Source organism: Cupressus sempervirens, chromosome 4 (genome assembly GCF_028749045.1).
Source record: "Cupressus sempervirens isolate cs-2001-9-10 chromosome 4, ASM2874904v1, whole genome shotgun sequence".
NCBI classification, from domain to species: Eukaryota; Viridiplantae; Streptophyta; class Pinopsida; order Cupressales; family Cupressaceae; genus Cupressus; species Cupressus sempervirens.
In genome coordinates this window covers 858,331,477-858,619,834 of record NC_143121.1, presented here as the reverse complement: position 1 = coordinate 858,619,834, position 288,358 = coordinate 858,331,477, and the positions used below count along the sequence as shown (strand labels likewise).

The 288,358-nt window shown below is 35.5% G+C and overlaps 5 protein-coding genes across 6 annotated transcripts; 1 reads left to right on the top strand and 4 right to left on the bottom strand.

Annotated features, from left to right (window-relative positions):
* The first annotated feature begins 102,691 nt into the window (after window positions 1-102,691).
* LOC149564122 (uncharacterized) lies at window positions 102,692-276,274 on the top strand. Its single transcript, XM_089827202.1, has 12 exons — window positions 102,692-102,965; window positions 139,369-139,399; window positions 139,542-139,555; window positions 139,746-139,796; window positions 141,776-141,845; window positions 180,651-180,717; window positions 180,925-180,992; window positions 181,636-181,759; window positions 221,613-221,652; window positions 238,590-238,657; window positions 244,774-244,898; window positions 275,974-276,274. The coding sequence occupies exons 1-11, from the start codon at window positions 102,780-102,782 to the stop codon at window positions 244,811-244,813; spliced, it is 759 nt and encodes a 252-aa protein (XP_089683328.1). The 5' UTR covers window positions 102,692-102,779; the 3' UTR covers window positions 244,814-244,898; window positions 275,974-276,274.
* Window positions 131,848-133,936, bottom strand: LOC149564126 (uncharacterized). Of its 2 annotated transcripts, none has more exons than XM_089824109.1 (3): window positions 132,996-133,936; window positions 132,683-132,870; window positions 131,848-132,576 (listed from the first exon to the last, which is right to left on the bottom strand). In XM_089824109.1, the coding sequence occupies exons 1-3, from the start codon at window positions 133,163-133,165 to the stop codon at window positions 131,960-131,962; spliced, it is 975 nt and encodes a 324-aa protein (XP_089680235.1). In that variant the 5' UTR covers window positions 133,166-133,936; the 3' UTR covers window positions 131,848-131,959. The 2 variants fall into 2 exon arrangements, with proteins under 2 accessions (XP_089680235.1, XP_089680236.1); XM_089824110.1 differs by having other exon boundaries at window positions 133,025-133,936.
* Window positions 173,294-174,463, bottom strand: LOC149564125 (uncharacterized). The gene is made up of 2 exons (XM_089827201.1): window positions 174,124-174,463; window positions 173,294-174,017 (listed from the first exon to the last, which is right to left on the bottom strand). The coding sequence occupies exons 1-2, from the start codon at window positions 174,242-174,244 to the stop codon at window positions 173,716-173,718; spliced, it is 423 nt and encodes a 140-aa protein (XP_089683327.1). The 5' UTR covers window positions 174,245-174,463; the 3' UTR covers window positions 173,294-173,715.
* Window positions 174,640-175,430, bottom strand: LOC149564124 (uncharacterized). Its single transcript, XM_089827200.1, has 2 exons — window positions 175,292-175,430; window positions 174,640-175,176 (listed from the first exon to the last, which is right to left on the bottom strand). Exons 1-2 carry the CDS (start codon window positions 175,374-175,376, stop codon window positions 174,761-174,763), a joined length of 501 nt encoding a protein of 166 aa, XP_089683326.1. The 5' UTR covers window positions 175,377-175,430; the 3' UTR covers window positions 174,640-174,760.
* LOC149564123 (uncharacterized) lies at window positions 175,382-177,216 on the bottom strand. Its single transcript, XM_089824212.1, has 3 exons — window positions 175,756-177,216; window positions 175,435-175,590; window positions 175,382-175,388 (listed from the first exon to the last, which is right to left on the bottom strand). The coding sequence occupies exons 1-3, from the start codon at window positions 176,115-176,117 to the stop codon at window positions 175,382-175,384; spliced, it is 525 nt and encodes a 174-aa protein (XP_089680338.1). The 5' UTR covers window positions 176,118-177,216.
* Window positions 276,275-288,358: the final 12,084 nt, after the last annotated feature.

The following is a 288,358-nucleotide window of genomic DNA, read 5'->3' as shown; positions in this document are numbered from 1 at the left end:
ATATGTGATTCTTATTTTTCAATTTCTCTTGTGTCTCAACTATAGGATGTAGTTTGATTCATTCAATAACAGATGCATATTTTGGCATGTAAGAGAATTTTTACTCAATAGATATAGGACCTTCATCCTTCTATTCAATTCCAGTCATAACATCGTCATCTTTCTTTAAGTTTCTAGCTAGGCGTTCATTTGGGGAATCTTCAATGGTCATAGTTCTTGAGATTATATCTTTAACCATTTGATGAATAGAATTTTTCATCTCTTTTGGGGATATATTGATACATTCTTCATCTTTATTATTGAGCTCAATATTTTTCTTGATCTCAGTGTTATCAACTTGAATTAACTCTTTCAAATCTTTGATATTGTACACTTGTTTCCAAATCATTTCTGAGCCCTCATCAACAAATTACATATTTTCCTGTCAAAGCATAAGAAGTTCATCATTTTTTAACAAATCTATCTTTTATAATTCTCCAATGCTTCACTTATATCTTCAAAACCAAAATTTGGCATAGGAGTAGCTAGTGTCCTTCATCTCATCTTCTTCTCAATCTTTAATGTGTATTGCCATCAACTATCAATTCTTTGATATGATTCATTAGGAATTCAATTTCCACTTTCTATGGGTTTGTCTTTGATTCTAGTCATCATGACTATCACAATATTTTCAACCTTTTTCCTATCCTCATCACTCATAGAATCATACTTGAAGTATTTTAATGTAGAAAAACATTTGGTTTTTTAAAATACATTTGATTATTTCCTCAATGGTCTCTAATCTCTAATTCACTGAAACTCAAAGTGATTTCCTTCATCTAACTATATTTTCCCATTGTCTTCTCCTTCTTCATTATCATCTTTGAGAATTAATCTTCTTTTCCTTCATACAAGATTCTTAATAAAATTTCTTGTTGGTTCGGGCACCTCCTTTCTCTTTTGATAAGTCTTATCTTGTGGTTGAGAGGGCTTGGTTATTCTCACTCTACCCTTTTTCAATGGTGGAGTAATTGTTTATGCTCCATGAGTCCTTAACCTTATATTCTTTGTCCTTATTGGTGTTGCTAAAGGTCTTTTCTTTTCTTTCTTTTCTTGTGGTTTTGAAATAATGATAGCTTTACCTTTACCCTCTTCTTCAATAACATGCTCACCCTTACCTTTAGTTATCAATAAGGGTTGATTATCTTCATTTACACCAAGTTTACTTTTGAAGTTGGCAATAATTTTCTTAGTTTTCTTAAATATTTTGGGAGCAACAATATCCATCTTAATATTTTCTTCTTCTTCTTCTTCTTCTTCATATATCCTGAATGGTTGGGCATTCTTATACTATAGTTCATTCAATAGAGATTCTATAGCCTTGTTGGCATGATCTATATTGATCTCATAATCCATAGACGCGAGGCATGCAACCCAAGGATTCACTGTTTTCACCATTGTATTGTTAGTATCAACTAGAAAGTAAACATTATCATGATATTTCTCAAATAAATATATGGGAATCTTATATCTTTGATGCATCCTTTCCTCAAAGTTTTCAAAATACTCGTTCATTACACTATCAATTTTTTCTTGTAGAGTTTGAATAAACTCATTGATTGGGTCTATGACATGAGTGTTTGTTCTCCAATTTACTTGACTAGTAGAGGAAAAATAATTTTTCATATAAAGAAAATATCATACCAGTAATGAGACAAATTTGCAAGTATTAAACCTTACAACTATAATTATTTTCATGTTTTCTACAAGTTGCCTCAACTATAGCTTGACAATGTCATATTAATGACCCTTCTTCACAATTTTGTATCCTAGGTCAACTTCCATGCAAGGCATGCTATTGGGTTTTCTTTATTGAAAGATCTTATAAGCTACAACATAAACTCCAAATTGCAATTCCAGGTAATCATTTAGTACATCCTTCATTCCTCTATTATCCCACTAAGCTTTTGTATTTTTCTTGATTTCATCCTGAGAGGTTGTATGGAAGGTTTTCACCTTATTAGTTATGGGATATCCTATAAACATATGAATCACATCTCATGAAATCTTAATAGGTTCATCCAACCACATTTTCATATCATGAACTAGCTTAAGACAATGTGAATTTAGTCAGCTTTGAACTCCTTTAGGAATGAAGGACATGTGTGAGACCATTAGTCTCCAAGTATTTGAAATTATCTTTCAATTTCCTATCCACACATTGTTGTTCATACACTTCTCAAAGCTCAAAATCACAAATTTCTCCAATTTTATAGTGATCAAATGAACAAATTTCATTTACCAACAAAATCCTAGGTGGAATGGAAGACAATGCACCACCTTGTCCATTTGTGTAGCAAATTCTACATATAATTTGTAATTTGGTTCCTCCCATGCTTCATTACAAATTAATTTCACTAAGTTGTCCTTGTGTATCATACAATATGCAGATATGGACTTCCTTTCATTGCATTCTAAGAATTAATGTAAGATATATCAATAGTAGAACAATTCCTTACCTTCTTCTTAAGCTTAGTTAGAAGTAGAGGTTTCACCTAATCCATTGGATGAGGTGTCACCATCAGTTGCATTTGTTGCTTCATTCTCTTTTGACTTCTTCCTCCATATCTTATTCATATGTTCACATATTTCTTGCACATTGACTTTTCCTTTATCTTATGGATCTTCCTCTTTTAGTGTTGACACTTGGCATCTACAGTTCTTGCTTAAGTGACTCACCTCGTGGAAATGATAACATTGCCATTACAGGATTCTTCTAGTTGCCAAATCTTCCTCCAAAGTGAAATATCATGCAATTAGCATCAATATGACCATACTTTCCACATGCACTACAAGAATACCATATATTGTAATCCTAATTGATTGTATTGCCTTTCTTTCCTTGTGTCCATGTAGACTTCATCTTTGATCTGCATTCTTCTAACTTGTGTCCAAACTTGTTACAAGTATAGCAATAACCATTATGAGAATACTTATTAGGGAACTAAAAAATCTTATATCTACACTCATATGCATGGTTACCATACTTATTGCAATGATAACAACAACCATCAAACTTGGGAGTAACATTATTCTTACCAATTTTGCTCCTATAGACATTTGTTGTGTGTCCAAGCTTTTCACAATGATAGAATTTAGGTTTTTTTGGCTTGGGATTGGTTTACACATTCTATTTTTCAACTTTCTTTGATGAATATCCTTGCTTAGTAGTAGAATGATTTTATCCTCTAAGTTGTTCATCTAGTATCTTGATACTTTCCTCTGATCTTTTCATTTTCTCAACTGTTTCTTTCTCATATTTTGGTTCACACTTCAACTTTTCATTTTTAGTTCTTAATTCAACAATCTCTTCCATCCCCCTTCCAATTTCATGATTTTCATCGAGTACTTGATTTACCATATCATAATGATTCTATTTCAAACTTGTGATCTCTTCCTCCTTAGCATCTAGTCTTGTAGTAATCTATATTTTAAATTCTTCCATCATTTTCTTGTCATCCTTATCTTTTCTCTTTTGTTCCATCACTTCATACATATTGGTAGACTAGAATTCTTGTTCTCTTTTCAATGACTTAACACGCTTGATAAGGTTGTGTTTTTTCTCTTTTCAATGAGCTATGCCAGCATCAGATTCATCAGACATGTTTCCATCAAATAATTTTTCAATAACTTATTTATATATTATTTCATTTGTTTGTTGGGTGTTTTCCTTCCTCCTTTTCAGTTACTACTTTAGTGTGTCCTTCATCTTGTTGATTTAATTCATTTTCATCCTTAACTTTGATATCTAATTCTCAACAGTCCTATCAAGCCTATACCTTTACAAACTAAACAAAATTCATAAACTTCAAGATAGACTAAGATGAGCTCTCAATTGAGAATATGAGCCATTAATGGGCTCTCTCAATGAGAAGCTCTCTTTTTGAGTGGCTTTGTCTAAATAGATAAGATGTATGCTCAAGCTTTATGCTTCAAAAAGGGCTTCAAATGGAGTTGGAATTTGGGTGTGAGTGTATGGTTTTGATGTAAAATGGCTTCTCAAAATGGCATTATGACTTTACTTCATGGATTGTGTTATTTTGCAAAGGGGAAGGATCCAATTTATAGGCAAGAGGCTTGAGGGATTGAGGGCTAAGATGCAAGGATGGGAAAAATCTCATGGAGGGCTCAAATTGCATGAGAGGAGAGCACATGGATTGTGCTTCCTTACAGCCAATCAGAGAGTGACACATGTCATAGGGTGAGAGGATGGAGGAAAGGGGAAGGATGAGTCAAAAAAGGAGGCTCAAGGGATAAAATTTTCATAAAGACCCTCATAATGGCTTGTAAGAGCAATGAAAGGGCTTTGGAAGAGTCATTTATGGCCTAGTGGGCTTCATAAAATTTTATGGTTGGGATATTTTGAGGGAGATGAGAGGAATTTCGACTTGGGCTTGATTAGGAAGGTTTTAAGCTTGCTTAGGATTGTGCAAATGATTAGAGGAGGGATTAGGATGGTTTAGGATTAGCTTAGGGATAGGCAAGTGGATGGCATTTAATGAGGGTGGGTGAAAAAGGAGATATTTGTTAACTTTGGCTTGGGTTAGTAAGTCTTAACCCATGTTTAGAGAATGTGACAAGGTTAGAAGGGGATTAGGATTAGGTTTAAAGACATCTTCTAGAAGAGTCTAGACTTTGGATGAGGATAAAGACTTTCTAGAATAATCTAGAACTTCCTAGGACAAGCATGAAGACTTTCTAGAAGAGTCTAAAACTTCTTAGGATGAGGATAAATTAGATTTTTAGGAAATAAATGAAGTTTTATTTATTTCAAGGGTTTGGGTTGAGGAGATATTTATTAAAACTTTTTTAATAAACATGAGGATTAATATTTAATCTTAATTAAATATTTTGAGTTGGGATTAGGGGTAGGAAATGATGGGATTAGCCTTTAATCAAAATTAAAGAAGGATTAGAAGATTTTGGAAGAGGTTAGTGGTCTTAAGGAAATTGGCCAAGTTTTGGGAAAAAAATAAATTTTTTATTTATTTTGGGTTATTTGGTCAATTTATTAATTAAATAATTAATAAATAAGGAAATAATGTTTAAATAAGATTTAAACATTTTTGGGAGGGATTCCTTAATAAATATTTTTAATTAAGATAAAGGGATTTAATGGCATGAAAATAAATTAATTAATTAAATAATTAATTAATTAATAAATGATGATGTCATCAGGAATTTATCAAAAAATAAAAATACTTTATTTTCTAAAGGTTTTTAGGTGTCTACATTTTGCCCCTCTTTGATGTAATGCCGCAAGTGGCATGGCATCAAAGATAAGAAAATAAGATGCCCAAGGCTAGAGCAGAAGAGGAGAGAATGGACTGCAAGATGCCGCCTCAAGAAGGTGACAAGGAGACAAGGTGAGGCTCAACAACTTTTTGAAAAGTACAAGAATCCTAGATGAGCAAGGAAACTCAGATTGGCTTAAGAGAAGAGGTTTAGTTAGCTCAAACTCTCACTACAGGAGAATGACAAAGGGAGAATCAGAGGCACAAGAGGAAGCAAGCTTAAGATCTTAGGGATTGCAGAGGATGAAGGAGCGGAGCGCTATAAAAGGAATCCAGGATGGGGAGATGGATGAGGGGATTAAAAAGCTGATGCAACAGGATTTCAAAGAGTCAGATTGGCAGAAGATGGGTTTCGGAGATCCCTAGGACTAGGATTGTGGATCTCGAAAGATGAGGCTTGGTGGATCCCTAAGACTAGGATTGTGGATCCCTAAAGCTAAAGGTGAGGAGTGATTCAAAGAGATACTGATGCATAAGCTAGGGTAGGAGAGATGGATGCTGGATATGGATGGGGGATAATGGAGATGAAGGAAAACCATTGAAGCTTTTTGAGCGGGGGGATACTTCAAAGAGAAGTACCACCATGTAGTTGAGCACTAATTTGCTATAGGACTGTTGGTTAATTGCCAAGGTTACCAAGAACATCAAGGCCTTTTCACCAACTGTCCAAAGGACTGATGGACTGACTCAAAACAAACACGCAAGGATTGCCCTAGCATCACACATGAATCTCGAAAGAATCAGAGTGGAACCGACACTGGGTAACCCACAAGCAGCAAAGAAAAAAAAACAAAAGACTTGATCAAGACCTTACGCCCAGATTGCCCCATTCGTAGTATACCATGATATGGAAGATCGTGGCAACTTTGAGGAGGAAACAAAAAGATTGTTTGGAAAAGATACTTCAAGACCCAAAAGGGAAGATTCCAAATCAAAAGAAAGTGAAAAATCCAAAAGAGAAACATTTGCCAATGAGATGGGTAGGATGAGGTACTAACGGACCAAGATCAGACATGTGGAAAGCTATATCCTACAAGGATCTATCAGAGGGCACCTAAGCTAGTGGATCTGGATGAGTGATGCGTCTCGCAAGCTAAACTAAGAAGGATAACACTTTGGTGATAGGAGATCTAGCTAAAGGATGCATTGGGATAGCTAACCAAGGGTTGTGCAATGTGTGCAAGATGTTGAGCAAGGATGATCTGACACAAAAGTTAGATACAATGGTACTAAGCTAAAGAGGATGTACAAGCTGACAGACTAAGATATTTACAAGCTGAAGTTGACCAAGATAGTTACAAGCAGGCAAAAGCTCAAGATGATAGGATAGCGGGATGGTTCAATGTTGTGCAAGATGCAAAAGCTAAGGGTGGGGTGATAGCGAAAGATATGGATTTGGCAGGATGCATCCAATGATGATGAGAGATTTTGTGACCAAGGATAGCTAGAGGAGCAGGATGAGATGGCTGGATAGGATGGTAGATAGCTAGGATTATGATGGATATAAAGAGATGACATTGTGTTTGCATGAGGATAGCCTAGAGCTAGATACCAATGACAAGGGAGGATGGACAAGACAAGATCTCCAAGGAATATAGTGCCCCCAATCAGAAGATAACATGCGGAAGGAGGTCTTATGATGGATGTGATAGGATTGAAGCTAGGATGGAAAAAGTTGAAGGGGCTAGGGAGATGGATGATAGCTGGGATGGTTGGCTGAAGCTACAGGAGATAAGTGGATGGTGTGAGATGGAAGATGGAGGGTGGAGGATAGGTGGATAGATTGGAAGATGGAGTTGGATGTCAAGAGATGACCAAAAGCATGAGGGTGATAGGCTAAGTTGGGGATGGCGGGATTACGCATGATGCTTGTTTGCCAAGTTTTCATCATTGTACTTGTCCAAGGCGCTTGAATTGCCAAGTTTTCACCAGTGGACACTTTATTTTTATTTATTATTTTTTTTTGACTTTTTGACTTTGGACTTAGCTGGAATGATTTTGGCTTTCTTCAGCTATTTTGGCTTTTTTGGGATTTTTCACTGGCTATTGGAATGTTCAATTTGTTGCTAGCTATTGGTACACCAGATGTGTGATTTATGCAACAGATTGGATTAGATGGGATTGATGGTAGGAGATGGAGGGATGAAAAGGTTGGAAAGGAGCATGAGATGGGGATGCTTGCAAGAGCAACATTGGCACATGTTGGGATGGGTGTGAAAAGAGCATATGGGGGATAGATGGTAGATGCGGGCATGATGGAGGATTTGTGGAAGCGTGCTTGGAGATATAGGCACCCAAGATGGAGTTAGGAGATGGGGGACATGAGTCACTGGATGGAGGATTAGCAATGGTGGATGCCATTATGCATTGGGTTTCAACTTTTTTCTTTGGGATCCACATGGTTTTGGTTTTTCTTTTCATAGGCGTTTGCATTATTTTGCATTCTTTGATTGGATTTTTCCTTTTTGGAGTATGTCTTTTAGAATAGACATATGATTGCCTAGGATGTGGATTTTTAGCTTTATGCATTTTGAAGTTGGCATTTACATTGTTGTGGTAAGCTTTGGGAAGATGGTTAGGAGAAGCTTGGTGAGATGGAGAGGATATGGGAGAGCGTGTAGGGGGATGATGATGGATGATGTGCCTCGATATGTGCCTTTTCTGATCTTGCATAGGAATGGAGGGAATATGATTTGAATGATGGCTGATAGGAGGATGGAGGATGGTAGATTTTGGGACATAGGGACCCAAAATGGATTTAGCGGATGAAGGGGGGATATGGTAGGTTGTTTTAGGTTGCAAAGATGGTGGAGGGGGGATGACATAAGATTTCTTGAAGGAGTGATGGGAGGCTAGCATGGGGGGTTTGGAGATAGGTTTGGTTTGGGGGTGTGGTGTACCAACACCTTTAGATGGTGAGCCTTTGGATACATATCCAAGACCATGAAATCCTAGATTTTTTTGTGCAATAGTAGGCTTTCTAATTCCTTGCTCTTGTGGTCCTAAACCTTGACCTTGATAATGCCATCGATTGAGCATTTGAACTAGTTGAGGATACTAAATGGTGGAAGTGCTTTATCAGATGTACTGCAATAGGGAGATACTATTCTTAATTCTTCTGCTGAGAGGAGGCCACTATGGATGAATGTAACTGAACCAAGAGGGTATATTATAGATAGTGAAATAGCTTTGATAGGTCATAAGATGGAAGCATGGAGTGGAGGAGATGGTAGGATAGGATCTTGATTTAGCTGATGGGATGAAAAGATATCCTGCAGTAGAGGAGGTATGGCTTGAGGTTTTGGAGATGGAGGGGAGAGTGACTGCACTATGGATGGAAGACATGGTACGATGATATCTTTGTTTATGCTTTGGGGGATGTAAACATGCTTTTGGGTAGGATCTTGATAGGATTGGTTTGGAGTGGATGGTGCGATAGGAGGTGAAGGGATGGACTCTTCAAAGGCAGCGGATGGATAGATGGGAGATTTAGTAGTGTAGATGGGTGAGTAGAAGATGGATGCATAAGGGTCATTATGGGAGATTTGGGAAATGCTTGGAGGTGATGTGGATAGGATTTGGAGGGTTTTGACAGATGGTGGGATTTTGATGCTTGTGGGAAGTGGAAGGATTTTAAGCAATTTTATGGATGGTATGGGGATGATAGCTATGGGAGATGGAGGTGATATTATAGATGGGGAAGCTTCATTACTGACTACTTCACATGGTTGGATTAGATGGCATGGCTTATCAACTGCTGGAGCCAACTTTTCTTGTAATTCCTCTAGGAGATTCCTTGGAGACTCGTATGTCGGAGGTGGAGGTAGATTGACAGGAATAGCTAGTGTGATGGGGGTGGAAGATTGGAAGCTTGGTTGATTGGGTGATGGAGGAGAAGTTGGGATATCAGATGGCATGACTAGATAGTTTGGAAGAATGCATGGATTTTGTGGGATGCTTGGGGGAATGTTTCTAAGGCTTTCAATATACCCGTCATAGTCAACAAGATTTTCATCATCATTGGAATAGGAGGTGGCGGGAGCAAGGACAATACGACCGAACACATCATGATAGGTTTGTGATTTCATGTTTTGATGATGAGTCGGATGGGGATGGGGTCTTGCATGTGGATGAACTAGGAAGCTCATGGTTGGATTTGGATTAAGCGCAGATTTTGGATTGGTTGATGAAGGATTTCCTAGGGAGAGTCAAAGCTGTATGACAGACCTAAGGAGGATTGGCTAGAGATTTTTGGCTTTCTTGTGGATGGAAGACTTCAATGGCATGCTGTCAAAAAGTGAATTTTTCTTTTCTATGCACTAGATTGGTGGAGATTGTGTCAACTTAAGGATAGACTAATGATCCTATGGGCATGACATGAGATTGACCACTTGTGGATCCCAACCTTTAGCTCAAGGTGATGAGGGATAACAAGTGACAAAGCTAGATTACCCTAGACAAAGCTCTATCAAAGGGATAACCTTGGTGAGGCTAGTGGATTGGTTGGATTGATTGGATAGCAAATTCTAGCAGAATGACAACAACTCTCTAAAGGCTTGGGTGTGATTTTGGATTGGGTTGCTAGCTGGCTGGGGGGGATGATTTGGAGAGACTTTGGATTTGGGATTTTTCTAAAGCAAGGAACTAGATAGGTTCAGTTGCAGCGAGGGAGCTTGGATGATTTTCTGATGAGGTAGCAACTACGCTAAGTATGCCTTGAGCTGGGAGATTTCTGCTTTTTTGGGATTTTGACCAAAGTTGGAAAACATTCATTCAAAAGCTATGAACAAACAAGCAGACAAAATTTTGGAGCAAGCACGTCAAACACACCAACATCCTAGGAAGCTTTCTACAATGATAAAAAAATTTATAGCTAGGGAGTCCTTGATATACGCAAGGTACATGAGGCCCAAATTCGTAGATGAAACCAAAAAGATGTCACATAGCCGAGAGGAGTGGTAACCCACTTCTCCTATTTCACTTCTCAAGGGTATAAAGTTCCTTGAGGCTTAGCCCGAGTGACAAAATCTTGATTCCAAGAGAGGTGTCTTTGAATTCACCTCCTGATTTTTATACTCCGCCGAAACGCTAGAGTTGAGGTCATCCCAAGGGGTGATGAAATCCCCAAGCAGGCCTCCTAAAAAGTGTAAAACAAGACCACATACATGATCTTGGGCTTTAAAAGACGCGTTTATTCCAATTGATGATTTAGATTTTGTAAGCTATGATTGAAGACACTTGTGATTATGGCATACAATGTTCATTCCAATTTGACAGCATCGTCAGCATAATGAAAGTCGAGAGATCGTCAACATAAGAAATGTGAGCATCATTGAAACTGCGTCCAAACCATGCAATGTTCATTGATTGTTAGGCATTCATGATTGAGTGTGAGTTTTTTTTAAGCCCAAAACAAAGATGTGTGAAACTCGATTGCCAAGCGCACGCCCGAAGGCCCTCCATGTCAAGATTTGTCCAATTTTTATGCCCAAATGAAGTGTGAGCGAGATTAATGTGCATTCAAAGAATTTTCTAGCTTAGAAAAACCACTAAAGACCCAAGTGAGTGGAGTTTGATCTTTGTGGAGAACTTAACACCCTCTTAGGTAGACCCATCCCCATAGATGGCACTGAGATTGCAACCAATGGTTAAATTGATGGGTGATTAAAGAGGGCGAGTCCAACTACAAACTTACTCAAAGCATCTTTATTAGTTTTTATAACTTAGAAGATTTCAAAAATGTGGATTATTTTTATGCCCCAAAAGATGATTATTTGATCAATGGCATTCAAGATTGGATCTTTTGTTTTAATTATGCATTCATAAAAAAAAAAAAAACTTGATTTTAATCCATGGCACTCAAGAGTGATTTTAGTAACATGCATTCAAAGACAAGTGATTAAACATTCAAGTTTTTTTCCTTTGAGCATTCAAGATTGAGATTTTGTGTGTTGTTTTAAGAACTTTGAAGTGCTTTGTTTTAACCTTAGATCATTCAAGATTGTTTTGGACTCAAAATTGAAAATGACTTCTTTGGAATTTGGTTTTCATTCAAGATTTTGTGTTCTAGTTTGCATATTTTAAGCCCAAAAATGATATTCCTAGATTGTTTTGATGCATGAAAAACCTAAGAAACATTCAAGATTTTGCAACAAGACATTTGTTTGGAACAAATAACAAAGCTTTTAGGACAATTTTTGGCAACCATTTAGGACTCTTAGTTTTCATGAGATTTTTAAAAGAACTTTAAAATATTTGCAAATGAGGTTCATTTTATCCTTGATTGATGCTTTGAGTTTGATTTGGATTTTAGTGTGCACTTAGTGTTGATTTTGAACCTTTTGAAATGGAAACTTGAAGTTCTTTTTAAATTCCCAAAAATGAAGTGTTCCTAACTTTGCATGAATGCATCTAAAACCTTGATGTTGCAAGGATGCAAATGATTGGATTGGTTTAGTTTCACTTGTTAAAATATTTTTTTTTTTTTGCAAATTTTTTATTTTTTAATGGATTTAAGTATGATTTAGGGGTTCATTTTAAGCACTAAAAAGAAGTGTGTATGATTTTGCTTCCTTAAAAAAAAAATGGCCAAGATCTCCCACAAGAAGAAGAAGAAGAAGTAGATGGAATAAGAAGAATATAGACAAGAAGAGGGAGAAGAATTCCAAGTTCTTTGTCCACCTATAAGCTTGAAAAATCTGCAAACACTATGAGATAGATTATGAGTTCCTTTGTCTTTTTCATGCTCATGTGGACCTACAAAACCAATTTATACAATCCTACCAATCACAAAAACAAGAAAAATTAGCCAAAATTAGCAAATGACATACAAAACTTGACTAAAAAAGCTAATAAAGATGACCCATGCGGGGTCCCACAGGGCGTGCCAAAATGTATATGAGCAATGTTAGTATGCTAATAGAAACCAAATTTAAATAAAGCTTCTACAAACTAAACAAAATTCATAAACTTCAAGATAGACTAAGATGAGCTCTCAATTGAGAATATGAGTCATTAATGGGCTCTCTCAATGAGAAGCTCTCTTGTTGAGTGGCTTTGTCTAAATGGATAGGATGTATGCTCAAGCTTTATGCTTCAAAAAGGGCTTCAAATGGAGTTGGAATTTGGGCGTGAGTGTATAGTTTTGATGTAAAATGGCTTCTCAAAATGGCATTATGACTTTACTTCATGGATTGTGTTATTTTGCAAAGGGGAAGGATCCAATTTATAGGCAAGAGGCTTGAGGGATTGAGGGCTAAGATGCAAGGATGGAAAAAAGCTCATGGAGGGCTCAAATTGCATGAGAGGAGAGCACATGGATTGTGCTTCCTTACAGCCAATCAGAGAGTGACACATGTCACAAGGTGAGAGGATGGAGGAAAGGGGAAGGATGAGTCAACAAAGGAGGCTCAAGGGATAAAATCTTCATAAAGACCCTCATAATGGCTTGTAAGAGCAATGAAAGGGCTTTGGAAGAGTCATTTATGGCCTAGTGGGCTTCATAAAGTTTTATGGTTGGGATATTTTGAGGGAGATGAGAGGAATTTCGACTTGGGCTTGATTAGGAAGGTTTTAAGCTTTCTTAGGATTGTGCAAATGATTAGAGGATGGATTAGGATGGTTTAGGATTAGCTTAGGGATAGGCAAGTGGATGGCATTTAATGAGGGTGGGTGAAGAAGGAGATATTTGTTAACTTTGGCTTGGGTTAGTAAATCTTAACCCATGTTTAGAGAATGTGACAAGACTAGGAGGGGATTAGGATTAGGTTTAAAGACATCTTCTAGAAGAGTCTAGACTTTGGATGAGGATAAAGACTTTCTAGAATAGTCTAGAACTTCCTAGGACGAGGATGAAGACTTTCTAGAAGAGTCTAGAACTTCTTAGGATGAGGATAAATTAGATTTCTAGGAAATAAATAAAGTTTTATTTATTTCAAGGGTTTGGGTTGAGGAGATATTTATTAAAACTTTTTTAATAAACATGAGGATTAATATTTAATTTTAATTAAATATTTTGAGTTGGGATTAGGGGTAGGAAATGATGGGATTAGCCTTTAATCAAAATTAAAGAAGGATTAGAAGATTTTGGAAGAGGTTAGTGGTCTTAAGGAAATTGGCCAAGTTTTGGGCAAAAAATAAATTTTTTATTTATTTTGGGTTATTTGGTCAATTTATTAATTAAATAATTAATAAATAAGGAAATAATGTTTAAATAAGATTTAAACATTTTTGGGAGGGATTCCTTAATTAAATATTTTTAATTAAGATAAAGGGATTTAATGGCATAAAAATAAATTAATTAATTAATAAATGATGATGTCATCAAGAATTTATCAGAAAATAAAAATACTTTATTTTCTAAAGGTTTTTAGGTGTCTACAGACCCCACAATGATGTGGCATGTGCATGTTGCATTGATCCATGAGGAACATTTTTTGGGTGGAATTATTTGGAGCTATATTTTCCCTCCATGTGGCATTTGCATTCTCTTGTATTTGCATTTGCATGATTTCCATGGGGAACATGTTAAGTGCACTACATTATGGAGAGAACATAATGTGCATTACTTTGTGCTTAGGTCTTTTTTGGTCACATGAAAAACTTTGCATGCAATTCTCAATTTTTTGGATGTGCACCTTTTTGGAGGTGATTTTGTAAACTTTTTATTTGTCACATAGATCTAATGGGCACTGGTAGTTTTTTCTCTGGCACCACCTATCTTTTTTTGGTAGATTGGAAAAAAAAATTAGCAAGTATTTTCGATGAACTAATCATTTTTCAAGCATTTCTTTTGCTTTGACGGATGTTTGACCTTCAAATTTGGGCTCATCACTTGCTAATGTCAACACCACATCAGGGTTGCATCACCACTTCCTATCACCTCCTCTGCCTCCCTTTGGACCTACCTTCACATTTTTTCTCATATCTCAAGCATATAGACTTCATTTTCCAAAAATGAGATATTGCTAGAAAGCTAGCTCTGAGCCCATCATAGTGGTATAGTTAGTTTTCAGTTGTGATCTTGTTTTGATGGATTTTTCTACTGCCAAAATCTAGAGTTTGTTATTGCACTCTGAGAGACATATCTTGAGCATTTGATCTCCAATTTGGGAACTCTTTATATCATTGGAAAGGTCTTTTCGACCTCTTTTCAATGATACTAGTTTTTTCATATTCTACTTCAGGCATATTCTATTCAATCTTTTACAGCTTTTCATTCTAGTGGATATCTTGGTTGTTTTAGGTTTGGGATCAATTTCGTTGCTTCAAATGATTCTTCATGACTTATACTATCTATTGTATTAGTATTATGTCTCTTCTAGTCTATTTAGACATCATTTGTATGCATTCTTGCAAACGCACTAAGATAAAGTGTCATACTTCATCTCTATTTTCATTTTAGTTGTTTGCCTTCTTTTGCCTTCTAATTCGAATAGTGTCATCTGAGGACACTCATGCAAATTATTGTATTCTTGGGATTCACCATATCTTATGTCTTATTATACATGCTCTACTCTGATAAAGTGCCATGGGGGGTTGATGTTTTGCCTTTTTTTTCCATCTTCCTTTGTCTAGTGAGTGTCCCTTCCATGACATTAGCCTCATGTCATGTCTAAGATTGACCACCTTAGTGCACACATTTATGTACTCTTTTGTGCATGTTGATCATGGTTCCTTGACTTGTAGTTTTGTTGGCCCACTTTTTTAGTTGTTTGTCACCTCACCGTTATTTGCATTAAGGGGGATTCTTCTGTTGTTTCTCATGCTTCCTTGGTTTGATTGATCAACTCTTCAAGCTTTGATATTTAATGTCATTTGTATCTTTGAGTTCAGTTGTTTACCTTTGTGTGTCTCCTAATTCGATGTAGATTATAGTCTTCTCTACATTGTTAGGTTCTATTTCAATGGAGTTCTTCATATTAGCAGTTACTTTTGATAGAGCTTGCAGCTTCTACATGCTCCAATGGTGTTCTTCATGATCATATTTTGTTCCTATCTTTTAGAGCATTCCCTATTTTGGAGGCTTCTTCAGTCCTTCACTAGTTTTCTTTCAGCATGTTTTCCATCTCTTTTTGGAGTAAGGTTTTTCTCATGTGGTTTTCTCTATTTCTTCTCTTTTCAGAGATTGGTTTGCTTGGATACCTCATGAAGCCTTTTTTTTTGGGACCTAAATCTACTTTTAGTAATAGTTTCTAGGTTTTTAGCTACTCTTTAAGTTTATCTTAAGGGGGGGTGTTAGAGTAATTAGATATTTACTAATTAACTCTAGCTGCTTAAGCTAAATTTTAGGCATATAATAATTAATTCTTTTATTAATTATTATTATGCAACCTAGGTTAGACCCTTTTAGGGTTTCGATCCCCTTTATAAGGACAATCTCTCATTGTAAACATAAATTGAGAATTGAGATTAATTCATTGTTGATAATAGAAACCTATTTTTTGCTCATCAAGAATGTCTTATCTATGGATATGGCAATTCTTACCTCGATATTTTTGCTTCTCTCTTTCTGTGACAGGTGTTTGCATGCAAGTGATTCTTGGGATTTGTGGGGTTGATCTTCATCAACTTCAAAAATACACTCTTAAGCATAAAACATAACACATAAAACAATCATTTGGCCACATAGAAACCCTTGTTCAGAGGGAAAACTGTGGTGGGAATGGTACCCACAAATTCATCACTATTGCAATAAGAGGGTGCCTTGTTAGGGCTACAATATTTTTCCACATCTAGTGACTTACTCTATTAGGAGTGTACAACTAAATATTTATAATACTCTTCTAAGTGTGTATTCAGTTAAGAGATTTACATAAAAGACCATTAGGTCTACCTTCTTCAAGGATTTAGAACTACTATAATGATTAGAAAGTAGCAGCAAATGATCTTTGAAATAGAAACTTACTTTGTTTGATTAGATCCCTCTTCTCCTTACTAATATATCACCTTCTATGATTGATATGCAATTCCTCTCAAATCTACTCAAATCTCTAATCTAACCTCTAATAAAAAAATTACTTTATTCTATCATCTAATCTCCTTTCTCACTTCAATACTTCTCTTAACAACAACAATGACCCTATGGAAACGATAACATTGTCATTCCAGGATTCTTCCCATTTCTAGATCTTCCTCCAAAGTGAAATATCATGCAATTAGCAACAATATGACCACACTTTCTATGTGTACTACACGAATACAATATATTGTAATCCCAATTGATTGTATTACCTTTCTTTCTTGGTGTCTAGGTAGACTTCATCTTTGATCTACATTCTTATGACTTGTGTCTAAAATTGTTGCAAGTATAGCAATAACCAATATAAGCATACTTATTAGGAAACAGAAAAAGCCTAGATCTACACTATTATGCTTGGTATCCATACTTATCGCAATGATAAAAAGTAGCCATCAAACTTGGGAGTAACATTAGTCTTACTAGTTTTTCTCTTGTAGAAATTTTTTGTGTGTTCAGGGATTCCATAATGATAAAATTTAGGTTTTTTGGCTTGAGATTAGTTTGCACATTCCATTGTTCAACTTTCTTTGATGACTCTCCTTGCTCAATAGTAGAATTCTTGGTATAGTCTACTCCATATGTATCTCTCGATCACCTTTTTCCTCTAAGTTGTTCTTCCAGTATCTTGATACTTTCCTCTGATCTTTTCATTTTCTCAACTATTTCTTTCTTAGATTTTAGTTCACTCTTCAGCTTTTCATTTTCAATTCTTAATTCAACAATCTCTTCCATCTTCCTTCCAATTTCATGATTTGCACTAAGTGCTTGGTTTACCATATCATAATGGTTCTATGCCAACCTTGTGATTTCTTCATCCTTAGCATCTATTCTTGTAGTTATCTTTGTTTTAACTTCTTCCATTATTTTCTTGTCATTCTTAGCTTTTCTCTTTTGTTTCATTACTTCATTCATCTTTGTAGACTACAATTCTTGTTCTCTTTTAAATGACTTGACATGCTCGATAAGTTTGTATTTTTTCTCCAACAAATCAACTATGGCAGCATCATATTCATTAGACATGTTTCCATAAAATAATTCTTCAATAACTTCTTCCTAGTATGTAGTTTCATTTATTGTTGGGTGATTTCCTTCCTCTGTTTCAATGACTACTTCTGTGTGTCCTTTATCTTGTTGATTTCATTCATGGTCATCCTTAACTCTGGTATCTAATTATCAATAGTCCTATCAAGCCTATATCTTTCCATGACTCATATTTATACTCTTAGGTGATAAAACCTTCAATAAGAGAACTAGGCTCTGATACCAATTGTTGGAATTTTAGGAAGGGTAGGATGTTGAGAGGGGGTGAATCAGTATCCTCAAAAACTTTTAACCTTAAAAAAAAATTAGTATTAACCTAGATTCCTTTGTCACTTGATATTCATTTAACATTTACCACATTACTTATAATTAAAATTAATTTAACTACTTCAACATGTATTAACCATAAACTCTTAAGCATAAAACATAACACATAACACAATCATTTGGTCACACAAAAACCCTTGGTCAGAGGAAAAACTATGGTAGAAATGGTACCCACAAATTCATCACTACTACAATAAGAGGGTGCCTTGTTAGGCCTATAATGTATTTTCACTTTTGGTGACTTACTCTATTAGAAGTATATAACCAGATCTGCACGGATCTACCTTTATCAAGTATTTTACAATACTCTTCTAATTGTGTACTTGGTTAAGAGATTTACATAAAATACTATTAGGTCTACCTTCTTCAAGGATTTAGAACTACTAAAATGATTAAAAAGTAGCAAAAAATAATCTTTTAAATTTAAAAAAAAAAAAAATTATTAGAATCCTCTTCTCCTCACCAATATATCACCTTTTTTGATTGATCTGCAATTCCTCTCAAATCTACTCAGATCTTTGATCTCTGACCTCTTATATACTCTAAAATTTACTTTGTCATATGATCTCATGTCTCATTTCAATGCTTCTCTTAACAAAAACAACCACATTGAAAGTGTTCTTTGTAGGGAATTATATAGTTTCCTTTTTCATTTTCACGAACTGACCTAATTAGGGTTTAGGAACTTTCTAAGATCCATCATTGATAAAAACCAATGATCCAAAATAATCCATCATTTCATTCCTTCCCTTTCCTCTTTTCCATTAGTATTTCCTACCTTGTAATCATAAAATAATCAATTCACATTCTTCAAAAAATATTTACCCTAAACTGTTAAACCATTTTCCCACTCGATATGATCATGTCTCATCATATTCTGTGCCAATTAAAATGTTAACATTGCTTCAATATCATTTGGTAAATATTTTGTTCTTTCTAATGTCATTTGATGTAATCTTTTCTCAATTATAACAATGTAGCTTGGTAATCTCTTTGTTTGGTGATCTCTATCTAGCTCAGTGGCATCTTCTGCTTAGTGTATGTAGGAGCACATAGTAATTATTGAACTTGGGTATTATTGTCAAACTCATTCATCTTCTCCTTCATTTCTCAAGTATTATATAGACTCGGCTATTATGCTCACTTTCACTTAGCTTTTTGACACTAAATGGAAACATGATTAAATATTGGAGTAATAGATATTCCTAAAGGCGAGATTATTAGTGTATTTGGAGAGATGATGTAGTGGTTATGTGTTGCATCCATGACCTAGTTTTTCATTGATGTCAACATATTATCTTTCTGGATAGAATAGTCAGAGTTGCAAAGAGAATTTCATTCAATGCAGTCAGATGATGCATAGTTATATTCAATGGGGTTTGTAGAGTATAGTTGGATATGTCTTTGTGATATGTCTAACTAGGTAGAAAGATATATGAGGATTTGAGTTTTTTACAATAGTTTTTTGGAAGACTAGCTGGAGGCTAGTGTACATGAAATAATATGTTAATGATTGAGTTGTGTCCTTTTGGTGAGGTTAAAGCTTATTTGGTAGGCTTGGATTTCGGTTAGAGACATGTTTGTGGTTATGCTTTTGAGGTAGCAAATTTGGTTGATCATTTTATGAAGTTTGTTGAAGTGTAACGTGTCGTATATTCTTTATCAGGCCGACTATGTTATATAATTGATGTAAAATGTATTGTAGCACATATAACTTAATTGAAATATCTTATGATGGTCTTATATTATTCATTGTACATTGGGGAATCCCCAAAGTCAAATCAATTAGTTATTTTAGGAATTGGTATAAAGGAAATGCATTTTCTTTAGTTGTAAGTGTGATTTGTGTGATAGTGAGTCATATGTGATGTATGCAAGCTTTGATGTGAACTTGATTAGATTGGAGTAGAGGATAATATTGATGATGTATTAAGAACTTCAAAGGAACTGTAATGAAAAGATAAGTTTTTGTTTTAGTTAGTTCATTCTTGGATATGTTATCCTATATTATTTAGTGAAAACAATTCTAAAGCAATTTAGATAGTGGGTTTAGTTGGCTTCTTATCAACTCTTAATAGGGTTGAAGCAACTCCTAATAGGGTTGGAATCTTCTAGTAGGGATCCAAAGTCTTATAACATGGGTTTTTTGTATTGATTTATTTGATTTACTCCTAATATGGTCTTATTCTTTCACAAGGAACTTTCTATATTAGTGCATCATCTTATGGGCATCATTCACATTAGAGTTTTCCCTCTAATCAAGGGCTCCCCTAATTAACATATTTTGTGCCATTATGCATGGTTATCATCTTTTGGTTATTGTATCTATTTCTTATGTGCTTAATTTTTGATAAATATTATTTAAAGTGCATAAATGACTCATCCCCCTGCCCCCCTCATCGTCAATTATATTGGTGGACAATACTTTCTAACAAAGGAACTTTAGAGAAAGTAAGGGACTTAACAAATTATCAAGTTCTATTGCCTTAACAAGTGAAATCATTGGTTCAAAACCATATAGTGTCATATAAGCTCTCAAGCATCAAGTATGGATCAATATTCTGATAGAAGAGTGTCAATCCATTTTGAAAAATAATGTATGGGATATAATACCTAGACCAAAAGAGAAATCTATCGTCTTCTCCAAATGATTCTTCAAAAAAAAATGATATAGATGGAAATATAGAGAAATGCAAAGCATTTTTTTGTGTTACTAGAGGATTCTCATAAAAGGAAGGTATATATTATGAAGATATGTTTGTACTTATTTCTCAATACACCTTTTTCTAAGCAATAATAGTTATTGAAGCAGCTAAAGGTTGGAAGATCCATCAAATGGATGTAAAAATTGTATTCTTGAATGAAACCATTGAAGAATAAGTCTATTTAGAGAAACTTGAAGGTTTTTAGATACATATGCAAATTCACATATATGCAAATTGAGAAAAACCTATATAGACTTAAACAAGCCCCCTATGCCCAGTATTAAAATGATTGATAGTTATCATATGGGACTAGGGTTTTCCAAGAATGATGAAGATCCAAACCTCTATTTTAAAGTAATCAAAGGTGATATGTTAATACTAATTTTATATTTTAATGACCTCCTAATTATAGGAGAAGATCGCCTAATTACTCAATTAATGAAAGGTGCTCCCCTTAATACCACAAAACATAATAAAAACATAGAAACAACAACAACTTGAGAGAACAAAGTATGGGCTACTTATTATCTCCACAAGTGTGGATTTGTAGAATTCAAAATTTTAAGATAAAAACCCACATATGCACCTTTCGTACAATAATCTATAAGACAAAGTTGCAACTATCACCCAAAACTACCCTAGACAACCTACGAGCCTTCCTTAAGTATGCATGTTCAACTGCTCTAGACACTAAGAGCTAACTCTTAAGGCCAACCAACCTCATATTGTATTTTTTTATTATATTCTTTTACAAAGCATCATCTCAAGACAATTTTAAAATTATATTTTTGGATGGCCCACTTCTAGAGACCATAACTAACAAATCGTTGACTCGATTGGCTATTATAACCCCTTTTTCAAAAATGACAACTCATGTTCTAAATTGACTAATGAATGTTAGTTTGACCTCATTTCAGAGCTATTTAATCCTTCATCACTAAGTCTAAAGTTTGGATAGCCAAAATTTATATAAAAAATCTATAATTACTATACTAATACATATAATATGGCAATGAAACTCATCTAGTAGGCTGATATATATCTAAGATGAACTTCTAAATATGAAATTAGAATAGTCTAAGCTCATAAGACCAACTTACTAAAAATAGAAATTTTTCACAAACAACAACTCTATAAAAAAAAACCCTTATTAAAAATGCAAAACTGGAAGAATAAATATTTTTGGGTGATGCAAGTTTGCCCTTACACCTAGGATGCACCCGCACCAAACACCCGAGGTAATTTAAGAAGTGATCATGTCATGTCTTAGGTAGTTAGAGGAAAACCAAGACAATCAACCTCCTCTCTATCCAACAATAATAAATCCTCCACTTGACCAGATACTCTTCATATGTTAATTTATCGTGCTTAATCTTCCAACACAATTGTCCAATATCTTCTTAGTCTCCTTTATAGTTGAAGTTGTTGTTGCAATGCTCCACTTCACTTTTGTGATCTCATCTTCAATACCTCCTTCACAATATGTTAAATCTAAAATGTTGAATATTGGTGAAATAATCAATTCAATAGGTGACTCTACTTCATAGGCATTTCTAGAATCATGCATTTTTAGTATCTTGCATGGTCAAAAATTCTTCATTTTCAACTTGTTATATGTTTCCACTAGAAACCATGACTTCATCCCCAACCTAAAATTCACTACACCTCATTTTCTCATTTGTGTTAGCCTTGTCCTTTGTATTCATCCTTGTAATGTTTTTCCTCATCTCCTCGAGGTTATTCTTAAAATATTTTATAAAATTCTCTGCGTCAACACTACTTATCTTTCCATTATTCAACTTCCTTAAGTCATAAGCATTTCTAAAACTTCTCCTGTATGCAATCTAGAATTTTGATTTACTAGTATTCCCATAGATAGAATTATTGTATGCAATTTTTGCCTATGGTAAAATTAGATCCCATACTTTTGGCTGATCTCCAACCAATCATCTCAGTAAGTTTTTTGAACTCTAATTCACAACTTCTATTTGTCCATTAGTTTGTGGATGATGTGATGATCTAAACTTCAAAATTTTATTCAACTTATTCCATTGCCATAAATAACAAACAAACTTGGTATCTCGATATGAAACTATACTATTTGGAAAACCATGTAGACACACCAATTCTCTAAAAAATAACTTTGCCACATGAACAACATCACTAGTCTTCTTCAAGGGAATGAAATGTGTCATCTTTCAAAACCATTTACCACTACAAATATTGAATTGTGTCCTCACTAAGTCCTTGGTAAACCAAGAATGAAATCCATGCTAACATCCTCCCATGAATTCTTTGGTACATGTAATGGTTGATACAACCTCATATTTTTCTTTACTCTTTCACCATCTAACATACTCTACAACTCTATACAAACATCTTAACATCTTTCTACAACTATGGCCAATAATAATTCTCAAAAACCAAAACAATGGTTTTATCTATACCAAAATGCCCAGCCAATCCTCCACTATGCTTCTCCTTAAAGAGATTATCTCTCATAGAACTTCTTGGAATGTACAGCTAACTTCCTTTGAATAACATACCATCTTGGATTATGAAATCCAACCACTTTATCCTATCAAGTGTAACAGATATATACAAGCTTTCTAAGCTTTGCCAAAATATAGATCCTCTAGATATAAACTCTTGAGTTCCTTGAACCCAACCACTGCAATTTGCATCTTTGTTAGCAAAAGTTATCTCCTCCTAAGAGCATTTATAACTCATTTAGAATTTTTACTCCTATGTTTGAAAATAAATTTATTACTCTACAAAAACTTAACTTGTTTTAGATTCTTTTGGTTTAATTTTTTATTTGAACTAGACTTAACTCCTCCTGAATGGTTGGCCTTAACCCATTAAGGTAATGAGCAACTTTCTCCTTGTCAACTTCTGCATGTTTTGTACTAATGAGAACTCAATAAAACTCTTTTGTATACATTGAACAAATCTTTCCACTTGCTTCAACCCTTGCATTTTCTTTAGAAGACCAAGCTCATAATCAATAGGAATGAATTATCACTTTAATTTAGCTATCATATGATCCCACCTGGTTACTTTATCATTTTCTCTTCTATTTTGTTCCAGCTGAATCTCCTCTCACCAAATCTTCACATGACCCTTCAATTTGGCTTTCACAAATTTTACGCTATCTAGATCTTCAGTATCTTTATACTCAAAGTATTTTTCTAATTAGTTGATCCAAATGATCAATTCCTCTAGGCTAATATTTCTAAAAAATGTAGGAACACCAAATTTATGTCTTTTTCCAATCTTGGAAATGACCCTAAAAACCCTTTCTTCTTTTGGGTTCAAAATTGCCTCTTCTTCATCATTTTCTTCTTCTTATCCTTCATCCTCACTTTCATCTCTTACGACAAGATTTATTTCTCTATGAGATTTTTCTTCCTATGCTTGAATTTGTCTTTGGAGAGCTCTTAAACTCTTAGGTAAAACACCTTTAACTCTTCCACTATTCTCTCATCATGGAGGCAATTTTATGCTTTCACTCAAACCCTAGTGTAAACTGCCTCACAATCACCAATATGTCTACACACTCAACACAAACCATAGTCCTAGTGCAAACTACCTCACAATCATAAATTTGTCTACATAGTGAGAAACTCTTAGTCTAATACTAATTGATGAAGGGTTCTCCCCTTAATACCAAAAACACACAAAAAAAATATAGAAACAACAATAATTTAAGAGAACAAAATATGGGCTTCTTATTATCTACACAAGTGTGGAATTATAGAATTCAAAATTACAATATGCAAACCCACATGGGTTCCCTCCTTACAACAATTTGTAAGACATAGCTACAACTATCACTAGAACTTCCATAGAAAACCTACATGCATTCCTTATATAGGCATTTTCCACCACCTAGGAAGGTTCTAGACACTCAGCCCTAACTCTTGAGGCTTACCAACCTCATATTATATTATTTTATTACACTTTATTACATAGAATCCACTCAAGAAAATTTTTAAAATTGCATTTGTAGATGGCCCACTTTTAGAGACCATAACTAACAATTCATTGACCTAATTTCCTATTATAACCCCTTTTTGGAAATTATAGCTACTATTTTGTTGCATTGAAGTTTCACCTCATTCTAGAGCCATTTAGGCCTTCATCATTGAGCCTGGAGTTTGGATAGCCAAAATTCACACCAAAAATTTGCAATAGTTGCACTAATACATATGATATGGAAATGAAACTCATCTAACAGACTGATATCTATCTAAGATAAACCTCCGCATATGAAATTAGAACAATCTAAGCTCATACGACCAACTTACTAAAATTATCAAGCTTCCATAAATAACAAATCTATACTGAAATTGCCCTCATTGAAAACACAAAATTGGAAATAGAAATATATTTGCATGATACAAGATTTTCCTTACACCCAGGTCGATCCTACACCATCAATGTAAGAAGAACCTAACCTCATAATTTGGTATGAAGGACTTGGGTGTTTTAAATTACTTTCTTGGGTTAGAAGTTTGGCAAAAATTATATTGTGTCATTTTAAACCAAGGAAAATATACTATTAATATTTTGAAGAGGTTTGGGATGTTAGACTATAGATCCATGCTTACACCTATGGAAACCTACTTACATAAATTGAAAGAAGCAACAATAGAGTCAAGATTTGGAGATCCTACTCTCTATAGGTAGATAATTGGATCATTGATGCACTTGGTTAACACTGGACCATATATTTGTTATGTAGTGAATTCTCTAAGCTAGTTTATGTTTGAACCAAAAGAAATGTACATTATTTCTATGAAGCATGTGTTGGTGTATTAAAGTTACTATTAGATATGGTCTTAAAAAAAATGTTGATCAATTTCTACATGGAAACTCTGATTTAGATCAGGTTAGAAGTGTAACTAATAAAAAATGTACATCAATATGTTGCTTCAATTTAGGATTGGCTATGATCTCTTTGATCAAAATCAAATAGTCTTTAGTGGCACAAAGCTCATTAGGAGAAAAATGTATTATAGCCTCTATTGGAGAAAGTGAAGCAATATGGCTCTGAAAATTGATTGTGGGATTATCTAGTGAGCCCCTCAATCCTACTATTATCCATTGCAATAATCAAAGTTGTAAAGAGCTTTAAATAAATCCAGTGATCCATGATAGATCAACACATATAGAGACTCCTTAATACTATGTGAGAGACATGGTAGAAATGAATACAATCCATTTGGAGCATATTAGAACAAGTGATGAAATAACATGCATTCTCACCATGTCTGTCCCTAGAGTGAAAGCTGAACACTTCAAGAAGAAACTATTTTGTCATGTGCATGACTCCATGACCATATGGGCCCATTTTGTACATTATTCAAAGGTGATGATATTCCAAATAATGAACAATTTTATTTGACATTGTAAGGTGACAATTTTACTATGGCTAGTTTCACTATCATGATGGACATCATGTGACTATGTAATGATAGTTAGTATCTCTTGGACATTGTGATAGATATCATGAGACTTGATACCATTTGAAGATTATTATGATCCTTATGAGATAATCATGGTGGATAAGTGTTTCCATGGATATGCCATGATTTTTTATGGTAGCCATCATGAGGCTTAATGTCAATGCACATAACATAACTTGGATATTTATGAAGAATGTCGTGTCACTTGATATTCCTTAGCATATTATATCCTTTAATATCATGAGTGAGGTGATATTTTGTCCTTAAATAGATATTTTGGAAATTTTGTTGAATTAAGATCATTGATTTTATCATTTGTGGAAATATTATATAAGGGTAAGGCACTTATGTTAAATATATAGTTTGATATATCATAATAAATAAGATTGTCCGACTCGGGAAAATAGTGAATAGTCAAATTGTATTTATCAATGAAGTAAATTTGGGAAGTGTTAGTATAAAGAGTCTATCTAATATATCCAAGTCCACTTAAGTTAGTATTACAGTTGGCACATGTCTTAGAAGGAAACCTAATTAACATATTGTTATCACAGAAATAGAGCATATGGGTCAACATGGTCATTTTGGCTAAAGAATTGATTTGATTTGTCAAATAAAGGACTTAGGATTATAGGGATGAAATATTTTATGTTGAACCTCACCTAGAATATATTAATATTATATTTTGGTAATGTGTGGGTAAGATGCAAGGCTGGCTGAACATAGGCGTTAAGGAAAGTTGTATAAAGGCATAAATTTTGGTTAAGAGAGAATGCCAATGCTTATGCTATTTGATGATTGATATGTTTTTATGCATGAGAAGATGCATGGGAAAACAAAGGACTCAATAAATATTTGGATACCAATGTAGTCACATTTTGATATTTCTCTATACTACTTGTAAAATTGTATATTATTGTAAGAGTAGTGAGCTCACCATTTGTAATACAACTCTTAATAGGCTTGAGACCTCTAACAAAGTCAAGTACTCTAACAAGGACATATACACTATATGTATAAAATAGAGTCTTAAAAGGGTCAAAACCTTCTAGAAGGTATTTTTGACTAGTGGATCATCTTGTGGGTACCATTGTCGTTGAGGTTTTTCCTTGGCCAAGGTTTCCCTAGTTAACAAAATATGGTTTTATGGGTTTCTTTGTGGGATGCCTATTATTACTATTCAATTTAATTAATTAAGCATATTTAATATTAACTTATGATATCCATATTTGGGTAAAAAGTGTTAGAATCCTAATTCACCTCCCCCCCTCTCTTAGTATTCCCTATTTCTAACAATTGGTATTAGAGTACAATAACTCAGAAGAAGTCTAACATCCTAAGCAATATCACTATAGGTACAAAACACTTAAGTAGGACTTATGAGGAAACCCTATAAGAATTAGAAAAGGACAATAAAGATAGAGAAAGGGTGAAATTCAAGCTAGTAGAACAAATCAAGGAATTAGATTTAGTTGTCAATCTCAAGAAGGAAAATGAAATACTGAAGGATGCTTGAAATCACGTCACTAAAGATGAGTATGATATTAAATGAAAAAAAAAGATTAAGCAGATCTAAAGACAAAACTTAAAAATCTAAAATTGTATCTTATAAAGGTAACATATGAACTTGAGGATACTAAGTTGAAGTATAATGATCTTGAGAAGTATAATAGCATTGTGAAAGGGGGGCTTGTTTAAACCAAGCAACATTTTAAGAAGTTGTATACAAGTATAGACAAACTTGATGAGAAACCAATGACACAAAAACCTATAGGTTATATGACTAGGGTTGGGTACATTGAGGGAGAATCGTCTAAGGGATAAGAAACTATTGGGTGGATATTTTGCAACCAATAGTTTTAGGTAAAAATCTAGTTGCAAAATAGGATGATCAGCCATAGCGTGTGAGACAAAGTCTCTCCTACCTTAAAGGGAAGGCTCCCTCTTCTCAATATTCTTTGGATCAACTCAAGGTAAGCAAGAAGTCAAGAGATTTTGTAAATAGGGTGTTACCAATATCCTTTCTTCTTAACTTTCAAGAAAGAATCCACTTACTCATGGAGTGAATAATGGGAAAGGTGAATCTCTAACTACACTTCTATCAAGAGCTAGAAATAGTGATACCAATAAACCTTCACTAACTCAAAGGCTAGCTAAAAATGTACCAATTTGGCTCTAAGTTTGGTCATATTCTTATATGGAAAAGCTTTACGATTAGGGAAAAAATACTCTTAAAAGTAAGAATAACTTAAATATTTTTTGAATTAAGAAGAAAACATAAGCTACAAACAAAGCTTCTAGCTATATATTTCCACAATTGCTCCTAGTCAAAGCTCTAGCTCGAATTATTTCTTCACTCTTTTCTAGTCAATTCACAAGATATAATTACCAATAAAATGGTAATATGAATCAAAGAATATTTGAATGAATTATAGACAAAGCTTAAAACTCACAGAAATAACAATCTCACTTAATCAAAGTTAAGTCTCAAATGCTCCTTTGTATTCACTTTCTCTCAAAATGGTGCTTACACAAATAAAGTTTTGCTAGCACAATTTCTCTAGAGCTCTCTTGCATAAAGATAATGATGATTCAACAATGAGGGATCACTCCTTTGTATAGTCATAGGAGTAGAAAGAGGTGGAGGAAAAAGTGGGAGCAACTCAACCAACTTTGACCTAGTCTAACTATGGAAGAAAATAAAGGGTTACATGCAACTTGCATTACATCCTTTTACATACATGTAACTCGCATTATATGTAATCATTCTTTTTCATGTAATGCATTCTTTACAACTACTAACATGAAATAAAAACAAAACAACAATCTTAGAGATTGGTTCTTAGTGCCTTGAATTTGACAATGATGTCTTGCACTGTAGGATGATCAGCAATTTCCATAGTCTTTGATATGGCTTATACTCTCAGTGCATTTCATATACTGATCATAAAACTTTCAAATTTTCTGTTGTAGTATCTAACATGTGTTTTGTCAAGGATTTATACAAGACAAACTTGTTCATCATGTGCAAACCAAAATCCTCAAAATCTACATCAACATTAATCATGATTGTATATTCTGAATTTACTCTCTCTACTGCAATAAGATTACCAGATTCATCAGTAACATGGCATCCCATCTATTCCAAATCACAAATAACACTTGTTTCAACTACTTAACAATCTCCAAAGGCCATATGCAATTTTGTAATCAGCTTCCTCAATGTCTCCTCTTTGTAACCAATGAGTCCTTGAAATCTGAAGAACATTTCACATGATGGAAGAATGTCACATAAAACCAAAACATCCAGATCAAATTTCATGTTGGAATTACAATAGGAAAGGTAAACTTATGAGAGTGTGGGGAGGGGGGGTGAATCAATAGTTTAAACTTGAACCCATAAAACTTTTACCACACATCCATCTCGTGCAGTCAATGAGTAAATTGAAATAACATGTAAAGCATATACATCTAAATCATGTAAACATTCACACACATAACACCAAATATGATTACGTAGAAACCCTCCAAGTGAGAAGGTAAAACTAGGGTGGGGATGACACCCACAAATCTTCACTACTGTAGTAATAAAGTGTATCCAATGAAGTTTACAATGTTTTGACCATAAAATATGATCTACCCTATGAAAGGTCTACCCTGTTAAAGGCTTACAAAGACTGTTAGGTGTCACCTTGTTAAAGGATTTCAACACCCTGTTAGAAGTGTGCCTTGCGCCTTGTTAAAGGAATTCAACTTATAACTATATAAGCGCCTTGTTAAAGGATTTCATACAGTCTGTTAGGACTACTCTATTAAAAGATTTGACTGAAATCACTTGTTAAAATGTCTCAGCATAGATCCTGCAATTTGCACTTGCTTTCCTGATAATAGATCACCTATAAACAATGTCTTCTTGACCCTTCTTGATTAGATGTCTCAATGTTGTATCCTTTTCTCTATCCTTTGTTATGTTCTAACTGATTCTACAATTCACTCTCACTTCAAAGTCACCATGAATGCTCTACATGCAAACTATTTTCTTTTCTCCTTCAATTCTCTATAGACTCAGTAAAGAGTTTAGGGCTTCATCCTCCTTAAGAAGACTTTGGTGGCTTAGGGTTAGGTATGAATCCACGACTGAGATTCATCCATTTTTCACTTAATCCTTCCCATTTTTTGATTGGCTACATGTAATTGCATAGGGAATCCAAATAGAGATTCATCCTTATCTCCAAAATATCAAAATACAATCTTAAGTTAGCTCAAAAATGGTTTACATAGTTGTTTGTACCATTAAAAACAAATATGTCAAAACTATCTTACTTGGCATCTGAAGTCTCTAATTCTCAACATGTGCAGTTCTTTATACTGTGACTTGACACTTGCATTACTCAACATCCACTATTTACTCAGCTCTTGAATCACTCAGCATGGTCTATCTACTCGGTACTTGAGTGACTCGGCACTCATTGCAACTTAGCATGGTCTAATATTTACATGTTGTGCTCGGCATGTATTACTAGTTTGGCATGAACTAAGTAAAATGGCTTAAGTGTGTTGACACTCACTTGCCGAAACCAATCTCAGATCAACAATCTCCCCCTTTGACATGAGTGTCAAAAATACTTGAATGTACATTATCATCTTAATCTTTTGAGCATAACATATCCATGACTCAACTTATATACAAAACTTCAAAATTTCAAAATTTTGCAATAACCTATATACCTCAAAATTTGATAACTCCCTCTGAATTAATATGTCTATTCTATATCCAAAATTTTGTGCTCCTTTCTAAGTAAATGTGTCTCTGCTGATACACTTTAACTTCAATGCTCTATTTTCTTTCATGCTCTGCCTTACCTAATATATATCTCTGCTAGTATGCTCTTTCTATTTTTTGATTCTCTCTTATTCTCCTCCTTTGCTTATATTCACCCATATTATGTTTCTTCCTTCATTTTATTGTCCCCCTTACTTTTATTCTCCTCTATTTTATTCTCCCCCAAAAGTATTTCTCCCCTTTTTGACACATATTTCAAATGGGTTATGCATTTATTGTGTGTTTGTCTAGAAAATACTTATGGACATCCATTATGATCTTGAGGGTTACATCCCAATTATCACATACAACATCCAATGACTTAATTTGGATTGCAAGCTTAGTAGCAAGGTAGACTAGACCATCTAGAGTAGAAAGATTGGGGTCTTTCTTCTGTAGAGTTTCAGCATAGCCTAGCTCCTTATACAATATCTCCATGTGTAGGTTGAGGGTTGCTTGTATGCTTATCAGTTTAGCTCTTATGTTAGCCTCATCTACTATCAATATAGCTAACTAACTTTGTGATTAAAGCAATGTCCTCAAATGCTTCTCACTCTAAGCTAGATTTGTAGGTAATCTTGCACCTGATGCAAATATTTGGCTTTCTAGACTCAAAATGTGACTTCTGGTTTCTTGGGTGAAGAGTGTAGGATTGCATAGTTTTTGTGTATAATGATAATATATTCTCAAGTACCTTCTTCACATCCTCGACTTTAGTTGCCAATGCAACTTGTGTAAGTGCTATGTCACTAGATATTTTTTCATTTACCTTATTCTGGAATTTATTTTATGACCATTCTAAAAGTTTGGCATTTATATCAAGGTCTTCATTACTGACCTTCTCCACTATGTCTCAGTTGTTCTATTAGTGGCTTGGTCTCTTTAGGACATGGTAGACTGAGTGCACCTAGAAAGATGTCCTTAATATCTTGAAGTGCTTGCTTCTACCTGTGTTCTCTCATAAGCATTTCTTGATGTTTTTTCCTTTCAATAGTGTTGTAGTATCATTATCATTCTTCAAAATAATGATTTCTTCATCAAGAGTGCTATCTCCATAGTGAATTACCTTGTCAACTTTTGATGAGCTTGGGCTTGGCACTGAGATCTACAATGGAGTAGCATCTATGCTTGACTTCTGAAGAGTTTGTGTAGGAGTGCTAGATGTTGGTAAAGCTACCAGTGCTTGGATGGCAACTTGTTTCTTCACCTTTGGTGTTAGCTCACTCTCTTCAAGCTTGCCCTAGTCGATCACTATGACTTGACTAGCACCTTTTCCCTATCTTATAGGTGTAGATAAGTCTATATGACTTGTTTCCTTCTATTTTGAAGTGGTGTCTTTCTCTTCTATTTTTTTCTTTTCAATTGTATCAACCTTGGTAGATGTATCTATTATCATTTGGACCAAAGGTTGTACATGAGTAACTAAAAGGATGAAAGAAGGTGGTTCTTGTGGATTTACCTTTTCCCTTGTAATATCAGTAACTTCCTTTTGTAGTTCACCTACACTAACCAAAATAGGATTGTCGCTTAGTTTAGCCTGCAATATAGATTAATTAGTATTTTTTTCAAATCTTCTATAATAAGAGGATTGATGTTCTAATTTGATATATCAGAGACATCCTTGATAGTTATAGTTTTAATAGTCTTGGTTGTGTTATGGGGAGGATTGACACTCGACAATTGTGTGTCATGCACACTCTATTCTTCATGCTACTAAGACTCAGTTGTTGCCTTGTCATCTTCTTTCACTTTTGTCTCTCCTCTACCTATGTTATCTTTGTCGTCATCTTCCTTATAATTATCTTTAACCTTTGAAGGATCAATTTTCTCCTTCTTGATAGCAGTCAACCCATAAATGAGTTTCCATATTTGTGTTGACTTCTTAACAACATCCTCAATATTATTTTGGAGAATGCTAAAGGCTCTCTATTTAGGTGTGAACCTAACTACATATTTCTTTATAGCCTTAGCAAATTTTCCCTTAGTCAACTCTAGCATTACTTGCGCAAGTGTTGTCTCCCTGATTTGTCTTTCCAAATTCAGACAATAATGCCATTTCTACTCAACTATGTGATATAGACTTTTAGGTATAGAGTTGGAAAATTCTAGTATTATTGTCTTAAACTTTGACATCATGATATATAATGCCTCTTCCACTTGGTTTTTCTCTACTTTACCCAATTTGTCAAATCAACAAGACTAAAACTTGATAAATCTGCATTGTTCTTTACACGCTCACATAAATTCTCAAGATTTGAGAGAGGATTGTGACTCACCACCTTGAAATGGTTGTTTTCATCTAATTCTATCTTCTCTTCATCAGAATTTGGTTGTGCCACATACTTCCTCTTCTATCTTTTTTGTTCTTGTCCTCCTTGCTCTATTTTCTTTGTCTTTTCTTTAGCCTTTTGTGTTGTAGCACGTGTGTTGGCCCTAGTTGTAGGTGCAGTAGGATTTGGTTGACTTGGTTTGACAAGTTTCTTTGTCCTTTCATTAGCTACGCCTTTTCCTTTCTTTTATTTTGCTCTGCAGGAGTAGGTGCTTCCTTGGCTCCTTCTCCCTCAGCACCTTCAGTCTCCTCTTGTTCTTTATCTTCTCTCATTCCCTATGTAAGTGCTAGAGGTTCTTAAGCTTGAATATCTTCTTCCTCTTCATCCTCTTCTTCTTCTTCCTCTTCCTCTTCCTCCTTGACATCCTCTCCAAATTTTTCTTTCAACTTCTTTACTAGCTTGTCCTTCTTCTTAATAGCTAATGTTATTTTCAATTCCATGGTAATATTGAACTTTACCATCTCATAAGTTCCAAAAACTTTTGCAATTTTGTCTACTTCTTCTGCAAGTAAAGTTGTTATTATTGTTGAGGCTTCATCTACATTTACCTCATATCCTAAGGGTCTCAACCATCTTGCCCTAGGTGTGGCATCTTGTACAAATGTGTATTCAGCATCAACAAGAAAACATACATCATTATAATGTTTCTCAACTATTAAACTAGTATTCTTAGCCTCTCCTTCATAAACTTTTTGAAATCTTCAAAGTAACTAGTCATTAAGGATTCAAAATTTTCTCCTAGTTGCTCAATGTACTCACCAATCTGTATTGCAACTGATCTATTAGTTTTCCATCCCACAATACCAAATGAGGGGAATTTTTTTTGTACATAAAAGAATATACAAATCAATATACAACCAAACTTTCATTATGCACTCTTGGTTTTCCTAATTGCTTCAAGGTTTTCATCAGTTGTTGTAGCTATAGCTCTACTAGATCATATGTATGATCCTTATTAGCAATATTATAACCAACATCCACAACTATGTAGGGTACACTATTCAATCTACTAGATTGATAGAACTAATGTGCTATTACACTTACAAAACAGTTGATAAGAGGATCTATGATTGTATCTATAGTCATACCTCTTTTATTCCAAATTGCTCCAATATTATTTTTAATCATCTCTTTAGAGTCACTTCTTAGTGTCTTAGGCTGATCTAGGGTTGGGTAGCCAGTAACCCTATGAATTATTCTCTTGGTAATTTTGATAGGTCCACTCTCTAGCCATAAGGAACCATCATGAATTTGGCTTCACACTATTCATATCCACTATGTCTTAAATACATTTGGAAAATTTATGGCTCATGTTAACCCCTTTTTTCTCAATAATTTTGAATTCTTCTTTCGAAACACCATTTTCACAAAACCTATTATATGCACCTTTGATTTCCATGTCACCAATACTTCCTATCTTGAAATTGTAACACTTCCTCACATCTTGTCCCATTATCACGTTTGGCAAGATTATTGATAATATGCCAGAAGGGTCTTGTTTATAAGTGATGTCAGTAATGGCTTTAAACACCAACTACTTAACTTCATTACTAACTAGCTAAACATTTAAAACTTCCTTTCCTTCAACATTTTTTGAACTCGATGCCATTGTGTCAAACTAAGGTTTATGAAAATTAAAACTATGTAGCTTGACTTTTGATAAATACCTTAGAAATGTGATAACTTGGCGTGAGATCATTGCTAAAATCTCTTACAACTACTTTGAATAGATTTTCAAATCGCCTTATGCTCTGCTCACTCTTGTTCAAATTTGAAATGATGAAGAATGAGCCAAAATTGATCATATTCCCTTTGAAAACCTTGCATTTGATGTTGAGTTCTTACACAGTTGTAAGCTCAACATTAACCAATTTCAAGTTTAGTTGTCATCCTTTTTCATTTCCATCACTCAATAGCTACTATGAGTTTGACATCAACTACCTAGTCTTATAGCTTGGCATCTTCCAGCATTCCACTTGACACATATAGGGAACTTTTCATGCTCAGCAACAGCATGAAAAACTTAAAAATTTGTCTTGAATTTCTAACAACATCTTGCATCTTTATTCATGCTAATGTAGTCTTTTCAGTACTATCTACTTTTGGAACTAATGTATGATATAGGCTTTAAATATTAGTCCCACATACCTCTTGTTTTCCTAGTTTGATGAGGTGTGATCACCTAACCCATTGGGTGAAGTGATCCCTTCTCCATCTGATGTGTTGCAAACAACCTTCTTTTTCCATGTCTTATTCATCTCATCCCTGATGTGTTCAACATTTGCCTTGCCTTTACCTTTCTCAAATTCAAAACTTGGTGCGTTTGACCTAGTTGGACAATACCTACTAACGTGACCAATCTTCAAACAACTAAACATGTAGTTTGACTTAACCACCTTTGGTAGTTACCTCTTAAGTGTTTCCTAATACAAATCTAAGGAACATGTCCATATTCTTCATAGTAATGATATCTATATCTTGTATTGTAATCCCAATTATAAGAGTTATCATTGTTCCTTACCTTTGTTTACCTATTTGATGACCACATGGATTTGGATCTGCATTCAAAAGCTCTATATCCATACTTCTAACAATTGTAGCAATATCCTTCAAATCTTTGTGTATGCATGGTCTTAGTTCTGCATTCATGTGCCTGATGACCTTGCTTGTTACACTTATGAGAATGAATTGTGTTCTTAGGCTTGACATTCTGATTTGTAGTCTTGCTCCTACACACATTAGCAGTATGTCCTTTCTTACCACAATTATAACAAGTAGGTTTGGAGTTCTTACCTTTGTTTTTCCTTTCTTCTGCATCTTTGGATGATTTTCCTTCTTCAGTGCTTGTGTAACCCAATCCTGATGTATCATTCTTGGATTTAGGGAATCTCAATAATTTCTCAAAGTATTTGATGGCTTAATTTGGTTTGTTAAAACTTTCAAAAACTTATTTTTCTCTATTTAGGTCACTTTGCAATTGTTCATTCTACAACTTCAATATAGTTATCTCAATGTCCTTGACATTCAATTCATAGTTGGTATTCATCATTTGACTTAGAGTATCCAATTGTATATTTGAAATATTGGTCAACTCTATTGACTTCTCTTCTATTCTATTGGCCAAAATTCTTCTATCTTCTTCAATAATGGCTTTGTCTTCCATAGCTTTCTTCTTTTGTTCAGTTACCTCACATAGTAGTATAGCTTGTGATTCTTGCTCTAACTTGAGATTTTTTATTTCCTCAGCTTGAACTCTATTCTTTTCCATTAGATTTGCAATTGTTACATCAAATTCATTAGAGTCTCTATTTGCAAATAGCTTAGTAGTGTCTATCTCTTTGTATTGTGTATAATTCTCTCCAATAGCAATTTTTTTCCTTCTCTTTAAGGATTTCTTTAGTTCCTCTCTTGCTTCATTTAGTTGATATAGTATGAGATGTATTTCAATCACTTAGTTCTCAATAGTCTTTCCCAACTTATAGACTTCCATTTCAAGATCTTTCCTCAAAGTTGTAAAGCTTCTCTTTTAGATAACTTGGCTCTAATGTCAATTGTTGGAATTATAGTAGGAAAGGTAAACTACTAGGGGGGTGAATTAGTAGTTTAAATTTGAACTCATAAAACTTTCATCACACATTCATCTAATGCATTCAATGAGTAAACTAAAATAACATGTAAAGCATATAAATCTAAATCATGTAAACAATTGCACACATAACACTAGATATGATTACCCATAAACCCTCCAAGTGAGAAAGTAAAACTAGGGTGGGGATAACAACCACAAATCTTCACTACTACAATAATAAAGTGTATCAAATGAAAGTTATAATGTTTTGATAATAAAATATGATCTACCCTATGAAAGGTTTGCCCTATTAAAGGCTTACAAAGATTTTTAGGTCTCACCTTGTTAGAGGATTTCAACACCCTATTAGAAGTGTGCCTTGTTAGGGGACTTCAACTTACAACTAAGTAAGAACCCTATTAAAGGATTTCATACAGTTTGTTAGGACTACTCTATTAAAAGATTTGACTGAAATCACCTATTAAAATGTCTCAACATAGATCTCGTGGTTGGCACTTGCTTTCCTGATAACAAATCACCTCTAAACAATGCCTTCTTGATCCTTCTTGATCAGATGTCTCAATGTTGTATCTTTTTCTCTATCCTCTATTTTGTTCTAACTCATTATGCAATTCACTCTCACTTATAAGTCACCATGAATGGTTTGCATGCAAACTATCTTCTTTGCTCCTTCAATTCTCTATAGACTACTTAAAGAGTTTAGGGCTTCATCCCCCTTAAGAAGACTTTAGTGGCTTAGGGTTAGGTATGAATCTACGATTGAGATTCATCTATTAATCCTTCCCATTTTTTGATTGGCTGCATGTAATTGCATAGGAAATCCAAATAGAGATTTTTCCTTATCTCCAAAATATCAAAATATAATCTTAAGTTGGCTCAAAAATGGTTTACATAGTTGTTTGTGCCATTACAAACAAATATGTCATATCTGTCTTACTCAACATCTGAAGTCTTTGATGCTCGGCATGTATTGTTCTTTATATTGTGACTCGATACCTGCATTACTCAGCTCCTGAATCACTCAGCATGGACTATCTACTCACCACTTGAGTGACTCAACACTCATTACAACTCGACATGGTCTAATATTTACATGTTGTGCTCAACATGTATTACTAGTTTGGCATGAACTAAGTAAATGGCTTAAGTGTGTTGACACTCACTTGTCAAAACCAATCTGAGATCAACATTTCACCATTTCATCCCAATCATCAAGAATTTCTTTCAAGTTATTTTCTTCTTGAGCTAAAGAAGAAATTAAGTTTCATTCCATTTCATTCATCTCTTTGACATGCTTAAGAACTACAAATGTTTCTGTGATGGCTCAAACTCCTTTGGAAATGATTTCCTGTATCCAAGACTTAGTGGCTTTAATCAGCCTTCTCTCCTTAGATGTTTGATACATAACAACAACACTCTAAGAAGATTGCTTCTAGATGACCTCATTCAGATGAGAGACCTCTTGTTTCAGTTGATTCTTCTTTTCCCAAAGCTCAAGATTAATCTTTGATACATTAGCCAATGCATCTTGCAAACAACTCAAATGTGATTTCTTTCCAATTTAAACTTTAGTAAACTTTTAATCAAAATGAGTAAGGCTCAAGAACTTCAACAAACTTGGTTTATTAGAATCAACCAAAATTCTAGAAATAATCTTGTCTTTCAAAGATTTGGATTTATTCTTCTTAACAGGAAGATTATTAGTAGGAATAATCACTTTCCTTCTCTTTGTTGTTATTTTTCTCAACCATGTAGGTAGGCTGAAATTTTCATCTATAGAAGTAGGTATAGTGGAAAATATTGACATTGATCTAGATTGTATTTCTATAGTGACTGAGCAAGATTTAGTCTGTACAACTGAAGGTATAGAAACATGTTGAGAAGACTCTATCATTAAAAGCTCAAATCATGTCAAAGATGTATCAAGTTGGGAAACTTGACCATTGGTAAGAGTTGAAAAATCTTCAAAAACATTTGCTAAATGATCATATTGTTCATGTACAAGGACACAAGGAGCAGTAGAGGAAATAGGAAGAGCCATGATATTCACCTTTGAAACTAGAATGGAAGGAATGAAAATAGTGGAGAATGAATCCACATCATCATCAACCTCATACAAAAAAGGCTCTTCATGTATAGAAGATGTATAGGCTTGTGCAAGCTTTAGAGGAGATATGATCATGATTTTCCCTTCTTCATATGAATTTCCTTTATCAGATTCTATTTCCAATTCTTCTTATGATTCGTCCAATGATTCTTGAATTAGTTATTAACTTGAGATGATTTAGTTCCTTTTCCACCCTTGAATTTGAATTTGAGGTAATTCTTAACATCATAAGATGAGGCACCATCTTTCCCTATGATTTGTAGTTGTGATTTCCTACCAGGAGGACCAAAACTTCCACAATCCAAGCCCATCTTAGGATTTACTCTTTTAAGGCCTTCACTTTTCAGCCATTTCTCAGTGTTGACTGAGATGGATTAAAATATATCCATGATAGACATACCTTCCTTTTGTTTCCATTGAATAGGAAAAGAGCACTTCTTATCAAAGTCAACTTGATGAAACTCTAGATCAAGGATGTTGCCATCATCTTCAACTTGGAAATCTAAAAGAATTTTCAACATATTAAGATCACTTATCTACTGCAAGGTTAATCTGTAGTAGTCCATCTTCATGATGTCAAGTTATGTTCTCATATCTATCTAGATGTCTTCAATGCAATGAACATGAGTGTAGACTCTTTTCATCTGAAAATACATCTCTCAGTAGTCAAAATCAAATTTGGCCTTGAAGTTCTTCAAGGTAATCAACTGTAACTCTGCTTCCATGTTCTTTACTTTAGGCATAGAAATGATTGAATAATTTCCAATAGCCAAAGTCTTAGCTGAGGTAATTCCAAAACCAGGCCTATGCAAAGCATGTTGATTACTCTGCACATCCATGAGTTGTCTAGCTAGCTCCATTAGGATGATTCAATATATAGCATACCTAGGTAAGGTATACAGCTCACCTTTAAAATATCCAACTCTCAAGTATGTGAAAGTGGAAAATTGAATAAAAATACAGTTGTATTGATTCACTTTCTCCCACGCTACATCAGATACTCTTTTGATAGACAGCTGCTTATTGAACAAACACTAGAAATGCCCAAAGAATGCATCTTGGACTCTTCTATAATAGAATTTACTATTTTTCAAAGTGATTTGATCATAGTAATCCCAAATAAGAACCTAAAATGATCTCCCTTGGTAGAAAGACTAGAGAAAGATCCCATGGCAGCAAAAAAATAAACAAGATAAGAATTCATGTAGAAAGGTACTAATGTGCCCACATTGCATATAAGCTGATAGAGTGCAGTACTAATGAGTTATCCCCAAAAGATGTGTTCTTTATTCTCCATAATTTGAAACATGAACTTATACATCCATGGCTCAAAATCAATAGAATCTTTAAGGCCACAAATCCAGCTAAAAAGGATGATAAGATCTTTATATTCTTGTTTGAAATTTGACTAATGAATAGTCTTTGGCCATTTGGAGAAATTACTTCTTTTATTGTCTAACTAGTAAAGATTGACATATTTTTTATAATTACCCTTTTGCTCATTCCAACATTCCAATGATGATTTTTCAGTCAAATCAACACATTCTGTATTATGTAGAACCTTGAAAATTTGCTCAATGACTTCAAGATCAAGATTAATGATAACCTTGCCATCATGATCTTTGATAGTCTTCATCTTCAGAGTGAAACACCATGCACATCAAAAAATGAAGTTAGGTTCTATAGCCACCATAGGAAATGTGGACACTAGGTGAATGTTGCTTCTCTTAGTATGCTTCATTTTATGAATAGTTGGAGCTTCAACTCTTTCTAGAAAATTAGCCATATCCATATGACCAATATTTGTATCGAACACGTTATCCAAAATAGATATGACTAAAGAAGAGCTGCATGAGCCAATTCTTTATCATATTGATATTTCATTTTGCCTTTGGATTTGGATGGTGAGGACATGTCTTGTGCTTTCACTGCAACACAAAAATCCCAAAACACAAATACATCATCAAAAGGAATCTCCATACAAATAGATTCTGGATCAGCTATGAAGATTCAAAAATGGATTGGAGACTTCACAAATCTAACAAAGTGACTTTAAAAAGAAATCATAATGGAGTGGAATGTGGAATGAAATGAACAAAAAGTGGAATGAAATGGTATGAAAGTGAGAATATGAAAGATGGAGTGAAATGGAATGAAATGAGAATGCGCGAATGTCAAGCGCATGAGAATGCGTACAAATCAAAATTGCTGATTTCAAAAGTGACTTAGTGTTTTCAAGACTTTATTGTATGAAAAATGATTACATGTAAGTGCAACATCTAACGGTAGAGGGTAGGTGAGATGAGATGCGAATATGGGTGTAGTATGCACTTCACATGTAAGTGTGAATGAAGGATGAGATGGAAAACATGGAAAGATGTGGAAAAAATGTATTTGCTTATGGAGGCACAAATGCATATGGAGGAATGAAAATGGAAAATAGAAGTGAGATAATGAGTTTTATAGTCACTTTTGGTAAAAGGGGAGAGTTAAAGTACATGAGAGATGAAAATGACATCTTTTTGACTTTCCAAAATATGACTTTTAATCAAAATCAAACCTTTTGGGCGTAATTACACATAATGCTTTTTGTGTAATTGTGTCATGTGAGTGGATGTAGAATGTGAGATGGATGAAAATAGAAGCGAAAAATGGGATTACATGCATGTGTCGATGGTGAATAAAATAAAAAATATGTAATCACATTTGTCAGATGGAATGTGAAGTGTTGTGACATGGAAATGGAATGTGGAATGTGATGATGCTTTCACATGGAATGAAGCAAAAACAAGTTCTTGGGAAAGAACTTACAATTTCTCTAATTGAAAAACATCGAAAAGCAAGCACAAAATGCAAAACACAAAAGAAACACATACCTTTGGAAAGTAATTCAAACATGCCAAGATGCAATGCACTTCAACACTCAAATTCAAAATTGGGACTTGGGAAAGAACAAAAAATATGAAAATGAACAAAAGCTTCATTTTTAAAGGAAAAATGCAGCAAAGATTTTAACAAATGGCAACCATCAAGTAATTTCATGCATAAAATCAGCAAGATAAGCATGAATTTAAATAAAGAAAGAAAGAGTCCACTTACATGTGCCATAAATGAAGGGAAAGGATGCTCCAAGGTTTGAAAAATTCTTCAAAAACACTTGAATCTTTCAAACTTTTGCAAATTTGAATAGGAGAAGGTAGCAAACAAGGTGTTTTAGGTAGAAGATACCAAAACATGCCCTAGAAACACTCCAAGATCCAACATTTTTGGATTCTCATGCTTGTGGGACGATTTTGATAAAACCATTTTTCTCCATGATGATAGATCAAAACATTTTGATCATTGAACACCAAAAAATGAACCACAATGCGATGTAACATCCAAAATATGCCAAAATGATTTTCTTGGGAGCTGAAACATGAATTAAAAATAGATTTATTTGTTGATTTCTCCAAAAACATGCCCTATCATGAAGCTTTCAAAAAAAATTTGAGCTTAATAAATCCATTTTGAAAACAAGAGAAATCATTGCCAACCAAAAATACCTCCAATGGAAGAAATCTCATGCAAATCCATTGAGAAAATCTCAAGTTATTATCAAAACCGTGCTTTTGGAGAGCAAGAGCATGTTCTTCAAAATCAGACTTTTGGAGGGTCAATGCATATATTAAAACATGTATTTTGATCAAACCAGACCTTTTGGAGTCATTTACACAAAAATGCATCTCTCCAAAATCACACTTTTTGGGTGCAATTACATATTTTAAAATGTGCTCATAGACAAAAATAGACCTTTTGGGGGAGGAAGCATATTTTAAAATGCAACTCACCTTTTAGATGTCTAAGCAGGAAAACTTCACTTCTGATGCAATAACATCAAAAAGGTCCACTTGACGAACTTTTGATGTAATGGCATAAAAAAGATCCACCAAAATAAACTTTATATGCAGTGACATGTAAAATGTCCACTTTTGATGGATTTTACATGTTATTGTATATAAAATGTCAACTTATGAAGACTTTAAGACATTTAATTCACTTAAAATTATAAAAATGTTACAAAATGAGTTATAAACAATATTCATTTATCATATTTTAAAATATAACATATGAAAATCATTTTAAATTTAACATTTAAATAAACATTTGATTTTTAAAACCAAAAATTAAACTAAAACTATATAGTTATATAGTTACTTTAACTAAAAAATTAAAAAGTAACTCAACTTAAAATTATAACATAAAGTGCACTATAGTCACTTTAAGTTAAAAAATTTAGGTAAAAGTAACTTAAAAACGTAACAAAAAGTGAATATAGGTTATATTTTTTAAAAAGTGAAAGTCAAATTGAAAATATAACATCATATTTTTAATTCGTATTGTTGCACCCAAAAGGTCCACTTTGAAGCACTAAAATGGAGATGACTCTTGAATTACAATTCCATTTGACCTGTAGGTTAGACCAAATCAAAGTGAAACACAAAAGGCATGACATGAGAATAAACCAAAGGACTAAAAACCAACAAACGCAAGCTCAAAAGAAAAGAATGGATGATGAGGGTCTCAAAAATAAAGCAAAGACTTAACAAAAAGCAAAAAGAAAAACTTGATAAAGGCCTTCAGTAAAACAATTTGATACATGAATTGAAATTGATCGGTTGATTAACATTAAATAATTGAATATCAAATTCAAGCTTAGAGAAACGTGAAACTAGCTTGAAAAAGTTTCATGTTTTTACTAACATTTTGTGGTGACAAAATGCAAGACAATAGAAGCTACAATTGAACATGGACCTGAGAAAGAACCTAATCGACCATTAGATCAAATTAACCAGACTACAAATAAAATTGAGAAACCTAGAGATCATAGGATACCATTCAAATGAAGATGCTTGCATGCAACAACTATAACATGCAAAAGGATTATAGAGCTAACATAAATACTAAACCCTTGACTAGTTATTGTTACAATTTCCTTCTTTATGGACACAAATCATATGAATGCAAGAAGCCTAATCAAAGATCAAGTATAAGAAAAAATGAAAGGACTATCTGTTGGATACAATTGATTAATTGTGTGTTGTCTTTGATGTTACATAAATGTCATAATCATTATCAATCAGTATATGTTGAGCTCACTTAGGCAGTGAAGACAATTTTCAGTGTCTACTGAGCATTTCTATGTTTTCCTAGTTCAGAAGGTAGTGTCTACAGAGTCCACTTGGGTATCGAAGGAAAAGTTTCAAAAAGCAAGTGTTAACTGAGCTCACTTGGGTAACGAAGGAAAGCTAGATGGAACCAGTGCCAACTAAGCTCACTCAGTTGCCAAAGGATTTTTGTAAGTTTGCAATGTTAACCAAGTTTCTATTGGTTAATGAAGGAAATTGTTTCAGAGTTAGTTTCTACCAAGCAGGGTCGGCTAACAAAGGATTTTATTATTTTGTTGTATTAAGCTTAATTGATTTATCTAATAATTCTAGCTAACTAAGGTGATGAATATTGATTATTGTAAGTTGTATTTGAGCTGACTTGACAAAGTGAAAGATATAAGTATAAAGTCAAGTTGTGATTTCAAAGTGTGCAAGTAGAAAGTGGAAGTGGATGTGTGAATAATGGTGATGTGATTGAAGATCTATTGATGAGCAGAGGAAGTGAATTTGAAGGATAAGAAAAATATCCTTGTAATGCAACAAAGTCATATTCGATCAGGAAGGATCAAGTACAAGCCAAAATAGAGATCTAAAATCAGCAAATTGGTTGCAGTCAAATTAGGTCATCTCATTGTTACTCTCTAACCATTGTAGCAATTATCTAAATCTCTTAACAGAGTTGGCTTAATAGCTATTTGCAAATCCTCTAACAAGGTGACAATTCCATTGAATTATTCTCAAGACTTCTAACAAGGCCACTCCTAACAGGGTGAATAAATCCTTCAATGGGGTCACACCTAATAGTGTGTTTTGTAACTTTTAATAGGGTTGGTTCCTAATAGGGCTCACTTCAGAAGAGTGAAAATTAGTAACTAGTTGCTATTGGTGGTTTTTTTCCAAATTGGGTTTCCACATTAAATCCTAATGTCAAATGTATTGATGCTATTTTTTTTATGTGTTTGCAACTAAGTTAAAGTAATGGTAATCTTAGATAACATCTAAAAGTTTATATGGTAATCATTTAACTGAGCTAATCCAATTATTACCGATTTATAGCATTCTATGTGTTTACCAAGTTTCACTAGTATTCAGTTATCTGTTTGCATTTTGTACTAACATCTAAGGGATTTTGGATTTATTTTTTGTAGTAACTAATTTACCCCACTCCTCTCAATTACTCCTCTTATATTTCCAACAATTGGTATTAGAGCTTTTGGTGCTTGTAGAGAAGGTTTCAAGGACCTAACCTAAAGATCATAATGTCTTACAAAAGAGAGATTCCCAAGATGAATAGAGATAATTTTGCAGCATGGCAAGGACTTATGAAATTACATCTAGCTACCATCAGTGATTCAGGTTGCAAGTATCTTGATGCTAAATATAAGACTCCCACTGGAATATTATTAGTTGAAGACATTGCTCAAATGAAGAATCATAATATCACGATGATTGATATTGCATCTACTCTCAATTATGTTGAATTTGATGAGGTAAAAGATTACAAAACTACTTTTGAAATGTCGAACAAAATGAAAGATATCTATGGAGGAGATGACAATGTAAGAAGAGCCAAAGCAGAAAGCCTTAGAGGAAAATTTGATCAAATGAGAATGAGAGAAGATGAAAACATTGAAAAAATATGTGGAAAGGATCAAGGCCAGTGTAAGTGCAATAAAAGCATTTGGAAGAGATTTCAAGGAGGAAATTATTGTAAGTAAAGTACTCAAAAATCTTCTTCCTATCTATGTAATTAGATTATTTATTATTCAAGAAATGAGATGTGATCAAACTAATAATATAGGTTTGGATGCTCTAGTTGGAAGATCAACAACTTTTGGATTGGACAATTATAATAACTATGTTCCTACTTCAAAGAATATTGAATCTAAATTTAAAGCTAAACTCTCACTCAAAGAAAAGGGCAAAAAGTCAAAATCCAATCAATTGGGAAGTGAAGAAGATCGATCATTAGAAGAAAGTTCAGACAGTGGTCTTGAAGTTGTTGAAGCCTTGCTTGGAAGGAAGTATTACAAAGGAAGAGGAAAGTGCAAAGGAAAGTTCCTCTAATCTATTTTTCTTGTGAAGAAATTGGTCACATCATTGCTAGGTGTCCAAACAAAGAAAGCAAGGATGAGAAGAAAAGCAATACGCATAAAGGCAAAAAGGACTCCAAGAACTAAAAGAGCTTCAAGAACAAAGGTAAGAAATCTTGTTTCATAGCTAAAGATTCTTATAATAGTGAAGATGAAATGGTATATATTGTTGTAAAAGATGAATTTGATAATGAAGGAGATAAGATGACACTTATCTCTCTTGTTAGCAAAAATAATATATGGATTATTGATAGTGGTTGCTCACATCACATGACTAGTTTTTACAAAACAAAATTTGAGTATATGGAATATTATGATGGAGGTAGTGTAAGATTTGGGAACAATGAACCTTGTAACATAAAATGAAAAAGATGTATCTTGTTGACTAAAGAACTTGTATGTGAAAATACCTAGCACAGTTGAATAACATTGGATTCAAGGTAGAATTCATGAATGGATAGGCCAAGCTACGAGATGGGAAAGGAAATCTAGTTGGTTCTAGTAAGAAAATAAAAGGTAATCTATTTTATCTTGATCTCAGTGATAATTCATGTTTTATTGTTCAAGTAGAGGAAAGTTGGTTATGGCAAAAAAACCTATGTCATGTGAACTTTCATAATCTAGTTAAGATAAACAAACATAAAAGAGTAAGAGGTATTCCTAGTTTGAAGAAGCCTGATGTGGGTCTATGAAAGAATTACCAAATTGGTAAGATGGGAAAGACAAGCTTCAAAAGCGAAGACTATCAGTTAGAAGAAGTCATGGAAATTATTCATATAGATTTATGTGGACCTATTGGAATAGAAAGTTATAGTGGAGAAAAAAAATTCATTCTCTTTGTGGATGACTACTCTAAAATGATGGTACTAATGTACCTAAAAGAAAAATTAGAAGCCTTTTAAAAATGCAAATGGTATCTGGCAAGAGTAGAAAAAGAAATTGGAAAGAAGTTGAAATTTCTAAGATCAGATAGAGGTGGTGAATTCATCTCCCATGAATTCAAAAATCTCTACATTGAAAGAGGAATTAAAAGATAAGTATCAGTCCCTAGTACACCTCAGTAGAATGGTATAGTAGAAAGAAGAAATAGATCTATCATGGATTGTGCAAGAACCCTAATGAATGAAAAGAACATTGCTCTCAAATACTAGAAGGAAGCTATTAGCACTGCAATTCATACCTTGAATAGAGTTTAGTTGAAGAAAGATTCAAACAAGACACCTTATCAACTATGGTATGGCTACAAACCTAACGTAAGTTACTTGAAAGTATTTGGCAGCAAATGTTGCATACTAAAAGAATACAAAAAAGGAAAATTTGATGTAAAAGGTGATAAAGACATATTTCTAGGATACTCTTGTAGAAGTAAAGCACACATATGTTTGAATTTATATACTCAAAAAATCATAGAAAGTGCACATGTTGGAATTGATGAATTTGCAAAAAGAGTGAAGAAGAAAGCAACAAGAACCTGAAGAGTACAAAAGATTTGTTTTTTATGAACTTGATACTCTACCAAATCTACCTAAAAGAAAAGAAGCTTCAACTCCCGAGTCCTTAGAAACTCCAATAGCTACCAAGTTGTAGATAGTGTAACTCGAGCTGCAAGGACTTGAGTCACAATTAGAGGCTACCAAGCTAGTTCAAATCGAGCCTGATGGACCCAAGTCATAGATAGAAGGAACTAAGCTTGAAACTAAAATTAAAGAAGAAGATGGTGGAACTCATTCAAAGACCAAGGAGCCTGTGTTAGCATGATATGTCAGAAGACATCATGCACCTAATCAAATCATTGGAGACAAATCATATGGAACAGTGACAAGAAGCAAATTAAAAGGTACATGTTTACTTGCTGAATTTGAACCTAGAAGTGTTAAAGATGCTCTAGAAAATGAAAGTTAGATTGAGGTAATGAATGAAGAGATAGAACAGATAGAAAAGACTAAAATTTGGACTCTTGTTCCTAGACCCAAGGATAAAAATGTGATTGGTACAAAATGGGTATTTAGAAATAAGTTGAATGAAGGTGGAAAAGTATCAAGGAACAAAGCAAGATTGGTATGCAAAGGTTACTCTCAAGAAGAAGGTATTGACTATGGTGAGACTTTTGCTCCTGTAGCAAGACTTGAAGGTGTTATAACTTTACTAGCATATGTAGCACATAGAGGATTTAAAGTATATCAAATGAATGTTAAATATGCATTCTTGATGAAGAAATTTACATTGAGCAACCAAAAGGTTTTGTAGATCCTAGCAAAGGAGACATGGTTTGCAAACTGCACAAAGCTTTATATGGTCTCAAGCAAGCTCCCAGAGCTTGGTATGAAAGACTCCATAATTACTTGGTATAGATCGATTTTCAAAGGACCAATGATAACAGTAGTCTATATATCAAGGAAGAACCAGATAAGAAGATTTTGTTAGTAGAAATATTTGTTGATGACACTCTATTTATAAGAGATGATGATCTATGCAAAGCATTCTCAGAAGAAATGAGCAAAGAATTGTTAGATTGTGGTGACTGACCAGGAAAGTATTGTACATACTTCAAAAAAAATTGGGCCCTATTTTATCAAGTTTTTGGGCCGACATGTAATTATTAATTATAACCCTAAAGTGGTAAAAATACTTGTATAAAAAGAGCTTAGGGTTAGGTATTTTTATAATTGTGATGTAAAATTGGTTCTTGCAGTGGTATTGAGTTGTAAGGGATTACAAATTGTAGTCAGGTTGTAATCACTAGATCATAATAATATCAGACTTGCTATTTAGTGGACATAGCCTAGGGATTAGGTGAACCATGTTAAATTTTGGTGTCTTGTGTTCTTTTCTATGTGATCTATTATTTTATGTTATTGGTTATATTTGTATGTAATTGTTATTTATGTTCGTGGTTTAATCCTAATAAGAATTTGAGATGTCCATGTTTGGTGAAATAAAAAAAATTGTTGGATTGCAAATACAACATAGCAAGAATGGTATCTACATCAATTAATACAAGTATATCAAAGAGATACTAAAGAAATTTAGAATGGAAGATTCAAGACCAGTTGGAACATCTATATCTACTGGACATAAGCTTTCCAAAAATGATGATTTCAAATAAGTAGATAAGACCACTTATAGATCAATGATTGGAGAATTACAATATGTAGTTCACACAAGGCCTGATATTGTTTTAGCAGTTGGAATAGTGGCAAGATTCTTAGCAAATCCCAAAGAAAATCACATGATGGCAATCAAGAGAATCATGAGGTATCTAAAAGGTACTAAAGACTATGGTTTATGGTACAAACTTAGAGGCAATTTGGACTTGAAAGTATTTACTAATGTTGATTGGGCAGGAAGTTTTGATGACAAAAAAAGCACTAATGGTGGAGAATTCTTTCTTGGTAAAAGATTAGTATCTTGGACAAGCAAGAAGAAAAATTGTACTTCTCAATCCATAGCAAAGGCAAAATATGTAATAGTAGCAGTCAAATGCTCTAACATTGTTTGGTTCAAACAACTATTGGAAGGAATGAAGGTAGAAATCAAAGATCGAGTTTTCATATATTGCAATAGCACCAGTGCAATCAACATATCAAAGAACCCAGTAATGCATTCCAAAACAAAGCATATTGGTATAAAATATTACTTCTTAATAGAGTTGGTCCAAGATAAAGAGGTTAAATTGGAATATGTGAATACAAAGGAACAAATTGCAAACATATTTACCAAGCCATTACCTAAGGATGCATTTCTGTATCTAAGAGGTAAGCTAGGGGTCATTCCCCTATCTAAAATTCACTAAATGAAGTTTAGTGAATGCATCAACCAGAACCTATTGAAGATCAATCAATTGATGTAGAATTGGCAAGGGTATATTGCAAATGAATTAGTACTTAAGGTACATTGGTATTTATAGAGTTATTTTCTTTGGCATGTGTTGTCAAAGAGGGAGAAGTTTACTATCATATCTTTGAGAAATTTTTGGAACTAGAAATGGAGAAGTCTTCTAATGATGAAGTATGTTGAAAGAGGGAGGATGTTCTAAATGAACTTGGTAATAGTTATTGCAAACAAAATTCAGTAAAAGGAAGAGCTCATACTGATAGAGGGAGTTTTCGAATCTAAATTTTCATTGTGCTATGACATGTTGTGTTACCATCAATTCCAAAGAGGGAGATTGTTGGATACAATTGATTAATTGTGTGTTGTCTTTGATGTTACACAAATTTCATAATCATTATCAGTCAGTATATGTCAAGCTCACTCAGGTAGTGAAGATAGTTCTCAGTGTCTACCAAGTGTTTCTATATTTGCCTAGTTCAGAAGGTAGTGTCTACTGAGTCCACTTAGGTGTCGAAGGAAAAGTTGTAGAAAGTGAGTGTTAACCGAGCTCACTCAAGTAATGAAGGAAAGTTAGATGGAACTAGTGCTAAATGAGCTTACTTAGTTACCAAAGGATTTTCATAAGTTTGTAGTGTTAACCAAGCTTCTGTCAACCAAGCTTATGTTGGTTAATGAGAGAAATCATTTAGAGTTAGTTTCTACCAAGTAGGGTTGGCTAATGAAGGATTTTCTTATTTTGTTTTATTAGGCTTAATTGATTTATCTATTGATTCCAGCCAACGAAGGTGATGAATATTGATTATTGTAATTTGTATTTGAGTCAACTTGACAAAGTGGAAGATATAAGTATAAAGTCAAGTTGTAATTTTAAAGTGTGCAAGTAGCAAGTGGAAGTGGATCTGTGAATTATGGTAATGTGATTGAAGATCTATTGATGAGAAGAGGAAACAAATATGAAGGATAAGCAGAATATCCTTGTGGTGTAGCAAAGTCATATTTGATCAAGAAGGATCAAGTACAAGCTAGAATAGAGATCTAAAATCAACAAATTGGTTGCAGTCAAATTAGGTCATCTCATTGTTACTCTCTAACCATTGTAGTAGTGATCTAAATCTCTTAATAGAGTTGGCTTAATAGCTATTTGAAAATCCTCTAATAAGGTGACAAGGCCATTGAATTATTCTCAAAACCTCTAACAAGGCCACTCCTAACAAGGTGATTAAATCCTTTAATAGGGTCACACCTAACAGTGTGTTTTGTAACCTTTAATAGGGTCAGCTCCTAACAGAGCTCACTTTAGAAGAGTGAAAACCAATAACTAGTTGCTATTGGTGGCTTTTTCCAAATTGGGTTTCCACGTTAAATCCTAGTGTTAAATGTGTTCGTGCTTTTTTTTATGTGTTTGCAACTAAGTTAAAGTAATGGTAATCATAGATAACATCTAAAGGTTTATATGTTAATCATTTACTAAGCTCGTCCAGTTATTACCAAGTTACAACATTTTGTGTGTTTACTAAGCTTAGTAGTATTCAGTTATCTATTTTCATTTTGTACTAACATCTAAGGAATTTGGGATTTACTTTTGTAGTAACTTATTCACCCCTCCCTTCTCAGTTACTCCTCTTATATTTCCAACCCTAACATGAGAACTAGAAGCTCTTTGGGAATGAATAACATTATCAATAATGGAGTCATGCGTTACAAGTGCAATAGCTTTGGACACATTGATAGAGATTGCAGATTGTAGATCAACTAATTTGGACCTAGGTATGGAAATTCAATCACTACATGTCATAATTGTAATAACATAGGACATACAACTAGATTTTACATATTCAATGGATTCATGAACAATATGAGAACACCCAATGTCAAAAGAAATAAATTTAATGGAAGAAGCATAGTTAACACAAATACAATACATATTAAGAGTATTGATAAGGCATCTGTGAGAGAAGGATTTATGACGAACATGAAAGTGTGGAAGGAAAATACACAAGACATCACAATGAACAAGGTGGAAGTAGTACCCAACATTGGAACTTATACTTCATCATGAATGTGCATTTATAGCCTAAAAGGGGAAATCTTAACCAGATGATCATTAGACCCCTAAAAGATCAAAGTACATTATGTGAATCTAGATATAGAATTGTGACACTTTATGGATTCTAAATCTTAGTTCATAGACTCTAACTCAAAGATATAGAAGATCACTAACATTTTTTGTATAATCTATAAGTTTTATCAACTTTTTGGTACTTTCATTGAAAACAATTAATGCTAAAGCTAATTAGAATTATTTAAGGAAATTTTTGGATGCATTCTTCACCATTTGAGTGAAGAGATTGAGCAAAGAGCCTAGAGAGTGATTGGAAGAAGATTTTGAAGTGTTTGAAAATGAATTCATTGATGCAAAACACAAAATTGAATTAATGTATTTACCATTTGTGAAGTAATTTTAAATCTTAATTTTGAAGGAACAGATAGTATGACTACTCCAAAAGTTTTCTACATTAAAGATAGGCCATGTTATTAGCTAAAGAAATATCCTTTTATTTCTATGAGAGATGACTCGATGGGAGAGTTTTCACTAACCCTTGAGGGAGTCTCACATGGAAGACATAAGGACTTAAACACACTATAAATTGGAAATAATTAGAGATAGTGATATTAGAGAAGATCTGGATGAGATCTACCATGATGAAAAATCATTTAAATCAGGGTTTGGTCACTTAGGAAACCTAAACATCTTGTATTATATTGACTATAAAGAGTTTGAAGAATTTGAATGGATTATAATTGTGCTAAGTAGGATACATAATGATATGTTCTAGATTGGTGAAGATCGTGTCATGATAAATATAGAGTTAATGTTGGAATTACAAGTAGGAAAGGTAAAATTTTGAGGAGGGGGGGTGGGCAAGGCTGAATTAGAAGTTAAAACATGAACCCATAAAACTTTTCACCACTCATCCATCTCATGCATTCAATAGATAAATTAAAATAACATGTAAAGCACATACATCTAAATCATGTAAACATATAAACAATCACACATTTGACACCTGATATGATTACCCAAAAACCCTCCAAAGAGAAGGTAAAATTGGGGTGGGGATGACACCCACAATTCTTCACTACTAAAGCAATAAAGTGTAGCCAATTAAGGCTACAATGGATTGACCATGAGACATGATCTACCCTATGAAAGGCATGTCCTGTTAAAGGCTTACAAGGACTATTAAGTCCCATCTTGTTAGAGGATTTCAACACCCTATTAAAAGTGTTTCTGGCTAAAGGACTTCAGAACATCCACTTGGAATGTCACCCTGCTAAAGGATTTACAACAGTCTGTTAGAACTACTTCACCTAGGAGATTTAACTAAAATCACCTATTAGGATGTTTTAGCATAGATCTTGTGATTGACTTTGGTTGCCTGATTAAAGATCAAATACATACAATTTCCTTGATCTTCTATAATCTAATGTAACAAATGTTGTATTCTTCTATTCGTGTTCTCCTCCAACTAATTCCGCAATTGACTCTCTATATCTTCTAAGTCTCCATGAATGCTCTATTTTTTGCATGCAAACTTCTCTCTACTTATCCTTTAATTCCTTACATGCTCATATGAAGTTTAGGGTTTCATCCTCCTTAAGAAGACTAGAAGATTTAGGTTTAGGTATGAATCTATGGCTAAGATTCATCCTTTTTGCCTCTTAATCCTTCCCTTTTTCTAATTGGATCCATGTAATTTCATAGGGAATCTGCATACAAATTCGTTCTTACCTTCAAAAGTCTGTATTTTATCCTTTGGTTGGCTGAAAAATGGTTTACATAGTTGTTTGTGCAATCACAAACAAGTATGTCCAATCTATATTACTCGACACCTGAAGTTACTGATGCTTGGCACATACTATAATTTTGATTCTGACTTGGCACCTGAACTACTCGGCATCTACTATTTACTTGGCATTTGAATCAGTTGGCATGGTCTATTTACTTGGCACATAAGTGACTCGACACTCATTGCAACTCAACATAGTCTTGTATTTACATATCATACTCAACATGCATTACTAGTTCGATATGAACTTAGTAAATGACTTAAGTGTGTTGACACTCAATTGCCAAAACCAATCTGAAATCAACAATCTCCCCCTTTGACATGAGTGTCAAAAATACTTAACTATACATAATCATTCTAACCTTCTCAAGTATAATATATTCACAACTCAGCTTATATACAAAATTTTTAAAAAATTCAAAATTTTGTAATAGACTATATACCTAAAAATTTATAACTCCCCTGAGTTAATATGCCTGATCTGTATCAAAAATCTATTCTCCATTGTGAGTAGATTTGTCTTTGTTGACTAATACTCTCTGTCTTCAATGTGCTAATACTCTTTATCTGATATGTGCTTTACTCTGTATCTGTCTTTGTATTTGTATTCTTCAAAATGTATATCACTAGGGTCAAAAACTAATTTAGCTCCAAAAATTAATTTAGCTCCCCCTTTCATTATTCTAGCTCCAAAAACTAATTTAGCTCCCCTTTTCATTATTCTCTTCTTCTTTATTATGTTCCTTTCCTTTTTTTCTCCCCCTTTAGTTTATCTTCGCTTTTTGTTTATCTCCCCTTTTTCATTCACTTGTATCTCCCCCTTTCTCTTTTCTTTTATCTCCCCTTTTGCTTATTTATCTCTCCCTTTTTGAGACTTATGTCAAAGGGTCTATACACTTATGGTGTATCTATCCAAAAAGCATTTGTGGACCTCCATGATTATTTTCAAAGAAACATCCCAATTGTCACATGCAAGATCTAATGCCTTTATTTGGATTGCTAGCTCTGCTACAAGGTGAACTAGTCCATTTGATTTAGAAAGATTAGGATATTTCTTCAACAAAGTTTTGACATATGCTAGTTCTTTATGAAGTATCTCCATATGGGGGGTAAGGGAGGTTTGGATATTAATCAACTTGCCTCTTATATTAGCCTCTTCTATTGTTAAAACAACTAGTTGACTTAGTGAGTGAAGTAATGAGTGAAAATGTTTCTTACTATGAGCTGGGTTCTAAGGTAATTGCATACATGAGACTTTTAAATTTCTCTCCAGACTTAGAATTTTATGGCTTGTTTCTTGAGTGAAGAGTGTGGGATCACACAGTTTGGTTTACAATGAGAATATGTTCTCAAGTACCTTCTTCACTTTATCAATTTTTGTAGCCAATTCAACTTGCATCAGTGCTATGTCACTAGATATCTTTTTATTCACTTTTCCTTGAAATTTCCTTTCAAACCATTCCAAAATTTTGGCATTAGTGTCCTAGTCTTCATTGTTCACCTGTTCCACAATTAATGATAACTATACCAATAGTGGCTTTGATTCTTCAGGTGTTTGCAAGCTGAATGCATCTAAGAAGATGTCTTTGATTTCTTGCAATGCTTGTCTCTATCTATACTCCTTTCTCAGTACTTCCTAATTTTTCTTCTTTTCCAAGGCTTGTTGATCTATGCCTATCTGTTCTAATGTTATGGTTGCATAATCATACTTAGGTATCACTATTTCTTCATCTAGAGTTTCATCTCCATAGTGAATTATCTTAGCAACCTTGGGGGAACTTGAGCCTGGTGTTGAGATCTACAATGGTACAAATTTAGTGCTCGGCTCTTGAAGGACTTTTGTAGGAGTGCCAGATGTTGGTAATGTCACCAATGCTTGAGCAACCTCTTGTTCCTTCTCCTTTGGCATGTCCTTACTTTCTTTTGGTCTACTTCCATCAATTATAATGATTTGAGTTGCACCTAGCGGTTGTGTTGTAGGTATAGATGTGTCTTTCTGTCCAGTTTGCTCTATAGTGGTTTCCTTTTCTTCTTCTCTTGCAACCTGTTGCTATTTAACCAAATCAACTTTATCAGTTGTGTCAACCTTTGTGGATGTGTCTACTAATGTTTGTATTAAAGGTTGAGCACTAGTAGCTGAAGGGATGGTAGAAGGTGGTTGTTGTGTATTCACCTCATCCCTTGTAATGTTAGCTACTGCCTTTTAAAGTTCATCAACACTAACCAATACTAGATTTTCACACAATCTAGCTTGTAGAGTGGATTGGTCAAGAATCTTCTTGAGATATTTTTTAGTTAAGGGATTGATGTTTTGAGTTGAATTATCATAAACATCCTTAACAATTATAGTTTCTACAGACATGCTTGTGTCATGTGGAGGGTTCATGCTAGGCATTTGTGTGTCTTGCACACTCTATTCTTCCTGTTGCTCATTAGTTGTAGCCATGTTATCTTTTTCCTTTTGTGTCTCCTCCATAGTAGTATTCTTTTCTTTATCTTCTTCCTCCTTATGATTGTTATCATCATCATTATTTCTTCCCTCAATAGGATCTTCCTCTCCTTCTTTAACAGTTGTCAACCCATAGATTAATTTCTACATTTCGGTGGATTTCGTGACAACATCTTCAATATTGTTTTAAAGGATGTTAAATGCCCTATATTTTGGTGCAAATTGTCCACCATATTGATTATTTTCTTTGACAATTTGTCCTTTTGTCAATTTTGGCATCACCTGGGCTAGTGTGGATTCTCTAATTTGTTTTTCCAATTTTAAACAATAATGCCACATGTTTTCAACAATAGTATACAAGTCCTTAGGCATTGTATTATCTAATTCAAATGGAGTGTTCTTGAATTTAGACATCATTGCATATATTGATTCCTCAATCAAATTTTGTTCTTCTCTACCAAGTTTCCCAAAATCAATATTTTTCAAATCTGTCAAATCTGCATTATTTCTAACATTTTCACAGAGATTCTCAAGATTAGATTTTGGTGGATGACTTACCACTCTAAAATAGCTTGTATCTTCAGATTATGTTCTTTCATCATCAGTCTCTAGTTGTGCAATGTATTTTCTCCTTTGCTTCTTTTGCTTCAGCCCTTCTTGTTTTGTAGCCTTGGCCTTTTCTTTGGCTTGCTCTTTGGCCTTTTGTGTAGTCACCCTTGTGTTTGCCCTAGTTGTTGGTGTTGTAAGCTTTTCTTGGCTTGGCTTAGCAATCTTTTTAATCTTTTTCTTTGCCACAGCTGTGCTTTAGCCTTTCTCTTCTTTGGTTCTGCTTGTTCTGGTGCTTCCTCAACATCTTCTTCTTCAATGCCCTCACCCATGCCTTGGGTCAAAGAAAGAGGTTCTTGGGCTTGTTCTTTCTCTTCCTCTTCTTCCTCTTCATCATCTTCTTCTTCCTCTTCACCTACACCTTCTCCAAATTTGGCTTTAATTTTCTCACCAATTTTTCCTTCTTCTTTATTGTGGAGGTTGGCTTTAACTCCATTTCAACTTTGGATTTCATAACATCATAATTACCGAATATATTGGCACTTTTATCAATCTCCTTTGCTAGGAGTGCAGTGATGGTGGCTGAGGCTTCATCCACATTGATTTCATATCCTAAGGGTCTTAGCCATCTTACCCTAGGTACTTCTTCCTATATGTATGTGTAATCAATATCTACAAGAAAACATAAGTCATTGTAGTATTGTTCAACTAAGGAGACAAGTATCCTCAACTTTTTCTTCATAGAATTCTTGAAGTCTTCAAAATAGCTTGTCATAACTATTTCAAAGTTCTCACCCATCTACTCAATATATTCATTGATATGTATAGCCACTAATCTGTTTGTCTTCCAACCTATTTTACCAAAAGATGAAAATTCATTCTTTACATAGAAAAATATGCAAACAAGTATTGATCCAAATTTACATTGTGCACTTTTTTTCTTTCCAATGACACCTAGGTTCTCATTTATCTATTGCAATTGAAGTTCTGCAAGATCATAAGTATGATCTTTCTTGACAATTTTATAGCCAACATCAACTGCAATACATGGTACACTGTTTAACCTGCTTGACTAATAAAATTTGTGAGAAATAACCCTAACAGCAAGCTCAAGTATAGGATCAATGATGGTATCAATTTTCATTCCTCTCTTATCCCATTTAGCTCATGTGTTCTTCTCAATTACTTCTTTTGAGTCACTTTGTAGGGTCTTTGGCTGATCTAGGATTGGAAAACCACTCACCCTATGAACAATTCTTTTTGAAATCTTGATTGGTCCTCCTTTCAACCATATACATCCATCATGTATCTTGCTTAATACTATTTTGATCCATTCCATTTTGAACACTGTGGGAAAATCTAGGGCACAAGTCAAATCCTTTCTCTCTACAATCTTAAATTCTTCCTTTAAAACATCATTTTCACACAACTTATCATAAGCTTTCCTTATTTCCATATCACCTATACCTCCTACTTTATAGTTGTAACATTTCCTTACATCTTGGATCATTATAACCTTAGGTGGAATCATGGATAACACTCCTGATGGGTCATTTTTATAGGCAATATCTGGGATGGCTTTAAAATTTGGTTGTTTGACCTCATTGCTGACTAATTAGACATCAAAAACTTCTTTCTCCTTCACATTCTTTGAATTGGAAGCCATTTTGAAAAACTAGGGTTTAACAAATTTTAAACTACATAACTCGACTTATAAAGAATACCTCAAAAATTTAATGAACTAGTGCTTGATCATTGCTAGGATCTTTGCAAACACTTCAAACTAGATTGTGAATTTCCTCTTCACTCTACTTGCTCTCACTTGAACTCATAATGATGAAAAATAGTTAAAAATCAACCTTATACCCTTCAGAACTTCGCATTTAATGCTTGGTACTTGTATAGCTATAAAATTGGCATAAACACAATTTTCTTTCCACTCAGCATCTATAGAGACTTCCCTCACTTAGTAGTTACTACAAGCTCGGCTGTAACTGCTTGTGACTAGTAGCTCGACACTCACTAGTATTTCACTTGGCATACACAGAAGACTTTTCATGTTCGGCAACAACATGAAAACTTGAAGTTTTAAGCTTGAATTTTCCACAACTTCTTGCATCTTAATTCATGCTAATGTAATCTTTTCAGTGCTAATTTATTTTGGAACTAATGTATAATGTAACACTTTTAAGTATCAGTCCCACATACCTCTTGTTTGCTTAGTTTGATGAAGTGTGACCACTTGACCTATTGGGTGACGTGATCCCTTCTCCATTTGATGTACTAATAGCATCCTTCTTCTTCCATGTCTTGTTCATCTCATTCTTGATGTGTTCAAATTCTACCTTACCTTTACCTTTATCAAATTCACAATTTGGTGCCTTAGACCTAGTTGGACAATGCTTACTTATGTGACCAATCTTCTGATAGCTTAAACATGTTGTTTGACTCAACCATCTTTTGTAGTTACCACTGAAGTGAGTCCTAATGTAGTTTTCAAGTACATGTCCATATTCCTAACAATAGTGATAGTTATATCTTGTATTGTAATTCCAGTTATAGGAGTTTCTAGAGCTTCTTACCTTTGTTGTCTTGCTTGATGACCATGTGGACTTGGATCTGCATTCAAAGGCTCTATGTCCATACTTTTGACAATTGTAGCAGTACCCTTCAAATTTTGGTGCATGCATGGTTCTAGTTCTGTATTCATGTGCCTGATCACCTTGTTTGTTGCACTTGTGACAATGAGTCATGTTCTTAGGCTTAGAATTTTGATTTGTATTCTTTCTCCTATACACATTATTTGTATGTCCTTTCTTACCACAACTATGACAAGTAGGTTTGGAGTTCTTAGCTCTATTGTTCCTTTCTTCAACAGCTTTAAATGATTCTCCTTCTTCAGTGTTTGTGTATCCCAATCCTGATGTATCTCTACTGGATCTAGGAGATTTTAGTAGTTTCTCAAAGTACTTGATGACTTCATTTGGCTTGTTGAAACTTTCAGCAAATTCCTTTTCTCTTTTCAAGTCATTTTGTAGTTGTTCATTCTGCAATTTTAATGTATTTATCTCAATGTCCTTAACATTCAACTCATGATTAGAATTCATCATTTGGCTTAAGGTATCTAATTGCATGTTTGATATCTTGGATAGTTCTATTGACTTTTCTTCCAATCTATTTTGCCAAAATTCTTTTGTCTTCTTCAATCATGGCCTTGTCTTCTATAGCTTTCTTCTTTTGTTTAGTCACTTCACACATCAGTATAGCTTGTGATTCTTCCTCCAATTTGAGATTTCTGATTTCTTCAGCTTGTGCTCTATTCTTTTCCATTAGATCTACAATTTCTACATCAAATTCACTAGACTTACCATCTGCAAATAGCTTTTTGGTGTCAATCTCTTTGTATTGTGTGTCATTTTTTGCTATAGCAATCTCTTTCTTTCTCTTTAAGGAACTCTTCAAGGCATCTCTAGCTTCATTCAATTGATGTAGTATGAGATGTATCTCTATATCCTGGTTCTCAATGGTCTTTCTCAACTTGTAGACTTCCATTTCAAAATCTTTCCTCTAAGCTACAAAGCTTCTCCTTCTGAGAACTTAACTCTAATACCAATTGTTGGAATTACAAGTATGAAAGGTAAACTTTTGAGAGGGAGAGTGAATTAGAAGTTAAAACATGAACCCATGAAACTTTTCACCACTCATCCATCTCATTCATTCAATAGATAAATTGAAATAACATGCAAAGCACATACATCTAAATCATGTAAACATATAAGTAATCACACATTTGATACTTGATATGATTACCTAGAAACCCTCCAAAGAGAAGGTAAAACTGGGGTAGGGATGACACCCATAATTCTTCACCACTGCAACAATAAAGTGTAGCCAATTAAGGTTACAATGGATTGACCATGAAACATGATCTACCCTATGAAGGCCTACCTTGTTTAAGGCTTACAAGGACTATTAAGTCCCACCTTGTTAGAGGATTTCAACACCCTATTAGAATTGTGCCTGGCTAAAGGACTTTAAAACATCCACTTGGAATGTCACCTTGCTAAAAGATTTACAACAGTTTATTAGGACTACTTCACCTAGGATAGTTAACTAAAATTACCTGTTAGGATGTTTCAGCATAGATCTTGTGATTAGCTCTGGTTGCCTAATTAAAGATCAAATCTGTACAGTGTCCTTCTTGATCCTCTTTGATCTAATGTAACAAATGTCGTATCCTTCTATTATTTTTCTCCTCCAATTGATTATGCAATTCACTCTCTATATCTTCTAAGTCTCCATGAATGCTCTATTTTTTGCATGCAAACTTCTCTATACTTCTCCTTCGATTCCTTACACGCTCATATGACATTTAGGGTTTCATCCTCCTTAAGAGGACTAGAAGACTTAGGGTTAGGTATGAATCTATGGTTGAGATTCATCCTTTTTGCCAATTAATCATTCCCTTTTTTTGATTGGTTACATGTAATTTCATAGGGAATTTTCATACAGATTCATTTGTATCTTCAAAAGATCGTATTTTATCCTTTGGTCGGCTAAAAAATGGTCTATATAGTTGTTTATGCAATCACAAACAAGTATGTCCAATCTGTGTTACTCGACACTTGAAGTTACTGATGCTCGACACATACTATAATTCTAATTTTGACTCAGCACCTGAACTACTTGACATCTATGATTTACTCGACACTTGAATCACTCAACATGGTCTATCTGCTCGACACTTGAGTGACTCTACACTCATTGCAACTTGGCACAATCTTGTATTTACATATCATACTCGGCATGCATTACTATTTCAACATGAACATAGTAAATGACTTAAGTGTGTTGACACTCAATTATCAAAACCAATATGAGATAAATGGTTAATTCATCTATTTACTTAACTACACAAGGGTTGCACTATACTAGTTGCTACAAAACTTGTGAAGAATGAAGATAAGAAGAATATAGGGACTAAAAGGGATTGGAGAGAAATGACTTTATGTATTCCAAAATATAATATGGACTATATCTCAAGGTACAACTCTCTTACAATAGGTGTAATTCATACAACATATAAGATGGTGATAGAGAAAGAGCACTTTGATGTATGCAAGATCCTTAAACAAGAGTTACTTGAGAATTGGGACAATCAAGCATGACAAATACCAACTATTTAGATTTGGATCACTAGTCATGCATTTATCCTTTTATTATGCATAAACTTTCTAACATGTTGTCTACTAGTTGTGTAAATGATAGATGCACCATGGAGGTTATTATTGATTATTATAACATGTAGATAAGAGCTAACATTTATATAGATATCTATGGAATTCTTAAAGGTTTTTAGATACAAATGAAATAGAGGATTAGGGTACCTAGAGCAATAGTTGAAAGTATGTAGAGACTATCTATTTTATGTTGGAAACTAACTATACATGCATGGAGACAGTGGAACTAAGAAAAATCTTTATACCCCCTTGGGATATGAATTCATAGAAGGTATTTTGGATGGTTATGCAAAGATTATGTTGGACTCACCAAGAGACACCTTGTGGGAAACATGGGTTACGTATCAAGAAAAATCCAATGCAATTAGAGAGAAGTTATACTCTAGAAGTAGGAAGAGAAAAGTGAAAAATGTGGTTGAAAGAATAGCTATGGAAGGTGAAATGAGTAAAGAAGAATGAATTTTTTTTAAGAGAATGACAAGTGAGCTTCTTGCTAAAGATAAGCAATGGATAGGTAAAGGATCCTACTATAAAGGCTATTGCCACACAAGCTACTACAAGGGACACCAAGAATGATGATGAGATAGAGATTACAAGAGTGCAAATCATTCCTAATGTTTGCACACCAAGATTATCTACAAAATCTTCTCCTCCGATACAGAAAGAGGATCAATCGAAAAGTGAGCCAAACAGAATCACAAGGACTACACAAGTAGAAATCTTAGAAGAGAAAGTTGAAGAAGAACCTAAGAAAGATAGTTGGAAAAATGCTAAAGCTTATGGACCTAGTTTCAAGAAAGAAAAGATTTTTGTGAAGAAGAAAAGCACCAAAGAAAGGAAGCAAAGAAAGATTTGAAACAAAAAATAGAAAACCAAGTTGTAGAGGAATTTCATAAATAAGAGATGGGCATATAATCATAAATGAGAAAATGGAAACCAAATCTAAGTAAAGTCACTATTATATTAAACACAATGGAAGCCTAGATCAAGTTCAAAAGTTCTACTGGAGGTATGATGAGAATCAACAAACAATTCTTGCATACTCCATTATAATTCATTTATTGAAATTCAAGATAAAAGTTATGGCAGGTTTATATGATGAAGTACAAGTAAAGAAAAATTAGGTATTTAAAGACCCCATTGCAATGAAATCTAAGGCCAAGAAGAAATCAGTTGGGATATCCATTAATGAGCCTAAGATTCTAGCAAGTGATAAGGAATTAGAACAATTTATAAGTATAGTGAAACAACATGATTTTTACATCAAAGGTGTACCCATAACACTTGATGAAACACCTAGAGAGGAAGAACAAAATAAAGTACATGAAAATGTGAATGACATTGGTGTTTTAGGATAGATTGGAAATATTATGTTAGAAGTAGTTCACATAGTAGAATATATTAATGGCAGTGATAAAATTGTGCATAAAGGAGATCAAGTAGAACCTAAGCAAGTTGAGGAACATGAGGAAGCTAAACAAGGAGATCAAGATATGCAAACATATTAAAGTCAAAAAGATATGAATGTAGATCATACTATATTTCCATCTATAGAAAATGAAGAGGAATCTTCATTTTCCAGAGGACATGACTCTAATAAGAGAATTGATCAATACATAATCAGTGATAAGAGGAAAGAAGAGGCAACACAAAAAGATATTTAGAACCCCATAGTTGAGAAGAGAATAATTGAGAAGGATAAGGATATTAATACATCTTCTACACCTATAATTTTGATTCAAACATTGTTGACAAGTAGAAATATTGAAGAGGACTTAAAGAAATTTTCCACCAAGGATTTAGATGAGAACAACTTTATGCAAATTTCAACATTTACATTTTCCAAGGAAAGAGAACAATTAGAGAATAAATCAATGAGGCAACATAAAATATTAGAAATGACACTAGATAAATTAGAAAAGACATTTCTTGCACCCTTACAATTGCAAGGATCAAACAGGATAGAGAATTTAGAAAAAAAAGTTATAGAATAATTTGATTATCACTTCACCACTTTAATTGAATCAACTCAATTAAAAGCACAACAAGAGTTTGAGGTAGATCAATTTTAAAAGGTGTTATGATCCTAGTGGGCATCCTTCACTAGCACCTCGAGGTTTTGGTGCAATGGTTCATACCATGTGGTATTAGAGCCTCCACCCAAGTTCAAGTCTTAGAGCAAGTGACAATGTCAGCATTACAGTGTTCATCTAGGGCTCATACAACCAAGGGAGGGCCCACCATATGGGCACACATCCAACCTAGAGTCTAGACTATGGAGCATGGAGGGATGTTATGATCTTGGTGGGCAACCTTCACTAGCACCTCAGGGTTTTGGTGTAATGGTTCGTACTAGAAGGTATGCACTAACTTAAAAAATGATTTTCTAGTTATTAATGAGTACATAAAGGATACAAGGCATTACAATATGCATGAGAAGAAAATGCATATAACATGCACTAGATCACATCACTATGTTAAAGATGTAACCCAATGTAAAGGTAGAGCAAGTAGATGGTGAATCAAAGCAACATGATCTAAATATAATTGAAGTGGATAAAAGAGTGAACAAAACATTTTATAATCCTAATACATTTGAGCATGAAAGAAACATAGTACTAACAATATTTAGTCTATCCAGAGATAATATGACTCCAAAGATAGATATGGTGCAAAAAAAGTTGAACACCTAACTTGAGACAAAGAAGTCATATGAGACTTTTGTTGTTCCTATGGACATAAATAGGGCTGAAATTGTTGTATATGGAATATGTGTAGTAATACATGTAGCTAAGTCAATTAAGAAGTCTTGGGATGTGCAATGCAAGACTTTGTGAAGAAATTTCTTACATTGTATGAGGGTTTTTACCTAGAAAGTGAAATTTGGAAACAAAATTTTTGCTAGAGTAAAAAAGTATTTTCTTATTAATTAAATCATATTGATTTAATTATTAAGTCTCTTGTTATCTCTAGTTAACTTAAGCTAAACTTTAGTTATATAATAATTAATTCTTTTATTGATTATTAACATGCAACCTAGGTTAGATTCCTATTAGCGGTTTGGTATCCTTTTATAAGGATTGATCTATTTCTAATATTGATCCACTTTTAATAATAACAATTTCTCTTTTTGTTCATCAAGAATTTCTCATATCTAGATTTGGGAATTCTAGCCTCCATAGCTTTTGCTTCTCTCTTTCAGTGACGTGTTTATATGAAGGTGATTCTTGGGAGTTGTGAGGTTGATCTTTTATCAACTTCAACATGGTATCAGAGCTCTAGATCTATGTTTATGAAAGGTTTGGCTTGACTTTTAGATCTGTGCTTTTTATTTCAAAGGGTTTCATTTTTTAGAGGATTTTTGTAGTGGATCTAGGTGGTCACTACTTTTCAGTGTACTTTGAGAACAAACAGACATCACCATTGAGCTTAGAGCACCCAAAAACCCCTATTTTCACATAAAACTTGTCCAATTTGGACACAGTTGGAATCTAAGGCAAAAAAAATTGCTCTAAGATTGGGCACACTTCTTGAGGCACTGATTTTATGATTTTTATGTACAAAAATCAATATTTTTGCACAAAAATTGAGATGTTGGCACTCAATCAAGGTTTTTGGTGTGGAAATCAAAAAATTCAGCACATAATTCAAGATTTTTTGGCACGAACCTTAACATTTTTGCACATAAAATGAGGCACTTTGGCATGGAAATTGAGGTAATTTATATACTAGAAGACATGCTTCCTGATGCATTTTGGCATGAATCTCAGTGCGGTAATTTTTATTTTGCCCTTACAACTTTTTTTTTACCTACATGTGTTTTTTTGGTCATAACTAACTCATCCAAATTTTGTTTTTTATAAATGAAATATTGTCAGAAAGTGAATTCCAAGTCTGTTGTGATGGTGTAGTTTATTTAGACTTTTGATTTTGTTTGGTTACTAGTTTATGTAGTCAAAGTTAGTGGTTCTATTTTACACTATGGGAGACATATCTTAAGACATTCCATTTTCAAAATTCTGCTACAGGCACATCCCATTCAATTTTTTATTTTTTGGCATTATGGTGGATATCTTGGTTGTTTCAGGTCTAGGGATCAATTTTTTGTTTTGGATAATTTCTCATGTGTTGTACTATCTCTTGTATTAGCCTTATGTCTCTTTTGATCTTTGTTGACATCCTTTTGTATTATTTTTGCAAACACACTGAGATAAAGTGTCACTTTATTGTATTTTGGGATCTTGCATATCTTTGTGTTTTTTTGTACTTGCACTACATTATAAAGTGCCTTGGGGGTTTCATGTTATCCATATTTTCCATCTTCCTTTGTCAAGTGAGTGTTCCTTTCATGATATTAGCCTCATGATTTTTCAAAGACACGTGCCATTGTAGGTGTCAATACTTCTTTTTGACTCTCAATGTTTCTTGTTCTTCTTTCTATAGGAGATATTGCATTCAATTTTAGTGTTCATGTCTTACCTCTTATTAGTATAGGGAGGTTATGTTGGCTCTATTTCTTTCTTAGTTTGATGGAGTGAGTTATATATTCAGTAATTGATCATATGTATTAGGCGATTGTACTGGTTGGATACCTGTGCATTTTGGTGAGATGGATCATTTATCATATATACATTCTTTCATTCTTATTTTTGGAAGCCATGAAGATACCTTCCATCTTTGATTAATCAGCTCTTCAGACTTAGTGTACTCTACCTGTTCATGTTCTATACAGTAGAGGTTCTTTAGATCAACAATTTGGCAATATTTGCAGCTTCATGCTTCAATGGTGTTCTTCATGATGATCTTTTGTTCCTATCTTCTAGGACATTCCCTAGTTTGGAGGCTTCTTTGCTCCTTTACTATTTCTTTCAACATTATTTCCATCTCTTTTTAGAGTAGGGTTTTTCCCATGTGGTTCTCTATTTCTCCTTTTTTCAGAGATTTGTTGTGCTTGGGTATCTCATCAGGCCTTCTTGTCAGGACCCAAATTTACTTTCAGTATTAGCTTCTAGGTTTTTAGCTACTCCTTAAGTTTATCTTGTGGGGAGGGAGGGGGGGGATGTTAGAGTAATAAACCATTTTCTTATTAATTAAATCAAATTTATTTAATTATTAAGTCACTTATTATCTCTAGTTTACTTAAGCTAAACTTTGGGCATATAATAATTAATTATTTTATTAATTATTATCATGCAACCTAGGTTAAATTCCTATTAGGGTTTTGATACCCTTTTATAAGGATTGATCTCTTTGTAATATTTATTCACTTTTGATAATAGCAATTTCTTGTTTGATCAGCAAGAATGTCTCATATCTAGATCTCAGAACTTTAGCCTGCATAACTTTTGCTTCTCTCTTTCAGTGACAAGTGTTTGCATCCAAGTGATTCTTGGGAGCTATAGGGTTCATTTTTCATCAAGTTAAACAATTTTGAAATGTATATAAGTATATATGACTCACCTTTGTCATTGATATCAAAGAGGGAGGGAAGGTAGTGGAAAATATGTAGGGCATATACGTTAAGAAGATAAGTACTTGTATACAAAGGGGGAGTACAGATACAAGTATGATCGAAGGGCAAGTATAAATTATATAAATAGGCTTGGATAGTATATATGATAGCACAATTATATGTGAAGATGATACACATTTTGTACAACCACAATTTTGCTAAGTTTTGAAATTCTGAAAGTCATTTTGAATACTTAGCAAATTTTCCATAAATTTTGCCATCAATACGAAAAGGGGAGATTGTTTTCGAGTGGGTTGAAGTAAGATCATGGATGTTGTCATTTATGACAACATTATATAAGGGTAAGACTGCTTATGGTAAATATATAGTTTGATATATCATAATGCAGATTTTTTTAATGTGTTACTCAAATAAATTTTGAACAATTAGATTGTATTTTCGAGTGAGCTTCACACGATGCACATACAAAGATATAACTTTGGGAAGTGTTAGTATAAAGCATCTAGATGATATATCTAAGGGTGATTAAGTTATTTCCACACTTGGCACCTATTTTGGAAGTAAAACCAATTGACATTTTGTTATTGCAGAAACATAACACATGGGTTAGCATGACCATTGTTGCTAAGGAATTGATTTGACTTGTCAAATCAAGGAGTTAGGAATGTAGGGATGAAATCATAGATGTTAAACCTTACCTAGAAGATATTAATATTATGTTTTGGTAAAGTGTTGGTAAGATGAAAGGCCAACTAAATAGAGGAGTTAAGGAAAAAGGTATAAAGGCAAATATTTTGGTTAAGCGTGAATGCGAATGCTTATGCTATGTTATGATTGATATGTGTGAGTTTTATTTATTTTGGTTAGAGTCTATTTTTATGTTAATAATAGAGAAAATATTAATATACATGAGCATATGCAAGGGACAATAAAGGACTCATCAGAAATTTAGGATATCAACATTATCACATTGTGGTATTTCTCTATACTTGTAAAGTTGTATATTATTGTAAGAGAAATAAGCTCACCTTTTTAAATAAAAATCCTAATAGGGTTGAGACCTTTACAAGGTAAAGTCCTCTAACAAGGGAAAATACACTATATGTATGTAATAGACTCCTAACAGGGTCAAAATCTTTCACAAGATATTTTTTATTAGTGGATCATCTTGTGGGTACCATCCCCACTAGGGATTTTCCTTGGTCAATATTTACCTAGTGAAACAAAATATGGTGTTATGAGTTTCTTTTTGGGATGCATATTCTTACTATTCATTTTAATTGTTTATGCTTGTTTATGGCTATTAATTATTTGTTTGAATCTATCTATAATCTCCTCTTTGTCCTAAAATATTTATCTCTTTCTCTCCTTAGACTCATTATTAATAATGGACTTAGCATTAATACATATAAGTAGTTTTAGAATTTGAGTATGCAAAAATGACAGAAATAAGAAAAAAAGGTTGATTTTTTTAGAAAGTGAACAATTTTAGACATTGTAAGTATCCTAAGTTGGCATTGAATCCTCAAACAAAGAAACCAGAGACATATAACACTCAAAACTAAAACTAGTTTTGAAATACTATCTTTCACACAAGAAGAAAGATGAATCACAAAACTAGTAGCAAAACCAAATGGTTTCCAAACCCTAGTACGACTCCACAGAATTCAGAACTCAACCATCGCCATTAACTAGAAGAACACCAAAGATCATAATGGAGGTGATTGGTAATGGGTAACTTATCGAAAAAGCAAGAGACAAAATTCAACCTAGCTTACTCCGAATCCAAGCACTATTGAAGAAGAAGCATCAATGAGTTTGAAAAACCAAAAAAAAATCTTCAACCAGACTAAGTATACCAAAGTAGGAGAAAACCAGGTAAAATCTACTCATGTAGGAAATGTCCATCAACCATTTTTGATCCCTAAAATTAACTCTTTACTTACAAAGGTTTTGGTTGTAAATAGCATACCTCTAGGCATCCTGAAACCTAACCCCCCCCCACCCCCCCAACCAAAGACCTAGCTAAAAGACTGAATAAATTACCATCTAGTTCTACAAAACCCCCAACATACATTCCACCACACAAGAAAAAGTTGCTTAATTTATGCAAGCAAGAAGATACTTGGAACTTCCACCCAAAAGATAAAAACCCTTATGATAGTAGAGATACTATCATCATTAGCAATGAAATTAATGAGAATAAATGGCAGGAATGCTCTGATCTAGGAGCATACATGATCTAGAATAGATTGAAAAAATTCAAAGCAAAACCAATAAGGAATTTAGTAAGGATATGTGGCACCTAGATAAGTATCATCATCCCATATGATAAGCATTATTTGTATATTCAAAGTCAAAATTATAGAATTAGGAATGAATTGGTAGGAACGTCTAACTATTTTTATAAAGGTTACCCAGTTAAATTCATAACATGGGTACCAAATTTTAAAGACAACAACAATTAGAAACCATTAGTAGCAAAATGGATAGAATATGAAAACTTCCCCCCAGGATTAAATGATATTGACATTATAAAAAGGATAGGGCAATCCCTAGGAAAACTTTTAGGAATTGAAGGAGATTTCAAAACATCAAGTAAAATCAAATTCTTAGTCAGTTTGGAGCTAGATCAAATTGGAATTAAATCTTAAAAATTCATAACCAATAGATCAATCTATAAATTAACCTCCACACATTATGAAGGAGAAATTAACCAAATAATTGGAGCAAACTTCATAATGGACAATATCAAGAACAACCTAAAAGAATCACTAACGAACATCAAAAATAGGAGGAAAAGGTAGATGATAGAAATAAGGAAGGAAGTCACATCAACAAAGAAAACCCATAAATTCAAACTAAGGGAACTAAAGAAGCAGAAGCAAAAGTTGAAAGGACAAACACAAAGAAAATAGAGGATCCAGAAAGTGAATTGAAGAAAATTATAGAAAACCAACTTACATTATCAAAATTCAAAAAATATAAAGAGTGTGTAAAAGAAAAGGAAAGTATAGAATAATTGGAACACAATATGAAAAAACTAAACAAGATGACTCATGAGATCTTACTCCTACAACATGACCTTGAAGATCAAATTATACTAGCAAACAGTAATCACATATAGCACAAAGGAAAGACAGTCAAGGAACAAGAAACAAAAAAGATTACAGAAGAAGTAAGAGAAATAGTAATAAAAGAGATAGAAGAATAAATTAACAAGGAACAGAGTATACCAGTAAGCAACCAGGTTATAGAAGCAGACAAGAGTAATAGTTGGAAATCATAAAGTCACAAGACAAAAGGGAAAAGTCAAACAGATCTAGAAATAGAAAATAGAGATAATGAAACACAACTCATAACCATACCAACAACAAATTCAGATCAATGGAGTAATGTTACCATCAGAGAAAAATCAAAGAAAAAAAGCTACAATTTATGGCAGACACCTACAAATGGAAAGGACTTATTTGATCTTAGCAAGGAAGAAGATATCTCGACAAAAAAAGAACCCTCGATGGAACCTCTTGTACCATTGAAGATAGAAATAATAATGAAAGAATCATAATTGAAAGACAAACAAACATATATCCAAAGAGAAGATCAAGGCAATTAGAAAAGGAGCAACCAAACATGGAAAGAATTCAAAATTATGGAGGAGAGAATCTATATACAAAAAGAAGATGAAAACTTAGGCAACAATGTAGAAGGTATAGACCCAGAGGAAGAAGAAACCTCAATTGAAAATTAGATGATAAGAGAGTTATTAATAGAGGAAGAGAAAAAAGTTGATGAATCAAAGGTACTAGTTAATATCAGAGAGTAGATAAATTTGGAAAATTTGGGAATATCCATTAACTAGGAAGGTTGTAAATCACCAAACTAGGGAAACAAAAACCAAAAAGAGGAAGGAAATCATTAAAAGAACTAAGGGGGGCAGCAGGACAAGTAAACAAGCAAACAAAGATAAATGAAATCATACAAGTAGGGAAGGGGAAGATCCTTCCCAAGGACCAATGAGAATCACAACCTAGAATGCTAGGGGCCTAAATGCCCCTAGCAAAAAATGCTTGCTAAAGCATAATCTAACATTATTTGAATTAGAAGTCATTAATTCAAGAAACAAAACTAAACATAGAAGAAGCGAATAAGTTAGGACAAAATTTAGGTCTATGGAATATAGAACTAAAAGAGTCAAATGGGGCTTCAAGGGGATTCAGAATAATCTAGAATCCTTGAAAGTTAGATTTAAACACAATTTCTATGAGTACTAGTTAGATGGGATGTAGAATCTTAAGTCTGAGAAATAACCTCTAGATCATATTGATAAATGTCTATGGCCCTACCCAAACAATAGACAAAGTGGTTGTATGGAATGAGATCAACTCCTTTATAGAAAGTCCTTAGAATGAATACTTTATCATTGGAGGAGATCTCAATGCAACTATAAAAAGAGGAAAAAAATATGGGGGTCTTTAAGCAACCTCATGAGCAACAATGGACTTTAGAGAATGGGTAGAAAAAAAACTCATTAATAAATACTCTAACCAAAAACGGAATCTTCAGTTGGAATAATAGGAGGAAAGACTTTAGCTACATAGTAGATAGATTGGATAGATTCTTTAGATCTAAGTAATATAGACATGGAAATCCAAGTAGAGATTATGTCACTAGTAGGTTCAAATCACTTTCCAATAAAATTAGACATTATTGAACCTACCAAACCTATGAGAAACTCGTTTAAATGTGAAAAAATGTGGTTCCTAGATAAAAATTTCATGGAAAACATTAAAAACTAGTGGCAAGAAGGACAAGTTCAAGGGTCAAAAATGTTATGCTTTCTGTCTAATTAAAAAATGGTCAAGGAAAAAATCTTAAAATGGAATAGATCACAATTTAGCAACATATTTAAAGAAAAATTTGATATAGAAGAAAAAATGAATAATTTGAATCAAGAAGTCATTAAACATGGAATGAACAATGAGAAATATACACAAGAAAAAGAACTGCTATCTAAACAAGAAGACATTTTAGCAAAAGAGGAAGTGTTCTGGGAACAAAAATCTAGGGAGAAATGGTTGGCAGAAGGAGACCGAAACACAAAATATTTCCATACTAGCACCATACAAAATAGAGTAATAAATAAAATCATGAATATTAAAAATAAAGAGGGCAACATGGAAGATAATTTGACCAAAATCTCAGAGGTTTTTGTCCATTATTTTAAAGATATCCTTAATAACTTTGAACCCTCAATTCGAGTACCTTAAGAGGAGATGTTGAAAGCAATTCCTAAAATAATCACAAAAGAAGATAATAAATCTCTCAATAAACCTTTCTCACTTAATAAAATTAAAACAACTCTTTTTACTATTAATTCAAATCAATCACTAGGACTGGATGGATTCTAAGCATTTTGTTTTAAAAAATGATGGGAAATTATAGGGGAATATCTATAGAAACCAATCAAAGCCACTAAAAATGATCCGGGGATATTATCATCAAAATTTAAGTATCTCCAAAACTCCAATAATCAGCATCAACTTAAAGTTCTCGAAATTCTAAATCCAATGCAATTTGAATGGACAAAAATGGAGTCCATATGCAAAAGTTACAGTCAGTCAAAGGTTGGTCAAATCAAGAACGGAGGTCATCAAAAAGGTGAAAAAATAATCATCTCCAAAGTGGGCAACAATGGATTTCAAAATAAAGAGCTCGTCAAGAGCTTTTCGACGGTGTTTGTTTCATCAAAAACGGAGCCCGTACGTGGAAGTTATGCCATTTTGAAGTTCAAGGTAAGAGATGAATATAGTTGATGTCATCATGATGTCAGCAAAGTGGGGAAACATGGAAAAAAGAGTTCATGGTTGGATTTGAACTCATGACCATTTACTTTCAAAATTTATACCTCAACCGTTGCACCAAGCAAAGCTCATAAAACTCATGGGCGGCAACTATAATTTAAACATTGGCTAACTACCAATTTTAAACAAGGCAAGCCACCGGCGGGGTTGGAACCCCTGACCGATAGTTGCCCCAAAATGGGCTTGACCGTTGCACTATTTTAGCGCTTCAAAGTCATAATGCGCAAGTTTTTATTTAACCTTTGACCATAAACCCGCCAACCTTAGCAAATTAAGGTTATTTGTTATTTTCTTACCCCAAAATTGACATAAGCCAAATTTGTTAAAAATGGCTAATAGGTTATTTCAAGAGGGGAATTAATTGAAGGGGTTATTTTTGTAAAATTTTTTATAGCCCTATTTTGGCTAATTTCATGTATAAAAAGGGGGTTTAGGAGACTCTTATGGGCATTCAAGAAAAAGGAGAGAACGTCCAAGTGTTGAGAGTAAGGGAGATTTTTGAAGTGCTCATTCCTGTACTTTGAAATAGCGTGATGTTTTTGTACTTCAAAGAAGTGACTTTGTAAACATTTGTACCTAATTTTTGGAGATAATCGAATCGGTCCCCCTATTGGAGCAGGACCCGGAGACATAGTCCATGTGGACGAACTCCGAGATCAAATTGTTTGCGTCTTCTTTCTCTCAATTTCTCTGTTATCAACTTAATATTGTTGTTCTCTTATTTCATTTCCATTAATTTGATTCATTAAAAGTTTTAAATTAATTCTATGTAATCAATTAGCATTCCTCTGTAATAGTCCTAGATCCTAATCATATCAAATTTGGTATCAGAGCTTCTATTGGACTAGTATTGCAAATTTGAACGCTAACAAGATCCAGGATTGAGAAAGGTGAAGGAAAGCTCGAGGAATACAATCCTGAGATTGGAAAACGAAGGACTAAACCATCATCACAAATGGCAGACAAAGGTGGACAAGCTTTTCAAGATAAGAGTATTCAAAAGACTCTTCAAAATTTGCAGACAATGGTAGAAGTTTTTCTACAAGAAAGAGAAGAGAAGATGCGAAGACGTGCAACTCGAAAGGACAAAGGGAAAAAGAAAGGCGATGATCATGATCCGCCAAAGACACCTCCATCTTCTCCTTCTTCTCCCTCGTCTCCTTCTCCCCCCTCTTCTCCTTCTTCTACCCATTCTGAGTCTTCTAATATTTTTAAGGGTGGACATAAGCCTCGAATCAAGTTGGATGTAAAGTTTGACTTGCCAAAATATTGTGGGGAGTTAAATGCCGAAAAACTAGGTGACTGGATTCAGCAAGTAGAAGTCTACTGTAGAGTTCAAAACCTTGCAGATGATGTTGACAGAATTCAGTTAGCCACTCTTCGATTAGGTGGTGTAGCCTTAACTTGGTGGGAGAGTAGGTCTCGGGGTGAAACTTCATAGCATGGTAAGTTTAATTTGTCTTGGTCAAAATTTGTTATTGCTTTAAAGAAGCAATTCTACCCCCTAGGCCATATGCAACAGTTAATGATGAACTGGCAACATTTTAGGCAAGGGAAAGGTCAGTCTGTCCAGGATTACACCCATGAATTTCGCAAAAAGGCTATTTCATTAAATGTCCCATTGTATACCCAGGACACCTTACTCAAGTATATAGGTGGTCTTCATTCTTACCTAAGGCATTCTATTCTCGTCCTGAATCCTTGTAATTTGGATGAAGTATGTGTCCAGGAAACACATTTAGAATCAAGGGGTAAGGGTACTTTCATTGATAAGTTTGATAAAAAGCCATCTAAGTCTGAGGAAAAGTCCAAAGGAAAAGGAAAGGGTAAAAAGACAGCAATAGTAAAGAAAGAGGGTGAGAAACCCACATGCTCACATTGCAAGAAAGAAGGGCATGATGATTCTAAGTGCTGGAAGCTGCATCCTGAAAAGAGGCCGAAGCGATTTGGTGGAAACAAAGGCAAACAAAAGACTGTTGCTATAACTCAACAAGATCTTGGATCTGACTCTGGAGATGAGACAAAAATTGTTGCTACTGGGATCCAAGGTAAAGGAAAAGGTATATCTCTCTCATCAGCTATAAATTCTTCTAGCATAAGTGCAAGTACAAGTAAAGAATCTTCTCCTAAGGATGATAAGCTAAGGAATGAATTATTTCACATTTGAGTTGTTATTGAGCATACTAAGGTTGATACACTATTTTACATGGGTTCTCAAGTTAATTTGATATCTGAAGAAGTTGTTAAAAAGCTTAATTTGACTACAACGCCTCATCCAAAACCATACCCTCTTGGATGGGTTTGCGATGATGCACAGTTACAAGTAACTAAACAATGCAAGTTAAGATTTGCTATCACTACAAACTTTGTGGATGAGGTAGAAGCTGATGTAGTCCCTTTATATATTCGTGGTCTTGTACTTGGGAGTCCCTATTTGTATGATCGACAGGCTATCTTCTATAGGGGGGAAAATAAGTATCATCTGTTTAAAGATAAAATTGAATACATTGTACGGGCACATAAGGTTAAGACTAATCTGGCACTAGTTAATGCTGGTCAGATGAAAAGGTTAGTCAACTCTAGTAAGAATTTTGTATTGATGATTGTAAAAGCCAAATAAGATGAAACATCTGAGGCATTTAAGGGATGTGATCCAAAACATAAATCTGAAATGGTCAAAGTTGTTTCCACCTACGATGACTTATTTCAGGAACCGAAAGGATTGCCTCCTAAGAGAGATACAACATGAGATTCAGTTGCAGCAAGATGCACCACTTCCTAATATCAGCATGTACCACTTATCAGTGTTGTAGAATGAAGAAATCAAGAAGCAAGTTCAAGAGTTAGTCGAGAAAGGAGTTATCCATCCTAGTACTTCTCCATGTGGTTCTCCTATTATGTTGGTTCCAAAGAAAGATGGGACTTGGAGAACGTGTATTGACTACAGGGCTTTGAACAAGATAACAGTAAAGAACAGGTACCCTCTTCCTAGAATTGATGATTTACTTGATCAGTTGAAACATGCAATTTATTTCACTAAGCTAGACTTACATAGTGGATATCATCAAATAAGAATTGCAGAAAGTGATATATGGAAAACTGCTTTTAAGACAAAACAGGTACTTTATGAGTGGTTGGTTATGCCATTTGGGCTTTGTAATGCACCAGCTATGTTTATGAGAGTCATGAATGATGTCTTCCATCCCTTTATTGATGATTTTGTCATAGTCTATTTAGATGATATTCTTGTATTCAGTAAGTCTTGGGATGATCATGTAATTCATGTAAAGAAATTACTTGATGTACTGAGAAAAGAAAAACTTTATGTAAAGATGTCAAAATGCGAATTTGCAAAGACATCCTTAGTGTACTTAGGCTATGTCATAGGGAATGGTCAATTGAAAGTAGACCCTGCGAAGGTCGAATGTATTGTAAAATGGCCTAAGCCAAGTACAGTTACAAAAGTCAGGAGTTTCTTAGGTGCAGTTCAGTACTGGAGGAAGTTCATTGCAAACTTCTCTTTCATTGCATCACCGTTGCATGCATTAACCAGTACCAAGGCAACTTTTCAGTGGGGAGGTCCACAACAGAAGGCATTCAATACTTTGAAGGAAAAGTTGAGTACTGCACCAGTGTTAGCTCTACCTGATTTACGTCAACCATTTGAGATTGAGACAGATGCGAGCGGGTTTGCCATGGGAGTTGTACTCATGCAAGGAGGTAAACCAGTATGCTACCACTCTGAAACTTTTTTAGGAGCAGTAAGTAACTATCTTACGTATGATAAAGAACTTTATGCTTTAGTTCAGAGTGTTAAAAAATGAAAACATTACTTAATGGGAAAAGAAACTGTAATCCACACCGATCACCAGCCACTACAATATTTGCACTCACAATCTAAGTTGCAACAAAGTAGGCACTTTAGATGGATGGGTTTTCTACAACAGTTTCATTTGGTAATTAAGTATAAGAAGGGTTCCCATAACAAAGTAGCAGATATGTTGTCTAGACCTCCTGTTCAGAATGCTTTGATAATACTTCAAAATAGTTCTATGGTTCATGAAAGTTTCTAGGAACAATATGCTAATGATGAGAAATTTAAGGATATCTATGCAGCTTTAATCCAGGGTAAACATGTAGAAGAGAAAGATTACTATGTGCAGGATAATTTGTTGTACCACTTAGGAAAACTATGCATTCCTAAAGATGAACATGCACATGTAATCCGAGAAGCACACACCTCTTTGATTGCAGGACATTTTGGGGTAAGTAAGACACTGGCTCAATTACAAAAGTATTGTTATTGGCCTCGTATGCAAGAAACTATCACCAAGTATATAAAAGGATGTGTAATGTGTGCAACCAGCAAACCAAGTAATAGGAAATTGGGTTTGTACACACCATTACCCGTACCATCCAGTCCATGGGAAAGTGTTTCTATGGACTTTGTGGGAGGTTTACCTATGTCTAGGAAGGGTCATAATTATTTGTATGTAGTAGTTGATCGGTTCGGCAAAATGTGTATTTTAATGCCTTGTAAAAAGCAAGTTACTGCTAAACTAACTGCTCATTTGTACTTTCAAAATGTATGGGTTCATTTTGGGTTACCCACTTCTATTGTATCAGATCGAGATTCTCGATTCTTAGGGGAATTTTGGTCATCTTTGTGGGGACTCATGGACACCAAGCTGAAGAAGAGTACAGCCTTCCATCCACAAACCGACGGACAAACAGAGGTAGTGAACAGGTCAGTTGTGCATCTGCTTAGAGGTTACTGCAACAAGCATCCTAAGTTGTGGGATGAAAGTCTTCACTATGTGCAACATGCTTACGATCATGTAGCACACTCTTCTACAAAGAGATCTCCTTTTGAGACTTGCTTCGGTTACTTGCCTAAGACACCAATAGATTTTGCTTTTGGGAAGGATGATGTTATAGATGGACGCCATGATGTAGAAAAGGCTTTAAAGTTCATCCAGAAGGTCCAAGCAATCCATCAGGCAATAGAAGCACAATTAGAGCAGAGCCAAGCAAAATACAAGGCTCGCCATGATAAGCATCCAATTGATCACCAATTCCAAGTTGGTGACAGATTTTGGTTACATATCAGTAAGGAAAGAATGCAAGGTGAAGGAAGGAAGCTCAAGCCTATCAGGTATGGTCCTTTTGAAATCTTAGAGAAGATTGGTACCAATGCTTTCTGCCTTAATCTTCTTCCATACATGCAAATTTACTCAGTTGTCAATGTTGAGAATCTGAAGTTATATGAACCTCCAATGATGTTGGATGAAGACATCAGTGTTCAGGTTCCATCAGTTGATGATCTTTCACCAGAGTATATGTCAGAATTGCCAAAAGATGTTATCCTAGACAGGAATGTCAAAACTTCACGAAGAGGACTAGTTGAATACCTCTGAGTGGGATTGAAGTGAATGCATCCAAGCAAGGCAAAATGGATGGAGATTGGTAAAGTGAGGGAACTATACCCTCACCTTCTTTCTAAGTAATCCAAACTTTTGGTGGTCCGAAAGCTTCTTAGTGGGGAGGCTTGATCCGGGGATATTATCATCAAAATTTAAGTATCTCCAAAACTCCAATAATCAGCATCAACTTAAAGTTCTCAAAATTCTAAATCCAATGTAATTTGAATGGACAAAAATGGAGTCCATATGCAAAAGTTACAGTCAGTCAAAGGTTGGTCAAATCAAGAACGGAGGTCATCAAAAAGGTGAAAAAATAATCATCTCCAAAGTGGGCAACAATGGATTTCAAAATAAAGAGCTCGTCGAGAGCTTTTCGACGGTGTTTGTTTCATCAAAAACGGAGCCCGTACATGGAAGTTATGCCATTTTGAAGTTCAAGGTAAGAGATGAATATAGTTGATGTCATCATGACGTCAGCAAAGTGGGGAAACATGGAAAAAAGAGTTCATGGTCGGATTTGAACTCATGACCATTTACTTTCAAAATTCGTACCTCAACCATTGCACAAATTCGTACCTCAACCATTGCACCAAGCAAAGCTCTTAAAACTTATGGGCGGCAACTATAATTTAAACATTGGCTAACTGCCAATTTTAAACAAGGCAAGCCATCGGCGGCGTTGGAACCCCCAATCGGCGGTTGCCCCAAAATGGGCTTGACCGTTGCACTATTTTAGCACTTAAAGATCATGATGCGCAAGTTTTTATTTAACCTTTTACCATAAACCCGCCAACCTTAGCAAATTAAGGTTATTTGTTATTTTCTTACCCCAAAATTGACATGAGCCAAATCTGTTAAAAATGGCTAACAGGTTATTTCGAGAGGGGAATTAATTGAAGGGGTTATTTTTGTAAATTTTGTTATAGCCCTATTTTGGCTAATTTTATGTATAAAAAGGGGGTTTAGGAGACTCTTATGGGCATTCAAGAAAAAGGAGAGAACGTCCAAGTGTTGAGAGTAAGGGAGATTTTTGAAGTGCTCATTCTTGTACTTTGAAACAACGTGATGCTATTGTACTTCAAAGGAGTGACTTTGTAAACATTTGTACCTGATTTTTGGAGATAATCAGATCGGTCACCCTATTGGAGCAGGACCCGAAGACGTAGTCCATGTGGACGAACTCTGAGATCAAATTGTTTGCGTCTTCTTTCTCTCAATTTCTCTGTTATCAGCTTAATTTTGTTGTTCTCTTATTTCATTTACATTAATTTGATTCATTAAAAGTTTTAAATTAATTCTATGTAATCAATTAGCATTCCTCTGTAATAGTCCTAGATCCTAATCAGATCAAAAAATGGAGGATTGCTATATTAACCGAAATTAATCACACATTCCTAACCTTAATTCCCAAAAAAGTAAGGCTAAGGAACTGGGAGACTTTAGACTAATGGCTCTCTATAATTCAATTTACAAAATCTTATCAAAAGCTTTAGCAAACTGCTTAAAAGGTTTTCTTCCTAAACTTATATTGGAAGAGAAAAAATGGTTTGTCCTCGAGAGATCCATTCTAGATGGTATATCAATTATCCAAGAAACTATTCATTTAGCAACAAAGAATAAGGAGGCATGCATGTTGATGAAACTAGATATTCAAAAAGCATACAACAAGATGGATTGGAGATTCCCATGAAAAACCCTTGAAGCATTTGGATTCTCGCATTAATGGATCAACGTCATATATCAATGTATCTCAACCCCAAAAATATCTTTGTTTATCAATGGAACACTAGAAGGTTTCTTTAGTATCTCTAGCGAGATTCGACAAGGAGACCCTATTTTACCTTTCCTCTTCATCATCATGGTAGAAACCTTTAGGAGAACCATTAGAATAGCTCAAAATGATGAAAATATTAAAGGAATGAAGGTCATAGAGAATATCACAAATACCGCTCATCAATAGTTTGCAAATGACACAATCCTTGCAGGTATAAGCTCTAAAAAAGTAGAAAACTTTTAAAAAATCATTAATAACTACACCAAAGCCCTAGGACAAAAACTTAATGTAAAAAAATTTGAAATCTTCTTCCTCAACACTCCACTAGAGAGGGAAGACTATATCTGCGATTAGTTAGGGTATAGGAAAGGAACCTTTTCATGCAAGTATTTAATAATATATCTAGAAAAGGGAGCTAAGAAGAATAAAGGCTAGGAGAAAATTCTAGAAAGAATAGATAATCACACAGAAGCATGGAAAGGAAAATGGTTAATCAAAGATGATAGAACAACTAAAATCAAAGTTGTTCTCTCAGATTTACCCACTTATCAATTATCATGTCTTCAACTACCAAAGAATATTAATAAAAAAAATAGAAGCAAAATTGAGAGAATTCTTCTAGAAAGCTACAAAGGATAAAAAAAAGGCAACTCTACTTCATTGGGACAAGATCTGCAGGCCAAAAGAATTAGGGGGATTAGGAGTAAAAAACCTAGACTGGCAAAATAAAGCTGGTGGATGTATTAAGAAAGAGACAACAAATGGGCTAGAATAATATATAGTAAATATCTAAATGTAGTAGACAACTCATCTCTCCTAAGAACTAGGAACCACACCCCACAACACACCCCCCCCCCCCCCCCAAAAAAAAAAAAAGGATTAGTAGCCTAGAACTTTATGCTAAAATGTCACCCATGGATCTCTAATTATGTAACTTGAGATATAGGAAAAGGTGATAAAGCTCTATTCTAGGAAGGCTCATGGAACAAACACCCCCCCTAGACAAATCAAATCTCTCTATCAATTCTAAAAATCTACTAACTTTTGTATGGGGAGCCAAGGTGGCTGATTATATCCAAAATAATCCTTCTAATGAAGAATCTCCATGGAGATGGAAATCCCTAGACAATTTGGGCCTTCTATTAGAAGAACAAGAGAAATTAGAGACTATTCTAAGAGATCACCCAATCAACTACCATGATAGGGAAGATAAGTTCATTTGGGCGGCCTCCAAAGATGGAACTTATAAGTTAAAGGATACAACCTTATAACCAATTCACAAAGATGAGAAGCTATAAACATGCCCTTAAGTCTCTGATGAGACCCAACAAGATTACCTAAAGCAGGTATTTTCCTATGCGCAGCCTCACAAAAGTGAATCCTAACTGTAGATAGATTCAAAAAAATGGGTTTTGAAGGCCCATATAGATGAACTCTATGTAAGGAAAATTTTGAATAAGTAGAGCATCTCTTCTACCAATGTAAATATGCCAAGGAGTATTGGGAGTGGCTTAAAATGAAACTTAATTGGACTACCCCACTTCTAGGGCCCTGGCAAGACCTACTAATAGGGTGGTCCAAAGAATCTAATTACAAAGTGTATGGAAAATTATGGAATATCACCCCTACCATTCTAGTATGGGAGATCTGGAAAGAAAGAAATAGATAGATTTTTGACAATGCTGAACTTAATGCTTTATCCCTCCTCAACAAAATTGAAGTAAGTGTCATAGAAGTTATGAACTATAACCTTAGAAAAATTACAAAAGAAGAAGGATCATTCTTGGGATGGGATGTAGAAATAAAAAAGAATTGGCAACATTTAATCAATCCCCCCTCACTTATTAAAAAAGAACAGTACAACCAGAAGTGAATGCAGGTGGGAACCTCCACCCAAAGGATGAAAGAAACTCAATTTTAATGGAGCCTCAAGAGGAAACAAGGGGAAACCAAGAATTGAATGTATAATTAGGGAAAATTCTATAAATTGGATCATGAAGAGAGCTAAACCCCTAGGCATAGCTACCAATAATATCACAAAACTAGAAGCCTTACATGAAGGATTAAAACTTAGTATTAAATTAAAAATCAATAGGATCATAATAGAAGGAGATTCTCAAATTATATTAAACACACTCGGGAAAAGGAAAACATCTAATTGGATCTTGAATTCTAAACTTGATAATATCCTCAACCTAATTGACATGTTTGAAGAAGTAAGATTTAACCACATTTAAAAAGAAGGCAATTCAGAAGCAGATCAATTGCCTAATAAAGGAACAGCTGGAGAGAATGTTCTTCTATTAACCAATGAAATAGAAAATATAGTAACACCTTAATCATATCATCCCTTTGTTAAAACCTTCCCCTTTATTGTATTCAAACTTAACAATTTCATCATTTCATGAATTTTTAACTACAATTTCTACTCATCACTAAGAGTACCTATTGTTGAAAGGCAAAACATTGAAATCATAAAACTTATGTATAGATTTGCTCATGACCCACAATGATATTCAAATGACAACATCTCTCACACCTCTCTAGATCTTTCTAGAGCCTAACATTAGTATATAATTCTTGATTATGCATCATCTATACTACTTCTGTTGTGGGTAGTTTAGACTTTGTCTAGTTTAGGTGTGAGAATGGACACAACATAAGCTTGTGTCATGCTTTAGAGGTTTGTACTATGGAATTTAGAGGTAATGTAAAGCTTGAGAGATGGAATTGTCTTCTTAACTTGGTAGATGATATTTCCAAGGTAGCCATTAGCTAGGTGCCAGGTGAAGGAGTATTTAATTACAATTACTCCTAGAGAATTAATAACGATATTGTAGATGTATTTATCGGGTGTTTAGCTAGGGCCAAATTTGGTAAATGGTAGATTATCAAGCTCTGCTACAATTTGTTTGACCATTTATGGTTGGAAGGTTTAGAATAGGTGGTTTTCAACATAGACGACAAGCTTAAGGTTTCTCTACCATAATTTTATATGTCACATCCACTTGGGAGCTTTGAATTAGCAATTGTTCCTAGAGGCCCACCTCTGGTCATACGAGAAAACATCCATTTCTATCAAGAATGGCCAAAAATGGAGGCTAATATCCACTTCCTTCTTCGGTGGAGAGGCATTATGGAGGACCCCAACAAGGACTAGCCCATATATTATCTCTAAATATTCAATGCATACACTCATCCAGGAATCAGATTTGTAGACCTCGAAGCCTTGGAGTTTTTCCTTCCAAACTTAGATAGATCTAGTAGGGAAGGGAACACTTTTGAGTTCCCTCTAGGCTCCAAGGCCAAAGATTTGAAAGAATTTTTTGAAATTATAATGGTGTATTGGAAGAGGGAAGGAGAAACCTAGTTCTTGAGTGCTCTTGTAGTGACATTTTTTTGGGGATAACTAGGCTGCCTCTCTTAAATAAGTTCTTAGCCCATTAAAGATATATGGTTTTAGGGAAGGTGCATTTTTGTTCCTTGTATAAATTTAGGGGCTCCATGGTTACTAGGTTTTAGTCTCTGACAACATTCCCAGCGGCTAGGGCACTAGTGTTGGTTATGATTTTGGAAGCCAAGGGCTCAGTCTTTATGATATGGTGGCATTGTAATACAGATTTAGTAGAGCTGAAGACTTTTAGGTTTTGTAGGTAGTTTGGTTTCCCCCTGTTGTATCTGGGTTCTTTCTTGCTTCCTTTTGGCCTCCCCTTTTGGTTATGTGTGATGGGTCTAGCAATATTCTATAGATGAAAGCATTTTGGAAGCAAGGTTTCATCCTCTATAGATGTGAATTCTGATATTGATTGTTATTAGAATTGTATTTTAGTCTTTATAGTTATCAATTGTGTATTCCTCGAATGATCATATGTAAAGCTCCATATATCAATATAGTATTCACTTTGGGTGCATTCAGGTCTTGTTTCTCTTTGGATTGATTCCTATGTTTGTTTATTTCAAATTGGAATGATAGATACTTATTTAGTATATTTCTAACCCTTGAATATGCATTGAGCATTTTTTGTATGAATCCCTCAAACTTCGATCTGTAAGATTTGGGCTCTCTAGGAATTTGAAATCAATGAAACACATCCTATTTTAAGTAAAAGAACAATTAGACATAATTAAAAGTAAGCTAATCCATATTTAAAATTTTAACAGATTTATCATCTATTCACTCATGTACTTTAATAATAGAGGCAATAGTAGAGTTTTCCCCCTCAATTTGGGTTCAAACTTGATTAGTAGTTTATTTCGATTAATCTTAGGATCTAGTAAAATCTAGTTTTAAGGATAAATCTACCTCATCAAACTTCTTAAAGAGGAAATTCTAAAAACTTACTAAGTGTTTATTACTAATCAAAGAGGTTGTTAGGCATATGTATCAAGAATATAGGTTAAGTAGGTTTAATTAATCAAAATATAGATCAGAACCATTTATCATAAAGTTGAATGATTTAAACATAAGGACTTTTTGACAAGAAATTAGGGAGATCAAGTCTGATGATATTTTTTCTAACATAACTATCATAATTTTTGAGTCCCATTATCATCAGCAGGTTAGCAAGTTGTAATCACATTATTCAAATTTAAAGAGGTATTGTCACATGTCTTCTATGTTTAGTCCCTAGCTATTGAAAAGCAAAAGACATATGTAATTAAGATCAACATATCTAGAAATACTCAAAGGGGAATCTCATCAATAATATTGTATATAAAACAAAAGAAAATAGAAATGTTGAGACTATCATGTAATAATAAAGGACTAAGGTCCCAGACAAGACTGGAGATTTTCTTCTCCATTCTTTCCTACTAGTGCCTGTTTGAACGAAGATGCTATGTTGTCTTTTTATTAAATTAATATAATTATCAAAGCTTTGACCATTTACTAATAAAAAATAATAATGGACTTAACATCCAAATGCTCAAAAGTGTCAATTATTTCACTTGTTGTGGTCATTCCCCCTAAAAATTCTATACTCTCCCTGCCAATCTAGTATATTTTGAATCATTCTCTAATAACCTTTTGTAACTTTGCATACAATTAATAATTTGTCAATGTCCTGTTCCACTAATTCATGGAAGACACATTTAGTTGGTATTTGGAAGCCCAATCTTTTCCATCTTTCTCTAGTTAGGATTCTACCTTTGCTTTCTAGTCATCTAAAGAATCTAACCTTTAGTATGCATTATATTCCACAAAATAGATTTATTGGACAATTCTCATTTTCTTGAGATCTTTCTAAGAATTGGTAGCCTGATTTTATTAAGGACCTTCTATTAGTTTCCTAAGACTAAACCATTTTGTCTTTCTTACTATTCATCTCAACTTTCATTGAGCCAACGATTTCCATGATTTGACTTTTTTGTTGTGTTGGTATATCTATGTTTTCTATATTCTTCCATCTCCATGTATCCCATAAAACATGTCTAAGCATATATAGACATTCTTGCAGCCTAATTATCTAAACACCAATTATTAATTCAATTAGATCACCTCATTCTCCTATTGCCTTATATTTGTTCCATGAGTCCTCCTAAAAATTTGTCCTTCTGACCATCACCTATCTTTTGCCAATTCATATTGTATGTTGTGAATCTTTATCAAAATTTGAAACCTACCACCATGACCTTAAAACAAAGACTTGAACAATATTAAGATAACTTTATTTGGAAATATCAAAATACCATGAGAAGCTAGACATAAGATATCCATGATGTTTAGGTTATGCTATAAGGATCACTTAAGAAAACAAGCCAATTGGATCGATTACAATCTAAAATGATGGGAAAATTATCCATATGAATAGTGAACAGATAAAATGAAAGGAAATATTTTTGGGAGATGCAAGATTGCCAATGACCAAATGATGCTCTAGCATCAAACACCCCAAGTGAATTAAGATGTTCCATAAAAGGATCTTTATAAACATTTGACAAGATTCAGAATGTAGGTTCCATGCTCATTCTTCACCCACTTGTCTTCTCCCTCAGAAGAAAAAACTCTACTCTTATTTTGCCTACGATCACTCTTGCAAGTGTTCAACAAACTTATAGTAGAACAATCTCAATTGGGTATTCCACCACTGCCATTACCATTACAACCTCTACTATGATCAAACTTATTGATCCTTTTATTTTTTCCTCTTCTATTACCAAAATTGTCACCGAAGATTTTCTTCATCCTTTTGTTGTTTGACTCTGCCTCTAAAATTATTCAACATATCAGCTTTCAAACCATTATAGGGATTCTATCAATCATATGATACCATAATTACTTCTTTTGTAGCCTATTATAACATTTGGTTATCACTAGTCTTCAAATTCACCATCAAATCCTTCAACAATTGCTCAACCTTAGAAATCTTATCAACCGCATGTTGTAGATTCATCACCTTCTAATCTAAAATAATCTGACCACCTAAGGTGTAAGTCCTCATATATAGGCTCTTTGATTTCACTGCTTCATCCCTCAAACAAAGTAAAGTAAATCTTATGCCATTTTTTAATGATAGAAACAACATTCCTTCAAAAATCATGAATAACACCAAGATCATATTGTTAAGGTCTACCCAAAAAAACATGGCAAGCAATCATATTAACCACGTTACAAAGTATCTCATCTTAGCAAGGTCCAAAGTTGAAATTAACCCAACATTATTCTTTCACTTTTACCATGTGATCATCTAGAAACCAACTTATCTCATAAGGACAAGGATTCTTGAGTCTTCTTAGTCCAAACTTTTGTACCATTTCCTCATAAACAAGCTTACCTATACTTCCACCATCCATTATCACTTTACAACATTTACCACTAGACTCACAAATAGTTTGAAAGAACTTCCTTCTTTGCATAGGCTCCAATTCCTTCTTACTTAACATAACTCTTTTCAACATAGAAGATTCACCCTTCTTAGGTGTATCTTCCCTTTCAACAAGTTAATCCTTTTCTTCTTGTTCCTCATGTACCACTAGGTTTTTCTTTCTTTTATTAGAATCAATCAAATATTAAAGAGCTCTATGACCAACATTCCCACATTTTAAACATGTAGCTTTTAATTTTCTATTGCTTATGTTCCTTCCATGAATCTTTGGATTAGGTTCATCTTCAATCACTAATTTGTCTTTATCTTCATCAACAATTAGTTATCCCTAACCCTAAGGCTAACTTGCATTCTCTTCAACCCATCTTATGCCTTTAGGGCATAGTGATAAGCATTTTCAATTGTGACAATCCTCAACGTACTTAACTCATATTGAATGTTAAGACTCAAACCATTAACATATCTAGTTGCCTTCTCCTTGAATGACTCTTAGTACTTGGATCTAACTGTCATCTTGTAGAACTCCTCAATGTACTCCTAAACTATCAAATCTTTCTACCTTAGATTTTGTAACCTCTGAAATAATTCAAGTTCATAATTCTCTAGTATTAATTTAGTCTTGAGTCTAAAAACCATATCTCTCCATCTAGTTATCTTTGGTTTGCCATTATCTTCCATATATTGTTGCAATTCTTTCCACTATAAGGCAAGAAGTCCCTTCAACTTAGTCTAGCCTAACTCTCCATGGATCCTTAACAACTTCAAACTCAATATAATCCTCTAGTTAATTAATCTTATCTATCAATTCCTATAGATGTAAAGAATTAGAAAAGAAAGTAACATGAATTATATGACTCTTATCCATTTGTGTCATAGCTCTCAACAATATTTCCTCCTCAACAATCTCAAATTCAATTGTCTCAATATCTTTAGTTGCTTCCTCAAATTCATCTTCTATCTCAAGGTTCTCTTAGCCCTAGCTATAGTATTCCAAATCTTAGTCCTTATCTTTTTTCTAAAATCCTAAATCATTTTCTCTAGTCTTTTAGGATTCATTCTTCTAGGTGGAATGCTTACCAAGATGCCAATCTTCAATTCATCTAGTTCAACAATATAATCACAAGTGGTAATTTCCCTAAACACTTTGATAATCTACCAATACAAACAATATATCTAAAGCAATTAGATCTTTTTGGTAACTAGAAAACTTATCAAGTTTTCCAATCAACCAATGATTATGCAACCACCATAATTGTATGTGAGATCTGATGTTTTGCCACCCCACAACTAGGTTCACAAGCATAATCTCAATCTTCCAATAACTAATCCTTCTTTTTTCATCTTGCACTAGCCTCCAGTTGAAATAGACACAACAACAAGAGATGCAAGTCAAAATATGAGATTTGAAGTGCTTGTAGTCACCAATAAATAGCAAAACTAGCTTTGATACCATGTGATGCAACCAAAATAGAGGATCTCCAAAGGAGATGTCTAACCTTGTAGCTAGAGTAAGCAACAAAAGAAATGCACAAATAAACTAACATGCAATGCAGACAATTCAAATAAACATCACTAGATTATCATCAAGTTGGTTTACAAATGGAGATTTTACATCACCATTGTCAATATACAAGTACAAATGAGTCATATTCATTCACTGTACTGATTGACAAGTTCATAGTTGATCATCCCTCAAAACTAAGAAACTAAAAATAGCCCAAAGTTTGCTAGCTAACTCCTAACCATGTATCATACATGTCACTTCTTCCATTTCTTGGCATTGCCTAAAACTATAACTACTACCCTACTTATATACAAGATCATTGGGCACAAGTCGACTTATCCTTTTCATTAATTTCCAAGTTAAAGGAAATATATTATAAACATATAGGTCAAGACCCACATTGTAAGAATGACCCCAAATGAATACATCATTGCATGCAAACAAACAAAAGGGTTGATGAAATATACTACAACATACAACAGTGCACCAATTCTCATCACATGCCATAAATATCTACTGCAAGGCGAAAATCTCCATTATGACTATTAGAACAGGAAAGCTAGTATATGACTTGATCAACTTTAAGATAACTTTATGTAGAAACATAAGAACACCATGCAAAGCTAGAAACAAGATTGCAATGATGCCTAGGCCATGTCATAAGGATTGCATAATAAAATGAGCCAACTAGATCGATCATAAGAAAACAACATAATTTTTTTCCAAATGAACATTGAACAAATAAACTAAAAGAAAATATTTTTGGGTGATGCAAGATTGCCAACTTCCCAATGATACTTCAACATCACCTTAAATGCCCTGCAATGAAAAAAACCATTATAGGATGCTCCCTATTTTTGTTGAATACTTTCAACCTAATAGTTACTACTTTTACTATTGTAATATATACAAAATAGTACAAAAACATAAATTTGATATTACAATTCCTCTGTAGATTCTCTAATTTTGTAATACCAACAATATGTTCTTCAACCTATCCATCATACAATTTGAAGTGGGTTCCTCTAAAAACATGTGAGAATACATATAAAATGGTGATTTAAATAGCTAAAAGCTATATATACATATTTTAAAGATATTTGCATAGTCTCTTATTCTCCCCCTTGTCTCTACAAACTAGATACATCAATGCCTTCATTATCTTACTATTCATTGGCGCAATTCAACCATAATAATATTCTATTAAAGTTTAAGAAAATTGTAATATAAATATATTTTACCTTTATTTATTTATTGTTTCATCAAGATACCTATTGCAATCAATATGCTTTAACTAGTTATTAGTTACATTTTGTTGTGCCAATTACAAAGAAGTATATTTAATATACATCTTCTTTTAATAAAGTCAATATAAATAATATTTAGTTTTTAAAGTTTAAAATTGATTTTTTTGACCATTCATTGGATAATACATTTGGGGTCTTACACACGTTTTTTGTCATATCACATTTTTCTTGTTATTAGTACTTGCCCATAGACATAGTACTATTGTCATAAATTTTAGGTTCTACTCATTAACTAGTGATTAAAAATAATCATTTTAGCCAATTATTCATTTTTCAAATTTCTTTTATTATATTAAATTTTACATGCATGTTATTTAAGTTTTTAAATTTTAAAAAACACTTCTTCCATTATGATTGGTTTGTAAATTTGAGGTGTTATTGATAGATTTTTAAGAAAAGTTATGTCACATTGTATTAATTTATTTTTTAATAATCTAATTATAACTTTTATATTATAATTATATTAATTTTATCTTAATCTTTATTACTATAGATAATAGTTAATGCCAAACATTATATTATTATTTTTTATTTTTTATTTTTTTTATTTTAATATCTATATATGTAATTATGTCAAATATATAATTAAGGTTAACAAGACCAATAAACTATTTTACATAAGAATTAAAATTAAATTAAATTTTTTTATTTCTAATTGAACTTTAATATAACTATAAACTACATATAACTAAATTTTAATTTCCATATGATCCTATCTTAATTGAATTTTACAATTAATTATAAAAAAATATATTAAACAATTTAAAAAATAATATTTACTTTGTTTAAACATAGTTCTAATTTAGATATACTATTATTTCAATTGAATTTATAATTAATTATAAAAATATATTAAATAAAATTTAGAATTTACTTACTTTAAATTTTAAAAAATTATATACAATTTCATTGACCTATTTATTTTTACAATGTATTTTGCTTCATTTAAAAGCACAAAAAATATTCAATTTTTCTTTTCAAAATAATTTTTATAATTTAATGGTCATATTACTTTTATATTTTTATTTAATAATATCTATATATAATAATTATACAAGTTAAATATACAATTATTGTTTTTTTTTTTGATCGGTAAACGACCAAGGCCATGATAAATTTTATTGATTAAAATGATAAGTTACAATAGCTTCTCTCTGTTCAAACAGGCACTAGTAGGAAAGAACGGAGAAGAAAACCTCCAGTCTTGCCTGGGACAAATGTCCTATATTATTACATTTTAAAAGGGGCATACCCCAGTAAGCTGATACCTGGATTAAATTACATTCAATAAAAGGGGCATACCCCTTATTATTACATCTTCACCAAATATTTCATAACTTCTAACAAATAGTGTTTGGACGGGAATAAAAAAATTAGCCTTCTAAATGATGAATTTTCCCTACTTCAGAACCAACCAACCAACTAATCACTTCCAGAGGTTAGTTAACATATAAAACTTAGAGCAAGGATCATTCAACCGTGTATTCAAAATGATTGATTCCATTCTTGATATTTTTAAATGAAATATTATTAATCAAATCCATATAAATAAATCTAAAATAAACTAATATACCTAACAAGAACAACTAATAGGCTAATAAACTTTTATTAAACCCTACATTCCTTGAAATATGAGGAAGGAACATTAAAAAAGATAACCCTGCAAATAGTGCCTAGCTTGCTGAAAACAAAAACAACATGAATAACACCGAATTAGAAAAAATAGAAAAATAACCCTTGAGATCTGCTCAACCAATACCATACTGCAAAGGAGATACGTGAATCCCATAGGCTACTCTAAAAAATATTATCTTCTCAAAGGTTGCTTTGCCATTCCTACTAAACTATAACCATATACTAACTGAACAAAGTAAAAATCTACCAAAATCTGAATCATTTATCATCTAAAACCCAATTAATAGAAATCAATATTGATCCCAATACAGCTTAATCACATTTAATGAGAATGCATAAACCAAAATCTATCTAGTGGGGAACATATAGTTGAAAAAACAAATTTAAACGAGACATCTGATAAGAAGAAATCGAGCCCAACCAAATACCATATCTTCAAACAAAACAGGGTAAAGAAATACAAACAATATATCAGAGTGTGGATAGTCCGAGCAACCATAATCATATATAATTATATTAAATAGTTCATTGAAGCTGATATAGAGTGTATAGATATATGTATTTATAAAAGCTTAATAACACTATGTCCATCAGTTTTCCTGAATTTTGATTTATAATCAAAATTTTACATTGCATCCCCCAAAATCCTAGATATAACAGTGAACATTATACATTAGATTATCGATGAGCACCATACCCTATTTACAGAGGCTAATAAAAAACAACAAAATCTTTGTAGCAATTCCCATTCCTCTGAATACATGAAAGAAAGTAGCAAAAAGGAAAACTGCTAATAGACCAACCATGTAGGACCACCATTATTTCTTCTAGAAAATCATTATCACCTCTGCAACATCATAGGGGTTTTCTGCCTTGAAGAACAGGGGGAACACGAATGAAGATTTCTCCCTGCTAGTTTTTTCTCTATTCGGGGTGCTGAAGTTTACTTTGTTGATGTCTTCGAAGGTAACTCTAGGATGAACATACACCTTATGAACATTAGGGTAATTAGTTAGCCATCCTTGCCCTGTTGTCGATACAATTTTCCTCCAACCCATAAGAAAGTGAAAGCAAGGTTCCATTTTTGGCTAGGCCATGTTGAAGGCAAACTTATCTCGAATAACCAAGGCTGGTCGCCTAGGAATATTTGCAATACTCATGCTCCCTGGTGCATATTTCATGTACATTTTTGGAAGCGGTAGGCACAAGTTTTTGTCTAGCCCCATGATGGCCTCCTCTATGCCCTTGCACCAGGTTGATTGGAAAATATTCAAGCACAATCTGATCATTACCCACTTCTTAAAACCAATTTGGGCCATACAACCTATAAAAATCCCTATGAAATCACTATTAGTGCACCATGAGTGGTCCTATTTAAAGACTCCTTCTCCAATTGTACGACTGATGGAAATTCTTGTCATGCCATCAACCTTTCTTAGAATATTTTTCCATCGCTTAGGCTTTACCTCCCCAATAAAGGCCATAGTCCTTACTTCAGAGGTATGAAAAACACTTACATTCGTGTCCATGGTTTCAAAATTGAACCCTTCCAGACAACGACCACACGGATACAAGAGACAAGAAGCTGGGTAGAAGCCTCTCGAAGATACTCAAAGCCTAATTAATGGGATGCTTGCCAACATCACCAAATAATGAGATGATAGGCTGTAAAAAGCATGAGTTAATGAGCACTTTAGCTAATGAGTACTCCGACTAGGGTCATGAACGCAAGTCTAAAATTAATTAAAGTGGAGTAAGAAAACCTAGAACCAATCTTAATCTAAAACCCTTCCGAAATCCACCACTTCGATTATCACCAATTGATGAAAGCACGAGAACTTAGCTAAGCCAAAATACCAAGGGACATATGAAAACAAGATTGGAGCAAGAAAATTAGTATGACCCCCCAACGAATATTATAGAGATATATAAAGAAATAAAAGATGAAAAAGATAAGAGACTCAAAAGAGAAATAAAGAAAAAAGAGAGGAAAAAGTCTAAGAACAAATGCTGGATAAATAACTACCATCAACCCCATGATTAGCTAAAGAATCTGCCTTTGAATTGCCTTCTCTAAATATATGACAGATCCTTAACTCTTTGAATTTGTCAAGTAAGAGGGTGACTTCTTGTAGTCTTGAATTAAGAATCGAATTAGGCATAGACCACTTTCTGATGGTGTTAAGAACAATTTGTAAATCTCCTTTTATAATAAGTTTAGAAATGCCCATCTGTAGAGAAATGTTTAAACCTTCCTCCAGAGCTAAGAATTTTTCCATATTATTGAAGGTAGGATTGATGGGTTTTTCCAACTTGGCTATCCATAATCTTGAATCATTGTTGACAATACATCTAATGCCTACCTTCCCTGGATTGCCTCTGGTAGCACCGTCGAAATTCAGCTTAGCCCACCCTTTCGGAGGTGGTAACCATTTACAATTTCTTCTAGCCTCCTTATTTGCTTTAGGGTATATCAACAGGGGGTTAATCAATTTAGGCCAACACTTCTTGATAAAACCATACCAGTATGAAAAGGATCCTTCTACCATCCTTGATTTCTTGAGGAAGGAGTTGACATTTTCAACAATGTTGGCTTCAATCTTAGGGATCAGTTTTACCCTGTCCATATCTTTATTGCTAAAAATTCTTCTGTTCCTCTCTTTCCAAATTTCCCACATTAGGACTAACGAATTGATGCTCCAGATTTTGCTATAAATTGCTTTACAAATGTTAGTAGGCCATCTAGTAAGGAATTCCTTAAATTTATTTGGGAACAGAGCAAACCATCCTAGGTTATGAACGAGCCATTCCCAACATTTCTGCGTAAAGGAACACTTATAGAGCAAATGTTCCACATCCTCATTATCACTTTTACGAAGGAAACATCTAAAAGGGCCTATAATACCAATTCTATTGAGTCTATCTGACATAAGAATTTTATTTTGGGAAGCTAACCATAAGAAAAAACTGGCTTTAGGTAAACAAGAAGAGTCCTAACATAGACTAAGGGGGATCTCCACTTCCTCCCACCTTTTGGATTTGATAATTGCATTATAACTATTTTTAACGCTATATTTGCCATCCTTAGATACCGCCCAAATCAACTTGTCTTCCCTCTCTGATTGTTTGATCTTCCTAGAGGAAATAATTTTATTATATGCCATAATCTCCTCCTGGTTTAGGTTTATTCCATCCAAAGATTTCCAGCTCCAGGTAGAATTGTTATCGGAGAACGACTTCATCTTATAATCTTTGACTCTTCTGCCCCATAAATTGCAAAGTTTTTGTTTGAGACTAGTGGGAATGAGACCATTATTAATTAGAGGTAGTCCATCCTAGGAATCATCCCAAAAGAGAGCCTCTTCCCCGTTTCCAACATCCCAAGTTAAAAATTTACTTACTAAATGACGACACTTAGTCAAGAAGTTCCAACACTCTGAACCCTTCGGTAGAGTCTTCATCCTAAAAATTGAACTACAATCATTTGTGTCGAGATATTTGTTATACACAATTTTAGCCCATTTCTAATTTCTCTCAGAATATAGGCACTAGACCAGTTTGGCCCCTAGCGCTTCATTTTGCCATGACAAATTTTTAAAGCCTAAACCACCCTGTTCCTTTGGTCTGCAAATTTTATCCCATTTAACAAGAGCCAATTTTTAGGTTTCCTCACAATCATTCCATAGAAAGTCTCTCAGCTTGGCTTCAAATTTGTGAAGAAGAAATTTAGGGAGAGGCAAACATGAAAGCGGGTAAGTCACGATTGTTGATAATACTGATTTGATCTTTATACTCTTGCCAGCTTTTGTGAGTCATCTGTCTTTCCAGTTACCTATTTTGGCCTCCATTTTGTTCATAGTGTTGTGCCATACCTTGCTCGATTTCGAATGCTTTTCCATATCTATACCTAGATATTTACATGGGAAGGAGCCTTTCTTATATCCCATAATTTGACAAATTTGATTTTCCAAATTTTCTTCTGTATTAAGGAATAAAATTTATGATTTATCTTCGTTAACTTTTTTTCTAGATGCTTTCATATAATTATTAATGATGGATTTATAATAAAAAGCCTCCTTTAGCGAACTTTCTCCTGGCAAGATTGTGTCATCCACATATTGTTAGTGTATTATATTAGGAATGTTTTGAGTAATAGTTACTTCTTTGACATCGTTATTCATGTGAACTTTGTTAATAGCTCTACCGAAAGCTTCAACCATTATAATGAAAACAAAAGGGGACAATGGATGCCCTTGTCTTAAACCCCTAGAGATTTCAAAGAAACCTTCGAGCGAGCCATTGACAAGAACCGAGATCCTAGTTGTGGAAATATACTTAAAGATTAGATTGATCCATTAATGGGAGAAACCGAATGCTTCTAATATTTTTGCAAAGAAACCGCCAATCCACCATATCATATGCTTTATAAATATCCAACTTTATGAACATACAGGCTTCATTATTTTTAAGCGTTGAATGAATGGCTTCTTGAATAATTACAATGCCATCTAAAATAGATCTACCGGGCACAAAACCTATCTGCGAACCTCAAAGATGATCTTAGGCAGAACAAGTTTTAGCCTGTTGGCTAAAATTTTAGAGTAGATTTTATAGATTGTATTACATAGAACAATCGGCCTAAAGTCATTATGACTCTTAGGCTCAGATTTTTTGGGAATTAAAGTGATAAAAGAGTGAATGATTTCAGACATAAGGGAGCCCCCCTTTCTAGATGCCTCTATAGCCTCCTAGAGATCTCTCCCAAGAATATCCCAGCATTTTTGATAGAAGAAGACCTGGAATCTGTCTGGACCATGGGACTTTTCTGGGTTCATATTGAAGACTACACTTCTCACTTCTTCAAGGGAAATAGGTTGATTTAAAACTTTGTTATCTTTTGGAGAGACCAATTTAGGGATAACTTTTAGCATTTTATCTTGCTCGAGTTTATTAGACCCTTCCAGTTTGTTCAAAAGTTGTTGGAAGTGATTGTCTAAAGTATTAGCAATTTTGGATGGAATATTCGTTACAGAACCATCCTGAGTTCTAGTCATGTTTATCATGTGCCTAGCTCTATTATAAAGAGCTGAATTATGAAAATATTTGGTGTTCATATCACCTTCTTCAATCCACCTTTCCCTGGATTTTTGTTTCCAAAATACTTCTTCCTTGGACATAATATCTTCTTGTTTAGCCAACAATTCCTTTTCGAGCTCATAATTGTCATTGGTCATTCCATGTTTGATAATTTCTACATTTAGTTCTCTTAGCCTATCTTCGATGTCTAATTTTTCTTTAAAAATGTTTTTGAAGTGTTCTTTGTTCCATCTAAGGATTAACCCTTTTAACATCTTCATTTTAGAGACGAAAACGTACATTTTAGAACCCTCAAATTCACCTTGAGACCACCATAATTTAATATTTTCTAAAAATCTGTGATCCAAAAACCACATTTTTTTGCATTTAAACACACTTCTGATGGGCTCACGTGGTTCAGTTAATTCCAACCTAACCGGGAAATGATCTAAACCAGAAAAAGGTAGAATCATGGATTGGATATTACAATTATCAATTTCTAAATTTCCTTTAATGAAAAATCTATCCAGTTTCTCCGTAATATATGCAAAATCTTTTTGCCTATTGTTCCATGTATAGATCTCCTTACAACATGGAATATCGATCAAGTTTTGCTCAGAATACCATTCATTAAAATCTTTCATGGGTTGAGAGAAGTGAGAAATACCTCTAGTTTTTTCATTTAGATTTAAGATCGTGTTGAAATCACCTCCTAATATAATGAGAATATTTTCAAAATTTGCCATATAGTTGCTAATATCATTCCAAACTAATTTTTTTTTCGAGGTGGTTACTGGTCCATAAACATTTAATTGAATCAGTTTAATATTATATTTGATGCTATTAACAAAAACACAGATCCAATTGTTATTAGTAGATAAAATGTTAAGAGAGATTTTCCTATGATTCCATATTACTCCTAATCCCCCAGATGCGCCTGCTGACTCATGCATACTACAACTCCAATTACCCAGTTTTAAACCTAAATTTACACCTTTAGCCTTATTTAACTTAGTTTCTTGTATTAAAATTATATCTGATTCAAATTTATTAAGATTTTGTTTTAATATTGTTTTCTTGTTAGGAGCATTTAAGCCCCTAACATTCCATGTTGTGACCTTCATGGCATCGTGGTAAGGCTCTTTCCCTTCCCTTTATTAAAGAGATAATTGATTTTTGTTGTTCTCGAGCCTTTTTGTCTGCTTCTCTAAGCTCCTTTAATGATTTCCTAGGTACCTCTCTTTGCAGATGTTTTTCCACAATTTGGTAATCTATTCCCTTCCATATGCACGGATATTCCCAATTGATCTAGATTTTCTTGAGCACACTTAATTGTTCCATTCTTGGGACTATGCTCCTTATTTAATTCCTTCCATTTGTGCTCATCTTCTATCTCTCATAATAGCTGATTTGGAAATGCTGAGTCTTTATCTGCCTGATCTTCTAGAGTATGTGTTGTTTCTGGATGATAGGTTGGATTAGCTTCCATATTAAATGTTCTCTATCCTAGCTTTAATACTTTCTTTAATAGTTCTTCTTTTTGAACCAAGATGTCATCATCTTTATTCTCCAAATCAAAGATTTTGCAAAGCTCTTATGATAATTTTTCTATGTAATCATTATCCTCCTTTTTAAGATGTCCTATTTTGAATTCTTTCTGCATATCCTCTTTTTGATTTAGAAAGTTATGGAATTCTTGAATGGGAATATCTTTAGGATCCAATTTTGTAGAATCTTTCAAACTTTCTGAATATACTTTCTCTGGAGATGGGGTTTGCCAAAATTTGGATAACCTCTTAATAGGTTCCTTAATATTGCTACCATTCACTGATGAGGTTTTTAATCCTTTACAATCCTCAATAATATCTTTGGATTTATTCCTGTACTTGGCTACAACTTTGAAAAGTAGTGCCTGCTCCTTATCCTCTAAATGGCTTGGTGAAGCAGCTTGTTCCTCAGTGTTAATTTTTGGCTATGCCTCTACTTTCTTGATTGCCTTCCTTTCTGCCTTTCTTTTCTTAGACTTTCTGTCTTTTTTCTTGTGCTTCCTATCATCCACTATAATACTCTACAATCTCTATCTATTTGTGGGTTTAGGAGATTCTTTTAGTGTATTGTATTCTTCTTTTTGTTCTTGATGCTCTCTGTAATTCGCAACCTTGTCTGCATCTAACACCTCATTTAAATCCTCCTGAGAAATGACCTTATCACTTTTGACCGATTGAACTGCTCTATCAAAGGTTCCTGCTTTACTCATTCTTCTGCCATACTTGCCCTCTAGATCTATGGTCTTCTGACCTAATGCATAATCTGAATCTGATTTTCCAAAATTGTGCTTTTCCTGCTTTGATGCCAATTTCTTTTTATAAACCTCTGATAAATACAGATCAAGATCAGTAGTTCTGGGAAGGAATTTGTAAGAAGAACTCCTATCATCATCCATCTTGATAATCTCTAAAATTCTGTGCTCATACTTCTAGAATTTTAACTCATATGTAGATATGTTTGTGATTAATTTCAAGTTTTTAGGGTTTGCATTGTTTATATTTTGTTTAATTAGTAATTTTATATTGTTACAGCTTTCAAAAGTAGCCTCAAGACCTATTAATTCCCCAATTACATTACCGATGCATCTAATAATGCTAATATGATTGAGCTCTGGGGGAAATGAATGGAAGATAAACCAAGAAGATATACTTAGATCTAAACTTTTCTCCCTACAATTAGGAATCCATGCAAAAAAATTGATCATAGAACCATTGAACAAACATTCAGAGATGTTTAAAAATTCTTGTTTTAATTCAGCATCCTGAAAAAGCAAAAAAATTAATCTATCAAAATAAATAGAGATACTTGGCAACCACAAAGATCTTCCAACCAATTGACCAGTTGATAAAGTTCTGCTTTTGGGCTGTTCCAAAACGCAAAGAGGAAAAAATCCTGACAATCATGCCAATATTCCACACTCTCTTTGTTGCTGATGATGAGAACATTATCTCCGTTGCCTTCGCAAAGAGGTTGGGAAAGTCTAGGGTGAAACTAATTTGTCTGGAGATATAGAGGCTCCCTTTTGTGCGGCAGAATATAACTGGCCGATGAATGCAAACAAGCAGAATCCTGCCGGGGCAATGGTGGAGCATCACTCGGAAGGAAGTCAAAACCCTTCTGCCTTAAATAAAAGGGGTTCAAGTTTTGATATGCATGAACACAAAGATTTGTCTGTCTAAGCTCTCAATTGTATAGATACTTGGTGTTATTTTCGTCTAGGAGTCCAGCGTTTGGCGTGATGGAAGTGGTTTAGGGCATTGGGAAACCAAATTTTCAAGCTTCTTCGCATGTTGATCTTCCAGTGGCGTAAAGGAATTTGGAGATACTATCTTGGAATGCCCTGCGAACCTAGGCTTGAGGCCTCAGATCTGCAAATTAGAACCATTCCTGTTTTGCCACGGCTAAAACCCTAGTTTTCTTTTTGAATTTTGTTTTGCCAAGCATTTGCCCAAAAATAGATTATTCAAATACACTTTTCTGAACTTTTTTTCCCTGCCTGCCATTTTGAGTTTACAAAAGTATTAATAACAATTTAAGATAATATACAATTATTGTTACAACTTATATTATCTATATAATTATGATGTTGAATTAGAATTATTAATGAAATATATGTAGACAAATTTAATCAAATAAAAATTAATATTATCAAATTAATTCAAATAAATTATTAAAAATTATTACTTTAAGTAGTAGCCACTACATTACACTAGTTAGTTCCTGCCAATGCAGGAATACTTATGCATTCATGTCAATGCAAATATAACATTAACACTAACTAATCAAATCAAATAATTTAAAATATTATATGAGATTTCAAATGTTTATATATTTTTCTAATTTTTCATTATTTTATAAATCACATTTTTCATCCATTCTATTGGTCAATACTATTTTTGGTGGGGGAGAAAATTAATTTTTTTCAACAAAAAATACAAATATTTTCTAACAACTTCATCTTGCATTAATGAATGTATTAATTACAACTTTATCTTTTCCACATTTGTGACAAATTGATAAGATTTTATTTTTTCAATCATTTTATCTTCCACCTCACACAACATGTCTAATCAATATTAATTATCACAATGTTTTTAATTTCTTATTTTAAATGACATAACTTGTTTCTAAAACTTCATCATATATATATATATATATATATATATATATATATATATATATAATTTCAATATGTTATATCTTTGTATTCGAATTTCTAATTTTTTTTTTAAATTTTGTTTTTATTAATAAAAGTAGTTAAATTATTACTATTAGTTTACTTTTATAAAAATAAATCAAACAATATTATTTTATAATTATATTTTATAATAGTGTTTGTAATATGTATAATTGATAAGTGTTACAATTTATAAATTATATCATTTATTATTATTAATATTTTTTATTTAAACAATTTATCATTTAGTTTAAATACATTTAAAACCTAAATATATATTTTAATATTAAATTAATAATTATATTTTATATCAAAAAAAATACTAAAGAAATAATCACAAAAAAGAAATAATTCAATTCTAAAAGATATATAAATTATTATTATGTTTTTATAAACTATGTATTAAAATTAAATAGTTATATTTTATTTCTTATTTATTACATCATATTTATTCATCAACATCAAATTTATATTTATTACATCTATTTATTATTTTACAAATGTACATATTAAATTATATAGATATTATTTCATAATTAAGAATTACTTAATTTTATGAAAATTTTGAAAATACAAAACATTAATAGTAAACCTTCTCTAATTGTGTAAAATTAAACAATTAGTTTTACTTATAAAATATTTTTATATTTCAATACATTTCATTTTTTCTTATAGAAATGTGAATTTTAATATAAAAATTAAATTCTTAGTTTCATTAATTAAAATATAATATATTTTAATTTTTTATTATAATCATGATTTTATTTTGACTATTTGTTTTATTAAGAAAAATATTTATATTTAATTCTCTCTTTCACACACACAACTTATGTTGTTATCATTCTATCTTACTATTTTATCTCTCTTTCTCTTCCTCCTCTATATTATCTATCCTTTTTTTTCCTCTGCATATATGTTTATGTTGTTATTGTTGTATATTGCTATTTATCTCTATCTATATCTCTATTCTAGTTTTTGTCTAGTGCTAATGATTAAAAATAGTGTGAGTTTCATTTGATAATCAAGATGAGAATAATACATAGTTGGGAGAGTTATTCCAACTACTTATGGTTCTCTAGCAGCATGTATGGTATGCTTAAACATATAATGTGATACTCCAAATGCTTCATCACTTCTTCAAGTTCTATAATTCAAATATTGGTATGGATATCTTTTCTCATTGCACATAACTTAAGTTGTCATTGTAGAAGGTGCAAATTTGTCTAAAGCATATGTATTGATCGTAGTATGATATTAAGTACTTAGTGTTATATTAGGGACTTTGGCCTCTTATTTTTGGGCTTAAATGCCCAAAGATATAATAATATAGCACGAGAACTTAACAACAAAATATGAGCCATCCTATTAAATCACAAGCGCATTTCTAGGACAAGAATTTAACAACAAAATATGAGCAATCCTATCAAATCACAAGTGCATTTATAAACAAAAATTAATGCATTCACAATATTAATTTAGATTCTCACTCATGTACACTTCTACAATCATTCTGTGTTAGGCATGAACTATGACACATTGCGTCTCTTATTTAATAACTAATTTTCAATTTCTTATTTTTAATATAAATATATTTTATCATTACATCATCATTATTATTATTATTATTATTATTATTATTATTATTACCAAGTTAAAATGGTACATTACGATGTTTTTTTGAAGAGATGAAAATCACGGTTCGCTGAATTCATGAATTGTCTCTTCAGGGATATTCACGGTCATTGTAACTTTTCATACGTGGAGAAATGATGGAGAGGACCTGCAGGCGACTGACAGAACAAATATGGAATGCTGCCAATACTTATGTTTCAGTGTTAAGTAAACGGAGTGTCTGCAGATTAGTTAAGCCCAGAGAATCGAACTTTCAGTATATTCTGGGCGTCCCCTGGCTGGCTCTTCAATGCAGAGGAATTAAAATCACAGGCACCGATGTATGTTATCATAAGCATTCTATTTCTTTAAAAAAATATATTTAAACATATGTTATTATGACTTTTTATTTTGCTTTGTGTGAATTTCCTAAAAGTTTTATAAGGTAGTTGTATAAGCTTAAATCGTATTCCGAATATTGCCGGTTCTTGAATGCACAAAAGAATCTCTCAGGTTACAGGCAGTTAATGGATTGGAGTTTCATGCCTACTAAATGTTACATGCCGTCCTTATTGAGCGGCAAATTTCGGTCACATGTCTATTGGAGTTATAGGCTTTCCAATTAGATTCGTGAGAACCATTAATGTTCAACATGACCTACTTACCGATATCCATTTTCTGTTACCATTACATCCTAATCCCTTGGGGATTGCTGGCCAGTTTCGATTAAAACATCGGTAAGATTAACCCATTGTTAGATTCGTAAAAATTAATTATACCCATATATATACCCACATTTGTTCTATGTTAGCATCACATCATAGTCTAATTGCTATTTCAGGCCAGTTGCGTTTAAAAAACAGGTAATTTTGAATACATTTGTTGATCCAATAACACTGGGTTAATAAACCTAGCGAGCATCAGATACATTTTATGTTATCAACAATAAATTTGTCTCCTGCGCTGTATACTACTTCAAAAAACATGGAAGTTACAGTAGCATATGCTTAAGATCATCCATAAGGATATGAGACATTAAAGCCGGCACATACACAATGCAGTTACACATAAACCACCAATTTTAGCTCGAGAAAACCCTAAATTGGGGAGAGAAAACCCTAAATTGGGGAGAAATTACAGGAAGAATATGCTTCCAAGCACCTAGTTAATGTCTGAATATTTATTATAGAGATTACATTGTTATAAGTGCTTTTTGGAGCTTTACAATGCTTGAACAGATATTTTCAATCCCACTCTGTGTTTGGAAGTATGAGAAAAGGTTTGCAGTTCTTGATAAGTCTTACACCAACAAGTATCTGGTCATTCCTAAGGAGAGTCAATCCCGTTAACATTGAGTTTTGAACACTTGCATTTTTCTATTGTTAATTGGTGCCAAACAAGAGAAAAAATACTTAAAGAGCTCTTGAAAAGTAATCTGCCCACTGTCAATGAGAGGACATGTTCGCCAGTTTGCGCAGTACATGTTTTCTAGTTGCTGACATGTTCACCAGTGTGAACTGCAAGTTCACCTATATTTAAAGCATCTCCTCTCCTTAATTGGTGCCAAACAATAGAAAAAACTGCTCAAAAAGTTCTCTGAATTTTGTCCATTGCCCCAGAGCAGGAAATGTTTGCCAGTTTAGAGTCTTACTTTCCAGTTGTTGACATATTCACCATGGTGAACTGTGAGTTCTCCCGTCTGTTGCAAGATGTAAACTTGCAAAAGTGGGTTTTAGACTGAAATCTCAAACTAGGAGGTATATGAACTGCAAGTTGCATTTGTATTTGTTTCTTCTTTTTTAGTCATCTTCGTCCTCCAAACTTTTGTACTTTTTTCCCTTATGATTATTTTGCCTCAAAGGTTGTAAGGATTCAATCTTTTGTTTGTCTTTGTTAGATATCTTTTTGTTGGAAGGATTATTGGGAAACAAGATACTGAGAGTGGGGGGTGAAAGGGGGTGAATCAGGACCTTTAACTTCTACTTACAAAACCAAATTACTAAATTCACACCTAATTTATCTCATATCATAGATCTAACATTAAAATTGTAATACTAAATAGTAAATGGATACATCACATCCATGAAATATTCAACACATAACACAAATGATTTGGTAACCCAGAAACACTTTAATGTGAAGGTAATTTAGGGTGGGGATGAAACCCACAAATCTTCATTGTTGCAACAATAAAGTTAACCTGTTAGGGTTACAATGTTTGATCATAATATATGATCTACCTTGTGAGGGGTCTGCCTAGTTAAAAGCTTCAAGACTGTTAAGTCCTACCTTGTTAAAGGATTTCACACTTACAATTAAGTAAGGACTCTTTTAGGAGATTTACATAGACCTGTTAGGATCACTCAGTTAAGAGATTTGCCTTGATTCAAAGCTGATTCACTACCCGATCCTCGGTTTTCTCTACAAGCTGATTTTGGATCTCCTCTGTACAATGTTTATTCTGATCTCTCAATCTGATATCTCCTTTCAGTCCTTCACTGCTTCGATTGCTCTGTCTGAACTGATTCTAGACTTAGCCTTTCTTGTTCTGTTCTTTCCTTGCTTGCTTCTTCACTTGCGCATTCTTGTCTTCTCATCACACTCATATGCTTTCACTTTCTCTCCTTGATTCTGTGGTTAGAATCCTCCTTAAATAGACTTTCTATGAAAGCTTTGTCGTTTATTTTGATTTTCTAATTGGTTGATTTGCATTCCTTGGGAGCATTACCTTCTGTAATGACGTGCAATCTCCATCTCAACTGTCTCTACAAACATTAAGTATCATATTGAAGTCGGCCAAAATGATTTACATAGTTATTTGTGCAATTACAAACTCATATGACAAAACTGAACCGCTCGGCATCTGAATGTGCTGACAGCCGGTCATTGCTAACATTCATATTGGCACTCGGCTTCTATATATATGTGCTTCTTTGTTTGCTTGGCAAAGTTGTCTTTTCAATTTACTTGGTCTCTACTATAATAACTCAGCTTACATATGCGCTCGCTCTTGATTGGGGTGCTCGGCAATCATTGACTTGCTCGACATGTGATGCAAAATAAACAAGTCCTTATATATGCTCGACTTTCACTAGATGACTCAATTGCAGTGATGATTGTTTTAGAATATATAGTCCACCAATATAAATAGGGGGGTGAATCAGTTATCCAACTAATATCACAATTATCAATCTTGTTAAACTTTCATATGAGCAATATAATCAGAAGCCACAACAAGATACTCATACACAATAACACTAGATATGTTAACTAGGGAACCCTTGATCAGAGGGAAAATCCCAGTGGGGATGGTACCCACAAGATGATGTACTAATATAAATATTCCTTGTTAGAGGATGAACCTTGTTAAGAGTCTATAACGACATTTAGTACATATCAATCCCTGTTAGGAGACTTTGAATCCCTGTTAGGAGATTCCAACCCTATTAGGAGTTGTGGAAGATAGATGGACCCACTATCCAAACAACTTCAGGGCAAGACCAGTGAACCCACTATCCAAATGATCTCTGTATTATTCCTTGCAGAATAATAGAAATGAATAGTACTGCTCCTTCCACTTTCTTTGTCCTCCTCTTTCTCTGTCCTGTCAACTGGACTTCTGCTCCTGATCTTGTAACCATATCACAAATATCGCATCCAATAATACCTTGGATCGCTTACTCGCATTCACCAAACACTCTGCTCCTTTTCACACTTTGCACTCAATACAATGATCACTTCTACATTACAAACAAGGAAAAACATCTTCCCTTTATACAATATCTTCAAAATAATTCCTCGAGTTGGCCTTGAGGCTTTCCCAATTAATTATAATAAGATAATTAATTAATTCACAATTACAAGAACATTGTTGGCTCACAGTATATATAAAACTTTACACGTGCGACTTCAGGACTTGCGCACTTTTTTGACATCACCATCAGACTGTCCTTTGTCACTGGCTGACCGCGCATCACTAGATTATATCACCGTCAAAGGATTCAATGCAAACATCAGAAACGACTTCTTAGGTACTTTGTCTCTATACATAAATTAGGTACAACTTTCGTACATCTTCGACTTATGTGCTGCACATTGAATCTTCACATCAGGATGCTGCACTGAATATGTCCATGAACCCGCATGACCAGAGAATCAAAACATTGTCCATACAACTAAGATCTATGTCTGCTACGTTGTTAGTCTTCACAGACTTACTGCTATGTTGATATCAATGACAAACATAGTCATGAATGCAATATGTCAATACTCTCCAATGCTTAGGATACTCCTCCAAAGGAATATAGCAACATTCATGCTAACAATCTCCCCCTTTGGCATTGATGGTAACATAGATGAAAAACATCTAAGTTTCAAGAATACCAAATAGTACTCTATTGCTGCTGCTGCTGTTGTTCTCATTTCAAATTGTCTTCATCAATCAAATTTGAAATCCTTTGGAACACTGCTTTGTTCTTCTTCTTTAGGATTGGCAATAGTTGTTTACACTAAACTACTCACCATACATCAGAATTCCTTATGTTGTGTATCACCCCCATAGAGATATTCCTCCTTTCTTACATGAATCTTTTTAAATCTCCCTAATAAAGTAGAGATTTCTCATGCACTCTTCTCCCCATACATACTTAGGAGGTGCTTTTCATGCATATTCTCCCCCATTGACATCAATGACAAAGGCATCATTATGTCAATTTATTGCTCCAAGTCTTCAACCAGCTCAAGTGTCCAAAGACACTATTCAAAACCAAATACCAAGAGTCCTCAATGGCTTAGCTCGTAACAGATACTCCCCATATAGGAAGCATCAGTGTTCAGTCCAGTCTAACAATAGTGCTTTGTACCACTGGACTGATGCAATCTTTGCATTATCTACTCAGAATTAGTCAGGGGCATAACCCCAAGCATACCTCTCAAGGACTCAAATATATCTTTAGGTAAGGGATTTGTAAAGATATCTGCAATTTGATCTTTAGTACTCACATATTCCAATCTAATTTCTTTTTTTGCTGCTTTCTCTCTCAAGACATGATACTTAATAGATATATGCTTAGTTTTAGAATGCAATACAAGATTCTTAGACATACTTGCTGTACTTGTGTTATCATAGTATATGATAACAAGTGCTGCAAACTCAATCCTGATATGCTTCAACATTTGTTTCATCCACATCAATTGATTTCAATTGTTTGCTTGTATAACATACTTTGCCTCAACTGTACTTTGTGAAATACAATCTTGCTTCTTGCTTACCCAAGAAACCAAATCTTCCTCCAAGAAAAAATACTCCACTACTGGTGCTCTTTTTGTCATCCATACTGCCTGCCCAATCCACATCACTATATGCACATAGAGTGAAAACACTCAATCTATCATACCAAATTCCATAGTCAGATGTTCCTTTCAAATATTTGAATATCCTCTTTACTGCTACATAATGATACTCCTTAGGATCAGTTTGAAATCTAGCTACAATCCCAACTGTATTTGCTATATCTGGTCTAGTGCAAGTCAGATATTGCAAACTTCCAATCATGGATGTGTATTTCTTCTGCTCAACTATAGGTGTCTCATCCTTGCTAGATAACTTGTGACCAGTTATCATAGGTGTACTAATAGGCTTAAAACTTTCCAATCTAAACCTTTTCATCAAATCTTTCAAGTACTTAGCTTGTGAAATGAAAATACCATCATTGTTTTGCACAATCTGCAATTCTAAGAAAAGCTTCATTTTTCCTATCATGCTCATCTTAAACTCATTCTTCATCTCTTTAGCAAACTTATCACTTGCTTCATCATTACCTCCAAATATGATGTCATCAACAAATATTACTATTATCAGCAAACCATTCTCAATTTCTTTCAAATACAAGTTGTTATTTGCCGTACCTTTAGCAAATCCAAGTTTTGCTAAATAGCTGTCCAACCTTGCATACCAGGTTCTAGGTGCTTGCTTCAAACCATATAGAGCTTTCTTCAGTCTACATACCATATGTTTGTCTTCTATCAGTGGAAATCCTTTAGGATGTTCAATATATACCTCTTCTTCAAGTTCTCCATTCAGGAAAGATGATTTAACATCCATTTGATATACTTTGAACTTCTTATTCGCTGCATAAGCCAAGAACATTCTTACTGCTTCCATTCTAGCTACAGGAGCATATGTCTCCTCATAGTCTATGCCTTCTTGTTTTGAGTAACTTTTGCATACAAGTCTGACCTTGTTTCTCTTCCTTCAAAGATCTTCTTAGACGAAGATCTCACGAAGACTCAGGTTGCAGAGCTCAAACATGCTCGCAGTATTGTTGCAAAAGCGAGATTGGCTAGTAAATGGGCAGTTATCAAAAATCTGAAAACAGTTATTAGAGATTCCCCCCCAAGTGGTTGGGAAGAAAGGTAGGCCCCCAAGGCCAAATGACGGTCCCACCAGCAGTCGAACAAGAGGGAGGCCCCCACTTGCTCCTTTCTTGTCAACTGTTGGAATGGTAATGGATCTTTATGGTCTTTACTTGGTCTTCTTCATGATGTTGTGGGTTCTGCCGATATTCTTGTCATATCGGAGACTCATGAGAGTCCTATGCCTCCTCTGCCAAGTGTCACCGATTTTCAGTGGTTATCCATTTGTAGAGAGGAGGTTCTTGTTTCGGGTGGTGTACGGGGCTGAGGGGGTGTGGCCTGTTTGATTAAGGAAGATATTTTCAGTAGCACTTCTATTGTTCACTTAGACACGTTTGCTAGATTTATGTGGGTCTGCATTGACCGTAAGTTCTCTATTTGGCCGCTTGCTACTTTCCATCGGCTGCTTCTCACTATGCTATTCATGGTACCGATGACAGAGATCCTTTTATTGATCTTTGCGAGACTATCTCACAGTTTGTTGCTTTAGGGGACATTATTATTCTTGGGGATTTCAATGCGAGAACCAAAGTATTGCAGACTCCACTTTATGATCGTCGTTCGGATTCCATGTGCTTCACCGAGATTGATCCTACCTCCTTAGGGCTTCACAGATTTTTTGAGGATGCCCTTGGGCCGTTATTCGTGTATGGTAGACATTTGCTACGGCTTTGTGAGTCTTTTGGTTTTGTGATCCTGAACGACCTCTCTTGCTTTCCTAGTTTTGAGCTCTTTACTTCTTGGCTCCATTGTGGTGGTGCTAGTGTCGTGGATTATGTTCTTGCCTATCCCTCCTTCATCCCTTGCATTCACAGTTTCACCATCTTGCACCTTCCTCTGGCAGATCATTCTCTCCTCAGTATTCATTGTAGCCTCTCCCTTCTTTCTGTGCTCTCTCTCATGTCGCCTCATCATTCTTCTGTCACTGCTCGCTTGCCCATTCGCTTCCATTTTATTGATGGTGACTGTGAGCTCTTCTCCGCTCATCTTTCCAGACTCCTTAGTCGTTCGGGCTTCTCAGACTCATGCGAGGCCGCCTCCATGTTTGACCTGCTCGCGTTAGCTATCCTTAAGTCTGCCACCCTTTCCATCCCTCACTGCCCTCCCTTGCTCCTTCACAGAAAACGTCGTAATACTTGCCCCATAAACCAGTGGTTTGATTCGAACTGCAAATCCTTCCATCGTGTTATGTGCTTTGCTTTTGAAGCTCACTCCACTGACTTTGCCAGTATTCGCTCATCTTATCTCTGCTTGCTTCGGAGCAAGAAGCGTAACTTTACTGCCTCTAAATGTAAGTCTCTTTGCTCCACGCTGATTCACAATCCCCAGCTCTTTTGGCGCACTCTTTTCCCCCATCATTCCCCTCCGCCTTCCACCCTTGACTTTCGCTCCCTTACCTTGCACACCATGGCTCTTTATGACATTCCTAGGCAGCCTTCCATTCACCCCTCCTCGCCTCCTTTCGTCCACCTTTTCACCCCTTACCACATTTATGAGGCAATCATATCCATGAAGTGTAGTAGACCTGCTGATGAGGAAGGTTTTCAGGCTGAATTTTTCAAGTTCGGTGCCTAAGTTTTGGGTCCCTATCTCTCTATTCTTTTTAATAGAGTGATTCACATTGGATTTCCGGTTTCCTGGTCTAGGCACTTGATCTATCCCATTCACTAGACCGGGCCTGTCTCTGATTCGGGGAACTATAGAACCATCATGATTGGGCACACTTTTGCCAAACTGTATGCAACAACTCTTAATACTATGCTATCTGCGGAGCTCGACAGGATTGGTTGTAGGGCTAGAGGGCAGGCTGGTTTTCAGGCGGACTATCAGACTATGGATCACATCTTCATGCTACGGGCTATTATTGAGGAGGCTAGACATAGATCAGAGAAGGTCTATTGTTGCTTTGTTGATTTTCGCAAAGCTTTTGATTCTGTTCCTAGGGTGGCTCTGTTTGAGAGACTTAGGGAGATTGGTATTTCTGAGATACTATGTATCGCTATTATGAGATTGTATGAGACCGTGGTCGGTAGATTCCAGACTCTTGAGGGCTTCTCGGAGTCAATCCATAACACTATTGGGGTTAAGCAGGAGGGATGTCCTCTCTCTCGTACTTTATTTGGGTTATATATTGATGAGCTGGAGGATGTCCTCTTGAAGTCTTTGCTCCTAGGAGATGGTTGTTATCTCCATCAGGTTTTGATCTCTATCCTTCTTTTTGCGGATGATGTTGTTCTCCTTGCTTCCTCTCTTGACAGCTTACAGAGACTTCTTGATGGCTTGGCTTTATTGTGTGATCAGAGACAGCTTGTGGTTAACTTGGGTAAGACTTGGGTCATGGTCTTTAATTGTTTAAAGACCTCTCATCTTCACTTCATATTCCGGGATCAGGAGATTGAGATTACTTCATCCTATATGTATCTGGAGGTTATGTTTTCCGATCCACGGTTTAGTATGAGACTTGCTATTCAACCCAGAGTTAATAAGGGTATGGGTTCTCTTGCTTTGCTTGAGAAACAGTGCTTTAGACATCACTTCCAAGATACCTCGTCTAAGCTATCTCTCTTAGATGCTCTTGTTCGACTAACTGTTCTTTATGGTTCTGTGGTTTGGGGCCCTTCTCTTCTTAGCTCTGATTGGGTTTCGATTGGGCGGGTTCAGAATTTGTTCTTGAGGCGCATTATTAGATGTCACAGGTTCACTCCTCACAGTATCATTCTTGTTGAGTTTGGTGCTCATCCTTTTAGAGTTGCAGCCATTGTTGACTTGGTTTGGTTCCTTCATCACCTTTGTGGGTTTGCAGATATGGCTGGGGACTGGGATCGCTACTCCTATTTGGCTTATTGCTCTTCTGTTTCCATTGCGGCTGCTGAATTTGGTACTCGTGCGCGGTGTTGGTATGCGTAGGTTTCTTCTTTGTTGAGTTCGATTGGGATTGACATTGATCGTCTCCCCCCTTTTAGTTTTCTTTGGATGCTCCTGCTCATCTTCTCCCTTCTTGACAGGAGTTAAATGAGCATGTTCATCTTGATAGTTATATACGTTACATTACGACTACTTGGGTTAACCCTCCTGGTGGGTTATGCCCATGAATGTTTTTTTATGCGGCACACTTTTTGGAGATTTCCGATGGGATTATCACCCGGCCTAGCTATCTCTCATAGCGCTGGTCTCATGCTCTGCGGATCTCTTTAGGTTCTTTTAGAGTTGGTTCTCACAGTCTTCGGGCTTAGATTGATCATCATATTGATAGTGAGGAGCGGATCTGTATGCTCTGTACTTTAGGAGAGGTGGAGAATGAGGCTCACTTTCTTTTTCGATGCCCTATTTATTATGAGATCAGAGGGAGATTCTTTTGTTTGTTTAGGGAGTGCTTCTCTCTCTATGACTTCTTTAGCTATTATGATCAGAGATGCCTTGCATTGTATCTTCGTCACCATGCTCTGTAATAGCACGATCCCGACACAGCTTCCACACTGACACTCATCTACTCAGCTCATTACTGCCTTTTTTACACTATTATCCCCTTTGCATGGTGTGAAAAGGCCCTCTAGTTCTATTTGGCCTAATGAGCTTTCCAGATGCGTTAGATCCCGTTCTGCTTATTTGCACCAGCGACACTCCTCTGTGACTGGACGAAGACAGTGTAGTACCTCTACGCATCGGCATGTGTATCATTCTGTGACGGATTTCTTTTCGCCCAAGAAAGCCTCCTAGTGCTTTCCCGGTCTTTGCTCTGTGTTGTTTTTTCTTTGATTGTTTTTGCTTTTCTTCGGACACCTTTGTGTGCTCCTGCTGGTGTCAGCCCTATTAGTTGTAATCTTTCAGTCCCATAGACCTCTTTTTGGTCTTTTGTTGGACATTGATATCATTATCTTATCTTATCTTATCTCACAACTTCGCCTTGCTCATTCATCTTGTTTCTGAATACCCATTTGGTTCCTATCACATTTTTGTCTTTAGGTCTAGGAAATAATTCCCATGTTTCATTCTTCACAATTTGATCTAAGTCTTCATTGCTTGAATCCTATGATCATCTTTACATGATTCATCCGCACTTTTCGGTTCAACTTGAGAAATCAAACATATCTCCTCATTAACTCTGTTTCTTGTCATCACACCTTTGTCTTTTCTTCCAATTATCTACTCTAGAGGGTTATTCTTTGTTAGATTCCTATTAGGGGTAGGAGTTGACATCTCAACTCTTATCTCATCTCTAGGTTCAGATCTTTGCTCTTCAATCTGATTCCCATTCTACAAATCATTGTTAGTCTTAGTGATAACTTCCACATTTTCATGGTTAGCCTTTGGATCAACTATAGTTACCAAAAATATCTTTTCTACTACTTCCTCTTCCTTAACCAATTCAGGCTCATGATCTTTATCATCACAATCATTCAAGAATCTTTCCATACTTGCTTTAAATCTTCATCTTCATCAGAAAGTGAACTCTTTCTAGATTTTCTTACTCTCTTAGGAAATCTAGATGAAAAATGACCGAACTCTTTACATGTCCAACAAACAAAAATTTCCATACCTTCTAGCTCTCTTTTCATGAGCAGATCAATACATTCTTTGATCTTCGTCTTCTTCGGATCTAGATCTGTCTTTACTTTGTGCTTTTATTCTTTTGTATGCAACAAAAGGATTCTGGATCTAGAAACTCAATGATTAGTTCTTTATGCATTTCTGATGTCTCATCAAGAATTTCCATCGTTTGGGTGTCAAAATTTCCTCCATCAAACTTAGGACTATCCTTTCTGAAATGACTCACCATTGATCTCCCAAAGCTGTTAAGCTTTCTCTTCAAGGACCTGATGTTCTGATACCAATTGTTAGAATATATAGTCCACCGATATAACTAAGAGGGTGGGGGGGGGGGGTGAATCAGCTATCCAACTAATATCACAACTATCAATCTTATTAAACTTCAACCATATGAGCAATATATTAGAAACCACAACAAGATACTCATACACAATAACACCAGATATGTTAACTAGGGAAATCCTTGAGTAGAGGGAAAACCATGATGGGGACGGTACTCACAAGATGTACTAATATAAATATTTCTTGTTAGAGAATGGACCCTATTAAGAGTTTCTAACAACATTCAATACATATTAGTCCCTATTAGGAGACCTTGAATCCTTGTTAGGAGATTCCAACCCTGTTAGGAGTTGTGGAAGATAGATGGACCCACTATCCAAACAGCTTTAGGGCCATACCCACTATCCAAATAATCTCTGTATTATTCCTTGCAGAATAATAAAAATGAAATAGTACTGTTCCTTCCTCTTCTCTGTCCTGTCAACCGGACTTCTGCTCCTTCTGATCTTGTAACCAGATCAGAAATCTGGCATGCAATAATCCCTTGGATTGTTTACTCGCATTCACCAAATACTTTGCTCCTTTTTCACTTTGCACTCAATACAATGATCACTTCCACATCACAAACAAGGAAAAACATCTTTCCTTTATACCATATCTTTAGAATAATTCCTTGAGTCGGCCTTGAGGCTTTCCCAATTAATTATAATAAGATAATTAATTAATTCACAATTACAATAACACTGTCGGCTCATAGTATATACAAAATTTCACATGTGCGACTTCAGGACTTGCGCACTTGCTGATGTCACCATCAGACTGTCCTCTGTCACTGGTTGACCGCGCATCACTAGATTATATCACTGTCAAAAGATATAATACAAACATTAGCAACGGCTTCTCAGGTACTTTGTCTCTGTACTGCTCTCTATAAATTAGGTACAACTTTCGTATGTCTTCGGCTTATGTGCTGTGTATTGAATCTTCACATCAGGATGCTGCACTGAACATGTCCATGAATGCACATCACGAGACAATCAAAACCTTGTCCGTACAACTAAGATCTTTGTTAGCTACTTTGTTAGTCGTCACAGACTTACTGCTATGTTGACATCAATGACAAACACACTCATGAATGCAACATGTCAATACTCTCCAATGCTTAGGATACTCTCCCAAAGGAATATCATCAACATTTATGCTAACAGACTGTTCATCCTTGCCTAGTAAATGACTGAGTGTTTGGACACTTATAGACAACATAGGCTTAGAGATCAACACTTTTTCCATACAAAGATAGGTCCTTCTTGTCTGTTCTTTATGCACCTTGTCTCATGTGATTCCATGAATCCATTTTTTTCATTTTGCGCTAAGTGCCCACAATAATTTCTATTTGTCCATCCATTTTGTGTTGTGGGTTCTCTTGATCTATGACGAAAATAATTGCAAAAGTGGCAATATCCATTGAAGTTATGTCCAAGTTCAAATGTATGCAATTGTCTTGAAGAAAATGTTTTTTCGATTCTACCCTTCTTATCTTTGAAGATGTGCTTGGCTTTTGTTGAACTTGATCCTTCCTTCTATCTTTATTTATGATAGGGGTTATCACTGCTTCAATATATCTTTTTCATTCATCCTCTTTCTTGCTGTAGGCCTCTTCATCTTTTGTATATGTAGTGGATCCTTCTTTGAGTTTTTCATCATCGGGGACTTTTTTAGCATTTGATGTGTCATCTTCTTTTACCATAAATTTTCCATCATTCACAAGGTTGTCCCGATTCGTCATATCATCACTTTCCATTGCCATGTGTTTCCCATGTGCCATCTCATCACATATGTTAGCTTCCATGTGTTAAGGTTGTAGTTTCTATCGGATTGATTTTAGCACGAGACACCTTGTTGATGGTAAATCATCTTTAAGATAATTATCTTATATATATATAATATAATATATATTATATATATTATACATTATACATTATTATATAATAATATAATAATATAATAACATATTACATATATGCTTAAAGATGAGTTATACATATGATTAATTATATTATTAATATATTAACTAATGATGATTAACTATAAAGACATGTCTCTTCATGAGACATGCCTCCTCGTCTCATATTTACGAGTCTTCAAATTTGCATTTGGAAGACATCAATCAAATTGACAATGTTAGTACATTTGTAGAAAACGATCCATGTTATTTAACATGGTATCATAGCACTAGGCTGCAAAATGTAGAAAATAGAATGAGGGAAGGAGATGGAAATAATCAAACATTGTCAATAATGGGGAACAAAGATCATTACAATAATATCCTTCTAGATTGATATAGAGTAGAATATAAAAGATAATTGACACATATAGGAGTGCACAATCAGATTATCTGACACAGTTTGACAAATGCAGAGGATATAATCAATGATAACAAAATTACGTAGTAAGAAAGTGGTTCGAGAATGTGATGATAAATATGCCTATGCTTGGCTATAGTTATCAATTAAAAAAAATAAAAAATCAATATGCATTAGTAATTGTCAACTACAAAGTGAAAGAAAATTAATAATAATCTGGTCCGCAAAAATGTAAATTACTTACATTGCTAGCATTAATGGATAAAATAGAGAAGACATTCAGATCATAAGACACAACTTTGCATCTCTGTGGCTGTTGCGAAGAAGAGCAGAAATTAAATAAAGAAGAGTGATAAGTGTCGGATATTGTGGGCTCCGATAGATACAAGAATGTACCAAGATAACATATAATATTGCCACCACATACCGGTTGTAAAGGAAATTGGGTGTCAGCACGAATAGACCACAAAGAAATAACAAAATTATTTAAACAAATCAAGCTACGGGCGATTCCGTGAATTTGACCTACTTATATATATAAATCAATTAACTGCCACCATGGCAAGTATAGGAGATCAAGAAGAAAATAAAATATTGTTGGTAAACAGATTTGTCACTAAAGAAATTGCCCAACGGAGTGTATGTGGCAAATTGTTTACAACAGTCTGATAGGCCCTTGATATCCGGCCTTCCTCTGCGTTTAGAGGGGCAGCTCCCTCGTAAGATGAAATTTTAGATTTTTCAAAAAGGATAAGAAGAACTTAGAAAATAGGACGGGAAAACCATTGATAGCGAATGCACCACACGCCTTCAACGTTTTCATAAAAATGACGTAAACTGTTAATGAGAGCTATCAAGGACTACGCTTGAGAACTTTCACCAACACAATGCTAATTCAAACATCCACAAATACTCACATAATACCATGAAAGTAATCATAGATGAATCAACACTTCAACAATCCAGGTCCCTTGGAGAGAGAACGCTAAATGTACTTCCTTTTATTTCTTGCACCAAGAAAGAAAGAAATAACTGATTACACAAAAAACAACAATTGTACACACTTTCCAAAAATTGCTTTATGATCAGAGCATCAGTGTTCTCTGTATCCAAGTCCCAAAAAAAAAAGTCCCTTATTACAAAGATTTTCAGGAATTTATAGCCAATCTAGAATAACCAACTTCTCGAGTTTGTAACTACCCAAAAAGTTAGAGTTTGGGCTACTTGAAGATGATTTGTAACCAACTCTAACCCCTGAAGCTTAAGTACGGTTAGAAAAATGAAAACTAGAATTAATTCTAAAGTTGACCTTCTTACAAAATACATCAACAAAATTCTAAGACAACTTTGGACAGAAATACTTCTAACTTTTAATTCTTTGAATTTGCTCCTTGATCTGTAGGCGCTACTAACAACTGAGTCAAGTTTGCCTTGTATGCTCTGAATGATTTGATGACTTGAGCCAAAGTTTTGTTCTTAATGACGATTAAACTCTGCATCTTCAGCTTACACAGCTCATGTCTCTTTCTAATTTCATCCAATTCTGTAACACAACCTGACAAGTTTTGAGTACAGGAGTTCAATGCTACTGAGAGACTGCTCAATCTCATCATAACACTAGCATTTGAACTTTGTTTACTGCCAAGTTCGGTGCTGATTTTTGTCTCTATGCATTCCAAAATGGAAGATATGTCTGGATTTTGAGTGTGCTCACTAATAGGAATACCTTCTACGATCATCGGTATATCCCCTAAGGCTTTCTTTTTCAGTAACTTGCATGAGTTTAAGAATTGTTCTCCTTCACTCAATTGTTCATTCATACTATCATTCTTCCACCGGATATTTTCCAGCCATATATCAATTTGCTCTTCTTCTCCAGTGCTGATTAACTTTAGTGACTTGACTATATTGCTGTCCATGCCTTTAATTTCTACTAAATTGGCATCAATTTCTTTCTAGAATGTTCGTTGTTCCTTGAGAGTTGTCAGTTCTTTTTGAATGCTTTGTTGTATATGATCCGCTTTGGTAAATATACCTTGAACATCTCGAAATAAGCTTGATGCCTGTTCTTTCATGCTTTGTACCCATGCTTTCACCATCTTACCATAAGTTTGACATTCTCCTACATTTCGAATGGTTTCTTCATCAAACATCTTCTCCGGATCTTCTATAATTTCTATGGATGAAGTAGGGCCTGGAAAGGAGTCACCAACCATCGATTTGATGCATGAAGAAAGAGCTTGGACTTGACACTTGAGTTGATTCTTAACTTGCTTATCTCTCCTTGATTGCTCTATTAGGACAGCAGGTGACACTTGAAAATTGCATTCTTTCCCTTCACGGGTAGTCCGGCCTAGATCTACTTTAGTGATGCTAAAGTCAGATTCATTTGCCTCATTTATGTCCTTTTCTGTGACTGGTTGTGCAATTTCAACAGATAAATTACCTGTAGTGGGGCTCATTGCTAGTCTGGAATCCATTTTAGTCTTCTTTATCTTTGTACTTCTGTGCATCAAGTCATCTACAACATCTAGATTGGGCGCTTCCAATTGAATCATTCTTTTCTTCTTTCTCTCCAAACTCTGTTGTAACCAAGATCTTGAGATACTAGCAAATGGACCAATTACTGAAGGAAGCTGCAAGACTGTAGATGATAAGTTCAAGTTATGCACATTCTCTACAACTGGCTCCTCTTGGATTGCTTCTGTGCTTTCGGGAGACAATGAACGTGTAGGAGATGCTATGGATTGAATCATCTCATCTACAAATGATGGTAAAGTATTCATCTCAGGAGCTTCATCAATCATTTGTTGAATTGGCTTTAAGGTCTTCTCCTTGGGTTTTGATCTCTTCTTCCTGGTAACCACATTGAGTTCACATGCTGATGCTAGATCAACTCGTTTATCTGGATCTTCACCATCATCTCCCCCTTGTGTGCTATGCAAAGAGCTTGAGGATGTAGGAATAGAAGACGGAATGGTTGAAACTGATGTTCCTTCTTGAGAGGTATTATTATTATTTACACTACTTCTTCCTGTTGACTTAGTAGTATTGGCTTCTTGGACTTTATTCTTTAACCAAGTCTCAGTTCGTTGAATCACAAAGAAAGTCCTTTCCTTGAGGTCTTTTAGTTCTGGCAGCGACCAATTGATATATGGCAATTCTAGTAATTGTATCCGCTCATAGAAGTAAGGATCAATCAAGTCTGACCCGTCTTCTGTTAGGCCTGTCACATCCCATCCCATTTTGTAATCAATGATTTGTTGTATTGTAAATCTCATCCAGTCCCTTTTTCTAACTTCAAAATCATTCTCACAATTAGCCCAATAATCTTCCAATGTGGGGAAATGAAGATAGCCAGGTCCAAGTGCCAAGTTATTTTTAACATACCCGCTACTATCAAATGGAAAGCGACTGTAGAAAGAGTGTAGAGTTATGTTCACCATGGATCTCTCAATATTTTGAGCATCCGAAGAAGACGAACAACTGTAATGTCCAATGCCAATTGAGAAAGGGATTGATCTTTTGTTCCTGCACTTTTTGTTTACTTGACCAATTTGCCTGCAGACTTCTGAAAGTACCAACTTATCATCTACGAAGCGAGGCAACATGAGAGGACAATCTCGGAAACCTCCAATGCGGATGTAAGTGAATCGAGGATATTGTATGAAGAAGCTACCATAAATACTAATGAGACTGGCTGCTTCAGGAGAAATTCGAAGCCCTATGTCTCCTTGTAGTTCCCTGGCAGTGAGCATAGAAAAAGCATCATTCACCCTGCGGAAGTGTGCATTGCTTTGTTTTAATTGCAACTGGGGGTAATAGTTATAGATTTGAGTGGTTAAGCTATATTCCCCATAAGGATTTAGACCGGGCCATGACTTCATACTTGCAATTGCGTACATTAGATATGAGGACATGTAAAATCCTTGATTTGCATTGAATCCTGTCAACTGGTAATGGAGGGCATCGCTGATCATTTCTCCCCAATCTATAAACTGTTTCCCAGTGGTGATGGTATTAATATACAAAAACATCCAATCTTGAAAATCTTCAGCCGTCTGATTTCCCACCACTCTATTGAGAAGAACTATCATATCAGAAATGTCTTCATTAAAGATATTCCTGCGTAACATTCTGGGCAACTGCGATTGTCCTCGTTTGGGTTGATCGAGCCAACTTTTAGCAATAATATTGAGACATGTTTTCTTATTCTGATGAAAATAAGCCTGGGCACCTTCTTTAGAAATTTCTGTGAACTCCTCTCTTACTGGCAGTCTGAAAGTGATGGATATAGATATGGGGTCCAACCTTGCTACGATATCACCTCCTGCAGTCTTGATGTCCCTCGAATTCTGATCATATGCCTTGATACATTCTAAAACCAATTCCACATATTGAACTGCGAGCGGATGTCCTCCTGCATGGGCCAGACCACTTTCCAGCGTTCGACGTGCCAGGGGTGATTTATCTTCTTTGCTCATCATCTTCCAGAAGTCTGCAATTTCTAAATGCCCCATCTTTGTGTCAGATATTTCGGGGAGCGTGCTTTTCAGTATTACAAGAGGTTCCTTACCTTGAAATTGATACCTCATATTGTCACCTGTCAAGGGCTGTCCTGGCAAATTGTGCGGAGTCAATAGCCACTTTTCTTTATATCAAATTGATGTAATATCTTCTTCAACTAAAACTTCACCAAAAACCTTTATTTCACTTTGATGATCCGACTTTTAGATGCAGCAGAGGCATTTTGTCAAACAATATGAGCACGCTTGGACTTGGTATTTTGTCAAACAGTTTTCATGCGCATATATTTCCATTGGACTTTTGCCAGCTATAGACTATTTCAGATTTTCCTGCTTAAAAGAATCGATTCTCCAATCTTCCCTCTTCTATGTTTCGATTGGCAATGAGTATGTGCACATTGATGTTCGTCCCAGCCGTAATGTCATAGATGCTGTTGTTGTTCTGCCCAGCGCTTGATTAATACTGTGTGAGTTTCCATACTTTGTGTTTGATCTCGATGAACATTTGGTCAAACATTAACTGCGCATGCTCTATTTTGTAGTTGATACGGAGAATGGATGCCCGATTGAATTCTTTTTAAGCAATTAATCGTTCCTTGGTTCCTATCCAACCACGGGTCTGGATTTCGCATGCATGGTTGAGGATGAGTGAAACCGCGGGTCCGTGTTACTCCGTGTCATCGTGGGAGGGAGAACAAGCTGAAATTAACCATGCAAATGTTCTTTATTTACTCTGCATCACTATATGGTATCACCTTCAACGTTTGCGTGCTGGTCTTTGCCTGCCAACCCGCAGGTCTGGACTTGCAAGCGTGGATGAGGATATAAAATGGATCAAACTATCCCCAGGCCTGGTCTATGTCTACGAGGCTGCAGATCGATAAAGAGGACCTTTAATGAAACAACACACCCGTCTTGCATTATTTTCTATGTTCTCACCATGCTTTTTTTTTGCGTCTGTCATTACTTTGAACGACTTGCATACCTTCCATTAGCCATCACGGGTGGAGAAATGTCAATTAATTCACATGCATTATTACTGTTGCTGCCATAATTATCATTATGAAACCACAGACATTTCTAAGATTAATCTCCCCATGTTTGATCATTCCCATGAAGTCGTCAGAAGTGGTGTCAAGACAAACATTCTTCGTACTCTCCTTTATCTGTGACTGTGCCTTCACTCAAATCTCATCTTACTTTGGCATCGAACATGTTTTCTTTGCGGACTCCAGCAACATGAAGTTAGAGAATTTTAGAGTTAAAGTGAAGCTAATCATATGGCCAAAGGACCCCTATAATCTTGAAATAAATTGATACCTTCATATCGGGACGTGGGTGATTGGCTTTAACACATTCAGAGAGTATTAATTTAGGCATTTAATCAAACAGTTTGATACTTCTCTCCATCACCTATGCGCATGTTTCTTTGTTCTGTTGGCAGATAAATAAGTAGTGCATAGATTTTCAAGTGACCAGGGAACCATCGGCAGCAGGCTAAAGGCTAGAACATTTAGTCAAATGGATTTCATGCGGCTTGTCTGGCTGTGGGTGGCTGGGCATCCGCAACATTTCTTACTATTTCAAATCTCATCCTTCACACCTTCTTTTGTGTCTATTCCTCAACCACTACTTTCTATAACCACTAACTACTCTTGCATATAGAAACGTCTTTGTCTCTAATCAACAACTTTAATAATGGAATGAATGCCAGGCCATAGGTCATAAAGATAACAGTGCACATGCCTTGTCTATGGTCCCAAGGAATGCCGTGAGTGCTATTTTTTTTTTTAATCAAAGAACTTCAAGTATTGTTTCACACACGTACATGATGAATTCTCTCCAACATTAGGAAGCTGCCTCTAACCTTCTTCCTCTGTAGCTTGCAAGATATTTGACCGATCACCCAAGTGAAAACTTCTATGTTTTTGAGTTTTCATGGAATAACTAACACTGGGGAAGTTCGGGTTAGGATTAGGTTAAAAAGTTGGAGTACGGGGAGAGAGAGTATGTTAGTACGTGGAGAGAGAAAAAGTGAAACTCAAACCCACAACCTTAACCCGTACTTCCCTCTAAATTTTTAGTACGTGGAGAGAGAAAAATTGGAGGAGAGAGTGGAAACTCAAACTTAAAACCTTAACCCGTACTTCTCTCTAAAGTTTTAGTACGTGGAGAGAAAAGTATGGGAAAAGAGGAAGTTCGAATTTTCTTGAGTATTTTCTCTTTTCAATTGATTAATATAATTAAACTCTCCGTAAAAATGTTGGGAAAACAAATATGAAATGGGGAGAAAACAATAAAAGAAATAGTAAGTTTGAAACAAAGAAATTGTCGCATATACAACGTATGATTGGTGGGGCCCGCCATTCGTGAATGGAGAAATATCAATATAGAAATCAATACAAGTGAAAAGGATATAACGAAATCGTATTTAGAGGAAATACGGTCATGATTGTTGATCGTGATGATGCATGAAAGAGACATACATGATTAAGGTTTGAATACTGTTAAAGACAAGTATGAACATAAGCAGATAAAAATATGCAACCCGTTAATGGATGAGTCGATACTTGGAACATGGGTGGGGTGGTGTATTACATGGCACATTCTAATTCAAATTACCAAGAACACCTACGTGGATATTGCTTTGGTCATGTAAGGAAGTGATTGATCTTCTAGAGGTAAGTTGTAATATTTCCTTATTCATTCTAAAACTTTGGAATATGATATTCTAAATAGTTAAGACAATATAGGTTGATAAATATTTTCTAAATAATGGGAAGTAATGTAATGTTGCCCCAATATTCCAAGTTAACAAAGTTGATGATACATATGGTTTACTGGATGAGATGTTATACAAAAGTCTTAAGTCGAATGCTTTTAGAGTTTTGGAATAGAATGGAGGGCATAGGTTTTTCTTTATTCTTTTGTGACAACTTATACTTCGTTCTATGGCGGTAATATGAGGGATATCAACAATCATGTTAGTACAAATATTTGCTGAGATCACAGATGGATTACAGGCTCACTCCTAAGGCAAATTGGAAGAAATGTTCTAATTCTTTAAAATGGAATAAGTGAGAATTTTACATTGTGGGGGGATAACAATAACCAATGTTCCATTCCCACTTGATTTGCTGCATATGGGCCTTCATTTAAGCAACTAATATCAAGGAAGTTGATCTATAGAAAAGTAATTATTATTCTCAAGTATCACATTTATCTACTCATTATAGTCTCTCTTATTTGTAATTCTATACATACCATATGAGTTATTTTCCTTGATCTTTTCCTTTGTATTTGAGGCTGTTCTTATAGGAAAAGAAAGTTGGTACTTTACACATGCTACCAGATATTGTGCAGATTCAATCAGTCTCATGGAATCTGCAATATCTAGACATGGCAGACTTAGCTAGAAATATTCTATCGACCGACCTACTATTTGCTGAGGCTTGATTATCCAGTGGCGACACCGCATTTCCATTGTTTGGGCCTATGTTCCATGTCCTCTTTTGGTTAGACTGATTGTTATATCCTTGATCTTGGGACTGACTTTTACCTTGATGGTTGTTATTTTGATAACCACCACCTTGATTGTTTCTTTGATAGTCTTTGTCTTGATAGTTTCTTTGGTATCCACCTTTTTGATGATTTCTCTGATACCCTCCTTGATAACTTCCACCTTGACTCTGATAATTATTTCCTTGATTGTCTCTATGGGAACTTTGGAGTTGATTGTTTTCATTTCTCAAATAAGTAACTTCTGTAGATAGCTTCTTGACTTGCTTGATCAATTCCTTCATTTCATCCTTTTCTTCTTGCGTTCTTGTGGATGAACTTGCACTTTGCAAATAAACTGGCATTGATGGTGGTGGTGCCTGAGACAATGGAGGTCCTGGATGTACCACCAACCGATTTGTAGGTGTCTGGTATGTAAGCTGTAGAATTGGATTGTTCAGATACCTAGCACTTGGAGGTTCCATTCCTTGTTGACCTAATTGCTTCCCTATTTCAATTGCTTTAGTGTAAGCTTCATTCAATGTTGTGGGAGCAGGATTCACCATCCTTGTAAACATAGCTGTTTGACTATCTAAGGCATTGTAATATGCCGCCAAAGCACCTACCTCCGTCATTGTGTACGGGGCTTACAATCTCATGTAGGCCTTGTGGAAATGGTTGTTGAAGGAACTTATTGAGTATTTATCTTGTCTCCTAATATCCACAAACATCCTATGCAACTCCAATGGTGTGGTGGGCATGCCAAATTTTGCAATAAAAGCTTCTCTGAGCTGAACCCATCCTGTTATGGATGACGCCGACAAATTGACAAACCAGTAGTAAGGTTCTTCCCCCAGTGAGTAAGGGAAAAGCCTGCATGCTACATCCTCACGTTGAACCTTTCTGTTACACGATGCATCTTCAAATACTTTGATATGCTCCACTACTGTACGATTAGGGTCATTAACAAAGAACTTGAAGTAGAATACCAGTGGATTCTTCGGTAAGTCATGATATTGTTGGAATGAAATAGGTGAGGCATTGTTTTGAATCCATGGTGGTTGAGCCATTGTTGCTTGATTGACTTGAGCTTGAATTGGCTGACTTGAGGGGCTAGCCAAATTTGAAGTTTCAGCTACCCAACGATTCCTTTATTTCTTGTGAAATTCCAACACAAGTAAATCCTCTTCCTGGTGTGGTGTAGATCTTAGTATCCTTTGCCTTCTATCAAATTGCAATTTCTCAAACCTTTCGAGGGAAAAAGACCCAATCCTTCTATCTAGCTTGACTATAATTCTAACTAGATTGATTTTCTAATTTGAGTTTTCTTCAACTGTAGCCTGAGCTTGTCTTTGTGCTTTCCTTTCTCTTTCGAGCTTCCTTTCAAGTTCTTTTTGATGTTCCAACCTTTTCTGAATTCTTCTTTCAATAGCTCGTGCTTTCCTTTCTTCTCGATTCAATACGTCAACAGTGTCGAGATACTCTCTAGTGCTTTCACTTTATTCCCAAGTAATTGAGCACAAACTGGCTACAATATGGTCTTGGAGTGTTCCCCAAGTTGCTCTAGTTTGATTTGATCTAGGAAGCACCATCGTTCTTCATAGTTAAATGCGAACAAGTCCTCAAAAAAAACTTTCAGGCCCTCCTAGCGCTAGATAATGTTGATTTTGCGAGGAGGCAATAATGCTTCTAATTTCAAAGTTGCTCCAAGAATGAATTCCAGTTCACCCTCCTTCTGCAATTCAAAACTTCAATTCAACCTTTCGGTGAACCCCAATTCAGCCCTCCTCCTAGCGCCAGATAATGTTGATGTCAGTTTTGTACCACTACATAACATATAACGATTGAACACCTGATATGGAATATCAAATCTTCAATTCCTCTCTTGAAAAGTTAATACTCATGCGGATATAAGCAAAACTCCAATGTTCCTTACACCTGTGGATACTAACTCAGTATATTGATGTGATTTGCTGGTAATCACGTAGGCGGCCTTATGCTATTTGTTTGAGGACAACTTGGATTTTTGGGTGTGATGGTGATGGTGATGGGTTTGTGAAATATATGAATGCCAAATAATATTGATGGAGATGGTGATGATGATGGAGGATGAGTGTTCTAATGAGTTTATGACTTCCTAACCTTCTTCGAAACTCCAAATACTATACTACTTGCTATTCTACTCCTACTCCTATGAATGGAAAGATTAGCAAATGGATGGGGATCGAATCTAACGAAAGCTAACAGGCGGCTCCACCTTCATAGATGCAATGATTCAAAGGAAAAGAACTAGTTTACCACACAAGGCTTCCCAACAAGCCGCTAGGATGCCAGTGGCCTAGTTATAAATCCCTATCAAACATCCACTAATACTACCATGTAACTATCCATCTACTTTCTTCTCTACTTAACAACTTGAAATGAAATCTATTTTAACAACTTCAAAGAAAATCTTATTCTAACTATTTGGAAGTAGAAACCATGCAACAACACCAAAAGTTCTTAATCACCATGCAAGTCACAACAATGAGAAAGAAAAGCAATTTTGGCATTATCTTAGCAACAATTTTTTTCAACCCTTTACAAATGAGAGCAAATGGCCTTATATAGAGGCCAAAATTTACAATTGACGGTACAGATAAAGCGGCAAAACCAACAATCCAGATTGGATCCTAGAAACCCTAATTAGGGTTGGCCAATGAGAAGACGCCACCTCATCAATGGACCAATGAAAAAAAAAGGAAAAGTGGCAACCAATGAGAAGGCACCAAAATGGTAGCCAATCAGAATTAGACACTTGTCCTATCCAAGAAGAAAGAGAAATTGCCACCTGAGCTTTCATGGGAGGACAAGGTGTATGTTTCATCTTGAGCTCAGCTGAATTCATCATGCTGCTTGCTGCTTGCAGTGTCTTCTCATGGTCCTTCTCATACTCTTTTGCATATCCGATAAAGGTATTGAGGGAGGCAAGGGTGCCCAAATGTTTCCTTTTGATGGTGGCCTTGCCCAACTCATCCAACTTGGATCCCAACTTTGTCTCATTGATGCTCTCCTCTTTGATATCTTTAAAATCAAGTGGCGCCCCAACGTCACTCATCATGGTTGAAATGGAAGTGTTAACGCCTGTGCGGTGCTGAGCAATCGCATTCTGTATTTCCTCTAGTGTTCTCAATCTGGTAGTCAAGGCAACAAACCAAGACTCCACCGTACTCAATCCTCCTTCATCAATCAGCTTGGCCCTTTCCAAATATTTCTCTGGTAGCCCAATGAATGCCTGTAGCTTGTTAATAGCTAAATCCTTGACTGGAAGGAAATCCTTCCATTCACCTTCAAATGTTTTGAATTTATTTCTAATGGCCACTAATGACCTGAATGTCGAGACAAAGGAAGGCAAGGAGTTTCGCTTGTCTTGGATTGTATCATGGATCCAATCCTTGACTTCATGCAGCTGAGCCGATATCTCTTCTATGTTACTCCCGCTATCTTGAGGAAGGGATGCTTGGTGCAACTGTTGGATAGGTTGGCAATCTCTTCAATATTTGTTCTCAGCCTCCAACTTTATGATCCTTTCATTTGCCTTCCTCAACCTTTCTCTGATTGAAACTATGCCCTCATGGATCTCCTCACATTCCATGTCTTCCGTGTTTCTTCCCAAGTTATGCTCTACTATTTCATATTCCTGAGCTGCAATCTCATCCTGTGCCTTGTTAATCGTTGGTATAGCAATCTGAACCTTTCGATGACCATCACTATCGCTCCTAATCACCTTTGCCACTGTTTTTGCCATTTGTTTCTGGTTCTTACTATCACCCCTTTCCATTAATCCTTGGATGTTTTCAACTGTTCGGGCAGTTACTACCTCACCTCTTGGCTTAAGCATTTGCCTTAACCATAGTGGTGTTATGCATCTCCCCAAATCTGGATTTGGTTCGATTAGCAAAGCATCGCCAATGGCCTTGGGCGCCTGACTTATTTCCTCGATATTAATCAGCCCATCTTTTTCTTCATTAGTAACTGCCATATCATCTCCATGCTGATTCTTTGAGAGAGGAGAGTACTTAGTGCTATTACTGTTACCACTTGATTCTGAATCAGAGCTCACCTCTACTGCAATCCCTTGTTCACTTGTGTTATCTTCTTGACAATTATACTTTCCCTTGATGGTGTTGCATTCTATCTCTTTGCTAGAGGTTTCAGATAGTCTTTACTTTTGTCACCCTCCAAATCTCTCTTCTTGCTTCTAACCGTTTCTTGCTGCCGTCTACTACAAATCAACTGCCCTTGTAACCACCTCCAAGGAAGGATCTTGATGATCATTCCAATCCACTGGATTCAACTCTATTCCCTCCACTGTACTATAATCTTCTCTCAACACATTTTCATCATCCTCCAGTTGATCAAGAATATCAAGGCCTCTCCATCTGATTGCTCTCATCATGTTCACTAACAATCGTGAGAAAGCTAGCCTCCTCACGTGAAAGTCATCTTGTGCATTGGCCCAAAAATCTTCTATAATAGGAACATGTTTGAATGTATTTTCGTGAGATGCCTTGATAAGACCATTAGGATTGAATCCTTGCCTTGCTCTATACCATCCTAGATGATACCATTCCAATTCTTTCTCCACAGCTGTAAAGGCGATAGGATTGGGGCAACTATCATTGCCAACTCCAAATGAGAAGGTAATCCCTGTCTCACCCTTAAGTTTCATTATTCTATCATAATGCTCAAGTTCTGTGGCCAATTCCATCAAAACTACCTTGTCGTGTGGGTACCTTGGAAGTCTCTTGGGACATACTATGCTTTCTGCTACTCTAATATAAGTGAATTGCGGAAATTGGATGAACTAACTCCCATACTTCTTGACTTTTGCTTTTGCTTCCATGGAGAGTCTCTTAGCAGGTGTCCCTTGCAATATCCTTACCGTTTTCATGGCAAAGGCGTCACAAAATATCTTGTAGTCTTTGTTGTGCAAGTGAAGTTGTGGATAGCATTCATGCACCAAACATTGCCTCGACCTATTACCAATTACTTCTACGGCCTTAAGTCTTGGATTTTCATACAACCTCGCAATCAAATAGAATAGATAGGACGCCATATAGAATTGCTTTTGATTTTGCATGGTCCTAAGTTGCAATTCTAGATTCTCACTTATGATCCTAGCCCAATCAAATCTTCTTTTTCCTTTTTCAATTTCATCAGTAGAGAAGTACATCCAGTTTTTGAATTGCATACCTTGCGATAGGCCCATGATTTGACCGAGAAGCACAATGAGATCACCATACTTTGATTTGAAATCTGATACAGTGAGCCTTGATGATCTGGTAACTCCTTTCTTGCCTTCGTGTAGCCAATCTTGCTTTAGATGAATGAAATAAGCCTCCTGGTTATCTTGGAATAACTTAGCCGCCTCATCCATCATTACCATTGTCACGCTTTTGTACTGGGGGATATTGAATGCTTCTTCGATCACTTGTCTGCCAATGTTGGCTAACACTCTCTTCCCTTCATAAAAAATGATGGATTTACTAACCAAATCAAACCTGGATGCACATTCCATGACCAATTCTAGACAAGGCAAGGTAGGAGGGAAGGCCGTCGCGTGTACAATTTCACTTTTGTAAATCTTCTTTGCCATGGTGGATTGTCCTTTAGTCTATCCTTTAGCTGTATCATGTTCACTGTACTGATATTGGTATCAGTTATTCACCTCACTTTTGAGAAGAAGGTGGTCTTAGGCATCACGTCTTCCTTGTCTTTCTTGGTGTTCGTTCCCTTTGGGTTCTTGCTTGCACTAACATCTACCATCCTAAACACTTATTTCTGCCCCTTCGTTCTAAGTGATATGGACTACTCTTATTGATCTCCAACCTTTTTTCTATCGATAAATTCTAATTTATTTCTCTCTCGCCAAGTCCTATCACTACACTTATCAATCTCCAATCTTCAACCTAGGGGTGGGACTACCACTTGTTTCTACCTCTTCGCTACCTTAGGATGAATTACACTTATATCTCCCAACTTCAACCTAGGGTGGTCTAGCTTATTTCTGCCTCACCAAATGTCGTATCATGGAATCTACACTTATCTCTCCAAACTTCAACCTATAGATGGGATGATGAAGTGGTGGATGATGAATGCAAGAAGAACATAAGGGAAATGAAACCAAGCAAGAACAAGGAGTAAAATCCGCTTTTAAACCAACTTTCAGCTCTAGAATGAATTGAATTTTACCTTTACCAATAGCCAGGTTTTCTTTGAAGTTCAGATCAGACTTTAGAAAATTCAAGTCTCCTTGCAAAATCAGAATTTTAATCTCTTTGAAAAAATGCCCACACTTTGGCATGAATCAGATCTTCAATAATGCATCCTCCACCAAATAAAAAGTTGCCTAGATCTGGTGTAAAAATCACAGCCCCTTAGCAAAAATCAGAACTTTAAAAATCGCCGAGGCAAGAGGAAAGGATTCGGATCTGCCCTAACAAAATTGCCAAGCAAGCAAAATGCCTTCTTTAGAAAAAAATCACCAAACAGTTCCAAGCTGCTCCTCAAAAAAATCGCTAAACACTTGAGAAGGCTCCTCCAAAAAATCGCCAAGCAACAAATCTGCTCCAAGTTAGGAAAATCACCAAGTAGAGAAGAAAGCTTGTGGTGGAATGAGAAATGAAAGAGGGGGGAAGCCCTCTTATATCCCACTCCCATACTTCCTCCAAGCTGGCCGACTAGCCCTGGAGAAGACAAAAAATTAAATTAGGCCACCATTAATAGTCCTAGATTAAATGCCAAGCTAAAATTAATTTTGCCAATAGTGAAATTTGCACTTTTAATTACCGGTTAGGACCAAAAAATTGCAAAATAAATTTAAGAAAGACTTGGAGATGCTAAACATTTTCATTTAATAATGTTTTGGTAATTAAAATATCATTTAAAACTGGATTTAGCAAGCTAAAATCAATTTTCAACTTTAATTTACCAATCTTTTTAAATATTTTTAAAATTTTCAAGGCAATTTTAACCAATTTAATGCAAAATTTTGCAATTAAGTCTGTTTTCGATTTTGCAATGCAATTTCAACTTTTTACAAAAAATAAACCATTTTTCTAGCATTCAAAATCGATTTTCCAATTTTAATTTCACTATCAAAAAATTTCTTTTTTCACTGAAAAATTCAAGATTTTCCAAAACAATTAAATCTAAAAAATTTCATTTTGAAAATGTTCAAGTCTATACAATTATATCCAATTTTCAAAATAAATCGTCTAAGTCCCAAAAATTTGTAAATTTATCCTATAGGGTATTGTTCTAACCATTGATGTAAAAATCGCTTGAGGAGATTAATCGCCTAGGCCTGAAAAAGTTTAATCGGGAAAAATCGGAAAAAAATCGGGGAAAAAATCGGGAACTAAAAAACCACTAAATTTTAATAAAAAAATGCGATTTTTTTACAGAATTCAATTTTTTTGCATCTAATGACTTAATTACTAACAATACATAAGAAACAATCATGTTTAGATATATATCAATGCAAAAAGAGTTATTAATCGGTAAATTACTAACAAGTAAGTAGTGACAAGTTGTAAATTACTAACAACTAACAAGTTCACAACACATGAGAAGTATTCTCATAAATAAAGTGTCAAATGTAAAGAGTTCAAATAAGCACATCAACATGACTACAAATAAGTACAAATGTCAAATACAGGACTACATCTTCCTCTTCCCAGTCGCTTTACTAGCGAGTGCGGGAGAGGATAAAGCTCTAGAACTAGAACCCCGCAGGGTTTGTGCCTGTGTCTGTGTCTGTGCCAATGCAGGAGATGGTGTAGCTATAGAACTAGATGTCGGTAGCTCCACATTCGCTGCGCGCAAGATGTCAAGGTCCTCTGCAGTAAGCTCAATGTCATCATCCTCATCATCGCCCTCCTCAATGTCATCCAAATCGATGTCATATCCAATTCCACCCCCTTCCTCCTCTGTAGCCTCCTCCGCGGCCTCCCTCTCCAAATTGGAGATGTCCTCTTGTGTAAATAAGGGAGCCTGCTCCTGTGCCGTCCAATCATAATAAGGATCTATCTCATCCAAATCGATTGGCCCAGGAGGATCTTGTTGTGCCTTTTTCATGCGCAATTTAAGATTATATTGCACATAGACCATGTCATTCATCCTCTTTTGGGACAACCTGTTTCTCTTTTTTGTGTGGATGGCCTCAAACAAACTCCAGTTGCGCTCACAATGTGATGCGCTGCAAGGCTGTGATAGGATTCTGAGAGCAAATTTTGCAAGATTTGGAGTGCTTGCACCCCAAGTGGTCCACCAAGCCACTGCATCACAAAAATTGTACAAGTTAGAAAATACTAATAGACAACAAAAAGTGAAACATAAATGTTAATTTAGCATTTGAGATTCAGAAGTTTGCAAATGTATTACCTGGGGTTTGTGTAAGCCTTGCTCTCTTGCAGAGAGAAGTGGAGAACACCTTGCCCCCTGCTGAAGTGAAGATCTCCTGCTCAGCGATGATTTTATCTCTTGTTTCCTCGCTGGTTACCATCTTTTCGACGCACTCACTTAGGCCTCTGATGACCTCTCCATCAGGATCTGCATATGTACCATCAGCCCTAAAACCAAAAACCAAAAACAAATAAGTCTTGCAATTTTAGTACACACCCAACACCCTACGAAAGCAAAATGAACTCAAGTCTTCGTTAACTTAAATTTGAGTAAGAATGAGCTTACGGTATACCTAAAACGTGGGTTGAGGAAATATCTTGCTGCATGAATGGGTTGGTGGAGCTGATTATTCCACCTTCTATCAATGATCTGCCAAATGGGTTCATATTTGATGCTTTCCCCCTTGTAGTAATTTTTGACAGATTCTTTGGTCTTGTCCATGGCCTCATATAGTTCACCCATTGGCGTTTGGTCTCCATCAACCAAACGCAGAACTCTGACTAAAGGCTCAGACACTTGCAATATAAATTTGAAATTAGTTGACAAGTTACAAAATTATTATTTACTTGAGTTACAAACTTAGTATGTTATAAAGTTGTAAAGTGTAAACTAAAACTTAAAGTTTTGTAGTTACTTTTACTATTTCATCAGCCTTATCTTCAAAATATTTATCAAACACAATCCGCATAACATTCTCTCCTTCACTCTTCTTTGAAAATGTGGAAGCAAGCCATTTTTTGGAAACAAACATTTGCTTCAAAGAAGCCAAATTATCGAGAATGCTTTGCAATGTCAAAAAAATCGTTGCAAACCTTGTGACGGCAAGCCTGACAATTTCTTTGCCATCAGTGTGCTCTCTCATTAGGCTAAGGACCCATGGGTGATTGTATATGTATTTTGTCACCCGCCTTGCATCCTCCACAATTGGAGTGACCCACTCAAGTTTGCCCATGTCCTCCAAAAGAAGGTCAAGGACATGTGTTGCACACGGGGTCCAAGAGAGAGTGGGGTGCCTCTGCTGTAGGAGTTTTCCTGCCAATTGTAAAAGAAAATACTAATTAGTTTCCAACTTTTCAAAAATATCAAACTATTAAAAATTCTTCTTGTGAAATTCACAATGCACATGCAACATAAAATTACGGTTTACCTGCTGATACATATGCAGCAGCATTGTCTGTGATGATTTGCACCACATTTTCAATGCCAATCTCTAAGACCATGTTCTCCAACATCAATGCCAATGTCTGAGCATTTTTTACCTTGTTGGAGGCATCAATTGATTTCAGGAACACCACATTATCATTACAGTAGGCCAAAAAATTAATTATGGTACTGCTCTTCCCATCCGTCCACCCGTCAGAAAGAATGGTGCAACCAAATTTTGTCCATTCTTGTTTCTGTTCCTCAACAAATGCTTTGGCCCTCTCAACAGTATTTCCAATAAGCTTACAAAAACAAAATTTAGTTATGTCTTAGATTCTTAGTAATTTAAAATTGATTTAGACTTTAGTAATCAACATTCTAATTTCTAGATAAATTAATTAAAATTTAGAACTAAGTAAAAAGTTAAAAATTAAAAGGAAATCGAGTGTAATAAAATTATTTGCTTACCTGCCACCCAACACAAAACGAGAAGGGGACTTGTACCCCTTTCTTGCAACTGTCAACTCTGTGGCCAAAGCCTCCCAATAGGGACTGTCAACAACACTAATAGGAAGGTTGTTGAAAATCCAGAAATCTGCTAGTGCATTGTCCAACTGGTCATGGACCTCCTTATTCCATCTAGTGGCCTCTAATGAAGGTTGTGCACCAGGTGTGTGCCTTGGCACAAAATAGCTCCCTATCCCAAAAGCACCTGTTGATCTTGATGGTGCGGAAGTGCTAGGAGGTGTAGGAGTGGGAGTGGGAGCAGAACTTGTGAAAGAAAAACCACCCTGTTTGCGGACACGCGGCCCACGATAAGAGCCGGCCATGCTCTCAATGGCTGCCTCCTCCTCCTGAACATCAACGAAACTGCCCTGGGTCTCTGCTATGGCTGCCCTGACATGCAATTTATTCCGCTCTCTTTGCAATTTTTTTTGCTCTCCAGCTGCGAGCAAGGCATTTGCAAACCTTTTTATTTCTTCTGTTGTACTCTCACAAGGATTCGTATCATGTTTTGAGATCCTTGCGATTTGATATTTGAACCGGTAAATGCCCCCGGATATTACTTTTTCACATCGAATGCAAATCACTTTGGTTGGTTCATCGGGTGCTTCATAGGCATATTTCCATGCCTGATCTCTTGCATTCTTTGGCCTAGTGCCAATGTAGCCTAAGGGGCATGGAGTCAATGGCCATTTGTCTGCCATTTAAAACTGCTGCGGGCTGCCTACACATACAAATTTAAAAAAAAAAACTATAAATAAATTATAACAAGATCAAAGTTAACAGTTAAACAAAGAATTCAAGCAACATTCCAATAACAGCGCCAATAAATTGAAATCCAAATAACATTCAAACAAACTAGCTGCTAGGGTTTCAAATTTTTCAAAAAAGTGCAAATTTCTAGCATAAATTCGATCTAGAATGGAAAAAAATGCAAATGAATGCATTTAATCTTGCTTACATTCATCAAATGCATTCCTAACTAATTAGGAATGTATTTTTATCCATTTACATGCAAGAAAAAAAAAATACAATCTCTTGTAAAAATAAAAAACAAAGATTCAAATCACTTACCTAGTAACGAAGAAATCGAATCAAAAGGCCTCCAAATGCACTCGATTCCGCTTGTTTCTTGCCACGAACTCCTCCTCTATCCTCTCCTCTCCAAAACGCCCTAAGCAATGTAAAAACAGAATGAAAAAAATGTGTTTTTTCGTCACTTTATGTGACTGCTGGACGCGGGCGATTTTTAGGTGACTTTTTAGGCGATTAATCTGCGATTTTTTGGAAAAAATCTGCAAAAAAAAATCGCGATTTTTGGGGCGACTAAATCACCAGCCTCAAAAAATCGCGATTTTATCTCGTATCGTCGATACTCACATCTATGGTTCTAACCATCAAAAAAATGTTGTCATTGAAATTTGTTTGGCCTAAGGATAAAATTACAAGTTCCGGAAAATCGAGTTAAGACCAGGTAAAAAAACAAATCTAACCACATCTCTCTTGGCACAAAGGCGCCCAAAGTGTAAAATTTTCAAATTGAGAACTTTTGGACAACTCCGAAAAATTTGCCAAGCAATTGAAAAAAAGGGGGTCCCCAAAATTTTGGGGTGATGGTGTAAGAACCTCACAACACCTTGTTGACGGTAAATCATCTTTAATAAATATCTTATATAGATATAATGTATATTATATATGTAATATAATATATATTATATACATTATACATTATATATTATTATATAATAATATAATAATATATTACATATATGGTTAACATATTAATGTTATATTAATATGTTAACTAGTGATGTTTAACCGTGGAGACATGTCTCATCATGAGACATGTCTTCTCTCATATTCATAATCCTTCATTTGCATTTGGAACACAATTAGTAAAATTGGCATTATTAGTACATTTGCAGTGATCCTTGAAATTAACAGTACACCCTTCTCCAAAATAATTGTATCAATGAACGGTGTATAATTAATGAACCAATCTTAGCAATAAGTTAAGTGCCAAGAAGCACTTGAGTCGATGTACCAAGCAGACAATTTGATGTGATCTGCTGGGCATTTGGCCATAAAGGCATAGAAAGTAACTCCTGCTTAGTGTTCTTAGTGTGCTTTACTACATGGGCTTTCTGTTGAGACCCTCCCTATTGTTGTTCAAAAGCTAAACAATGCCAACAATCTTTCTTCATGTGACCATAATTGTGGCGATAATTGCATAGAATGTGCTTCCTTTTGGAGCTATGCTGGGATTGACTTGGGCCTTTTTGCTGAGAGAACTGATTGTTCCCTTTGTTGAAAGCAAAGGAATTCTCTGTGAAGTCTTGTTCTATGGAGGACACACTAGCACTACTACTGAACCATGTTTGCGTGGATCTTGCTACAAAATTTTAGTGCAAAGATATGGAAATTTGATGTTAACATTAGTTGAGGTAATGGTGAGTGTCTCAATAAAGTGTTCTTAGTGTGCTCTACTACATGGGCTTTCTGTTGAGACCCTCCCTATTGTTGTTCAAAAGCTAAACAATGCTAACAATCTTTCTTCATGTGACCATAATTGTGGCAATAATTACGCAGAATGTGCTTCCTCTTGGAGCTATGCTGGGATTGACTTGGGCCTTTTTGCTGAGAGAACTGATTGTTCCCTTTGTTGAAAGCAAAGGAATTTTCTGTGAAATATTGTTCTATGGAGGACACTAGCACTACTACTGAACCATGTTTGCGTCGATCTTGCTACAAAATTTTATTGCAAAGATATGGAAATTTGACATTAACCTTAGTTGAGGTAATGGTGAGTGTCTCAATAAAGTGTTTATAAGAATTTGGTAGGCTTTTTAGAGTGAGTGATTATTTTACCATGTCTTCTTCCTCTATTGTTTGAGAGAATTCCTCCAGCTGATCATGGATGTCCTTGATTTTTGTGAGATCTTCTTATAGAGACATGCTCTAATCCGTCATGATCAAGAAAATGTTCTTCATAAAGAACCCATGGCTCTTGTTAGATGTTTCTTGTAGTCCCTTCAATAATATCATGTTTCAGCAGCTATCTTGCTTGAGCGAACCTGAGGCACCTGATTGTCGGTGACCAACAATATAGTAAACCTCATGACCTCCAAATTCCTTTCATCAAATTTATCTTGATCTCGATCTGCCGTTGTAGGATGAGTAGACTTGCCTAAAACCGCCTCATTAAGACAGTGATATTCAAAAATAGTCATCATCCATTGCTTTTAGGTGTTGTAGTTATGGCCATTCAATTTCTGATTTACTTCCAACATTATGTTGGTCAAAGAAGTCATCTTTACGCTTTCCAAGCCATGCAAGATGAGGTAAACAAAAGAGACTTAAACATTGATTGCATGAAACCCAAGGCACTGATCCCAATGCATATAAAATAGAGGCAGAGTCTAAATCACATCTTATGGCAAAAAACACCTTGGTGGGCACAAATCTCAATGCAGAAACCCTAGATCGAAGATTCTACCAAAGAAAAACCTGCGAATTGCTACAAAGGGTTTGGAAACCCCAGTTGTGGATAAAGAAAGAGCACAAATTCCAGAAATACAAGTTTTGTTGAAAACTCAAAGTTACAGAGATTTGACTGAGGACAAAACACAGAGAAAAATGGAGGTACTACACACGGGAGTTCAAAAATGCCAAGCACCATGCAAAAATAACGATCTGTCACAATACAGGTACACAACAATGGCACCCAAAAGTTACCGTCACAAGAGAATTCACGTAAAGATATATTCAGGGAAGAGACAGAGATGTACTTTGTAGCTTTCTGTTGTGGAATAAACAGAGAAAATGCGAGCAAACTTGTGTCTGCTAGCACTGTTGTCAAACAATGGCATGGATTTCACGTGAATAATGAGCAGAGCAAACCCATGAACACAGGGGTTGTGGTATGTAGAAGTTTTGCATTTAAAAAAAAAGTTGCTTTATAATTCAAAATTGCAAGCAAATCACAACCCTGACCCAATGGTAATCAGAAAAACACATTGTAGAAAATTTGAGAACAGTACCTTGCAAAAATACTTTCGACTGAAAAAACGTGAGCGAACCAAAGAAATTTTTAGGATTACAAATATTTTTGCCTGCCTTTATACCTTGTTACACAATTGTAATTGCTTGATTTTATTTATAGAATGAAATGCACATGTATAGGCAGTTACATTGATGATGTTTCCTAAAGAAACAATCGATAGCTAAAGACTACTTTAGAGACTATCTAAATAGGCTGATATTACATTTTTAGTCATTAAACTAATAGATATGTAAATATTATTCTAATTGAATGCTTATACCTGGCAGTAGTTTGTTTTCTTTTGTGGGGGGGTCTCATTTCTGTGGTAGTGCATATATAATACAAGCAGCATGTGTTGGTGTGATTGTTCCTATATAATACACCTACCCTTTCCTTGGATACAACTGCGAGATAGGAGAATGTATGAGAGGGTTGTCTGATGCATAATCCTGCTGCTGTGCGTGTTAGGGAGAGAGATATGAGATTGGGAGGATCATAAAGTCCTACTGCTGAACCTTGCACCTTTGAGGCAAGTGAATTGCCTGAATTTTTAATAATTAAAATAATGTAGGGTGTTATTGCTTCCATAATGCGTGTTTGAGCTGGGTATAAGCTTTTAGCATGTCTGATTTGGCTAGTTTCTGTGAGTGATCATGTGTATGGTGCTAGGATTAAGTTCCTTTCACTGAGCTCCCAATTGTGGAGTGCACAAGTAAAGCAGTCAAATTAGATCTTAATGGAGATTCTGGGGAAATATATCAGAAAATTTGAATGGCAGAGAATATTTGGGAACTTTGCAAATCGCATGTTTAGATAAAGAATTTCATATGCTTGAAAATTTATCTTGTAGTATCCTGATTGCCACTCTTTGGTTTAGATTAGATAGATAAGTTTATGCTGTCATTTTACCCTTTTTATGGTAGGTTTCAACCTCATTGCCCGAAAACTGACAGTTTCTTTTGTTTTTTATGTGTAGGTGAAGGTTGGGAATGTCATTGAGAAAAATGGTCAGTACATCAACGTAAATACCAATATGTCTAGAATGAACTTTATGACAACTTCTAATTTTACTCAGTAATTGTACTTTGGATATATTGATCGGATTTATGTAGTTTCTTTGCTGATTGGGCTTGGACCTTTTCATGGCAGGGTGCCTTTATGAGGTAATTATCTTTGATCAATTCAATCTTTTCTTCTGCCAACCTCGACTATAGGTTCCAAGGAATACTTGAGTGTGAACTATGTGTATCTTATAAGTTTTTAATATGAATGGTATTTAGTTGCTGTGTCAATTCAGTTCGAGCAATGCTTTTATAGATATATTGAACTGAATACTTGACCTTGGTTAATCAGGTTTTAAAAGCACAACACACTCAACATGGCAGAGGAGGAGCAACCATGCAGGTTACATTCAAAATCATGAAGTTTCTTGAAAACACAGTTATTTTAATAGCACTTCAATTTTAGTAGATGTTTGGATGTTTTTGATTCATCTTATTTGTTTTGCTAAGTTCTATGCCTCTGTAAACCTTTTCCCTTGGAAGAAGAAAGTTTAGTAAAGACTTCTTGGTGTTAGTGTTATTTCTAGACTAAGACACATTCCAATATACCAATGCAGAACCATTATAGCAATGCAATACAAAACAGTAACACCAGATCTTGTGAGAAGATTACTTGATAATGTTATTGTACAAATGGTGCAAATCGCCCATATGGTCAGCCCTCTTTGGAAGCGTGGATTGGGACAAAGGCTATAAGGATATTTAGTGGTGAAAATTAAACTTGCAAAGTTTATTGTTTAAATATAATGGGTGCGTCTAATAAGTGGCTATTGCAGTTATCTTTGAGTGAAATATGAATTAGGATAAACATAAGGAAAATCAGTTAGTCCAGGATTTTTTAGATAGGCTTTTTGTTGTATTCTCTCCATGCCTCTTATGTACTTTCGTAGAGGAACAAAGAATTGGCAAAGAGAGATGCAGAGTTGAGATGTAGGGTATGCTTTGACCTTACAACATTATCGCCTTTATTATTTAAATACACCCTATCTCTAGCAGGTTCTGTCTCCAGACTGAATTGTCTTATCTATCTTGCATGTTTGCACCATGACTGGTTATGAACTTGTGTGAATTGGGAGTAAATGATTTCCAAAAACGATGAACAAATTTTATCATTTTTTTTAAAACTCTAATTTTCTTTGGAATCTGTTCTCCTTGATCCTTTTTGTGGCACTTGTTACATGTAAACACCTTATCTGGCTCTTGAAAATAGTATCATGCACATGTCATTCTGAAAGTTTCCTGCTATATCTTGTAATTTTTGACTTTGTTGGACATGTCTTTATAGCAAAACAGTGTAATGGTACAGGAATCATTAGTGAAACACTAGGAGCTTTACATATCTAGCGAAAATATATGCAATGTTAAGTAAACTAAAGGAGAAGAGGCAATTTTAAGCAGGACTCATTAAGAACAAGGATAGCCATATATATGCATTTGAGGACATGTAATTTAAACAGGGACCTTTTCTCAATCAAATTTTTTAGGGTAGCTAAATAACACTGTAAATAAGAGCGCAGGACTAAGGAATCCAGGTAACAAGAAGAAAAATGTACCAGCAATTTTATTGACTCATGTGTCAACATATGTAGTGTATGTCTTGAGTTTTTTTTTGGGAGGGGTGAAAATCTTGTCTGCGTGAGCTCCTTTTAAGTTAGCTGAAATTGCCCAAAACTGACTTAAAATGGCCCAGGAAATATTAAACATCTTTAGATCAATTTCAATGGATGAAACAATTGTTTTTAATGATGTTCTGTGCTTTGTCTATTTTTTAACTAAATTTGTTCTCTCATCCCCTTTTTGGCATTTTCATAGTTGGAAAATTTAATGGGTTTTTGGTTTATTTTGTCTTATCATTTTATGGATTCAGTGTCTTGGAAGTTGTATGCTTGTCAGTGGTAAATAGTAAATACAGTTATGGCTTTAATTGCTTTCTTCATTCTTTCTACACTTGAATAATTGTGATGGAACTTAACAAGGACAAAATTGATGATTCATAAGAGTGAGAATTGATTCGGTTTGCTCTGTCTGTAGATAGGCGTATAATATGTCAACAAAGTTTTTGGGTGACACTTTTAAAACTAAATGTAGCAGTGGGTCACTTATACCAATATTCTTTCTATTCTCAAAATTAACGAGTTTAGTTAATCAACATATACTCGTGACTTGGGGGTGGGTTAAAATAAATCTGGAATGTTTTCATGGATACAGTAGGAATCTTTGTGATTTTATGGGTTACATTGGACTACCATTATAGTTTGGGCTTTATTAGATTCATTATATCAAGGTATAGAGTTCATATTCTTTTGTAATTATGGAATCTAGGTTGAACTGCGTGACCTGGAGAGTGGGCTTAAATTATCTGAGAGATTACGCACATCAGAGCCTATTGAGAGTATGTACATATGTTTACTTGCCTTTTTTGTTTGATTTTAGATCATTTTCTATGCTACTTATTTCCTGAATAATTTAAGAATTGAAATTATGGCAGTTCTTTTTCTATTAGCAAGTTCATCTATTCTATCTTTTATAGTTGACCTGTACACCTCATTTTTTTTGGATTGGTTGAATGAAGCAACTGATTATCAACCACTTGTTGGGTACAAAATGATTGCTCTACAATCCGACAACTTACTCATACCTTCAAGGCCAAGTGTTGTCATCATGAAGGCAAAATAAAGGCTTATCAACAAATTGAGGAGTATGAAAGTTCAGTTGATGAGCTTGCACTTTGGGCTCAACTAAACCCATGAGGGTGTTCCTAGAAGTGAACTTGAATAAGGTTTATGTTATAGCCAAAAAATAACATGAAATAAACAAATTGTAGTGTAATGTCCCCAATTTCCAAAGTGACAATTAATTAAAATTATATTTATAAGTAGTCAAAAGAAATGGAATATTTAAATGATGATTTGATAATAATTAAATAAAAGAATAAATTTAATAAAATGTCACTTTGTTTGAGTTCTTCAAATTTGATTAAGTCAGCCAAGTTGGCCTAATGTTCTAGATTCTTCTTGGAGTTCTAGATGGGCAAAATTAGGCATGTTTTTGGATTTGATTATTTGTATGAATCTTTACATAAAGCAATGGAGGAACCCTTCTTTAGAAAATTGATAGAAGGGTTGGACAAAAGCCTAGCTCTTCCTAAGTAATGGATTCGTGATGGAGTCACATTTGAGACAAATTTGTGAAGGCTTCCTACAAAGACAAATTTTCTTTATTCAGAGGTATTTTATGGCTGAAAATAAGATTGTATTAATTATGAATATTTTCCAAATAATTATGAATATTATAGTCATCTAAGATTATATAAATTATGAGTATTATAAAGGGGTGGAGATGGAGATCTCCCCATCTTATACATACCTAGGGGTTAAGTTCTCCGACCATTAGATTAGCTTGAGATTGACTCTCCTGTTGTGTTCTTTTGGGAAACTTTCGGAGTTTCCGAAGTTGAGTTCTTATGGAAACTTTTATCAACAAAGCATTATAAATATGAGCTCATTTCTGTTGAGAAATTTTGCCTCATAGTGAATTGAAGCCAATTCCTTATGTAATATATGTTAATATATATATGTGTGTGTGTGTGTGTGTTGATGGATTTATGTTGATATCCTTAAATACGCCATTCCGAGAATATCACATTGAGATTGCATATCTCGATATGCTTGAGAGCATAATGTGTTCAATAACAAATCCTCCCTAACTAAGAGGGAGTGTTAAGATTATAGCTACAATCGGATTGATTTAATCATAAGATACAATGTCGATATAATATATCATATATATATAATATTATAATTATACTACATATATAATATTATATATATTATATTATATATATATATATATATATATATATATATATATATATAAAATATTATACATATATAAAATACATATGTTATATTGTGATTTATATTGTTAATATATATTAACTAATAATGATTAATCATAGAGATATGTCTCCTACTCTTATATTTATAAGAGATTGGGCTCTGCATTTGGAAAATACCAATAACAATGGTAGTGTAATTACATTTGCAGAAATCGATCCATGTTTTTTTAACATGGTATCAGAGCAAGGCTGCAAATTGTAAGCGAGTGTTTGAAGGCAATGGAGGACCAGACAAATTACGAAGAGTCTGAAGCCATCAACTGCAATATATTTAATTGACATTTGTATTTAATCTTTTAATTTGTAAGGATAACTTCAACTCAAATTCACCCAACGACAGAAAAGGAGTAGTGCGAAAATATGGAATGAGTTGGGCGGCAATGGGCCTTTAATGTCAATCCATGATCATACCACTATTCGATTTGAATCGACATTAGAAAAGTTGATAACTTTGCTTATCTACGTGCCATGGTTTACTGTGTTTTCAATTCCACAGAGCAAGAGTTTTTACTGTTACAGAGACATAGCTAACATCTGTATATGTGATGTTTCCAAATCTAAATGCTAGTTAAGATTTATGCGATCCTTTGAAAAGGGTAAATCATATATTTTTTTAACTATCCAGTTTGATGAATACTCATTACAGTTCATACAATTGGTTCAAGAAAATACATCTACAAAGTCGATCATAATGGGAGATAAAGACACGTCAATACATTGACAATTGGGAATGGTGGGGGATTTTTTTTTTTAAATTCATTGATGAAAGAGTGGTACAATGTCATTGATTGAACCAATGCAATAAGGATGTAATACTTCTACCATGGACATAAATTAATTGGGCATGATGTGGAAGAATATATCCAAACTTGTGTGGAATGGCTTTAAATATAATTCATCCCACAAAGGATATTACGGTGCGTAGTCTTTCGAAGACGAGGACTGCATTATCATTACCTTTGAGAGAAAATTAACGATTGAATTGGTAAAAGCTAGAGATAGCTTAAACTCCTTGAGTGGTCCTCACTGTTCGTGTATTGCTTGAGAGGGAGAGGGAACTCATGTTGTGGGAGAGGAAATTGTGATGATTGATGGGATTCTAAAAGCATTGTACAACGATCTTAAGCAGTGTCTAATTATTTTACGAGTCCATGTTCCTTGTTTTCACCGAGTTAGAGATAGTTGGAGTGTCAGTTACACAAAGTGTATATTTGAAACAAGAAGTATTGGGAGTGTTATTATTAAAAGGTGTTATAGCAACTTGTGAACTCCTTGTGCTTAGTTGTTGTCTTCTTAAATAGAAAGAAGGAACAGATTGTCCTCGAACAACAACATCCTTAGCTCGGGAAATCTGGCTTCGATCATCATCGAAAGTTTTTGTAGTTGGGACCCATAGTGATTTGGGCAAAGAAAATGATTTATCATCGTAGGGATTGATGAGGGAAGATTCTTTCGTATTGCAAATCTTACATTTAGAAGAAAGTCAAGCCTGAGAATTATTTCAATCATCTGGCATATGCTGTTTGATTGTGTAGTCCTTTCAAACAAAATGTATGAATCATATATCTTGTGGATCCTTGCAAATATCTGTAGAAAGGATTTTTGGATCCTTAAGTTTCGAAAACTATAAAAACATGTGTTGTTGCTGAAAAACTTTGTGAGGTAGCATCAAGTTGTACTTTTGGTAACATCAGAGGATATATATTTAAAAGGAGAGAGAGAGGAAACTCGCAATGAGGAGATAGTGAGATTCCTAGTCAAAGCCATTCAAGTATCATCTGGAGTATATTTAGCTTTGACCACAAGAGATAAGTATTTTATCATTGTACCTTTGATTACTGGTCATGAATTTTATGTAGTTAATTCATGTTATAATAATGGGATAATAAAATAATGTATACTTCTGTCATTGATATTTTCCTTCTAGATAGTTTAGTTCTATGAACTATTTGTAATCTCTTCAAATGAAATACTTTTAGGATGGATTAAGAAGTATAAGAAATTGTACTCAAATGAGAAAGATCTTATGCCACGACATCATGTCTAGTGGACTGGACAATAAAGAGAGAACTCCCAAATCCACCCGCTACGTTGTCCAAACCTCGAACGTTGTTTGTACAAGTGCCTTATCCCACTCACGAAGATGTTGGACTACGACATATATAAAAGGTTAATGCTCGTCACCTTTAATGCACATGGGTTATATCAATTTTGTGGAGGTATTGGGTCAATTAGGGGCTTTGTTGGACAAATTGGTTGATCGGTTTGTAAAAAGGAAAGAGGGAGATTTAGAGGGAGACTGACATTTAAGGCAACCTTAAAAGAGAGGGAGCATATAGAGGATATGATTTAGTCAACCTTTGGTGATCTTGATCATATTAATTCAGAGGGAGTAAACCACTTTGTGATAGATTCACTAATGATATAAATTTGAAATACACAAATTGCAAGATGTGCGTGATATAAGTTTAATCAAAAGATCAAACAAATACCTTTGCATGAACAAAAGAAATTTGAGTTTTTGTGAGACGTTAATGAAGCTTTTAAGAATTCATTTGAACCATCTACAAGTCTCTCTTTGATGACTGAAACTCGATGTATGAGTCGTACATGTGGCACAATCATACTCAATCAAGATATTGGCATATTGGGGACGAGTTTGAGAAAACGGATGGACATGTTTACTTCTACTGTTAAGCTAAATGAATGTTTGGACCTTCAATGGACAAAAAGAGCAAGTTGGAACTTAGAAAGGAGTTGTTATATTTGATGCAAAATTGTTCAACAATATAAGAATGAGTGGAAATTTTACATCGTGGGGGAATAATAGTCAGTGTTCCATTCCCACTTGAACCTTATTCAGAGGGGAGATGTTCCATTCTCAAATAATCTAAAAAGACAATTTTTGAATCTTCATGTGCATATAAGTATTCTTATCTTTTACATTTATCGACTCTTTGTAGTCTCTCTCTTATTAGTTATTTGTAATTGTATACATACTATAAGGGTTACTTGCCTTGAACTTTTCCCTTATGTTTGAGGATATTCTTACACGAAAATAAGGTTGGTACTTTACATATGCTAACTAATATTGTGCAGACTCAATCTAATGATAGTAGCTCCAAAGACCTTGATGATCAAGATGGATAAAATGAGGCTCTTGAAGCAAACATCTTTGATGATTGAGATTATGAGATTTGTCTACATTAAGAGGGAGTATGACACTTCTTCTAAAGCAACACAAGAGCTTAGAAGATTGATACTCAGAGGGAGTCTAGAAATACAGGTGTGTGACTGCATGATTTTGATGGGCCTACTCCTATGTATATCATAAGGAAGTGATGACTTATCATTAGATATCAGATTCAGAGTGAGTTTGACAAGAATCCTTGGAGAAGAGAGCCTCTAAGGGAGTACTACTAGACCTGACTTCTTAGGATCATTGTTCAAAGGTAGAATTTTTGAGGTGCAATCCTTTGTGAATGATATCTTCTCTACGAGGAGAAGTTGTAAGTGAAACTCCTTGTAATGTATTCTTCTTTGTGAGAGAAAATTAAGGTGAAAGCCTTTGTACCACCCTCTGATTGGGTTCATGGTGGTTACTATTTCACATATGATATGTAATGAGAGGTGATGATCTTTCATTGACATATATAAACAAAAAGTAACCGTTGTAAGGTGACGATCTTATAAATTTGTTTATGTCAATTTTGTACCACTACATAACATATAGTGATTGAATACTTGATACGGAATATCAAACACTCAATCCCTCTCTTGAAAAGTAAACACTCATGAAGACATGAGAAAAACTCCAATGTTCCTTACACCTATGGATACTAACTTAGTTATATTAATGTGATTTGCTGGTTAATCACGTAGGCAGCCTTATGTTGTTCATTCAAAGATTGTTGGACTCTCGTTGTGATGGTGATGATGTCTGGGTTTGTAAAGTATATGAGTGCTAAATGATGTTGATGGTGATGATAATGGAGGGTGTGTCTGCCAATGATGCTTCTCTTTTCTAACTTTCTTCTTCAAAACTGCAACTACTAAACTACTTGCTGCCTTACTCCTACTCCTATGAATGGAAAGATTAGCAAATGGACGGGGATCGAATCTGATGAAAGCTTACCAGTAGCTCTACCTCCATAGATGCAATAATTCAAGGAAAAAAGACTAGATTACTACACAAGGCTTCCTAACAAGCCGCTAGGATGTTAGTGGCCTAGTTTATAGATCCCTATCAAATATCCACTAATATCACCATGTAACTATCCATCTACTCTTACTCCTAACAACCTTTCTTGAAATAAAATATACTTTAACAATTTCAAGGAAATTTAACTCTAACTATTGGAAGTAGAAACTATGCAATAACACCAAGTGTTCTTAATCACCATGCAAGTCACAACAATGATAAAGAGAAACAATTTTGGTATTATCTTAGGGAACAATTTTCTTCAAAACTTTACAAATAAGAGCAAATGGCCTTATATAGAGGCCAAAATTACAACCAACGGTAGAGATTAAGAGTCAAAATCAATGATCCACATTAGATCCCATAAACCTTAATTAGGGTTGCCACCCATCGGCCAATGAGAAGGTGCCACCTCATTAATGGACCAATGAAAAAAAAGGAAAAATGACAACCAATGAGAAGGCATCAAAATGGTAGCCAATAATAATTAGACACCTATCCTACCCAAGAAGGAGAAATTGTCACTTGGGCTTACACCAAATGATCTTCTAATATAATTCTACCCTTTTCTTTCATCTTTTTAGCCAAAGCAATGAACTTGGCTAGCCTGTCGTTGACTTCCTTCATGGGAGGGCAAAGCGTGTGCTTCATCTTGAGCTCAGCTGAATTCATCATTTTGCTTGTTGCTTGCAGTGTCTTCTCATGATCCTTCTCATACTCTTTCGTATATCCAATAAAGGCATTGAGGGAGGCAAGGGTGCCCAAATGCTTCTTCTTGATGACAACCTTCCCCAACTCATCCAATCTTGATCCAAATTTGGTCTCATTGACATTCTCCTCTTTAATATCTTCAAAATCAACTACAACCCCAACATCGCTCATTATGGTTGAAATGGAAGTGTCAATGCCTGGGCTGTGCTGTGCAATCTCATTCTGTACTTCTTCAAGTATCCTTAATCTGATGGTCAAGGCAACAAACCAAGACTCTTTCCTCCTTTATCTACCAACTTGGTTCTCTCCAAATATCTTTCCGGTAGCTCAATAAATGCATGTAGCTTGGGAATGGCTAAGTCCTTCACTGGAAGGAAATCCTTCCATTCCCCTTCAAATATTCTAAATTTGTCTCTGATAGCCACCAATGACCTGAATGTCGAGACAAAGGAAGGCAAGAAATTTTGCCCATCTTGAAATGTATCATGGATCCAATCTTTGGTTTCGCGCAGCTGAGCGGATATCTCTCCTATGTTGCTTCCGTTGTCTTGAGGAAGGGCTGTTCAATGCAATTGTTGGATAGGCTGGCAATCTCTCCAATACTTGTTTTCAGCCTCCAACTTTACAATCTTCTCGTTTGCCTTCCTCAACCTTTCTCTAATTGAAACCATGCCTTCCTAGATCTCCTCACATTCCATGTCATCCGTGATTCTTCCCAAGTTATGCTCTACTATCTCATACTCTTGAGCTACAATCTCATCCACTGCCTTGCTAACCTTTGGTATAGCAATTTGAACTTTTCGGTGACCCTTATCATCGCTCCTGATTACCTTTGCCACCGTTTTTGCAATTTTCTTCTATTTCTCGCTATCTTCTTTTTCCACTAACCCTTGAATATCCTCAACTATTCGGGCAGTAACTATGTCGCCTCCTGGCATAAGCATTTGCCTTAACCATAGTGGTGCAGTGCATCTCCCCAAATCTAGATTTGGTTTGACTAGCAAAGCATCACCAACGGCCTTGGGTGCCTAGCTTACTTCCTCAATATTGATTGGCCTATCCTCTTCTTCACTAGTGATTGTCATATCATCTCCATGTTGGTTCTCTGAGAGAGGAGAGTACTCGACACTATCACTGTAACCACTTGATTCCGAATCAGAGCTCACCTCTACCGCGACCCCGTGTTTACTTGCATTATCCTCTTAGCCTCTAGCCTCAATTATGCTCTCCCTTGACGGTGCTGTATTCCATCTCTTTGCTGGAGGTTCCTGATGTTCTTTACTTCTCTCAACCTCCAAATTTCTCTTCCTGCTCTTAACTGCTCTTTGTTGTTGGCTACTACCCCCACCTTTTTGTCTGACTGACTCTGCTGGACCTTCCTCCTGTTTCATCTCCTCATAAGTAAGGCGTACCTTCTGACTTTGTAATTGCCTTAACTTCCTATTGTACCACGACTCAATGTGTAGATCAATTGTCCTTGTAATTGCTTCTAAGGAAGGATCCTTATGATCATCCCAATCCGCTGGACCCAATTCCGTTCCGTCCACTGTATCATAATCTTCTCTTAGTACATTTTCACCATCTTCTAGTTGATCGGGAATATCAAGGCCTCTCCATCTAATTGCCCTCATCATGCTCACTGACAATCTTGAGAAAGCTAGATTTCTCACATGAAAGTCATCCTGTGCATTGGCCCAAAAATCTTCTATAGTAGGAATATGTTTGGATGTGTTTACATGAGATGCCTTGATAAGACCATTAGGATCAAATCCATGTCTTGCTCTATACCATCCTAGATGATACCATTCTAACTCCTTCTCCGCAGCTGCAAAGGCAACAAGATGGGGCAAGTATCATTGCCTATTCCAAATGAGAAGGTAATCCTTGTCCCACCTTTAAGTTTCATCATCTTGTCATAATCTTCAAATTGCCTAGTCAACTCCATCAAAACTATCTTGTCGGGTGGGTACCTTGGAAGTCTCTTGGGACAAACTGTACTTCCTGCCACTTTAATATATGTGAATTGCAGAAATTGGATGAACCAAATCCCATACTTCTTGACTTTTACTTCTGCTTCCGTTGAGAGCCTTGTAGCAGGTGTCCCTTGTAATTTCTTTACTGTCTTCATGGCAAAGGCATCATAAAACATCTTATAATCTTTGGTGTTGTGCAAATGAAGCTGTGGATAACACTCATGCACCAAACATTGCCTTGACCCATTGCCAATCACTCCTAAGGCATTAAGTCCAGGATTTTCATAGAGTTTCGCAATTCGAAAGAAAAGATAGGACCCCATATAATTGCTTTTGATTTTGCACTGTCCTATGTTGCAACCCTAGATTTTCACTTATGATTCTAGCCCAATCGAATTTTCTCTTTCCATTTTCAATTTCATCAATAAAATAATACATTTAGTTCTTGAATTGCATACCTTGAGCCACGCCCATGATTCGGTTGAGAAGCACAATAAGATCGCCGTACTCTGATTTGAAATCTGACTTGGTGAGCTTTGATGACCTGGTAACTCCCTTCTTGCCTTCGTGTAATTAATTCTACTTTAGATGAATGAAATGGGCTTCCAGATTATCCTGAAATAACTTTGCCGCTTGATCCATCATTACCACTGTCATGCCTTTATGTTGGGGAATATTGAATACTTCTTTGACCACTTGTCCGTTGATGTTGGCCAACACTCTCTTCCCTTCATCAAAAATGGACTTAGTAACAATATCAAACCAGGATGCGCACTTCATTACCAATTTCGGACAAGGTAAAGTAGGAGGAAAAGCTGCCGCATGTACAATTCCGCTCTTGTAGATCTTCTTCGCCATGGGGGATTGTTTTTCTTTCAATCTATCCTTCAACTGTATCATGTTCATTGTATTGATATTGGTATCAATTATCTGCCTCACTTTTGATAAGAAGGTGGTCTTAGGCATCATGCCTTGTCTTTTTTGGTATTTGTTCGCTTTGGGTTCTTGCTTGCACTAACATCTATCATTCTAAACACTTATTTCTGCCCCTTCATTCTAAATGATATGGACTACATTTATCAATTTCCAACCTTTCTATCGATGGAGTCTAGCTTATTTCTGCCTCTCCAAGTCCTATCTCTACACTTATCAATCTCCAACCTTCTTTCCTAGAGGTGAGACTACCACTTATTTCTGCCTTTTCATTACCTTAGGATGAACTACACTTATATCTCCCAACTTCAATCCTAAGGTGCTCTAGCTTATTTTTGCCTCTCCAAATGTCCTATCATGAAATCTACACTTATATCTCTCAACTTCAGCCTATCAATGGACTGATGGAATGATGAAGTGGTGGATGATGAATGTAAGAAGAAAATAAGGGAAACAAACCAACCAAGAATAAGGAATAAAATCTGTCTTTAAATCCAATCTTCACCTCTAACAATGAATAAATTTTTACCTTAAATTTGTCTTTACCAATAATCGGTCTCTTTTCAAGTTCGGATCAGATCTTAGAAATTTCAATCCTTGCAAATAATGATGCCCTAGCAAAAAATCGCAATTTCGACTTCCTTGAAATCGCCCACACTTGCCAAAAATCAGACCTTAAATCACATTGTTCTTTCACCAAATAAAATTGCCCAATTGTGAAAGGAGAAATCGCTGCCAAAGATGGAGAAATCAGACTTCAAAAGAAAAATTGCCCAGGCTGGAAAAAATTAGATCTGCTCCAAAAAATCGCCCTAGGGCAGAAATTCGCCCAAGCAAGAAGGAGAAAAATGCTGCCAAGAAATGGCGAATCTGCCTCAAAATTCACCCAAGCAAGAAATTCGCCTCCCTTTGAAGAAAATCACACATCCAAGGAGGAGGAGGAAATAAGAGGGGGGAAGACCCTCTTATACCAAACTTTTTGCCTCTCCAAGTGGGCCGACTTGCATGGAGGGAAAATAAAATAAAATTAGTTCCTTAGTTAATGGCCTAGATTTAAATGCAACATTTACTACTTAGCCCATAGTGAAATTGGCCCATTTAATTGCTAGTTTTGATTGGAAATTGCAAAATAGAAACAAGGTAAGCCTAGGAGATGTCAAAATTTTCATTTAATAATGTTTTGACAATTAAAATATCATTCAATTCAAATCTAGCAAGCCAAAATCAATTTTCAATTCCAAATTACCAACTTCCTTTAACATTTCTAAAATCCTTTGGGCTAAATTTCAACCAATTTAATGCGATCTTGCAATTTAATTCGATTTCAATTTTGCAATGCAATTTCAATTTTTTTTTTAACAAAATAAATCATTTTCTTGGCAATCAAAATTCAAACTCCAATTTCAATTTCATTATCAAAAATTTCTTTTTTCACAAAAAAATTCAAGATTCTCCAAAATGTCTAAATCTAACAAATTCATTTTGAAAATGCTCAAGCTTATACAATTAGTTCAAATTTTCAAAAATCCATTTAAGTCCAAAAATTTGCAATTTTATCTTGCCAGGTATTTGTTTTAAACATCGAAAAAATGTTTTTTTTTTGAATTCTGTTTGGCCTAAGGATAAAATTACATGTTCTGGAAATCAAGTTTTGCACCGGGTGGAAAATAAACCAAATCAAATCCCTCTTGGCCCGAAGGCATCCAAGGTCTAAAATTCTCAAATCGAAAACCTCTAGACAACTCCAAAAAAATTTGCAAAGGCAACCGAAAAAATTCCAAAAAAAATCCTGCGAAAATTGCCAAGGCTTGCCTGAAAAAGAGGGTCCCCAAAGTTTTGGGGCGATGGTGTGAAAACCTCACAACAAAATGGTAGACCTGTGATCATGACAAACTTCATTAAGTTATTGTCCTAGAGTGCTGGAAGTCATGATAACAAATGTATCAACTAGAAGGTAACCATTGTAAGGTGACGGCCTTATCAATGGTTTGACCTATCTCCTAGATATGCTACATTAACTTGTAGCACCTAAATGTGCTGGGTGTCTAGGAGCAAGTGTTATCATGGTTCTTTGGGCCAGATTTTGCCGGACACCTTGATAACCAATGTATCATGGTTCTTCGGGCTAGATTTTGCCAGACACCTTGATAATCAACTTATCATAGTTAATCAACTCATCATAGTTCTTCAGTCCAAATTTTGCCGAACACCATAAAAATCAATTTGTTATGGTTCTTTAGACTGGATCTTGCCGGACACCATAACTTAAATCTATCATAGACCACACTTAAGGTGGTGTTCAAATCTTGTATTATAATTGCTTTAATTCTCTCTTTGCTAAGGAGGGAGTGTTCAGAAATTTAGCCTAATAGTGAATTGATGCCAATTCTATATGTAATATATGTTAATATATATATGTGTGTGTTGATGGATTTATGTTGATATATAAAAATATGCCATTCTAGGAATATCACATTGAGATGATATATCTCCATATGCTTGAGAGCATAATGTGTTCCATAACAAATCCTCCCTAGCTAAGAGGGAGTGTTAAAATTATTGCTACAGTCAGATTGATTTTAATCATAAGATACAATGCTGATATAATATATCTCATATATATATATATATATATATATATAATATTATAAATATAAATATAAATATAAATATAAATATAAATATATATATATATATATAATATATCATATATAATACGTATGTTATATTGTGATTTATATTGTTCATATATATTATCTAATAATGATTAATCATAGAGACATGTCTCCTACTCATATTTATAAGAGATTGGGATCTGCATTTGGAAAATACATATAACAATGGCAGTGTAATTACATTTGCAGAAACCAATTTATGTTTTTAACAATTTCATCGTGAAAAACACGCTTGAATATTTATTTGCTTTTGTTGCCTTTGTGGCTTTTCTGAGACTGAAGTTTGTGCCCTTGCTGAAGTATAAGGGTTTGATTTTGGGTGTGCATTTAATCCATAGCTGAAGTATTGTGGATTAAATTCTGAGACTTGTTCAAGGCTGAAAATCTGAGTCTTCTTTCTGTATATGCTGTTGCTAAGAAGACGTTGAGGAGTTGGGAGAAATTTCGTAGAATTTTAATTACTGTGTATTACATCTGCTGTTGGGCATTGGAAATTGCGATTCCTTTTGGTGTTACTAAGGCCTGTTATTGATCACCTATACACTCCAAAGGTGATTGTCACTGTAAAATTTGGCACTTCATCTCCAGATTTGGCGTCACTGCTGTTGGGGTTTTGGTATATTCAGTTTCACTGCAGATTTGGACTTTGAAAACTACAGGTTCCTCATTATAATTTGAAATTGATTATGGTATTAGCATTCCAAGTTATCATTAGCTATCGTTGTTAATTGAAATTTGTAGACTTTTACTGAGCATAGAAAGTGAATGGTAAATTGTTCTTGGGTCATCATTTGTAGAATCATAACTTATCTAGCAAATTTTTACTGGAAATACATAAATTATTGATTAATTCAGTCTAGAGGAATTTACATATATATATTTAGTAGTACTGGCAATTTGGAGAATGCTTGCCAAGTGTTTGACCAATTGCCAAACTCTTGAATTTGTTAAGAATTGGAGTTGTTACTAATCTAGTTAGGGTTATCACAGGCATCTTTGGGATGCTGATCCTTATCCATCTTGGAACAACCAATTGGCTGGACTTACACTAGCCTCTCCCTAAATACACCTTTATTCTCTCTCTTAAGGCTACCCTTATAGGTAAGTTAGTAACAAACTACATGTGAATTGAAAAGGTTATGCTATCTTGGTTATAACTCTAGCCTAGAAGGATTGATGAGATATGATAGGTCGCTTTGACGCTAAACTCAATTGTCTCCCACAAGGTTTCATGGATCCAAGCCCTTTAGCCCATCTTTGACATGTCCTCAATACATTTTTGGGGACACCGATCCTTACCCATCTTGGAATAACCTGTTGGCTAGGCTTATACAAGCCTTTCCCATATTGTATCCCTACTTATTACTTCCATTTTAAAATTATAATTGGTTTGAGTATATTGATTCTATCTATTACAAGATAATAGGATGTATAGTTAATTCAATTGTTGCAAGCTAATTAATTTCTGAAGACGAGATTGTGTTGTAGCTCTCCTTGGTATGGAACTAGTTCATCATACGAAAATGTGTCAAGATAGACACCGTCCTCAAAGCATAGCTTTTGCCTTCCAACCTATGCTCGAGCATTCAAACAAATATATTTATGATAATAATAACCATCATTGGTATTTGATTGGCATCAAATAAAATTAATACCATGTATTCAATAGTGGGAGAAGTGTATAAATATTCACTAATAATATCTTCCTTTTTGCAAGTGATTATTCAATGGAAATGAAGATGTTTGATATTGATGCGGTGCCTGTGTTCAATATAATTCCTTCCCTTTCAGTTATAGATTATATTGAAGGGTGAAAGTTGACATCTCTATGATTGCCGTGATCACAGTTATTTTCCCTTTTATCTTAAATCATTGTCTTAATCTATTGTCATTGCATCTTATCACCCTCTGGTAATATTTTTGAATGCTCTTCAATACTTATTGGCCCGAGTAAATTTATCTCCATTATTTGGCTTTCATAGATTAGACTAACCAGTTCCATCTTGTCATTCTATTTTCCTTTGATTGTCCAAAAATACCAAGTCGTATCGTAGTGTCCCTAATTAACGACGTGTCATTGGTTCTTCCTGAACAATGTCATTGTCTTCAATGCTTGGATCCATTAATTATAGAATATGGATTTTGTGTTAATGTTCGATTTGAATACCATGAGTTTGATAAAAGATAGTAATATTGAAGGAAATTAATTTGACACAATTATGATATTTCTAGCCAAATGGAAAAGCTGTAATGTATCACTAGTTATCTTGGGTAGGAGTATGAATTGTTGTTAAGGTGTCATCTCCAACGAAAGAGATTCCCAACTATCAAATCTTCATTCGGAAATATAGTTTTGTTGGTTTCTCAATAAAATCTCATGGCCCATGCCCAAATTTGGGGTAAGAGATTATTCTACTTAGTCTTCTCATATATATATATATATATATATATCGTTATACTGATTATACTTAAGATATTAATTTGCCATATAGTTGTCAGTGACTTTGTATGAACATAATGAAGATGAATTTCAAGGATTTTGATAGACCAACGTTAATATACTTCTGGAAAAAGCAATATATTGTATGCATAAGATGGTGATGTGTCAGATTCAAAGATGTTTTGAAGTGGGGTGTTGATAAGAGATTCTCCTATTTACAATCGGCCATTTCGAAGACCATGACAATCAGAAATATTGATTTGTTCTCCTGGTTCTATTTCAATGATCACTAGAATATTGCTTTTGTGTCTCCTCTTCCCTTGGTAACAGGTGATTTTCTTTAGTTTGGGTAATATATTATTTTGATTATCTCTCTTTGTGACATAGCTTTCTTCCTGCTAAAGTTCCGACCAATATTGAACTTAGTTTTAAAATTAAAGCCTTAGATGGAGATAAATATTCAGTACATCTCATCCCTCCAATACTACTTCAACAAATAGTTGATAGGCCATTAAACTTAGGGAGCTTTGCACACTGTTCAGGTTGGAAAGTATTCAAGCCTTTCAAAATAATTTTAATTTTCCAAATCTCTGCAACATCTTAGATTTTAACTGGACAAGATAGACTAGCACTAGTGTTTTGAGATAGGCCTCTTTCAAAGCATTGTATGCAATGTTCACCATTAGAAGGTGAATGTTTCAAAACCAACTTCGGTTTTTGGCTACTTCCTAATATTCTTCTTTTCGTCACACATCTATATCCTTACCTACAACTAAAGTCTCCGTAATAGTTTTTGGACTCAAATATTTGTTTCAAACGAACATCTTCAACAGTCTTGAAATAGCCGCAATACTTCAAATACTAGGTTCTTTAATTCATGAAAATATGAGAATAGTCGACCCAAGTAGAAGCTTGGGACCCACCAATAATATCAATTCTTAACTACATAGTACTTGCATAAATGCGATTTAGTTACAATCATTTTCACATTTAATCAAAGGACTTTTCGCAAATATGAAATAGTGTTTCTAGATACCTAGTATGTGAAGTTTCCCTTAAGATTTTTTAACAAGTGTATGGAAATCTCAAACAAATTTAGGTTTATGCTTAGAATAATGAGACAACAAGGTTACCTCAAGTAGATAAGTCAAGAGTATTTATCCAAATTAGTCAAATGAAATATTTTCATTTTTTGATAAACTCTTTGATAATTAATTCCAACTTTGATATCTTAGTAAACTTTTGTAAATTTTATTTTTTGCATAAACTCTACAAGATGACAAGATCAAGGCTTTGATACCAATTGTAATGTCTCTTATTGGGTCCTTCATTAATAATTTATTTTTGTTCTCCGATTGCAGATTGGTTGCATATATTTTCTTGCATATTTCTCCATATTATTTTTATAGGTTAATATTCTCTATATATAATTTTCATTCTTAGAGTCACGTGCTTTCATAAATGATAATTATATTATATTAATAATATAATTATATTGATGATATATATTATATATATATATTTTGGTTGGTAATATATATATAAAATTAAAATATGAAATTTGTACATAGAGGACCACTAAAGTGGCTTAGATTCATAATCTGTCCAAGGGGACATACAAATAAACTTTCCTACACTTCAGCTTCCTAATCATAAAATAATTAGGACATACACAAAAACATTAGCACTTATAATTTGGTGCCTTTGATTCCGTCCTTTACACCCGCATCCTAGAAACCATTTGTCACAAAACTACTTCTTGCAAAACCATTTGTAACGTCACACCTCCAAAAATAGTTTACCATGACTTGCATCTTTCTGCGACTTCATCAAGATGTCTGGTTTAACTAAAACCACCCTTCATTCTCTGACATGTTGGCCTTGTGATTCACATTCCTTCCATTACTACTGGCTGCCATCCATTTTCAAAACAAAAAACCTCTCCATTCACTACTTTCCGAATTTCATCTTCACCTCATCACATTCCAGCTCCGCTAGGTAAGCATCCAAAACCAAACTTTTTAATGTTCAAAAAATAGTTTGTTTTCCATTTACAGATTACACCGCACTTTTCTTCTTTCAATAATAATTTCATCAAAAAATAAAAAAACCACAACATTCTTCCTTAAGCATTTGGGTAGAAAACCATTACCTTGATTCTTCGACGCCTTGGCCTTTCAGAGCGTCGACGGCATAGAACAACCATTGGGAACCCTATAACCTGGTTTCCTTGCATATTCTGAAAACTTTGAATCTCCCTTTCAGCTTTGCCCATGCTGCCACTATGTTTGCCTCGTAAGGCCCTTGTTCAAACCGTGCTGGCCACCAAAGGAAAGAGGAGCGTCCACTCTCCTTTCCTTCCTTCCAATTTGTGAGGCATTCGCTATAGTCAAAACCATAACCCGATGCAGCCCATTCCACCAACAATTCAACACCAATAATTAAGTCACGGGGAAACGACGACTCCATTACCCACAACACTGTCGCTTCATTTTCCTTTAATTCCAGTCCCCATACTAGAATCATTGCCGCTATATCTACGTTTATCTTCTAGTGGTCTTTTGACTTCTGAAACAACGACCCTAAAGTTTCTTTCACAGCCATCATAACTCCAGGCGAAGGACACTTCAAGAGCAACTTCAACCTATGATCTATTTACCGGTCCAAAAAGCGCCTTTTGTTGCCACTTAGTCTAAAAAGTGAAAATTGGCTCAACCACCGCGATCAACACCACTGCTCACAGGCTTCACAAACTTCTCAAAAACACACCAATCCAAAAACATCGTAGCCATTATGCCCACAAAAAATAGATTTAAAGATTGATTACACACTTCTGCACTACCCATTCATTAATGTTATCATTGCTCACACATAAGTTCGCCACCATCGAAAAAAGAAAGACACATTACAATACCATCATAAAGATATACATTCCGTAATCTCAAAGGAATTTTTTTTTTCACTCGTGGGTGTACATGGCAATTGTAGACCATTTGACATTATTTTATTTAAAACAAATCTTTCAAATTCCATTACCTGACTCAATGCAAAATTTGTCGCCCATTTCGACAACACATCTGCCTCATGTGCCAAACTTTATGCCATTGCCTTGAACACCATGTTATCTAGTGAGCTTGATAGAAGAGGTTGTAGAGCTAAAGGACAGGTCGGTTTTTGGGCAAACTATTAGACTATGGATCATGTTTTTTCACTACGGGCTATCATTTAGGAGGCTAGACACCGCTCTCAGAAGGTGTGTTGTTGTTTTGTGGACTTCCGTAAGGCTTTTGATTCTGTTCCTAAGTTGGCCTTATTTCAGCAGCTTCACGAGATTGGGATCTTAGATATGTTGTAGACTGTTAATATGAGGCTTTATGAGAGGGTGACCGGTAGGCTCAGGACTCCGGAGGGCTTTTCTGTTCCGATTCAGAGCACCATTGGGGTGAAGGAAGGCTGTCCTCTTTCTCCTACACTGTTTGGTTTGTATATTGACGAGTTGGAGGATTTCTTTCTAAACTCCTCTCAATTGGGAGATGGGTGTTATTTGCATTAGGTCTTGATCTCCATTCTCCTCTTTGCTGATGATGTGGTTCTCTTGGCCTCTTCTCCCGACAGCTTACAGAGACTCTTTGATGGTCTGGCTTCTTTTTGTGATCAGCGGTAGCTTGTGGTCAATTTGTCTAAGACTCGGGTTATGGTCTTTAATTGTTTAAAGACCTCTCATCTTCATTTCTTCTTTCAGGGGCAGGAGGTTGAGATTACTCCCTCTTATATGTATCTCGGTGTGAAGTTCTCGGGGCCACGCTTCAGCTTGAGACCAGCTATTCAGTCCACAGTTAGTAAGGGCATGGGTTCCCTGGCTTTGTTGGAAACACAATGCTTCAGGCATCATTTTTAGGATATTTCATCTAAGTTGTCCCTTTTTGACTCCTTGGTTCATTCAATAGTTCTCTATGGTTCGGTTGTTTGGGGGCCTTCTCTTATTGCTTCTGATTGGGCTTCTATTGAGCAAGTTCAGAGGTTGCTGTTACAACGTATCATTAGATGTCATAGACTCACCCCCCACATCATTGTCTTAGCTAAGTTTGATGCTCATCCTCTCAAACTTGCCGTCATTTTTGACTTGCTTTGGTTTCTTCATTGGCTTCGTGGTTTTATGGAGACTAGTGTTGATCGACATAGATACTCTCATTTGGCATACTGTTCTTCGGTGGAGATTATGAGATCCGACACTTCTACTAGGTCTTGATGTTGGTACGCCCAGGCCACCTCTTTGTTGGGTTTGATCGGGATTGAGATAGATCGTCTTCCTCCTTACCAACTTTTGCTGTATGCTCTTGCTCATCTCCCCTCACGTCGGGAGTTGAATGAGCATGTCAGATAGGATATTTATAGACAATACATTACCACTACCTGGAGTAATCCCCCGGGGGGTCTGCGACCTAGGATGGCTTTCTATGCTGAGCATTTTCTTGATTTAGAATGGTATTATTGTTCGCCCTGCTTATCTCTATCGGTGTTGGAATCATGCCTTACAGTTTTCTTTAGGCTCACTTAGAGTTGGTTCTCATCGCCTTAGGGCTCGGATTGACCACCATATGGATCGGGCTGATCAGATTTGTCAATTATGTACTTTGGCAGAGGTTAAGACTGAGATCCACTTCATATTTCGATGTCCTCTTTACTATAAGATCAAAGGGAGATTTTATTGCCTTTTTAGAGACTATTCTTCTCTTTCAATGTTCTTCAACTATATTGATCAGCGGTGTCTTGCACTTTATCTTCAGGAGGCCACCCATATTCGAGAGATTACCCTGCAGTCTTTTATACCTCAGGGATGTACTTCAGAACAGCTCATTATCGCTTTTTTCTCTCCCTTGTCTCCTCTATTGGGTTTGAAAAGGCCTTACACTACTTCTCATTCCAGATCGGTCAGACACTGCACTAGTCTCTCTAGACAGCTATAGTCCTACAACGGTTCTTCTCGGCATTCTCAAACTATGGATTGTTCACAGGTTTACCCCTCTATTACTGATTTCTTTGTGGCAAGGAAAGACCTATTGGCCTGATTTTTCACCATTCAAAATAAGTTTTTCCAAATCCTAGGTTAAAAATCAGAATTGAATTCGTTATTTGCCTGATTAGGGTTTTTGATTCTTTGGCCTTACATTTTAATAACCTTTGAAAAATCTGTAAAACCCTAAGTCTTGCATTCCTTTTAAATTTATTCAGGCGCGAAGCTTTTTAAATCTTGAATATTCCATGTCCCATTTAAATATTTTGTGCCCCCAAGTGCCTTTTTCCTTTTGTCTCCCACTGTTTGATCCTTACAAGATCTACGATAGTTGTGTCGTTGCCATGTGAAGATGCAAGTGTTTTATGTATAGCGACATAGCGACTGTGGGGAAATTGATTGGTGGTGTCGTGAAATGGAGGTGTGGCGACCGAAAAGTGCATTGTTTCAGCAGTTTTCAATCATGTGTTCCTTGTTTGAACTTTTTCAGAGCTGTTAGTATGGTTAGAACACGTGCAACTTTCCAGAAATATCATTGGTTGAATCATATAGTGGGTTCACTTTTGCACATCACATTCGTACGCCATTGATCTTTGGAAGATCAACGGCGGGCGTATTCCTGCTTTGTAAAGGTGCGAAGTTTTTAACTAAAGCGGGCAAGCACCTTGGTGACACCTGTCCATAATGATGTCAAAGAGGATATTCATGCAGTTCAAAGGGCAAGATTTATCATGCTGTTGATCTTGAGGAGATCAACGGGTGGCGCATGATCGCAATATGAAAGTGCATGAGTTTTAAAGAATGTGGGCAAGCACCAATGCGCCGCATGGTACAATGGGACAAAGCTTTGAGAGGGCTGCTAAGTCACGCCAGGTGGTAAAGTTTTGCTGAATTGGAGCGCATTCATTGGTGGAACACGATGCATATATGCCAAGTTGCAAATGATTTCATGGGTGCGAAAATTCTCAAAATTAATATTGCAATCTGTGCCACTGTCAGACTTGTCAGAGCATGTTTGTTTAAAAGGTAACATCCTATTGGACAAGACAGTTGACTAGATGATATAAGGGTACAAGTTTGTGTGACCGTTGATCTTGACCTAATCAACAGATGGCGCTTTCCCGCTTCGTGAAGTTGCATGATAGATAAATAAAGCGGGTAAGCGCCTTGGTGACGTGTCCTTAATGATGTCATCGCTTTCCTCTCAGACTGCTAAAAGGGTTTTAGTTATGCCGCCGTTGATCTTTCAGATATCTACGGTTGGCGCTTTCTCGCTTGATTAAGATGCAAAGGTTTTAAACAATGCGGGGAAGCACCTTGTGGACACGTGTCCACGTTGATATCAGTGCCGCACTTTGTGAGATAAACCATCTCTGCAGACAACTATTTTCTTTCTGTACCATAGGTGTCATAATTCTGTTAGTCATTTGTTCTGACATGGTCTTTGATAACATCAGATTGCTCTACCATTGATCTTCAATCGATCAACGGACAACACTTGCCCACATTATGGAGATGCAAGATAGTTAAATAAAGCAGGTAAGTGCCTTATTCACACGTGTCCATAATGATGTCATCATTTCTATTTCATGCTGTCAAAACAATTCAGACTATGTCACCGTTGATCTTTCAAAGATCAATGGTTGGCGCTTGCCCACTTTGTGAAGATGATCGACAGATAGGTAAAGCGGGGAAGCGCCAGCCTGATGCGTGGCAAATGTGATGTCAGGACCCACCTTTTTAGAAGATAATAAGGAACCCACTTGCATGGAGTTTGTCAGAATGCACTGCTTCAGGTGGAGATTTTCTATTGGTTGATATAGTTGATTGGGTGTTATGGCAGAACAAAATGGTATGATCGTCGATCTTACGAAGATCAAGGGTTGGCGCTTATCCGCATTTTCAAACTGCAAGAAATTTAAGCAATGCGGGGAAGCGCTAATGTGACATGTGGCAAAGTGGGACCAACTGCAACCAAGGTGGGCTGATGTGTGCCATCTAGACAGGATATTCTCACGTTAGCAGTAATAGGGACCCACGCCCAAGTTAGAAGTCAGATGTAAGATTGTAATCGTTGGATCAAGATTAGATCAACAATCATCACTGCGTCACTATGAAAAGATGTGCATTGTTTACCCAATGTGACATGGCGATTATGGGACCCACCACAATTATATGTATGTAATGCAGTTTCCTCGCCGTCAGATTAAGCTTAGATCTACGGTTGTCGCTTCGTTGCTATGGAGATTTGCTCGATTGTTAAGGATAGCGACATAGCGAGTAGAGGAAATGGATAGGGGGCCCACCACATCTGTACTAAGTGATGCATCAAACGTCCTCCGCTCGATCAAGATAGAATCAACGATCGTCGCTTTTTCACCATGGGAAGATGCTCGTTTTTTATGTATAGCGACGTAGTGACTCAATGACACATGTCCTCAAAGATTAGTGGGTCCAGTTTGAAGTGCCAGCAGTGAAGAAAAGGTACAGATGGAGAGTTTTCATTGGTTTGACAACCAGCAGTATTGGAAGATGCCATGGACTAGGATCAGGAAAATGATGTTCAAAGTAATGACACTGGTTCAGAATACAATATCACAGAGTAGTGTACTAGTGAAGGTGAATAGGGGAGTTTGAATGCCTGTTCTTCAGAAGATGCAGAATGCAGTATACATAATATGATGTGGGGCTTGCTCGGGTACAGTCAGCAAATTAGGGTTTGATATGCGGCATCTGTAGATTGGAGGGAGAGTGAAAATGAATATAAAACAATAATCAAAACACAGAGATGCATATCAACGCATAAGTTCAAATATTGAAAAGATTTAAATGATTTGATGATGTTATATAGTTTATACTATATGATATTTTCATTTTTTCAATTTTAATGCTCTGTTTAGTCTGGGAGCCAGATTTTCAAATTGGTCTTAGGGGCATCAATTTTGTCCAAATTATGTACTATAATATACCATTGGAATCGACAAAGAACGAACTCTCCATTTTTGCAGTCAGATTATGTACAGGTGTTAACCATGAGCGGCTATAGGCAGATTTATAATTTTGGGGCCTTCTCAATGAAATGAGCTAAAATTGAAAATGTAGTTACAGGATTGGTAAAACATGGTAAGAATGCAGTTGGGGTCGGTTTTGATCACTTTTATTCAATTTAAACCCAAATTTTTACCAGCATTTCATGAGGTTTTTAGATTTTGGGCAAACAAAATGGTTTTCATCATTGAATAGGAGATTTTTCATGTTAGTTACAAGAAAGTGATTAAAACTAAATCAGATCAGGTGGAGAGAGAGATTAGAGAGATTCTTTTCACTGCAAGGGATGGAATTTCAAGTGGACACATGTCTTCAAATTAGATCCGGGAATTCACTCCTTGTCTATATCTTCTTCTTTCTCATCCATTGCAAGGGGTTGGAAAAGATTGAAAATTTTGGAATGAAAACATTTAGCAGAATTGGCTCTAGAATTGATGAAGTCTGAATGGAAAGACTGGGATGTGCTGGTTCTAGACCATCAAGCTTTGCTTTGGTTGTGATACCCCCTTCCCATGCCATCAGTTTCTCATTTCAACCATTTTCTCTCTTGTATGACAGCATATGTTATTGTACAGTCTGGTTTATTAGGTATCTTGTGAGTCAATTTTATGCATTTTTCTGTATTATTTCAAGGAAATCAATACAAAGAACAACAAGTGTTGAGTTTCATGTTAAATCTTGTCTCCTTTCTTAATGAGTTGTAATGTTTTATGATCTTTGAACAAAGAGCCTAGATCATAATTGCAGTCCCGTAAGGCTGTTGTTGTTTCATTGTTGCTAATAATCCAAGGAGTTATGTAAATGCTTCAGGGAAATCAACAGGGTTGCAAGTTTATTGAGGAGGATATCAGGCAAGAATGAGATTTAGATTGAACATTGATATCCAATTTACAAGGTAAATGGATAGATCTGGAGTCTTGGCATAGGATATGTGTCTAGGATATCTAAAATACATAAGAGAGATTTATGAATTTGCCCAATGGATCAGGCGCTGATCAGCTACAGGATCATTAGCTTGTTGTCTATACTTGGTTTTCATCCACTTTCCCTACCCACATAAAATCAAATCAAATTCAAATCATCTTTATATTATATGTTGAAGCGCTGAAAAGGATGCCCTCACTCAGCTTGTGAATTTCAAAGATTTGCATTTAGCTATTGTAGATCTGTGTTATTGCATAAGTATTAGGAGAAATAAGGGTTAAATCTGCTTAATAGATTCAAGAATATGCTTTTGCACTGGTACCATATTAATTGAATCTAAGGTCCACCTGCCTAGGTTTTGCAGAGCTTGAAGTAGAAGAAGGGTCAAGCCTTATATTGGCCCGATGTTTGAAATGACATGTTGAAGATGGGAGTTAGCTGCCCCTAGATGTGTCTTGTTCTCATCGGGGTAATTTGAAACTTGTAGCGTTTCAAAACACCAACAGGATCCTTAGTCCTTGCCTTGTCTTCTTTCTTGTTTTGTCTCTTGCTTTTGTTTCTTCTCTGTCACCGTTTGGTGCTTTTGCTTTGGCTAGCTCTTTTGTTTGTATGCTTAGTCCCATAAACCGTGTTGGTTTTTCGTGGACATTAATAATATTATCTTATCTTATCTTATCTCTTTTCACATGGCTAACTCTAATATCATCAAAATCCTCCAAACAACCTTTAATCTATTTCAGCAAATTACCCAAATGCGTGAATCTGGTTTAATCTAATAGCCTCAACAACCACCATTGAATCACCCTCTAAGTGCACCTTCTGAAAAACCAAAGTTCTTGCATATTGAGCTGCCAACAAAGCTACTTTGAATTCTGCCATATTATTTGTGCCATTTACAAGCTTCTTCACAGCTATTGCTAAAGTTTCCCCTTTCCAATTTCTAGCAATAATCCCTGCTCTTGAAGGGCCCAGATTCCCTCTGGCTGCTCCATCAAATTTTACTTTCACCCAACTCTTCTTTGGGGTGTCTTGAACCCCTTTAAACTCTTTAACCTTTCTATGTCTTTGCTGTACACATCCTTCTCTTTTGATATTTATTCCTAGCCACATACTTTGAATCCAATTGTCACTTTTGGTAAATGAGCACATTGTATTCTTATTTCTGAAAGTGTCAGCTGAAACAACCTCCCCCACTGCACCCTCTACCCTTCCTAAAATGCGAGCCAAAGATTCTTCTTTATCTTGAAAGATATGTCTATTTTGCTCCTTCCAAATTTCCCAAACTACAATTGAAGGAGCCACAAACTATACATTTGACATAATAGATCTAGAGGTTGGTCTGGGCCAGCTAACAAAGAGATCCCTTATTGAATTTGACCATGGCCTCTGCCACTTCAATTTCCTAAAAACTTCACCCCATATATCCTGGGTAAAGGGGCATCTTAGGAGGAGATGATCCATCGTCTCCTCTTCCTGTTTATACAAAACACATCTACTAGGCCTAGTAAACCCAAACTTCCTCCTCCTATCATCTGTTAAAATATACCCTTGTATTGTTAACCATGTGAAGGCTTCAGCCTTAGGTAAGCAATCCTTGTTGATTAGAGCACCTAGAGTTGATTAGAGCATTTATAGATATTCTAGACCAACTTTGCTCTAAAGAAACATTCATTATATGCCAATCTCTCAAGCCAAAACCTCCACAAAGTTTAGACTCGCATATATTCTTTTCCAAGTTAATAAGGGTCTTTTCTCCTCCTCCCCCACTCCATTCCAGAAAAACTTCCTCATCTTCTGGCTTAAAAGTTTATTGATTTTCTTAGGAATACTCAAACACATCATAGAGAAAATCGACACTGCTGATACAACCGATTTTAACATTAAAATGTGTCCAACTAACGAGAGCCATCTACCCTTCCATCCATCCCTCTACAACATTTGTCCACTAAGCTTTTCCACAGGTCCACATTATTTTGACCTTGAAAAAGAGGAATACCAAGATATTTACCTAGGAGAGAGCCACATTTTATATTAAGGATATTTCCTATGGATCGCTGTCTATTGACCGAAACATTGAAAAAGAAGATCTTTGACATATTCCAATTTATCTGCTGTCTAGAGACCCATCCATAACGGTCCAGAATTCTCTTCATCATTCTAGCTTCTCTCTTAGAAGCATCTCTAGTCAGGAAAGTGTTGTCCACAAACTGTAAACGAGACACAACTTCAACTCCTTCAGACACCTTCACACCTACCCAAGAGCCAGTCATTCTCTCTCTAACAATCATTCTCCCTAAAACTTCAGCCATTATAATAAATAGAAAAGGAGATAGGGGATCACCTTGACGAATCCCTTTCTCCATATCGAAAAAACTTTGAGGACTGCCATTAACCAAAACTGAGAAACGGGGTGTAGATATAGAACTATTCACCCATTCAATCCATCTTTCATCAAAACAAAACCTCCTCAAAATTTGCAACAAAAACAACCTATCCACCTCATCATATGCCTTTTTGATATCCAATTTGATCATCATCTTTTCCAGCTTTCCAATCTTAACTGAATGAATCATTTCATGAGCTATAATGATGCGTTCATAAATAGATCTTTCTAGGGAAAAACCACTTTGTTCAACAGAGACCACCGAGTCTAAAACCTTTTTCAGTCTGTTGGCCATCACCTTGGAAATAATCTTGTAAATGGTATTACATAGGACAATTGGATGAAAATCCTCAAATTTTTCCGCTGCCTCTTTTTTTGGGATCTGGGCAATTAAGGTGTTATTCAAATCTTTTAAAACAAAACCTCCTTGCCGGGACTCTTCCACAACCTCCCATACATCCTTCCCTATCACATCCCAAAATTCTTGAAAGAAAATGGCTGAAAAACCATTAGGCTCCAGTGCTTTATCCCTACCTAGGCCCCATAAAGCTTTCCTTACCTCCTCAAATGAGACCTTATCTGTCAGCATTGCATTTTGACTGTTTGAAATTTTGTGAGGGATAACCCTTAAAACCTCCTCTAGATCCACTCTATTCCTTTGAACTTGACTTTGAAAGAAGGCCACTGCTTCCTTATTAATCTCCTCCTGATTGCAAAGCAATTTCCTTGATCTGGAATATATCGAGTAAATCTTATTTGAAGCCTATTTGATTCTTACCGAGTTGTGAAAAAACTTAGTGTTCCAGTCCCCTTCATTGAGCTATACTTCCCGAGATTTTTCTCTCCAAAAAACCTCCTCTCTATTAAGATAATATCTTATACTTTCTATAATAGTCAACTACTTGTCTGTAGTCCGTCTTTCAGTCTAGATAGGAATGTTTCCTATCCCGTCTCTTTTTTCTTCAGTCCAGATAGGAATGTTTCCTATCCTGTCTCTAGTTTTGTTTCTAATTCCGTCTTCAGTCTACGTTGTTTCTAAAAGAAACAACGTCCTTGTAATTCTTTATAAGGAACACATTTGTTCCTCTGTTAATCAATGAATCATCCGAAAATCCGTTAATCTGCCAACTCTTCTTGAATCTTGTAACATGGTATCAGAGCCATGATAAGGAATTTTTCGAAAAATTTATAATTTCTTTTGAAATTATCTGCACACCACGACAGTCGTCTCTTTTTTGCAGCCTCTTGGTCTGCAAAATCCGTGCCTGTATCCTTGGGAAAGCTCGCAATTTTTTTCTGCAAATCGCGTCCAAATCACATGCGTTTGAAGCAACTCGCGTCCATATATTTTCCCGCTCATTTGACAGCAAAATCGCGATTGTAGGGTCAAGGATTAGTTCGTTTTGTTTGCATTCTTCATCATTTGCGCTCTCCCTGGAAAAAAATCTGCCATTTTTATCAAGAAATCTGAAGTTTTTTCAAGCCTTTTTCAGCTAGGGCCTTTTTTTCGAAACCCTAATTTTTGGGGTCGAAAAAATATTTTGTTTGCAAATTCTTGGTGGGTTTTTCGAGAGCTCAACTGGGTTGTCCGTTTTTTCTGGGTGCCTTGATTTTCGAGCCAGCAGATCCAAAAAACGACAACAGATTCCTTCTGGGTTTTTCGAGCTCTCTTCTGGGTCATTCTCTGATTCTTCTGGGTCTTTTGTATTTTTGCCTCGAAGAATGTGCCTTCACAGATTTTCACAGTTTTTCATTGAAAAACGTGCCATGGCATCTCTGACAAATATTCTGCTTGAACATAATTCCAAATTTAATGGTCGCAATTATGGAACCTGGAAGCAGCGCATCATCGCAATCTTCGAATATCGAAACACCGATCAACTTGTTTTGGGTGTTACGCAGCGTCCAACTTCTCCGGGTTTCGATCAAGGCGAAGCTGCATTTTTCGCCTTATGAATCTGTTTCTGTTTTTATGGGTTTGTTGATTTTCTCCTCAAAAATCATTTCAAGTTGTCTGTAATACGCAAGGTTGCGTGAGATTCTGGGTTTTACCATTTTTTCCACAAAAACAAAGTTTTGTAATTGCAACTTATTTTGAGTCATAGCACTCTTCAGGCAAAGCTTCTTGGTTTCAACATTCTATAGATCCAGAGAGGGTCTCAGTTATCACAGAATGTTCCGACATCCGTACGTTGACCATTAATGGAGGGTATTAAGATAATATCTTATACTTTCTATAATAGTCAACTACTTGTCTGTAGTCCGTTTTTCAGTCTAGATAGGAATGTTTCCTATCCCGTCTCTTTTTTCTTCAGTCCAGATAGGAATGTTTCCTATCCTGTCTCTAGTTTTTTTCTAATTCCATCTTCAGTCTACGTTGTTTCTTTTAGAAACAACGTCCTTGTAATTCTTTATAAGGAACACATTTGTTCCTCTGTTAATCAATGAATCATCCGAAAATCCGTTAATTTGCCAACTCTTCTTGAATCTTGTAACACTCTCTTCCTAAGATTTCATCATATTCCCTCTTTAGCAGTTTCTCTTCAGGAAAATCCACCTCTTGCATCCCCAAAATAGGGATGCCTCTAAAGCTAACTTATAAAAAATTATCATGATAGTGCTCTCTATTCCAAATTTTTAACCGTTCTTTAATGAACTATAATCTTAAAAAAAAGAAAAGCCTTGTTACCTTTTAACAGAGGAGCATCTTGCCACCATCTTTTTACTAAATCTCTAAACCCTTATGCTCTTAGCCACATAGCTTCAAACTTAAAGGGACATTTGTCTGAGTAAGACTCCTCTTGTAGTCTCAAACCTATGGGAAAATGATTTGACCTATGAATTGGTAAAATCTCCGCATCACATGTCAAAGTACATCTAGCCCAATCTCCATATAGCAAAAACCGGTCCAATTTTTCAGCTATATTCACAAATCTTTGCCTGCGATTTGTCCATGTGAATTCCCCTTTTTTGAAAGAAATGTTAAAAAGTCCATTATCCACCACAAAGTTGCTAAAATAATTTGACTTGTAGAACACCAACCTCTTCCTCCATTCTTTTCCAAAGGGTTCAAAATAGCATTGAAATCCCCCCCCCCAAGATAGCAATTTCGTCCCCTAAAGCCTCGAGCACATCTATATGAGCATGCCACCACTCCCTTTTCTGACTATCATGGATTGGACCATAAACATTTACAAGGTTGAAACCAACATTTAGCTATTTAGAGAAAACTCTCGTCCATTGCCAGTACTGCTCTTTATGAACAATCTCCACTTGAACTGATTCCTCTTTCCAAAGAAGCCCAGAGGCCCCTTAAGCCTCTGACCACCAACTTTTCCATTTACCAAAACATTGTTCTATGAAAGCAAAGTCCTTAATTTTTGTTTCTTGTAGCAAAAAAACATCTGGTTTTGTTTGATCAAGATCCTACTTAATCAAACGATGTTTTTCAGGGACATTGCAGCCCCTGACATTCCACGAAAGCAACCTCATTGCCTTTGGGAAGAGGGATAGCCTCTTCCCAATCTCAGTTTGCTTTGTCTAGCTGCGCTTCTCGCTTCTTGAAGCAAAGTCTTTTTATTTTTGTATCATCGTTTCTTCTTTTCCCCTATTTTAACCTTTGAGTCTTTCGCTTTCGTTTGGGATAGAGATCTTTTGTCAATTAGGACATAGATCCCCTCTAGACCCAAAACATCTTCTCCCCCTTCCTCCGTCTCCTCATCTATCTTTGACTCCATCGACTGCCCTCTAGAGTCCTCTAATTCAAAATAACTTTCTAGGTTTCTCATAGGTGAGATCTGTATATCTTTAAATCCATCAGCATCCTAACACTACCCCTTGTCCATCTCCTCTCTTGCTTAATCTTCCACCTGATGAGAATGCCTTTGAAAATCATCCCCTGGATTCATGTTCTTGCTTTAAAAAATAAAAAAACTCGATTCTTGGTTCTTAGCATATCCTCAATGGTTATCCACCCCATGTTGTTGAATAGGGTCCGTGTTGACTATACTCCTGATCTCCTCTGTTTGCTCAGATAGCCATGCTTCTATCTGTTTGCTCCCCTTTTCCTTTAAAAATGTCCCATTAGAGGCATTGACTTTTTCCTCCCTTTTTGAATCCCCAATGATTTCCTCTAGGTTACCTTCAAATCCCTCTATGATTAAAGAGGTTTGCCTATGCAGCCCACTTCCTTCCCATCTAAGATTCCCCTAGGTGGAATGTAGCCAGTCTGCCTCTGTTGTCATGAGCTCACATTCCCACTTTACTCCTCTTGCCATACGCTCGGTGCATGAATTGTCTTTAAACTTTCATCATTGCTGCAAAGTAAAAACTCTTTGCAAAAGTTTCTCCCCTTCCGGCCTTTTTCCCAAACCCTTAGACCAAGTAGTTGTCGGCTTCATGGTCCTCACCTAAGCAATCCATACAAACTTTAAGATTTTCCTCCATTGATATTGGCTGTCCGCAAACCCTTCTGTTGTGTGGAATTCAATAAGCTCAGGTAATGGGTGACATGCATTCAACTGGACACATATCCTAGGGAACATTTCTAGGTCACCTTATCCACCATCTCCATTGCTTTGAAGTACCTACCCAACTTATCTCCTATCATTCTATATGACTCTTCATTCCAATATTCCTACGCTGAATTCCATAGCCCTATCCATATCGGAAATGTTTATAACATATATTATATTAGTAAGTATATTATATTAATAATGTATATTATATTAATAATATATAAATTATATTTCTTATAAAAAATATTAATTTTTAATATTAATATTATTACATATATTAGGCATAATATTTTCACTTATATATTATTATTAATTTAAATATTATGTTTGATCATTTTATATAATAATATTTAATTCTCAACATTTTGATATATTATAATATGACTATTAATATTATATTATTATTATTGTAATTATTTATTTATTTATACCTAATTTTAACGGGGATATTGCACAAAACCCCTGGGCTGGAAAAAGGGATTTAGAGCATCTGAAAATATTCCCATTCTCTTCTTAGCAGAAAGCATTGATTTTTCTAGAAGGAATAGTGGTCACTGGACACATCTAGCCTTCCTTTATAATGAGTAATGTTGACAAAATAATATAGGCATTGATGGAAATATTATAATTGATGTCAAAGGGTTTCACAAGTATAGACAAGATTGTTAGTGTCAATATCATCATGCCAAAGGCAATAGAAGACGGTAAGCAAATTGGTTGTATTCATCACATACATAACTAGATGAAAGTTAAGAAGAGGATAAAAGCCATGAAGGACCAGGTTAGTGATCAATCATGGACAATGATTTTATAGTATCAACCATAGATGTAAAAATCGCCTGAGGAGATTAATCGCCTAGGCCTGAAAAAGTTTAATCGGGAAAAATCGGGAAAAATCGGGAAAAAATCGGGGAAAAAATCGGGAACTAAAAAACCACTAAATTTTAATAAAAAAATGCGATTTTTTTACAGAATTCAATGTTTTTTTGCATCTAATGACTTAATTACTAACAATACATAAGAAACAATCATGTTTAGATATATATCAATGCAAAAAGAGTTATTAATTGGTAAATTACTAACAAGTAAGTAGTGACAAGTTGTAAATTACTAACAACTAACAAGTTCACAACACATGAGAAGTATTCTCATAAATAAAGTGTCAAATGTAAAGAGTTCAAATAAGCACATCAACATGACTACAAATAAGTACAAATGTCAAATACAGGACTACATCTTCCTCTTCCCAGTCACTTTACTAGCGAGTGCGGGAGAGGGTAAAGCTCTAGAACTAGAACCCCGCAGGGTTTGTGCCCGTGTCTGTGTCTGTGCCAATGCAGGAGATGGTGTAGCTATAGAACTAGATGTCGGTATCTCCACATTCGCTGCGCGCAAGATGTCAAGGTCCTCTGCAGTAAGCTCAATGTCATCATCCTCATCATCGCCCTCCTCGATGTCATCCAAATCGATGTCATATCCAGTTCCACCCCCTTCCTCCTTCGCAGCCTCCTCCGCGGCCTCCCTCTCCAAATTGGAGATGTCCTCCTATGTAAATAAGGGAGCCTGCTCTTGTGCCGTCCAATCATAATAAGGATCTATCTCATCCAAATCGATTGGCCCAGGCGGATCTTGTTGCGCCTTTTTCATGCGCAATTTAAGATTATATTGCACATAGACCATGTCATTCATCCTCTTTTGGGACAACCTGTTTCTCTTTTTTGTGTGGATGGCCTCAAACAAACTCCAGTTGCGCTCACAATGTGATGCGCTACAAGGCTGTGATAGGATTCTGAGAGCAAATTTTGCAAGATTTGGAGTGCTTGCACCCCAAGTGGTCCACCAAGCCACTGCATCACAAAAATTGTACAAGTTAGAAAATACTAATAGACAACAAAAAATGAAACATAAATATTAATTTAGCATTTGAGATTCAGAAGTTTGCAAATGTATTACCTGGGGTTTGTGTAAGCCTTGCTCTCTTGCAGAGAGAAGTGGAGAACACCTTGCCTCCTGCTGAAGTGAAGATCTCCTGCTCAGCGATGATTTTATCTCTTGTTTCCTCGCTGGTTACCATCTTTTCGACGCACTCACTTAGGCCTCTGATGACCTCTCCATCAGGATCTGCATATGTACCATCAGCCCTAAAACCAAAAACCAAAAACAAATAAGTCTTCCAATTTTAGTACACACCCAACACCCTACGAAAGCAAAATGAACTCAAGTCTTTGTTAACTTAAATTTGAGTAAGAATGAGCTTACAGTATACCTAAAACGTGGGTTGAGGAAATATCCTGCTGCAGTAATGGGTTGGTGAAGCTGATTATTCCACCTTCTATCAATGATCTGCCAAATGGGTTCATATTTGATGCTTTCCCCCTTGTAGTAATTTTTGACAGATTCTTTGGTCTTGTCCATGGCCTCATATAGTTCACCCATTGGCGTTTGGTCTCCATCAACCAAACGCAAAACTCCGACTAAAGGCTCAGACACTTGCAATATAAATTTGAAATTAGTTGACAAGTTACAAAATTATTATTTACTTGAGTTACAAACTTAGTATGTTATAAAGTTGTAAAGTGCAAACTAAAACTTAAAGTTTTGTAGTTACCTTTACTATTTCATCAGCCTTATCTTCAAAATATTTATCAAACACAATCCGCACAACATTCTCTCCTTCACTCTTCTTTGAAAATGTGGAAGCAAGCCATTTTTTGGAAACAAACATTTGCTTCAAAGAAGCCAAATTATCGAGAATGCTTTGCAATGTCAAAAAAATCGTTGCAAACCTTGTGACGGCAGGCCTGACAATTTCTTTGCCATCAGTGTGCTCTCTCATCAGGCTAAGGACCCATGGGTGATTGTATATGTATTTTGTCACCCGCCTTGCATCCTCCACAATTGGAGTGACCCACTCAAGTTTGCCCATGTCCTCCAAAAGAAGGTCAAGGACATGTGCTGCACACGGGGTCCAAGAGAGAGTGGGGTGCCTCTGCTGTAGGAGTTTTCCTGCCAATTGTAAAAGCAAATACTAATTAGTTTCCAACTTTTCAAATATATCAAACTATTAAAAATTCTTGTTGTGAAATTCACAATGCACATGCAACATAAAATTACGGTTTACCTGCTGATACATATGCAGCAGCATTGTCTGTGATGATTTGCACCACATTTTCAATGCCAATCTCTAAGACCATATTCTCCAACATCAATGCTAATGTCTGAGCATTTTTTACCTTGTTGGAGGCATCGATTGATTTCAGGAACACCCAATTATCATTACAGCAGGCCAAAAAATTAATTATGGTCCTGCTCTTCCCATCCGTCCACCCGTCAGAAAGAATGGTGCAACTAAATTTTGTCCATTCTTGTTTCTGTTCCTCAACAAATGCTTTGGCCCTCTCAACAGCATTTCCAATAAGCCTACAAAAACAAAATTTAGTTATGTCTTAGATTCTTAGTAATTTAAAATTGATTTAGACTTTAGTAATCAACATTCTAATTTCTAGATAAATTAATTAAAATTTAGAACTAAGTAAAAAGTTAAAAATTAAAAGGAAATCGAGTGTAATAAAATTATTCGCTTACCTGCCACCCAACACAAAACGAGAAGGGGACTTGTACCCCTTTCCTGCAACTGTCAACCCTGTGGCCAAAGCCTCCCAATAGGGACTGTCAACAACACTAATAGGAAGGTTGTTGAAAACCCAGAAATCTGCTAGTGCATTGTCCAACTGGTCATGGACCTCCTTATTCCATCTAGTGGCCTCTAATGAAGGTTGTGCACCAGGTGTGTGCCTCGTCACAAAATAGCTCCCTATCCCAGAAGCACCTGCTGATCCTGATGGTGCGGAAGTGCTAGGAGGTGTAGGAGTGGGAGTGGGAGTGGAACTCGTGAAAGAAAAAACACCCTGTTTGCGGACACGCGGCCCACGATAAGAGCCAGCCATGCTCTCAATGGCTGCCTCCTCCTCCAGAACATCAACGAAACTGCCCTGGGTCTCTGCTATGGCTGCCCTGACATGCAATTTATTCCGCTCTCTTTGCAATTTTTTTTGCTCTCCAGCTGCGAGCAAGGCATTTGCAAACCTTTTTATTTCTTCTGTTGTATTCTCACAAGGATTTGTATCATGTTTTGAGATCCCTGCGATGTGATATTTGAACCGGTAAATGCCCCCGGATATTACTTTTTCACATCAAATGCAAATCACTTTGGTTGGTTCATCAGGTGCTTCATAGGCATATTTCCATGCTTGATCTCTCGCATTCTTTGGCCTGGTGCCAATGTAGCCTGAGGGGCATGGAGTCAATGGCCATTTGTCTGCCATTTAAAACTGCTGCGGGCTGCCTACACATACAAATTTTTAAAAAAAACTATAAATAAATTATAACAAGATCAAAATTAACAGTTAAACAAAGAATTCAAGCAACATTCCAATAACAGCACCAATAAATTGAAATCCAAATAACATTCAAACAAACTAGCTGCTAGGGTTTCAAATTTTTTTAGAAAGGGCAAATTTTTAGCATAAATTCGATCTAGAATGGAAAAAAATGCAAATGAATGCATTTAATCTTGCTTACATTCATCAAATGCATTCCTAACTAATTAGGAATGTATTTTTATCCATTTACATGCAAGAAAAAAAAATACAATCTCTTGCAAAAACAAAAAACAAAGATTCAAATCACTTACCTAGTAACGAAGAAATCGAATCAAAAGGCCTCCAAATGCACTTGATTCTGCCTATTTCTTGCCAAGAACTCCTTCTCTATCCTCTCCTCTCCAAAACACCCTAAGCAATGTAAAAACATAATGAAAAAAACGTGTTTTTTCGTCACTTTATGTGACTGCCGGGCGCGAGCGATTTTTTGCAAAAAAATCGCGATTTTTAGGCGATTTTTTAGGCGATTAATCTGCGATTTTTTGGAAAAAATCTGCAAAAAAAAATCGCGATTTTTGGGGCGACTAAATCGCCGGCCCCAAAAAATCGCGATTTTATCTCGTATCGCCGATTAATCGGCGATACTCACATCTATGGTATCAACAACCAAACAAGAGACTCTGAGCAATATAGCATAACAAGGTTGAACAATTGATAAGCCCATGTATTTGTTTGAATAAGGTCAATATTACAGAGATCAATAAGTATGGTAAAGGCAAAGATGAATATATTAATCATCAAGTTTTGAAGGTTGCAAAAAAGTCTTGTTATTAACAAATCATTATCTTCAGCAGGACACAGACTATAAAGAAGGTAGCATACAAGGCTATACAACACTATTAACACTATTAAATGATGTCTGTCAACACATACTAGGACATAGAAGTATTTGGCAGACATATTCTCACACCTGTACTATATCAAGTCTCCCAGCTAATGATTCTGGTGGTCATGAAATGTTTGAATGTGAATATGCAAATTTTGAACAAAGAAATATATCCTATACTGGTAAACAGCGGCAATACCAATTGCAGCAGCAGTTGTCAATACAGAGATGGAAATAAGAAGATGAAGCCCAATAATCAGATAAAACGTTCAACACACAGACTAAGTCAACCTTGATGAGCCCGATATTAATCCATACATAATCAGTGACTTACAGAAGGAATAATATACTAAATAGTTTGACTTCAGAATTGAAGGAACAAAAGACATGGATATACAGCAATTATTTAATTCTCTCAATGCCGACAAAAAGACAGTGTTGAGTTAATAGAAAGCACACTATATTTGAAGACTATCAAAATATGGATTCACAATGACTACTATGGTCAAAGTGTTGGAAGCCACAATAGGATACTATCATTATGGTGAAGGCACAAATCAAATTAAAGATCAATTTATTGTTTCCAATGTATAAAGTTAAACAGTCACAGCCAATTCTTTCAAAAAAAACTCCAGCAATAGTATTGACCAACTTATTATTAAGCGGTTGATCCTGATTTATTGATTGAAGGTAGCGACATTATTAGAGAAAGGCATGATCTTGTTAATGCTTGGAACAATAATATTTTTCATTCACAAAGAGAACAAATTAAGTTCCCTACTGGAGCAGTAACACAGAGACACGCACATCAGCTTGGAGAATCTAATATAGAAAAAAAAGCAATGTTTTCATTCAATAATGGTGAATGCAGCAGTTGAAAAGAATCAAAGTGCGATGAAAATGGAATTTGTCTTGAGTTTAAAGCAAGACAAACAAATATCAGAACATTATGGGCGTACGCTGGTTTGAAAAATGTGGAAATATTGCAGAGATGCATATACCAAGTGTACGGTGACAAAGAAGTGATGACGTTAGAGCTGGAATGATGCAACACATATTTGTAATTCACAGAGTGTTCAAAAGTTAAAACCATCATCGGGGTATACCATAGTCTTCTGTGAAGCCCAATAAACATGACAAAATACATGCCCAGTCATCCTGTGATTCAATGTCACAATATGGAATGCACATATTGCTGATTCAATAATAATAAGATGGGTCCAAGTGAAATTGTCTACCCAGCCAGTTGAAGTAAATAGAAAGTGCCATCAGTTCTGAGAGATATCTCAATTTGAAGACTTGTATACAGTGTGAAACATATCATACAGCTATCATGAAATAGCAATATAATTGGTCAGCCATAGCATATTTGAATGTCCAGTCAATATGATGATTGTTTCTAAGGGAGCGATTATCCAGCGTTGAACAATCTATGAATGAAGACAAATTGGAGAAGCCTGATAAGGATAGTAATTATAAATCAAAATTATCTTTATCAAGACCGTAAAGTCAGATATATGCAATTATATTAAAGGAAAATGATCTAATGAAAAAGTGCGAGTATAAACATTGTTTATAATGAGGAGATATAACTTTTGACACTGAAAAATCGTGTCTCTTTATATTAACAAATATAAGAAGTGTGTTATGTGGTGAAGTATAGGATGTGAGTATAATGTATGCGGCAGACAAGGAGGAGTCAGGGACTTATAAAGTAATTAAACTACAGATATATTCTGATTATTAATATGATATATATGTCAGTATGTGAAAGATAAGAAAGAAAGAAGTGTAATAAAAAGTAATATATAATCAGATTTTTGATCTGGTTTATATATTTATCAGAGAGAGAGTAAGTGTGAATTATAAAGGAGAGGTGTATATACATTTAACAGAGTAAAGAAATTATATAATCAGATTTTTATTTGATATATAAATATAATGTTTTTGTAAAGGAAGAATGAAGTTGAATGTTATTGGCTGACTTTAGGAAGAGAGTAGAGTGTATAAATTAAATTTATATGAAGATAAGAAGGGAATAGTGTGCAATAAAAGTTTCCCTCATCAGTTGAGCAAGCAACATTGATAAGGTAGAAAAGAAGTTTGTGTGCAATGGGTTGGTGCTCACGAAGACAGCAGTGAGGGTTGGTGCTCACGAAGACAGTAGTGAGGGTTGGTGCTTCCAGTAGGCTGGAGCCTATGAAAAGTGAGAGTTGGAGCTTCTAGTGAGTCGGTGCTCATAAACATAGGGGTTGGAGCCTCTAGTAGGTCGGAGCCTACAAATCTTTGTAAAAGAAGAATTTATATAAAAAAGCATTTATGTGTCGTGGTTTTCTCTTGCATTGGGTTTCCACTTATAAAATTGTGTTATTGTCTTCATGTGCATAATAGTTCCTTTCAGCACTTGAAGTTAATTGTTTGGATAAAAGTTTACATTGGCAAATTTCTTATTATACTGATTCATCCCCCCCCTCTCAGTATAATCGTGTGCTCTTCAGGCATGATGTCTGCCCATGAAGCGGTGTCCATGTGATGAAATGCCTAAAATGACAAATTTCTGGGAAATGAAGATGGTAACATTTGAAATTTCGAACACATGCAAATGGTTTTTGGCATAGTTTCAGATGGGACATGCAGAAAAGTGAAAGGTTTTTAGACCCAGAATAAAAAGTTGTATGCCCAGAATAAAAAGTTGTATGTTTCCAGCTATAAAGAGACTGTCACTTTGAACACTCCGCAACAATCTATTTGGTTTTGCAATGAAGGAGTTACTTCTGAGTTGAACTTTATATCTATGAGCTTTTCCACATGTAAATTTGTTGTTTGCATTGTGGATATCATAGTTTGTGGTGCTCATTCATTCTTTTCTTCATTCCCATTGCTCCATGTAGAAAATAAATGCCAATGTGCATAATGGTTTTCCAAGAATCGTATGCATATTTTGATATAATAGTCTAACATTGCTTGAATGATACAGAAGAGTGTGGTCTGTTTGATGAATTGATTTTCAGTTGTGATATATATACCAATGAAAATCAAGAAATTGTGGATGTGTAAGTTTTATCATAATGTATTTTTTTATCACATCTTGAAAAGATTTAACTGTAAGAGAAGTAGGTCTGGCCTGTTTTGATAGAGAGCCATCTTCATACAAATATAACATGAGGAATTGTTTTTTTGATCATAATGAGCTGCTTTCTTTTGACATGCAGAAGTTTATCTCGAAGATAGAACTTTTACGTTTTTGTATGAAGAAGGTGACACTGTATTTATGATGGAGTAAGTTGAAGTGGTCTGATTTGTTGCCATGTCTTTACTTCTTTCTTAGAATTGAGATGCTTTATTCAGTCTTGGCATCATCTGCATGTTTGTTTCAAGTTTCAACAATTCAGTCACTTCTAGACTCGCACATAATTTGCTTTTAAAAAATTTTCGTGCATTGTTTCCCTCCTTTTAATAACATCACTTGGTATTGCCACTGAGCAGCCCTGAAACCTTTGAGCAAGTAGAGCTTTCCAAAAGTATTTTTGGAAAACGAGCGGCATATCTTACAGGTAGTGGCAACTTTCTCTACCATTTTACCACAATATATGCAGATAATATGATTTTCTATCTGACTGAAAGAAGATTTCTTATTTTAACTAGATTTATTTTTTAGATTTGATTTCTACCATTGAAACTCAAAATGATGTGGTTTGTATGAGAATTTAGTCCTTGTGCATATGTGCACACATATATTACACAGACAAATGCAGGGAAAAATCAATGAGTGATTTGAAATTTTTAGAAGTTTGATTTCTTCTTCCAATCTTAGTTATAAGAACATTTCCTCAATTACTAAAAGATTTTGAAGATATGTTATTGACATTGGTAATTCAAATTAAATTGAGAGATGAAGATCTTACTATAAAATCTACTATTTTGTTAAATTTATGCATCTATATTTCGTGACATAGAAAGCCGAATGTGCAAATTTAATCTGTTGTTAGTCGCTGGTGGTTGTATTTGTCTATTTTGATGGAATTTAAGGTGGTCTGTGGGGGATCAATAGCTAAGACCTGCAATAAATTTGTATATATAAATTGTAAACCAAGCACCTTGGTAATCTCTATTTGCCTCAAAGTTGAGGTTTGGTAAATGTTTTACTAGCTTTGTCTGCGATCATGTTACTAATACATTTGTATATACTATAAACAGATGGCATACCAATTACCGTGAGCTTTCATGAAGGAAAAGCACTGTCTGGGCAGATACCAATTCGTATGACTTGCACTGTCGCTGAAGCTGAACCTTCCTTTAGAGGCCAATCTGTCTCAGCTCAGTAAGCTGAAGTATTCTTAATTCTGAATGTACATAGTTTTATAGGAAAACGTGGCTTCTCTTCATTTTTTTTTTCTAAGCTCAAATAATTTTTTTGTTTATAGTTTGGTTTACTTTTAGGTCAATTCTGAATTGTTTGAAAATCATGTAGTTTTATGGTATTATCATTATGGACCTTTGATTCATGTATTAAATCCCGGATATGGGCCAGAGAACTTACAGACTGTAACGTCCCCTTCCGTGTGACAATAATTGGAGGAGAATTTTCCTAACCTTCCTCATTCCAAGGGTTACTGAAATTAAACAAATAAAAGGGAATGTTTGGATTTGGAGAAGGGAGCTAAAAAGCTAAAGTTTGATTTGAATGTATGTCATTATTCATTAAGTTCGTTAGTGGGCCATATAAGTTATCCATGTTACTACTAGGTCAAGTATTCATGATGGGTGGTGTGATCTGGAAAAAGAGCCTAAAATCAAGGTTTTGTAAGGACTGCAGTTTTTTTGAGGAGATAACTCATAAAGAATTTGACGGGAAAGAGAAAGCATGGCAAGTTTATCATTTTTTAATCTTTTCTCTCTACAATTCATAAGCCTGGTATGGGACGAAACCCTTGTAGCAGAAGTTGTTCTGGACGCAACCCAACACAGGATATTGATTGATGATTATTTTATCAGCATGGCAAGTTGAGCATCACTAATAGTAGTTTGTGGAATATACCTGTTCTGAAGCAGTGAAGGCTTTTTGGGAGCGAACTGCAAGTATTCAAGGTTCGTCTGATCTGAACCCTTACACCATCCTCTGGTATTGCAATCACAGAACTAATAAAGGAATCACAGCCTGCATAAATGAATATACATGCAACTGCCTGGTAACTACAGACGATTTTTTCAAGCTCAATAATTCTGGTTTCATGAACGCAGTGATCTGGTATGCTTTTTGTTGAACTCCAAATTTAGTGATCAGGATTAGATGATCGTTTCTATTAAAACATTTCTAGTAGTCTAACGTAAGCAAGTTCATGTGAATAAGGGGAAACCCAAAGATAATTGTATATGGTTCGAATTGTCCTATAATTTATGTGTTTGAATCAATTTGTGAAACTTCCATGAAAACTTTACATTTCTCCTAGTACCTGCTGTTAAGGAAAAGAATCTAGGTAGAGTTTTAACTTCTGATTCAACGATATGATTTACCGTAAATAAGTACTCTTACACAACCTTCTATTCAGCAATAGTACAGTGGCTGAAGTGTGTAGAGCTTGAAGATTATTTTGATCTATTACTCTTGTGTTCAGACTAAGCAGTGTATAATACTGATACTGTTCTTTGCTTGTTTCAGGTATATCCTATGCAGATTGCTAGTAATAATATGTGTGTATTGATATGTTTCTAACGATCCACAATACTCAATATATATACATGTTGAATGGGCAGTCTCATGTAGAGACATGGACACGTAAAGCCATGTCTTTACATGAGGCGTCCCTTTCCAAAACATAATTAACGAAGTTGTTATTATAATCATGATCGCTGATGGCATACAGAATGAGCCTGATTTCCATTGCCCACAATAGCAATATATTCACAGATCGTACACAATCTTTAGTCATGATTATGTACAGATCGAATGTGACAGTTACACAATTTGATCGCCTTGCATCTTGGGTAGTGTTGAACCATCTGAATAATCATCTGATACTGATATGCAAACATATATATGTGTGTGTGTATGTATATATGTATGTATCAATATTCTGAGCACTAACCAGTCAAAATATCTGACTGATGCTATGCATTCAACACTCCCTCTTAGCGAGGGAGGATATGACTATCTCACAAGATGGTGGTCTTATACTCTTATCAATCTTATCAATAAGATGCTTATCAACATAGACATCCTAGAAGGATATTAATCATCCGATCTCTGGCACATTCTGGAACAGTACTAAGTATAGTCTATCAGACAACTTTGATAGAATCATTATCTGTAGTCCATTTCAGGACTAATGTAGACTATCACGATTTTATTGTCATAGTTTCTGGCATAGCCCAGAATCAATAATATGACAAAAATCAACACACATGATATCATTACATCCAGCTCATTTTGGGACAAAACATTTATGTCAATCATGATATCTTTGTTATCACACGATCTGGCACATTCCAGGACAACAATTTAATGAAGTCTATGATAACAGGTCAATCTATTGTTTAGGTTGTCACCTTACAATAGAGACCTAACATCTCATAAAATGAAAGATTGTCATCTTTCCACAAATTGACATATGTGCACAATAGAAACTCTAAATTTAAATTTTATATATATATATATATATATATATATGAAATTTGACAAAATAAACTGAGATTGTTAGTCTCAAGAGTTTATAATAACAACCACAATGTTACCTTACCAAGTTTACCTCTGAAGTAATCTACTTTCACCTTAGCAAGAGGTTTGGTAAATATGTCTACAGACTATTCTTTAGTGCTGATGTACTAAGTCACAAGGTTGAAATTCGAATTCGAGTTCAACAACTATGAAGTTTGGCTAAAATTCAGCAAGGCAAAAAGTATGGAAAAAATTTGACAATAAATTCACCTTATATAATTTTAAAAAAATATATAAATAATTTGATCTTGATTCCTAGTTATGAGAGGGTCTACAACTTTGTGAAGACGATTGTAAAGTATGATATGATTTTTTCACTTTCCTTTGCTAATAAACAAAATTATAATAAAAAATAATAATCATTCTATTTAATCTTTACTAATAAAATAAAATTGTGAATATTACAAAATTAAAATAATAATCAAAGAATATTGTAATAATTAATAAATTAATAATCATAAATAAATATAATACATACAAAATACTAACATTTCACTAATACTAAATAAATAAATATACATTAAATATAAATATTTCCCTACAATAACTAAATAGTGATACAAATATTTACAATAATAATTATAACATTTATTGTTATAATCTTATAACACATTGAAACCTAATATTAAAAATAACATTTATTATTATTACTATAAATTTATAAACTTATTAATAAACGTTCAAACCTAAACAAATAAAAAATGCTCATTGCTGAAGAAAATGTCGGGCCGTCGGCGGAAATGGAAGCACGGGCGGCTGAAAGTTTACGTCGAGGTTTTCTAAATGGAGAGTAAATGATGAACAAAGCGAAGAAGAGGTGAACGACAGGAGGTTGGAGCAGACAAACGCAATGCAAGCTTTAGACACGACTGGATATTCAGACAATCTTATTCCCAATGCATTTTTTCTCTAGCCGAGCTTTAGATAATGATTGGATGCATTTTCAGTAGACGAAGGGCATTATTTAATAAGTTTTTCTGCTTCAGAAATCCCAAAAAAAAATCTGTACAATTTTAACGACGAATTGAGGATTTTTTTTCATTTTTATGGGTTCGCCGAATTCCGAACCTCAAGCCAAAAATTCAGCAAACCCTGTGACTTAGCTGATGTATTCCAACTTGATAACACCTCTATCTACCATATCTCTAAATGTTTGGATTTGTTGTGGAAGACTGGATTCACTGAGAGTTTGATGCAACTTTGATTATCATAATGAATGGCTGTAGGTTTTAGAAGCTGTCCAAATATTCCAACCAGTAACTTCCCTAACCAAATTGCTTCTCGAGCTTCCATGGATGAGGCTATGTACTCTGCTTTAGTGGAACTTAGAGAAACAGATGATTGCTTCTTGCTAAACTAAGATATCATTGCAGAAGCAAGGCTAAAACAACATCCTGTAGTGCTCTTCTGATCAGTTGGACATCCGGCTCAATCAGAATATGAATATCCATGAAGTTGTAACTCAACTCTTTCATATTTCAGCCCAAGTCCAATAGTGCCTCGTAAGTACCTCAAGACGTGTTCGTTGCCATGAGGTGAATCTTCTTAAGTTCACACATAAATTGACTTAGTGCATTTGTGGCATAACAAATATTTGGACGAGTGTTCATTAATTACATTAATGATCCAATTATTTGTCTATAATATGTAGGATCAATGGCCTCATACTCATGTGCTTTAGTTTTGAGTTTACGGAGATTTGCCTCCATAGGTATGGATAGTGGTTCGCAGTCCATCGTGTCAAATCTATTCAATATGTCAGTGGTATATTTCCCTTGATTTAGGAAAATGTATTCTCTCTTTTGTCTTACTTCTAATCCCAAGAAGTAGTGTAGAAGCCCTAAATCTTTCATTTCAAAATTGGCTATGAGGTCTTGCGTACATTTGATAATGAGATGGTCTTTACCTGTAATTATAAGATCATCAACATAGAGAACTAGTATTAACATATCTTCCTTTGATTTCTTGAAGTAGATATTGGGGTTTGCTTCATTTCTTGAGTACCCTAGTTTGATAAGGTAGCTATCTATTCTTTCATACCAGGTTCTGGTGCTTGTTTAAGATTGTAAAGAGCTTTCTTCAATTTGCATACATGTGACTCTTTCTTGTGGATAACAAACCCTTTTGGCTGTTCCAAGTATACTTATTCATTAATAACTCCATTCAAGAATATGCTGTCTTTACATCCATCTGATGTACCTTCCAACCTTTGGATGCAACTATTGCAAGTTTAGTTTTGACAGATGTGTATTGGGCAACTGGAGCAAAAGTTTCATCATAGTCGATCCCTTCCTTTTATGAGAATCCTTTGGCCACAAAGCTGGCTTTGTGTTTCTCAATATTGCCATCAGGTGCTTGCTTGATTTTGAGTAACCATCTTGAAGAGACAACAGATTTGTCTTTGGGTCTTGGCACAATATCCCAAACATTGTTTTTTATAATCGATTGATATTCCTCAATCATGGCATCTTTCCTGGCTTGAGTTTTTAGAGCTTCTTCAACATCAAAAGGTTCAGACTTAGTGGATTCATTTACGTGAGTAGCATAACATTAATGATTTCTTGTCCTCTTGGTTTCTCTAAGTGCTTCATCAGGTACCACATTCTTCAAACATTTTTCTTGCACATAAGGGTCTTTTCTTGTTAAGTGAATTTGAATTTTCTTCAAGATTAGATATAGTGGGTCCATTATCTTCTATGCCACTCTCCCTCTCAATCATAGAACATTCATCATTATCAAGAATGGAATCATCATTAGGTTCTTCTATATCTTTAGAAGTTTTGAGTGCAGTATCTTTGTCAAACTTGACATCTCTATTGATTTCAATTGTTCTTGATCTTGGCACATATACTCTATAGGCTTTAGAAGAATCACTATAGCCAATGAATATACCTTTCTTCCCTAATGTCTCTAGTTTAGTTCTTTTCTCCTTAGGAATATGGATATATACCGGACAAACAAAGATTTGAAGATGACATAGGTCAGGTTTGTTTCTCGAGAAAACTTCTTCTGGAGTTATGTTTGCTAGAATTGCATGAGGACATCTGTCTTGAATATATACAATAGTATTAGATGCTTCAGCCCAAAATGATGTATCTAGATCTTGATCGTGTGTAATGCTCCGCCCGGAGATCCTTGGAACTCAAGGATAAAACATGCACTGAATAATTTGTTTCTTAAGATAAGTTACTTAACAACAACAAAAGTAACCAAGTGCAATAAGGAAACACTAGGACAAGGTGATGAGAAGAGGGAATATGGCAAGACTCACATGTTCACCTGCACTAGCGGAAGTCTCACAACTAATTCCAAAGATCTCCAAGCTCAAAACTACAACGCACAAACCCAAACCACACGAATCATGAGAATAGACCAAGAGGATATTCTCGTTCAATCCCATGGTAAAAGCTCCTAGCTTGCTTAGACATACAAGTCCATATCCATAAATCAAATCATAATCATGATTCACAAGTAGAGACCAACAACGGTCAAGCAGAAGACGAGGGCTCAAAGTTACCACCACTGATCTACTAAACACCATGCTGAAAGATAAATGCTGATTCTTGAAATTTGACTAAGCTTGAAATCCTGAAGCCCTAAAAATTGGCTAAGTTTGAATTTCTGAAGCCTTGAAATTTCGTAGAACCTTTATCTTCTCTCGGAGAGGTTTAGAACCTATCTCAAATGAATCGTCGCATATATTAAAATATATCTTAAGTAGCAAGGAGTGCAACCCTAAAGGGTACTCCAAACACCAATCAACTCTCAACCAAGAAGTCTAGAGATACCTGTTGTTTGCCTGAGCAGGTTTTGCAAGAAAACTACGCCACTCTTTAATACAGTTAGGCAACATTTCTTACTATAGCCAGGTGATACTTTTTGCCAAGGCGATACTTTTCCTTATAGCCAGGCGATACTTCTTAGTATGGCCAAGTGATAGTTCTCAGTATGGCCATGTGATACTACATCAATATCGTACGATATTTCACACTACTATGGTGTGATACTTTCCAGTATCGTACGAGCTTTCTCCTTAAGGCATGCGATACTCTTCCAGTATCTCCCAATGCCGAACCATTGTCGCCCAAGATTAAAAAGAAACAATCCGACGAACAATCAAAAGGTTAAAAGAGTTGGAACTTCCACACCGGGGAGTACTGGATCCACTATAATTGAGGCTTGGACACTCAAACTCATGAAATATAAAACACCATGCAACAAGAAGTAGAATACATCTATCCATCTAATACATAACAACATATGAAGGAACATGCAGAAAACAACATTGCAATGAACATACATGGTCCATAAACCAAACATCACATGAAGGAAAGCATAAACAATAAAGCACCACACAACTAAAACTCGTGCGCGGTTCCTCCCAACCATAATAGTATCATGAGACCTCGAAGGTCCTAGCCATCCCCCACGTGTAATATCCCAAACTACCAACCATATCGTTGGAGCTATCTTATGAGGACGTCACTACTAACATGTACTACATCATAAGAATAAGGAAATCTAACATGCTAAAAGTAAAGCATTAGATATTCTAATAGATCAACCACATCATCTAATCATATGCTAAACATCATAATATAGGAATATGTCAAATAAACTAACATCATCTAAACATGATATCCAAGCATTCCAATGAAAGCATAAATCACAACTACAAGAAAACATACTCCGAAAACCGAAGTTTCAAGTGAAAACATTGAGCAATGGTCGCACTGGAACAATAGACCGTCTCTGTACACCGGTCCCCAATAGTGGTGAAGGTAGCTATGCCTCCCAACCACGTGGAACCCGTAGGTCCACTCCCGCTATGCTGATGGAGATGATGATCCAACCACAAACACACCAAAGCAAACATCCGTGGCTATCACTCATGCTAGACAGTAATGATAATTGAAACCAAGACCATGCAACAATGCAAGTACAACAAATCCTAGTCAAACGCTCTATGGGTAACTATGTAGGGACTCTTGGTGGAGAGTTGGTAACATGCTAACAAATTGTTCCCGTTGGTATTCCCTTGGGAGCTTGACATGTTGCGTTCGTGACTTAACCACAAGGACTATGTATCACTGACCATTTCCCTTGGTACCACCCTGAGGAGGTTGACTTGAGTAGTTTTATCTTAGTTAATTCTCTAACAATTAATTATCACTTATTAGAAACTCCCTAATGCCAACCTGGGCTAGGACACCACAGTTGCGTTAGGAGCCCTCCGTCGACCTTATCCTACATACCCATACTCATCACACGATGAGTGCCCGTAGGCATGCATATTCCCAACCCAACCCCAAATGATCATAACTTTTGGCAAGTCTACGGAAGGTCGGGCCTCACAAGTCACCCGACAAATGCATGCATACATGCTCGTGTGTGGCACACTACCATCACGAAGATCATAACACTAGGACTAGATGAGAACACAAGCAAAGTATCACTCAATCAAAAACAAGCTTGGGAGGACGGATTCTACACGAATCCCAATGACGAATCTCAATGATGCAATTGAACCACACATCACAAACTTACTCAATTGGCCTCAATTCGAGAGTATGGATTCTAAACGAATCCTAAGGTCCATGAAATAACAAGGGTTTGATAAAACAACAATAACACCAAATAAAATGTCGTCACTCAACCAAACACAAGATCAGGAGTACGAATGTGGCACACATCCCAATGCAAACATAGAGATGCAATAATGGTTTGACTGACATCCTACGGATAATCCAAGTCCACGACCAACATCATGCCAAGAAAACCCGAGAAAATTGGGTAGCCTCAATATTAAAAAACTACGAAATTAAAACCCATTTGGTCTTTGGGCACAAAAACCATGAAAATCCAATAAAATTTGGGATCAGACACTGTATGCAAAATCAACCAGCATAACAGTGTGAAACCCCAAACCCTCATCTCAAAAAATAGGAAAATGCTCATACTCGCCCGACTGGGTAGAGCTAACATACAAAAATGGAGGGGAACACTAGTTTTCAGCCTCCTAACAAATGGCTACCAAAAATAGAAGTAGAAACGAAGCTGAAACAATAAAACAGGAGAGCCTTACCTCTCAGCCAAAAGGGGCAAACCGGGAATCTGAACCATAAAATATAACCCTGTAGAAGTAGCCAAAGATCGCTGCACTCCAAAGTCTCCCCGAGCTGGATCCAAGGAGACCAATCTCGCAACGATCCCACGCTCGTAGCTCCCACAACGAACAGAATAGTAAATCCTCATGAAGAGGATTTTGGGTTTTACTCTCACATTTTCTAATTCAAAAGTGAGAAGTAAGGAATTTAATTCTTTTTTGGATCGATTAGGCTAAATAAGCAACCAACCTAGTTAAACCTTGAATCAACCCAAGTGAAAACAGGTTATTCCAAGTAATTGGAATTCATCTATGGTTAAGCTGCCAAAAATTAAAATAAATTAATTAAAAGCTCGAAAACGCAGAAATCACAGAATTTTCTTTAATAATTTTCGCGACAAATGCGAACCTCTAAATGCACAGATACGCTCCTAGGTCTAGTCACATAATGCAAATGATTTCCGATTTAATCAAATCACCGGAAGGTTTAATTGAAACATTTAAATAAGATACGTCGACCATACAGGGATGACATTGGTAAATATGATCAACTGTATCATTAACTCCATGTGCCATTGTTAGGGATAAAAATCTTGCACACTAAAATACACAATCAAGTGCAATTGCATATAATAACTTAGCCGAAGCAATAAATGCATTAAATCACCAAATTTAACCATTTATTCAATCATACTGAAATAATCTATTTACATCACTCACGTTCACATATAACATAATGAAGCAAGAATGAAGTAAATAACCATAGCATTAAATCCATCACATAACATAATCAGAGATATGTCCAAATACCCGATAACCATGTATCATCATAAAACACATTGTCATCTCAAAATGGCATCATCATGCAAATATGATCGTTTGAACAACATAGTAGTCTAACATCTATGATACTGAAATCAAGTATAATACTTGACCCTCAGGTCATCTCTAATGTAAAACATGAGTAACAAATATCTCTCGGATCGAAATATAACAAGGTAAATATCCACAACACATAGCCAATGAGTCCAACATTAACAATCCATTTCTAATTATTTAAACATTTAATAATGGTTGTTTAAACAACATTAAAAAGGCACTTAAAACAGATAAGTGAAAATGGTCAAACAATGACTAACCACTACTATAGGAACCTAGTCCAGTGTAGCAAGATAATAATACACAGTGCAATCTCTAGACACATCTCAGGGTAATCACAAAACAACATTATGATACCACATCAATCCTGGTAACTGCTGGCATAGACCTTAGTAAACCATATAACACATTATAATCTCGTAAATCAGCATAAGAATAATGAAAGCAACTGATATAGTAACATAAATCCAATCACCTCAACGGTGTAGACCACTCATGGTCCTAATTATGATCTCTTCACAATGAAAGATCAACAAGATTGCATCTATTGGGATGACTTACAAAAATCAAATGGGAGAGGCACTACATCGTGCATCATTGCTTTAGTTGCTTCAATGATAGTTCTGTTTTTTCTTTCTGCTACTCCATTCTATTGAGGGTTATATGGTACAGTATACTCCCTCTTAATCCCAACAGATATATATAAATCTTTGAAGTTCTCGGGGATATATTCTCCTCAATTATCATATCTTAAAATTTTGATCTTCTTCCCAGCTTGGTTTTCAACTAAAGCTTTGAACTCTTTAAATTTGAGTAGGACCTCATTTGAATCTTTTAATTTAAGAAAATATATCAAGGTTTTCCTATAATAGTTATCTATAAAGATGATGTAGTATGAAAATCCTCCTAATGAAGGTACTGACATGAGTCCACATAGGTCAGTATGAATGAGTTGAAGAATGCTCTTAGATTTATGTTCACTGGAATAGAAAGGAGTTTTAGGGTTCTTTCCTAATGCACATCCTTTACATATTCCTTCATGTTCAGGTTTAAGGTTGGGTAGACCTTTTACAATTTTCTCTATAGAAGGTAATGCTCTTAAGTTTAAATATCTCGGACTCCTATGCCAAATCTCATTTGTCTTTCCAGTTTCATGATTTAGTGCTAGATTTGTGGAATTACAAAGTTTGTATAAACTTCCTTCTCTAACTTCAATAGAAATAACATTTTTAATGTTTGAATTCTTCATTCATCCAGCACAACACTTTATTTTCTTGAAAAACAATTCCATATCCTTGATTTGCCAGATTGGATATAGAGATAAGGTTTCTTTTGATTCCGGGAACTAATAGGACATCTTTTAGGTGCAAGTTGACTCCGATACTTAGATGTACTAAATAGGACTTAATTCCTTTCACAGGGTAAGTGGAGTTGTTGCCTATTGTCACTTCTTCAGTTGAATATTATTCAAGAGTCTCAAATTTATCTCTAAATTTAATTATATGTCTGGAAGCTCCATTGTCAACTATCCAAGTGTTTTTATTGGAGTTTATCTCATTGGATAGGGCAAGGTAGAATAATGAGTATTTTTCATTCTTGTCTTCTACTTCCTTGACTTCGGCCATGTTGACAAGATTTTTCTTCCTTTTTGAACAATACATGGGAGTATGTCCAAATTTGTCACATTTATAACATTGAACTTTTGATAGGTCTCTTTTCTTATAGATTTTCTTCCCTCTCTTCCTTTTGAATTTTCCCTTTTGATTGCTTGAATTTATATGCAATGCTTGAATCTCTTCCTCTTTGTTAGAGATGATACCTCTTGAGATTAATCGACCCTCTTCTTGGGTACATTAATTTTTGAGTAGATCAAATTTGGGTATAGATGGACGATTGATGCATTGAATAAATGATTCCCATGATATTGGTAATCCTTTAAGAGCTATTAAAGATAATTCAACATCTTCAACATTGTTTCGAATAGTAGAGAGTTGATCTCTTAATTTAGAGATTTTGGAGAAGTAGGAGGTGATTGTATCTCCTTTGTCCATCTTGATGTTTAGGAGTTGTTGTTTTAATGTAAGTAATCTGCTTGCATTGTACATCTCAAATGTGTCTTGAATAGTTTTGCTATTGATGGAAGGATATGATGTTTAACTCCATCAATGATAATTTTCATGGCCTTATTATTCCGTCTTTTCCAAGTTATCAATTATGATTCATTTTTAGGTAATTCCTTGTTTTCCTCTATAAATGACTCCAATTCAAGTTATTGGAGTATTGCCATGATTCAAATTTTCCATGAAACGAAGTTAGAGGCACCTTCCAGTCTATCCTCAACTCTTATATTGTTTACCATGGTTGTTATTGAAAAATAAAATATTTCAGTGATATTGAATCAGCAACAGTGGAATAAAGCTTGTTCTACTAGCCAAGCTCTGATACCATGTTAAGGAAAAGAATCTAGTTAAGAGTATAACTTCTGATTCAATGATCTGATTTACTGTGAATAAGTACTCCTACACAACCTTCTATTCAGCAATAGTACAGAGGCTGAAGTATGTAGAGCTTGAAGATTATTCTGATCTATTACTCTTGTGTTCAGACTAAGCAATGCATAATATTGATATTGTTCTTTGTTTGTTGCAGGTATATCATATGCAGATCGCTAGTAATAATATATGTGTATTGATATGTTTCTAGTGATCCATAACACTCAATATACATATACATACATGTTGAATGCGCAGTCTCATGTAGAGACATGACTCTACATGTCCCTTGGATGCATAGAGCCATGTCTTTACATTAGGCGTCCCTTTCCAAAACATAATTAACAAAGTTGTTATCATTATCATGATTACTGATGGCATACAGAATGAGCTCGATTTCCATTGCCCATGATAGCAATATATTCACAGATCGTACACGATCTTTAGTCATGATTATGTGCAGATTGAATGTGACAGTTACACAATTTGATCGCATTGTATCTTGGGTTGAACACTACCAAGATCAGATTAAACCATCTGAATAATCATCTGATACTGATATACAAACATAATAATACATATGCTATATATATATATATAAATGTGTATATATATATATATATATATATATATATATATAAATGTGTATATATATATATGTAAATACACACACACACACACACATATATATATATCTGTACATACACACACACATATATATATATACATGTGTATATATATACATGTAGATGTATATATATATACATTTATACATACATATACAGGTATATATACATATATGTGTATATATACATATATACACACATATACATGTATGCATGTATGTATATATAGATGTATATATAACATATATATACACACACACATGTATATATCTATGCTCCACGGGGATGCATCCCTTGGGTTTTTATCCTCATATCCGTACCGGGTATGAAACGGGGATGCGGGTACCGATTCTGGCCGTACCTTGTGACGTCCCGAGTGGGGTGAAAATGGGACCGTCCTCAAAACTCAAAAAGAAAGTTGTGCCGAAACGGGGGTATGGAATCCCGTACCAGGGACTTCATTCCTGTCCCTCGACTGTACCCTATAGCCAACACCATCCTCGATTTCCTAGCCGGTTACGGCTGAGTTAAAAGTCACAAAAAAAAATGTTTTTTAAAAATTTTTTCTATTCCATCCGGGGCCCACATGGATGTTAGAAGTTTGTAAACTAGGGGAACCCTAATATGTCTTGTTAAATAGTTAAATTTGGAGTTCATTGTTCATTTGGAGTTGTTTGCAAGTTGAGAAGAGGAAGAGGAAGAGGAAAACAACAACAACAAAAGAGGAGTGTGCTTTGGAGGTGCAAGAGGAGGTTTTGCCTTCATTTCTACTTCATTCTAGGTATGTTTTTTATTTTCTTTTTGTTTGATTCAAATTTCATTGTTGTTTGTTGTCATTTTTCAATTTTTTCAATGACATAGAGAGGGCATGTTGAATGGAACATTGAAATGTTTTTTTTCCCATAACTTGCAGCAGTATAAAACATTGTAAAATCCAAAGGCAAAAACATGAGCAGCAGTGAGAGTGAGGGAAGTAGTGATAGCATGGATGTTGCCATACAAGAAACCGAAGTGTCACATTTACAAAAACCAAGAAAAAGACCTAGGGCAGCCATTGATGAGCCTAATGTAGATGTCCCTATGGAAGATGCAATGCCTAATCCATTTGAGTGCCCTTCCAAAGCCCTAAACCAATATGCCAAAGGCCCATTCAACCCTAAGAAACCTCTTCTACAATTTGCCACAAAAGTAGACAAGAATAAGAAGAAAAATTAGAGGGGTAGTACGGAATGGGAGTGTCATATATGTAAGAAGCATTATTTTGGGAGCTACACAAGAGTGTATTGCCATCTTTTATGGATAGGTGGGCAAGGGGTGAAAGGTTGTAAAAAAATTACGGATGAAGAAAAACTCGAGGCCAATAGGTTGTATGTGGAGGGGGAATAATTGAAATCCGAGGGTCTTACAAGTAGCACACCCACACCCTCATTGACTCCTACTAGCACTGCTAGTAAAGGGAAGGGTAAGGTCAATACTAAGAGAGATACCAATGTGGCTGATTTATTTAACATACAAGCAAAAGAGAGAGCTGAAGAGTCCATTGGCAAATTTCTTGTTGCTCATGGCATACCATACCATGTTTCTCGTTCCTCATTCTATAAACAAATGTTCAAAGATATTTATGCTGCTGGTCCCTCATTTGTGCCACCAGGAGAGAACGCACCACTATCCTTGACAAAGAGTACTCAAAAGTAAACATTTCGATGGAGGATATGAGACAAACATGGATGAGTGATGGATGTTCTATCATCATGGATAGTTGGACCAATATCAAACATCGGCCACTCATCAATCTTATTGTCACTAGTACAACAGGGGCCTATTTTCTTAGAGTCGTTGATTGTTTGGGAAAAAAGAAGGATGCATCCTTCCAATTTCAGATTTTGAAGGATGCTATAGAAGAGGTAGTGGCTTCAAATGTTGTGCATGTAGTCACTGATTCAGCCCGAGTGTGTAAATCAGCTGGATTGATAGCAGAGAGCACCTATAGACACATTTTTTGGACCCCATGTTGTGTACATGCATTGAATAACATCATGAAGAATTTTGGAAAAATTGATTGGATAAAGACTATGGTGTTTGAGGCTAGAGACGTGCAAATGTTTATTTGCAATCATCACACATCTCTTGCATTATTTAGGACATTTTCCAAAAAAGAATTCCTCAAGCCTGTGGAGACTCGATATGCTAGCTACTTTCATTTTGTTGGAGAGGATGCTTGAGGTCCAAGAGGCCTTACAATCCATGGTGGTCAATGCAGAGTGGAATAAATGGCATGAATCAAGCACCCTAGATGGAAGACTTGTGAAACGAAGAATCCTGGATGAGAATTGGTGGACCACAATGAGGTAAGAAACTTAAAATAATTGACATCATAATTGTTATTGCTGATTTAATAAAAACATTTCTGATTTAAACAATTATTGAGTTTTGTAACATATGATGTTTCTCACTTGCAATTTCTTTCATTTGCAGATACATTTGCTCCTTCACTGACCCTATTGTGCAGGTCATTAGATATGTCGATATTGACTCTCTCCTAGCCTTGGAGAGATTTATGAGACCTTTGATAGCATGCTTGGGCAGATCAAGCAAGCTGTTAAAGATAAAGAACCTACTTTGGAGTTCTACGAGGAGCATCTTCAGCCCATTGTAACGAAAAGGTGGAACACTATGAACACCCCACTTCATATGGCAGCCTATGCAGTCAATCCAAAATAGTGTGCACCAAGGCTTGGGAGAGTGCCTCCATCTAGTGATGAGGAGGTGAGTTTAATTTATGTTAAAGAATTCTAATTTTATAATACGTTTTAAAATTTTTTATTTTATTTGTAAAGTTTATAAACTCTAAGTTCTCACTTGTTAATTTTTGTTTGTTCAATATAGGTGAAGGAGGGCTTCTTCAAGGCCCTTTTAAAAATGTATACTGCAGAGGATGCTATAAAAATTCGAGGGCAATGGCTTGACTTTGCTAGTCTTTGTGGTCCAACATTTGGTAGACTAGAGGCAAGGAATGATAGAGCTATATTAGCTCAAAAGGACCCGATTGGATGGTGGACATGGCATGGTAGAGAGGCACCTGAGCTGAAAGGCCTTGCCATTCGTCTTCTCTCACAGGTCGCGAGTTCCTCTGTTGTAGAGAGGAATTGGTCTACATATAGCTTCATTCAATCGGTTAAGAGGAACAACCTTACCTCCAGACAATCGGAGAAGCTTGTGGCTGTTCATAGTGTATTGCGACTACAGGAGCAACAGAGTCTTGAGTATCGACAGACTCCAGCACTATGTTGGGATGTTAATCCTGAGGATGCATTGTAGATTGATGAGGATAACACACCCCAGGGCTGGTTGGTGTTCCATTGGATGAGGACCCTCTGCCTACCCCTGCCAATGATTCAGAGGAAGAGATTGATGATGATCTAGATTTAGATAGAGATTTAGATTCCTAGAGGACAACCATATATTTGGCTTTCCGCTTTGTAGATACTTAGATACATTATTGCTTTTGATTATTATGGAGTTGGACATCTCATTTACACTTCTAGTATTTACTTTCATTTTGTCATTTTGATTTCATGCATGATGATGATAGATTGATACGTGGAGCCTTTGGGCATTTTGGCTAATTGTATGCGATATTCGGATATATCATATTATTATATCATCATATCATATTCTCATTTTGATTTTAATCTTGATAGTTTTCAATTTCCATGTATTCTATGGTGAATGGTTTATCAATGTTATCATTGTTATGATATGCATATTTGAAATATATTTCTAAAGAAGTCTAATTCTCCATATATAAAAAATTTAAAATCCCGTATATTTTATAGCCGTCCCTTGAGGTCCAGTCCCCTAAATTTTGGCTTCGACTTGTACTTGTACTGGAAACACATTCCCGTCCTCTAAAACGTCGCCGTCTCGGAAACTCTGTGGAGCATAGGTATATATATATATGTATCGATATTGTGAGCACTAACCAGCCAAAATATTCGACTGATGCTATACATTCAACACGCACTAGTTAGGTTATTTCAGTGGTATCAAAGCCTCAAATCTTGTCAGTCTGTGGCGTTCAGCAATTGCATGATTGATATATCAATTGCATGCCAAGAATTGTGATTGATTTTTACTCCTAATCAAATGCATTTCATTATAAAGTGGTTCTATGGACTCTAGAGGGTTTGAAATGCATAGGTACAACACAAGAAGTTGACCTGGACCACTAGTGGAAGGGATTGGAAGCAACTCAATTGAAACAAAGATGGGAGAACAGAGAGAAGAAAGCGCCCCTTTGGATACGAATAATCAACCCAATGATTTCGTGACAATTTTTTACCAGCAACAAATGTTGATTTCCAAGATTGGAGGCAATCTGAAATTTTGCAAGCCTTCCCAAATTATGAAGTTTCAAAATTTAGGAAATACTGATAAAATTGGCTAAGATTGATAAATTTGGCTAAGTGTTAAAATTTGGGAAAGATTGATAAATTTGACACTGTGTCAAATTTTGAGAAAGATTGGTAAATATGGGGAAATGTCAAAACTTGGGAAAAATTGATGAAATTTGGCTCTGACATAATTTGGGAAAATTTAATAGAACTTGGCTAAGTGTCAAAAATGAAAAAAAAAGGTAAGTTTGGCCAAGTCTGGAAAGTGAGGAATTAAAATTAGAAAATGGAGCCAAAAAATGTAAAAAATTGTCTAAGTAAATCACAATAAAAGGGAATTTGAAAAGAAAAATATTGCTGAAATTAAACTAATATTTCTTGTTTTTGTGACATAGAGGAGCGGATTCCACCTTCTCATGTTGCAAGTTCGCCACATCAGTGAGTGGATCCACCTCTTCAAGTGGCATTGATACAATGAAGTGGATTTCACCTCTTTAAGTGGCAAGTTTGCTACATAAAGGAGTGGATTCCACCTTCTCATCTACCGATTGACAAATGAAGGAGTGGATTCCACCTTCTCAAGTGATGAGTTTGCCATATCAAGAAGTGGATTCCACCTCCCCATGAGGCAAAGGAAAGAGATTAAGTCTTATTGGATGAAGGAAGCAACTCAATTTTATGGATTTAGTGAACAAAAAAAGAAACAATGCAAGGGGAAGAGGTTGATAAAATTTTGACCAATCATTAAGCCCCTCTACCATATAACATGAGCCTACAAATCAAACTCATGGGCCAAAGATCAAGGATCCAAGGACTAGTTCAACTCATAGGAGGGGCCTATTGTGGGCTCTAAGGAGGCGTGTGTCTCTAAGCTCTAGGTTAAGGCCTTAAATCAATAAAGAGTAGCCCTTCAAACATAGCATGTAGATTTGGTCATTACACCAGACCTTAATTTGATTGTTGTTAGCTGGATTACGCCATGAAATGAAATGTATGGGCCCTAGAAGAAAATGTGTGGGGTTTAAGTGGAAACGTGTGCCGTATCATGATGCATGACTTTTAAACTTGAAAATGTTAGAATCAGAAAAGATTAATAACCCAGAAAACTAGTGCAAAGAATAAATATCTAAACTATGAATGCAAATGATACAAAATCAAAATAGCAACATAGAGTTAGTCTCCAAGAGAGTAATGCAAATGCTAGAAGCAAAATAGCATTAAGAGGATGCAAAAACAAGAGATACAAATACAAGCCAGGTAGCATGCTTATATAGGCTAGGAAGAGGGAGGAGGTGGCAACATCGACTAATGAGGAGCAACCATCTGTCGATGGCAAAGTATCTTCCCAAGATAGCTAATGGATGCTCATATGTAGGAAAGTGACACCTCTCAACCATTCACCTAATAAGACATGCTTTATTAACCTAAGCGAGATTATTAAAAATGTAGGAAAAACCTAGCAATATAGGGAAAAATAAATAACCTACTAGGAAATAAAAAACTACACTAACACCCCCCCATAAGCAAAGCTTAGGTGGATGTAGAAATGGGTCCTAGCAAGTCAAACTTGATGAGGTACCCATGTACATAAGATTCTCCCAAAAGAGAGAGAAAAGAGACCCCCCAAAAAAAGTTAGGACTCCAAGTGAGAGGAAGAGGCCCTCCCAAAAGATGAAGCATCCTGCATCCCCAACAAAGCTTGCAAATAAAGGAACTTGCTCTCAGTGAAGGGTTTGGTGAAGATATCAGCAACCTACTCAGAAGTCGGACAATAGCGAAGGTCAATGACGTGACCATGGATGAGCTCCTGGATGTAGTGCATGTGGACCTTTATGTGTTTGGTCCGCTAATGATGAACCGGATTTCGTGAGATCTAAATGGCACTCTGGTTGTCACAAAATATGACTGATGGTCGTCTAATCTGGATACCAAACTTAGTGAGAAGATGTTGAAGCCAAATGGCCTCAGTGACGACATTTACAGCCCCCCGATACTCAGCCTCAATAGAAGATAGAGCAATAACAGACTGCTTTTTGCTTGACCAACAAACAGGACCTGAACCAAGTGAGAAGCTGTACCATGAAGTAGACTTGCGATCCTGAGAATCACTTGCCCAATCTAAATCTGTGTAGCCCACCAAATCAAGCTCAATACTTGTTGCGTAGTGAATCCCACAACTGTGAGAACCCTGAATGTAGTGAAGGATCCGCTTGGCTGCTTTCCAGTGCAGCTCATGGGGCTCCTGCATGAATCGAGAGACCATGCCTACAACATATGAGATGTCAAGTCTTGTATGAGCCAGATAAATGAGACTCCCAACAAGTTGCCGGTATAATGTGCCATCAACAAGTGGAGAAGAACACTGAGCCTCAAGTTTGACTCCAGAAAGGGAGTCGGAGCAGGCTTACAGTTAGCCATATGAAACCTTGAGAGTAAATCTAGAGCATACTTGGATTGTGTGATGGTGATCCTGGAAGGAGACTGAAAGATCTCAATCCCGAGAAAGTAATGCAACAAGCCCAAGTCAGTCATCAAAAAACTGTCCTGAAGGGCCACTTTGAGAGCCTTAATGGTGGGTGAAGAACTTCCTGTGATCAACAAGTCATCAACATACAAAACCAAAAATAGAAGTGAATCACCCTGTTGCAAAATGTAGACATTAGGATTAGAATGGCACCGAGTGAAGCCAACTGATAGAAGGAAGGAATCCATCTTGGCATACCAGGCCCGAGGAGCCTGTTTGAGGCCATAGAGAGACTTTCAAAGACGACACACAAGTGAAGAATCCTGAAGGAAGCCCCGTGTCTGCTCCATGTAGATCTCCTCATGAAGGTCACCATGAAGAAAAACACTCTTCACATCCATTTGATGTACTTCCCAACGATTAGCTGCAACAATGGCAAGAACAAGTTGAATGGAATTCATTCTGGCAACTGGTGCAAAAGTCTCAGAGTAGTCAATCCCAGGAACTTGAGAGAATCCTTTGGCGACCAAGCGAGCTTTGTGTTTGTCAACTGATCCATCTGCTGCAAATTTTGTTCGATAGATCCACTTACATCGAACAAGTTTTCTTCCCTTAGGAAGAGGGACAAGATCCCAAGTGTGGTTCCTCATCAAGGAACTATACTCTTCCTGCATAGCTGTATCCCACTCAGGAATACCAGAAGCCTCATGAAAGGACTATGGATTTGAGGTAGCAGCAATGAAGACATGCAGAGCATCCTGGAATTGTGAACAAGTCCGCCTGGTTTTTGATGGATCCCCAAGCCAATCTTCTGCGGATTGCAAGATCTGTCTAGCCCAAAGTGGACCAGAAGATGGAGAAGCTGGAGGGGAATCATTAACCTCTGAATGATGACTAGGAGAGCAAGGAGGTGAGTTCTCTAAATCACTCTTTGCATCGGAAGTGGAGGTAGAAGACTGTACAGGTGAATCTGGCTCGTCAGAAGATTTGTCATGTATTCCAAGTGACTCCAATGTCAAAGTAGGAGTTGGAGAAGTGATAGAAAGTGAGCTTGAAGATCCCTCCTCAAACTGAACACTCCTCTCAATGAATAAGTCATGTGTAGTAGGGTGGAGCAACCGATAACCCTTCACACCATCAGGATAACCTACAAATATGCAAGGTCTACTTTGCGGATCTAAGGCCTTATGTTTCTCTACAGGAATGTGGGCCCATACAGGAGAGTCAAAAACTCGAAAGTGCTTAATTGATGGTTTCCGACCACTCCAAGCTTCAAAAGGAGTAACTCCAAACCCAAGGATATTGAATAGAGAAACATGGGATCAAAATTCAATGGAGATTACCAACCAAGCAAGGAGAAGCTTGGAGATTTAATGTGTGGCATTTGAAATTCAATAAATATCAAGCCACATCCTCAAGTATGCCTCAAGCTTAACCTAAAAGGGCCAGACATTTAATTATGATCTGCATTCAAAAGGAATGATAAAGGTCCATCTACTCAAAGGGCCTCAAAATTGAATCTCGAAATCACAGGGATGGATTAAATTTAATACAAGATATAAGCATCAACCTAGACATTTAATAATTGGTAGTACAAATTTGAAACAAACCAGCATTGCATTGGGGAAGTGAATCCATAACATCAACTATAAAAGCAGTACTATTTCTTCCTTGCAAATTTTTTATTTCAAATCTGATTGCAAGTATTAGTCAGAATTCCAAACCATCTGGAGCAGAACATAGTGTTTTTTCTAATCATTTCATTGCAGGTCTGCATAAAGGAGTTGATACGGATCAATTTATGCTACTTTTGTTTTTTAAATTTGCAGGTCAAAGGTTGATGATTTACCAGCAACAAAACTCTGCAATGGAACTTGATTAAGTTACAAATTATTGAAATGCACATTACTATGATTTGAATAACATTAATTATAAGAAATACATTTTAATATTAACATCATATATATATATATATATAAAATTTCCAATATTAATGTTAATATTTTCAATGTTAGGACTTGCATAATATTAAATAACAACTAAAACAATGTTTGACATTAATAAATCTATTAATTCTCAACTAAGCTTGGTGTTGAACATGTCTAAAATAAACCACATTAACATACCAGAGGACGTGCCTCAAGTTCACACTGTTCAGCATGGTCAAAACACATTTCTACCTACCCGATAGAAGTGACTAGGAAAATGTAAAATTCGCAAAGCAAAAGAGATTCCTTGGAGAAAGGAAAGAAGTATTAATGAAAGAAAAAACAAGGGAAGATTAGACATTAAGGAGTTGATAAGACTTAAACGTGGGACTCAAGGAAGATTAAATAAGGGAGGTGTCATAACTCCAAGCAAACTCATGTAGTACCGTCACTCACTGTGGAAGGTATAAAATGCATAATGTTCATTTTGAGAAATAATTTTAATCTATGTAGTTTATGTTTATATATATGTATATTTATATAAAGGATGCATTTTCATTTATTATATGAATTAGACATGTGAAGTTCTAAAAGGATAATATATTTAGTTATTAAAAATAATTTTTGTTTCATAAGAAATTAATAAAGTTGCTTACGAAGGGAAGATCTTAAATTATTAGTGTCAGTATCAAAGATGGGAAAAATTTCCATTGGGCTAGCACCATAAGGATGGGACACCAACTCCTAATGCCAGTGTCAAAGATGGATAAAACCCCTATTTGACTAACATGATGGAATAGAATACCAACTCTTAGTGCCAGTAACAGAGATGGGTGTAATTACCCATTTGGTTGACACAAAAGAGATGGATGTTTAGTGTCGGTATCAGAGATGGGTGTAATTCCCATTTGGCTGACACTACCTAAAGGATATAAGCTCTATAATGTTGGCATTCGAACATGCCTGAGGTTAATGTAATGACCAGAATATTCTGATGATGTCATAAATGCAAATGTGATAAGATCCTGGATAGGGAATGTCCCTTCCAAGAAAAACCTTATGGTGTGCACTCGAAGCAAGAAAATGGAATAACAATAGTAAACCCAATTTGGAGACATCCTTGAGGTCTTTGATCAATATTGGGGCAGAACATTATAATTAGACTTGTTATTATTTGATACTAACATCTATATTGCAAGTTTTACTAATCTTGAGCTAACACTAGTAGTAGTGACATTATAGTGTTATTAGAGTATAATCCTTCGATCTTGTGGAATTTTGTTGGCTCACATAAACCTATCAACATATCCAATGAACTATGGCAAAGCAACTAGCCCAAGAGATGAGAAGCTTTACAGAACAAACTAATGAGAGGTTTGAAAGAACTAATGAGAAATTTGAGAGCTCCAACAAAATATTACTTGAAGCTATATGAAAATAAAAGCAACAATAATCATAGTGAAAGACCCAACTCAAATCAAGGGAGGGAGTCACATTATAGTCTGAGGAAAATGAACTGTCATCACAAAGTTCAGTTCCTCGAGATACTTTTCCTCTATTCATCCCAACTGAGGAACATGTCATAGAAGAAGAAACAACCACAAATAGTGTGGAAGAAATTGCACGTGTATGCAAATTTGGATCCAATTATTAGACAACTTATCTCCTTTAAAGAATACCATGAAACTCTTGGAAAATAAAAAGGAAACTCATCTTGATAAAGACCTTAACAACAAAGTAAACAAAATATCTCTATCGTGTTTAGATGGATCAGGGGAGGAAACTACTCAATCATGGGTCTGAAAATTAGATAAATGTCTATCTCTCAACCCCATGACCAAATAAGGTGCCATTAAGTTTGCTATACTTCACTTAAGAAGGTCAACCCACAAATGGTGGCATCATGGTCTCACTTCCCTAGGCCATAGAAAAAACACCACCTATAATGAGTTTACTTAAAGACTAATTAATATATTTGACCAAAAAGATCCCGAGTGGTACTTCCAAGAGCTAATTCACCTCAAATTGGCAGGGACAGTAGAAGAATTTATAAATCAATTTCAAGACCTATCTGTAATGGTTCCAAATCTATCTCAGGGGCAACTCACTCACATGTTCGTAGGACTTAAAGACTAAAGTAAAACCCTAGATAAACCCCTTGAACCCTAGAATTTAGAAGAAGCCATTAGAAAGGCAAAGAAAGTCGAGTCTAATAACCTCAGGGAAAGACCCCAAGAATTTTGGACTCAAGGTACCTTGTCGTAATGAAGGAATCTGCAAGGAACCATGGAGTAAGGAACATTGATATCAAAAAAAAAAAGAACTATTCCAAACAAATCTATGTTTTAAATGCCATCAATGTAAAAGATAGAAAATGAAAAAAATAAAAGAAATAAGCAAAGAAGATACCCCAAGGAAAAAGGCAAGGAATGAGGAACAAGGACATGAAATACTAGTTGTTGTTACCTAAGAGAATGAAAACACAACCTTTTGAATCAAGGGAACACTCTAAGGACAAAGGATAATTGCTTTGGTGGATAAAGGAGCTACTTACGACTTCATTGGGAAACACATGGTAGCAAAGAGAAAATAAAAAACCCAAGAATTTAAGGGTTTCAAGGTGGCCTTTGGAAATGGATCCATAGATAATTGTATAAGGATAGTACCCCAATTAGAAGTCACCCTAGGTGGCCATATAATTACTAGAAACTTCTATGTGACAAATATTCAAAATGATATTATATTTGGAATGCCATAGATAAATTTCCTTGGGCGATTCACAATAGATAGTCCTAATCTAGAAATCAGCTTTAAACAGGAGGGACAAGGAATTATATTGGAGGGACTGTCAGATGGCTCCCCAAAGATGCTCTCTTGTAAGAAAATAGCAAAATAACTCAATCTTGACTAAGGAAAATGGATCGCAGAATGTTGATATTAGGTAAGTCAAATCTGCAAGGACAAACTATTCGTATAGATATCCAACCTATATTAAAAAGCTACAAGAATTTTTGAAGAAATTCCCCCAGGGCTTCCCCCAAAAGGAGGATTTGAACATTCTATAAAGTTGGAAGAAGGGGCAAAACTAGTAATAACCATGCTGGATAGGCACCCCCAAAAATTCAAAGAAGAGATAGAAAAAAAATTAAAGAGCTTTTAGAGATGGGACACATCCAATCCAGTGGTAGCCCATTTGTATCATCAGTAGTATTGGTAAAGAAGAAAGATGACAATATTAGAATGTGTATTGATTATGGAGCATTGAATAAGAAAACTATACAAAATAGATTTCCTATCCCTAGGATTGATGAACTAATGGATGAGTTGCACGATGTGTGCTATTGTTCAAGAATTGAGCTATGATTAGAATACCATCAAGATGTACCTAGAACAACCTTCAGGTATCACCATGGACATTTTGAATCTTTTGTCCTTCCATTTGGGCTCACCAATGCACCAACAACTTTCCAATCATGTATGAACCACATATCTTGACAACAACTCAAGAAATTTCTACTCCTATTCTTTGATGTCATACTTATTTACAACAGAACATAGGAAGAACATCTCCAACATATCAAAGAATGTGAATTTGGGTTAGAGGACCCAAAATCAATGCAAAAGGGGTTATTGTGATTGAAGAGAATATCAAAACCATCAAAGAATGGCCAAGACCCAAAACCCTAACTCAACTTAGAGGGTTTATAGGGTTATGTAGTTACTACCGTTGCTTTGCAAAATATCTTTCTAAAATTGCAGCCCCCCCACACAGATTTAACAAAAGAAGGAGCCTTCACATGGAATGATTGTGCCTAGAAAGATTTTGAGAAACTCAAAGAGACCATGTGTTCTTGCTCACTTTTAGCTACTCCATACTTCATCATGCCTTTTGAGGTACAATGCAATGCATTAGGAGAAGGGATCAGAGCATTGCTCATGTAGAGGAAACGTCCAATAGCCTCTAAATGTCGTAAGCTCATAGATGCAGAGAAGCACTATTCCATATATTATTAGGAAATGTTAGCTATCATGCACGCTGTAGCAAAATTTTGATAGTACTTGGTTTGTGTGAAATTTATTGTGAAGACTGATCATAATAGCTTGTGATTCTTTTTAAATCCGAGAGATCTTAATGATAGACAACAAAAATGGGCGAGTAAGGTCTAAATTTATGATTTCAAATATAGAATATGTAAAAGGGATAAGTAATGGAGAAGTTGATGCTCTTTCTAGGTGGCCTCACATTAATAATCTCACTTGCATCTCAAAAGATTGGAAAGGAGAAATCATAGAAAAATATGCCAAGGACTCCCAAACAAAGGGAATGTACCCAATGGAGACTTAAAATTTGGGATTACATCATTTTTTACAAAGGAAGAGTATACTTGACCCCTCAATGAGAAACTAAGGGCAAAGTTCTAATAGAGTATCACGATAACCTATTAGCGGGACATCAAGGCTACCATAAAACATATAAGCACATTAGAGAGAAATATTCCTAGAAAAGATTAAAAAAGATGTGCAAATGTTTTTACAAGATTGCATGACTTGTGAACCAAATAAGACAAAATTAACACAGCTATTAGGGTTACTATATCCATACCTATTCCAAACCAAAAATGGGAAAGCATATCCATGGATTTCATAATAGGAATTGCTCGAGTACAAGGGAAGGATAGTATCTTTATGGTAGTAGATAGACACAAAGTATGCTCATTTCTTTATCCTCTTCATAGAATACAAGGTTCACTAGATGGCAGAAATATTCTTTGGAGATGTTTTTCGACTCCATAGACTTCCTCAAAACGTTGTAAGTGATAGAGACAATAAATTCCTTAACAACTTTTGGCAAAAACTCTTCGCCCTAGCAGGAACATCTTTAAGTCCTAGCACAAGCTAACATCCACAAACTGATGGGCAAACATAAATGGTGAATGAGTTGTTAGAAGGGTACCTAAGGAACTATGTTACAGGACAACAAAAAGCATGGATTAAATGGCTACACTTGGGAAAATATTGCGACAACACTACTCATCATATGTCAATAGGGATGAGCCCATTTAAAGCACTTTATGGATATGAGGCTATGTTGTTCAGGAATCTAATCAACCAAGAAAGAAAAATATCATACCTAAGGAACTATGTTACATGACAACAAAAAGCATGGATTAAATGGCTACACTTGTGAGAATATTGCCACAACACTACCCATCATATGTCAATAGGGATGAGCCCATTTAAAGCACTTTATGGATACAAGGCTATGTCCTTCAGGAACCTAATCACCCAAGAAAGAAAAATATCATGTGCACAAGATTTCATAAAACAAAGTATGGACATTATCAAAACCCTAAAAGAGAACCTACACCAATCCCAAAATCAACTAAAGATTTATGCAGATAGAAAACACATAAAATGATCCTTTACAGTTGGAGATTTAGTATTTATACGGCTACAACCATATAAGCAATCATTGATTAAGAGACATGGTGTAGAGAAGCTCAAGCCTTAGTTCTACAAACCACATAAAGTATTGAGGAAGATTGGGGACGTAATAAACAATAAACAATAGTTAATAACAATAAACAAATAAACAATATTTAATATCAATAAACATATTAATGAGTAATATCAAATAACAAGTAAAACAATGTTTGACATTAATAAATATATTAATTCTTGACTAAGTCCAGTGTTGAACATGGCTAAAATAAACCACATTAACATACCAAAGGATGTACCATAGGGTCACTACATTAAGCATGGTAAAAAATGCATATAATTATAACCACCCGATAGAAGTGATAAGGACATGAAAATAAGGAAGCAAAAGACAATCCTTAGAGAAAGGAAAGAAGTATTAATAAAAGAAATATATAAAAAGGGAAGATAGCACAATAAGGAGCTGATAAGACTTAAAGGTGGGACTCAAGGGAAGATTAAATAAGGGAGGCATCCATACCTCCAAACAAATTTGTGTAGTATAGTCACCGACTGTGAAAGATATAAAATGCATAATGTCATATTGAGAAATAATGTTAATAAGGTAGTTTATATATATATATATATATACACACACACACATAAGTGTGTATTCCCTTTTATTTTATGAATCTATACATGTGAAGTTCTCAAAGGCTAATATATTTATTTATTAAAAACAATTAGTGTTTCATAAAAGATTAATAAAGTCCCTTATGAAGGGAAGATCTCAAACCATTAATGTTATAATCAGATATGGGAGAAATTTCCATTTTGTTGTCATGATAAGAATGGGACACCAATTCTTAGTGTTAGTATCAGAGATGGGCAAACCTCCCATTTGGCTGACACAATGGAATAGAATTCCAGCTCTTAGTGCTAGTATTAGAGATGGGTGTAATTAGTCATTTGGCTGACAAGAAAGAGATGGATGTTTAGTGTTGATACCAAAGATGGGCGTAGTTCCCATTCGGCCAACATTGCCTAAAGGATATAATCTCTATAATATTGATATGCGAGAATTATCTCCATCTAACGAATGTGCTTGAGGTTAATATAATGGCAAGAATATTCTGATGAGGTCAACATATGCATATGTGGTAAGGTCTTGCATAGGGAATGTCCCTTCCAAGAGAAACCTTAGGGGGTACACTCCATGGAAGACGGTGAAATAAAGAGTTAGGAAACCCGATTTGGAGATGTCCTTAAGGTTTGGGATTAGAATTGGGTTGGAGCATTATGTTAACTTTTAGGATCATTGCACATGTAATAGCATTACCTGTATGCGGTATATCTTTTCCACTTTGCAACAATCTCTTATTTTTATTGATAATAAATCAAGAGGAGACACGTCCCTTCATGGGACATGCCTATTCATTAAAATGGTAACAACCGAATATTATATATATATATATATATATTATTATCTAATTAAACATAATTATCGTAATATAATGTATTTTTTAATTAAACTACACACACACACACACACACACACACACACATATATATCACATATATGTAACTTCAGTTTTAGTCTCAAAGTTTATCCAATTGAAGCTAACAAACATTAACACTCCCTCTTAGCTAGGGAGGAAAAACACAAGACATATATTAAGATTATATTTGATCAGAAGATATCCAACATTTAGGTATCACATTTGATATCACAAGTATTGGCCTCCCAGAATATCAACAATATTCACCAAGCACTCAAAAGATTTTGATATCACATCTGATATCAAGAGTATTGGCCTCCCAGAATATCAACATCCGATATTTACCAATTACTCAAAATAAGGTATGATATCACATATGATATCAAGAGTATTGGCCTCCCAGAATATTGACATTTGATATTCACCAATTACTCAAAATAAGGTTTGATATCGCATATAATATCAAGAGTATTAGCCTCCCAGAATATCAATGATATTCACAAAATTCTTAGAGTAATGGTCTCCTAGAATGTTGAGATGCAAGACATTCACCACTTACTCAATCTGTTAGATCTCATAATACCAATTATTGTAAGATCGTCACCTTACAACAACTTCTCCAAATACAAGTGATGATCATTTGGAAATCATCACTTCCTCATGATGTATGTAGGGGTAGGCCCATCAAAATCACGCAGTCATAAGGTATATTCATGAAACATAGTCCTCTTGATTGCTATAGCTTATTGATCACAGGAGAATCCATCACAATGTGGTTTACTCCCTCTGAATCAATATGATCAAGATCAATGAAGCTTGACTGAATCATATCCTCTATCTTGCTCCCTCTCTTTCAAGGTTGCCTCAAGTGAAGAGTCAAGTCTTCCGCTTAATGTTAATCTCCCTCTTTCTACAAGAACATTCTCCCTCTTCCTGCAAGAACATTCTTAGAGGAAAGGATCAAGGCAAATAACCTCTAGGAATCTAAATCTCTATCTAAATCTAGATCATCATCAATCTCTTCCTCTGAATCACTGGCAGGGGTAGGCAGAGGGTCCTCATCCAATGGAACACCAAGCAGCCCTGGGGGTGTGTTATCCTCATCAATCTGCAATGCATCCTCAGGATTAACATCCCAATGTAGTGTTGGAGTCTGTCGATACTCAAGACTCTGTTGCTCCTGTAGTCGCAATACACTATGAACAACCACAAGCTTCTCCGATTGTCTAGAGGTAAGATTGTTCCTCTTGACCGATTGAATGAAGCTATATGTAGACCAATTCCTCTCTACAACAGAGGAACTCGCAACCTGTGAGAGAAGACGAATGGCAAGGCCTTTCAGCTCAGGTGCGTCTCTACCATGCCATGTCCACCATCCAATCGGGTCCTTTTGAGCTAATATAGCTCTATCATTCCTTGCCTCTGGTCTACCAAATGTTGGACCACGAAGACTAGCAAAGTTAAGCCATTGCCCTCGAATTTTTGCAGTGTCCTCTGCACTATACATTTTTGAAAGGGCCTTGAAGAAGCCCTCCTTCACCTATATTGAACAAACAAAAATTAACAAGTGAGAACTTAGAGTTTATAAACTTTACAAATAAAATAAAATTTTTAAAAACGTATTATAAAATCAGAATTCTTTAACATAAATTAAACTCACCTCCTCATCATTAGATGGAGGCACTCTCCCAGGTCTTGGTGCATACTATTTTGGATTGACTGCATAGGCTGCCATATGAAGTGGGGTGTTCATAGTGTTCCACCTTTTCGTTAGAATGGGCTGAAGATGCTCCTCATAGAACTCCAAAGTAGGTTCCTTATCTTTAACAACTTGCTTGATCTACCCAAGCATGCTATCAAAGGTCTCATAAATCTCTCCAAGGCTAGGAGAGTCAGTATCGACATATCTAATGACCTGCACAATAGGGTCAATGAAGGAGCAAATGTATTTGCAAATGAAAGAAATTGCAAGTGAGAAACATCATATGTTACAAAACTCAGTAATTGCTTAAATCAGAAATGTTTTTATTAAATCAGCAATAACAATTATGATGTCAATTATTTTAAGTTTCTTACCTCATTGTGGTCCACCAATTCTCATCCAAGATTCTTCGTTTGACAAGTCTTCCATCTGGGGTGCTTGATTCATGCCATTTATTCCACTCTGCATTGACCACCATGGATTGTAAGGCCTCTTGGACCTCAAGCATCCTCTCCAACAAAATAAAGTAGCTAGCATATCGAGTCTCCATAGGCTTGAGGAATTCTTTTTTGGAAAATGTTCTAAATAATGAAAGAGATGTGTGATGATTGCAAATAAACATTTGCATGTCTCTAGCCTTAGACACCATAGTCTTTATCTAATAAATTTTCCCAAAGTCCTTCAAGGTGTTATTCAATGCATGTACACAACGTGGGGTCCAAAAAATGTGTCTATTAGTGCTCTTTACTATCAATTCTGCTGATTTACACACCCGAGCTAAATTAGTGACTATTTGCACAACATTTGAAGTCCTTACCTCTTCTATAGCATCCTTCAAAATCTTAAATTGGAAGGATGCATCCTTCTTTTTTCCTGAACAATCAACAGCTCTAAGAAAATAGGCGCCTGTTGTACTAGTGACAATAAGATTGATGAGTGGCCGATGTTTGATATCGGTCCAACTATCCATGATGATAGAACATCCATCACTCATCCATGTTTGTTTCATATCCTCCATCAAAATGTTTACTTTTGAGTACTTTTTGTCAAGGATAGTGGTGTGTAATTTAGTCTCTCCTGGTGGTACAAATGAGGGACCAACAACATAAATATCTTTGCACATTTGTTTATAGAATGAAGAACGAGAAACATGGTATGGTATGCCATGAGCAACAAGAAATTTGCCAATGGACTCTTTAGCTCTCTCTTTTGCTTGTATGTTAAATAAATCAGCCACATTGGTATCTCTCTTAGTCTTAACCTTTCCCTTCCCTTTACTAGCAATGCTAGTGGGAGTCAATGAGGGTGTGGGTGTGCTACTTGTAAGAACCCCATATTTCAATAACTCCCCCTTCACATACAACCTATTGGCCTCGAGTTTTTCTTCATCCGTAATTTTTTTGCAACCTTTCACCCCTTGCCTACCTATCCATAAAAGATGACAATGCACTCTTGTGTAGCTCTCAAAATAATGCTTCTTACATATATGACACTCCCATTCCCTACTACCCCCTGAATTTTTCTTCTTATTCTTGTCTACTTTTGTGGCAAATTGTAGAAGAGGTTTTTTTAGGGTTGAATGGGCCTTTAATATTGTTTTAGGGCTTTGGAAGGCATTCAAATGGATTAGGCATTGCATCTTCTATAGAGATATCTACATTAGGCTCATCAATGGCTGCCCTAGGTCTTTTTCTTGGTCTTTGTAAATGTGACACTTGAGTTTCTTGCATGGCAACATCCATGCTATCACTGCTTCCCTCACTCTCACAGCTGCTCATGTTTTTGCCTTTGGATTTTACAATGTTTTATACTGCTGCAAGTTATGGAAAAAAAAAATATTTCAATGTTCCATTGAACATGCCTTCTCTATGTCATTGAAAAAATTGAAAAATGACAACAAACAATAATAAAGTTTGAATCAAACAAAAATAAAATAAAAAAATACCTGGAATGAAGTAGAAATGAAGGCAAAACCTCCTCTTGGATCTCCAAAGCACACTCCTCTTTTGTTGCTGTTTCCTCTTCCTCTTCCCAACTTGCAAACAATTCCAAATGAACAATGAATTCCAAATTTAACTATTTAACAAGACATATTAGGGTTCCCCTAGTTTAGAAACTCTTAACATCCATGTGGGCCCTAGGCGGAATAGAATTTTTTTTTAAAAAACATTTTTTTTGTGACTTTTAACTCAGCTGTAACTGGCTAGGAAATCGGGGACGACGTTGGCTATAGAGTATGGTCGAGGGATGTGAATAGAGTCCTCGATACGAGATTCTATACCCCCATTTCGGTGCAATTTTTTTTGGAGTTTCAAGGATGGTCCCCTTTTCACCCCACTCGGGACGTCACAGGGTACAGCCATAATCGATACTTGCATTCCCGTTTTGTACCTGGTATAGGTAAGAGGGTAAAAACCCAGGTGACGCGTCCCTGTGGAGCATAGCTTTCCAATTAATAGGTGCTCTTATATAGGCCTTTTCATCATTACTAGAAGTGGGGTTAAATCTTTAATGTAATAAGATTTTTTCCGCCCTATGTGCCTTGTCCATAAAATATTGCGAAATTTTTCCATGACAAACTTCTTTATTTCTTTAATGTTATCCAGGCAAGTATAGATGTTGATATCCCATTTTTGCATCCATTTGTCATTTTGCTTCATCCATGTGCTTTTCTGCCTGACAAGTTTTTTCTCTACGACTAGCTTGCGCTAGTGATGTGTTTCTAGACCTTGGGTTTTCTTTAAATAGCTTAGCATCTAGACCAATGCGACGGCTTCTAACGGAAAAGAACCCATCTTCGCCAATAAAATCTCATACAACATCATGGTCTTAACTTTAAGATTGCATGTGATGAAGTGTTTTTTAATTCTTTCTACCTGTCGCCATTTCTGTTCGGACATACTACCGCCCCACACTTCACATCCGTATAGAATAACCGGAGTGACCAGAAAGCCAAAAAGAGTTTTCATGGTCGTCCAATCCCATAATTCCGCGTTCCTGTACTTGTTTTGTAAAGAATATAACACGTTCCAGTCCCCTTGGATCCTTTTTGATCTGCATGTATCCCAATTGAGTTTGTTATGAAAATCTATGCGCAAGTATTTATACTCCACAATCTCAAGAGGGTTACCCTCAAATAGGAACTTGTCCTGTATACCCCTATTCTTCTTTAGCGAGAAGATCATAACTTTGGTTTTGCTAGTGTTCACTTGCATTCCCACTTCACTTGCATTCCCACTTCTTGGCAAAAACTTTCTAGTGCTTTCAAGTGTTCTTTCAAACCTTTAGCCGTTCTAGCAAGTATTATGAGATGGTTTGCATATAAGAGCACTCTTATCACAAAGTGGGCCAACTGTACCCCCTCACCATTGGTCTTGTTTATCCATTCTTCTAACTTATCAATATAGAGCCCGAATAATGTTGTAGATAGTGGACACCCTTGCTTAACCCCGATTTTGCTGCCAAAATCCTTTGATAGCCCTTCCATCGTTTTGATTTTTGCTATGACTAGCTCATACAATCTGTGAATAGCAAACCTAAGTTCTTTAGGAACTTCCAACTCTTCCATTCTATCCCAAAGTTTGTTACGTGGCACTGTGTCAAATGCTTTTTTAAAGTCCACAAAACAACAGAATGCCTTGGTCCCCTGAGTGTCCCAAACTTTCTCTATCAAATATCTGAGAGTGATGCCGTGATCTATAGTAGAGTGTTTTGGTCTAAAGCCTGCTTGCCCTTTTGCTCTTTTGCCTTCTATTTCAGCCCATTTACCTATTTTTTGTTCTACCATGCTGCCAAATAACTTTCCAAAGAGTGGATTGATCATGATGGTTCGGTAATTAGAAGGGTTGTTTATATCTCCGCTTTTGTGGAGTGGGATCACCACACTTGTCCAATTTATAGGGAAGCCTTCTCTATTGACATTGTTGAAAATCTTAGTGATGTGTGGTGCCATGGTTTCAGCACCCCATTTTAAGTATTTAGGTTGTAGCCGATCTATATCTTGCGCTTTACCAACAACTAACCTCCATATGCCTTGAATAATATCCTTCTGGCTGAATAACTCACCTGTAGTCTCGGTTACCATGGTTTTATGTTCTCCTAAATCACACTTGGAGAGGGTCTTGGCATATTCCAGCCATTTGGTTCTTGTGATGTTGTTCTCTATCTGTGATTTTCTTTGTTGAAGCTCTTTCTAAAACTTTCTAGGGCTGCTTTTACCAAGATTAGTCAACTCGGTTCTTCTCATGTTCACATACTCCTCTTTATTCTTTTTAATCAGCTGATCATATTCCTTTCTACTTTCTCTGTTCATGTTCTTTTTCTAATTCCTTTTAGCCATTTTGCACTCTTCATCAAACCACAGATTGGCAGGAAAAGTGTTCTTGGCTTCTCTTGTGGCCTTGGATCTTTTACACTCCTCCAGGGCTTTAATGATAGTAAGAACAAGATAATTGTTGTCCATGGAATGTTGTTCATCAGACTTGAGATGCTTTCCTTGAACCCTAGACAGCCGCAAAAGAGAGTCTCGAAAAATATTATGGTTTTCTTGTGTCATTAAAACTTTGCCGGTCGGAATCATCTTCCTTTTCTATAAAGGTTTTGAGACAATATGTTGATCTTTAAAGTGGGTGGCTACCCTTATCAAGATTGGGTTATGGTTAGATTTTAGTTCTGTGGGGCAATCCTCTATCTCAAAGTTAATTATCTTTGCGACATAGCCTTGTGAGCATATGACATAATCTACAACACTTTGCCTATTGTGCCTTTTGCATGTGATTCCACCCGATTTAGGCCACTTTTCCATACCATTGTATATGACTATGTTATATAGGCAGCATAAGCCTAGTAATTCAGCCCCAAAGTGATTAACCTTTCCTGCGCTATCTTGCGATGATCTTTGCCATTTTTGTGCCCCTTCTTCTAGCCAAACTAGGTCTCTGCTTTCTTTGTAACTCTCCTTAAAATTGAGAGTTTGGTTGTTTGTTGTTCTAGCATTGAAATCACCTATTATTATTATTTCCCCTAGAGAGCTAAAGGCTGCTATGTCTTTTTTGAGTGCAGCGAACGGGTCTTCTCGATCCAATCTATGTTTTTTATACATTTTTGAGCCTTTTGGGGCGAAGTAGCAAACAACCACCATTGTAGAAATTTGATGCTCTGTTATTTTTATCGATATATACTGCTTGTTTACATCTTCTTTCTCCAAGTTTATAAATCTGCTCCAAGTTTCTTTAATTAGAATGGTGATGCCTCCATGCCCCTTACCATTTTCTATCTTCTCGTTCCACAGTGATATCTTCTTATACCCCTCAAAATCTAGAACTCTACATCCATCTTGTTCATGGGTCTTGGTAAGCATAATGATGCCATTATCTTTAGCTATCGGCCCTAACCTAGGTCCTCTTCTCCAAGGATAACCTCTACAATTCTAGCTAACTATAGTTATATGTTCTTGGGTAGGCCCAAGTTCCTATTTATTGTGTGTGATTTTGTTGCTGATTTGGGCTCTGCCATTTTGTAGCCATGCCCATTTGACGTTTTCTCTTGCTGTTTTCACTTTTTCACATTCCTTCTTTCTTCCTGTTGAGTTAAGGTGAGGTCATCATCAAGATATATGTGTGCGCCTCTGAGAAATTTCCTATTAGTTAAGATGTTTTTGTCCCCTGTATTCCTCATTGTCACTCTAACATGCCTGTCCTTGCCTCCTCTTATCCATTTTTCGATTCTCTCTACTTGTATGGTTGTTCCATGCCAGTCTAATTGGTCTTTAAAGAAGTCTTTAACTAGATCTGTTGTGTTTTCCTGTTCTCCATAGTCTCGTAGCCCTTTGATGACGATATTTTCTGCTTTCTCACTTCTTCTTTTCTCTCTAATCTACCTCCGAACTTGTTTTTCTATGTTGTCAATAGAAGTGTTTGCTGGCCCCTTTACTATGTTAGCCCATGATCTAACTTCTTCGATTTGCTCTTTGATTTGGTTCTCTTTTATTTCCATATTGGCCATGGCATCTTGTATATTTTTCATTTGCAGGTTTTTGTCTCCTTCCTTAGCCCCTCCTCCTGCGATACTAGCTGCTGTCCTCATTTCCCCTACTTCTTTCCTTAACAATATTAATTCATACTCTCCTTTTTCCATATTAAATTGTAATTTTTGAATTTGTTCTCTAAGTGACTTGACCTCCATTGCTAGTTTCCAATTATTTTTGGTGACTCTTTTCATTGTGATACTTTCTATTTGGCTTCTCTCTTCGAGTGCCCACACCCTCTCTTTCATAGCTACCAAGTCATTTAGAAAGATGTCCCGGTACCACGTCATGGGTGTCCTTGTGGGGCTGTAATTATTTGACAGCCCATCCTCCACTATGTCCATTGCATGAGAATTATCTGTCTTCCCTTTACCTTTCATATCATTAACCCGCTTAACTATTTCAGAGATTTTAGTTGGCCTCAAACTTTGTTCCCCCGTCTTTGTATTGTTTGGGACCTGTGGTATTGGTTTCAGAAGTATAGCTACGAGCTTCCCTCTTTTTGCGTATTTAATCTTTCGTATCTTTCTCCATCTGATTATTCTTTTATACTATTTGGCATTCATGTAAATGTAGTTTCCTCTTGTAGGTGGTTCGCTGACTTGTGGAAAGCTCAAAATGTTTGTTGGTAGATTGCCATTTGTTTCTCCAAGACTGAATGGACTAATGTGTCCGATTGGTGGTCCTGGAAGAATGAGGAAGCTCTCTTGATTCCACTTGATGTTGTTGTTTTGTATTAAACTATCCCCGTGTGTCAGAACCGTGCCTTTGTTACCAGAGATGTCGTTGTGTTCAGTAGCCTCCCCCAAACTTGCTTGTTCTTCTGCTATTACGGGTGCATTGACCATCTGATTCCATGCCACATTGTTACTGTCAGATCTTGTTTTCTGCCCGGTGATCCCATCTAGTTTTGACTGTGCCTCCCTTATCTTTGATTGATTGATCGATGAGACTTGTGCAAGTATCTTCTCATTAGTCTGAAATCCTACAGGTGCTTCTATGATTCCCCCATTTATTCCTTCCGTGAGAACCATGTCGTTATCATTGGTGTCTGATTATAGATGCTTTATGCTTTTTTACGTTTTGTTTAGCTAGTGACACACATTTAGTGTAGAATTTTTGCGCATGCTCGTGTATGATATGGAATCGACAAAGCAATTTTGGGGAAAGCAATGTGTAAGAAAGTGATTGTTGAGTGGGGCACTTGGACTTACTGATTGATATCTTGATGTCAATAAAATAATAGGGTTTTGTTACCCGTGATGCTCTGATGCTTTTGGTCAGCTTGCTTTTTCCTGATGCACTGTTGTTGCTGTGGGTTCAATCTGGTTTCCTGTTGCTTTCTAGCTTCCTGCTTCCTGCTTGTGGCTTCCTGCGTTGCGGCTTCCTTTCATTTTTGCCTTGACGCCTCTCATTTCTTTTTCGTTTTATGAATTCACGGGTCGAATCTAATGTATTTGAAGTTTCCCACATAATCTGCACTCACATGAATGGGTCGACCATATTTTCTAGGGCTCCGCTCTGTTCGATCTCTTGATTTAATCTATTGCCATCTTTGGTTCCTTTGCCTGATTAGAGAATGTAGAAACCAGCACTTCAGTAGTTTGGTTCTTTCACCTGATTAGAGAATGCAAAAACCAACGCTTCACTAGTTTGGCTCAATAAAATTGTTGTCAAGGCTATCAAGCCTAGCACTAAAGCGGAGCAACCAACCATTCTACACCAAAGATTTTCCATGCCAACAAGAAACTATTTATCCCACGTATCTTGCCAAACACCAGCCGAGAGAGTCAAGTCAGTGCGTGCTTTCTAAGATCTGTTGAGAGTTTCGCTTGTAATCTCCTCTCCATCCTCCCTCATTATTATTATTGTTCTCTCGATTTTCAGCTTCTAGTTGTATCATGTGGGGAGTCGATAACACAAAGACATCACTTTCATGACCCACCTCCTCTTCTTTTAACCTCTTGTTCATTCCAACTGCAAGTGAAGGAGGATAGTTTGAAGTTGAATGAGGATTGGAAACCTCATAATATTCATCTGTTTTGGTAATAATGTTTTGATACCTGTGATTTCCTCTCTTTTGGCCTTTGCGATCCTTGTATATTTCCCATTGCAAACAAAAGTTTCCAATTCAGAAATGTTTGATCATGATGATGAATATAGGCTTCATAATCATCCATTTCACACTCATCCATTATTTGAGCTCTTTTATTGCCTTTGAATTCCATCCCAAAATCTTCATTTTGACAAAATAATAGGGCGTACACCATGTGATTTTTACGCTGGATTCATTATCTTAGAAAGATGAGTTGATATGGGCAATCGATGGTAGGAAATGCTTTACAACTCATTCATGATTGTGCCTGTGCTTGTGCTCTAATACCATGTTAACTTTTAGAATTGTTGCACATGTAATAGAATTACCTGTATGCGGTATATATTTTCCACTTTGCACCAATCTCTTATTTATATTGATAATAAATCAAGAGAAGACATGTCCCTTCATGGGATATGCCTATTCATTAAAATGGTAACAACAGAATTTTATATATATATATATATATATATATATATATATATAAAATTTATTATTTAATTAAACCACACACACACACACACACACACACACACACACACACACACATCACATATATGTAACTTCAGTTTTAGTCTCAAAGTTTATCCAACTGAAGCTAACAAACATTAACACATTATAATCAGACTTGTTATTATTTGATACTAACATTTCTCTTGCAGGTTTTGCTCCTCTTGAGCTAACACTGGTAGCGGGGACATTACAAGCTCTGATTCAGATTTTGTTTATATCTATGTATGTATATATATGCGTGTGTGTGTGTGTGTGCATATATATGTAATCTTTGGAAATCGATTACCATCCAAGTACCTGATCAAAACATCATAAGTTCCAAGTATAATGTCAATCTGCAATTGGAGATTATTACTTGCAGATTATTATCATTTAATTTTCTATTCATAATCCCGATCGAGCATTGATTATTGGTGATTATATTGAGATCAGTTATTTGTTTGTGCAGAGATTACAATCAGACCAAACTTGATTACATTGTCTATACTGATCATGTTTGTTAAAGACATAATTAATACATAAACCCAATTAGTGATCTGTTGTCTAAACTGTAATGAAGCGGCACATTCGAATGAGTATGCCATGAACGGACATGCCTCCACTTTGTGGAGACATGTCCACTCATGGGACATATCTCTTCCATAGATATATATTGCAGATCCAATCTTCAAAGAGGAACATACTGAAATCAATTAGTGTTTGCCTCTTGGAGATCGAGCATCAAAGATCTGTTTCAAACTTGTGAAATACTAGTAGATCAGTATTTCACAATATTGGATAAAAATACGACTATCCATATTGTGATTACAGTCTGCAAATAAGATACAGGAATTAGTAGGAATTATATTCTGAAAATTAAAAGACATATATAGTACAAATCTGTAAGAAATCTAATCAACTTTAACAGGCTTGATGCTATTTATGCCATATGGTAATGCCAAATGCAGTATAATGTGGATTACCTATACAATTGGTAGTTTTGATTCTATTTATGGTAATGCCAAATGCAGTGCTATTTTGCAAAATTCAGTGATTGTTATGCCTCGTAACATTTATTGGGATGTTATATGCATGTTGCTCTCATGGCATGTATTTGTTTTGGTTGAATGATTTTATTAAATTAGAGAATTCACGGCTCTTATTTCTATTTTGATGTGATTCTATAGATTTCCTTTACTAATATGAGCAACTTCTAATGCTTACTAGAATCATCATAAGTTAGAAAAAGTTTCATCTTTAAAGCACTGCCGTAGGCTTTTTAGCACGATTCTTGTTATGAAGATTCACATCTTATGCCTGATGCATCAAATTGCAGGTATAAAAAACTTGTGCTAGAGAATGGGCGAACAATAATGGTATATGACGATAACCCTTTACAAATTAATTTCTCTGTTTTGCTCTTCTTAGTATTGCATTTTTACTTATCTATACATTTCCAGAAATAATATTCCATTGTAGTTTGCATATGTGTTATACTGTGCAATTAGGAACCAGTTAAATAGTTATTGTTTATCATTAGATTATTTATGTTAAATCAATTAATACCATGGTAATGCAATAAAAAGTAAACTAGAGTAGTACAATACAGTGGATAGCATATGCATAACATATTGATTGAAGCAATTTACACATGCATGGGAAGCATAAGATGGATCTGCTTATTGATACATATTGCATGCAATCTAAGTTACTGGTTTTTGTTCAGTTGGCGGTTTGGGTTCAATGTTCAGGTCAATTTTTTTTGGGCCGGGGGGGGGGGGGGGGGTGGGGTGGGTGAGGTGGGTTAGGTTTGTCAATCAATAACATATATGCTGTTATGCTCATTATTTCATTGTCCAATTAATTAGTGAGCATGTGTATTTTCTTTTTGATATACTCAACCCCTCAGCAGGGGGTACAGCGGTATACCAAATAACCCCCCTTTGACTTTAATGCTAGTGGGTACCCATAATCAGCCTCTTCATCAGCTACACTTCCAGTTTCTTCTAAAAACATCCAAACTCACTGGCTGGATGCATATAAAGGTGAAATTAACCTTGGGTTTACCAATGTTTGTTTGGATCAAACTTGCAGACTGCAACCAGGACCCTGGCAAAATACACAGGGGCTCAGACCAGGACCCTAAACCTGGTCCCAGATTTGCTGTTGCCATGGGATGAACTGGTACAAAAGAATATTATTGTTGGCTAAATATTATGTAAGCCACTCTAACCACAACTTACAAATGGGAAGTTTAGGCAACGATGCAGCGAGATAAATCTCTCCTCTTAGCCATAGGGGAGGTTCCCTTCTTACCGTAGGTGGCTACAACAGAGACCTAACTGGAATTAACAAATGGGCGGTTCACGGGATCAATTCCTCTTCTTTTAGGAATGATCTTATACTAACAACACCTATTTGCAATTTAACAAAAGGAATCTATTGCTACGGTAATACTGGTGGCTTAAGAGTTGTTGTAAGAACAACCTTAAGACAACAGTTATAACTTAACTTGTGTGATTGATAGCAAGAACCCAAAGTCTCCTACAAGCAATCTTCTTGAAACAAAAGGACGAACAACTAACAAAGCTCAAAGTCTTTGCTCAATTGTTCAGATATGAAATAATATACGAAGAAGTAAAACTCAGAGTCTTTAAATCTTAGTGCTTGCAGCCACTATCAAACTATATCAATCTTGTTTATGAAAACTCAAAGTCTTTCGAGAACAACACCAAAAATCTCAAATGCTTCATAAAGAAAGAAGTAACAAAGATGAATTAATCAATGCAATGTAAGAGACAAAGTTGATTCCAAGTATCACAACACAAAGTTTGGGAAAAGCTTGCTTCTTTATTCACTTTAAAGATTTGCAACAAGAAATACAAAGCCTTCAAGTCACAAGCCCAACCTTTTTTTATAAAACAAAAGATGATTATTTACAATGAGCTCTCTCTTTTATATAGGAAAAACGAAGAGAGAAAGGTGGAGGAAAAAGTGGAACAACTTCAACCACCTTGACTTATCTCTAACTCACTACTTTGACTTTATTCAAAGTTGCATGCCTAATGCGGTTGCAACTTAACTACATGAGCTGGTTGTACGGTGCATGTTGTCTTGTACTTATGTAGCATTTCTACTGCTATTGTACTATAAATCATATGAAAAATTGAAATGTTCACATAGTCTCGACAATCTTGTGCAAATTTCTGCAGTAAGTTACACACAACTTCAGCATCAGGCTCACCGGTGTACTCAACACTCATTATAATCTTTCGAATATGTACTGGCTGCCTTCAAAATCTCCTTGATAGAATTTTCCTTCTTATCTATAGTTCATCTCGTGAACATTTTCAGCTCGCAAATGTATTCATCACACTGAGATTGAAATCATCCACATCAAGCATTGCTTCAATGAACCCTGTAATAATTATCCTCTTCTTTCATGAGTTCTCCATTCTCAATGATAACTGCACATGATAGCTTCTTGTAGCATTCACTGATCATGTCTTCTTGCTCGCTAATCTTCATTACAGCTGCCTTCGCGCCTTTCATGAGCTTTTGCAGGACTTGTTCGTTATTAATCATCAGATGCTTGTAATCATCATACATCTCAACAGATGAGATGACTTCATAATCACATAAACTGTCCAAATCAAACTCCATCATACTCTTCCAAGCACCAATGTCTCCATCCAACAACTGTAATTGTCATTTAAGTGACCCTTGAAAATCACTTAATTGAGCAACAACTTCCTTTCCTTTCCTCGGTATCATGTAGATGTCTTGAATGAGCTGAAAACCTTGTGATTCAATACTGGAAGCCCAATCATCTACAATTTGTGCCTTTCTTTTGATATTTTTAATACAAGTATCTGGAACAGGTTTAGTACCCGAGGAAGTCTTCTTCATTTCTTCAATGATTCCTATAAGACGTGCATTCTCCTCCTTGAGTTTGCTCTTCTTATCCTATAGCTCTTTATTCTTCCAAGCTAAGAAGTTGATTGCCTCATGTGCATCCTGTTGATAACTCAGCCTAGTTTGTTTACCAAGTTCAACTCTTGTAATTCTATAATCAGCAGGTTGCATGTCTTCAGTAGATTTCTCCACAAGTGGTTCAACTACTTCAACATACTTAATGTGATTTTTATCAATCACGATCCGAGAAACTATCTTGGTTTGTTAATTTTTTGAAACCCTTGGCCTGGTCACTTGCTTGTCAGACTTCTCAAGTGGGATTTCTTCTTTCTTTCTCTTTTGTGTGATAGTGCTCAACCATGGAGGAAGGCTGAAAGAAGATGCTTTGGCTGAAGTAGTCACCACAATTAACTCTGGATTGCCTTGCATGACAGTAGTGACTATAGCAGGTGCCTCAATTTAAATAGCTATAGGAGTAGGACTGCTATGTGTAACTTCAGTCATGAATTGCTCAAACTGAGCTGAAGTCACATCAAGCAACGTTGTAGACCAAATAGTGGTAGAAGGAATTGACAAGGAATATGTATCAAAGACACTCTCGTAGTCATATTGATCTTTTCATGTTTCCAATGCAGGTGCAGCTGAGGACATAGGCAATGATGGAGTTATGGTCACAAGATCCTCAAGAGATAGATGTTCAGTGGGGAATACATCTATAGCCATGCTCAGGGATGAATCATGAGATTCATCTGATACTGGTTCTGAATTTGGAAGGGAAGTTGCGACAAGAACCTCAAGAGGACAAGGAACCAATGGTGAGGGCTCCTTCGATTTCCTATTGTCATCATCACTTGAGTCAATCTGAATTGATGAGTTTCAATCCCTTTTACCTCAAGTACTCTTGAGTCTTTCCCTCCATTGATAGGTAGCTTAGGAAAACTTTGAACAGGAGGTTCAAATGTTGATGATGTTGTTCCATCTTTACCTTTTCCTTTTATCTCGGATCTCAACCCAATTGGACTAGTAGGATCAAAGTTTCTCTCGGGCTTTATCTTGATGCATTTGAGACCCCATCTTTTCATCCAAGTGTTGGTATTAGTAAGAATGGACTGAAATCGATCCCAATTCGAGGTGCTTTCCTTGCACGACCATGTAGGACAAAGAATGGGTAACTACTCCATATTATGCTGAACAAATTCAAGATCTAGGATTTGATCATCATCCTCAAATCCACGAGGAATTGGTTCCAAGTTGAAATCCACAATCTTCTTTATAGTGAACCGAGTGTAGTCCATTTGCCGTATATCCACCTTAGTACGTACATCAATCCAGAGATTTTCTAGACGATGTATGTGTAGGAATTGCTTCCTCATCATGTCATGTAGTCCTCTCCACTCAAAACAACTCCTGGCTGCGAGTCTTTTCAACATGATCTTTTGAAGTTCAAACTCCATGTTCTTTGCTTTAGGCACAATATCCAACGAGTACCCACCAATCTTCAATGGGTTATGTGATGAGATTCCCACTCCTAACCGGTGCAAACTAGATTGATAAGCCTATACCTCCATGAGTTGTCATGCCAATTCCATGAGTATAATTTTATTTGTAGGGTACCTCAACAAAGTGTATGGCTCTCCCTTGAAACATCCAACTCACAGATATGTGAAGTTGGGAAACTATAGAAACATACAACCATACTCATTTACTTTGTTCCACACTTCATTAGAGACTCGCCTGTTTGGGAGTTCTTTATTGAATAAGCACGTGAAATGCCCGAAGAAGGCATCTTGAACCCTCCAAAAATGTATCCGACTTTGCTTCAAAGGCAGTTGTTCATAGTACTCCCACACATGCACTATAGACCTGTCATTTTTGGTTGACAAATTTAAAAAAGTACCTAGGGCAGCAGCAATATACACAAAGTAAGAATTCATGTTGAACACACCGATAGACAACAAATTCACTAGCTCTTCAAAGATTGAATCACTCACTAATTCAGCTTAAAATACTTTCTTTTTTGACCTTATTATGAGTGAGATGTACTTATACATCCAAGGTTTGAAAGTGTCTGAATCCTTGAGCCCTACTAAGCGACTAACCAATGTGATGAGGTTATTGATTTCTTCCTTGAAATCACATTGGCGCACACCCGTTTTTGGCCATCTAACAAGATTTCGCCTCTTAGTGACCAACCAGTTATCATAGACGAACTTGGTACAATAGGAGGTATCCTTGTTCCACCATTCCAAAGCTTTTTGTCTTGTGATGTTTGTAACAACAGGAGTAGGAGGAACATGAAAATACGATCAATAGTCTCAGGATTGAGACTAATGATAGTATTACTATTATGATCTCTGATGGTTCGCGAGGGTGCATCAAAGTGTCTTGCACATGCAAGAATGAGTTCGGCTCATTAGCTACCAAGGATAAAGTAGACAATAGGTGAATATGTCTTCGCTTGATCCATGTCATATTCTCGGTAGCTTCAGCATCAACTCTTGCAAGGAAATCCTCAATGTTCATATGAGATATGTTAGTATCTCACACTTCATCATAGTAGGAAGTTACTTGTGATGGTGGAATGGAGTTATGATACTGATCGTACTGATACTTCATCTTCTTTTTGTCTTTGCCCTTTGCTGGAGTAAGTTCTCTTGACATTGCAAAATTGTACGCTTGCAAAAATGTCATATGAAAATCCCATAATGTGAGAACATCTTCATGTGAGTGATCCATGATATGTTTTTTGATGTAAAACACGGGTTTGTATATACAAATGCCTTGAGGAAAATAACAAAGGAATTTTATGTCAACCCCACCAAGAATGATAAAGCAAGTCTTTATTATTGAAAACTTGAGCAAATCTGAAATAAATCCAAGAGATTTAGGATTTTAGATTTGTCCAAAGCCAAATACTTAAATAGATTTCAAAATCCAAACAACATGGTTTGAATTTGAACATGTGGAGATGGTTAGAGATATACAATGCTCAAAACGTGGAACAAACTTTGACCTAACAACTCCAAATGCAAGAGCATGTAAAAATGACGCCTAGGGGCAAGAGATTAACTTGCTAAAATGATGAAAAACAAGTTTGAAATGATAATACTTACCCTAGATAGCTTCTTGAAGGGATTCAATGCGAAAACGCCTCAGGATGCAAAGTATTTTGGTCAAAATCATGCCCAAGACAGGCATAATCGCCACTCTTGCTCTTAGTGGGAAATTGCAGACTTTAAACGCCTTTGAGAGAGGCAGTAACATGTCACAAATATATGCATCCCTCCTAAACATTGCCGCTTGGAGAGGATGAGGCATTTTTAAGCCAAAACACATTTCTTGGAAGTCATAACATATTTGAAAAGCATGCATTTCTTTAGAAAATTGCCACTTCTCTCTTGATAAAGGAAAACACTTTTTAGAAGGGTAAAACCATGTAATAATACGCCCAAAAACTTCTCCAAAAGGTGCTGAAGGTTTTAATTCAATTCTTGAGTACAAATGCATGTATTAACAAAAGAAATCGCCACTTACAGCCTTAAAGAAAAAAAACCCACTTTTAATGGACAAACACATATTCATCTAAACATGTGATAACACCCAAAATCACCGCCACAAACTTAAGTTCATAACGCATTTTTGAAAGGTTTTTTGCATGTTTTGATATGTGCAATCTTTTGGAAAATCACCACCAAGAATGAGAAGAGAAACTAAGTTATTAAAAACATGGAATTTGGGAACCTTTTCATGTATTTGAAATACATGCAAAAGCTACAAAAATCGTCACTCTTAATGAACTTAACATTTGGAATTTTTAAAACAAGTTTATTTAAACCATACAATAAAGCCCAAAATCGCCACTCTTCATTAGGTTAATGAGAACAATATATTCTTTAGTTAACACCATATGCATTTGGGTCCAAAATCACCACATTAGCTTGATGTGAATGAAGAACTCATGTTAAATGCACATTTACATGTTATAAAGACATGTAAATGTATTTCAAAAACCCACCGATACATCTCCTTGCTACCTAACTATATCCAAAATCCACAAGTAACTGTCTTTAATTACATTATTGATTTAACCACCCTACATAGGGACGAAGCGAAAATAAATGCTTCGGATAACCCAAGGAAGGAATTTTAGATTTAGTTAGGCTTTCTTTGGGATGACAATGAAATAGTTTCTTAAATCTATAGTATGAAGTAGGGGAACAAGGAAACTATGACAACTTATAATCCGAGGTTGAAGAAACTATTGGGGAAGATGGAGAGCCAACGGACCAATGGGTTAAAAAAGAGATGGTTCATGAAGGGATTGGAGCCTTCTCCTAGGAAGAAAATGAAAATGGTATCACTCACATCATACGGTGATGGGTACGACAGAGCCATGAATCTTGAAAGTGAAGAAAAAACTTCTAACAAGAGGAACAAGTCCTCATCAGAGAGCGATGATTCATCCAAAGAGAGCAACAACAATGATGAGTCGAATAAGGTGTAGGCTCTCCAAAAGGATATGAAACAAATGATGAGGGAGTTTAGAGATATGAAAGGGAGTGTAGGTAGAAGTGATGAAGGGGAATTGTAGTGCATTGACTACAACAAGAGTGGGCACACAAAGAGTTCTTTCCTTACAAAAGCATTTTGCAACATCTATCGGGTTATGGGTTATTCCACTAAGGAATGTCCATACAACATGGAGACGAGGAGCCAACAAGTCCTCTTTACATGAGAAATTGTCCACCTTTGGGGCAGCAAGCACCTCCCAACAGACAAACAACAATGCATCATCGGGCGGGTTCCCAAACAACAATGCATCATCGGGCGGGTTCCCAAACAACTAGCGCAGGAGGAGAGGAAATAATGACAAGAGTAATACGAGTTGGATACAATATGATTCTAAGGGATGATTGATGATCTAGTGCCAAGCGTACAACTAGTGGGGTCACTTTGCTTGAGATTGTCAAAAGGACACACCACAAAAGCTATGCTGATGGTGCGGCCCTGAAGACCATAACGATGTTAATTCCCTGAAATGCGGTGTTAACCTACTACAATGATAGAATACTAGAACCACAAGATCAATGGTGTCAAAAGGAGTAGATCCACTAGAAAGAATACTCTATAGACCGATATAGAGAAGGGGCAAACACCGACAATTTAACCGGTAACACAGTACGACTCAAGGACTAAAAGCTAAGTTATTGGTTCGGATTTGGTTCGAAGTTTGAAGTTTGAGAACTGGTTCGTAAGTTCGTCAAAAATTTGGAAAAGTTTTGGGTTCGTTAGTACACAAACATGTAAAATATATATACACACACACACACATTTATATATATACATATTTATGAGGCATGAATTAAAATTAGAATGTAGCATAGTAGCATAAACACATTTAAACAACAAAAACACCATAAATTTGTAATCATAGTGATCATATCATCATATAGTTCAATCAACTTCAACATCAAAAATTCAAAACATTAAAAATATCAAGTTTAAATATCATTGTTTCACGTTCATTGTTCAACTAATGGAATGAAAATCTATTAATATTCTAAGTTCTTCAATCTCCATCTCCTTCATATTCATCTTTTTCTTAGTCTTCTTTTTCATCGTCTTCTTCTCTGATATTACTTGAGCTAAGGCCAGTGGGATCAGCAGCAAAAGCATCAATGGTCATAGCGCGAAGTCAGTGTCGGGTAAATCAAACTCTCATCCAACATGCTCTCGACCTTCCATGTCGACTTTTCCTTCTTGGACAGAGGCACAACACAGAGGGAAACAACCAACCTTTGAATAGATGCAAGAACAACTGAGAGAAGATTGGAAGAATGCAAATTGAGGAAGATATATCCTACAAAGATTACGCAGATCTGAGAATGAGATATTTGGGAGGCGGAAATAGAGGATATTTTAACGATGATCTTAGAAGAAAGTTGAGTAAAGTAAATCAGTCTCCATTTGACGGATCTAGATCCATATCCGTGCAAGCATGGGTAATGAAGGTCGATACTTACTTCGAATTGAATGCTATGCCAGAAGAAGCAATCAAATTTGTGGCATTGTACCTGGAGGGAGTTGTGCATGAATGGTGGCATCGCGGTACTATCACATTGGGGCATGATCAGATAAATACTTACGCAGAATTCACTGAGAGATTGATAAATCGATTTGATGGTAAAGATCTGGAACTCAATTTCAAAGATTTGGTACAACTGAGGCAAACTGGATTGGTCGATCAGTACATTGCCGAATTTCAGAAACTCTCTGTTTTGCTCACGGACATTTCCGAAAGAAGACGGCTAGTACTCTTCATGGATGGACTCACAGAACCTCTGAAAGGTTGGGTAGAGGGGTTCAACCCTGCCACCTTGTCGAAGGCTATCAGTAAGGCACAAAGTATGGCATCGTCATCAGCGTAATCCTCTCGAAGTTACTCACATGCCAAACTATCGACGTTTTCGAGGGAAAATAAATCTTCGGCTAGGAAGCCGTCGTTGGACAAAGCTACCAGAGAGGAACTCCGAAGGAAGAAACTGTGTTTCAATTGCAAGGGATCTTGGGAGCCTAGCCATAGATTCCTCGGAAAAGGGAAGATCCATTACATTGAGGTCATGTCCGATGATGAGGATGAACAAGAAGAAATGCCTTCCTAAGACAACCAACCTCATGACGAGGCCAACATGGTCAGTTTAAACTGTACGGAAAGAATTGTAGCTTTGGTATAGTGCAGAGGAACCATTGCCCTAGCTGGTAGCCCAAGGTGCACAGTTTTCCATTTACGGGGAACCCTCCAAGGACAACGGGTTACGGTGATATTGGATAGTGGAGCTACTCTAAATTTCATAAACTCATCTCTGGTGAAGCAAAGGGGTCTACCTACGGAGACGCACGCAAGATTTCAGGTCAAGGTTGCTAGAGGAACTCTTCTGCCTTGCATACACCTTGTTCCTCAGCTAAGTATCACAATGGCGAATCACACAGTGACCGAGGATTTCTTCATAGTGGACCTTGATGACATGGAGATTATTTTGGGCATACAGTGGATGGAGACACTTGATGAATACGCTCAGAGCTTCAAATGGATGGATTTCACTTTTGTTGTTGATGGAAAGAAGGTTGTTCTTTGCAGAATGGCAAATGAGGGTCTAAAGGAAGTTTCAGTGCATTGGATGGAGGGAATTTTTTGGCGTGATGAGGTTGTGTGGGCTGCACGTTGTTTAATCTTGGTGGAACCAATAAAAGGACAATGGACACCTCCACAGGATGATGAACTCCAAGATATTTTGAGTAAACATGATAAAGTTTTCATTGACATTCCTCTTGGCATACTGCCTCATCAAGGGTTTGAACATACTATTGAGTTGGAAGCAAGAGCCAAGCCGGTCATAACCACACCATACTGCCATCCCAAGAAATTCAAAGACGAGATCGAAAAGATGGTTCAGGAATTGCTAGAGAAGGGATGGATATGTCTTAGTTCTAGCGCTTTTGCGTCATCGGTGGTGTTGGTCAAAAAGGATGGGACGATGTGCATGTGTGTGGACTATTGTGCCTTGAACATAAAAAAATAAAGAATAGATATCCCATTCTAAGGATAGATGAGTTGCTGGATGAATTGCACGACGTAGTCTATTTTTTGAAAATAGATCTCTATTTCGGATACCATCAAATCCGCATGAGGGAGGAAGACGTAGAAAAGACGACCTTCTATTGTCACTACAAACGTTATGAGTTTCTGGTCATTGCCGTTTGGATTGACAAATGCACCTGCTACATTCCAGTCATGCATGAACCGCATCTTCAACAAACAATTATGTAAGTACTTATTGGTATTTTTTTGATGATCTTCTTATTTATAGCAGGACATGGGGAGAGCACCTGAAGCATCTAAATGAAGTCCTAAGTATCATGGAGGAGCAGTCCTTGTTTGCCAAACAATCCAAGTGTGAATTCAGTATGACTAAAATATTGTACCTGTGGCATGTTGTCAGTAAATATGGAGTTCAAGTGCACTGGGAGAAGATTCAGGCTATCCTTGATTGGCCTCCCCCAAAATCACTCACAGATTTGTGAGGATTTTTCGGACTATGCAGTTATTATCGAAGGTTCGTGAAGGGTTTCTCTCAGCTTAGCGCACCCTTAACGGATCTGACAAAAAAAGGGTGTTTCTAGTGGAACGAAAAGGCACAACTCACTTTCAATAAATTGAAAGAGGCAATGAGCACTTGTCTCGTACTTGCATTACCTGATTTCACTCGATCGTTCATTTTGGAGTGTGACATGTCCGGAGAAGGCATTGGCATGGTACTGATGCAGGATAGACATCCCATAGCTTATGAGAGTAGGAAGCTTATACAAATGGAACGCTTATATTCCATCTACGACAAAGAAATGTTGGCCATCGTACATGCACTAACCAAGTTTCGATAGTATCTGGTGGGTGCCAAGTTTGTCGTCCGTATGGATCACAACAGTTTGAGATATTTTCTAGAGCAACGGGACTTGAACGAAAGGCAACAAAAATGGTTAAGCAAGGTTTAGGCTTTTGATTTTGACATTGAATATGTGAAAGGGAAGAACAATGTGGTTGCAGATGCCTTGTCTAGGAAACCTGCCATCTGCTCACTAAACCAGATTTCAGTTGATCGGAAGGCACATCTATTGGTGGAGTACTCCAAAAATACATTTGCCTGAGAGCTAATGGATGGCAACACCCAAAATGATCGATACAGAGTGGTGGATGACATCATCTACAATAAGAATCAGATATTTTTGGTGCTGGACTCCAAATTAAAGTAGAAAATCTTGAAGGAAGTACACAACTCATCCTTGGCAGGACATCCGGGTTTCCTCAAAACTTACAGAAGTCTCTGGGAGAGGTTTTCATGGAAAGGACTCAAAGGGGACGTGTTGCAGTATATAAGGGAGTGTGCGGTCTGCCAGCAGAACAAATCCGAACATACTCTACCTGTCAAGTTACTACAACTTTTGCCAATTCCAAAACATAAGTGGGAAAGTATCTCGATGGATTTCATAATAGGGCTTCCCAAGGTGAACGGAAAGGATTGTATTTTCGTGGTGGTTGACAGATTGACAAAGTACGCACATTTCTTCACCATCCCCTCAGATTTTTAGGTTGCACAAGTTGACGAACTATTCTTTAGACAAGTCTTTCATCTGCATGGGTTACCTCGAAACATTGTTAGTGATCGGGACGGGCGGTTCATCAGTATCTTTTGGACAGATTTGTTTTGATTGGCAGGGACATAATTGTCACCAAGTACTAGTTACCACCTTCAAACAGATGGGCAAACAGAGATTGTGAATAAATGGCTCGAAGGTTACCTTCAAAACTATGTCTCGACACAACAATGAGCATGGGTCAAGTGGATACACCTGGGAGAATATTGCTACAATACCATGTATCACGTCCATTAGGATGGCACCATTCAAAGCTCTGTATGGGTACGAACCCCTATCCTTCATCGACACAGTATTGAGAGACAGTCGTGCATCGAGGGCGAAGGATAGGCTTCAGGAGGGATAAGACATCCTACGACACCTAAAGGAAAACTTGCAATGGGCATAGAATCAACAAAAGATGTACGCCGATAGACACCGAATGGAGAGGAGTTCCGAAGTAGGAGACTTAGTTTATCTCAGGCTCCAACCATATCAATAATCTTCATTGAAGAAGAAGGGAAAAGAAAAATTGAAGCCACATTTTTATGGCCCCTATCGCATCATCTGTCGCATTGGTGAAGTCGCTTACGAGCTGGAACTTCCGGAGGGAAGCCATATTCATAACATCTTTCATGTTTCATGCTTGAAGAAGGCCATAGGGTAGAATGTCATGGTAGCCACAGACTTCCCACCACTCAATGAAGAAGGCAAACTCATATTGGAACTGGCCGAGATCATCGAAGTTCATGAGAAGACTCTGCGGAACTGCACTGTGAAGGAATATTTGGTGCATTGGAAACACTTGCCATTGGACGACGTGACATGGGAGAGCGAGCACATTCTCCAACACCCAGCATTGCATTTGCTTGAGGACAAGCAAAATTTGGGATGGGAGGACTGTAATATTCTTGTTATAAAATAATCATTTATCAGACTATTGTAATGGGCCGATTGATTTAATGTATTTCAGACCCGTTTTTATTTTTGTTTTCGTAGTGTGTGTCGCTGTCAGCTATCTTTGTACACCCTCTAAAAGTTTCGTGATGGTATTTAAGCACGGCTTGTAGGTATTCTTTAATTATGCAATTTGGATTATTTTCTCTGTACTGCGAATTCCTGTTGGGATTCTCTGTTGTTCGCTATTTTGGAAGTGAAAAATCTTCCCTATTTGGCTCTTGCAGTTTCGGTGGGCTTCAACCCTCACCCTATTCCTTCTCTTGTAATACTTCGCTTGGATCTGGCAAATTGGAGCACCATCTTTCGACAATTATTATTCGCATTCAAGTCTCTATTATTGTGTCGATTTTATCAAAGATCTATTGCGTTTTATGTATGAACAAGATTGTATCCCGTATTGGGCTTGGGCACCTAACTGTGTGACCTCTTTTCATTTCCCATATTGATCACTCCTTGACTGTACAGCCCCTCAACCCTCCGTCCATCCATATTATCCATCCTTCATTGTATGGCTTGGTTTCTGTCTACTGTACGGCCTCCCAGTTCAGCCATACGACCTCCTAGTCCAGCCGTATGGCTTCCTTGCACACCATACAGCAGCAGGCATGTTTGTGTGCTGTACATAGACTTTCTTTACCCAATCGTATGGCCCTCACAGTCACCGTACGACCCTCATAGTCACTGTACGGACCCTCATTGCCATTGTACATCCCTTTTGCCTGCTGTACAACCCAGTTACCTCCAGCGTACGACCAATTTGGTCATTTTCGCATACCTTACGGACTCCTGGCTACTGTATAGCCTTCCCTGTGGCACATCGTAAATTGGATTCGAACATTCTTTAGGCATACACTCCTGTTACTAAGGGTCAGAGGACATTGGAACATTACACCTTTTGCCCTCTACAACTCCTAACAGGGTTGGAATCTCCTAATAGGGATTCAAATTCTCCTAACGGGGGCTGACATGTACTGAATGTATTTCATTGGCTCTTAACATAGTCTTTCCTTTTACAAGTAACTTTCATATTAGTACATCATTTTGTGGGTACCATCCCCTCCAATGTTTTACCTCTGATCAAGGGTTTCTCTAGTCAACATATCTGGTGTTATTGTGTATGTTTGTCTTCTTATGGTTGATTGTATTGCTCACATTGTTAAGGATTAATAAGGTTGATAAATGTTTTAATAGTTGGATAATTGATTCAACCCCCCCCAATTATCTTAGTGGACTTTATTTTCTAACACCCTTGTGGGCTTCAATTGATCTTCAATCCACTAGACCTCTTGATCCAACAAGGTGGTGCGCACTTTCTCAAACTCGGGGCCACAATACCCTCTTGGAGCTTCATTGACACCCCTCAATATCTCCTTCCAAAATGGAGACCGAACAACATTAAAGGACAACCTATTTGGATACAGGCATCTTCCCACCTTAATGTCAGCAATTTCCCGACTCTTTGAAAAGTAGTTTCTAGTGGTTCCTTTCTTTTGTGTGTAAGGGGTATAGATTCTGTCTATATGTCCATTGCAGTACTAAAAAGGGGGTGGTCTTGTACTATAACATTTGGGGGGTTTTATCCTTTTCTCTTTTACTTTTATTGCTACTAAAGTCTGTTGCCTTGTGTCCTTCTTTCTCTTCTGTTGCCTCATGCTCTTCAATATATTTTAACACAGTTCATTTGGTATAGGGGCACCTTTTTTGCCAGGGCATGTCTTGACTCCTCTTCCAATGTGTCCACACAAATGACCTACCACACGATAATAAGAACTATTTCTTTCTACACCACAACCCTGACATCTCCAACGGAATGCAGCACCTCCTGGAAGGGATTTTATAATGTCTACATACTTCCACAGAGGAGAATCAGAGTTGGGTTCTATTCTTTGTTCGGTATTGCCTACTGATGAAGAGGTAGATGCCATTCCTTTTCCTATGGCAAGAAATTAGATACACGTTCATAATTTATATGTAAGTAAATGAAAAATTCTGAAAAAATGGAAAAGATCATATGAAGATTGAAAGAGAAATGGAAGTGTCAAAAAAGTAGAACAAAAACAATAGCAAATGGAATAATATCTTATCTTTTCTAGCCATTGCAAGCTTGCAAATGTGTATGAATGACAAACACTTGAAGAACACCCATAAATCAATCTTCAAATTCCTTTTTGCACAATCAGATTCTTGCTCAACCACTCATGTGCTCTTCCATAAGTCAAAATATCTTGTTTAGAAACATAAAATGACAATGAGAGGCCACCAATAGCAATTCATAACAACCTTTTAGGGTTGTGGACACCAAAAACATTTAGATTTTGCCCAAAAAACAAATTTCTAGCCATCTGTGGGGCCCAATTCGCTGCTGTTTCGAACTTTGTTTGAACTTTTTGGGTCAGTTCGCCTGGGTTTGAACCCGCAGGGTAAAAATGGAACCCTGCCCGAATCAAATTCGAACAGGACCAGAACAGCGGACCAGCTTGAACTTCTTCTGGTTCGATGGAGTGGGGGAGGTACCTTGGTAACTTAGAGTAAAAGGAAGTGCCAAGCATCAATAGACCATAGGGAAAACCACAAATCTCTTTGAAAATATTTGTTATAAATTGAAGTGTTCTATCGACATCTACTAGTGCATATGTGCCAAGGGCCTCAGATATTAGGCATCAAGGTTGTTGGAGTAATAGAACCCCATGGCACATATATAACCGTGCACGTGCAGGAAAGAAGAGAGGAAGAGGAAACAAATTAGGGTAACACCACATAAGAAGGAAACAAAATTAATCAACGACAATGCAGAAAAATTCCATTCCATGACATTGAGAGAAGAGAGTCGAGACTGTCTCACACGTGCCCCTCTGCTGCCATAAACACAGGTCAGTCCCTATGTGGTGGCTAGGGTAAGCGTACATAAGTGATTTCATTCACACAAAACGACAAAGAGATAGCTGTTATTGACGGATTCAGTTGGGAAAAGATATTGGAAGGCTAATTTCCAGTCATAATCAAGTAATTCCTGCATGAATAAAAAATGCAAGGGCGTTGCCATCTGATATAAAGGTTATAGGAAAAGAGGACACGAGCTCTAGTGGCAAGAAGAAAATCAGACCAAAGGTACAAATGGCTGCTCAAAAAGATGCCATAACACCACAGACAGTGATATCTGAGGGATTGAATGGATTGGAGTGCAAAAATGATGGCAGGAGACTTCTTATGACAATCTGATAAAACAGAGCCTGAGGAGAGCAAAAGATCAGTGGGTAATTCAAATTCCCATTTACTGGGATACAGATGAACCGGGTGGCCATACAATTGAACCTTGCCCTATGGATCCTTGGCATATTGTCAAGGTTTTACCACGTAAATCCGTGTATTCTCTATTTCTTTGTTTTTCTGTTATATTTTCTTTGTTAATTATTTGCAACTAATTTGTGCTGCACTTTATGATTTATTTGGGTTTATGCTCCAGCTTCCACAAAAGGGTTAAGGGTGGTAGATGGCTGAATACTTGTATGAAGTTGAACATGTGCATTGAAGAACTTGTGTTTGGAATACATAAACTTTGGTTTTGTTCGTCAAGTCTAAGTATGCTATTGAACAGCTATTACAAAAAAACTGTTAGCCTAGGTTTGGGTGATTGGTGATGGTTATATTGACTGCCATATCTGTCAGCTCTAAATGTATATATGGTCATAGTTTAGATTGAGAGGTTTTGTGCATCTATTCTTTCTACTGTGATGCGTTCTTCTTTGTTATAATGTAACCAATGTTGCTTTTATACTATAGTGCTTTCTATTTTGTATATTGCATTTAAATTTTTTATAATATCTCAATTTTATGTTTTTAGGCTCATTGTCTGTTTAGAATAGGAAACCCATAGAGCTTTTGACCAATTTGGCTTCTCTGGAACTTGGAATTCTGTCTTAATTGAATTGACATTTCTAAAATGAGTTTTAACATGTGTAGGGCTACTCCTTTGTTAAATGTTGGTCTATCATGTTGTGCAATTGGAAGCTCCTACTAGTTTTACTTTTCATGCATAGCACAGAGTTTTTGATTGGAACTCAGATAATTTATTTCTATTTTGAGGAAAGGTCTTGTGTTGCATTTGTATAGATTGATAGATCTTGGTTTCTCATCCTAATGTGTGTGATACTATGCCACACTCCTTTTAAAAATAAATGAACATTTTATTATAAGCCAACTGGTGCCAAGGACACATCCCATCAGATAATTCTTCATATGATTTGTGCAGGGACCTACATATTTGGAAGCTGGTGATAAGATAGTTGTGAATACAATCGAGGAAACTTACTTGGAAAGGTAATGGTGCTTTGTGTCCCATAAAATATATATTTGATTTGAGTTTTGATATTGTATGTAGAGACAATACTGCACATTCTGTCTACTCTAGAGCATAAGAAAGATAAGAATGAAATCAAGGGAAAAAGAATTACCATTTTGAACTTTTATTGGTTTATTATGTTTATTTTTGTCGATTATTATTTATAAATGAAATGAAGGTATATGGAACGCAAAATGTTTGTTCTTAATTATTGGTATTTAGGTGCATTTACTTGTCTGCATATGTTATTACAGGCACGTGAGTGTACATATGCATCAAATTTATTTATGGTTGGACAATTGATTCAGGTTCCAATAGTGACTCTGGATAACACATTAAAATGGATTGTAAAGTATTATGAACTGAAATAATTTGTATCTCAAAAACAATTATCATCTCAATAAAGAGTGCCTAGGTGATAAACAGGAGAACAACACATGAGACCTGGAAAATGTGATCATATTATTCAAGATCCTACAAGTTGCATACAATGATTCAAGAGTTTTTGAGCTATCAACCATAATCCTGCAGTATCTAGGGATAACCTAAGGCTTACAGTCACAGCAAACATAAGTACTCACTTTCTGCCTGTTTGTATTTCCTTGTAAATTGTTTTCAAGAACAATTGTGCTTAATGGTGTTGAACTTGATACCATCGGAGCTGTCTCATATAAGATATGAAAAAATTGGGCTTTGAGATTGGACTGTTTGCTTGCAATGATAATGAAACTAGTGGTGAAAACAATTCTCAATTGCAAGTATTGCAGTGGTTTTGTGAGATGATTGAAGTCCTAAATCCTCTTCAATCGAGGACGCCTCTTTGAGAAGTAATGATCCCCATCATATTAAGTTGTTAGAAGCTGTAGAAAATGTTTAGTAAATTGAACACTGGTCTACCATTTTCAATTATGAACCATCAACAAAATTGTTTGAGGTTCCTATACTTGGGTAGGGTCATCGTTACTGAACAACAGTTATTCCACCATTTTCATAGAGATAAGGTAAGTCTCAGAAGGGAAAAACTCGTCTTTCCTAAGTTAGAGAAGCAATACAGGGTATTTTAGGATTCTACAAGACGAAGCCAAATATCTAAAGCACAACCATCTAGGTCGCTTTCAATATTCAGATACTGTGATTTGCTTGTACAATACATGGTGTTTGGTTGCCAAACAGCTTCTTGTTAGATGAAATGATGAATAGAGGAAGATTGAATTTGTTGCAAGAGTTGATTGAGGTAATCAATTAGTTGTACTTTATGTCAAACATAATGTTGCCCCAAATTCTTTATTTGTTTCTGCAAATAAACATTACATACATCAACATATGATCTAGAAAACTAACCTAAGAGCTTATTTGCAAACATACAATTGACAGATGGAAGACAGCTACCTTTTTGACTGAGAATTGCTCGTAAAAGTGTGGAAACAAGTCCTTCAAATCTACATGAATTGTAGATAAAATAGATAAGAAAACTTTATTTGTCACACATCAACATCAGAATTTACCTAGGCGAAACTCAGTGTGGGAGCACTGGATGGAATCGGGCTTTATGGTTTAATTGAGCTCAAGCATACAAAATACAATGTGGCTATGGCTTTTGAATGAGAAATAGCAAGTAAATTCCATTGGAACTCAATCCTTATCCCTCCTCCATTTCTTTCCACTTATTGCTCTGCAAGTGCATACTTTCATCTGCTGTTGGGCTTGAGGAATCACCTCTGTTTGATGAATTTGGGTGGAAGACTGTGAACAGTTACAAGGCTGTCTCATTCACTGTCTTGGAGAAGGACAGCTAAACCGAACCATTTAACCATACTAGACAAACATATTGATCATATCCAAGGCACAAGAGGTCTGTCCTAGTCACTGAGATTCTAGATTTTTTTATCACTGATTACAAACTAATCATAATATTTACACCGAGTCTTATTAATTTATATTCCCAAGGTTGGGCCACAGTAAATCAATCAGGAAGATGTAAAATGAACAGCTATGTTGTCGATATACAAACCGGTCAATGCTCTTGATTACCCTACTTTGTAAGCCTTATCTTGTGCTGAAGAATGATGTGTTCAACTTCCTTGTAGGTTTTGGTTTCTAGTATTCAACTGGTGAAAGTGCTTGTCTGTTCCCTTCCACATTATCATGGAATATCTTAGCAATTGCAAGTTTTACACATTTATAATTGATTCCATCTTCATCTAAGGAGGTAATTCAATAGGAAAAGCATCACCTATCTTATATAGAAGACCATTTTTGATGTAGAATTCAACTGGGTTTCATCACGCCCTCTCTCTTGTGCATTCTGACAGCTGAAAATTCTCACTGAAATCTTCTTTCTTATATTTTTCTTTGTATGGTTGACACCCATGTGGCTCAAGTTCTGTGATGGAATTTGGAATTTTTGGTTCAGGCCTAGACAAAATATCAACTTTGTTAGTGGTGCTTTTATAGTTTTATTACATCGATAAATTTAGAGATATTATTGTAGAAATTCTATCTACTTAAAACACCTTGTTTTCTACTATCTTTTTTAAAAATAAATTTGCAAGTATTGGAGCAGTGCACAATCAATATGTGTAATCACAGTTCAACTTATTGTTGTTGCCAACTGATCTCTGAGGGCCAAAAAAAAGGATATTGACAAATATCGGAGATAAGTTGGGAACTTCTTGGGAAAATATCGGGAACTAAAAAATTGCTTAAATTTAATTGGAAATGCAGTTTTTTGCAAAATTCAATTAGGAGATGCATCTAGTGAGTCAATAAATGAGTAGACGAACCAAACAAACTGATCTGGGTATTTATAAACATAAATTGGATACAAAATCACATCCTCATGTGGAATGTAGATGGTTCGTAGCCATAGTCTAATACTTTGAACTTTAAAGCAAACTAAAAACAGCAAAGTAAAACTATAAGAAAATACAAGTGTCAAGTACAATATCAAAATAGGCTGCATCTTCCTCTTCCACTTCCCAGCAGCTCTAGTAAAAAGTATGGAGTGGGAGGTGATGGAATGATTGGAATGATTGTCATTGATGTCAAAGGATTTCATGACCATGAACAAAACTACAGGTGTCAGCATCATCAATGTCAAAGGCAATTGGAAGATAGCAATTGAACAGCTTATCATATACACAATTAGATGGAAGTCAACAAGAGGATATCATGACAACTACATATGCCATGAGGAAGATATAAACTCCTATACCATGTATTAGTATAAGCAATGGCTTGAATATCTAAAGTAAGTGACAGGCAGCGATGGGGACATTATAATTACTGCAAGGATTAATGAATATGCTAAGATAGAGCCCGATATTTTGAAGTCCGATGAAAGACAAAAGTTGTGGCAAAGATAACTCGATTCTCTGTAAGATATAAAGAGAGAGAAGGAAGTGCGTTTAATAAATATAAATCAGAAATCCATAGCAGATTTAAAGAAAATATTAAAAACAAATCTGAAAAAGTGTGTTTATACCATTCAATGTATGAAAGACAACAAAATCTGATGGAACGAAGACTGATATATTACGTCACTATAAAGCAGTGCAGAAGGAAATGATTATGCACCGAGCATATGACACCCATTTGCGTACAGCTTTAAAAAGTATATTTGGTATAAATGAATATATTAAGAAGACATATCTTTCAAGGTTCAAATAGATATTTACCAGCAGAGACATTCATTAAGGACAAAAAGAATATGAAGAAATGTCATTCAATCCAGAATAACGTTAAGATGTTTGATGAGAAGATAAAGGCTACAAGTAAGCATCAAACAAGTGGAGCATAGAGATATAAAAGGAGGCTCGATAAAATATAAGAACAAAACAATATGAATAAAGTACACAATATCAAGGAAATAAAGAAAACATCAGCCATACCACATATATATCTGCCTGGAGTCAACAGAAAAACATGTTTGGATTCAGTACACAATATCAAGGAATATTGTAGTAAAATGTTTCCAGCAGCCATTGAGAATATTGTAGACAAGACATGTGATGAAAGAAAGAAACGACAAATAGAAGGGCATAATTGATACCAAACACAACGATGAAGTGTTACGGCAAAAACATGTGAAGGATGTAAACAAATTTCAAATAGTTTAGTCATTGCACAGAGAATGAAAGGTCATTGGCAGAGAAATAAAAGTTGATGTTTTCAAAGTCCAAGGAAAGAACTTATGAAAATGACAGTCAACATATGAAAAAAATTGTGTTAAAAAGGGGAAAACAAATGATTAATTATAGAGGTTATAATTGAACAAATATATGTTGCAGATGAAACACGGGCAAGTAAAATATGAACCGCAGGGATATCGTCATCACAGTTGAAGTTTGGATACCACGATAATCAAGGAGTTGGACTGGTCAGAATAGAAAACCGTCACCTAGAATAGTTTTAAAATTATGATTAAGTCATTGCCCAGCACAACATCGTGTATAGGGTACGCCAATTCATTTGAAGAGTTTAAACTACCCAAACCTTACAACTTATAATGTAAATTTTAAACTCTTAATTAATGATGTTTAAAGTAATGTGACTTTTTGAAGTCACTAACAAGACATATAAAGTTGAAAAGGTGCAATCTTTCAAACATCTTTTATTATATAAATAAGAGACAAAGGAGACAGAAAGTTTGGATAGAGAATGTGTAAAAGTCTGCTGTGAATTAACGAAGTGTAAGAAAAGAAGGTTTATGAAGTAGAATATAAAAGTAACAATAATCTGAAAAGAAGTAGAGGTGTATAAGTGAAAGAGAATAAATTAAAAAGGATAATGGAATATGTTGATACACATATATAAGTTCGTGAAAATAATAAAAGAGACATTAAATAAGAAATATTGCCGCTCTCATAAAGAAGACACAAAGAAGGATATATTTAGATGCAATTGTTGGAAATCTTGTAATCAAACTAGAGAATACTGTGGAAGAATATTACTGAGTTACAAAGACTATAAGAAGATTGTGTTTACAGATTGGTGAAAGAAATATAGAAGATTCGGTGAAGAGATTTATAAAGTATCCATCATCAATTGAGTATGCAACATTGGTAAGGTGGAAAAGAAGTTTGTGTGCAGTGAGTTGGTGCTTGTGGAGACAAGCAGGGGGAGTTGGTGCTTCCTATAGGTTGGTGCCTACGAAGTGTGGGAGTTGGAGCTTCTAGTGAGTCGGTGCTCATAAACATAGAGGTTGTAGCCTCTAGTAGGTTGGAACCTACAAACCATTGTAAATGAACAATTTATATAAGAGAGCATTTGTTTGTCGTGGTTTTCCCCCACATTAGGTTTCCACATAAATCCTGTGTTATTGTGTTCATGTGCATAATTGTTTATCTCAGCATTCGAAGTTAATTGTTTGGATAAAAGTTTTAAATTTACAATTTTTTTATTATACTGATTCACTCCCCCCTCCCTCTCTCAGTATAATCGTCTACTCTTTAGGAGGAAGTCTAGCCCTACAAGATTACTATGGTTGTGGGTGGACCTCTATCCTGGATGTAGATGGTGTTGACACTTGCAATGCCTTCTCCTAATCTATATCCTCCTCACTCTTAGTTCCCTCATCCTCCTCACAATGTCATCCAATCCCATTGGGAGTCCACCCTCCTCCATAGCTTGCCTCGCCAAATCACGAATCTCATCGTCTGTGAATAATAGAGGCTACTCTTGTGATGTCCTATCACAGCAGGTATCTATGTCATCCAAATCAAGTGGACCAACTATTGCTAACTCTAACTTTCCATGTGCAACTTAAGATTATAACAGTGTAACCCGGGTACACGCATGTGCGCACGTCCTAGTGCGGTTACGTTGTGCACCGAAGTAACCCCACCATGCATAAAGTGCGGCCGCACCAGTTGGAGCACCTAGGTGGGATGTGGGGACGTGGGTGCACGCGGGGTGCAGCTGACATGTTGGCTGAAAAGTTAAAAAAAAACATTTTTTTGCAATTGTTTTTAGTTGTTCCTTTTAGCAAGGGAACCCTAATTTGGTGTGGGTCCCATAAGGTCTATTTCAAGGTTTAATAAGGCCACTACATCTCATTTTCATTTTACATTTCCATTTCATTGTTTTGTAGCAGCAAAGAACAAAGTGAGCAAAATAAATTGGAGAGTTTATGAGAGCTTAATGGGTGATTTTGCAAGGGATTGCAAGACCAAGAGGACCAAACAAATTTGATTTGGCAAGTGTCTCATCAAGTTCAAGGTAGGTTGTTTTTAATTTACAATATATTTTTTGTTTTAGAAATCAATTTATATTTAGTAAATAGTATTTACTTTCAGCTTTGCGTTTTAAAATTAATTTTCAAATGTTCCATTTTTGAATCATGTTGATAATAGATAGTTGATAGTTCTATGATTTTTGTATTAATTTGTTGTTATTAAAATAGGCTGAAACATATTTAGCTTACTATTTTTTATATTTCTAAATTTTAACTATAGGCAGAAACTAGTTTTTAAAAAATATTAATTTTTTAAAAAATAATTATTAATTACTTGGGCTAAAATGTATCGTAATTCATAATCATTTTTATTTTGTGAAATGCAGTTTTATAAATGGCATCTAGATCCAGTCAAAGTGTAGAAGACATGGACATTGATGAGGGAAGTGCATTTGATTATGAGCTTGAGCATGAGGGAAGTGATCACGGGGCTAATGTAGATGCCCAATCTGAGGAAGAGCCTCTTTATGTTGCACCAGGGGTGCCTTCTATTGATTGCCCTTCACAAATTTTGGCACAATTTGCTAGGGGTCCTTATGATCCAAAGTCCCTTTTCAAACAATTTGGTATGAAAATTACACGCTCTACTCCTATAGGTGGTGGCACATGGAAATGGAAGTGTAATATGTGTGGTGGAGAATCATTTGACAGCATTACGAGAGTTAATGAACACCTTTTTTGGACTGGTTATGGTGTGACTTCATGCATATTCTTGGCAAATCCTGAGAACGTGAAATACAAAATTGAAGTGAACAAACTATGGTGTGCATTTCTAATGATATTGAAGTCCCAGTGCCTAGATCTTTGGCTGCTAGGCAATAGGAACAAATTATACAACAATTACAAGAGCAATGAGATACATCTACTCGTATCTTGCATCAGAGAGCAGGAACTATGTCACCTACACCATCCTTTTCCTCACCTACACAGTTTAGCAAGGGATAGCAGTAGGGGGAATCAGAAAGCAACTAGAGCTCATAGCTGTAGTAACCCCATTGCTCATTTATTTAACATGCACGCAAGGGAGCAGTTAGATGATGCTTTTGGTGATTTCTTCTTTTCTAATGACATCCCTACACATGTGGCTCGATCATCCTATTTTGTGCAGATGATGTCCATGGAAGTAAAAGAGGGAGAGCCATCATATGTGCCACTAGGTGACCACAAGTTGAGGACCATAGTGTTGGATAGAGCCCACGACAAGGTTGGGATCTTAATGGAGCAGATGAAGGCATGTTGGATGGATTCAGGCTGTAGCATTATCATGGATGGGTGGATGGACATTAGTCATCGTCCACTCATCAACATTATGGTTACATGCACCAAAAGCCCATCCTTTTTGAAGCCAGTTGATTGTTCTAGGCATCCTAAAGATGCCAATTTTTAGTTTCATGTGCTTAGGGAAGCCATTGAGGAGGTTGGGCCACAAAATATGATCCAAATTGTAACAGATGCAAGACATGTGTGCAAAGCTGCAGGGAGGCTTGTTGAGGCAGCCTATAGGCATATTTGGTGGACTCCATGTTGTGTGCATGCCATGAACAACTCACTCAAATGGGGAAAATTGACTGGATTAGACAGGTGGTTAATGATGGGAGAGAGGTGCAGATGTTTATCTGCAATCACTATACATCACATGCACTTTTTAGGAGCTTTGCAAAGGAGGAATTCCTAAAACTAGGTACACATCATATTATATTCTCTTGGAGGGAATGATTGATTTGCAAGAGCCATTGCAACTCATGGTTATAACACAAGAATGGAATCAATGGCCTGAGTCCAGAACAGAGCAGGGGAAGAAGGTAAAGGAGACAGTGAAGAGTGATCAGTTTTGGAGTGACACAAAATACATAGTCTCCATCATTACTCTAGTGTTTTAGGTGATTAGATATGGAGATGTAGATTTACCTAGCCTTGGAGAGGTTTATGAGTGCATTGATTCCATGCTTGGGCAGGACCCCACTCTAGCATTCTATACGGAGCACATTGAGCCTATCATTCACCGCAGGTGGGAGAAGTTGAACACTCCTTTGCACATGGCTGCCTATGTATTGAACCCGAAGTGGTACATACCTAGGCCTAGTAGTCACACCACTTCAAGATGATGAGGTGAAGAATGGGTTCTTTCGGTGCACTGCCAAGATGTATGAATTGAGTTTGCTAATGAGATTTAGGCACCGAGTGGTTAGAATTTGGTAGTCTTTCAGGTAATCCTTATATCTTGATTTAGTGTTCTAAACTCTTTCTAATTATAAGTTCTTTTAATTGTTACTTATAACTTTATTTAAGTTATTTTAAGGTTATGTTATAAACTTGTAACTTGTAGGATACTCGGATATTGCAAAGGTGGATCTCAAAACTACGACACAAAAGAATCCCATTTTGTGGTGGAAATGTCATGGGTCACAGAAGTCAAAGATCACCTCACTAGCCATCCGACTGCTTTCTCAAGTTTGTGGTTTCACCCCTTTATGATCTTAACTTTAAGAGTTTTACTTTATTGATTTGTGATTCATCGATTCAATGATTTATCAATTATCATTTGTTACAAATTGTATGAACGTTTTGTTTGTATGTTGTAACTTTCAACTTTGTTATCTCAAGTTTCTAGCTCCTCAGTTGTAGAGAGGAATTGGTCCACTTATAGCTTCATCCACTTTGTTAAGAGGAACAAACTTACCTCTAAGAGAGTAGAGAAGTTTGTTGTTGTACATGGTTTCTTGCAACTCAAAGATCGCAAGACACGTGAGTACAAGGAGAGCCCAACAACATGATGGGATGTGGAGCCAGAGTATCCAACTTAGATTGATGAGGATACCGATGCAACAAAAGCCAATGTAGTGCTAGTTGGTGTTTGTTTGGATGATCAGGTTCTTACCCACAACGAGTCTAGTAGTTCTAGTGATGAGGACTTCGGTATAGGGGATGATTAGAGAGCACTTGGGATGATTCCATTCTCATTATTGACATCTTGTCATTTTGTTGATTGTACTCACTTCGATATGGCTATGATAAATTATTTCATTTCATAGTTTCATGCTACTCGACTCATTTTCATCATGAGCATCTTTATGATATATGATATTCATATTTGAACAATGAATTTTGAATCTTGCATCTTTGTCATTTGATAAATTGATAGTCAATGGTTGATTTACATCATACATGGTACTATGTGTGGTTTATATTTTTCATTGATCATTATCATTATTATGTTTAAAAGTTTTAGTATTTTACTAAGTTCAATGGTCATTGGTAATGGTTATGAAGTTTCAAGTTTGAACTTATTGTTCATGAATCACATTTCAATTTTCTATATTCAACCATATTTAATATGTTATAGTATATTGAAGTATCATTTCATAATTAGCATTTGTAGTCATATATATATACTATGCAACCTCCTCGCACCCCCCCGGTCCACCCCCTTCTATCCCTGCGCCATCTCCAAATTGAGGCCCTTTTTTTCTCGCACCCGAAACTTGTCGCAATGTCCCCTTACACTGCCGCAGCCCTACGCTGGTGTAACACTAGTTATAATGCACACAAACAAGGTCATTGAGGTGTCTTTGTGCTAACTTGTTCCTCTTTTTCATGTGAATGGCCTCAAATAAGTTCCAATTACACTCACAATTGGATGAGCTACATGACGGACATAACATGCAAAGGGCAAGTTTTTGTAGACTTTGAACATTTCCACCCCAACTTTTGTACCAAACATTTGCAAGATAAATAGTGAAGAGTTAGAAGCCAAGGTGAAAACATATTTTAGTAACTTAGTTTTTATCTACTTATCATGCATGCGAAAGACACCAAAACTCCAAATATTGTACTTGGGGTTGTGTGCTTCCTTTTCTTGCCAAGTTTGAGAAGAATAGCTTTCTTGTTGCATTTTGATACACTTCCATCTCGGCCACAATGAGCTTTCACCTCAACCTCAGGTACTATCCTCTGCATGCATAGAAACATGGGGACGCATCCCCCCCACCTTTTTGGCCCATGTCTCGAAGACTTGGACACACTGGGGACTTGGAGACTTCATTCCCCCATCCCCAATGGCCCCACCAGATTCTGCTAGCTTTGCCAAGGATGGGGGGACATTCTAGTGTTGACTATTTGCTGATTCAACTATTTATGTTCAATGTTCAATGTTCCAATTCAATGCAGTGTTCATGTATTTACTCTTTACATCTTTATATCTTATATTGCAATACATCTTTTCATAATGAGAATTTTAAGTACCATATGTATATTATATACAACCCCCTTGTCCCCCACCACTGTCCCCTTGTCATCCCGCCACTGTCCCCAAATTAAGACCCCTCGAGCCCCCCCGTCCTCAGGATGGGATGTGGAGCCAGAGGATCCAACTCAGATTGATGAGGATGACGATGCAACAGAAGCCAATGTAGGGCCATCTAGTGTTCCTTTTGAGGATCAGGATCTTACCCACTAGGAGTTTAGTAGTTCTAGTGATGAGGACTTTGGTATAGGGAATGATTAGAGAGCACTTGGGATGATTCCATTCTCATTATTGACATCTTGTCATTTTGTTGATTCTACTCACTTTGATATGACATGATACATTATTTCATTTTACTGTTTCGTGCTACTCGGCTCATTGTCATCATGAGCATTTTTATTATATATGATATTCATATTTGAACAATGAATTTTGAATCTTGCGTCTTTGACATTTGATAAATTGATAGTCCATGGTTGACTTACATCATATATGGCACTATGTGTGGTTTATATTTTTCATTTATCATTATAATTATTATGTTTAAATTTTTTAGTATTTTACTAAGTTCAATGGTCATTGGTAATGGTTATGAAGTTTCAAGTTTCAAGTTTGAACTTATGGTTCGTGAATCACATTTCAATTTTTTATATTCAACTATATTTGATATGTTATAATATATTGAAGTGTCATTTCATAATTAGCATTTGCAGTCATATATATATATATACTATGCAACCTCCTCACGCCCACCCCCCCAACCTCTATCCCCCCGCCATCTCCAAATTGAGGCCCTTTTTTTTCCTGCACTTGAAACTCGTCTTGACGTCCCCTTGCACCGCCGCTCCTCCGCGTTGGTGTAACACTGGTTATAATGCACATAAACAAGGTCATTGAAGTGTCTTTGTGCTAACTTGTTCCTCTTTTTCGTGTGAATGGCCTCAAATAAGTTCCAATTACACTCACAATTGGATGAGCTACATGACTAACATAAAATGCAAAGGGCAAGTTTTTGCAGACTTTGAACATTTCCACCCCAACTTTTGCACCGAACATTTGCAAGATAAATAGTGAAGAGTTAGAAGGCAAGGTGAAAACATATTTTAGTAGCTTAGTTTTTATCTATTTATCATGCACGTGAAAGACACCAAAACTCCAAATATTGTACTTGGGGTTGTGTGCTTCCTTTTCTTGCCAAGTCTGAGAAGAATAGCTTTCCTATTGCATTTTGATACACTTCCATCTTAGCCACAATGAGCTCTCACCTCAAATTTATGTACTATCCTTTGCATGCAAAGTAACATGAGGACTCGTTCCCCCCCGCCTTTTTCCCTACATCTTGAAGACTTGGATGCATTGGGGACTTCGGGATTCCGTTCCCCCTCCCCAACGATGCCACTAGATTCTACCAGCTCCACCAAGGATTGGGGGATGTCTTGGTGTTGACTATTTGCTGATTTGTCTATTTATGTTCAATGTTCCAATTCAATGCAGTGTTCAAGTATTTACTCTTTACATTACATCTTTATATCTTATATTGCAATACATCTTTTCATAATGAAAATTTTAAGTACCAAATCTATAGTATATACAACCTCCCCTATCCCCCACCACCATCCCCCCACCATCCCCAAATTAAGACCCCTCAGTCCTGCCGTCCTAGAAACTTGTTCCCCCGTCCCCCTGTCCCCCAAGCCAATGTAACTATGTTTGCATGCAATCAATGAAGCCCTCCATGACTTCTCACTGGGATCCCCATAGGATGGAGAGAAGTGAAAACAAGGGTTGAGGAAGTACCCCGCCACATAGATGGGTTGGTGAAGCTAATTGTTCCACTTCCTATCAATAATTTACCATATGGGGTCAAGTTTTAGTTCATCTCCCCTATATTAATTTTTTACAGCCTCTTGGCCCTATCCATGTTCTCATAAAGATACCCCATTGAGATTTTCTCCTCACCTACTAAGCGGAGAACTTTAACCAGGGACTTTGTCACCTACAATTGAAAAGTAGAAAATGATTATCATTTAGCAAAGCCTAGAGTTATAAATTAATAATGAAAGACTTGATTATTGAATATAACAAAATTAAATATTCATCTTTTGAAGCTCACCATAAAAAAAGTGGTTGTCAAAGACAACATATGTAACACTCTTTCCAGTCTTTGAATAGCTTGAGTCTAGTCATTGTGGACTCACAGACAATTGCTTCAAAGGATTCAAAGAACTAAGAACACTTTGCAACGTTAATAAAATCGTTGCGAACCTTGTAGCAGCAGGTCTAACCAACTGCTTCCCATGTGCGAGTTCTCTCATCAAGTGGATAACCCAATAGTGATTGTAGATATATTTTGTTACCCTTCTTGCATCCTCTACAACCAGTCTCACCGAATCCAATTTTTCTATGTCCCCCCAAAAGAAGGTCAAGGACGTGTTGTACAAGGAGACCAATAAAGTGTGCTAGACATATCTTGGAGGATCCTATCCGCTGCCACATATGCCGCTGTATTGTTGGTTATTATTTGCACCACATTAGCAACCCCCCCCTCCTTCACAACTTGCTTTAACATTTGAGCCAAAGTTTCAGCTTTCTTTATCTTGTTTAAGGCATCCAAGGATTTCAGAAAGACCACTTGATCCTTGCAAAAAATTAAAAAAAATGATGATGGTATGGTTTCCATCCGTCCATCCATTTGAAAGTATAGTGCAGCCAAACAGTTTCCATTGTAATCTTTGGTCTCCTACCACATCTTTGGTCTTTTAAAAGGAGTCAAGAGTAGATTGGAAATGGTATGATAGAGTTTTTGTAAACTTGGATGCATTTAATGCAAGACAAATGGGTTTAAAACAAAAGAGAAAGAATGTTGAAAACTTACTTGTGAATCCAAATTTGCTTGAAAAATCTCTTCGAATCTGCTCCAAATCCACTACAAATCGATCTAGATGGCTGCAAATGATGGCCGTTTTCCTCGCAAACCTTTATGCTCTCTCCAAATTTTCTTTGCCAATGAATAAAAATGAATATGGCCTCTTGCTGGGCCGTCACAGTCCCTTAAATTGGCGTGGGCGATATCTTTTTGCATTCTGCGAGATTTTGCTAAGTTATTGCCGGTATTTTGGTGACTTATCAGCAATATTTCACAACTTCTCTGTGACAAGTTTTCAACGATATGTTGACATGATTTATTGCCACAAAGAACTTGCAATAAGATAGCTTATCCCTGATAAGTTGGCGACAAGTTAATCTGTGTGTAATGACTTCTTTGCCCAAAACAAAGTGCTTCTACCTCTTGATTTCTAGGACATCTGTGTATAATTGTCATAAGTAGCATGCCAGGAGACGGTACAGGTAAATATTTTGGAATGACATAGTAGAGTTCTTTCTTGCCCTAGAACAGCCTGTATAATATAGCTCGATGCATCTTCCTTTCATTTCAAATGCTTCCCTTAGAGTGGTAAGGCAAGAACTGGAATGACTGTTGTCAGCTTTGAGAAATATCCGATGCTTGTTTCCATCAATGAAATTCTCAACTACTTGATGTCAAGATATACAATGGAGCTGCTGTGAATCTTAGATGCAATAAGAGAGTCTATTGCCACCTGAGTTGAGGGACTTGTGTTTATGCAAGGATCTAAGCATGCTTCTAGACAATGATTGTAGTATCCGTAACAGAATTTTTTTTGTCCAAACTGACTGAGCTTTTCAAATACTTAATATTCTGACGTTTTGTCAAACAATTTACACGGTTTTTGAAGTGGTAATGTTTAATTACTTGCAGAGTTTCAATTCACTTTACAAAGATTTCAAACCATAAAGATAAACAAATTAGGCAAAATCTGAAACAGCTATGCATCCTTAAATTTAAAATTGCAAATTAGGCAAAATCTGAAACAGCTATGTACCCTTAAATTTAAAACTGCTGCTCAAATTCCAATTTATATAACGAGTCATATGGAACTATTTGCATCTGAAAGAATACACTACTGAAATTATTCTAACTTCTGACCTTAATTAACCAGATTGGTGATGTTGGAAACAGATGCGGCTATCCTCCCTACAAACTGTACAGTTGACCAATTTTTAAAAAATTGAAAACATTATGGATTTTTCTGAAAATTTCAGCATTTGATCTTCATGATCTGCATAGTTTGTAGTCGAAAACAACAAAAAATTTGGAAAAAATCATTACGTTTTCGTGAATCTGGAAAAGAATAAAACTTGACTTTGTTTTGTCTTCAGTGCATTTTGTCTGGAGATTAGCCTGTCCCATAGGAAACTGAGTTACAGAGAAATTCCCACCTTTTCTTTGGATGCATTGGATTAATTTAGCTTCAATGGTGAGTGTCACTATTGCTTACAAGGAAGCTCTTTCACCTGTGCTTGGACTGATATTGCTACAATCGAGTTACCAAGAGAAATCCTGCCACCAGCTCTGAACCTTCAACCCAAATCTGAATCTCTTCAATTTTTCTGTCATTTTCTAAGTGGATGTTGTGTTTATAATTGAAATGAAATGTTCACTCGCTAATGTTTGTTAGAAATCCTGCTGAGTCTGTACCAAATATTTCCACTCAAATTACATGTGCAGGTCTAAAAATATCCTCAACAGTAATGCTCAGAACAAGGAGACGTGTTTGCCCCAGCAAGTTTCAGTACTGAAATGACTGATATTTGACTCAGAAATGCCTTGAAAATCAGGGAAAGATAGTTTGTTGGTTTGCTGTAGCAACATAGTATGCAGGGTAGACCTTCACTCAGCAATCTGGAGCCATTTACAGCTTCCCATTATCAATCCATGCTCCCATGTATTAGCCACCTCCCCCTTAGTTTCCACATTGTTTATCATATCTCTAACTTGTCTTCTTGTAAAGAATGCAATTCCTCCTTTTTTTGTCCTTTCACAAGAAACTGGTCTCTGTCTTTTGTCCTTTCACAAGAATTTTGTCTCATTCTTATTTTGTCTTCTCAATTTTGTCTCATCCGTAAGTCCTTGTCTTCTACATCCAACATGTCTTTTGTGAAGAGAATAACTAATTCTAAATCCCACGTATTGCTCAAATTCTTGAAGACACTGCCCAACAACAATTTTGTCTAATCAAAGCCACGTAGGCTCTTGAGAGCTTAACCTTCAGATAATGACAAAGGAAGCTGCGGTTCAAAGAGACTAAGACTCTTGATGCCATGATAGCTGGACAATTCATGTAATAAACCAGACCCCTCACTACGTCACTTCAGGTAAAGGCAGAATCATCGCTTCTCCACTACAAGAAAACTCATTTTAAATTCTTTTGACTTCTCCAAACCATGTGGCCGCAGGACCAAGTAGCAGAACTTAAATATTAACCATGAACTATTCAGATAACAACTGTTGACAAAACCAAACTTTAGTGCTCGATTTCTGATTTCATTACATAAAATATAATACCTTCACCAATCCCAAAGTAAAATTCACCAATAGATAACACAATACCAAAACAATTCCAGCACATATATTTCTTCAAAGATGATCGCAACAGCATGGCAAGAGAAATACCAAGATAACATCAAATTTTCATATTCAAATCTGCTTCAAAATGAGACTTAACAAACTTGCTAATGCTTATCTGTCAAAACCCTTTTAAATCTCCAGTTGAAACCTCCATCAAACTGATCGATGTTGCGCAGTTGCAAATTTTGTCATGAGTCCACCTCCATAGAACTGGGTTTTTGTCCAATTCTAATTACATCTTGTGGGTTTCTGCCCTCAATTTATTTTAAAACTGAAAGCCTGCAGCTCTCAAATTCTCAAAGATAATAATTAGAAACCAAGCTTATATCATGCATAACCAAATTGAGCCTCTCAATGTTCTTTAGTAGCTCATCCCTGTGACTCTTCATTTCCCTCTGCTTGACTCTTGGTATTCTCTTTGCTTGTCTTTACATTCTCCCTCTTTTATTTGTAAATTGAACTTGGAGGAAAAATAATTGTGAAGTAACTCTTATTTTATAATTTCATGTTGACATAAAGTTACTTAATGGCTCTATTAAATAATTGGCGACTAATGTCCCCAAAAGGGGACACTACATTGACCTTGGTCATCTTTTGTAGTGGATGATGAGGTCACCGGATCTTGTAGCCCAAGCTTTGCTATAGATGTCACAACACCAACATCTATCCTTGGCCTCTATCTTGCAATATAACTTGCATTATTTCCATGAGTGCATCTTGTAAAATGGTTTTCTTATAACACCTACCAAGGTACCCTTAGAATGAGAACATTATATTTTGTAACAAAGGCAGAAGAATTTGTTTTTTCAACAAGGATAACGTATGCACCTATATAACTTTCATCTCCCAGCTTTTCTCCAATTTCAATTATGGGAAGCATGAAAACATCTAAAGCCTCATTTTAAGGTACTCGTACAGGAGACCACTGCCAGCTTCTAAGGGTTCCATGACTAGTACTACTATGTTCATAATATGCACACAACCAAGTGTTTCTATGATAATGAGCATGAAATTATATATAGTTCAAGGGAAATTAGGTAAGAAAGGGTATCTAACCATATTCTCACTGATCTCCCACACCTTCATTTTCACCTTCTTGTTGTGGACGTGTAGGAATAGAGGATATATGCATAGGGGCAACAATAAAATGCACATAAACAGCATTTGCATGTGCAGTATAAAAGTTAAATATGCAAAATCAAAATGAATGCTTGAAAAATCATTCAAATGGTTAGGATTAGCCTAAACTGAGAAAATTGATTAAAGTCCTATGCTAACTTTAATGTATGACTGAAACATGACTAACTTCACACTATGTAGTAACAAATACACATTATCGAGGTTAGATTCGCTTGATACAGTCAAAATAAGTATGATTACATTACATGAACCATTATTATGAAATGAGCTACATTATGATTGTTTAACTTTAATCTTAATCCATCATGCCAAAAGAAATCTACTATTGTATCACCATAAGTAACATGATTCTAGAAAAAGCATATATTGGGATGACTCATAAACTTGTGCACTGGTCCACTAATTGCGTTTGGTCATGCCACCCGACCACAAAATGCCCTTAGGCCCTCCCCTACCATGCTCCTAGAAATAACTAGATGGCCAAAGCATTCACATTGACCAAACATGCATCAAGTCTACAACACTCAAGGCACAAGAATGCATCCAAGTATAATGAATACACATCATAAAGTGACCAAGATTGTAACACAAGATACAGTATACAAAAGAGCACACATTTAGTCAAAGCTACATAATGCATTCGAGGAAGAGAATCAACACAACATAGAATCTTCATGATGACACATCAACATCATCAAGAGACCAAGTCCACTCTGATGCAAGGGTGATCAATCACATCATTCCCATATACAATAGTGTCATCATATGTCTGGCCCAAGGGTTAGTATAGTAATAAATACATAGGCTATGGGTGGATAGAGTCCATCAGTAGGAATATCATGCATTCCATTAATGAAGACAAGGAATCTCCCTTGGGTCTTGATCAATGTACAATGAATGGCCAAGCTCCATGTAATGCCCAATTTTTGGGATTATATGGTTTATGATTGTATTAGCCTATTATTGGTCCTTGTAAGCTAAGGCTGATGGTTAGAGGCTCCTAGCTGCAGTTTTGGTTGCCTTCTTCTTCAGAGAAGAGTTTGGTTCAAGTTGGGCCTTCCTTTGATGTTCTTGGACTTCGTTTCCTACAATTACTATTTATAGTAAGTATAGGGAAGAAAATATTGCACCAACTGTGATGCTGATTAAAACCTCAAGGGATACATAATTTCCTTAAACCACCTCATGTTGCAAACTAGGAGTGCTAGGTAGATCAGATACGGAGTTCAAGCAATTTTCTTGACGTGCTTCAAATGTTGGCTAATGTGGTGATCTAGATGTTTAAGATAAGATAAGATAAATTGAGTCCTGATTACTTGGTTGTGTGTGTGTCCAACGTTTAAATTGATTAAATGTGAAATATGCAAACAAACTAATTGCCTAAGATATTTTGATTACGAGAAACAAAAGGAATAACTACAAGGATGAAAACGTTGGCTTTGTGAGCTAGCTGTCTTAGATAGAAGCGCGGCTCGACACAACTGGTGAGCACTAACATGGTGCACTGGTGTCTCATTCAATAGGGTATAGATGAGTAAAATCGAAGTGGAATGACAAACAACAAAATGTAAAACTATGATAATACGATAAATATAAGTGAGCAAAATGTGGATAAGATCTTCAAAATCTATCCTAAGTGTACCAAACAAAGGAAATGACTAAATTAAATGTAAAGAAATCAGTTTTACATTTTATGATTAAATGATACAAAAGATAGTGAAATGAAGAAAAAGAACTTGGTTCGATGGTTGATAATGCATGGTAATCACAGCTTTTGAATCCACAAACTTGCAATAGAAATATGCACATGCACAAAGAGGGAAAATGGCTATGGCCGTAAAGAGGCTGCCCTTGGTCAAACCTTTGCTTTGGTGTTTCCACCTCCACAAACAACTGTTAGACACGTGAAAACTAGTGATAGATAAAGCTAGAATAGAAATAACAATAACAATATGTACAAGAAATCAGATAAGATGAATGCAATGCTTCAAATACAAAGAAATGATGAAGATACTCCCCTATGAGCAAGAAGAGCTCAAATGTGTGACGTAGAGCTGAGTGTGAAGGCTTAGATAGTTTGACAATGGAGAACTTGCAGTGAAAATCTAAGAAGCTGGATTCGTGGATTCGGGTCAGGGTTTGCACGGGTCCGAGTTTGCTGCGGGTTTGGGTAGGGTCCTTAGTTTGGATTGTGGTTTCACCCGGGTTCTTGCTGGAGTGAACCCACAACAAACCCACGAAGAACCTAGGGCAATAGGGTCCAAAATGTGAAATAAAACAACTTTAAAGAGATTTTAATTTATTTTTTACGTAACTCTAAAAGGAACCTAATAAAAAACATTCCACTCATCTAATCTCTTATGTTGAGGAGGAGGATGATGATAAAGCAACATATGGGACTAGGCAACATATGGGACTAGTGGAATCAGTTTGGGTTCCAATGATGAGGATCTAGATATAGTTGTAGTTGGATCTAGCATACACGCTTTAGATGAGCATGCTAGATGATTAAGACAGTGTGTGAAACAGATCATTCATAGTCAACCAATATTGCTACCAAGTTGTGTTATGCTAAGTCATATGATAGGGTGAATTTTTATAAGCTTTGACATGTTTAGTGAATGTTAGACAAGCGTGTAATAGGGAGACTTTGATGGTGCACTGACATGCATAGCATTGAGATAGGAATATGATAGGACAACTTAGATACACTTTGCCTACACATAGCGTTAAGCTAGATAGGTGAGTGATAAGGTGATGTAAAATTATTGTTGATATGCGTGAGTTAAGCTAGATAGGTGCATGATAGGGCAAGACTAAGACATAGATCAATGGTTTGCCCTCCACAAAGGCAAATGATGCCGATTTTGAAAGTTTTGGGAGAAAAAACTTGCTTTGTAGAGACATTGTTATATAAAATCAATATCAAAGACACGTATATAACACAACCCCCTCTTGCGATGGACTATGGTGCTTAGAGGGGAGCATAGGACATTCCAAGGAAGGGAAAAGATGATGTGACATTGCAACATATGAGATGTTGGCATGGAATGTCACTTTTTGATGGGTGACATGTGTTTCCACATCATCTTGCATAAGGACAAGGAGATCCAATTGGATTAGTGTTAGAACTTAGCAGCATAGATACATCTACTCTTAGGGGATGTTTCATCACTATCATTTGTAACACGAATCTGAAGAAAGACATATGAAGACAAAAAAAGAAAAAATTGGGTCTGCATGGAAGGGGTGCCTAAATATCTCGCCAACTTGTTTCATTGTCTCCAAATGTCAAAAATTCATGATTACGAAAAATAGAAGAAACATGTGACAAATAGAGTAAATGCATGACAGAAAAGCTACCATTTCTAGGTACCAACAAAATACTAGGGTCCTTCAGGAGGAGACAACAATAACAGACAAGTGCAAGGGCACATGTACAAGCACACTCTAATCTATAGACGTTGAAGCAATTTCGACCCTTACAGGTTTTCCATCAATAGATTCTCGTCCTCCCAATCTTGATCATATGGGGAGGGAGGTCAACATTGCAATGGTACGAATGCTCAGGTGGTCCCAAGTGCCTCACTAATAGCTAGGGCTAAGGATTAAGCATGAGCTCAAAATACAAGTTTCGATACTTGCAGGGGACCTACGCAGAGGTGTTGATGAAGCATCCCCACCGACCTCTGCGAAAGGGAAGGAGACGAACTTGGAAGAAGTTAGAGCTTGCTCCACTGTGAGGATGTATACAATAAGAGAGTTCATTGGAGCAAACTTACGATATTTAAAATCCAGAATTGGGCCCTGCTCAAGCTTGCACTTCCAAGATGGAGGTGCGATCAAATACGAGTCCAATGCTCCTTACACTTGTTGGCAATGTTCACTGCATACACTCCATTGACACCTTGTCAAAAGCTAGTTTCTTATTGTTCCCTTTTTGGTTTCTTATCTACCATGGCAATGGTACTCACATATATATACAAATCACATAAACAACCATTACAATATAAAATCTATGCGTAGGTCATTCACAATAACTTTGGCACATGGGAAATGCATCAAGAGCTCCATAAAAGAGGCCAAACCACTTCAAAACCAGGTATAAAAAATCACCCATACAAAACCACTAAAATTTCAAACTCCACAAATCATAAATTTCAGAAAAACCCTTTGATTTCAAATACATCCTCATTTCCAAAATGCAATCATTTTATACTTTCATTCTCCCAATCATTTTCTGGAAACAAAATATAATAAAATCCTCATTTCATACCTAGAACAATGAAAATAAATCAATTCTCCATGGAATCTCGTCAAACAAATTTATAATAGTTTTAAATTCACATTGTAATGCTCTCCATCTAATCTATGAGCATTAAATTCAAAACCAAGGGCAAAGAGTGGAGAAAATACCAAACCATATCTTAAACCTACAAAAATAAGAAATGATCACAAGTTGAGAAAATCTTTTGTTGGAAATGTAAGAGAGTAACTGAGAGGGGAGGGGTGAATCAGTTACCACAAAAAAAAAATCCTTGTTGCTTAGATGTCTCAACAAATGCAATACTGAATAGCTCAGTTAACAAAGCAATTTATTAAACTGTTTTATCCTTTAGTAACTTGTTGCAGAAACATAAAGCATAAGCAAATAATCATGAACACAAATGACATCAAGATTTAACGTGGAAACCCAATTTGGGAAAAACCACCTTGCAACTCGTCACAAAAATTTCACTCTTCTGAAGTGAGCCCTGTTAAGAGTCAACCTTGTTAAAGATTACAAAACATATTGTTAAGTATGACCCTATTAGAGGATTTAGATAACCCTGTTAGGAGTGGCCTGGTTAGAGGTCTTTGAACACTTCAATCTTGAAATGTCACCTTGTTAGAGGATTTACAAATGATTGTTAAGTCAACTCTATTAAGAGATTTTTTTACTGCTGCAATGGTTAGAAAGCAACAACAATTTGACTTGATTTGTGAAGCATGTAATGTTCTGTTCCTCGCAGTTGGAGATGTGATACCACTGTATACCCAATTTCATCTCAAAGCGAACATGAGGCAATGTACGACTTGGAGGGAGGAGTGTCTGGGTCGTACGGTAGTATTTGGTAGGCCGTATGGTGAAGTTTGATGGGTCGTATGGCTGACGCAGGGGAGCCGTACGATTGATATATGGGGTTGTACGGTGGAGATAGAAGATCGTATAGGGGGAATTGAAGGCCATACGGTTGTCTGGGAGACCATACAGTTGGGACTAAGGGCTGTACGGATGGAAGTGCAGTTACCACACAAAAATGGGTTGAAGTGTTTGGGCGAGGGTGAAATGTGGCACGGAGTTGATCTTCAGATGCACTAACGCTAAGCCCTCTGAATGAATGAATTTATGCAAGAGACACTAGAGTATAACGAAATAAATAAAGATAGATATATTCTAGACTAAAATGGTGTACCGGATTTGCCAGATTTGAAGCAAAGTAATACACTGATGGAATAGGGTGAGTTTGAATCCCACTAAAACTGGAGAAAGCCAAGTAGGGAAAATCTTTCACTTCTGAAATGGTGAACAACACTGAACTCCAACAAGAATTTGTAGTGTAAAGAAATAATCCAATTCACATCCTTACTACCACCTACATGCCGTGCTTGAATACCTTTTGGAGAAACTTCCTGATGATTTATTAAGATAGCCGACGGCCATGCCTACGAAAACAATTAAATATAAATGGGTCCGAGATATACTAAATCAATCGGCCCATTAACAAAGGTTTGATAAAATATTTATTTTATGATGGGAACATTACAAAGCAACTTTCTTTGCAGATTCAGATCTCTGTTCTGGCTCGACCTTTGAATCTTTCTTGATCAGATGTTTCTTTGCATCTTATCTTTCACACTTTTCGCTTTGCCTTTATGCCTTCGCTCACATATCCATCATTTTTATGTTCCATAAGTTATATTTTGTCCTCTCAACTTGACCTTTCTTATATATCATAAACTAGGAAAAGTTGGCTTGAATACCCTTTCAAAACATCAATAAACATCCAAATAGTTTGCCTCAATTAATAAAATATTTGACAATTTCATTCTACTTTCACTCGGTCAACACTAGGACTGAACACTCGGTTGACATTGTGACTTCTTCATTGCCCAACCACTCACTCAATACTAATCTCCTTTGATGCCTGACCACTTGGTTAATATTGCAAGCAAGAATCCTTTCATTAACCAACTGCTCGGTTAATATTGGAAAGTCTTCATTACTCGATTGCTCAGCTAATACTGAGACATACAAGGTTAATACTGCAAACTCTACATTGCTCGGTTAATACTGACATTTGTGTAAACATCAATGACAATATACAATTGAAGAATTGTTTCCAACAAACTCCCTCTTTGGCATTGATGGCAACACATGTCAATATAAGCTGATTGAAGTATGAGCAATAAGATAATATCTTTAGTTTCATTCTGATTCTCATCCATACTAACTCCCTTTGAGATTCTATTTGGATTTGTCTTTGCTACTTTCCTATTAATGCTCTTCTGTCAATTTCTCTGTCTTAGCTTTACATTCCATCATTTGAATATCAAGACTCCCTCTTTGTCATTGATATTAAACTTTCTTCAATCTTCCATGTCACTCTTCCATGTTGACACTAAAATCTCCCTCTTTGACATCAGTTGCCAAAGGATGCAAACGTTGAAGTTATAATGTACCTTTTGCACTGATTCATATGCAATATGCTTTTCCTTATACTACATCAACTTTATTGATCTTCAATGGAGCTTGGTTGATGCCACACTATCTTTTGCTTTTAGTAAGTATTAGATAGGGGAATAACCCCCAGTTTACCTCTTAGATACATAAATGCATTATTAGGTAAAGCTTTGGTAAATATATATCTGTTATTTGCTCCTTGATGTTCACATATTTCAATCCCATCTGTTTGTCTTGAACTAGTTCCCTTAGGAAATGATATCTGATTGCAATGTGTTTTGTTTTTCTGTGCATCATTGAATTTTTTGATATATTGATTGCACTTGTGTTATCACAATAGATAACCATTGGTTCCTTGATTCCTTCCTTCATTCCTGACATTAATTCTTCAACAAATGACTTGCATAACATCTCATGTCCACCAAATATGATATCATCCACATATTTCTGCAAGCAATATCTTGTCCAGTGGTCCTTCTTTAATGTACAAATTGCTATTATCATTTGTCTTTTCAAAACCAATTTTTACTAAATATCCATTTAGTCTTTCATACCATGCTCTAAGACCTTGCTTTAATCCATATAAAGCTTTATGAAGTTGACATACCATGTTTCTTTGGCTTGGATCAATGAATCCTTCAGGCTGTTCAATGTAGACTTCTTCTAAGGCAACATTCAAGAAAGCTGATTTCACATCCATCTGATACACTTTGAATCCCTTTTGTGCTGCATAAGCTAGAAGTATTCCGACTCCTTCAAGTCTTGCAATAGGGGCAAATGTTTCCCCATAATCAATACCTTCTTCTTGAGGATAACCTTTGCATACTAGCCTTGCCTTGTTTCTTGTTATTTCTCCTTTCTCATTCAACTTATTTCTGAATATCCATTTTGTACCAATCACATTCTTATCCTTTGGTCTAGGAACAAGAGACTAGGTTTTATTCTTCTCTATTTGCTCAATCTCTTCATTCATATCTTCTATCCAACTTTCATTTTCTAAAGCTTCGTTTATAGATCTAGGCTCAAATTCACTAAGCAAACATGTACCTTTTAATTTGTTCCTTGTTAGTATGCCTTGTGCCTCTCCAATTATTGATCAGGTGCATGATGCCTTTTGACATATTTGGCAAGCCTTTGATCTTTCTTTCTTTGCTCTAAACTTGGTTTACTTGGTTCTCCAAGATCTTCATCCTTTTGCTTGGGCTCCTCTAGCTAACTTGGCTGTAACTCGGGTGTGTCTAACTGTGACTCGAGTTGCACTGCCTGGGGTTGCAACTCGAGTTGAACTATCTGTGATTCGGGTGCCTTTGTCTGTGACTTGAGCTGAATAGCTAGTGAATTGTTTGGTATGCTTGGTTGCTGATTGGATTCAATCTTCTGAGGTAAAGTCTCAGGTTCTTCATAATAGATGAACTTTCTGTAATCTTTAGGCTCTTTCTTGCTTTGTTCTTCACTTCTTTCTGCAAACTCATCGATCTTTACACAGGCATATTCTACGACTTTGTGAGTGGTAAGATTCAGACATTTGTATGCCTTGCTTCCATTGGAGTACCCTGGGAATATTCCTTCATCGCTTTTTGCATCAAGTTCCTTTCCTTACATCTTTTAAGATATAAAATTTGCTTCCAAATACTCTAAGATAAAAAAACATTAGACTTGTAACCATACCATAATTCATAAGGTGTTTTGTTCGTACCTTTTTTCAATTGAACCTGGTTTAGTGTATGAACTACTGTGCTGATTGCTTCTCTCCAGTATTTTGGTGCAACATTCTTTTCTATCAATAGTGTTCTTGCACATTCCATAATGGATCTTTTCCTTCTTTCTGCTATTCTATTTTTATCTAGAGTTCTAGGTGCTGATACTTGCTTTTTGATTCCTCTTTCATTGCAAAACTCATTGAATTCATTTGAAATGAATTCTCCTCCTCTGTCTGATCTCAGGCATTTCAGATTCTTCCCTGTTTGTTTCTCAACTCTGGCCAAATACCATTTAAACTTTTGAAAAATATCAGACTTATCCTTCAAAAACATTACAGTCATCATCCTAGAATAATCATCAACAAATAGAATGAAATATATATTTCCATAGTAGCTTTCTACACCTATTGGCCCACAAAGATTTGTGTGAACTAGTTCCAAAACTTCTTCAGAGTTGTAGGACTTACTTTTGAAACTTCTTTTACTCATTTTACCAATTTGACATTGTTTGCACATGCACATCTCAAGTTTCTTCAGATAATGTAACATCCACTTTTTCCGGGTCTTAACTAACAACTAATATATCAAAGAAATACAATTATTACTTTATTTTCATAGGAAGACAGTTATGTTAGTTATGTTAAAGTGAATGATATTAACGGTTACAGTCAGTTAAACGAAATTCCATAACTAAGCAAACACCATCAATGGATTTACTATGGAAATTAAAATCTACATATCATGGAATTCGAAACTGAAATCAATCTAGGGATGCTTCCACAAACACCCAGGTTAGTCCACAAATACCACATAGGATCAAATGACAATTACCATCCAATACTATTATATCAAAATCAAATGATGATTACCATCAAATGGCGCTATATCAATTAGGGCATCAATTTCCATTGGATCATTTAGGGCATCACATATCACCATGTTAATTAGGGCATTAATTACCATTGGATCATTTAGGGCAATCACATACGACCGTGTTAATTAAGGTATCCATTACCATTGGATCATTTAGGGCATCAGATACCATTGTATCATTTGGGGCGTCAAATATCACTGTATCTTTTAGGGCATTCCATTGGATCATTTACGGCATCACATATCACTATGTTAATTAGGGCATTAATTACCATTGGATCATTTAGGGCAATCACATACGACCGTGTTAATTAAGGTATCCATTACCATTGGATCATTTAGGGCATCAGATACCATTGTATCATTTGGGCCGTCAAATATCACTGTATCTTTTAGGGCATCAAATACCACTATCATTTGGGGCGTCAAATACCACTGTATCATTCCTTTTCTTCCTATTGCTAACTGTGGCAATAACATAAGATTAGAAGATATGCTCATAATCATTATTCTTATAAATGAAAGACTAAAATAACAATCCTATAGATATATTTCATATTTAGTTGAAAGGTCAATCAATCTAAAAGATTTCCAATTACATTGACGAGAAAGGTTGCTTTCATCAAAGGAAATAATCGAATTCAACGATATAAATTAATCATATCTTCTACTTGTATAAATATTGTAAAAGTAAAAATACCTGTTACCAATAAATGTTTGAATGTTAAACTTATCTTTATCATATGCACGTTCTGACATCTTGTGGAGCGGGGAAACATTGTCAGGGGCTTAACCACCCAATCTCGGACCATAACTTATCCCCACACAATCTCTAACAAGAAACACCCTCCTTACCTGGAATAGACATGAAACACTTTATTAGCCATTGAACATCTTGGTATCTAATCACACCACTCGACTTGACAACAGGAGTAAACAATAAACATGATCACGCATGAGCTATTAAATGATTTCTTTTAAAATGATATACATTGTTATGTCACATCTGATTTTGTTTTATGTTATTTCGGATTCCTTTCTCTCACCTATTGCCGAGTGAGTCCTAGGTGTTTGAATCTCAGAGAAATCCAGTCTTTCTATTAATTCTCAACTGATAAAAGAATATTATATGTTTCCAACTTATCACATTTCTGTGATCCGAGAAAAAAAATAGCTATAAGCTTTGCAAAATAATATCATTTAATTCTATCTTCCAACGACATAAATAAATATGAAATCATGTCATTGATACATGGCTTTTATTCATCTTAACCGATGATATTATAAACAAGGATGATTGCTTCATAAATTGGATTTGTATCTATTTGCTATAAAAATCAGATTGCAGTAATAACTGTTATAAAACATATTGCAATACTTGGGATTTGGACATCCACATAACCTGGCAGAAATCTAGAATAAGATGGAGTCTTACTAGGCGCTAATAATCAACTTCTCCACGGAATGAATCTTCAGCTGCAATTTTCAATGTAAATCACAATCACGTCTTCAGTGAAAATCAATAAAAAAAAGCTAAGTTGTCGATTCAGGTTCGGGGACGGGTTCGGGCCATTTTTTTTTTCCCCATTTGGGTTCGTGGGTGGGTTGGTGAGTATATATATATATATATATATATGCAAAAAAAATAAAAACTCACATAGTTGTAAAAGTAAAACTAAGTCATTTCATAGTATGAATATATCAATGTTACTTGATTATTGATCAATGCCAAATGTCAAAGATAAACATTAAATACTCACTCATTAATCTATGCTAATGTTGTAAATAAAATCATACATTGAATTACTAAAATGCAAAATGGAATTTCAAAACATAGACTACTTCATCAGATTGATAGATAATAAATTATGACTTAATAAAGTTTGAAACTGTGAAACATAGTGATAAATCATAAATGACTCAATGAGTCAATGAAAAATGTTCAAACATAGTTTATCAAAGATGCAAATGCCCTTCAAGGGTCAAATAGGTCATCAAAATATGAGGGATCAATGGCTTCATCCTCATCTATATCATTGACATTTTCCACATCATTGGAATCCAAACCGGTTCCACTAGCCCCAGATGCAGCCACATCCTCCTCAACATCTAGCAAAGCAATTCAAGATATATCTTGGACAGTCATATCCAAGTCAGAAGTCTCAGGTAGTACATCCCACAACTTCTCTGGTCCCTTCTTATATCCTGAATCCTTGCGTGATAGGAGGCGCTAGTTGTTGTGAATAAATACCAAGTCATCTGCTTTCTTCGAACCCAATCGATTACGCTTCACTGAGTGGATAAAGGAGTATGTACTCCAATTCTGCTCAACAGCAGAAGAGCTCGCAACCTAGAGAGACAACCAACAAATTTTAAAAAATTGGCTAAGTAATTTTACAATACAATAGGAATTTAAGAGTGCTAATTCGACAAGCTAAGTGGCCATAAGAAAAGGAAAAAAAACTTAAATACATACTTGTGACAAGATCTTAATGGCAAGAGGTTGGAGGTACATGCAACTTTCCCTATGTAAGTACCACCATCCAATCTACTTTGGTCATTGATTGCATCAGGCTCTGCATTTTTGCTTGAGACAAAATCAACAAACTCTCTCTTAACATTTGATGCCACATCAGGATCACTAAAGAGCCTGTTAAGTGCCCTCTTATACCCAACAGCTACTTCAGGATCTCTATATGGTGCCACTCTACCAGGAATAGCAAGTATCTCACTGCTATAATAACTAGGAGAAAGTGCATATGCCAAGAGGTGTAAAGGTGTAGTCATCTTGTTCCAACGATGTAGAACAATTTTCTCCACCTTAGTGTACAAGGTATCAAGATCCTGCTCTCTCCTCTGAATGACTTGGGATGTCAAATGATGTACATGTAAGTTATCTTGATGTAGTGTTAATAACTTAATTAAAATCTCTCAATAAACAAGGATAAAGTATTGTATAAAAATTTTAACTTACTGATTTCATTCTTTCTAGCATGGAGTCCATGGCATCATATATGTCCCCCAAACAAGGCTCATCCGTGTCGGCATACCGAAGCATAGACATGATGGGCTCGGTGAGTTCTAATGCATATTCCACCCTATTCCAAAAATTATCACTCAAGATCAAATCCTTTATAGTTTTGGTCTTTTCTATATCAGCTTGCTTCCATCCACCCCATTTGTTGCTAATGACCATTTGACCCAATGCCTCTTTCACCCTCACAAGTCGTCTAAGGACGATTGTGTGTGAAGCAAACCTTGTTTTAGCAACCTATTACCATGTTAATTCAAATTGTAAGTTAATATGATAAGTTGATAACACAAAAATTTAAGAATATGTATTAAATTTTGTAAAGTATAACACAAAAATTAAAATGATAAATGAAGCTAAATAAAGTTTAAAATTTATCTTCAATAATTCCAAGCGGGAGAAAGTTCTGAAAATTGCTTGTGACATATGGTGGTTTGTCACAAACATTTGGATTTGCTCACCCTTCTCATACACATTTTTCATCCATTCAATTTGGCTACCTATTGTTTTCATCACCAAGTTCAAGGTGTGGATAGTGCATGGTGTCCAAAAGATATGCTCATGTCGTGGTTCTACCAAAGCACCTGCAGCCTTACAAACTTTAGCATTGTCCGTTATTACTTTGACAACATTGTCAACTTCCACAGACTCTATGGATTCAATGAGAAGTTGGGCAATAAAATTTGCATCCTTTACTTGCCCTTCACAATCAACCACCTTCAAAAACATTGCCCCCTTGGGGCAAACAGCAATCACATTTATTAATGGACGGTTTTTGCAATCTTTCCATCCATCGGAGACAATGCTCACCCCCGTTTGGATCCAAGAATCTCTTATTGGTTTGAGGAGGTTTTCTACATTCTTTCTTTCCTTATGCAATATGGTGGTTCTCAACTTTTCATATCCAAGGGATTGGTGACCATGAGCTGCATCATTTATTGCTTTCACCATCACTCTCCAATAAGGAGATTTCACTAGATTGAATGAAACACCATTTGTAATGAGGCAATGCCCAACCTTTATGTCAACAATTTCTCTCTTGTCATTTTCAAATGCCGTATTTAATGGGCCTCTCTTGCGGGATGCGGGTGTTTCTATTTCATGTTCATCCATAGATGGGGTAGGTAGGAAGGGATGTGGTTTACTAATTGTTTGAGAGGGCGGTGTTGGTGGTTTTTGCTTTGACTTATCTTTTTTTGCCTTTGACACTAACCTATCAGCCTCTTCTTGTTCTTTTAACATGCCTGTTATTTGAGGAGCTAGCACCCCTTTTTTACCTCCCTCTGGGGGTCCCTCACACATGGAAATCCCTTGACCTTGTGGACTTATCAAATGATGTTTAACCTGGAAATAGGAGCTTCTATATTGGTTTTGGCAAAAATTGTATTTCCATATATACCCTCCCTCACCAACACATTGCTCAATTCTTGTTGTATACTTCCACAAAGGAGAGCCTTTATCAATTTTAAATCTTTGGGATCCCACCCCACCCACTGAACCCTGACTACTCATTCTTGGATTCTTGCAATCTATAAAAACACATTTAAAAAAATATTTCAAAACTTATACAAAACTTGATAAAAATTTAGAACAATAAATATAAAAAATTTAAAAAACTAAAAGCAAACTATGAAAGAAACAAAAGGAAGGATCAAATGCATACCTGGAACACTCAGCACTAATTATTTGAAGGATTTGAGACTCCACAAACAATCTCTACAACCTTCTCTTCAAACTTGCAAAATGGCCACACCAAAATGAGAGAGCAAAATGACAAAGCAAATGAGAGATTAGATGAATGAAATGCATCTAATAGGCCTTATTTTAGGGTTTGGCAAAAAAAATAATGAAAAAAAATATTTTAATGCTTTTTTGGGCCACTTTTTGGTCCCACCTGCCGCAGGTCCGCTTGGATTCACCCGAGTCTGGGCAGGGTCTACATTTTGGCCTGCGGGCAAGCATGGACCCGGGCGGACCCGCAGGCCAAAACGCGGACCCTACCCGGACCTGTCGCGGACCCGGGCTCGAATCTGGACCCGGACCCGAGCTCCAAGGTCCGAATCCAGCAACTTAGAAAAAAAACATTTGTTGCAAGGAAAATGCATTAGAAATCGGGCGGTATATAGTAGGAATAACAAGTAAAAGAATGTAGAAGTATTCGGTTTATAGCTGAAGAAGGAATTGGGTGCTTGAGAATGGAAGTTGGGTGCTAGAAAATATGGATGTCTCCTGTCTCTCTCGACTTCTTAATAAAAAGAGATAATATGTCTCTTTGGCTTCCAAGTAGCCGCAACATAAAAGAAGTGTCTTGGCTCTTGGACGTCAACTAAATATGCCAAGTGTTCAATCAATTTTAAATAAAGAATTGAATAGATAAGGAAAAGAATTTGAAAGGTTACAAATCAAAAGAATAATATAAACATATCTATTTACTTGCACGTAAATATATTTTATTAAGATGGTACATATTAAATATTTATCCAAGGTCATACTTTCAAAATATGTATATCTAAATACTTGTTTCATCTTGGAAGATTTATTTTATCTTCTTGTACATGCATTTAAATGTACATATTATATAGATAAAATCTTGTACAAAAATGATGCCACCTTTAATTTATATCTGTGTATGTACATAATATGTATGTAATGAGGTGGTGGAAAAGATCAATCAAAAACCTTTGAGGTACACATTATATTTTAATTAAATTAATTTACTTGTTAAATTGTTTATTTAATAGCTCATGCGATTCTATTGATTATATCCTGATGTTCAAGTCGCTAGGTCCTCAACCATGGTGATTCATGAGTCATACCCATTTGCCCAGTGTTGGCGATGCTCATGTGCCCAATTCTTTTCTGACAATGCTTCCGCTTCTTCATCGTGCTTCCTACAAGGACATTCTTTGCAGTTAAATCATATAACCATAACAAGTTATTTAATCATAAATAATCATAACGGCTAACTGCCTTTTCAATTCTATAAATTCGTGATAAATAACCAACTGGCATGTTATCTTCACATGAAATTATAACGACTAACCATCTTACCATTTTGCAGGATTATAACAAATTTAACTATCAACTGACTTCATGTGAACCTTAGCGACTATATGAACATTTTAAATTAGGTAAAAAATTGGGATGTAACAGATAAGGGATGCCTCTTACTCTTTTGTTCTTGCTTATGGTGATCAGGTTATTAAAGTTAACACGACACATTCTTTTATGCCATAGCCAACTTTCCTCTAATTGAGCTAACAAACATTTAATTTCAATTAGAAATAGGTAGACCAAATTTCCTTTTGTCTGATTGCCAATTCCAACTAGTTTTCCTTTTCCATCCAATAGTTTAGCTTTTCCATTCATGAACTCAACTTTGTATCCTATATTGTTCAACTATGCTACACTGAGTAGTTTGTCTTAACCCTTCAACCCAATAGGCATTCTCACATTTTATTTCATCAGTTAATGCTATGATTCCTTTTCCCTTCAGAACATGGTTCATTGTTTCCAAATCTAACACTTCCACCATCATAATGTTCGAAATGTTCAATTTTTTTTTATCACCAGTCCTGTAATAAGAACGACTACTATCTATGATCCATGTATCATTTTTGCTAACATGAGAGATAAGTGTCATCTTTTCATTTTCCTCATCATCAAATTCATCTTTAACAACAATATAAACTACTTCATCTTCATCATTATCGCTATAAAAATCTTTTGCAATCTAGCATGATTTCTTACCTTTGCCTTTGTAGTTCTTGTAGCATTTGAAGTCTTTCTTTCCTTTGAACTTGTTGTAACCTTTTCTCATCTTTATCTTCCTTATTGAACACCTTACAACAATGTGACCAACTTCTTCACATGAGAAACAAATTAATGGAATTTTACCTTTGAATTTTCCTTTTCCTTTTGCTATTCTTTTTGCTAGAAGAGCTTCAATGACTTCAAGATCTTCATCTGATTCTTCTTCTTCTTCATTGTCAACTTGTTTTCCTTTTGAGTTCCCTCCTTTTCTACCAAGGGTTAGTTTTTCTTTGAATGCAGATTCAAGATTGTTAGAAGAAGCATAGTTATCAAAGTTATCAAACTCAAAAGCAATCAATCTTCCCACAAGAGTATCTAAAGTTAAATCGTGTGCTGGATTGCATCTCATCTCTTGAATGGCTGAAACTCTAATTGCATAAGTAGGAAGAAGAGTTCTTAGTACCTTGTTGATTACTGTTTCATCATCAATTTTACTTCATGCAGCTTTGATTGCACTTACACAATCTTTGATCTTTTCACTGTATTGAGCAATGTTCTCACCTTCTTTCATTTTCAATGCATCAAATTTTCGTCTTAAACTTTCTGCTTTGGCTCTTTGCACATTTTTGTCACCTCCAAAGACTTTCTTTAGCTTTTCCCACATATCAAATGCAGTAGGACAATCTTTGACTTCATCAAATTCAGAATAGTTCAAAGGGGATGCAATATCAATCATCATAATATTGTGATCCTTTGCTTCTTTTATTTGCTCCACAGTCATAGGTTTGGGTGGTGCACATATTTGTTCTCTGAGTAGAATACACCAACATCATTGATGCTTGATAAATGTAGCTTCATCAACTCCTGCCATGCTGAATAGTTTTCTTTGTTTAGCTTAGGGATCTCCCTTGTGTAAGACATCGCGACCTTTAGCTTAGGTTCTTAAACCTTTTTCTGCAAGCACCAACTGCTCTGATACCAATTGTTGGAAATGTAAGAGAGTAACTAAGAGGGGAAGGGTGAATCAGTTACTACAAAAAAACAAATCCTTGTCCCTTAGATGTCTCAACAATCTTTCACTTATCATGCAATATTGAGTAGCTCGGTTAACACTAGAATTTTACTAATGTTCGGTTAACAAAACAATTTATTAAATTGTTTAATCCTTTAGTTATGTAGTTACAAAAACATAAAGCATAAGCAAATAATCATGAACATAGTTGATACCAAGATTTAACGTGGAAACCCAATTTGGGAAAAACCACCTTGCAACTAGTCACAATAATTTTCACTCTTCTAAAGTGAGCCTTGTTAGGAGCCAACCCTATTAAAGGTACAAAACATATTGTTAAGTATGACCCTGTTAGAGGATTTAGAGAACTTTGTTAGGTGTGGCCTGGTTAGAAGTCTTCAAACATTTGAATCTTAAAATGTCATCTTGCTAGAGGATTTACAAATGACTGTTAAGTCAACTTTGTTAAGAGATTTCTTTACTATTACAATGGTTAGAAAGCAACAATTGACCTGATTTGTGAAACAACTTTATTTGCAGATTCAAATCTCTGTTCTGGCTTGACCTCTGGATCCTTCTTGATTAGATGTTTCTTTGCAACTTAGCTTCCACACTTTCTTGCTCTTCCTTTTTGCCTTCGCTCACATATCCATCTTTTTTATGTTCTACAATGTACATTTTGTCTTCTCAACTTGACCTTTCTTATATATCATAAGCTAGAAAAAGTCAGCTTGAAAACCCTTTCAAAACATCAATAAACATCCAAATAGTCAGCCTCAATTAATAAACATTTGACAATTTCATTTTGTTGTCACTTGGTCAACACTAGGATTGAACACTCAGTTGACACTATGACTTCTTCATTGCCCGACCACTCTATCAATACTAATCTCCTTTGATGCCTAACCACTCGGTCAATACTGCAAGCAGGAATCCTTTCATTAACCAATTGCTCAGTTACTGGAAAGTCTTCATTACCCGACTATTCGGTTAATATTGAGATATACAAGGTTAATATTGCAAACTCTATATTGCTCAATTAATACTGACATTTGTGTAAACATCAATGATAATATACAATTGAAGAATTGTTTCCAACATCTTTCCCATACAAAATGAGCTTTCGATTGCAAAAAGATTTTGGTGTGGAGATTTCATTAAGCTAATACCCACACAAAAAAGGGTCTCTTCAAACTCTCTCCCCATGAGCAAATTTGGTGTTCCAAATGGGTTTTTTGATGAAAAACTCATAAAGATTGGGGAATACATAAAACAAGTTGAGAATGCACTTTTCACTATATGATAGTAGCTTGTTTTTAAAACTATAAACTGTAATGCTCCACTTGAGTCAAAATCCTAAAAGCAAACTTTAAAAAATATAAACACCATAATCCCAATCTATTTTAAAAGCCCTTACAAAACTACTTGGCAGCAATGATGATAATTGTTTAATACTAGCTGGTGACACTGACTATAAAGAGAAATGAATATTATTTTTCCCATGCACTAACTAGCAACTATTATGGACCACTAGGATGCACAAACACAACACACTGGACTCATCACATTATGCAAGGGTAGAGGAACATTACCACGTGGTAATCGAACATGTAGGCATAGGTAACTGGTGATTTTTGCCAAAGAGTAGTAATGGGCTCAAGAATATAATTGGCCATATGATTAATTCCAATTTAACCATCATCAAGGATATTACAGGCACACTCAAAATTGTGGAGCTAGGCGGAGTCAATACTTGGTACTTGCCATCACTCAAATGCCACATGTCAAGTGTACTGGATCATATATGCATAAATAGTTGAAACACATACATCATTATCAAATGACAATTTTTGGTGAAAGGGAGCTCTAGCGGCATAATCATTCTACGAATGTTATGACACCACTCACATAAAGCTATCATCTATCTAATTTGTCAAATATCATTAATTAATGATACATAGCATTAATCATCATTAACCATCATCTATACATCACAAATATAATTGCATCTAAGCTATAATGTTAAACATCATCAATTATCATCAAATGATGCAATATCTATCATTAAAATCAGTAGTAAAACCTGCATTATTTAATCATCAGAAGTTAACATAAAATCTCATCAAAGATCATTAGCTATGTCTTGTGATTAGCAATTATCATGATATTATGTAGGAAATCATTTAACAACAATAGTGAACATACTAAGATCTCTAAACCTGATTACTAATAATGCATGATCTATCATGACACACCATAATAGATCACTGGCTCCACATCTGCACTCGTCATGAAATCATCAATAATGTTTTAAGACCAGAACACCATCTATGCAAGCACGTCACCAGCAATTATGCATGGTCATTACTGAAATCACAAGTGTAATCCACTATCAACACCAGCAGTGTCACCCTAAGGACATGAGAATATAACAATAGCTGGATGCATCACCAAAATGTTAATTCAATAAAATAATATGCAAACAGCCACATAAGTAACCATACACAGTCTGTCTCAAATCAAAATAGACAACATACTTTAGCAACAATTTATCCAAATCACCAAGAAGGCGCCAATACAACATGGCCCATTTGGTCAAACATCATATATCCATCCAACATACAATAAGAACAAAGAATCACATAAAGCGAGAAGGCATCATCCAAAACCAAGTTAGGACATACAAGGGTTACATCTAAACGAACACAAATGCAAAAAGAAAACAGGAGGGCCAGTACATTTCTTGGTAGATTCTTAACCTATATGAACAAGCCAATTTTATGGTATTCATTTTCACTTCGCTCTACATTTTGTTGCAGTCTAGTAATTGGATTGCATCATTTCTTGATGCCACATGCTTTTAGAAAATGTATTATAGGCCCACTCATTCGGTTGTGTTTAATTTCTTGATTCTTTTGCAACAATGTTTCCGCACTATAGCTTGAAACTCCTAAATATGTATCCTAACCTACCACATCCTGAAAAAGCAAGTCATAATTTAAAATGATTATGTTTCTTTTACAGAAGTTCTATGCAAATTTTCACTTTACTTCTGATGATTTCACTTACTGACTGCATGTGCTATATGTTGGCAGGGCTGCCAAGCGTTAATGGATCGAATTTTGTGTTGGGGGCAATTTATGACACATTCCTGCTAGTTAGCTCCTTGGGTATCTATTTATTTGTTTGTTTATTCAATTGGGTTTCAAGCTTTTATGTTATCTTCAGTTTGTGGCCATCTTATGTGATGACTATGAAAATTTTGATTTTTATTATCATAAATAATATATTATCGTCACAACAAACTAGCCACATTTTTTTTTAATGTGGATACAATGGAATTTATTTGTTAGGCCATACATGCCAAATGCAATACTAAAAACCATTATTTGAACAGTTTTTGGGTGTCCAGATTCCTAAATAAATGTTTGGTGCTCACACAATATTTGTCAATTTCTGCTAGAAAAATGTTTACAGATGTGAGCTTCTATATTCAATGGAGTTCTTACTTTTGAGATTACAGCTATATGCATTGTTGAATTTAAATTTCATATCATTGGATCGAATTGAAAAGTTACACGAGAAACCATGGTAACAAAATTTGAAATTTAATATATACGATAGTGCAATTGCATGTATTTTATGATTTCTATGTCCTTGTATTTATGAGCGAAAAACTGATATAAATCCAGAGTGGTTTTACAACACGTGGGCCTTTGGGTCCATGAAATATAACATACCATTCTAAGTAAAGAAAATATTAAGAAGCTACATCTCATAACCATAAATTTGAATAAGAAGTTGCATCTCTAAACAAAAGGTGAAACAAGGTGTTGATCTTCGTATATGAAAAGACAAAAAGTAACTATTACAATTTACAACATGGACCTTTGGGTGCATGAAATTTAACACACCATCCCAAGTAAAGATAAGATAAATAAGCTACACCATAACTAAAAATTTGAACAAGGAGTTGCGTCCCTAAATAAAAGGTGAAACAAGGTAAGTGAAAAGACTAAAATAACCAATACAATTAGGGATCCTCATTGACAAGAATACTATGCTTTTCAATAATTATAATATTATCTTTTCCAAGTTAGTATTTTAATTATTTGTGAGCATATCAATTTTTAAGAGTTTTTAGTAAGTTGAAAAATTGTTAGGTTTTATTGGCAAATTGAGAAAATTGAGTGAATTGCAAATACTTGTGAGCATATCAATTTTTAAGAGTTTTTAGTAAGTTGAAAAATTGTTAGGTTTTATTGGCAAATTGAGAAAATTGAGTGAATTGCCCTTAACTGATTTAGTCGAGTATTTGGCAATTTTTGCCTAATTAATGTATTTAATGTTGCAAAATTATAGATGATTTACTTGTAATATGTAACCTTATTATGTTTCTTATTGTTCATTCATAGAATGAGAGAAGAGAAAAATGCAGAAATATATATTGGAATAATGCAAATTCACAACAGATAATAATGAAAACAAGAGCTATGTTACAACATGAGTCCCGCCTAATGGGATAAAAATGAAATTGAGAAAAAATAATAAAGTAATTTTTATTTGAGAATCCAAAACAATTTCATGAGGGGTAAGATATTTTGAGAGTTAATACTCGCTGAAATATATGTTAAAAAATTGTAAGAGTTCTTTTTTGTGCAAGAAAATCATTTAATGATTTTCTGTAAAGAAATTCTAAACACACATTGATAGGTGAACTATAAAATCAACAATACATTTTGTGAACTGATAGTGAAAAGTGATAGAATCTAGTTGAAAAGACTAAAAACAATTATACCCAAAAATAAAACATTTTTTGAAGTCTAAAAATATAAGAAGAATTGCCAACTATATATTATACTTTGTAGTTTAAAATTTCTAACAGTCTATAAAGTTATATTGGTCAAATTAATAGCATCATAGAAGCATTATAGAACTCAATTAGATCATTCAAACAATAGCCTTCTCTTAAGAATGCATAAGATTAATCATTTATCACATTATTTAAAAAATTAAATAAAAGAACAATTATGAATCGAACTCAAAACTTTGCTAAAACCAAGCTCCATCATGAAATTTACTGTTCTATAATATAGAACTATATGTTGTGGCATCTGTAAAAAAGTGCACGTGTCTAATCTCGTGTCTAGTCTCAGTTTTCACATTTTGCAGTCACTTCTAAATGTGGGACCTCCATTGATTAAAAAAATGGATATGACGACAACATCCCGATGAGACTCCCCTTTAAAGTGATCTGAATACCCGACATGATTGCACGCCACGACCCCAATGCAACGCTCTCCCTCTCCCAAATTGCGGCTGAGCTTCCCTGCGAAAACCTTGACGTTGATTGTCTCTTTAGAATCCTCCGCTTTCTGGTCGCCAAGAATTTTTTCTGGGCCGAAGTGGGCGTGGAATTGAAGTACAGGCTAATGCCGGTTTCTAAATGGTTTGTGAAAGCTAATGCGTAGGCGCTGTCGGTTTCCATGGTCGCCACGCTACTCGCGCAAAATGATGAGATGACAATGGCAACGTGGCATCATCTCAGTGAGTGCATTAACCGTACCCTACATGTTTGCAGGTTTAGTACTGTTGTACATATTTTCAGTAATGTTCACATAAGTTTTTAATTTTGACTTTGTGGTTGGATTAATATTTAAACATTAAGCTAGTTTTTAATTACTGTTTGTTTAAATCTTATAATAAAAATTAAATTTGTATTACATTTTGAATATTTAAAGGTTATGTTTTGTACTTAGAAAAATCTAAACTTTACATTATTTTATTTTAATTATTCTCTCTTATGGCTGCCTTTAGTTAATTTTATACTATAAATAATATAATATAATAATTTGAAAAGATTAAACATCTAATTTATTGTTCCAAAATATTTTAAAATAATTATATTTATAAAATGGTAGATTTTTTGAATACATATAATTGTTTTTATTTTTTAAACTTCTAAAAATAAAGTTATAGGCAAGAGCCTACAACGCATCGGTAAATTGCGAGCCTCTCATCGGAGAGGTCTTAGGTTCAAATCTGTTATATCTCTTATAAGATGAAAATTGTTGAATTATATAGATAAAATTTGATTTATATAGAGAAATATTTTATAAATTCATAAAAATGAAAAATTGTTTTGTATGCAAATAATTTTAAAAAAAAATTAAATTTATAAATACACATTTATTTTATTATACTTTATGCACAATTTAATATTACAATGAGTTACATTTTCACAAATATATTACTTTTCAAATAAAAATATTTTAAAAATATAATTTATATTGTATTATACTTTTCTATAATTTAAAAAATATTTTAAATTTATATTTTTAAAATAACTCTTATATTTGAAAGATTTGAAATTGAATTCAAAACTTTAGCTATCTTTATCTTTACTGATGTTGTACAAACTTGGTGTAAAAATATAATAAGTAATTTAAATTTATTTTAAATTTATATTTTTAATGTAAATTTTATTTTATTTTTCAATTTAAAACTATCATTTAATATTATAATTTTATATGAAACATTGATAAGATGTTAATTTATTATTTTTTTAATTTTAAAAATGAATTTTTTTACAACATAAAAAACTTGAAATTAAATCTTATTTGAATCACTTAAATATTCAAATAATAAATTGTAATTCATAAAAAAAAATACATTAATTTTTTTTTTAGAGATTAGAAGTAGCTAAAACAATTTGTAATACAAATTCTTATTTAATCTCTTTTAATAAAACTTATCATAAAATTGAAGTAAAAACTTAGAGTTTTTACATTAAAAACAATGTTGGATGTGCCATGCTCGTCTCAGCATTTAATTTTTCTAAAGTTATGTGCCATGCTTGTTTGGGCATAAAATAGTATCAATTTTAATTGACAACACTACACGTACCAAAAATAGCATTGATCGAGGTAAGTTAAGACGGATGACAGATGATTGCATAGTATGGATGATGGCATCCAGCCATATTGGAAAAATGTTTTTTTTTTTCTAGATGAAAAAGATAGTTAAAACCCCAAGAAAAATATCAATAGCCAATCAGGAAAAAGAAATAATCTTCCAATAAATAAAAATAAAAATAAAAGTACTATTAACCATAGCAAACTTTCGGCAAATATTTTAGACTGCACGAATTTCAAAGCAAACTAATGCATATAGTTTCAAAGAAAACAATAGTTCCTGCCTATATATAGGTGGGACTAAATAACTTGTGACTTTTAAAGCTCAAATAAATTGTAATATGAAATACAAAGCATATATGAATTGGAGATACACAAAAATTGATTTAAAACAATAAATCAATGTACCCATTTGTTGGAAATGAGTAATAATACAATGCGGTAGTATTAACAAGCAAATACAATGCCTAGAAACTCTAGGCGTCTCTCCAAAAATACCTCCAAAGGGTACAAGTAGCTATAGAAGATCCAAACATCAAGGAAAGGTTGGCAAAATGCAAATGTAATCCTTCAACACCCAATTGTATGCCCTAGCAATCTCATGCCAAGCCCAAAAAGAGGAATGACTTGCGTAAAATAGTATCGTTGAGCCAAGAATATGGATAAATAGCCTTTACACACCTTCTATTGACAAACTCACTTTACAAACTTTCTCAATTGACCCTCACCATAATAAGCAATGTCAAATCCAACAATGTTTGAAAGTTGAAATACCAATGCACCTAGTTGTCTTCCCTATTTCAAAACAACACAAGATTCTTTAGACTATGTCTTTTGATACTTTGGAGAACTTTGTTTCCAAGGAAGTAATGTCCCCTTAGGTGTTTTAGACTACAACAAATGTTGGCCTATAATGAGTAGTTATTTAAGGTTATCAAAGTGGGTAGGAGATCCAACCAATGGTTATAGAACCCAACAAGGGATGCTATGAACCATTCTCGACATTTCGAGTTAGTCTCCTATTTTATAGGAGACTGAGATGATGTATTTATATTGGTCTATTAACCACAATCAATATCATTGCCCCTCAACCATAGACAATTCACAATTGCCTCCCCCTAAGCATCTTAGTATCATGATTTGCATTTTATTATTCACTTGTTCTTTATTTGAATGAGATCAAATATCTCATTTTATATGCAAGAGGCACCCTTTCACCAAGGGACACCACTCTTATACTATTATACTTATATATTAAATAATTATTTTAATATATTATAATAATATCAATATATTATGAATAGTATATTTATCAAAATTATTATCACAATTATTGTATTATTAATATAATATAATAATAGTTATATTATCATATGATATAATTATTATATAATATATTTATATTATGTGATATAATTATATTATCTCACAATTAATAATATGAATATAATCACAACTGTTAGATCTATGTTGGCTTGTGGCTTTTGACCACAATTGCATTAAAAATAACACAACCTCTAAGCTAGGGAGGAATCTTTCATGACATTAGAGTCTTGTGTCAATAACCACCCTAGAGGGTGGAGTGAACTTTGATACCTCAAACTTCTCTCATTGAGAAGAATGCTACAAAGATTGACATCTCAAACTTCTCTCATAGGGAAGAACACAACTAGGGTTGATACCTCAAACTTCTCTCACTAGGAAGACTGCTACATGGGTTGATACCTCAAACTTCTCTCACAAAGAATAATGCTATAAGGGCTAAAACCTCAAACTTCTCTCATAGAGAAGCACTCTTAGCAAGAGATTTCACCTTGAACTTCTCTTCAAAGAAGAACTTATTAACAAGGGATTGAACCTTGATTTTCTCCCATGGAGGAGGACTCATTAACACATCTTCTTGATGAAGTGGCTATGTCTAAAACATATATTAACCATTTGAAATCTTTGTCCAAGGTTGCTTATGATGAGTGTCAACTCCTTCTGAATCTTAATATTAACCTTCTTACCTCTTTGCCCAGGGTTGCTTTTGATGAAATTTCAGACTCCCTTTGAATTTGATATTCTTTCTCTTCAAAGAAATTGATATGTGACACCAACAAAGCCTCCTAGTAGCAAGATGCTTCTCCATTCATTCCCCTGCATGTCTTTCTGACCAGATGCATCAAGCATTTCTCCTGAATGCTCCTCAATCAAACAAGTATCCATCTACCTAGGAGTACCACAACTTAGATGTCCTTATCAAGGTCTTCCATTGTTGACTAATACAGACTTGATTACTCTCTTAAAATAGGCTTGATTAAGAAATTCCACAATAATAATAAAAAACTTAGAACTGTTATCCCTTATTTTCAGTCGTCTTACTTAGGGACACATTTATGTTTAGACGACGTTATTTCTGATGGTCAATCTTGAGAATACCTTTCCTTTTTAGTTCCACCTTTTATAGATAAGTCTTTCTCACACAAACTTGCTCAGATAGGTCTTTAGTATGATCACAAATCTTCACTGAATAATAATAACAATTTTTAACATTCTTGGTCTTTAGCATGATCACAATTTTTAACATTCTTGGTCTTCACAAATATTGTAGCCTACATGTTTAGTTGGAGAGACTGAAGTGTCAAAACGCGCAATGTATGCTAATAGGCTCCTTTTCTTCTAGACAATATTTGTGAAGCATTGTTGAAATTGCATTGGCAAAGGGTCGAAATATATATCAAAAAAATTCCCTGAACATCCACTACGAACTCAACACCAATGCCACCCATCTTCAACTAGTGACAAGGCGTACCTTCTAAGCACAACCCATTAAAATTCAAAAGCCAAGGAAGGTCTAGTCATCGACAATACCATACAACCCAATTTCATTTTCGTCCCTCAAAGTTGCTTCCTTTTGAGTTCTCCAATGCGCCTAATGTATTAGTTAAGATATTTGTCTTTGTCAATAAGTTATAAATGTTGAATATGGATATCCTTATTGTCGGAGTGTATAGGATAACCACTGAATCCACAATTTGATAATTATTTTTATTTTAATCCAAGTAGCCATATATATGACTATCCCTTGTATATTCCTTGATCGCTACATTCTTAGATTCAAATCTTGTTTTCCATCTCTTCAAATCCTAATATTCAATTTCAAGGTATGTCAATATGATCTTCCAAACAATGAATATCCTTTGAGAGTTTTGTAGTTTTATATATGAACTCACATGTGTTTTTCATTGATGCAAATAATTCTTGCGGAGCTAGCAACAAATAATCATGGCCCTTTTTATGTAGAAGACCATAGTCCTTGTTTGTTGAAGTTTTGTGGCTTTGATCATATAGATACCGACTAACACTGTGGAAACACAACTTCAATATCAAAATCTCTAGCTGTCAATCACCTGCATAACTCATTCGATGAAAACAAAGACTTGTGAGATTTAAAGTCTAGTTATGTGGTCTCTAATCAAATTGCAAGTGCAATTGCCCAAATACTTATCATGTATGTTCTTTAATTCATTTTGCATTTTCCAATACAAAAGTGACAGTCTGCTAAATCATAGTTTGGGTCTCACAAATCTTTAATTGCCAAGCGTGAAGAAAAATAATAACCCTTTAGAGGATCTTGTATTCCTCTAGAAAATACACCTATTTTTCTATTTTATCTACTGCCCTTCATACTTGTTCTGATACCATGTTGAACTTACAATGCTCTATTAACCGCAGGTCTATAGATAATTCACAATTGTCTCCCCTAAGCATCTTAGTATATTGATATGCATAATATTATTTAGTTGTTATCTATTTGAATGCGATCAGATATGTCATTATATATGCAAGAGGCGCCTTTTCACCAACGAACACCACTCTTATATTTATATAAATAAATAAATAAATAAATATATATATATATAATAATTATATTAATATATTATAATAAAATTAATAATAATATTTATAAAAATTATTATCACATTATTGTATTATTAATATACAATAATTATTATTATATTATCATATAAATATAATCACAAACTTTGTAAAATCTATGTTGGCTTGTAGAGTCCAACCACAACTACAATAAAATCAATATCAGAGATGGTCGACATCATTTAGTTTTCACTTAGGAGTTTAAGTGATGAATTTGTGAATAAATTTAATTTAATATTTTATTTTGAATAAAATAAAGTGATTATAATAAAATAATGTATTCACTGCCCCTCATTGCCACACATTCCTAGAAGGCTCAACATTGTTTTTAAGGTGGGAATCTTTTTAATGGATAATAAGGCCCTTGAAGAGGTTCAAACTCTTTAGGTGGTAAATATATTTTAGCAAATTTTATTAAAATCAAGGAAAACCCTAAAGGGGTTGATTAGGGTTGGAGGTGAATAAAATAACACAAGAAGACACCATTTGATTTATTCAACACTCATTTTTACATTAGAAAATCGAGTGACAAGCACTACGAGTTTTGGTAGCTTATCAAGCCTTTTGTGAACAACAAATCTTAGTAGATTGAGAACTTACAAGTGTGTGAGATCATCCAAGGGTATTCTAATAGTGCATTCCTCATTATTAACTCATTGAAAAAATAGATTATCATGGAGGAAAATTTTTGGGAAGCAAGTTGTAGATTTGTGTTGTTTGATTATATATATCTATATCCATTCACATAATCAACCTGCCATACCTTCCTTCCAACAATCGTAATAGTTTCATAGCTAGATGTTGGGTATGTGCAGGATTGTGGTGTGCCAAAAATTGGTGATGTGAAAAAAAAAAACTAGTATAAAAATATCCAAAACCAATTTGAAATTCGCTCTAACTTTCCCCCCCAATCCTAATACCAATGCAAAATAAACTACCTAGACTTATTAGGTATCTGATATATCAAATATTCGAAACCTACATAGTGGTTTTTAAAAAAATTGAAAAGTTATATTCCAGATTCCCTTTCAAACTTGTGGCCTCCACCATCGGGTATAGGAAAGAATTTCAGATATACGATAACCACTTGCTAAAATTTCACCCCATTTTACATCCAACCACAAGTAAGTTCATTTTTTATTGCTTTCTAGTTGATTTATTTATTTATTTTTTTAAATTAGGTTTTGTCATGCAAATGAAAGTTTTTTAGTTTGATTTATAAGTTTTTCATTCAAATTGTAATTCTATGTTTATTTGCATTATAAATAGGCATGGAAAACCCTAACCAACCTCCAAACAATCCCCCGCCAAACAATGATCCTCAAAACAATCCAAAACCACAATTACACTCTCAAAGCCCTCAAATTCAAGATGTAATTCAAGAAAATATGAATCAATTGAGGGTTGCACAACATACATATAACATTATCCCTACTTTATCTCTCATGCTAGCCACCCTTAATACTATTGTGGCTAATATTGAGACTCTTACCAACCAACATGATGTAGTTCTTCATTGGCATGATGAGATGCACTACTAGTTTGATGACGGCTTGGATTATGATGGGGTTTTGGCCCTTAATATTACTAAAAAGGAATTATCCAACCTATTTATTGAGCCCAAAACTAATATACTAGTTGACCCTAGAACCCAATTTTTCAATCAAATAGTGCACTAATGAGGCCATTAGAACTCATTGTTGAGATCACTAGTGGATGGTTTTTGACAAACCACCACACAACAATTCTGAGGTGCCCTTCTATTTGTTGAGAAAATTATATGTTGAGTTTGTCAAAGGGTTTAGAGTTATTTATTGGAGCATGAGGCCCAATATGGGCATAGGAGATGGAGCTCCATAGGGTAGGCTTGGGGCCAAGCAAAATAAAGCCACCACATTTGTTACCCCCTTAATATCACCCCAATGCAACATTTTGATGTCATTGTCCAGGCTAGTATAGAGTCTATTAGAGTTGTTCATCATTTGAGCAATCAACTAGTCACCTAGACTAGGTCATTGTTGCCTCCTCATGTTGATGATGGTGGCTCTAGTACATTTGCCAGTTCCTCACATGTTTTTGTTGCATACTTCTGTTATGTGCAAGAATCTTTATCTAAGTCCCATTACCAGTTTTGAGTTTCACTTTGAGGTTGGGGACGATGATACAACATACATGGTTGTAGAGACACACACAACTCTTGCGAGAGAGGAGTGGTGGGTAGAGACATGGAATGCTTCCGTTATGGTAAGTCTATACATTTGATTCATCACAACATTGTTAATTTAAAGTCAATATTTATATTAATTGTCTTTTGACAAATTTATACTTATGTACATCATGTGATTCATTTATGTTTAGTTGATGATAGAGGAGGAGATGAGAGATTTGGATGTTGTCACACTTTCGACTATTTCATTTGGCCTTGAGACCTCTACAGTGTGTATTGTTTTATTACTCACTAGTTTCCTATTTGATATTATATTTTACATGATTTCTCATCTTCTTTTTCTCTTGCAGGTTTCACGAGTAAGAGGGGGACAATGTGAGTGGGTCACACCACCGATGATTAACAAGGGGAAGGTAATTATATGTTTTAAAGTCATTAAATGCATATATAGATATATGTACTTGTCAATTTTTGTACTAATTAAATGTTATTGAATTGTTTATTTTATTAGGAGTTGTTACAAGCTAGAGTTGTTGTTGCACCAAAAGATTGACCTATTAATGCCTGATACAACCACTAGACTTATAGAACGACATGAGGTGATTAAATCATGTCACCGATCCCAAAGGGGAAGGCTAGTGGTTAGTCCAACAATCCCCCCCTCAGCGTTACTCGAGGAGATTTGAACCTATGACCAAGCTCTGATACCACTTGTTACAAGCTAGGCTTGTTGTTGCACCAAAAGATCAACCTATTAATAACCGATACAACCACTTGACTTATAGAACACAGGAGGTGGTTAAACCATGTCACAAATCCCAAAGGGGAAGGCTAGTGGTTAGTCCAACAAGAGTGGCCTTTGTATAGTATCCCCTCAAACATGAAAGTCAATATTAAATCATAATAATCAAAATCTCTATTATTAAATTGATTGATAACTTACATATTTATTTATTTCATAACTAGATCTCAATTACTAAATAAATATAATATAATAATTAAAATAAAGTAATAAATCAATTATCCAATTCCAATTACATATCAATATCAATTTATAATACCATTATTATATTATGATTGATTTATTTTAGTTATTTATACATCAAATATTATTTACATTGAAAACTAAATATATTAAACTATACAACTTGTCACAAGCGACATGACCAATCTCAAGATTACGTACTATAAGTATGAGGCAAAACGAGGATAAAGGCATCATCACTAAAATGGAAAAATAAATGACTATTGAATCAAATGCAAAAAGCGATAAAGTAAATGAAAACAAGTTTATAGGGAAAAAAAAAACATATGAAAAAAGGACAAAATAATTTTATCATATAATACCCCATCCTCAGTGAGAAAATAAATGATTAAGGGAATTAATTGAAAAGGGAGAATACCTCATTGTTTGCAGATTATAAATGGATATAATACCAATATTTCCAAAGAAGGTGACCACTTTATTATAATATTCATCTTACCTTGAACCAAAGGTCTCCATATTACACGTACCAATAATCTTTAGAAGAAAATAAGATTTGGAATAAACTATAAGTTTAGATGCTTGATAGATATTTGGAATATATATAAGTTAAGATGTGATATCATCTAATATAAAAATAGTAACATGATTAGTACCATAGAAAGGAAAAACCACCATTAAAATGGAGAAAGCTGTAAAGTTTTATATAGCAGCCAATAAATTTTAGAGGGGAAGTACATACTCATAAGGGAAGTGGTCTTTTTTCATACATACAAAGAGGGCAGCAAGAAATAGAATAATTAAAGCATGGAAAATATAAATATTTAAGTAAAGGTTAAAAATATAATCAAAAGTATTATAGAATCAATATTTATTATTAATTTCAATAATTATTAAAGATTATTAATTTCTTATGTATTCTTATATGAGTAAATGAATATTAGGAACAAAGGCATTCCTTTATATTATAAAGAATGATACTTGACCTTCTACATTATTATTAAAGATAATTAAAATAAGATCATGTTCAATATCATAATTATTTGATCAGAAGCATTAGATGTTACCAAGGAGGAGCTTGTATTAATCCAATCTCTAGATTGTATCCTAATAGAGGATAGGGGTCAGCATTCCATATATCTTTGTTGAATGGCCTTGGACTTGTAAACTTTGAGGGCATTCTGAGATGGTGCCTAGGAAACTTGGATAACACTTATATTTCAATAATATATTTAAATAAAAGAACATCATTTGATAGCTCAATTGAATATTATGAATATTCAATTCATATAAAGACAACAATCATGATGGACCCAAAAAGGGGACATTACAATTTGATGATGTACCAACCCAGACTTGCCATCCCATACCCTTAGGCATTTCCATTCGTAGCGAGAGCCCTATAGTATGTATATTTATTGTTTATTTTTTACTTATCTTAATTTTCTTAGACTATAAAGAAATGATTGTCGTCATTATAACAACTATATTTT

Excerpts from the sequence above, each read along its gene's own strand:
- LOC149564122 (XM_089827202.1), top strand. The coding sequence starts at position 102,780 with ATGATGGAGAGGACCTGCAGGCGACTGACAGAACAAATATGGAATGCT. Across the intron at positions 180,718-180,924 it reads GACACTGTATTTATGATGGA|CCCTGAAACCTTTGAGCAAG; the intron begins GTAAGTTGAAGT and ends GCCACTGAGCAG. Across the intron at positions 181,760-221,612 it reads GGCCAATCTGTCTCAGCTCA|GTATAAAAAACTTGTGCTAG; the intron begins GTAAGCTGAAGT and ends ATCAAATTGCAG.
- LOC149564126 (XM_089824109.1), bottom strand. The coding sequence starts at position 133,165 with ATGGGTGAACTATATGAGGCCATGGACAAGACCAAAGAATCTGTCAAA. Across the intron at positions 132,871-132,995 it reads TTCCTCAACCCACGTTTTAG|GGCTGATGGTACATATGCAG; the intron begins GTATACCGTAAG and ends TTTTGGTTTTAG. Across the intron at positions 132,577-132,682 it reads AAGGCTTACACAAACCCCAG|TGGCTTGGTGGACCACTTGG; the intron begins GTAATACATTTG and ends TTTGTGATGCAG.
- LOC149564123 (XM_089824212.1), bottom strand. The coding sequence starts at position 176,117 with ATGGCTGGCTCTTATCGTGGGCCGCGTGTCCGCAAACAGGGTGTTTTT. Across the intron at positions 175,591-175,755 it reads CGTTTTGTGTTGGGTGGCAG|GCTTATTGGAAATGCTGTTG; the intron begins GTAAGCGAATAA and ends TTGTTTTTGTAG.
- LOC149564125 (XM_089827201.1), bottom strand. The coding sequence starts at position 174,244 with ATGGTAACCAGCGAGGAAACAAGAGATAAAATCATCGCTGAGCAGGAG. Across the intron at positions 174,018-174,123 it reads AAGGCTTACACAAACCCCAG|TGGCTTGGTGGACCACTTGG; the intron begins GTAATACATTTG and ends TTTGTGATGCAG.
- LOC149564124 (XM_089827200.1), bottom strand. The coding sequence starts at position 175,376 with ATGTTGGAGAATATGGTCTTAGAGATTGGCATTGAAAATGTGGTGCAA. Across the intron at positions 175,177-175,291 it reads TGCTGCATATGTATCAGCAG|GAAAACTCCTACAGCAGAGG; the intron begins GTAAACCGTAAT and ends TACAATTGGCAG.